This window comes from Sus scrofa, chromosome 13 (assembly GCF_054392235.1).
Source record: "Sus scrofa isolate SSC_HxYL_T2T_F1_AM1 chromosome 13, Sscrofa_HxYL_maternal_Yorkshire_Landrace_v2.0, whole genome shotgun sequence".
Classification (NCBI taxonomy): Eukaryota; Metazoa; Chordata; class Mammalia; order Artiodactyla; family Suidae; genus Sus; species Sus scrofa.
The window spans coordinates 101,114,419-101,326,195 of record NC_139395.1 but is presented as its reverse complement, the minus strand read 5'-3'; the positions used below and the strand labels follow the sequence as shown (position 1 = coordinate 101,326,195).

At 36.1% G+C, this 211,777-nt stretch overlaps 1 protein-coding gene, 1 long non-coding RNA gene and 1 other non-coding gene across 14 annotated transcripts; all 3 read left to right on the top strand.

Annotated features, from left to right (window-relative positions):
- Positions 1-28,869: 28,869 nt before the first annotated feature.
- On the top strand, positions 28,870-139,045 carry PLOD2 (procollagen-lysine,2-oxoglutarate 5-dioxygenase 2). 12 transcript variants are annotated; one of them, XR_014824111.1, is made up of 20 exons: positions 28,870-29,194; positions 67,397-67,488; positions 70,465-70,601; positions 82,584-82,747; positions 85,804-85,916; positions 87,510-87,573; positions 89,087-89,184; positions 114,423-114,524; positions 117,765-117,890; positions 120,350-120,471; positions 123,504-123,608; positions 126,263-126,388; positions 129,270-129,411; positions 130,500-130,562; positions 131,582-131,695; positions 134,721-134,786; positions 135,417-135,969; positions 137,067-137,213; positions 137,322-137,447; positions 137,615-139,045. XR_014824111.1 is itself a non-coding variant. In XM_021069586.2 (20 exons), the coding sequence occupies exons 1-20, from the start codon at positions 29,080-29,082 to the stop codon at positions 137,768-137,770; spliced, it is 2,283 nt and encodes a 760-aa protein (XP_020925245.1). In that variant the 5' UTR covers positions 28,870-29,079; the 3' UTR covers positions 137,771-139,045. The 12 variants fall into 12 exon arrangements, 6 of the variants coding, with proteins under 6 accessions (XP_020925245.1, XP_084846122.1, XP_020925246.1 ...); XM_021069586.2 differs by having other exon boundaries at positions 135,865-135,969; XM_084989994.1 differs by lacking the exon at positions 28,870-29,194 and adding an exon at positions 30,521-30,678 and having other exon boundaries at positions 135,865-135,969.
- LOC146397522 (uncharacterized) lies at positions 30,521-35,389 on the top strand. The gene is made up of 2 exons (XR_014824159.1): positions 30,521-34,547; positions 34,998-35,389. It is a non-coding gene; the product is annotated as an uncharacterized LOC146397522 (long non-coding RNA).
- Positions 139,046-166,610: 27,565 nt separating the features above from the next.
- Positions 166,611-166,717, top strand: LOC146397521 (U6 spliceosomal RNA). The gene has a single exon (XR_014825417.1). It is a non-coding gene; the product is annotated as a U6 spliceosomal RNA (small nuclear RNA).
- Positions 166,718-211,777: the final 45,060 nt, after the last annotated feature.

Here is a 211,777-nt window from a genome sequence, read left to right as displayed (position 1 = left end):
AGGACCCTTGTCTCATGGAGGGATCATAGGAAACCACCGGAGAGAGGATCCTTATTACAATGTAGCCGAATTGTGCGCATGGTCTAGTGTGAAGGGTAGAACTTGTAAATGGTGATCTGGGATACTTATCTGAAGAAATTTCCAAGCATAGGGTTAAAGGTACAGCTTGGCTCCTCCTGACCGCTTAAAGTAAAATTCAAGCTGAGAGAATGGACTTAAAGATGGATTTCTTAAGAAACAAGGAAGCAGAATTTTAAGATTAGGAGAATTCTCAGTCTACCCATATTGTAAAAAAAAACAAACAAACAACAACAAAAAAAAAAACGAGAACACCAATGCACCAATGGCATGGTAAGTGACTGCTAAGGTGATTAGTGTGGATCAGCCATCTGATGGGAAGCCAGGCACTGTTTTCCAGGACAATGAAGAATGACCCCTGAAGGGGATTCGGAGATACACAGAGCTGCCCCTTCCATTGCAAGACCTGAGAGCAAGGGCCTGGAGAACAGAATAGTTCAAAGAAGGGACCACTAGTACTGTTTGATCAATGTGCCAGCTATCTGGTACCACCTCACATCTAGGGCTCAGATCTGCACTCTGATGCCATGCTTCTCGACTCCCCTGACACAGCTCTGGTGGACCCCAGTGGCACAGGCCTCAGTGGTTTTTCCTCCAAAGGGCACAGGCAACAAACTTTGGTGATGACCCCATGGCCCCTGTCTCCATCATCACAGGCCCTAGATTTCAGAGGACAGAGCCGCCTGAAAGAATCATGGACCCCAGACCCAGAGAGCCTGGCAACCCAGGCAGAGTATCTCTGTAGGTCTTCCTGCTGAGCCCTGGAGTGATTTTGACAGCCCAATGGCTCTCGAAGACAGAGCAGTAAGTCAAAGATGACTCTTAAACCTTAAGGTTTAATGTTGTTTGTCCTGTTTGGTCTTGGACATTCCTGGGACCTGTCCCTCTTTTCTTCTTTCCTCTCTTACCCTTTTGGAATGGAATGTCTATTCTGTGCCTGACCCACCATTGTATTCCAGGGAAGTACAGAACTTGTTTGGTTGCATAGGTTCACAGCTAGAGAGCAATTTGCCTCAGAACAAATCACGCCTTGAGTCTCACCCATATCCGATTTGGATGATATTTAGATAAGACTTGGACTTTCTAGGAGTAACCAACTTTTTGATATAACCAAGTGATTTATAAGTGCTTATTTCTAATTAACTTATTTAACACACATTTAAATTTTTTGCATGATTTCAGTGCCAGTATATCATGCCAAAAAAACTGCTAAAATTTTTGACTTTCAGTAAAGCATGCACTTTAAACATTTTTTCTCTTAGTGACCATATTTCCAAGAAATTTTACCAAAGTGTGGTTACCAGACTAATTTGCCCCCTGAATTTTCCAACCAACTAGATGTTAAATTAAGCTCAGGTATAGAATAAACAGTGATTCCAGGGAATGGCATCCTGCCTCTGATGAGACAGCTGGCTTCTTTCCAGTCTTTTTTCCCCAAATATTCAAGGTTTCAATGTAATTTGTATTGAAAGATGCAAGCTTGGGAAACCCATAGGTCTGGATTTAATAAACAAATATTAAATTCAGCTTTTTGGCTAGTGACAGCTAATATTTAGCAGATCTATTCCCATGACTTGGTTGGCCTTCACAGAATACATTTCTTATTTGCCTCTAAGCCTCCTAAATTTTAAATTCCAGAAAAGAGAAAAAGAGTGATAGATTCCCAGTGTAGTCAGAGCGAGGCACCTTGGTATGTTGCATGACAGCACATAGCGTGGTTGATAATAGCACGTGTTAGGCTTTCACTCCATAAACATTCACTTCTGCCTAATGAATAACAATAAATTCCACAGATGTATTTTTGAAATATTTGTTATAGTAGCCAGTGAAAAGTTTTTAACATCCTCTTCACTTTTTCACTCTTTCAGAGCATCTACTAAATTCAGACATGGAGCTATTTCCTAAGGCAGAGACAAATGTGAAAAGTACATCATTACTATTCTCAGGAGTTCACAGGCTAGTAGATGAGATTTTTTAAGCAAAATACATATCTTTGAGGACCACAGTGGACATATATTCAAAGAGGGGGATGTTGGCACATTCATCAGAGGCCATGTCACTAGCACCATCTCAGGTGCTGGATAATATATTTCTGTCCCCTTTAATCAGACAGCTCAGGCTGGCTGGTTGTGTCATATGCCCAGGCAAATTTCCTGGCACTTGTAAAGGTGAGTAAGATGCATTTTACAGCGTGCTGGCAAATTGAATGCATAACGGATATAACTAAAATGGTCAATTTAGCAAATTTTTCTCAAAGCAGGGATTGATGGTTTACTACAGTAAGCATTGAGCTGAGGACAGTGGTACATCTAAAATGCTCAATGGACATTTGTTATCTTTAAAAACTTTTTTTGGAGTATAATTTACATATAATCTTACATTGATTTCAGGTGTACAACATAATATTTGATAATTGTATACACACTGCAAAATTATCCCATCTGTAGGCATACCTTGGAGATAGATAGTTTGGTTCCAGACAGACCACGGCAATAAACCAAATATTTCACTAAAGTGAGTCACACAATTTTTTTTGCTTCCCAATGCATATAAAGTTATGTGTATACTATTTTGTAGTCTATTAAGTACGAAATAGCATTATATCTAAAAAAACAGTTCAGACCTTAATTTTAAAAGTTTACTGCTAAAAAATGCTAACCACCATTTGAGCTTGTAGCAAGTTGTAGTAACATCGAAGATCACTGATCACGGATCACCATAAAAATATAATAATGATGGAAAAGTTTGCAATATTTCAAGAATTATACCAAAATGTGACAAAGAGACATGAAGGGAGCAAAAGCTGTTGGAAAAATGGCACCGATAGACTTGCTCTACACAAGGTTGCCATAGACCTTCAGTTTGTAAAAAACATAGTATCTGCAAAGCACAATAAAGTGAAGTGAAATGAAAGGAGGTATGTTTGTAGTTACCATCTGTCACCATGCCAAATTAACTTTTAGGATTTACTCTCTTGGCACATTTAAGTATGCTCTACAATGTTATCGACTGTAGTGGCCATGCTGTACATTACATCCTCATGACTTACTTATTTTATAATCAATGTTTATACGTTCTGATGCCCTTTACCCATTTTCACCACTCCTCAACCCCCCTTCCCTCTGGAAACCACCATTCTGTTCTCTTTATTCTTTTATATTTTTGTTTTGTTTTGTTTTTTAGATTCCACATATGAAGGAAATTATTTGGTGTTTGTCTTTCTATATCTGACTTATTTCCTTTGACATAATTCCCTAAGGTCCATCCCTATTTTTGCAATGGCAAGATTTCATTCTATTTATGACTTAGTCATATTCCATTGTGTGTGTGTGTGTGTGTGTGTGTGTGTATTCTATTGTGTGTGTGTGTCACAATTTCTTCATTCATTCATTGTTTGATTGACACTTAGGTTATTTCCATATCTTGGCTATTGTAAAGTAATGTTGCAGTGAGCATGGAAGTGCATGTATATTTTTGAATTAGTGTTTCTGTTTTCATCATGTAAATACCCAGAATTGCTGGATTGTATGGTAGTTCTGTATTTAGTTTTCTGAGAAACTTCCATACTTTTTTCCATAGTGGCTGCACCAGTTTACATTCCTTCCAACAGTGCACAAGGGATTCCTTTCTTCCACATTCTCTTTCACACGTGGTGTTGTTTCTTATCTTTTTGATGGTAGCCATCTGACAGATATGAGGTGATCTCTCATTGTGGTTTTGATTCACATTTCCTGGTGATTAGTGATGTTCAACATCTTTTCATGTGCCTATTCCCCATCTTCATGTCTTCTTTGGAAAAATATCTATTCTTATTCTCTGCCCATTTTTTTTTTTTTTTTTGTCTTTGCTATTTCTTTGGGCCGCTCCCACGGCATATGGAGGTTCCCAAGCTAGGGGTCTAATTGGAGCTGTAGCCACCAGCCTACGCCAGAGCCACAGCAACGCGGGATCCGAGCCACGTCTGCAACCTACACCACAGCTCATGGCAACGCGGGATCGTTAACCCACTGAGCAAGGGCAGGGACCGAACCCGCAACCTCATGGTTCCTAGTCGGATTCGTTAACCACTGCGCCACGACGGGAACTCCTTTGCCCATTTTTTAATTATGTTGTTTGGGGTATTTTTGGTGTCGAGTTAATGAGTTCTTTATGTATTCTGAATATGAACACCTTATTGGACATATGATTTGCAAACATTTTCTTTTATTCAGTAGGTTGTCTTTTTATTTTGTTGACGGTTTCTTTTGCTGTGCAAACTTTTTAGTTTGATGTTATGCTACTTATTTATTTTTGGTTTTTACTTTACTTTTTTATTTTACTTTTGGGATCATTTACCCCTGCCAGCAAGACAGTGGGGAAAATGCCTGGACTATGCATGCCAGCTGGCTTCAGTGATGCAGCAGGATAGTGCCTTTTGTGTGTTTGCCTGCCAGCTTTAGCAAGGGAGTGGGAGAATGATGTGACAACTTGTGCTCAGTGGTATGAGTCGGGGAGCAGAGGAGTGCTGAAACTTCTTACCTCTGCCTGCTTTGGTAAGGCAGCATGAGGGGGTCACATCGACATATGCCCTCCACATATGCTATCAAGATAGAGAGGGAGTACAAAAATGACATCTGCCATCACCTCTTTCTCTGAAGAGTCCCAACTGCTCCTGCCCCAGCATTAAATATGTTTACTGTTTCTAATTTTGTTCTTAGGTAGAAAGTGGATCATTTAAAATTGTACCAGCTCCAATGGAAAAGAATCTAAAAAAGACTATATAGGAGTTCCCTGGTGGCCTAGCATGTTAAGGATCTGGCATTGTCACTGCTGTGGCTCAGGTCACTGATGTGGCATGGGTTTGAACCCTGGCCTCCAGGAACTTCCACATGCCATGGCAATGGCCAAATGTAAAAATTAAATAAAAAAAAATTTTTAAAGATTTATATATGTGTATGTACATATATATGAATCATTTTGCTTTACACCTGAAACTAACACAACATTGTAAATCAACCATATTTCAATAATTTTTTAAAAAACTAATTACAATAAAAGTATTATACTTAAAAAATAAAAATTAAAAAAAATAAAATGCTGCCAGGTCTTCTGGAGTTCCAGCTCAGATCAATTTATTTTGGGAAATTATAGGAACATTCTTTTTGTTTGAGAGTTTTTTTAAAAAATGTTTGCTCAAATTGCCTTATCAAACAATCATTAAACATACTTTGTGTTTTAATTTTTCTCATTACAACAGGTAAATACAGAGCTAGAGATTAGTTTTAAAAACTATTGATTTTGCAGCAGTAAGCGCATAGAGGGTGCCAGAGAGAAGTAATTAGAATGCAAGATATTTATAGTTTTGCTGCAGGGCCTCCACCACAGTCTACTATAGGGGGCAGCACCAGCTCATGAATTTCTTTAATAAACTCATTTTTTTCAACCAAGGATATATTCATAGTAATTTTTAATAAATAGAATCAAAGAATTTTAGAGGGGTATCAGGATTATCTCTTTTACATTCTAACACACGAACAAAGAAATTGAGGGAAGCTCAGGTCATGTATCCAAAGTTACACCAAGGATTTAGTAGTAGAACCAGAAGTAAAAGTACAGATCTTCATTCTTTATTTCAATTTCCTTCCACCAGACCAAAAAAATTAGCAACAATTTACAACATTTTAATGCATCTTTCATAACACAATTTTTTTTTGTTTTTATTGCAGCATATGGAAGTTCCCAGGCTAGGGGTCAAATCAAGCTATAGCTGCTGGCCTACACCACAGCAGCATAAGATCTGAGCCACATTTGTGACCTACACTGCAGCTTGCAGCAACGCTGGATTCTTAACCCACTTAAGCGAGGCCATGATTGGAAACCATAGCCTCACAGACACTATGTCAAGTTCTTAACCCACTGAGCTGAACCATAAGGGCAACTCCAACAGGAGAATTTTAAGCAATTAAAAAATTAAAACCAAGTGTCAAATTTTTCTAATGTTCTAAATCATCTTTAAGCACATGACTATAGAATCTACCTCAATACACCAACCAGAAAGAAGGTCTAACTCTAAAGAAGAAAATAAATTACAATGATACAAAAATGATAACAATGAAACACTTAAAATGTTTATGTCTTAGGTAATATAGACATTTACTTTATCCATTCATCCATTGATTACAATGATATCTTCTTGAACTCACATCTGAGTTCAATTTATTAAAATATATATTTAGGTTTTTTTTTATAAAAGGCTATTCATTGACAGATTCTTCTGCTTCGAAGACATATAATTGTTGGTTAAAAATGAACTATCAGTTGTGCAAAGACAATCGTGACATTACCCTGAATGGGGAAAGGGAAATAGAGACAAATGGACAATTGAATACAACTCTTGCCTAGAAGTGTCCTAGTCTACCTACTGGCTTGACAGATGATGTGCCACAGATGACGTGGCTGGGGATGTGGGAATTTTATTCAGTGATCTGGTAAATGGAGTGATAGTTAGCAATGAGGCTCATTCCTAGCAATGCTCAGTGTCTATTTTATCTCCATAATTTGCTTTGCTATTATTATTTTTTCTACTAGTCAGGCCATTTCTATTTTTCTCTGTGTTTCCTATGTTTGGATGTCTCTCCCCATGCTACATGGCTTTGTAGATTTCTGTTTATGACATGTTCATGGCACTTTTTTGAGATACAGCCACAGTCCTTGCCTGGATGTGGAAATCAGGGAGAACTTATGCCATTTTCTTCACTAATAACTGTAACTTTCAAAGGAAAACTATGATTTACACGGCTGGTGTGTTTTGAGAGCTTTACCTTTGTAAATGAAATAAATTGGTTGACAGACAAGGGAGGAAAGCAAAAATTATTTTTATCCTGATAAGGCTGTTTCCAGGATATGCAACATTCTCTGGCAACAACAGATGTACAGAGTGTAGAATCAGTCACCCTCCCTTGTCAGGCAGAGCTGGAAAACAGGAGGGGTCCCTGGTGGAGACTTGCACCTATAAAACTTACTCATGGAGGAGTTAGAAATGTGTGCTCCCTGAAGACAGGCTGCGGCCCCAAAGAGAGACAAAAGGAAAGAATTGATTATGTCCAGTTTCTTCTTTCAAACTCACTTGCTGGATAAGCCACCCTCGCTCCCTGAAGCAAGTAAATGCGGGAATAGAGAACGGCCAACAGTGTTCTCTGGTACCACTGCCATGACATTGAATGTCAGGGGTGGAGAATGATTGCTGTAGAGGTTTTTCTGTCCCTTCAAGTCTCTTCTTGGCTTCCTCCCTTATATTTTGACTTTTGATTGTACTGATTCACAGGGAAGCCTTGAATACAACTGTATTTCCTTGACTGGTAATGTGGCAAAGTTCTGGTCCATTAAACGTGAAGTCTGGCAACTTCTTGAAAAGAAAACTGACACGTAGCAATTTGCCTCTCATTGATTCCGCCTCTCTGCAGGCTTGAAAAACAGACCAAGTCTTTTAATAGTGGATGCCTCTAAGAAGTAGAATTGGGGAAGTTCTTCTGTATTTTATTTTATTTTTCTTTATTTTAAATGCTCCTTTATTGCTTGGATTTATTATAATAATTATTAATGTCATAATTTTAAAAATTAAAGATATATTTTAAAATGTTCCTATAGCTGGCTCTCCATAAGATGCCATATTTTAGTCTATAACTTAGGGCTTCCTGATCCTAAAGAAAATTTAAAATTTACTGAGGGTTTTTCCTTAATTGCAGTGTAGCAGACCTGCCCCCCAGACACTTACTTAATAGCTCTGTGGTAAGATCCACCTGAGTGCCTTAAAAATTCCCTTAAATCTCTGTTTTGTGTAGAGCAGGTTGAGAACAATTGGACATCAATCACTAGCTCCTCACTGTTTCAGTGTTACCTAGGAAGCTTTGAAAAGTCCCTTACCCTGACTGAATCTTAGATCAACAGCACCAGAATCTGGAATTCCATGGGTGATTCTATCATGTGCAGCCAAACTTGGAAATAGCTATTTCTGTAAGCCTCCAGGAAAACTTCCCTCCAATTTGCATATAGCTGATAAAGTAAACTTTCTTGCTTGTATCCATCTCTTAGCCTCACGAATGGGGTTGCTAGACAAAATATAGGATGCTCAGTTAAATTTGAATTGCAAATATCCATTTTCAGTAAAAAATTATCCCAGGCAATTTTTGAGACTTGGACACACGAAAATTATTCAGTGCTTATATGAAACACATTTAATTGGTCTTTCTGTATTTTACTCGTGAGATCTGGAAATGCTACAAACAAATACTACTCCAAAAATCTCAGAAGAGTAATGAAGACTCTCTCTATGCAAAGGAACTCTAAGGAGATTGAATCCTTGAGGAGGAAACAAAGACAGATCACAATGCTAATGACCAGTACAACAACCATAAAGTCTCTTTTACTCACCTCTCTTCCCCAGTCTCTTAAGTTTTGTAACAACTGGCTCAGTTTCTTGCTGGATTCCCCACCCAACTCAATAAAGAAGCAAGTTGCTCCAAATCTCTGCTCCTATCACTCCCACTCCTCCTTCAATCCTTCCTCCTTTCAACCAACTAAACCAACTGCCCTACTTCCAGATTTTGCTATATTTTATTTTTCTGAACCACGCAGAAAAAATACAAAACCAAAAAACACAGAGAAAAGTTGGCCTGTGTGGTGTGTATGTGTGGGTGTGTGTGTGTGCACTCGTGTGCCCAGAACTATTAGAAACCTTTCTTCAGCTACAACCTGCTTTTGTTCATGTGGAGTTGTAAGCTTCAGGGTATAACCTGTCGGTGTTAAACTAGGAATTTGGGTAAATTTATCTCCTAACTGCCGCTTTCAGTGTCTGTTTCAAACTTAAAGCACAGAGGTACCTTCAGTAAAAGGTCTATTGAAGAGAAATAAAGGCTATTGTTTCTGCCAATTTGTAAATTTCATTGTCTAGGATTCTTCATTAACTACACAAATTGCCACTCTAGATAACAAATATGCAATGAAAGAACAAGAATATTTAAATCGAATTCAGTGTCTAGTATTCAGCTGGGGGTGGGGGAGCCTTGTCAGGTAAGTATTGAGAGTTTTCTACAGAGATCCGTGAAGTATCAGAAAAAAAATGTGCTAGACTTTGTGTGGTCCAGATTTTGCTCTGAGCACAGCAGCCGCCCTTGCTAACTAAGTGACTCTTGGCGAGAGACAAAGGTCTTGTGCTCCTCTAATTTGTGCTTCTCCACATCTGCATCTGTAAATTTGAAAGCATAATGCCTGACTTGTTTTGATAACAGTGTTATTGTGTGAATTCCAGTGAGATAATTTTTGTGCATTAGATTGAACCACTTTAAATATCAGCATTTTGACTAGTATGAGAAAAGAAGGAAGAATAGGAACAGGGCTTCTTTTGCTATATGTACATGAGGAAATTTAAGCCAGGCTCTTAGGTAGTCTTTTATGAAATATCAAAGCACACTGGTCCAGAAATAATCTCAAAGGATGAGAGAAATGCCAGTTAGCAGGCCAACTATAAGCACAGATTTTTTTTTTTTTCCAAAGAAAAAGAAAAGATGAAAAGTGCCAAGCCACAAGATTAGTTTCCTTGGAGGCTCCTGGCATCCTAACTGGGGATCGTGGATTTCTTAAATGATTGTGTTCCCTTCCTTTGGTTAGATGGAAGCATTAAGTCATCTGAACCAAGGATGAGTCACAGACAAACTTACGGGAAGATCCCCAAAGTCTGAGTGGTAAAGTAAATGAAATGGAAAAAGTGTGTGTGTGTGCCATGTTTCTATATATCTAGAAAGATTAGCTGGTTTAAGTTTGCCTTATGAACCAGAACCATTTCTGTTTTTAGAGTTCAAGGAAACTGCATTACATCTGGCTCCTCTAAGTTTGACTGTGTGATTATTTGGATCAGCTCTGGAGTCAAGTATACATTACAGTTTTCATGAAGTATCCAAAAAAAACAAAAACAAACAAAAAAAAAAACAAACAAACACATTTAACCCTCACAAAAAGCAAAGCAAAGCAATGTAAGTAACCATATTATCTTATTACATAGAATTTATATGTTCAGTTCTTTACACTAAATTATTTACAAACTCATCTACCCTCATTATTTGTTATATATTTGCACATCTTATTAACAGTGGTTTATACTCCCACTGTATATACACAATGTATATAGCAATGGACATATATTTCCATTTTTAATGAGGCATTTACTTTTTGGAGGGACTCAGGGTGAGGCTGATGTGGGGAGCCATCTATGGTTTCTGTTGCTAACAGTTTTGAAAATCATCTTTTAAAAATGACTTCCCAGAACACAATACTCAGTTTCTACCATAAACTCTACGACTCTGTTGAATCACTCATGACATGCACTAACATCTCAAATCTACTCTCGAAGATTATCCAGATTAAGTTACTACTCCCTTCTGAAAACCCTAAAGTAGCTTTCCATTTACCCATTGTCCTGAAGAAAAATGTCCTCTCTTGGGCCCTGGATCATTCTTCCCAGAACTTAAGTTCCCTTTCTCCTTTTCTTCACAATTTACCTCCTCAGAAATGTATGCCCAAACACATACCAGAAATACTTTCAGTCCCCAAATCACTCTGTCCTGGTCAGTACCTAACACCATCAGAAATGTCTGTCTGTTTGTTTATAATAATTACTGAGAAGTCATGGATTTTGCATGGCATGTTTACCACTATACCCTCACAGTGACTTACAGGAAACAGAGACAAAATAAATGTTGAATAAATGCCATTGAATATAGGCAAAATAATGCTATGATAGCCTCTGTGAAGATAATTTCAAAAGAGGAATTTGAAAGGGTATGAATGATATATACACTACTATATATGGAAGGGATGAGAAACAAGGACCTACTGTCTAAAACAGGGAAACCTACTTAATACTTTGAAGTGACTTACATAGGAAAAGAATGTGAAAAGGAATGAATATATGTATGTGAATAACTGATTAACTTTGCTGTACAACTGAAACACAAACTTATGTCAACTATCCTCCAATAAAATTTTTAAAAAATTAAAGAAATTAAAGTATATGAACAAGAATAGCATCACTAGAATAATTGCATCCCTAGCCATGATGGCTACTTTGAATGAGACACTACTTATTTGGAAATACTCATTGACCATGAGAATAAAAAACAATTTTTTTTGCTTAAAAATCTAACACAATATAGAGTTGACTGTTGAAAAATGAAGGAGGTTGGGAAGAGCAACTCTCACACAGTGGAAAATCCTTGTACAACTTTACAGTGGACCCTCCATGTTCTCAGTCCCACATCTGCAGGATTCAACCAACCGGAGATCATGTAGTATTGCAGCAGATTATTTATTGAAAAAGATCCACATAGAGTGGGCCCAGGCAGTTCAAATACATGTTACTCAAGGTCAACTGTAAATATTCAGCTAGACTCCCTGCTGTTATGATCTTCTAGACCTTTTTGCAAGAAATATTTAACTTTTGGCTGTAGCTTTTTCCTGGGATACAAGTCTCAGAATAATTGTCTCCTTATCATTTGCTCCCAAAAAGACTTTCTGCCAAGACTTTCTTTGGTGACTGGGGTTAGGAATCAAACAGATGTCTCGGAAGTAGGTATAGGACTTTAGGAGATGTTAGTTGGACTTTTTTTCTATCTCAGAACAACTGGTTTCTGGTAGATGAAGCTATCAGTTGAGGAGATGGTATTAGCGCAAGTTCCTGTGCCTGATGCACAGTGAGGCCAAACAAACCAAAATGTGGGAGTTTGGAACAGAGAAAGGTTTATTTTAAGCCATGCAAGGAGAGGGATGGCTCATTGCCGCCCCCCCAAAGCCTGAAGTCCTCAAACCAAAATTGTGAAGGATTTTTAAAAGCCAGGTGAAGGGGCGGGGGAGGCGGGGGTGTGTCGCAGGGGATATGATTAGCTTGTACACAAGTCTCTGGTTGTTTGATGGTGAGGTAACAGGCCAGTGTCACAGAGGTTAACATTATCAATCCATAGGCCCCAGTAGGTCTGGGGGCTACATGCTTATGATCATCAAGTAGTTCCTTTCTTCAGTTTGGTGGGGGGTTTTCACATCTGTAAAACAACTCTGGAAATGTGCATCATATACTATTACCTAGGTACTGAGGAAAGGAGTTAAAGCGGAGGACATGGTGGAAGGGCCTGCCCCAGGAAGGCCCTGCAGGGTCTTTCTAGGTTACAATAGGAGTTTGCTATATTTTTACGGACATTTTTTATGGATAAGAGGAAACATGGAGACCTCAGGTGGTAAAATAGTAAATATGGGTCCACATCAGTATTTTCTGGAAGGGAGAGGTGATTTTGTTAGCAGCAACTTTTTCTTGTCTTCTCTGTTGTTGCACCAAGAATGGCACATCAATGAAAGAGGCAGAGTCTGCCTGAGTTCAAGGAAAGAGAACATGGATGCCACCACCAGAAACTGGTGTTACATGAGACTGAAGAAATTGGCCTTCTGATTTTATATATAATAGAATATATATTGTATAAATGTTTTTAGGAATGGGCAAAGAGGAAGGCTTTGAAGGTCTAGGTATAAATGTTTTTAGGAATGGGCAAAGAGGAAGGCTTTGAAGGTCTAGGTCTTGTAAATAAGTTGAAGTGACTTGTTCCAGAGCACAGGTGGAGGGACCTGCCTGGGCAGGCCAGTGATGGTAATGATTGGAGGTATATCCAACAGTTAGAGCAATGGGAATAGAGAGTGAAGGAAGTTCAAATACCTGTAAATTGATGGCTTCCATTTTTTTTCTATTGCATAGAAGACAAAAAGTTCTTTTGAGATTGCAAGTGTGAATTAAACATTGAGGAAAGAAATAAAGAACTCTACAAACCATGACAGGAATAGAAGAGAAAACTCCCCTAGAGTATATAGTCTTATGTTGGCAAATTAATCAAAGAGAAATTTGGGAGTTTTTTGTTGTTTTTTTCCTTTTTACGGCTGCATCTGTGGCTTTTGAAAGTTCCCAGGCTAGGGGTAAAATCAGAGCTACAGCTGAGGCCTACACTACTGCAACATAGATCTGAGCTTTATCTGCAACCTACACCACAGCTTAGGCAACACTGGATCCTGAATCAAGGATTAAACCTGAATCCTCACAGAGACATCAAGTCCTTAATCCACTGAGCCACAATGGGAACTCCCAAAGAGAAATTTTTGAATTCCTGAAACTTCCTATGGAAAAACTTTTTTTTATTATTAGTGAATACTGTTCCTTTATATTGTACTTAGCTCATGTGAAGAATGAAAAATGAGGGAAATATTGCTATTAAAATGATAATAATATCTTGGAGTTAGACATCTTAGGTAAATCTTAGGTAAAGTGAATGGCAAATCAATGTTTTTTTTTTTCTTTTAGAAAAGTCACTATTCATATTCTTCTTGCTTGGCCTACTATAGATTAAAAGAATTGTGACTATTTAAAATTTAGTTTGTGGCTTAAAAGGATAAAGTAAGAGTTATATCATTTGTGAGGTTGAAAATTCACACTTGATCAAAAATCTCTTCCTGGAACTAGCATCTAAAGATCCCTAAAATGTAATTACACAAACAGAAATTTAAAAAGATGTGATGAGGAGTTCTCATTGTGGTTAAGTGCGTTAAGAGGCCAATGCTGTCTCTTTGAGGATGTGGTTCTATCCCTGGCCTTACACAGTGGGTTAAGGATCTGGCATTGCCACCAGCTGTAGGTTTAAAAAAAAAAAAAAAAAAAAAAAAAAAGGCATAGGCATAGGTTTAAAAAGGAAAAGAATGAAAAGATGTTATGGACTCTACCTTGTTTTTGTCACAATCAAAGATGTCAATATCTACTTCTCAAGCAATTTTAGAAAAGTATTTTAAAATGCTATATCAGCTTAATTCATACTTCAGAATGATTAAAAATGTTTTCACGAGGGAAGTTGGTTGGGAGTTAGAATTCAGGCTGCCAGGTAGACGGAAGACCTTGGTGTAATTCAAGGCATGCCATGTGTCAGGGGGCTGGGAAGTGAGGGAAGGCAGCTTTGGTGAGAACTCAGTGCAGAAGCGGAACAGCTAAAGGCATAAAAGATGACCTGACACATCAGTATGGAATAATCCTACTTCTGTTAAAAGAAAAAAAAAAACACAAACAAACACAGCTACAACCCTCTCAGGCTACACTTCATTGATGAACTGCACAATACTGTCAGTGATGTCAGATTATATCAGCAGAGCCTTGTGATGATTCAGGGAAATGTAAAACCTATGTCTCATGTTCAAGGACAACCTCTTCATGCTGTCATGGCACAAAAAACTTTTTTCAAAGGAGGCATCAAAAAACCACATAGATTTTGTTCATAGATGGATATGTGAAGGTCTCAGCAACAATTAATGAAAAAAAGCACATTATTTATTTATGTATTTATTTATTTTGCTTTTCAGGGCCGCACCGGCCACACGTGAAGTTTCCCAGGCTATGGACTGAATCGGAGCTGTGGCTGCTGGCCTACCCCACAGCCACAGCAACGCAGGGTCTGAGCTGGTCTGCGACCTACACCATAGCTCGTGACAACGCCAGATCCTTAACCCACTGAGCAAGGCCAGGGATCAATTCTGCAACCTCACGGTTCCTAGTCAGATTTGTTTTCGCTGCACCAAGGGAACTCCCAGAAAAGCACATTAACTTAGATTGTCTTGATGGTGACCAGAGGCCAAAGCCCAAATTTTTCCCTTTGCCTTTCATGCTCTGTGTTGTTTTCTCTGTCAGCACCGACCCATGCCTCACCCTACCCTCGACACACCCCCATACACCCACTCCATCCTCCTTCTCTAGTCCATTTCTTCTCACACACCCCTTGCTCACTACTAGTTAGCAATTTGAGTTTGCTGCCTTGTTTGTGACCAGAACACCCTCTCCCCAGCTATTCCCTTATGTAGTGAAATCCCACTCACCCTCTGTTTAAACATTTTCTCATCAGCATCTCCCCTGGCTAATTTAGCTTTCCACACTCACCCAATCCAAGCATTTTGTGCTTCCTCCTTTCATGACATTTATCATGCTTGTAATTCCTCTTTCCGCCTTTATTCCCTCTGATGGATTGGAGAGTGCGGGAGGACTGGGAGTATTTCTGTTAGGTTCGACACACTCTCTCCCCATTTCTCAGGATGTCCACAATGTTTAGAACTTTACATATCCATGAACGCATTTGGCATTTAATAAAGCATCAAAATGGCTTTCATAAAAGACGTTTTCATCCTTTGAAGCACATCTATTGATTTAAAATAGTGTTAGCACATTTTATTTCTTCCAGGGGAAGCATTAAGAAAGCAGGGTAGTTTATTTGGAACCACAGATATTTTTCTATTGACAGATAAATCAAGCATGGATTATCTATAAAAAACTCTTTAAAAATTCCTCTCCAAACGACCTCCTTCCTTTAAAGTTTAAATTATATGGAAGTATAATTACATAGATATGACAAAATGCACAATCTTACCTGGTATCAAATATATAACCCATGTAAACAGTATACTAGTTTAAGATACAGAACATTTCCAATGCCATAGAAAATTTTCTTATCTTGCTTTCCAGTCAATCCCCCTCCTTTCCCATCAACAACCACTCCTGATCTCTGTGCCCAGCATGCAATTACTTAGCCTCACAAAAGAAGGAGCAGCTGATACAGGTAGCCACATGAATGAATCTCAAAAATATTGTGCTGAGTGAAAGAAACCAGACACAAAGAACACACACTATGATTCCATCTCTGTGAATAAGCAATTTTTTTTTTTTTTTGTCTTTTGTCTTTTTAGGGCCGCACCCAAGGCATATGGAGATTCCCAGGCTAGGGGTCTAATCCAAGCTGTTGCCAATGTCCTGCGCCAGAGCCACAGCAATGTCAGATCTGAGCCGTGTCTGTGACCTACACCACAGCTCAGGGCAACGCTGGATCCTTACCCACTGAGTGAGGACAGGGATCGAACCCGCAACCTCATGGTTCCTAGTCGGATTCATTTCTGCTGCGCCATGACAAGAACTCTGAATAAGCAAATTTTGAAATGCTTTGTTTTGCACAATTCTGGCTACCATCACATACTGATAAGGATCTGCTCTGCACTGAGATACCTAGCAAGTCCTGGCCCTCAGGCTTGGAAGCAGGCACATGGGAAACAAATATTTTAAAAACACAAGAAAGATAATTAAATCAAACATCTTTCTTCAGCAGTTCCCCTTAGGCTTTGCAGGTTAAGAAACCGATGTAGTCACTGTGAAGAGGCAGGATCCCAAGGCTTGCTCAGTGGGTTAAGAATCATGCCTTGCTACAAGATGTGGCTCCAATTTGACCCAGGGCCTGGGAACTTCCATATGCCACAGGTGTGGCCCTAAAAAGAAAAATATATATATATTCTTTCTTCAAACACATTTTATTCTTTCAAATTTTATCCAACACACTGTACTTAACTTCTGAAATTTCTAGCCCCGTGATAACAGTGAACTATATTATCATATATGTAATGATTGCTAGGGGCACGTCAAGACCTACTTATTTATATAATAAGAAAGCAAGCATGTGTTTAAATAAATTCTTATGACCCAAAGTTAAATTCTACATGTTTAGTTCCTCAAAAGACACATAACTTTTGTCCTTAAAAAATTCCGTAATTCAACATCCTGGAGAAACAACAAATATTTTATCATAAACAGTTGATATAAAAATATCTTCGAGTTCCAATGTGGCTCAATGGGATTGGAGGTGTCTCTGAAACATTGGAACACAGGTTCATTCCCCAGCCTGGCCCAGGTGTTTCAAACCCAGATGTTTCAAAGCCCAGATGTTTCAAAACAGGTCAAAATATAAGACTGCAAATTAACATATTTTTCACTTATAATAAAAGTTTAGAATTTGACAGGAAAGAAAAATTATGTCTCAACTGAACAGGCCTCACAGGACTGAAAAAGTGTAATGTCTACTAGTCCGCTTGGCCCAAAACAACACAACATGATGACAGGCTTAACATTGGCTTCCAAGTGACTGATCTGGGTAGGGGAGGAGTGGTTAAAATTATGTATGGAGTTCCCCTCGTGGCTCAGTGGTTAACGAACCTGACTAGGATCCACAAGGATATGCGTTCGATCCCTGACCTTGCTCAGTGGGTTAAGGATCCAGCATTACCATGAGCTGTGGTGTAGGTCACAGATGCAGCTTCAATCCTGCAGATTCCGAGTTGCTGTGGCTGTGGTGTAGGGTGGCAGCTATAGCTCCGATTCAGCCTCTAGCCTGGGAACTTCCATATGCTATGGGTGTGGCCCTAAAAAGCCAAAAAAAAAAAAAATGTGTATGAAAAGTGAATCCATGTATAGTAAGTCAAATAATAATATATTACTTAAACCCTGGTTAGAAAAGGGAACCAATGAACTGGGTTTTCACATGCGACAGAAAGGGAGAAAAAAATAATTGTACGCATTCATTCATTAGATATATATTACATGCCAGCAGTTTTCAAGGCATTGTGCTAGGGCTTTGGGGACTACAAACATGAATCAGGCCCAGCTCTGCCTCAAAGGAAAATACAACCCATGTGTGAGAAAGTATGTGCACTGTGAGATAGCAAGCATGATGAAGGGACCCAGGCAAAATACCAGGCAGGGCAGAGAGGGACGGAGCACTTGCAGCTGTAGGGGTCAGGGAAGCCCTTTAGTGATAAGATGATTAACTGCTTCTCTTTTTCAGTGGAATGGCCAGATACCACTGAATTCATTCTTTAGCGACTACATTCCTCATTATGATATGGTTTTTATGTTTTTGGCCACGCTCTCAGCATGCAAAAGTTCCCACACTAGGGATTGAATCCATGCTACAGCAGTGGCCTGAATCACTGCAGTGATAATGCCAATAATCTTTTAACCACTAGGCCACCAGGGAACTCTCTATGGTACAGTTTTTAAAGAATATATCTGTAGTAAAATGCTGATAACTTGGATATACCCTTTTGTGATAATGGTTTCTATCCAGCAAGAATTGAATAGTCCCTCAGTTTCTGATAAACCAAAGTTTCAGGATTAGAAATATTAGAAATATGAGTCTATTTTCAAGTATCATTATCTACCCCCTTTCAAGTATTACTCTCTGCCTCCTTTTCTAAAATTGTTTTATTAAAATCAATAGTTTCCATTTAGGAAATGATTACAGAAATACAATTATTTATAACCAATACAAAAAGGTAATTATTTGCTAGAGTGGGGCAGAAGGAAGAATATTTTCTTATGCATTATATATTGTATACAACTGTTACATTATAGTTCTTGTATAACCTTAATAATAACAATAATAAAGTTGCTGCTTTCTAGGTGTTAGGAAATGTGCTAAAATTTTTCATGCTTTGCTCCTTTAATCCACCAACCATCCCGTGAGATAGGTACTATTAACATTCTCATTTTACTGACAGGGAAATCAAGATTTACCGTAGCCAAGAAACAGAAACCTAGCTAAACATGGCAGATTAAACACTTTAATGCATCCATACCGGCTTTCTCTAGAAATCCCACTAAAAATGTAAGTTAAGGAATAAAATCTAAATGGAGAACCCCCAAAAGTGATATAAATAGGATGGGAGTGGATGATATCAGTATATTATGGGCAGATGTAAAGTAGATAGATCCATGTTAACTCTTTTAGAAGAATGGAGGAAGCTGAAACCTGAGTGCCTGCAGACAGGGATTTCCATGAGAAACTAAACAGTTCTTGCTAACAAAAAACTCATAAGCCATTAAATACCTTGGAGTGTGCATTTAAGTGGTAGAGCTACAAACAAAAGGATTGGTTTAAGTTCTGTAGAGGAAAGTCAGTGTAGACTGTCTATCCCACCTGGCATGGCCAGAAACCTATCCCTCTCTTGACTTTCCCTGTTTCTACTCTCCAGAAGCATGGAGATTTATTCTCTTCAGAATATGGAACAGAGTGTCACAGACTCAGGGGCCCAGATCCAATGAATATGATATAAAATATCACACTGAAAACATGACAGTTAAATTTTTTTAAATGTGGAGTTCCCATTGTGGCTCAGTGGGAATGAATCTAACTAGCATCCATGAGGACGCAGGTTCAATCCCTGGCCTTGCTCAGTAGGTTAAGGATCCAGCGTTGCAATGAGCTCCGGTATAGGTTGCAGATGTAGCTCAGATCAGGTGCTGTGGCATAGGCCAGGGGCTGCAGCTCTGATTTAACCCTTAGCCTGGGAATCTGCATATGCTGTGGAGGCAGCCCTAAAAAGACAAAAAAAAATTAATGTAATTATTAATTCCAGGAAAAGCAGAAACATCAAGAAAGGCAATGAAACCATAGTAAATTATCTAGCTTAACAGTCAACACTATGTACCCAGCCATAATCATGAAAACCTTAGATACTAATCTAACTAAAATCATGACATACTTTGAGGTTTGGATAGTATGCATGTGTGTGTGTGTGTGTGTGTGTGTGTGTGTGTGTGTGTGTGTGTGTGTGTGGTGAGTATTGAGTCCTCAACTTTCTTGGTAGCCAGTCAACAAATAGATGATGAGGTATGTTGACTGTCAATACATACACGTTCTTCCTAATGGAACCTCCACTGTGTTTAAATTTCCAAAACAAACTCCTCCCATGTGACCCAGAGAAAGCTGAGCCTATCCACAGCTTTAGGGAAATATTCAAACCATTTCTTTCCCCCATGATGATTGGTTTTAGGATGACCATGTGACCTAGTTCTGGCCAATGATATCAGGGGAAATACTTTGATGTGCTTTGAGAGGGGAGAAGGGAGAGCTTCTTGGCAAAGACATGAAAAAGGCAGTTTCTTTTCTTTTTCTGGATATTTTTCTGACAGTGCAATGCCTAGAATTCCTGCATACATGTTACTGCCAGCCAAAGAAGCAGAGTATGGCAGGCCAAGAACCTCAGAAAAAGTAGGGCCAGAGACCTAACATACAGTGTGCCTGGGGACGTCCCTCCTCTGGACACCTTTGGATGTGCAGTAGTAAATTTTCTTTAATTTCAGCCAGTTCAAAAGGTTAAGAAAACACATCAAGGTTTCACAGATATTAAGTGGTGATTTAGGCTTGGAACTCAGGTTGGCCTGGGCCAAAGATCTGAGATAAAACATGGGGCCATATCACCATTGCTGAATTATCTTCAGAGTTTATGTTTAAAATGGAAGGTGTTCTCTGGTGGCCTAATGGTTAAGGTTTGGCATTGTCACTGATGTGGCTCAGGTTTGATCCCTGGCCTGGGGACTTCTGCATGTTGTGGGCATAGTAAAAGGGAAAAAAGAAGGAAATTAATTCGGTGATAGAGAAATAAACTAGGGTATATGAAAGTTAGGGGATATCCCCTATTGGTCAAGAGCAAAGACTAATTAAAATCCTAATAACTTACCTTTCATTTCTTTATTTTTATAATGAAAAATGGCACTTTTGGTAACTTTTTCTTGGTAACTAAAGTATCAAAATTAATTATTTCTTTGGTGTGTACTATACTTCCCAAAAAAACTTATACTGAGAATTGATACAGCCAAAAAAAAAAAGACATGAAAGCACATAATATTTCATACTTCTCTTATTCAACTATATACCCAAATCGGTACACCTTATCCTTATAAACAACAAAAGACAATAATATATTATCTTTAGAGGGTAATTCAAATTATTACTTTATCTGGGACTTTAAGATATATCCAAATAATACAGTATACAAAAACTGGAACATTAACTTTTTCTTTAATACATCTTAATTTAGATGTATTATAGACTATTGAAATGATTTAGTATTTGCTTTATAGTTTGCTGTTATGTAACTATTATGATTTAATTGTTTACTATTAGCACAGTGATTACATATCATGGAGGTGTTCAATGTGAGAGAAGCATTTCATTCATCTTGGAATCCTGAAGACACAGTGTTTGCATTGTAACTATTTGTCGACTGAATAGATGAACAACTGTGAACCTACTTTAAAAATGTCTTGGGTGGAATAAGGAGAAAAAGGGCTTTTACCCTTTGTGATTAATTTGAGGATACTACTTGTAACATTTATTTGTTTTGATTTAGGCAATATATTATAATTATTGAAAAACTGAAGAATTCAAAGGGAGGCATTAGAGTAACTGATAGGATAATATTTCTCAAATTAAGAGATTTAATTTTTTTTTTATTTTTGGGGGGCTACACCTGCAGCATATGGAAGTTCCCAGACTAGGGGCTGAATCAAAGCTGCAGCTACAAGCCTATGCCACAGCCACAGCAATGGGCCAGACCAGAGCCACATCTCAACCTATGCCACAGCTTGTGGCAATGCCAGATCCTTAACCCACTGAGCGAGGCCAGGGATTGAACCCTCATCCTCATGGATACTATTCGGGTTTTAACCTGCTGAGCTACAACAGGAACTCCCAGAAGTTTTTAAATTTTTAAGGAAAAAAAATGTTAAAAAATAATTATTTTGAAAGATCAATTGATTTGATATTTCTCATTTTGAGAGTTTTTAATTTTTAAGAAAAAAAATTCTTGTTTAAAAGCTTGTTCTTAAATGATTACTTGCCTTCTATACCCAAAACATTAAGAATACTGGTAATCCTCTGCACCTAAATAATGTATTCACTTTGGGCTACAATTGGTGTTTCTCTTAAATTGTGATTTTTAAGAATCATACTAGCAGCTGGGAGAAAAGTAACACTAGAGCAGTAATTAAGAAAAACACTGTGATTGAAGTAAAAAATAAATTAGAGGGCAGTCACCAGATGGCTACCTGCAGGGAGTTCACTGAACATTTCACATACGATGCAAAGGCTTACAAGCAGTCAGCAAATGGGCTACATGATCATTACGGCTAGCTTCAAAAAGTATGAAGGGGCTCTGTGAATTGTGATCTGTGTCTATAGTACAGAAAATTATATCTGCTGCAAACCATTTCTTTTGAAACCTGTAATGGAAAATGCTCTAAAGAAGACAATACTTAAAATTCTGGGTGTTACCTTCAGACTGTGCATGGCATGCTCTTCCCTGTTGCTACACCCTTGATGGTAACTTCTTCTTTCAGTTCTTTTGTACAGATATTTCCTTTAGTGTATGTCACAGAATTCATTTTCCAGATTTTAGGAATGATGGATTAAAAATAGTAGCACTTTTATGGGATGTTTCTGAATAATACCCATGTCTTTATTCAAGGCCAAAGCGTTATCATTTTCTATTATTTTATCTTGTTTTTTTTTTCTTTTTTGGCCACACCCACAGCACATATGGAAGTTTACAGGCTAGGGATCAAATCTGAGCCACAGCTGTGACCTATACCACAGTGGGAACTCCCCTCTTTGTTCTTTTTATGACGTCTGATATTATAGTTACTTACGTCTGTTTTATTGTGTAATGGATCTGTATATTTTCTTAGGCTTTGCTTCATTTCAAATTCACATTCTTGGAGATCTCACCAAGTGACATTATCATTCAGTTATATGAGTTATCATGGTATTCTGCTGAATCAAATGCTTGTAATCAATGTATGTCAAATTCAGTTCTACTACAATCAGCTCAGCCAGAACAGAATGATCAGGATCAGCAGACCAGCCAGTCATGGGGCAGGGCAATAAGGAAGCAACCCATAGCAGGTGCTAAGATAGTGCCAGCAGGAGGCCTCCAGGAGGTTCAGAGTTTGAGGAAACTATGGAACTCTGTTCTCTGGAGACTTACAATCAGACAAGGAAAGATCTCAGTCTGAGATGAAATAGGCTATCAGACAGGGATACAAGATAATGACTAAGACACTTGACCTGACATGTGAGGAAGAGCTCAGTTACAGGGGAATAAGGTAACAATACCATCATAGGAAACTGGGCAGAGGATAGGATTAGAGTTGACTAAGAAAGGGTGATAAGCCCAGTAATTGTTGATCATGGACTCCTTATAGTCTCAGTATCTATAGAAGGACTGGGTCTAGATTCTAAGGACAGGATAAGGAGTGAATCAAAGATTAATGAGGTCTAAGAGGGGCCTTTAAGAAAAAAAGACTATATACGAATATAAAAATCAAGTCTATTTACAAATGTAAAATAGGGTGAAGAAGCGAGGATTTATTTAGGGTAAGAAAAGCTAAACTAACAATTTATTGGATCCGTGGGGCTTGGGTTTCTTTTTTTCCTAAGATCTCCTTAGATAGTTTCTGAGAAATGTTTTCTTAGTAATTGTTCTTGATTACAAAATGGTTTTCTTCCCAACCTAGGATAATGTACAACTCCCAGCCACTCCAAATACTCACAGAAATGTTTGCATGTGATGGGCACTCACACTTAAATTTTGTTATCTTGTGGATAAATCTGCTCCTGGGCAGAGATGATTCCAGAGAAAGGAGTTAAATGGTCCTGAAAAGCAGGAGAATGAGGGACTATAACAGCAGAAAGCCATAAAAAATCATGAGAAACTACTATTGAACAAGAAAATTTTGACACTATGTTGTGGTTAATAATAATTAATATGATTCTGGAGTTACCTATGTCAATAAATATATCATATAGCTTAAAACTTTGATAAAATATGTTTGGAAGACTGAAAGCAGAAGCCACAAATTTCTCCTCCTGACCTTGTAGGGTGACTCATGGCCTAGATAGCTCTGTCCCAGTCAGTGTGACTAGTCACAAAACATCTGCTAGGATCATCTTTGGAACACTTGTATGCTCTCTGGCTCTCTTCACTATCCTGGCCTGCTCTTCTGACTTTGAAACTGAGTTTAGTTTTACAGCTGACATCATTATGCTAGGTACAAGGGTTTTACAATTCATATCTGCTGAGGGAAGATTCTATATACATGCTCAAATAACTAAAACATATAATGAAGGTTAAAAAAAAATGGTACTTTGGCTAGAAGGGCTGAATGAGAACCAGGATCATAAATAAAGGGTTCATGAAACCAGAGGAGTAAGAGCCTTAAGAAGATAACCCAGGCACTTTTCCCCTGTGATAAATGATTGTTTTTGTTGGGTGAAGCAACCTATTTTGCTTACCAGATGTTAAGCAGTTCACTTTCTTTCACATACTGGTTTGGTTTGGATTTCCAACTCTTGAAAAAGTCACCTTGGAGATTACTCTTTTCAAGTTGCCACTTAAAGAGTTTAAAATGACAACAGCTAAGGGCACAAGACTCTCATATATAGAGGGTACCTTCAGACTAGTGGCGACTTACTCAGCTTGCAATTAGAAAGGCGGCCCCCAGACATAGGCAGGAGAGGGTCTGATTTAGACTGAAGCATCACAGAATGAAGGTGCTATTTCACTGTGTCCTTGTCATCCTCATCTCCAGTTTGTATCTTACAGTCGCTGTCATTTTTGCTCCCATCTAAAGTCTGACCTTAAGCTTGAGTCTCCAGTGTTAAAATCAGTGACCTTTTCTCAGGCTTCCTCTTTCCATTTCTCAAGTCTCTCTTCTGTAAATGTTTTCTTGTTTGTCTATCAGTCTCCTTTGCTGGCTCCTCTCCTCCTCCAGCCTCTAATGGGCCTGTCTTCTCCAACTTTCAGCTCTTTGCTGACTGGTTGTTATTTCTTCTCATCTATTTCACTTAATGCCTCCCTCCTTCTCCACCCCCAGAACTATTATATGTATTCCCAAAGCTTTACTTTTTATTCATTCAACAAGTATTCATTGAATAAATATCCTTGACTCTTTTTCTTCCTTTTACACCCACATTCAAACCATCAAATTTTGTTGGCTCTAAAATCAAAACCTATTTCAAAACTGGCTTGCTTTTGCTGTTACCAACAAAGTTGAAACCAGCATCATCTCTTGGACTGCTGCATTAGACTCCAAAATGGCCTCCCGGCCCCAGGCTTTGTGGTTCATTTTTCTCACCCATCTCCATTAGTCTTAATCTCACTCAGTATCTGAAATCCTTTTCAAAGCCTGCATTGAATCCTGTCACTGCTCTACTTGCAAACATCCAATTGGCTCTCTCTCTTCCTGATGTATCTGTCTTACCTGCATCTAGAACAGTGCCTAGATGTAGTAGGCACACAGTCAATGTGTTTTTAATGGACAAATGAATGAATACATGCCACTGTGTGCCAGTACTGAATATAATGATGCAGAGAAATTGAATCCTGCCCTCAATAAAAAAAAAAAAACTGTTTAGTAAAAGTCTGTAAAAAATAACAGAGGTTGGTTTAAAGAGTTAGAGAGCATGGAACAGGGATACCTAATCCAGCCTGAGGTGGGATGAGGCATTCAAATTGGGCTTCCGTAGGAGATGGCACCTGAGTCTGACGGAAGTTAGCCCAATGAAAGGAGGAGAAGAGGTCTGGAGAAGAGCTTTTTAGGTAAAGGAATAACATGAACAAAGACATGGTGCCTGAGCAGGCACTGTTACTGCTACTCTCATTTCTCCTCAGAACTCCTTACCAGTTCTGAGCATGCCAACCTCGCTTCTCATGGCTAAGTCCTGTATCATTCCCCAGGGAATTGCTATGCCTGTGAACATAGCAGGCTGGGAATGCCTGAGAATGACCTAGTGCCCTCAGTCATTGATTAATGACTGATGAGTATTGGGGTATATTTACTCCTATTCTCTTGCCCATTGGCTAGGATGTTTCTGTGGGGTGTACTGTACATCAGTTCTGTAGGATTGTGGTCATCCATCGTGGTAGATTTAATAATGCACCTATTAATAGCTAATCCCTTCTCTTGTGTCACTTCCCCCTCAACCATCCCTTTTCCTTGAAACTGAACAAACCTCTGGTTCTTGAAACTTGGCTCAGGGTTTGCCTCTGGAAGAACCAAGATGAAGACAGTGATTATTTCCCCAACTCTAGAGAATAAAAATGACAGTCTTTGGTTTCCTTTAGCAGATAATACAGCAAAACAGATTGACTATAGGGAAAGGTGATTAGGTTTGATAGTGAAGGAATTTGAATCTAGGTTAAGAGATTTTTTTTTTTTTTTTTTGCTTTCAAATTCCTTCGAAATCTTTGAGTTTGCGGATAAAGTAAACAAAGGGATATCTGAGTACGATGAATCTAGCTGTGGTATCTGGGAGCAGTGAGGGTCTACAGGGAGGGTGATCAGTTGGAAAAAGTTCATACAGCACAGTTAGGAAATGTTCAGGAGTGCATTAGTGAGGTGGCAGTGAGAATGGAAAGGAATAGGAGAGAAAATGCGAAGGGAAAAAATGACAGGATTTGGAGTCTAGCTCTGTGTGTTGTGGGGAGGGAGGTAGTCAGAGGACAGTAGAAAATATCTGAGGCTTTGTGAGTTAAAGAGCAGCTGTATCATTAACAGAAATGAGGAAGCTATGAGTGGGATCTGGATTTCATGAGTTAAAAACATTTGGAATTTGTGCCAGTGGAATGTCTAAGTAGAAATGTTCAGCAGACAGCTGGAAATATAAGAAGGCAGGAAAGATTTGGTTTCAGAATTGAGGCTCTTTCAGACAGCGATAAATGTGTCTAGCTATTTTGAAAAGCCCAAAGAAACACTTACTTTATACAAGTCCTATAGCCCTGAACTTGTGACTCTCAGTAGAGAAAAAGGAATGTCATAGTAACCTGCAATTATTGGTGGACTTTGCAGCTGAAACACACAAACACTTGTGATGTGGAGAGGCTGTAAGTATACGTGGGGGTAAGAGGGGGATTGGAAAGGGTGGGTCAGAAACCTAGATTCTAAACATGCAAGTTTTTAAAAATAATTTTTAAAAAAATTATAGTTGATTTACAATGTTCTTTCAATTTCTGCTGTACAGCAAAGTGACCCAGTCATACACACATACATATATATACATCCTTTTTCTCATATTATTTTCTATCATGTCCTATCACAACTGATTGGATATATATAGCTCCCTGTGCTATATAGCTAGACCTCGTTACTTAATCCACTCTAAATGTAATAGTTTGACCAGGCAAATTCTTGAAGAATACTGGACAACGAGGGAAATGAAAAGTCAGACCCAAGGAGTTTGGCAGAACGCAGGTGCAATAGACAGATTTGGAATTGTGGAGACTGAGATTTAGGCAAAAGACCAGCCATTCCCAGCAGAATCCTCAGATTCAGAGAATTGATGCTGTCTGTTTTCTGCCTAGCCTTATGGAGTGGCACTGGCTAGACACTGAAGGATGTTATTAAGGAATCCCTTCCTTAGCCTTTTCTTCTTCAGGCTAAATAAACCTTATTTCATTCTTACAGGGCATACTTTCCATTTCTTTAATTATTTGTTGCTCTTCTCTGAACTCTCTCCAATTTCCCTCTTAAAACACTGAGACCAAACCTTCCAAACACAGTAACAACAGGCTTAATTCTGGACAGGAGATGATTGTTTTTCCAAAATGTCACACCCAGGCAACATTTCTTTCTTTTTTATTTTTATTTATTTATTTTTTATTTTTTTAGGGTCGCTCTTGTGGCATATGAAGTTCTCAGGTTAGGGGTAGAATCAGAGCTGCAGCTGCCAGCTTACACTACAGCAAAGTGGGATCTGAGCTGCATCTATGACCTGTGAGGCAGCACTTGATCCTTAACCCACTGAGTGAGGCCACAGATTGAACCTGAATCCTCAGGGACACTCTGTCGGTTTTCTTAACCTGCTGAGCTACAGTGGGAAATCCCAGGCAGCATTTCTTTGCAGACTTCTCCACCTGTTTTTTAATGTGTGTATGACCACTAGGTACTCATTTAGATATGCTAGTTTCAGACAAAATGTGATCATACGGGAACACCTTTTCCAATAATTTTCTTTTTTAACTTCAAAGGCTGAGTTGGAAAGTATATTGGCTCAAATCGTTTTTTTCCCCCTCCATTTCGGAAAGATAAAGGTAGAAGATGATAGAATATTGCCATACCTCAGTCTGATTCTTTTTCTCTCTTATGTCATGAAATATATGAAGAAAGGTTTTTGTTAGGTTTTTGCCTTAATTTGTGCTTTTGCCCCCCGCTCACCCCGACAGATTCAGCACTGGGCTAGCTAAAATGGGATGAGAAATAACACATTTAAAAGAATTTACTTAGACATGAGTCAAAACTGGAAGCAGGCGAGGACGCGCCAGGGAGCTGAGATGCCTCTGACAACATCTCTGGGAGTAATTTTCCATGTGGACTGAAGGAAGTTCTTGTAAGGCACAGCCCCAGGCTACACATGCTGGACTCCGATTCCGCAGGATTTACAAGCCATTACTGGAGAGAGTCTAGGACGCTACTGGCACAGGCAGCGGAGGAAGAAATGTTCAATGGACAATAAAAACTTTCGGTTTACAGAGTAAAATAAGAACAGAGCCTCCCTTTCACAGGGTTTGGAAACTTGCCCCTGAGTTAACAAGGTGGGTTGGGAGTAGGGAGGTTCCATTTCCCTAGTTCCTTCTCTGGTGGGGTCCCATTCCAAGATTGCGGCGGATCTACAGTCACTTCGGCACTGAGGGGTGGATCTTAATCCAAAGAAGGGCAGATCTGCACCCTCTGAAGCTACTGGGTAGCTCCGCGTGCTGGGAGAGTCTGGAGAAGGGAGCGCGGAGCGCCGCCCGGCGACCAGACTCCCGGCGTCTCCTCCCCCTGTCCCAGGCCCACTCCCAAACTTAAGTACACACTTCCCGGTTCCAACCCGAATCTCTGCGTGAGGCTCCACACGTAGCAGCCGACGGCTCTTTAAATAGGTCGGCCTTGTGCAAACAATCCCAGACGCTGGGCTGGGGAAGGCGAGCGGAGGCAACCGCACGGTGCACGCAGAGGCGCGGCGGGTCAGCCGGCGGCCAATAGCCGGGGCGCGGCCCGCCCCGACACCACCCCCTCGGGGAGCCTATAAGTTGTCCGCGGCGCCCTGGGCGTCCGCCGCTCTGCGCCTCCCAGACCATTTACTTTCCACCGCCTTCCGCGCCACTCCTACTGCGGGCAGCGGGACCTCAGCACGCACTCAGCCTGCCAGCTCCCGCCCGCACTCGTCTGCCAGTGCGGACCAGGGGTCCCGGCTCTCGCGAGAAGTGGATCGCTGCGAGGCGGTGCGGGTGCTGGAGCCCGCGCGGGCCCTGGAGGGGCCGAAGATGGGGTGGTGCACTATAAGGCCGCAGCAGCTGCTGCTGCTCGTGGTGCTGGTGCTCCAGCCCTGGAATTCCTGCCTGGGTGCAGACTCCGAAAAGCCCTCCATCATCCCCACAGGTGAGCAGTCCCGCCGGCCGTCTTGTCCGTGAGGCTCGGAGGGATGGGTGGTTCATTCATCCACCCGCCCTTCGCGTGGGGGCTGCCAGGTGAATAGATGGAGGTGGGCCCGCCCTCCCAGGCCCGCAGAGGCGAGTTGGTGGGAGCCTGACCTTCCATAGGACACCGAGGTGAGTGGGGTGGGTGTCCATCCTCCTTAGGACCGCCGAGGTCTTACCCAGAACTGCGCTCGGGCTGTACTGGTCCGAGGGGAAGTGTGGGAGCATCCTCCCTGATAAGCTCTTGCAGTTCTCATTACCCCGAGAGCATACAAAGTTTTCTTTGCAGAAGCGGGGTTTCCTTTGGGTCTTGCAGGTCGTTGGGTACCAACACATTTCCTGCAACTTGCCTTTCTCCTCCTTTGCGGGGGTTGGCATGACTTATCCCTGTTGGACAAGGCAGTACTCCCACTGTGACCTAAACACCGGGCTCAGTGTACTTTCTGATTGATGGTGACACATTCCTTCCAGCGCCCTAGGAAGCAGCCGGTAACACCTACCTCCTGCCAAAAACAACGCTCAAAACCTTGGTTGTTTTCAGTAAGCCAGCTTGGCTACCCAGTACCTCCTGCAGCTTTCCTCCTTGGGGCTTTGGAGGGGAAGCTCTCCACAGCTTCTCCCCTTAGCTACCCTTTCCCTAAGCCTGGTATCGGTTCATGTTTTCAGAAGCTGGAACTGCGGTGAATAGTCAAGTTCATGTAAAACAAAACGTTTTACATTTAGCAAGATTAAAGAGAATCTCACCACATGTTGGTCGAAACATACTTTGCTGCAGTTTGCAGCACGTAAAATATCCTTAGAGTTTTACAATTTTGCGTTCTAATTCTGTGCTCTCTGAAATTAGATCTTGCATTTAAATGTCCTTGCGCTGTATTTTTGTTGTTGTTGTTGTTGTTGTTAAATCATTTTGCTACTTTTTTGAGGGGGGCAGTAAATAGGTGCCTTTCTGCTTGAATTTTACTTAAGCGCCAGGATAAAAATTTACATTCAGAAGTTGACATCTGGTGTAGAACCAGTTAATACATGTAAGCAATAGTTTTGTCTTCATCTGTTAAGTGTTTCAGAAAACTTCAGTGGACTAAGTTGACCATCTTTCTACATTCCTGCCAAACAGTACTTGCTTTGTTAGCTGGAGAAACTTCAGCATTCAGATAGATTTTTGTCAGTTACAGGATACTTTTCTTTCTCTCAGATATATGTGGATGGCTTCAAAATGGGTTTCTCAACCCTTTGTGGTTCCTTGAAATTTGAACTGAATTTTTTTCATAACTTTAAAATTTTCTTTTAGTGTAACATGGAGAAAATAGACACGTAAACGCCTTCAGCAAACTTGGAAATGGAAACATTGAAAAGAATCTCCAGAATAAAATGACTTTGTTTGTTGAAACACCTGAGGAAACTTACTGGGAAATAAAATAACCTCTAAGGGCTTTGCTACTTTTAGAGGTACCTCTTCAGCCTTTGTATTTTATTTCACTTCATTATCAACAACCTTTACTTTTTTTTTTTTTTTTTTTTAACTTTATGGCCTCGCCCTTGGTATATGGAAGTTCTCTGGGCAAGGGACTGAATCCCAGTTGCAGCTGCGACCTATGTGGGATCCTTTAAGACACTGCGCTAGCCAGGTGGGAAATTAAACCCTTGCTTCCTCAGTGAGGTGGGAACTCCAACAGCCCTTACTTTTAATAGAAGTCATCTTTTTGTAGATGTGTTTAAGTTTACATTCAAAATCATCTTCCTTTCCTAACCTGACTTTTAAGTTTCATAGAGTTGGGGGGACATAAAGTTTTAATGGATTGTAACATTAGAGAAGGGAATTTCAGATACAAATGCCTTCCTCAGAAAAATGACCATATAAAACTTGCTGCTGAAATCTGAGCACTTGTTTTGCTGAGATAGCACGGGGAATTCATATATCACCTAAATGCAGAAAAGTATTAATTTGTTATAGATGGAGCCAGCAGTAGCCAGTTTGATTATGAACTGTTGTATAGATAGGTGTGATAAGATAGTAAATATAGGTGGCACAGTGCTTGATAATATGAGAAACAGGGACTGTGTTCCATTTTCTTTCTAAAATATTATAGCCAAAACTTGCTAAATTACAAACTTTTCTTTATCTGTGTAAATAGCAAGCAAACTTTAGAACTCTTAAGTTGTCTAGCTGGCTTAGTAAGAGGTCTTTAACAGTTCTTGTCATTTCCAACCCCCTATGTTTGTCACCATGTCCAAGCTAGCTATGAAGAAATAGATTAGGCCAGGGTTTTGTGGCTATTTAGATTTTGAGCCAGATAATTATTTATTTTTGGAGACTGTCCAGTGACTTATACCATGTTATTTTTTGGTTGGTTTTTTTGTTTGTTTTAATTGTTGGCTGTGCCCAAGGCTTGTGGAACTTCCTGGACCAGGGATTGAACCCATGCCACAGCAGCACCCTGAGCACCTGCAGTGACAATGCTGGATCCTTAACCCTCTGTGCCACAAGAGAACTCCATTGTACAATGTTTAGCAGCATCCTTGACCTCTACCCACTAGGTGCCAGGTGTACCTCCTCCAGGTGTGAAAATTAGAAATGTCTCAAAATGAAAAACAGCCATATGTCTCCTGAGGAACACAATTACCCAGGTTTGGAAAAACTGCTGGATTAGACAAATATATTTGAGGCAGTGTGGCATTATAGTGTTACTGGATTGATAATAGCAACTCTTTATTTTTATATTTTTAAATAGGCGTATATTTATAGTAATTTTCCATTTTTCCACTGGCCTAGGGAATGTGCTGTTTGGTTCACATTCATCAATTTTGGAATATAGTTTTTCCTAGCTTTGATGCTATATATTAATCAGAGTTAAGAACACTACTTTTTGTTCTTTTCACTGAGAGTTCTGCTATTCTATGAATTATGTTCATTCCTTTTTGATTGCCACTTTATTCTTAGCGTGGAATAGACTTAGCATGGAAAGATTCTAAACAAGAATTTAGTTAAAAACAATCTTTTTCTCCTAGAATCTTTTATAGGAATTTTTCCTCAAAATTTTATTTCTGTGGGAGCTTTCGAGGCAAAACCCTCCTAATGAGTGTCAGCAAATCAAATTCGTAACCTGATTATGTCTCCTGCGCTTTTTTGTCTTTTCAGTAAGAGAAGGAAAAGATTGAATGTATTCCTGCCAAACAATTGTGACCAGGTCTCTAGACCTGGATCAACATTTTGTGTTTTTTAAGGTACCTTAACTATTCCATAATCCAAATTGGGTGGAAACCAAGTTTGAGGCAAAAATGGAGGAAATGGTTTCAGATGTTTCTGTTCAGACTGGTGTTTTTCAACCATGTTCATTTGTAAACTCTTTAATTTGCCCTGGCACATTCAAGGAGGAAAGAAAAGATTTCTCCCTATCTGTTGATGCAAACTGGCAATTTACAGGGTGGAGAGGAAAAGTCCAAGGTCCTAGGGAAACCTTGGGAAGAAGAGAGGAAGTCTTGTCCTCTGTGTACCTTCTATGTCCTGGTCTCTAGCCACATGAAACAACCAGTCTCTGCCTGTCTTTCATATTATAAAAATAGACATTCGAAACAACTCTAGAGAATGTGAGGACCAGAAATGAAAATTAAATTAAGATACCCTTTTCTACCCATCATGTTGACTAAAGCATTTTAAAAGTATACCAACGGTTGTGAGAATGAGAGGTCTCAAACTGTTAATGGAAGCACAGCACCTTTGGAAAACAATTTAATAATGACTAGTGGAACTGAGAATCTGCATATTCTGCAATTCTAAATCTACATATACAGCTCTCTCAAATTTGTGTCTGCCTCTTCTCCTTGAAATTCAATTCTTTATTTAAATCTAGCTCCTAAGAAATTATTCTCCTTACTGTCTTTTGTTTGGCTCTCTTTCTGACTTCTTAATGCAGTTGTTTATACAGATCATACCTGCTTTGTATGATTTGTGCTTATGTTTAATAAATTATACATTTCTTTGGAGTACAAGATTGAGTCTTATTTGTTTTTGTGCTCCTCACAGTACTTTCCCTATTTTTTTAACACAGAGAAGATTCTGAGTTTATGTTTGTTGAGTTTCAGGCCAACCCAGAGAGTTATGAAAAGTGGCATGCAGTCAGTGAGATTGCCAACTGCTCCTTTTCCCAGTGTTTTAACTAGATTCACTGAGCTTCCTCTACCTTGGGACCCATATACTAACATGATTAAGAAACTTATCAGAGAAAGATCAGGCAAGGCCTTGTTTCTGAACAGGTTGTTGGCATCTCTTCTCCATAAGTTATATTTTCTGCTCATTATAAAAGCATACCTACAGAAATACTTTCAGGTGGTTGAATACCATGATCCTTCTTTTCATTTGGAATAGTTGTATTGCTTGTAGAAGAGGAGATAGCCGAACGCAGTGAGAGAAGGGCTTGTGTTTTCTTTTTCGGGCCACACTCCATGTCTTTCTGGACCCCTTTATTGTTTTGTTGGACTTTTGGCACTTATGGGAAAGTAATAGAGACAGGACATCAGAGATCTAATGAGCAAAAAGGATGCTTTGTGAAAGAGCACTGATTTGTAGGTTTATGTAAATGGAGGGGAAAGGGATAATCAGGGGCTGAAGGAAAGCTGGGTCCCTGGCAGGGGTGACAAACTGTGGCCCATGGGCCATATCTGGTAGACTATAAACAGCTACCTGCTTTTGTATGGCCAGTGAGCTAAATGATGGTTTTTATATTTTCAAATGGCTGAAAAGTATTAAAAGAAAAATAACACACTGTAACATGTGAAAGTTATATGAAATCTCATCCTCAGGATCCATAAAGTTTTACTGGCTCACAGCCACATTCATTCATTAACTTATTATCTATGGCAGCTTTTATGCTACCAGGTAGAGTTGAATAGTTGCCATAGAGGCTATATGTCCTGCAAATTCTACATTATCTACTCTCTGGCCCTGTTACAGAAACCCTTTGCTGACCCTTGCCTTAGGAAGTGATGTTCCCACTTAAGTGATGTCTCATGCAGATTTGCTGCTGTCTTGGAAAGCCAGATTCTGGACAGTAGCAGCTGGCTCTGGGCATTTGAAAGGGCTGTTTTTCATTTTAGACTTTGCTGGTGATTCCTGTGGCATTTTAAATTCAAACATAGAGCTTTCCTGTTACATCTTTTTAAACCCAGTGCTTGATGCTAACTGGACACGTACTTTCAGTGTACTCATGATAAAAAATGAATAAAACACTCCCATGGCTGGTTGGAAAGGAGATGTGTATTTCTTCTTTAGTGCTTCTGTGTGTTCTAGAAATGTGGTCTAGAAACTTGGTTATGAATTTGTGGCTTAATTCCTAGGAGGAAGTAATTAGCACATTTATCAACGAGTATTTTTATTCTTTAACCATTGCTATAAAACAGGCTAAACTGAGGAATTGGTGACTTTTAAAGTGACAGATACTTTTTTTTACATTTTACTTGATTGCATTTCTTGTGATATGATTTGCTTCACTAAACTTAACAGAACTGATTTTCAGAACTATTGAGTTTTTTTAGGGCCATGCCTGTGGCATGTGGAAATTCCCAGGGTAGGGGTCAAATCAGAGCTGCATCTGCCAGCTATACCACAGCCACAGCAATGCTGGATCCGAGCCACATCTGCGACCTATGCCACAACTTGCAGTAATGCTGGATCCTTAACTGACTGAGGGAGGCCAGGGATTAAACCCACATCCTCATGGATACTAGTTGGGTTCTTAACCCTTAGGTTAAGGATCCAGCATTGCTGCAAGTTGTGGCATAGGTCATTTTTTATCATGAGTGCAATGAAAGTACGTGTCTAGTTAGCATTCTGAGCCAAAACAGGAACTCCTCTATTGAGATTTTAGTTAGCCAAGAACTAGTTATCCAAAGGAGTAGAATTATAAATAGTGTATTGTGATTTGTTGTGCTTATTGCTACTTACTATTTTTTTTAATTGAAGTATAGTTGACTTGCTACTTACTATCTTAAGGTTTTTATTTTGCAACCTGTGTTTGGAAATAAAGCTGCTGAATTCATTACTACTCTATTAACTGTGTCACAAGAATGCTCCTTCAACATATACTGTTTGTAATTTAAAAATACGGAAGCTTCAAATAAGTTTTACTGTTTCCCATTCAGAATAACTTTATTTAAAACAAAATTCAAAGAATAGAGATATGTTATTTCTATACTCAGATGAAGATTTCAGTATCATATTTCCTTTTGTGTATTATAAGAAAGAAATTAACTTCTGTTAATAATTTAAATTTATTTTGAAATATAAATCTCTTCATTAAAAAAAACTAATTCAGGTTAGTGCATTCACCTACTAAGTTACTAGACTAATTCATAAGTATTTTTTCAGGCCTTGATTGTGTTTGTAGCATACTGTAGCAGTTTTGGGAAAATAACAATCATTTTTTTTATTCCCATTGAAATATGGGTATATCTCCCCCTTTACATTTATTTCTTTAAAAAGATGTGATTATGTGAGAAAATGCTTAATTTGTTAGTGTGGAAATATATTTTGTTTACTATTTACATTCTGCTACAAAAATTTTGGCTTAAAGTTTAGTTTGTATAGAGTTGAATTAAATTTTGTCTGATTATGGAGAAAACTAAATGAATAGTGAGTAGACAATCTTTGCTTTATAATCAAAATCTCCACTAGAAATGGAAAAACTCACATTTTAATTTCAATAAAATTCAAAGAACATGCTTATTACTAGTAATATATTCTATAAACCTTTTAATACAATTAAGATTTTTGGAGGACATAACAGCTAAAATGAGGGGGCTAAATGGTCAGGAAAAGTGCTTCTAACAAACATGGGGTTGAGGTTCTAAAATGTGCTAGAGTTATAATTAAATCTCATTTGTAGAGTTCCCGTTGTGGTGCAGTGGAAACAAATCAGACTAGGATCCATGAAGATGTAGGTTCAATCCCTGGCCTTCCTCAGAGGGTCAGGGATCCAGCGTTACTGTGAGCTGTGGTGTAGGTCACAGATGCAGCTCGGATCCCATGTTGCTGTGGCGTAGGCTGGCAGTTTTGGCTCCGATTTGACCCCTAACCTGGGAACTTCCATATGCCATGGGTGTGGCCCCAAAAAGCAAAAAAAAAAAAAAAAAAAAGAAAAATAATCTTATTTGTTACATTGATTTTAATATTGCTTTTATTATTTTGGATACATAAGACCTCTTGGTGGTATTGCATTAACTGATCATATACTCATTTACTTTAGGGTTACATTATCAATTTTTTTAATTTATTTTTTATTTCTTTTTTATGATATTTATTTTGTCCATTATCATTGATTTGCAGTGCTCTGCCAATTTCTGCTGTACAGCAAAGTGACCCATGTACAGTAGAAGTTATATATATATTATATATATATAAATATTATATATATAAAATTATGTTTATTTTTCTAGTTACTGCCTGTTTTTAAAGTTTTTTTCTAACGAGAAAGAGAAGGGATTTACCTCTGATTGAAATACTGTGGTTCTGCTCTACTAATGCTGTGGACATCATACGGTAAAGATTCTTATGGCAGGAAGGAACTTGCAGGCACACAATTTTTATCACTGTCATCACCAGCCCCAGTCAGTCTCAGATGCTCAGGGACACTAAGGAGACACTGAAAATCCATCATGCCACACAGCTTCAGTCTGCAGGCACAGCAGCAAGTGGAAGAAGTGTGTGGAAACCTGGCAGTCACAGGTTCCTGATTCTGGGACATAGTTCAGGAAAAGCCTCAGAAACTCTGCATCTTAATTCCAGTGACTGGAGAGCCCCAACACAGAACCAGTGTCCCATCAGCAAGGCTCTGTCATTGATTAGTCTGTTTTATTGGTTTGAAGCTATAACTTTTATGGGTCCTTAGGATGCTAATTACTTGTGCTACATACATGGCTAGAAAGGGAGCTGGTCACTTTGAGAATTTTTAAATGTATTCTCAAACTGGTTCTTTAAATATTTAATCTTTTTCTTGCTGGGTCAACACCAGCAGCTATTTTCACATGCCAAAAAAAAAAAAAAAAAAGTAAATACAGAATTAAAAATTTTGGGCGGGGGAAGAAACTGGCTAACAGTTTGCAGGTAGACTAAAATGACCTCTTTAATTCAATCATTGGGGAACTCTTACTTGCTGTTATGCAGAAGGCAAACAGGTCCTCCAATGGGATTTTCCAGTCATGCCCAGGCCAGCTCTGAGGCTCCTTGTCTTCTGAGGTCTCCGTCTCCTGTGCTAGCCTGGCTAGGTCTTTCCAGCCTCCAGCTGGCACCACAACTCTGACCAGAGCGCCTTGCTCATCCAGAGCTTCTGAAATTCCTGTAGGCTACGTCTAGAGAGGGACAACTCTCCTTTTCTTCTTAGTTTAGTTTAAACAGTGTTGGAATTTTTTAGACTTTACTAGGTAACCAAGGGCAAAACAAAACCCAAACTGGAAAACCACCAAAGCAAAGTAAGGAACAGACTTACAAAGTAGAGACTTCGAGTTCTTACTCTACTCCGACTTAAGTGAGAGACTCGCATTCCTGGCACATCCTTGGGGTTATGTGTCCTTGCTCAGCTTTTCCTTTTCCACTGTTTCATCCCACTCCTCACTTCTCACCACTGCCTTTTATACAACCAGCTCTTTTTTCTTCAGGGCTGGAGCGTATGAAATCCTTGAGTAGATAAGTATTAGTAGGCTGTGAAATATATTTTGGCCTCTCTCCTCCATTTTTGCTAGTATTTTGGCTTTTGAACCTGGTTCCTGACACAGAGCCTCTAAAACCCTTGTAATTTCCTGAGTAATAGGAGTGCCTGACACTGAGTTCCTATATCCCTTGGAATTTCCTGGATGATAGGAGAATCTTTTATCCTAATGAAACAATTCTTGGTGGGCTCTTGGATGGGAGCTGGTTACTAGAAAGACCAAGCCATGATTGTAAGCTTGGAACTTTCAGCCCTACCCTCCATTTTCTGGAGAAGGAGAGGGTTTCGAAATAAGTTGTTAACCCATTATGCCTATGTGATGAAACCTCTGTAGAAATCCCTAAAATACAGGGTTTGGCGAGCTTCTGGATCAGTGAATGTATCCACAAGCCAGGAAGGTGGTGCACCCCAACTCCATGGGGACAGGTCCTGCCTTGTGGACCCTTTCAGCCCTTGCTGTATATATCTCTTCATCTGGCTGTTCATTTGTATCCTTTAAAATATCTTCTGTAATTAATTGGCAATAGTAAGGCAGCTGTTTTCCTTGGTCTGTGAGCCACTCTAACAAATTACTGAACCTCACAATGGGGTTTTGGGGACCTTTGATTTGTAACCAGGTCAGACAGAAGTTGTGGTAACCTGAAGACCAACTGCTTGTTATGGGCAGTCTTGTGGGGCTGAGCCTGTTACCTGTGGGGTCGGTGCTAATTCTGGTGGAATTGAGTGGACTTATAGGACACCTAGCTGGTGTGGCAGAATTGGCAGGCGTGGGAAAAAAACACACGTATGGGGTCAGAAGTATTGCGTGTGAATAGTAGAGAACTCAACAGTGTTTTCTCTAGACTTAGGTGGATTATATGTTTTTATGTTTTCATAGCGACCCATCACCATAACCCTAGCCATTTATTTCATTTAATGGGTAAATTTTTAGGCATTTTTGCTCATAACTCTTTCAGTATTGCTTTAATTCTTGATTTTGAGTAGTAATTTACATTTGCTTTAATGAATGTTACATTTAAATAAATTTATTTAATTAACTTAAAAAATTCTTCCAGAACATATTTTTTTCTAGCAGTATTTAACAGGTAGTATAACTTTTAGATACAAATCCTTGCTAAGAATAGTTCCTGTTGCGTAATATTCTGATGTATGACAATATTTCAAAATTTAATTCAATGAGCATTTATTGATCGGCTGATCTATGTTCTGAGTTGTTTTCAATGAAGAAAGAATAGAAAACACATGACAAACAAAATGTATCAGGCTCAGTTCCTGTTCCACATTGAAATTCTAAGATTCTTGCAGGGAAAATAATGCATATGTAAAACTGAACAAATCAAAGCAGCTTTTATGGTGAAACCTGGCCTATGGGAAAGAGCATCAACCTCTGGGCCTCTGAAACCTCCATCTAAGTTCTGACCCTTCCACTCATCAACCTTGAGCCAATTACCTTGTCTCTTGAGACTTCTTTATATCTTATGATCTCTTTAGCTCTCTTATTTGATGGTTCTTGAATTCTAAATGTCAGGGTATGCAATGGAGACAGAGTGCTGCAGGAATTAGAAAAGAGGTCTGGAGGGAATTTACTGTTAATACATTTGTTAGGCCAAAGGAAGCATAGATACAAAGTTGTTTTGTATTTTAGTATTCTAGTTATTCTAACAGGACCTGGATTTAGGCTTTGATATTTTTTTTTCCTAATTAACTTTTGATTTAGAGGTAAGAAGGTAAGGCCAAGACTGACTAGAATTAAATTTACATTTAAAAATATTCCAAGTGTTTTAATGTGAGAGGAGAAAACAATCTGGTGTTTATATGAAGCTCTTTCAATCTTCTGAGAAGAATCATATGCTCTTTAATATATTTACACATTGTAAGCTGTTTTAAAAAATAAGTTTATTTTACTCTGTTTCAGTCCTGACTGTTTAAGTCCTATTGATTAACAAAAATGATGCTTTGGTAACTCTTTAGAAATTAAATAATTTTTGTAATGAAATATGCTATTTAAAAACCAGAAGTCCTCCTCCAAATTGTTCCTGAAACTCTTATCAAAACACCTACATCTACTTTTTAGAGTCATTAAATATTTTAAAAATATGATTGAATTTAATAAACTAGAAACATAGTAAATAAACAGAAATTTAGCTCATGGAGAAAAGTATTTGTATGCATTGTGTATTTATATTTGCTAGCTACAGAGGTAAATTTTTTTTTAAGTTTTTAGGGCTGTACCTGTGGCATACGAAGGTTCCCAGGCTAAGGGTTGAATTAGAGCTGCAGCTGCCAGCCTATTCCATAGCCACAGCAACTCAGGATCCGAACTGCATATGCGACGTACACCACAGCTCATGGCAACACCAGATCCTTAACCCACTGAGCAAGGTCAGGGATTGAACCTGCATCCTTATGGATGCTAGCAAATTTGTAACCCGCTAAGCCACAAGGGAACTCCAACAGAGGTAACTATTAAGACTCGAGAACAGAGTAGAAATACTTTTTTATCTGATATATCAAATAATATATTGCTCAGATCATTGTCACAGTAACATTTATTCTGCATGTGTTTGCACCTCTAGAATGGTGCATATCAAATAAGTGGTGTATGGTCTTTGACCCAGACCTTGGAGAAGGTGGTAGTAGTGCCCAGTGTTTTTTTCTCTCTTTTTTTTTTGGCTATTTTTCCTATAGAGGGATTTTATGTAAATCGAAGGAAGCAGTTCAAAGAAGATAATTGGATGGGGAAGAGGGTGGCTTAATTTTGAAAACATACAGTTGTTACTTTTTCAAGTGTAAGATTATCAAAAATAACCATTTTGTCTGGATGTTGTTTTTGGAGATTAACTGTGATTTAGTGAATAAGCAAGTAAACATTATCAGATGTTTCTCCTGTAGAGTAGGTTAGTTTAAAGAAAAATATGTTGTATTAAAATGATTAACCTTTGTGTTATTATAAAGTACTTGATACACTAATATCTCTCAAGTATAAGCATAGAGTTTTTTTTCTGTAGGGCATATAATCCTAAATAGCCAAGCCCACCTTCTCCATAACAGGTTATTGAATGGCTCTACGACATCAGTAAAAACAGCACCAATTTATAGCTGAGTGGGTAGGTAAGATTTTTTTAGGTTGAGGTAAAAGATAAACTAAGGAGCTTATTTTAAACCATACTATAAACTTAAGAAGTGTCTATAATTCACATTTAACTGATAGTTATATCTCCTTTTCTAAAATTGGATTTAAATTCTTTGATGATGCAAGGTATGACTTAAAAGTGTCAGAATAATTCATATTTGAATGAGTTTAAAGCATATCTGAATTATAGAAAATCCTTTTGAAAAATGCATCTTTTTCAGAATATAGAGCTGATGGGAGATGGAGGTTAAGTGGAGGGTAGGAGATGAAATTGCTCACAAGCATGTTAGAAAATTATACAATAGGTGATTTGAATAGGTTCAGGGAATTAATTCAAAAATACCAGAAAGTACCACTGCCTCAACTGCTGGCAGAAAAGAAGTTTCTTTAAGTAAAATTGGACATGCCCGTAGAAATATGGGTTTGAATAATTTCGTACAAGAAATTTATTTACCTGGATGGTGCCAATTGATGGTATAGCATTTCATATGAACCACCTGCACATCCCAGTCATTCTCACCATGCCTGCTTCCCAGGCTGCAGTCCAGTGTGCGTAGGTCCTGTGGGACATGCACACTAAGACAGTATGTATTGCTGGACTTGCTTTGTCATTTGGTTAGAAGGAATTAGCTGGTTGTCATGGTGATCAGCAGAGGTTCAGAAACCTAGACCCTGACTCTGTGGTGCCAGCTACGGATATGTTCTTTGGTGTAAGCGGGTGCTTCACATTTCTTGGTGTTACTGATAAATTGAGGTGCAAGTTCATTGTGCTTTGAATTATTTGGAAAGCTGTATTGGTCCCACTTTCATCCTGAATATATTATTAAGAATTTGAGGAAGACATTAGTTTGCTTTTCAGACATTAGGGCAACTGCAAAGGCCAGAATGGAATATTTGCTTTCTAGATATAGCCAGAGCAGGTACACCATACAGGAAGGGAGCTGGATACCTCTAAATGTGAGTTAAAGATATGTATGAGCTTGCCTGGCTTACTGGGATACATGAATTAAGAGCAGATGTTCATAATTTGCTTGCGTGCTGATTATGGAAGATGGAAGGCAGTATAGGATACAATGGCTAGGAGGATGGGATTTTAGAATAAGACAGCCTGAATTTAAATCTCATCTCTGCCACTTATTTGCTGATTGTCCTGGGAATAAGTTACTTAATCTCTCTGAATCATAGTTTCTTTATAATGGTAATTGCCTCCTAGGGTCAATTTGAGGATTAAATGTGATAATACCAATAAAAGGCTCAGCACAGGGTCTGCAAACAAGAATTGCTCAATAAATGCTACTAACTAACTAAATTTGTTAAATGATATAGTTCTAATTAGTATTAAAGTGGAACATAAAATGTGTAGAATTAATTCTTGTGTTCTGATAAAAGTGCAGACTGTCAATGAATTCTAGAAAATAAGTTTTAGCATGTTAACATATAAAGACAACTTTTTCCAGGAGAACCCAAAGGAACTAATAGTAAGTTTAGTGGTGCCATCTCTTTGGTGATGTTCTTCAATTACTTACTCAAATTCAAAATTCTGCTTACTTTTCCTCGTTTCTCTTATTTATTCTTGATGTTCAGATTTGTCAAGTTTCACCCATTATAGTGGAAAGCGTGTGTGTGTGTGTGTGTGTGTGTGTGTAATTAAATATCACAAACAGATAAGGCCTTTTAGAAACATAATCTTAAGACAGTTGTCACACTCAATAGTAATGTTCCTTCATATCATGTAATACTTATTCAAGTTCACTTTTGCCACCTCTTCTCATCACTAAAATTTTTACAGTTGGTTTGGTTGATCAGGATCTGTCAATTCTCCTAAATGTCCCCTCAGACTATCCTCGCCTTAGATCTAGGCCGTTGATCTCTGGCAGCTTGAGGGTAAGATTCAGTCTGCTTATTATTTTTCAGAAGACTTGAACGAAGTCCTATGTTTTTAAAATCAGGAAATTTTACTTGAAAGTCTGGACTTTATTTCTTTTGGGGTGAGGTCGAGTCAGGAGGAGGTCTGGAGACCCTGGATTAGCCTTTCCACATGGCAGCCACAGCTGTCTGAGGCTGAGGGGTGCTCCCCCTGTAGCTGGTACTTGTGTGCTTCTGTTCACCATACCTCCTCCTGGCTTCTTCACTATTTGTTGTGTGTTGCAACTCCTGGTCTGGGCACACCTCACAGAATGAAATAGCTATAATTGCCTCTTAAATTGTTTTCTTGCCTCATCTTTCCATACTATTCTTTCTCAAGTCTTGTGACTTTCAACTTTTTTTTTTTTTTTTTTTTTTTTGCCTTCTTATCCTTACCCCCCTCTATGGTAATATCCGGAGACATTTTTGTCATGGGTGGTGGGTGCTACTGGCATCCTGTGAGTTTTACCAGGCTTGCTGCTAAAACATCTGATAATACACAGCATGCCCCCTCCGCAAGAGAGAGCTATTTGGCCCCAAACATCAATAGAGTTAAGATTGAGAAACTGCTCTGCTCTGATGACACCTGTCTAATTTCACTGCCCTATTTAGAGAATTCCCATGTCTTCCCTATTTCCAAATATATTTATCAGGAGTTCCCGTCGTGGCGCAGTGGTTAACGAATTCGACTAGGAACCATGAGGTTGCGGGTTCGATCCCTGCCCTTGCTCAGTGGGTTAACGATCCGGCGTTGCCATGAGCTGTGGTGTAGGTTGCAGACGTGGCTCGGATCCCACGTTGCTGTGGCTCTGGCGTAGGCCGGGGGCTGCAGCTCCGATTAGACCCCTAGCCTGGGAACCTCTATACGCCGTGGCAGCGGCCCAAGAAATAGCAAAAAGACAAAAAAAAAAAAAAAAACCCAAAAAAACCAAATATATTTATCATTATTTCCCAATTTTCACTTGATATTCATACTGGATTCATTATCTAGTGAAGATACCATGCTTTTATCTTTTTTAAAAACCGTTATCTGTTTTTCCAGTTTCTTCCCACTGTCAAAATCCTACTTTTCACTTTTAAGGCCATTCACAAATCTCTTTTTGATAACACTTTACCATAGTATTCTCCAAAAATCATCTTCTTCCAACTGGAAACTTTCCTAAAAATGATCTATTTTAATACTTTCCCTCACTACTCTTTCTGCTTCTCCAATCCAAGAAACTGCATCTGGAGGTATTAAGTGGTATAGTCAAGGTGTCTCCTAGTTTTTTGTCCTCCCCTCCGTATTGGACTCCTGAAATATTATTTGCTAATTTATAATCTGTTACTTAATTAGGGATTTAGTATGTTATTCTCAGTCTTTTCATGTGAACTAAGTTCATATTCTCAAGCTGGATTTTGAACTGCAGGAGGACAGAGACAGTATCTCTTTGGGCTGGTACCAAGTCTGTGAATTTCTATGCCTCAGAACTCCAAGCCTCTGGAGTTTTGCCTTTAGGCCCTATGGAGGGATAGTCAGATAGCGTATGGCTCACCTCAGTCACAACTAATGTGGGGAGTGGACTAGCATTTGCTAGCATTCAGTTCAGAAAAGAGAGGTCATTCTAGATATCTTGAGTAGAAGGGGATTTAATAAAGATAATTATGGGTTTACACAGTTGTTGGAAAGGCTGGAAGAGTAGGCTTTAGGCTGAGCCTCCAGCACTGACGCTAGAACAGCAAGGAGAGCTAACCAGACTAGGGACTTTCTCCCTCAGTCCCAAAGGGGAAGGCAAGAGGCTTCCATTAGAACTATTGAGACACAAATAGCTGCTGTAAGTATAAATAATCCTGGGATCAGAAAGCTGTCTGCACCAACCCCTCATACACATGAAGCTGCTGACTGAATCCTAGAAAGCGAAATTGAGCCACTGCCTCTACCAGTATCTATGTGTCTGTCTGTCTGTCTCTCCCTCCTTTCACAAAGTGGAAGACTAGAACACTGAGGTAGGGTAACCACCTATCTTCCTGACCGTATTTACTAATAGAAATGGCAGGTGGGAAAACCACCTGCCTTCCAAATTTCATAGGAATGCATCTGGAAGGACAGACATACTTTTCATCTAGAAGCTTAGTTAGCTCCAAAGGAGTTAGGGATATGTAGCTTTAATATTTATTTTTTTTCTGTGCCTTTCTTCAGTAATTATTCTCCTTGAAGCTTGATAAATCATTCAGTAATTTTAGAAATTTATAAGTCTTTTTGACAGCAGACATGCAAGTATGGGCTCAGTGTTCCATGAAACACATGCTCTGCTTGTTAACATGGTGTGTCTTATAAAGTTTAAAGATTATTGAATTCTGTCTCAAATTTCAAGAAGAACAATTCCTGAAGATATTCATGGAAAAATGAAATAGAACAATAAAATAGAGGTGACTAAGTAATAGCAGTTTATCTCTCCATGTCCTCCATTTTTAGGCCAGTGAATCATAGCTTATGTAGGGACAATGTAGTACAGCTCATCTCTCATTAGCATTTTATAGTGTTTCTTTGACTTTCAGCTACTTTTTTCTCATATTTTAGTGCTTTCATCTTATACAACACTCTATTAATTTCAGTAAGTACTTAGCTGGCTAAAATGATTTTTCTGAGATGAAACAACTGCACTTACTCAAGGCTTTTGGAATTTGAGAAGGTCAAGAGATAATGGAAAAATTCTGGCTCATTTAGGAAGGAAGGATTTTGTTTGACTCCCTTCTTAAGTATTCATGAAAGAAAAACTATAAAAAAACCAAACTCCAAATCTTTGTGGATCACCATAACTATAATTCATAAACATACATTTATTTTTAGTTATTTTTATTTGAAATTTTGGTTTTCATGTAACACTTTTTTTACTTTTGTAGTTTCTTTGCTCATAGCAGATGCTATAAATAAGCTTGTGGCTGAAACATCTGCAGAGCAAATCTACAGATTACCTTGCATTAGAATTAGAATGTTGGCCAAAATCATCCTCCAAACCCCACCCCCCAAAAAACCCCCCAAAATTCAAGAGTTCCCCAGTGGCTTAGTGGGTTAAGGATCCAGTTTTGTCACTGCTGTGGCTTGGGACACTACTGTGGCTTGGGTTTGATCCATGGACCAGGAACTTCTACATGCTACAGGTGGAAAAAAAAGAATTAGAATGTTGGTTTTCAAAAGTACTTAGAACTGGGGAGTCCTCGTCGTGGCTCAGTGGTTAACGAATCTGACTAGCATCCATTAAGATGCAGGTTCGATCCCTGGCCTTGCTCAGTGGGTTAAGGATCTGGCATTGCAGTGAGCTGTGGTGTAGGTCACAGATGCAGCTTGGATCCTGTGTTGGTGTGGCTTTAGCTGTGGCCAGCAGCTACAGCTCTGATTTGACCCTTAGCCTGTGAACGTCCATATGCCATGGTTGTAGTCCTAAAAAGCAAAAAAAAAAAGACGCAGAGTTGGGACATGCAAATGTGTTTCATTTTGCTTGAATGAAGGTTCTTCCCAACTCTACATGGCATTTATTTTAAATTACACTTGTTTTGCTCATTGTTTGTGACAGTTCCAGGTGATAAATCCATATACTTCAATGCTAAAATGATCAAACAACACTAGATTGGAAGTGGATGGGTTTGGTTAATAATTTCCTGTTAGGTTTAATACGCTGCCATAAGAATTTTAGCTTTTTAGTCATGTATGTATATATGTGTGTGTTTAAAATGATATACCTCAAAATTTTTTGCTTTCTTTTTGATGAAAATAAAAATGAATCTTTGGTGAACCTGGATTTATTTGGATGACATGTGCCCAATACACTAACATATGCCCAGTGTTGGTGTATTGGGCACATGTCATCCAAATGTGCCCAGTTTGCAGTCAGTTTAGCCTTCTCTGATTATGTTTTTTACCCATAAGTCATTCTGAAAGCTTTAGTAAGAAATGGCGAAGTACCAGTAGGAATCAGTAAGAACTAGAATATAACAAACTTCATGAAAATGGTATCACTTCATTTAAAAATTGCATTTCTGATTACAATGGAAATAAATACTTATAACTGAAAATGAAGATGTTTAAGAATAAATTAAACTCGTTCATGATCCCACAATCATTAGTAAACAATGTAAAATGTTGTAATATTTTTTCCTCATATATCCTCATATATTTTCTTTATAAAATTAAGATACATAGACGTATTGGCAAGCATAAAGAGATAATTTTGTATTTTACATTTTTGATAAAGCATTATATTGTAAGTATTTTCCCATGACCTCAAATAGTCTTCAAGTCCTGATTTTTAAGTAGCATTTTGACTTTCTGTCGTGGGATTATCCCTTAATTTTTATAACCACTCTCCTGTTATTGGATATATAACAATATCTAATATGTAACAATAATGGTTACATAGTTTGCTATTTTGTGCTAACAGAAATAATTTTGTAGGGATGTTCTCAAAAATGAGTTTTGGTTTCTCTTTTTACAGGATAGGTCAGAATATTGAAATCAAAGGATATGAACTCTTATCTCTTATTCCATATCCTTGAGTTGCTTTCCACAAAGTTGTATGGGTTGTCATCTCCCCTAACCAGGTACCAGAGGGTCTACAGTATGAAATTCTCTGCAGCACTGCTTTTTAGAGAATCTTTTCTAGTTATTAGAAGAAAGTAAGGTTTGCTTCTCTTTAGCCCCCTTTTTATTTCTTAAATGTGCTATGATTTACTTCTTTACTTGCCAAAATAAAAGCTTTTTTTTTTAGTCACTGCTATTTCTTCTGTGAGTTAGCATATTCGTATCAATGGAGTGTACATTTAAGTGGAATGAGAAAGGACAACAAACAGATGTATCCAGTGGATGCAAGTATTAAGAAAAGTAAATGATGTTTGGGGCAAGCGTGCTGAGGCTAGAAATGCCATTCTAGGTGCTGCTTTCACGGAAGGCTTTTTATATTGGTGACATTTGAGCGCAGACCTGAATGGAGGAGTGTTTCCTGGGAGAAGAGCGAGTGTTACAGGCAGCAGGGATCACAGGGGCAAGTGCCTTGAGCTTAGAATATGCTTGATGTGTCCCTGGAGCAGCAAGTTTTCCTATGTGCTGTTGGAGGTCAGGGAGGGCCTGGTGCTCCAGGAGATCAGAAAGACAGGACCAGATCACTTAGGAATTTTGAGGCTATGATACAGAGTGTGGAGTTTGGAGTTTATTGGGAACAAGAAGGGGACTATTTTGAGGCAAAAAGAGACAAGATTTTTGAATTTGAAGACCTGTGAATTAGCACCTATGAATGGAGTTGGGCTTGGTGTCTCCCCTTCGGCTTCTCTGCTGGGTGGCTGTGTGCAGTACAGCTGCTCGGCTGTACGTGGTAGCCCTGAAGGGGCAGAACTGTAATCATGTTGTCCTGGCGGCTGTGTAGAGAAGATTGAAGTGGGCAGGGGTGGGTGTGGGGAGATCCCTTAGCAGGCCATTTCGGTATCCAGGGAAGAGGTGAGGGTGTCCAGTCACACAGGCCAGTTGCAGAGGTGGTGGGTCTGGGAGTCTGGCTTCTGTCTAGCTGGTGGAATCGCAGATGGATTTGTTGGGGAATGTGAGGGGAACTGAGGAGTTAACATTTTGCATGCCAAAGATTTGAATTTGCGATAGCCTTACATCCATTAGAAATAGCTCTACCTGACATTCTTTATATTCTCCCTCTTTGTTTACATGGGTTAAAACTTCCTTGGGAAGGATTTTGGTGATTATTGTGCAGTTATTTTAATAATCACCGTTATTAAAATTTATAGTCTTTCTTTGTAATTTAAATGTTATTACAGAGGCGTTTATTCAGTAGAGTGTGAGTGCTGAAAAACAGGCCCCTGTAGCAAAAATTTTTCAAGGGAAGTCAGGGTGTGAAACTCTAGGAAGAGGGCCAAAACAGCTGCTGTGATCCACTGAGCTGTAAGTTTGGAAGCCAGCACTCTGCAAAATGGTGGTTTAAGTGCTGAAAAATTACAGAGCAACCTGAAGCAGGTTTTTAAATTTGCAGGAATGGTCATGTAACCAAAGCAAGTAAGATGGAAGCCAATGTGGGGGGCGGGGGGACGACTCTGGTCTGTTGGTTCAGTGCTGCCAAAGTATGTCCCTGACTCAGTTGTGTTTTGCATTAAGGCACTAGCTGCTTTGCTTTGACAGGAGAATGAAATGCGCTGACCATGCCCCTCTCTTATAATTTGATGCAGTCTATTAATTAAAGAGCTTTATCATGAATTTAGCTTTTATCGTTTGTTATTCATTATGTTTAACTTATGTTTAAAGACAAGCGCTGTGAGGTTTATGTGCCCAGAGAATCCTCCCCTCACCCCCCTGCTTTCATTAGTTCAGTGGGAAAATTAATCTTGTGATATGTGAGGTTTAGGTTTTGTAGGGTTTTTACTGACCCTCTTTTGGATAAAAATGCACCTACCCTGTAGCTGGAAAAATGTCCCTAGTGATTCTGAGATAGGCCCCTCTTAGCAGATGGGGAAAGAAGGAAATAGGAAAAAGGAAAAAGGCTGAAAATTAATAAGTAAAGAAAGGAAAAAAATAGTAGAGGCCAGCATCAAGAGGGGATAGTTTGGTACAGCTGGACAGTGAATTTGGCACTAAACCATCAAGAGGGGATAGTTTGGTACAGCTGGACAGTGAATTTGGCACTAAACCATCTGGCTAATTGAATCAAACAAGGAAACTTGTTGGGTTATATAATTGTCTATTTACTGGAAAAAGAAAATATCAACTTAGAGGCCAAAAATTTGTTTAGAAAAATTTACTTCTTTTAATGAAGAAAGTTAAATAACAATAAGTTTTAGCTTCAGTCATGGTTTATTTAGAGTTACTTTCAAATGGACATATTTTCTTTCTCTTTTTGAAAAGTAAGGAAGGAATCGTGTTAAATTATAACTTAGTAGTTAGTTGCTTTTCTGACAGGAACAGTGATATGATAAAGGAACATCGTTACCATTCCTCTAACTCTCCGGGATAGAAGAGAGGAGACCCAGACTAGATGACAAAAACGGCGCCCCTGAGACACAGCTGTTGCTGGATTATGTTGAATTCCACCCATTTATGCAAACAGCACATTTCTTCACCTGAACTCATCTTTCCTTCAGGATTCAGTTTTAATCTAATTCCTCAGGTTCCTTAACCTTCCAGTTTAAAATAGCTTCCTTTGTTATAGTCTCTCACCTCATTGTTGTTTTAAATTCATTCTTAACATTTACCACAATTTCCATTTGTACTTATCTTTGGAATTATTTGCTTATGATTTGTGCCCCCCCCCCCCCACTATATTGTAAGATTCACAAAGACAGTGATTGATTCCTCCAAAACTACTGATGGATCGCCTGCTGTGTGTCAACTAGGAGTTGGGAATACATCTGCTCCTGGAGTTTAGATTATCCTTGATTCTAGTGTTTGCTTTTTTACCATTGCATCTCTTAACATTTAGCACAGTGCCTGGTTCACAGAGAATGGTCAGTAACTATTTGTTGAAAGAATGAAGATGAAAGCCATTGAGGATTGTTTATAGGGTTCAAAGGGCAGAGTGGAGTCAGGACTTGAATCTGTAGTTAAGGAATATAAACTCCTAAGGCCTGGGGTTCCGGGGTGGGGGTTGGGGACTCCTTTTCCCCATCATAGGCCGAGATTTTCTTCTTCCCCTGCCTCTCTGTTGCTTCTTTAGTGAACAAGCATTTCTCTCTGAATCCAGTGACCTACCTCTCTGAAAGGGGAAGTAAGAAGAACCCAGAGATTCTGAAGGATTCATTGGTCTGAGGTTAGCCCGGGGCTCTTTAGGTGGCTATGATTGATATACGCAGGATTCAAAATTATATCTTCTAAAGGATGAAGGATATGGAGTTTATATATCTAGGGATTTCTCTTCTCGTCAAATACTACTTGTTTTATTTTGTAGAAGAATTTGTAGGTAGGGTGTGTGTGTGTGTGTGTGTGTGTGTGTGCATGTGCATGTGTGTGTGAGTCTTCTTCCCCAGAAGGAGCTTTGAATTTTTTCCATGCCATTCTAATAATTATCAGAGAAACACAGTTTTTCACCAAATACCATGGAAGCCTGAGATACTTTTCACTACCTCAGCCTGACAATGTTTGCAGTCACCCTGACTTTTCTTCCTAATGTTAGGTGTTATTTTGCAAACTGCATCTAGGGAGTATATAGAATTTAAGTAAGCTGCAAGATAAATATAAAGGCTTCATGTGGTAGTGATCATTTTATTATTGGTGAACATTTATACAGCAATTTTAAATTTAATGTAGTTAACTTTGTACTTTTTTTGGCCATAATTTAATCAAAACCTCCAGCTATTTCTTCTTATTGCTTATGATTAAAGGTAGGAAAAACATTTACTGACTTTACTTAATACACAGTATGAACAAATGAGTTTTCTATATCTGCATACATAGTATGTTATAAAAATTACAAAGGGACAGTCAGTCACTGGAGAAACATGCTGTGTTATTGATAGAAGCAGGCATTCTGACATTGTAGACCAGAAACAGCATGTGGAAAACATTGTTCTAACCCACTCATTATGGGGATAAGTTACTATGTAGAATGCATTTGAGGAAATTACCACATTACCTTCACTGGAAGGTACAGTAAAAAATCATGAAGCACCAGGAAGAGGTTAAATTTATTTGATATTCTTTGCTTAATTATAGTATTTTATACAATGATTTCTATTAAAAATTGTTTAGAGAAAGATCGGAGACTGCACAGCTTAATTGACTGGAATTCTCAATGACTAAAAATGCTAAGAAAGAGTAATCAGTGAATTTGAGAAATCTTCTTTATTCTTGCTTTAAGACACATTGTATATTTCTGAAAAAATATCATACACTGTGTCATTTAATCCAGATTCTTTGAGGTGTGTGTGTACATATATATATGTATATTTAACAAACATATATATTTAATAAATATATATATTTAATAATATACCAGTTTATGATGTTATTGTGAGTTTTCTTCTACTTTGGGAAATCTCAGAATTCAGAGGAAATGAAGAGGGTTGGAGAGGTCCTCAATGCTAAGACATACTGAAGGCTTATACCTGCTTTTAGGTCCCAGTGAAATAAGACTCCACCGGGGGAAGCAGTTCTCTGATGAGTCATGCCAGGATGCTGTCAGCAGTGGGAATGTCTTCTTTCATTCTGGAATGTAGAGGTTTCTTGTGAACTTGGATTTTTTTTTTTTTTCCTTTTAGGGCTGCACCCAAGGTATATGGAAGTTCCCAGGCTAGGGGTAGAATCATAGCTGCATCTTCTGGCCTACACCACAGCCACAGTAACACCAGATCCAAGCCACGTTTGTGGTCTGTGCCACAGCTCAGGACAATGCCGGATCCTTAACTCAATTAGGGAGGCCAGGGATAGAACCTGCATTGTCATGGATACTAGTTGGGTTTGTTACTGCTGAGCCATGGCAGGAATTCCCAGAACTTAGATTTTTGAGGAATTCTCACAGCAGCTGGCCCCCTGTGACACTGGCTGAACTTTCCAACCAGGGAATTTTTTTTCCTGCTGTGTAGGCACAGGGTCCCTGAATCAGCTGCTGACTCATTCAGATATACCCTGACCCAGTATATAGGAGTATCCAGCTGGGTTTATACTTCTAAGTTTAGATTGTGTTCAAAAGGGAGCTATTTTATAAACATCTGCTTTAAATGTGTATCTTGTTTATGACTACTTCATGCCTTGCTATGTTTCTGTTCTTTTTGAAGAACCAGTGGGTGAGCCATTCATTTCTAATGTGTTGTCTGAATGTGTTCTAGGTATTAATTGAATATGATTGTATAGGCGACTGGCAAAGAGAGAGGGAGAGAAGGATCAGTCTTTCACGGTGACCTTCCTCTAACAATGCTCTTTCTCAGCAGCTGATATTTCTTTTCTCCAGTTGCTTTTCTCCAAACATGTTCTAATCTTGTAACACATTTCTTAATAATGACTTAAAGTGATGGCATTTATACAGGAATGTGCAAGTATGGCTAACTTATTCTGCAAAAATAGATTTAAAAGAAGGAGAAAACTTCTACAGATTGACTTCTCCCTAAAAACCAATGAAAATCTAAATACATTATTATTAAGAACAGAAGCACTTTACATTTTAGGAAGAGCTCAGCCATTATCTTGTTTATGTATTAAAACAAACCATTTCATCTGCATTCAGGTTGTCTGATAGTCGGGGTCTATAACTCCTCCAGGAGCAAATAAGTATCAACAAAAGAGAAGTTATAAGGTCTGTATCCCCTTCAGGACAGGGAATGTGGCATTTAGATTTTTTATTATCTGGAAGGTCACAGTAATTGCTCTTGATTTAAGTATTTTCTTACCGTTTTGCCCATACAGCAGACTAATCTTTTAAGGTTAGTCTTATTATGTAATCTTGAAGTCCTTTACCACTTTCCCACAAACCCACATTTAATATATCAGTCAGTCTTTTTTAATCTACTTTCAAAACATTTCCAGGCTGGTTATTTTTTACCTTCTTTACTGCTACTTCTTGGTTCATATCACCATGGCCCAGATTATTGTTTTTCCCAGTCAGGCTCCCTGATTTAACCCTTGACCTCTTTCAGTCATAGCAACCAGAGGGATCCTGTTAAACTTCAAACAGATTGTAGGACACAGTATTGTACAGCAATTATAGACACAGGCTTTGGAGCCAGGCCATCTGGGTTCAAATCTAGGTGTTGCCATTTATTTTGGGCAGCGTATTTAAATATAAAATGGATATAGCTGTGTACATAGATTAAAAGAATTAATCATATCTACATGGTAGGCATTATTATTAGTATCAGTATTGGCAGTAGTAGTAGTAGCATTTTAACAACTATTATTTCATCCTTTCATTCAAATCTTCTAATAGCTTAGCATTGCATTTGGAGTATAAGCCAAAATATTTGCAGTGACTTACTAGGCCCTGCACAATCTATTCACTCTGACTTCTGAACTCATGTCATTTTCTCCCTTGCTTAGTCTCCTGTGTATTCTGGTGCCTGTAATGTACTCCCCTCTCTCCTCCAAGGGAAAACAAGATCTGAAACTGACTCATTCAGATTCTTTGTATTTGTTGTTTAGTCTTATTGAAAAGCTTCCCCTCAGGTATCTGTGGAGCTAGCTTACTTCCTATACTTAGTGTCTCCCTCGGTTATTCTGTCTCAAATGGTAACACATTCAGTACTCCCTGTGTCCCTTCCTCCTTTCTCTTTATCCCTGTAAGTTAGATGAAAATATTTTGGGAGGAGTTTTGTCCTCCTCCATTCAGAATGCAAATTCCATAATGGCAAAGGTCTTTTTTTTTTCTTGTCTCTTATGTTCAGTTTGGAATTTTCAACCCCTAAAATAGTATGTTCATATAGTAGGCACACAATAAATATTTTTTTATAGGAGTGAATGAAAATCACTGCACATTAACAATGTCAATTCTTTGCTCAAAACCTTCTGTGGCATTTCTCTTAGAACCCAGTGCCCCTGGCTTTGGCCTCCATGGTTTGCCCCATCTTGACTGCCAGCTGGTCTCTCTCACTCCTAAATTATAACTTTCAATTAACCATTCCCTATCATTCTGGATATTGAAAACACCATCATTTCCTCCCCATTTCCGACTAGCTAAATCTTATCACATCTTTGAGACCCACCTGAAATTTTTTTCTTCTGTGGCACTGCCCCAACCATCTTTATTTCTTCCTTCCTTGTTTAGCCTCCTCACTGGGCTGTTATCTAAATTAGAGATACCTAGGTGTATATATTCATTGGCATATTTAGGATGTAGTTCTTACACTGTGATCCCTGTTCGACATCATCAGCATCTTCTGGTGCTGATACCTGGTACATAAAAATTGTTTGGAGCTTCTCTTAAGATATAGCAAATAAAAAATTCTGGGAGGTGTGGTCCAGAAATTTATTTATTTATTTATTTGTCTTTTTGTCTTTTAGGGCCATTCCTGCGGCATATGGAGGTTCCCAGGCTAGGGGTCTAATCGGAGCTGTAGCTGCCAGCCTACACCACAGCCACAGCAACGCAGGATCCGAGCCACGTCTGCAACCTATACCACAGCTCACGGCAACGCTGATCCCCAACCCACTGAGCAAGGGCAGGGAATAAACCCGCAACCTCATGGTTCCTAGTCGGATTTGTTAACCACTACACCACGACAGGAACTCCCAGAAATTTATATTTTAATAAGCCTTTGGGTATTTTTGATTCTGAGCAAAGACATTAGCATGACCAGACTAGGAGTATCTCGGATAAGGGTCCAGTTGAATCTTAAGAGTTAAGCAATCCCAAGAGATGGAAGGAAACTATAGTGGGTGTAGGAGGGGCCAGAGGTAGAATGTTCTAGGAATGAGTAAACCAAAATATTTCTCTGAAATGTATCAGAAATTGGGAAAATATGTCTATAGGATAAAGGACAGTCAGTGTAATGGAAATCTGTTATGAATGCTTAAGTCCATGATTCAGACTTTCTTCTTGTGGAGTAATTTTGGAGAGGTTAGCAGAGAACTTGGAATTTGTGAGCACTGGCATTGGGCAAATCTTGAGAATGGAGAGCTATGAAAAGACTGAGGCTACACATATGGCCCCATCTGGGTGGTGGGTGTTTGGGGACAGCCTCTGAGAATGCAGTATTTTGAGAGGAGCTAAAATTGAAGAAGAAGGTATAAAACCAGATTCTAGTCATCTATTGAAATAATAGCTCATAAATAAAACTGGAAAATTTACAAGTATGTAGAGGTTAAATAATAAGCTACTGAATAATGAGTGAATCTAAGGAGAAATCAAATAAGAAATAATAAAATACCTTAGGATAAATGAAAGAGGAAATGTAACATAAAAATCTGCAGGATGCAGAAGCAGCAGTTTTTGTTTTGTTTTGTTTTGTTTGTTTGTTTGTTTTTTGCTTTTTAGGACTGCATTCCTTACAGCATATGAAAGTTCCCAGAATAGAGTTCAAATAGGTCAGCTGCTGCCTACACTACAGCAGCATGGGATCTGAGCCGTGTCTGTGACCTATGCTGCAGCTCATGGCAATGCCAGATCCTTAACCCACTGAGTGAGGCCAGGGATTGAACCCACATGCTATGGATTCTAGTGGAGTTAGTTACCTCTGAGCCACATTGGGAACTCCCAGAAGAAGCAGTTCTAAGAGGGAAGTTCATAACAATAAATTCCACCTTCATGAAACAAGAAAAGTCTCAAATTACAACCTAACTTTATAACACAGGGAACTAGAAAATGAGAACAAATGAAGCTCAAAGTTAGTAGAAAGAAGAAAATAACAAAAGATAAAGCAGAAATAAATGGAATAGAGACTAAAAAGATAATAGTAAAGATCAGTGAAGCTTAAGAACTGGTTCATTGAAAAGATAAACAAAATTGACAGACCTAAAGCTAAACTCATCAAGGAAAAAGAGAGAACTAAAATAAAGTCAGAAATGAAGAAAATGTTACAACTAATACCATGGAAATACGGAAAATCATAAGAGACTACTATGAAAAGTCATATGTCAACAAATTGGACAACCTAGAAGAAAGGGATAAATTACTAGAAACATACAATCTTTTAAGACTGAATCAGGAAGAAATAGAAAATCTGAATAAACAGATTGTTAGTAAGAAGATTAAAACTTCCTAAGAAACAAAGTCCAGAGGCAGACAGCTTCACTAGTGTATTCTATTAACATTCAAGGAATAATTTTCCAAAAAACAGAAGACAAGGAAACTCTTCCAAACTGATTTTTACAAGGTCAACATTACCCTGATACCAAACCAGACAAAAGGGTGTCACAAAATAATAAAACTACAGGCTAATATCCTTGAAGAACATAGATGGAAAATCCTCAACAAAATAGTAGCAAACTGAATTCTACAGTACATTAAAAGCATCATACACCATGATCAAGTAGGATTTATTCCATGGATGCAAGAATGGCTTAACATCTGCAGATCATCAATGTGATATACCACATTAACAAAATGAAAGATAAGAATCATATGATTATCTCAGTAGATGCAGAGAAAGCATTTGAAAAAATGCACCATTCATTCATGGTAAAAACTCTCAAGAAAGCAGATGTAGATGGAACATACCTTAACATTATAAATGGTATATATGATAAGCCACAGCTAACATCATGTCACACTCTATGGCAAAAAGCCAAAAGCTTTTCATATAAGATCAGGAACAAGATAGGGATGCCCATTCTCCCCACATTTATTTAGTATAGTTTGGAAATCCTTGCCAGAGCAGTTAAGTAAGAAAAAGAAATGAAAAGCATCCGTTCTGGAAAAGAAGTAAAATTGAAATCATTTGTAGATGACATAATACCTTATATAAAATACCCTCAAGTCTCCACCAAAAAAAAAAAAACTATTAGATCTAATAAATGAATTCGATAAAGTTTCAGGATACAAGCTTAATATACAGAAATCTGTTGTGTCTCCATACACTAACAATGATTTATCAGAAAGAGAAATTTAGAAAATTATGCCATTTACAATTGCATCAAAAAGTATAAAATACCTAGACATAAATTTAACCAAGGAGGTAAAAGATTTGCACTCTGAAAACTGTGAGACATTTATGAAAGATATTATAGAAGACACAAATGAATGGAAAGATATTCCATGCACATGGATTGGAAGAATTGATATTGTTAAAAAGTCCATACTACCCAAAGCAATATACAGATTGATGCACTGCCCATCAAAATTCCAAGGGCACTTGTCATAGAAATGGAACAAACAATTGAGAACTATGTCTAGATACTCATGTTGCAACAGAACAAAGGGTGGGGGAAAAATGTAATTGTAATGTATACATGTAAGGATAACCTGACCCCCTTGCTGTACAGTGGGAAAAAAAAAAAAAAAAAGAAGTGGAACAAACAATCCTAAAATTTGTATGGAACAATTGAAGACCCCAAATAGTCAAAGAAGTCTTGAGGAAGAAGTATAAAGCTGGAGGCATCATGTGCCCTGATTTTGAATATATTACAGAGCTATAGTAATTAAAACAGTATGGTACTAGCACAAAAATAGACAAGTGGAAGAGACTAGAGAGCCCAAGAATAAACCCATAGATATGTGGTCAATTAATTTATGACAAAGGAACCAAGAATATACAAAAAGGAAAAGACAGTCTCTTCAATAAATGATGTGGGGAAATGTGGATAGCCATATGCAAAAGAGTGAAAGTCAAATGCAAATCAAAACCCGAGTAAGATGACACTTCACACCTGTGAGAATGGGTATTATCTAAAAGACTAGAAATAAGCTTTGGCTGAGATCCCTTGTGCACTGTTGATGGGAACGTAAATTGGTGTAGCCACTGTAGAAAACAGTATGGAGGTTCTTTTAAAAATTTAAAATAGAACTATCATATAATCCAGCAATTCCATTTCTGGGTATTTATTTGAAGAAAACAAAAACATTAATTTGAAGAGTTATATGCACATCCATGGTCATCACAGTATTGTTTACCATAGCCAAGATATTGAAGCAACCTAGGTTTCCATTGATAAATGAATGGGTAAAGAAATTGTGGTATATATATACACATGTATATGTATATATATACAATGAAATTTCACTTAGCACAGAAAAGAGTGAAATCCTTTCATTTGTGACAATATGGACAGATCTTGAAGGCATTGTGCTACCTGAAATAAGCTAGAGGAAGAAGGACAAATACTGTTTGCTGTATATTGTTTTAATCCCTAACTTGGCATGATGAGTGCCAGAGTATTTCTTATATTTTCTGGGATATACTCCAAAAAATAAGACTTTTATATAAAGATAGTTTGACATTTTTTAACACAAAATGAATAATGAAGCTCCTTTTTTTTAAATTAGCATTTTTTTTCTTGTAGTATTTCTACAGGAAAAGGTATCTATAGTTTTAGATAAAAAATGATCTGTATTTAATTTTATGACCTCAAGATGTCTAAGGTGTTGATTTGGTTTTCAAGTAATCTTTTGTATGGCAGCTTCAACTTGTTGAACAATGTGGTGAACTAGCCAAGATGTGGGGAAGGATTCTGAACTGCCAAAATAATGCCATAAAACTCTTAAAGTAGGTGAGGATGGGCTGCTGTTCAGATTAATTGTACTCATTTTATGCTACATGGGTACACTGGAGAATGCCCTCTTTACAAAGTATATAATTACAATGTGTTCATGGCAGTGTGGAGTGGGAGAAGCAAATATTTTAGTACACTTGAAGATGATAATGAAAGTTATGACTTTTGTTTCTTTTTCAGCCCCTCCATACTTTATTAGGTCTGATTTTAATTTTGCATCCCAGATTGCAGATTGATTTATTTTCATTCTTTTAGGTTAGGCAGACCTCTTTAAAAAGATTTTTTGTTGTTGTTTTCCATTATGAAGAAGTAAAGGTCATCTTGGCTCAGGCACTTCACCCTTATAGCCTCATTTCAGAGTGTGGTTTGCTTAAACGCAAGACCATATCCAGGTGGCCTCTGCTCTAGGAACTGTTCTTTTCATTTGTAGGTGAATTAGCAGGAGTATATTTTCTCAGCCCCTGCTGTTTTCTCCTGGTAGTTAATTTTATTGCTGATGCCCTTTGCTTATGAGTCTGGGAAATATTTTTAGTGTCTCTGCAAAATATGGAATAAAGGGCAATAGATTGTAAATCAAATACAATAATTTGTCTGAACAGACTACACAGCCTTGAGGCCAGATTTCTGGCAGGCAGTTAATAGTTTCTGCTGAAGCATTTGGCTAGCAGATGGGTTACACCATCCCACTCAAAGGAAGTTCTCATTAATGGTACATCTCTCTATTTTGGGGGTTGCTGTAACCTTTGAACCCTTGGAATTCAATAGATTGGAGTCTGCTCTGTCTGTGAAGAGGGTAGATACTGTCTTCCTTGACATCAAAATTACATTCAAGATTTGCATTTCATAACTTTTTCAGTGATCAGTTGTGTTTTCCAGGTCATAAATTCTGGTCCTATATACTCTTTGTATTAATATTTGTAAAGACAGGAAACACTGCTTTTCTAAGATAGTCCATTTATTCTGGCTGCTTTTAATTATACTTTACATTTGTTATGACCCAAATTACTTGTGTCCTCTCAAAATTCATATGTTGAAATCCTAATCCCCAAAGGTGGTGATATTAGAAGGTGGGATTTTTGGGAGATGCTAAAGTTATGAGGGTAGAGTCATCATGAATTGAGGTAGTGGTCTTATAAAAGAAAGAGGTTCCAAAGAGGAATTCCTGTTGTGGCTCAGCAGGTTAAGAACCTGACACAGTGTCCATGAGGATGTGGGTTGGATCCCTGGCCTCACTCATTGGTTTAAGGATCCTGCATTGTCTCAAGCTGTAACATAGGTCACAAATGCAACTCAGATCCGGTATTGCTGTGGCTGTGTTGTAGATTGCAGCTGCAGCTCCAATTTGACCCCTAGCCTGGGAACTTCCAGGTGCCACAGGTGCAGCCCTAAAAAGAAAAAAAAGAGAGGTTCCGAAGAACTTAAGCCCCTTTCACCATGTTAAAATTATGAAGGTGCTTATTCTGTGAAATATTTGATACAATTTGTGAGAAAGATACTCATTAGAGGGTTTATTTAAGCTAATATCTAAAAACCAAAGCTTATCCTTATTTGCCCAGTATAACAGTTCCCACAGATGAAAGTATTTTATTAAATAGCCTATATTTTCTAGTCAACGGGTTGGTAACTGCAGTGGTCTGAATATGTGTCTATCCCTGAAATTCATATGTTGAAATTCTAACCTCTAAAGACGATGGTACTAGGAGGTGGAGACTTTTGGAGGCACTTATGCCATGTGGGGGGGGGACCTTTGTGAATGGCATGGTGTTCTTATAAAAGAGACCCCACAGGTGAGGACAGTGAGAAGGAACTGGCTATGAACTAAATAAAGACTCTTCACCAGAATGGGACCATCCTGGCACCATGATCTTGGACTTCCAGCCTCCAGAACTGTGAGAAATAACTTTCTGCTGTTTACAAGCTACCTACCCAGTTTGTAGTATTTTGTTATAGCAACCTGAATTAAGACAGTATCTATAGGAGTTCCTGCTGTGGTATAGCAGGTTTAGGATCCAGCATCGTCTCTGCAACAGTGCAGGTTCAATCCCAGGCCTGCTGCAGTTTATTAAAGATCCGGCATTGTTATAGCTGTGGCATAGGTTGCAGCTGTGGCATAGGTTGCAGCTGTGGGTCGGATTCAGTCCCTGGCCTGGGAACTTCCCAAATGCCGTAGGTGTGGCTGGAAAGAAAAAGATAGTTTTGATTAGAAAATCTGCCTTCTCTCCATTAATTCTTCAGCCAGCCAATTATCTTCTTTAAAATTAAAATAGAGGAAATCCATTTTATTTTCTCGTCAAATATGATGAAGTGAGGAAGTGGTAAATCTTTTTTTCTTTTTTCCAGGTGGAAAAATTCTTACTACCTCAACTGTTTAGTATGTGAAATGACTGCCAAACCTCCAACCATGCTAATCAATTTCCATGTTTGTCAAAATTCCCCTTAATGTATCATGCCAAACTTCTCATAATTTTCTGCACTTGAGCTGCACAGATTATAGTAGTCTAATAGAAGCTGAGTTCAAAAGATGTCTCTTATTGAGATATGATTGGAGTGGTTATGGTGAGTTTAGGAGGCAAATGCAGAAACCTGGGCTAGTGATGATAGTAATTTGAGTTAGCTTGCTAGAAGATGGAGAGAAATGAAAAGATTTGGGGTGTTATCTACAGTTACTTGCTACATTATTTTAACAAACAGCTTTAAATTGAGCTGTTTTTACGTCAGTTTTTTTCCCCATTCCCGTTGCCCCCCCCTCATCTGTGGGGATACATTCCAGGACCCCCAGTGGGTGCTTAAAACTGTGGATAGTACTGAATCCTATAATGCTATATGCACTATGTTTTTTTTTCCCTATACATACATACCTATGATAAAGTTTATAATTTATAGATTAGGCACAGTAAGAGATTAGCAACAATGATAATAAAAGAGAACAATTATGACAATATACTATAATAAAAATTATGTGATTGTGGTCTCTCTCAGAATATCTCACTGTATAAAGTTAATGCCTTTTCTGTCTTAACTAAGCATTCACCATGCACTATGACCATAACTTAGAGTTTGAGGTAAGGACAGAAAATCTAGCACAAATTTCTTTTTCTTTCTTTACAATTTCACAGATAGATGATTTTTTCTTAGTGCAAATTTTAGGACCCTCAGCATATGATTTTTTATGTAAAGGAAGCACTTGACAGATCTCTTTGGCATATGTGAATTGCCAGCATCACTACTCTTATGTTTTGGGGCTGTTAGTAAAATAAGAGTGACTTGAACACAAGCACTGTAATACTACAGCTGTTGATCTGATAATCGAGAAGGTTACTGCATGACTAATTGATGGGGTATCCTGGACAAAGGGACGATTCACATCATAGCCCAGATAGAGCAGGATGGCAAGAGATTTCACCATGCTACTCAGAATGGTGCACAATTTAGCAACTTTTTGAAATTTTGCATTTAATATTTTCTGACCATGGTTGACCCTGTGGATAACAGAAACTTTGGATAAAGGGACAAAACTGTACTAGCATCAACAATCTTGAGAATTGGAAGAACTATTTGGTTCTTGAATGAATAACCTTGGTAGAGAGAGATTGAGTTACATGACTTGCTGAGATTTGCGCAACTTCCTTACACATTTATCTGTTGTAGAAATAATAAGATACTGTCTGACAGGACTTACAGGGTATCATCCACTTCACATGTAACTCATAAACCCTCACATCAAGCCTATCATGTGCTATTATTACACACATATTATAGATGAGAAACAGATGAGACACGGAGTTTAAATGACCAATTTCAAACAAGTAATAAATAATAGGTCTGAGATTAGAACCCAAGTCGTTTGTTTTCAGATCCATATAGCAACCACAATGGCAAACTATTAGGCCACATCTGGCCCATGGTGATTTTTGTACAGTTAGCTGGAAAACTAAGATTTTTTTTTTTAATTTAAAAAATGTTTTAAGGAAGATAAAAGGAAAATTGTGACAGATTGTATATAGGCTACACAGCCTAACATATTTATTATTTGGCCTTTCACAGTGAAAATTTGCTGGCCCCTGCTCTATGCTCATCATCCCCAAGAAAATATGTTCCTTGAATAGACAGTTGAGAGCCACTGATCTTTCAGATGAAGGACATGTCTATCATACAATCAATTATTGTTAGAAGGAGAACAGTGTGCTCAGAGCTCCTTCTGTGGTAGAATTATTTTTCTTTTTGATCTTTGCCAATTTAAGATTAAGAACTGGTTTGACTGGGTGTAGATAAACTATCTTGGGAATATAGGAGCTCTCTCCCTCTGAGTGAGATCAAAGAATGCTGGGCTATTGCTGAGTTATTGAATTTTATGCCTGTCATTAAGATAATGAATTTCATCTGAATTTATGTGCCTATTTTAGCATTTGGAAACAGAACATATTAGCCAAAAAACTTCCTGTTTTAAAGCCCTGATTTGTTTTTGGAAAGAAAAATTGGCTCAGCACTAACTATTGATACATTCTGCTATTATTCTTCAACTATGTGGAGAAAAAAATAACTTTCTAACAACACATTTTTCCCCACAGAACTAAGTTCATTAGTAAGGGAGAATACGGTTTTTTTGTTTGTTGGTCTGTTTTGCTTTTGTCCTTTCTAAATTAATTGTCCTGATTCTTGGACATATTCTGTTTTTTACCTGAATTTTTGTATAGAGCTAAATATTAAGCCATTTAAATATTTATTAAGCCTTACAGTGCAAAATATTTTAGTGGAATTTGTAAATATGATTACAGAATTTTATTTTTAGCAGTGATGTGATTTTCATTCGATAAATGTTTTAAGTAACCACACTCTATAATCATTACATGTTTCTTGCTTATACAAACTGAATTAAACTATTTTTTTTTTTTTTTAATGGCTTCACTAACGGCATATGAAAGTTCCTGGACCAGGGATTGAATCTGAATTGCAGCTGTGACCTACATCACAGCTGCATCAATGCCTGATCCTTTAAACACTGCTAACCCACTGTGCTGGGCCAGGGGTAGAATTCACACCCTGTCAGTGACCCAAGCCTCTGCAATCATATTCTTAACCCACGGCATCACAGCGGGATCTCCTAATGTATTTTCTAATAGAGTCAGGCAGTGGCTCTAGAGGTTACATTTGGTCCCAGTTGAGCTTTCACTTGCCTTTTCTTTGACATCATCATACACTGGTTTTGATGGTGGTTGACTAGTGCCCGTTATACAAGCCCATTTCTTCAGTCATCTCACTTTATCCTTTTGGTTGTTGTGGACGGATTGGGCAAGGTACTCATTATAGTTGTTTAAACTATAGTATTGTTTGGTTAGAAAATTTCTGCTGTGTATTCTATCTTTCCTTTTACTTAGATGATTCAGATTGTTAAAAAGGATTTTATATTGAATGTTTTTCTTTTAATCTTTCTGATTAAAAGATTAGGGATTGTGCCTAAAATTGAACTTTCTCTTCTTTTAATTATAGGAATTTCCAAACATATAAATGGAATTAAGTTTTAATAGTCATCATATGTGAGAAGTCTTGTTTAATCTTTATCCTCCTCTATTGCCTCCCATTTACTCCAAATATTTTTCTTTTTCTTTTTTTGGCCACCTCTTGCCATGTGGAATTCCTGACGCCATATCCTTAACTCACTATGCCAGGCTGGGGATTGAGCCTGTGTCCTGATATTGCAGTTGTGCCGCAGTGGGAACTCCTACCCCAAATAATTTTAAAACAAATCACAAACGCTATATTCTTTGATTGAGTAAATACTTTAGTATTTGTCTGTAAATTATAAGGACTCTTTAAAGTATATCAATGCCATTAGTGTGCTAAAAAATTAGCAGTGATTTCTTAATTCAACAAATTTCTCAGTGTTCAAATTTCCCTAATTTTCACACACACACCTTTTTACAGTTGACTTTTCAGGACCCAGATAAAAGCTATGATTTATGCTTGGTTGAAGTGTCTCTTAATTCTGGTGATATACTATCATAGTTTCCCTTTTTTCTCTTTTGCCTTTGATTCTGTGGGTCAGTTATCTTCAGTCCTTATATTTCTGGTAAATTTGTAGTATACATTTTAGTGGTATGTGTCAAATGTAGGTTAATTTTTTTTTTTCTTTTCTTTTCTTTTTTTTTTTTTTTTTTGTCTTTTTGTCTTTTCTAGAGCAGCACTTGTGGCATATGGAGGTTCCCAGGCTAGGGGTCTAAATGGAGCTGTAGCCGCTGGCCTATGCCAGAGCCACAGCAATGCCAGATCTGAGCCACGTCTATAACCTACACCACATTTTTGACACAAATACTTCATAGATGATGAGCAAGGTGGACTGTTGAATTGGGTGGTAAGAACTTGTGAGTGATCCACACAATTATTTTCCTCTTTTACTTCCTCTTGTTGAATAAGAATCAATTTCTCATCACAATTATGATACTGAATAGCAGGCAAGAATAAACAGCTGCTTATATGTCATGTTATTGTACAGATCTTCCTTTGACAGAATTACATATATATTACTTGGTTTTGCTTTTTTGTAATTAGCAACAGTACTGAAACCACAGGAGTCCTTATTTGGCATAGGATTGCCAGACACAGGCAGACTACGCATTTTTAGTTTTGCCTTCTGAGTCATTGGATTAGGTAACGTTTCTGTCTACTCAAGGGTCTGGCCAACATTACTTTTCCTATTAAGGATGGTGAAATCCTTGCTGTTAGTTTTATATTGGAAATTATAAGTATACAAATCCATCTAGGCAAAATCTAAACTTATCATTCTTAATGATTTATGTAGAAAAGTTAAGGAAGAAAGCTATCTTTAAATACAGTCTTTTTATTACAGAGAAGAAAAACTTAAAAAAAATTACTCCTATGAAAAAAAATCTAGTATTCCCTATTTCAAAACTCATTGTAAATGATAATATGTCAAGTTTTCTTAATTGATTAGGCCCTGTTTGAAACTTTACAAATGAAATTTTGTTTTTTTAATAGTTTTTTGAAAAAGTACTCAAAATAAATTTACTTAAGGTCTGACAAATTCAATGAAAATGACTTATTTTTTCTTAAATATCTATTTCTTATAATGGTGAAAATTATGTGAGAAATACATATTTCTAGAAAAATACCTAAAATGTTAATATTTATCTTCATGGAAATATCTTTCTTTTTTGGTTGACTTATTTGAAATTTTTTATTTATGTGTGTTGTGCTTATATTTTGTTTAAATTGTTTTCCAAAATTTTTTATCTTGGGTCATTTGAAATTGTTTCTAATAGATTCCTATAATATCTTAATGCAGTATATTTCTTTTTTGGTGATTGTCTATTGCTTAGGGGATACCTAACATAGCCTGAATTTTCTCTCATTGATAACAGTCAGGTATGAGTCAAATGACATATAGCTCAGAGCCAAGAATGCCAAAAAGATATTAATTTTATTTTCTTATTCCATCGGTCCTCCTGTATCCTAGGCAAACAAACAAATAAAAAACCCTAGCATCTTTGGCATATCCTGATGCACTTGTTTCTTTTGTGCATTTTCCAACATGTCTTTTTCTGATAAACATTTCCCTTAATAGCTTCTTATAGGTATTTTAAAATGACTCCTTAAATCTATCTACTTCTACTAAGAGATATTTTGTTATACTGAAAATAATAATCCATTATAAAATGGTGACTGGGTATTTATCAGGGCAGTGTTGATTTTGGTTCCTTTTATTCTTTAATGAAGAAACTAAACACTGAAGGTAACTGTAAATGTGAATTTTATAGACTTTTCCTATACAAAAATCATTAATAGGAAAAATTAAGATTGTATTCTAAATATTTGTTCCCAGTTCATTATAATTTATAAAAAAAATTAGGGTCACTTTCATGATTGGGTCTTTTCTTTTTGTACATGTGTTTTGAGGAATATAATGTGGTTTTAGACCCCACTGATGTGGGTAATAAATCAGGGATGACTATAGGTGGAGGTGAAGCTGGTAGATTAGATAATGTCTAAGGGAGTTTGTCTTTACAACTAAAAACTGCATTTTATGGAAGTGTTTCTTTTAGTGTTGAAATCCTCTGTTGAGGACATGCTTTTCCTTAAATATTAATATGCTTTCTTACCATTAAAATAATTCATTATTTGACAGTTGGTCATTTGGCAGTAGTATAACAATTTTAATTGCCTAGTTTTTCAAAAGCCCTTTGTTTAGCCTCATGTAGATTAACAGACCAGAGCATTCCCATGGGTTTAATGAAGTCTCTAATCACTGTAGTGCATTGTAAAGTTTTAGCATTTAGCCTTTTAGTAAGCTGTCTTATGTTATTCCCTCTGTCTTTGCAGATAAATTATTAGTCATAACTGTAGCAACAAAAGAAAGTGATGGATTCCATCGATTTATGCAGTCAGCCAAATACTTCAATTATACTGTGAAGGTACAGTATATCTTTTAATTCATGGAGATGTTAGAATATGTGCCTAAAGTACATTTTTTTATAACAATAGCAATAATAACAGCTACACAATCTGCAATCCACAGAAGGAAGTTGAAATTTGGTTACACAATTTGTTTATATTTAGTTGATTGTTTTAGAGATACATTTTGGTTTTAATAATACTCTGCCACTCAGACAATAATTTCTTAATATTTGCTAATGCTTTGTATAAACATATTCTATAAAACAATAGAAGAGATTTATATGTATTTGTATTTATTTTTTGGAGTGTCATATATGCATCTAACATAAAATTTGACAGTAATTTTTTTCACTTCCTTTGAAGAATTTTTTTCTGTAATGTATTTCTTTGTTTAGGAGAATTGGAAACATTACAGTGAATGAGAAACATTTTCTGTTCCTTTTTTTTTTTGTGCCTTTTTTAGGGACATACTTGCGGCATATGGACGTTCCCAGGCTCAGGGTCGAATCAGAGCTACAGCTGCTGGCCTAGGCCACAGCCACAGCAATGTGGGATCTGAGCTGCGTCTTTGACCTACACCACAGCTCAGGGCAATGCCGGATCCTTAACCCATTGAGTGAGGCTGGGAACTGAACCCGAATCCTCATGGATACTAGTCAGGTTCTTAACTCGCTTAGTCACAATGGGAACTTTTGTTTTTCTGTATCCCATTATTGAGAGGTGCTTCTCCAATTTGTTGTTTTTGTTTTAGAGAAATTTAGTAACCTTGTAAAAGTCTAAAGGGTTTTAGAACTTATCTGCAGGAGAATATCTCATTGGTAAATTGTCAGAGGAAACCTGGGGAATTTGATAGGACTGGTAAATCGAGCTGTGAAAAAGCCTGCCTTTAAAATTTTTTCTTTAAAACTTACTTATTTTTTAATAGAAATGAAGCTCTGTCAGTCAGTTATTTTCCACAAATAGAGAATAGGGAGATGTCTCAGGTAGGAAAACAAACAATACATTTACAAAACAATAAAACTTTAAATAGACAGAAAGAGAGAGTGAGATTGCTTTTTGCCTAGGGAAAAACTGAACTGTTCCAGTATGCAATGCACAAAAAAGGTGCACTGGAAGAGTATGTACAGATGGTACTATGGAACAACTATAAAAGAGGCTGACTTTGCTAGAAAAGAGATCTAGATGTTTAATGTAGGATAAATGAAAAATACGTTAGAGAAATTTGATAAAAATAGAGGGGAAATAACGTAGCATGCATTGATAGGAGGCAGTATGGAAGAAAAATTAGGGTAAAAAAATGCTGAAATCTAATGGGAGGGACATCTCAAGGCTTCAGAATGGGAGAGTGTGGAATATTTCTTATGTGTGAGACACTCTTAGGACCTTTATACATGGTATGTTGTTGATTCATTGTATAAACCATATAAGATAGATATTGCTTTGCTTAGGAGTAAGGATAACTTGCTCCAGGGTATGTAACTATAAGGTGTCAAATCTTGAACCCCAGCCCAGTTTGACTAACTGGAGGTTTGGATTCTTCTGCTGTCTTCCCATTATGAAATGCAGTGGTTCTCAAAGTGTGGATCCCAGACCACCAGCATCAGTATCATCTGGGAAATGGGAATGAAAATCCTCAGGCCCCACCCCAGACCTACTGAATCACAGAGTCTGGGGGTGGGACCCAGTGGTCTGTGTTTTAGCAAGGTTTCCATGTGCTTCTGATGCATGCTAAAGCTTGACAAACTGATGAGTTGAAAGAAGATAGAAACTAGAGCTTAACATACTGCACTGCAGAGAGTAGGCAGGGTGCTCAGATGCAGTTGGGTTCAGTTACTAGTGCAGTGTTGGAGAAGTTCAGAACGGTTGTAGGAAAGAAGTGGCTAGGGGAGGCCACTTTTTAGGGCAAAAATGAATAATTCTATTAGACTAGCCCCCATAGGAATCCAGTTCCCCACACCAGTTTTGAGTTTTCTTGGCTAACATTTATCCCTTTAAGTTTGTGGTGATGAAGTGCTAACTAGAGATATGAGACTGGGAGCCCCTCAATCTCTGCCGGCCAGGCCTATATTTGGCTCAATATTAAATAAAGTTGGAACTAATATTTAATTAAGTAATTAATTTTATTTTTTTCTTTTATGTTTGTTTTTTAATTTCATTCTCCCTTTATTTCCCAAATCTCTTAGTAGATCATTGTTTTGGGAACTTCAGACTTTGTTTGAATCAAACTAAGATACTGTGTGTGTGTGTCTGTGTCTGTGTGTGTCTGTGTGTGTCTGTGTGTGTGTGGTGGAGGTGAGCATAGACCCGTGCCTTGCACCCTGCTCCCTCACGGCCAGGTCTGTAGCAGGCACTGCCCATTCAGGAGGCAGCTGCTGAGGCAATGACAAGCAGAGCTGAGAACAGCCCCAGGCTTATCTCTGAGTAATTGTGTTCAGGTAATTTCTTACATTGGTAAATTATTATTATTGGAGGGTAATGTAAGCTTAAGATTTTTAAGGTAAAGAAGGTGACTTTCCACATCATATTTTCTGTGTTTCCCTGGACACCCCTTTTGGTTCAGTAGGAGAATCGCTTAGGGTCTGTCTCATCCAGGAATCCTTGTTTTACAGGGATCCCAGTGTTCATCATACAGATTTGCTACCAGATGGAAAAGTGTTATGGAAGGTTTCCTTATTTTCCTTTTCATTTCAGTCTGAACAGGTGGAAATAAGATGTGAAAAATACTTTCTGTGGCTCTCCCTCCAACCCCCAGCTTGGATATACTGTACTTTTGAAATGGGCGAATTGGGAATGGCATTTTATGGGGTGCATAACATTGAAGAATTTTGACCTGATCTAGGCATCAATTTTTTTTCTGTCTAGAGTCATGTTTTAGTACAGTGTTTAAAGGGTCGTGCTGTGTTATACTGTATAAGTTGCTGGTGATCCAAGTTTTTATGATACTTTGATAATTTGAGTTTTTCCCAGGGATGAAATGATGATTTCATTTATAGGTCCTTGGTCAAGGAGAAGAGTGGAGAGGTGGTGATGGAATTAACACTATTGGAGGGGGCCAAAAAGTGAGATTAATGAAAGAAGTCATGGAAAATTATGCCAATCAAGAGGATCTCATTATCTTGTTTACTGAATGGTAAGAGAATAAATAACCCTTGGAATTCTAAGTACGTATTAAATTATTTTTTAAGGGTTGATATTCATATGTAGATTATATATTATTTATTAAATTATTTCATTCACAAGGGATCATTGTTTTGAGAAGTAAATTTTACTTATAATTATAAAACCATGGTCTGACATAGTTTTGTAATCAAATTTGATGAGTTACCATAAACGCCAATCAGAAAACAGGGCACGGGGTAAAATTTTTGTGAAAGTTGTGTTAATCCTGATTTGGGTTGGAGTAAAGATCATGTTGAACTTTCCTATTGAGGAATGTAACTCAGTGGATTCTGGTCAACTGGGAGGAAATAAATCATTGACGTTATAAGGGAGAAATAAAAAAGCCTATATTTATTAAGAAAGGAAACCATTCTTATGTGTAAATATTTTTTGTATACCACTTTTTTTTCTACTTAATTTTGATTGTTCAGTATGTTTCCTTACCTTTTTACATGTTTCTAGTGATTTCAAGTTGTCAAGTGGTCGACACCTTTTTCTTCTATTTTTTATGTTCTTTTTCATTTTTATTTTTTGATCATTGATTGCTCATTTTAAATCCCCTTGCAATTTTCCTTTCTAACTTAGGAAATTTTTCTAATATATCTCCCTCCACTTAAAAATCCCAAACCACAGTTATTGCGGATGAATAAAACAGCAGTGCAAATGTTAAATAAGAAATGCAGAATTTATGAAACAAAAATGGACATACTGAAGTTCTGGTGCCATCAACACTTACAAGTTTTTTTTTCAGCTGAAGTATAGTTGATTTATAATGTTATATTAGTTTCAAGTGTATTGAAAAGGGATTCATTTATATATATAAATATATATACTTGTTCATATTCTTTCCATTATATGTTATTATAAGATATATTTCAATGTGCTATGCAGTAGGTCTTTGTTATTTATCTATTTTATATGTAGTGGTATATATCTATTAATCACAAACTCCTAATTTATCCTCCCCCTGCTCACCTTTCCCCTGTGGTAACCATAATTTTTTTTTCTATGTCTGTGAGTCTATTTCTGTTTTGTAAGTATGTTCATTTGTGACATATTTTTAGGCTCTACATATAAGTGATAGAATATGAAATTTGTGTTTATCTGGCTTACTTCACTTAATAATCTCTAGATCCATCTCTATTGCTGCAAATGGCATTATTTCATTCTTTTTATGGCTGATTAATATTCCATATATATACCACATCTTGTTTATGTTTGTTGGTGGACATTTAGGTTGCTTCCATGTCGTGATTGTTGTAAATAGTGCTGCAGTGAACATAGGGGTGCATGTACCTTTTTGAATTGTAGTTGTCTCCAGATATATATCCAGGAGTGGGAATGCTGGATCATATGGTAACTCGAACAGTTACAAGTTTTGAAAGGGGTCATATACTTGCATCTTTAGAATTTCCCTCCTGTCTCCTGGGAAAAAAATAGGGTTCTGCTTACAGTTACTTATTCTTGCAATATGAGAAGTGGTGTGAATTGTGTTAGCTTGTGTACTGAGAATTTTTCTACAGAATCTATTATTATATATATATTTTACCCTTAGAAAAAAGAGTAAGAAGTGCATAATAACTACTTAGATTAAATATTGAGTATGTTTGGTTTAAAATTACCATGGATTTTAAACAATGATTTTGGTCAGCTTAAACTTGCCACATTTATATTTTGATTTTAACTTTAAGGTAAATTCTCCTTATAAAAGTTACCACATATAACCAGTAATGGTTTTGGATCCACACACCTCTTTCTGCATTTCCTTTCCCTTTCCTCTCCTATCAGACTTCCCCTCCTCCTGTCCCCTATCTAAGGTTTTGTCTTTGAAGAAACTGGCTTAATACGGGGCCAATTTGTTTCTAATAAGAAAAGGACACCATGAGATAGCTAAAGACTGCTTGAGGTTACATTTGTTTATTTAGTTGATATTTTAAGACCTAGTTTGACAAAAGACAACAGTAAAATTTTAATGGAAGGCCCAGTGTGTGCCAGGCACTGTTAGTGTTTGGGATATATCTATCCGTGAACCAAACACAAAATTTCTTGACAGCTCCCTCGGTGAGAATAGCCGATTAACTGAAAACATGCAGGCCCAGCTCAGCCAAACCCTGGTCTAAGAAGGAACATGAACATTTTCTCTACCATCATGCACATGTCTGTCCTGGAGAAACCTAGGAATGATGAGAAAGTAACCAAGAGAAAGAGGGATGGACAGTTGGTGCCATTTGAGAACTCTTTTCTTATTTATATATTTGTTTTTTAAAGAACACTTTTTTTAAAAAGTACTGTGTACAAATGATCAAGACAGTTGAAATCGTGGTAATCCAAGGCCTGGGAGAAATGAATTAGACCATAAATTATTTGAAATAGGATAACCATTCTGCAACAGAATTGCTAATCTCCTAATTAAGATTACCTTTGGTTAAGGCTGTAGTTCAGAATATGTTAATTTTAATAAATCAGATTTCTATTATGTGATTTTTTTTTAAGGACAATTTAAGTATAATAATTAGTCTTATAAGAGCATAGGTCACTACTATATGAAAAAAACAAGTTTTTGTACTTCATAATTTAAATAGTCTTTCAAAAAAACAGCTTTGTTGAGGTATAATTTAAATACCTTGACATAGACTCATTTTAAGTGAAAATTTCAGTAATTTTTATTAAATTTACAGAGTTGTGCAGTTATCTTCACTACTCAATTTTAGAGCATTTCTAATACCCCTTTTGCTCATTTAGATAGGCTTTTGTGAATTAATTTGGAAGCAATCTTATAACATTGTTTCCATGGAAATATGTATTCTAAACTAACTTTTGGATGAATATTTAAAATTAGAGACTGGATATTTATAAATACACTCTATAAGCTAAGATTAATCATATCTAATTTAGATAAAAATAAATACAGTGTTTATGGTTGTTAAAATGAACACTGAAGCTCTCCATATTAAAAAAAAAAAGTACCACAATTTTTTTTCCAAGTTATTTCATACTGCAATGTGTGTGTGCGTGATTTATTGCAATTAAGATGGTTTGTAAAATTGACAGTCTTCCCTTGATTAGAACAACTGCCAGTAAATATAGTGAATTTGATGACTTTAACAAAGTGTGGTGGATTCTTTTGAAATAGGCTCATAAAGATTTTGGGGACAAATGTTGTAACATGATAGCTGCAGATTCCTTATGGAGAAAAAAAAAATTATTCTGTAATGATTTTCTAATTCACCTTAGTCAAGGGAGCTGAGTATTTTGAATTTATAATAAGGCACTTTGTATTACTTTTACTATACCTAGTAAAATGTGTTTCTTTTACTCTAGTTACATTGAAGACAGTTGGTCAAACCTGATTATTACTATATAGTGGCCAGTTTTTTTTATAAAGAATAATATGTAGGCCAATGTGTAACAGAGGTGTTTGTGTTATTGTGAATACACTAGGTACATACTGAATATACCCACAAACTTGTTGTGTGCTGGATACTAAAGTATAAACCAGCAGAGTCCAGTCCCTAAAGTAAGTATGTGGTAGAATATTTCTGGATATCAGATAAATAATAAAAACTTTGGTTATTTGTTTTTTTCTTTTTCTTTTAGACTAAAGAAAATTCTTTAGAAGAAAAATAGTTCAAGGTGGTATGATTATTTGAGTTTGAATTTGGACTGAGCAAGTTTTCTATTTTTTGGTAGCACTGAATGTAATTAATCAGAATACAAATTAATTGGAATACAAATGTGCTTTATTTTGAAAGAATCCCAATATATGAAATATTTGAAAGATGTATTTGGTGGTGGTTACTGGCCTCACCAACAGGAACATTTCCTTTCTGAAATATCTACCCATGGATTTCGGTATATAGTTGCTCCCTGGTTCATTAGAGTATTCATTTAAAGATGATTAACTGTATGACTCTGAGGCAAGATAAAGAAATTGACTTTGAAATGTATAGGTTCTTGCTAACTAATGATAGCTGTAAGGTAGATGGAACTTTAAAAGCTAGAATGGTAATCAATGCCACAATACAAAACTAAAGTTGATATTGAATTAAAGTGGATATAAAGTAAAGCTGTTGGAGTTCCTTTTGTGGTGCATCAGAAATGAATCTGACTAGTAACCACAAGGTTGCGGGTTTGATCCCTGGCCTTGCTCAGCGGGTTAAGGATCTGGCGTTGCCATGAGCTGTGGTGTAGGTCACTGATGCGGCTCAGATCTGGCATTGCTGTGGCTGTGGTGTAGGCCAGCAGTGGTGCATCCCTAAAAGGCAATAACTAACTAACTAAATAGTAATAAAAAAATAGCTGTTATTACGGTATTTTTCCTGTTATGGCTCTGTTATGGGAAATTGATCCAATAAACACGGGCTGAAAATTGGGAGATAGTTTTAGTCACAGAAATCTTTGCTGTGAGCATATTCTTATTTCAATGTGATTGTATAGTACTAGCTTCTGGTCACTTGTTTTGATTTATAATTGTTTTTATGCTTAAGACAGTGAAGCAGAGGGCTGTACCTGATTTACATGTTGTCAGAGTAAACAGCAAGGAATCAATAAATATTAGGTAACAATAAATTGTATTAAAAGAAGGAGAAATATCTTTCAAGAGGCGGAAATATGGTGCTTTGAAACTATTTTTAAAGATTTTTCTTCATTCAGTTGGAGAAGTAAAATGACTTATAAAGGCAGGAAGCATCCAGAGTTTCTAAATATCAGAGATAGAAATTATTTTAAAAATTGATATTTGATTAGAAACCAGTAAAATGATGCTGTTTCTTTTGATCTTTTCTCTGTTAGCCAATGTTCATTTCTTTTAACTTCTAATTAAATATTAGAAAAAGTGACATTAGTGAGCAGATTTTTCACTTTGCATTCATGTCTTGGGTATAAACTTTGATCCAGGCATTGAATTTAACAGTGTAGAAAAATAAACACAGATTCCAACCCTCAAGGAATTCTTATATTATACTAATGCTGCAAATAAAACTGAAATAACCTAATTTAGAAGAAAAATGTATGTCTTCAAAAAAATTGAATGTTGGCATAATCTTTTTAGAATCACTTACTTTTAGAAAGTTAAGGATTATATTTTTATTAGATCATTTGCTAATTATTTGTGAGAATATTTTTTATGATTTTTTATTAATATTATAAGAAGTATAATTTATATGTATTAATTCTATGGGTAAACAGATCCTATCTTATTTTAGTCTGCGAAGTAACCATTTTATACCTCTTGCAATTCAGGTTGCATTCCTAGTATGCCTACATTTTATATTGTCTTACATAGTTATATAGAAGGCAGAGTAAAAACTTTCTGGGGAAAAAAAAAAGCTTTTTAAGAATGATGGCTGTAATTTTAACTGACTATGGCAGATTTATTTGATGGGCTTCTCCTTTTTGGCAGTGAGGACAGTTTAAGTATGCAGACACAAAGAACCTAGTCATTAGTGATGAACAGTATTTCATTATATTAGTATGAAGGAAAGCCAAGACACATCCGAATTCTTGATTTCTACATTCCTGTTTATTTTTCCTGTTTTTGAAGGAAAGGTTGAAAGTTTTAGTTGTCAGTTAAACACATTGCACTGCCTTCAGGCTCACCCATGATAGTGTGAAGTACGATTAGAAATTATGTAGGAAATGGGTGAGTTTTTTTTAATTGTTCATGTGTTCTTATTAATGTTTACTGAATATGTTAGTGAATAAAGAAGAAGCAGATTGTATACAAAAGAACAATTGGTTGTTTATATAGATAGATAGATAAATGGTACTAATTTGTCTAGTTTATTGTATTTAATATATAATTTTCCCCCAAACCAGATTACCTACCCCTCACATCTTGTTTTTTGAATAAATGTGTATTAAATATCTTGTGTAAGCATTGTGTAAAATGTAGTATTAGATTCTGTGGCTGGATGGGTTGGGGGGGTGATTGGGAGAGAAATCCTGCCCTCTGGTTACATTTTTCTATCCATATCTTTATATATGTTATATCTGGCATGTCATAGCTACAAAATAGTAAATTCTGGGAATTAAAAACAGCTTTTTGATTTCTTCATTGATTGAATGAATACTTGTTGTGCACCAAATATGTAGTAGATTAGAAAATTCTAATGTTACAAAGTTAAATTTAACTATCATTTAAAATTAGAGGGAAGAATTTCATTTACCATTCATTTGACAGGTAAAGAGACTGACCCAGAAACCCCAAGTAATAATGACTCGTGATTGCACAGATAGCTAGCAGCTTGAGCAGTTTGAGGTCTTGCCACATTCTCTCCTTGGCTGCCCTCTTTGCTAGGTGTTACTCCAACCCTAGGACACTGTCAGAAAACTTTCCAGAGAAAATGACCCTCCACCTAGACAAACAGTGTCCTTATTTGACTCCTACCTCTACCCAGCCTCAGTAGGAATTCTAAACTCAGAAAATGAACCATTTAGAGGAAAATCCCCACAGTAGTAATTTTTAAAGAAGTATCCACTTTATCTGAGCAAATTCCTTCCCCTTCCTTCAAAATTCCTATAATGAATTTAATCACTTTCCACTCTGATTTTTTTTTTTTTTTAATTTTTTCTGCAAGTTCACCTGGGCAGACATTTTCAACTTCTTCTTTTTTTTTTTTTTTTAAAGGTTGGGGAAGAGTGATTCCATAATATTGGCTTATAGTATTAATTCTCTATGAAAATACAGATTTGTTTTTAAGGTTAAGACATGAATAAAGACAATTATCAGGTGTGTTCCTACTTGTATGCTTCAGTTTCATTATACTTTAAGCTTCTAAACACTAACTGTTAATTGGGTGATTATAATTTTTGGCTCAAGTTTATATCTTTGATGATATAAACTATTGGATTGGAGAGGAACAAATAAATAAGACCAGGGAAGTTGCTTTCTTCTTTGGCTACCTAATAGCTTTCATTTCTTGTTGAGACTTGGAATGATTCATTCATTCATTTATCCATTCATTTGTACAAGTGTTTATTGAGCATTTCTAAAGGCAAGGCTGGGAGACACACAGCTGAATAAAGATATAGATATGGCATGTGAAGGAAGAACATGCAGTTTAGTTAAAATAGGCAATCCCAGCCTGAGGAATAGAAAATAAAACATTCTGTGAGAAAGCAGAGGGAAAGAGTGGCAGGAAATGATCTTTTCCATTTATGCTGATCAAGTAGAGGCTTGTGGAGGAGATAATGTTTGAAATGAGCCTTGAGGGTGAATTGTTTGGACCAGATTGGGAAAAAAGACGTGCTAAGCAGATGAAACATTATTATTAAAGACATGGATGATATATCAAATGCATCTAATTTAACTTCAGGACAGTTTATTTAATGGAAAGTTACTAATGTGAAGCTGATACATTTGGACTTAATTTTATAGGCCAGGGGTTGTAAACTATGGTCCGGCTCAGGTTCTTTGTGTTAACAGTTTTATTGGAGCATGACTATGCTCAATTATTTACATATTGCCTATGGTTCCTTTGCACTATGACAGAGTTGAGTCATTCAATAGGGACCATATTGCCCTCAAAGCCTGAGGTATTTTCTCTAAAAGTCTAGATAGTAAATATTTGATAAATCCTGCAACAGATCGTAATTGGGTACCATCCAATAGAATGGTTTTCAGGAGAGTTGGTCAGACTATCCTTATTACGAGGAGTGAGGGAAGATGAATGATGTGGATGCTTGTAGGGTTTTTGAATTAATCTAGTCCAGTGTCTTCTGGTGGGAATGGAGAGATTTTGAATTCTAAATAGATTATTAAGTAGATGGAACCCATGGTATCTGGAGAAAGATTTGATGAGAGAGGTCCTGAAAATGGAGGAGCCAAGGCTGAATGAAAGATTTTCAGCTTAGGTGACTGTGTGGTTGATGGTGCCACAGAAACGGGGAACACAGAAGGACAAACACTTGTAAAAGTTTCAATGACCTGTTAGAGATAGAACACTGACACATCTGGTAGAGGACTCAACATGACTACATAAGGTAGAACTTATGGTTTTTGCAGGACGCAGGAATACTTACCACCATCCAACTGTGGAAAGTTTTGTTTTATTCTTCATATTTAAATGGACCAAATTCCTAGGAGAATTATTTTTATGACTTTTGTACATTTTTTAAAAAGTTTGACCTTTTGGATTGTTGAAGCTAAAGTAATTTTAAGTAAAAAAACTTTCTTGCCCTTGAAAAGTTTTAAATGGATTCAAAGAGCTTTTCTATAATGAACACAGAAATAACAAGTCCACTAGAATAAGGTGAGAAAGTTTCAGCAACTTTGAATTTCTATTCAAAGTCAAATTCTCATTTAAATCATGTGAAGATAATTTCTGCCTTTTACAATTTGCCTTAAAAGAATTGCTTTTTGTTGCCAATCATGCATGCTTATAAAATGCTAAATTGTAAGAACGCAAGTTGCCGCAACTCTTCCTTTTCAAACTGTTGACTTCTGTTAAAAGTTTGATATATGTGGAGGTACAGTATCCTTCACAGGGGTTACAAAGACAGAAAACATTCACTTTCCAAATGTGCATTTACGGCTTTAAATACATGATGCTACCTACAAATTTCTGAATCAGTTTGGCCCAAGTCTTCAATCATGTGATTCTCCGACATAGTAAGCTTTTCATTCATCTCCAGACAATGTGTTGAGATTCCTCTGCAACTTGCATGGCAGTCTCTGTCTCAAAAGTTTTAGTTTATTTTCCTCACTTCTCATGGCTCAGTTTCTCATAAAACTGATCTTATTTTCTAATCTTCAGTATCAAAAAAAATATATCAGCAACTAGCAGTCTTTAGAAAATATCCCATTAGAAAAGACAGGATTATTTTAAGGAGCAGAAATGTAAAGTAGTCATACCGAGGAAATCAGTTGTGTTTATTTATAAGAAAAAAGAGAAACTTTTATTTTATGTAAATATTATTTTGTGAAGTCAGATTAGTTCAGTTTTTTCAATAAACAGGCAAGAGTTGGATTGAGGTTTTAGAACAAAGTTATTCTGATTTAAAATTTATTTTAAAATATGTATTTGGATAAAAATAAATTTAAACTATCGATGGTATAAACTTAAAAGTCAGTTTTCCTTCTACATCTCTTATTTCTTTAGTCTTTTTCCTGTAGTAACAATAATGTTAATTTTTTTTAACTTTTTTGAAGCCATCCTGTCTCATGTGTTCTCAATTTTTAATTGTTTTACAATAACTTGATGAGATAGGTATTATTTGTCCCTTCACTTTATACTTAAGAAAACCTGAAACATAAAGACTTTAAGTAACTAACTTGTCTATGGTTATTCACATAGTAGCTGGCATAGCTGGAATTAGAAACACAACCGGCAGACTTCAAATTATGTCCTGAGTTACTTTATGATTATTAACAGTATTAGCAGTTTCAGCCTATTGCTCCCAGAAGAAAGAAAAACTATATGCCGAAATGTATGTATGTATATATAGATAGATAGACAGACATAGATGTTTTAATTTTGAAGGACTATTTTTTTTAAGTAAAAACAAATGAATTATTTTATCAAAGTAACACATAATTGCTAATCTCTGTAAAAGTGAAAATCCAATGAAACTTTAAAAAATTACTTTAGCAAGAATAGTAGGAGTTTATACTTGCGGCAGTGACGCTGACACCCATATTTCTATGCCTTTATTTTAATAATAGACTCTCATCATGTTAACTGGGCACATGGCTATCCTGCCAAAGATTACTCCGAAGCCATGTGGCCACATGACTAAGTCTCTTCACCGGAGTGTGAATGGAAATTGTGTGTTCCTCTAATCTCCAGATCCTGTGCTTTAAAAAGGAAGTCGCCTACCCTCTGTTTTCTTTTTCCCCTTCATGGTGAACTGGACTTTACAAGTGAAAAATACTTGATATACACACCCTCATCATATAGACTACTTCTGAATCTTAAAAAAAAAGATTAAAATGTTGCTAATGTACAACTAAATTTAGTAATTACACCTAACCAATTTTTAAAAAAATACAGTAAAGTTGGAATCAGAAAGAGAGACTATTTTTTTCAGGCTAACTAGTGACTCATATATTCAGTAGTTGAACATATTTTGTTAAAGATAATGAAATCGTCAGAAATTATAATGGATGAGTACAAATTAAATTGGAACATTGGGAAGATACAATGGCAGCTTCAGTCAATGATTGTTTATATTATTAAGTTATATAGCAAGGTACTGACTTTTTAAGATTTCAGCACTTGTTTTTTGGTGGTTTTATTTATTTGTTTATACATTCTTTTGGAGTACAGTTGACTTGCAGTGTTGTTTCAGGTGCACAAAAAAGTGAATCAGTTATACATACACATATATCCACTCTTTTTCAGATTCTTTTTTCATGAAGATTATTATAGAATATTGAATATATTTCCCTGTGCTGTGCAGTAGATCCTTGTTAGTTATGTATTTTATATAGTACTGTGTATATGCTAATCCCAACCTCCTAATTTATCCTTCCCCATTTCCCCTTTGGTAGCCATAAGTTTGGTTTTGAAATCTGTGAGTCTGTTTCTGTTTTGTAAATAAGTTCTTTTGTATAATTTTTATTAGATTTTGATATATAAATGATTTCATATGACATTTGTCTTTATCTGATTTATTTCACTTACTCTGATAATCTCTAGGTCCAACCATGCTGCTGCAAATAACATTATTTCATTCTTTTTTATGACTAAGTAATATTCCATTGTATATATGTACCACATCTTCTTTTTCTATTCCTCTGTTGATGGCTATTTTAAGTAGTGCTGCAATGAACATAGGAGTGCATATATATATATATATATATATATATATTTTTTTTTTTTTGTCTTTTCTCTTTTCTAGGGCCGTACCTGTGGCATATGGAGGTTCCCAGGCTAGGGGTCTAATCGGAGCTGTAGCCGCCAGCCTATACCACAGCCATAGCAATGCAAGTTCTGGACTGTGTCTGTGACCTACACCACAGCTCACAGCAACACCGGTTCCTTAACCCACTGAGCCAGGCCAGGGATCTAATCTGCAACCTCATGGTTCCTAGTTGGATTCGTTAACCACTGAGCCATGACGGGAACTCCAGCATGTATCTTTTTCAATGAAAGTTCTGTCCAGTTATATGCCCAGGAGTGGGATTGCTAGATCATACGGTAGTTCTAGATTTAGTTCTCTGAGTTACCTCCATACTGTTTTCCATAGTGGTTGTACCAATTTGCATTCCTACCAACAGAGTAGAAGGGTTCTTTTTATTATTTATTTGTTATTTATAGACTTATTAATGATGGCTATTTTGACTGGTGTGAGGTGGTACCTCGTATTTTTGATTTACATTTCTCTATTTATTAGTCATGTTGCGCATCTTTTCAGGTGCTTTTTGTTCATCTGTTTGTCTTTGGAATAGTATTTATTCTTACCATTTTTTATTGTGTTGTTTGTTTTTTGATATTGAGCTACCTGAGATGTTTGTATATTTTTGAGATTAATCCCTTCTGGGTCCCTTTATTTGCAAATATTTTCTTCCATACTGTGTGTTGTCTTTTCATTTTTTATGGTTTCCTTTGCTGTGCAAAAGCTTTAAAGTTTAATTAGGTCCCATTTGTTTATTTTTGTTTTTATTCTCATTACTTTAGGAGGTAGGTCAAAAAAAGATAATTGCTGGGATTCAACACTGTTTTAGAATTTTGATTTTGGAGAATGAGTGATTATTGAAAAAGTTAAGACTAGTCCTAAAAAATACTGGCTGTTATTTGGACTTAATTTGCCAATGTAATATAATCACTAATAATTTAGTACAATGCATATGATTAAAGTTGAAGGAAAATTGTTTGGTGTGCTCTGTGTATAGTTGGTACTGATCCTGTGTTAGGTTCTAAATTCTGACTTTTCTTAGAGACTATTTCTTTATGTGTCTAAATTCTGAAAGTGTATTTTAAAACTTCTTTTTTTTCCCCTCATCAAATAGCTTTGATGTTATATTTGCTGGTGGTCCAGAAGAAGTTCTAAAAAAGTTCCAAAAGTCAAACCACAAGGTGGTCTTTTCAGCAGATGGAATTCTGTGGCCAGATAAAAGACTCGCCGACAAGTATCCCATTGTGCACATTGGGAAACGCTACCTAAATTCAGGAGGTAGGTAAGGTACTGGCAGAAAAGTGTAATGCAAGTCATAATAAATTACAAATATTGATGAAGCAACCTTTTCATATGTAATGTTAGGCATGAGGTTTTAAATAACCTTTATATTCTTATTACTCTGGAAAAATTCTATCAGTTAAAATCCATGGTACATTTTATGGTTGACAAAGCATTTTTCTTATTTATTATTTCATATGATGCTCTCAACAATAGTAGGAAGTGTAAATGTTATTATTTCCACCTTATAAGTGAGAAAGCCCATGTTTCCCTAATTTAGGTTACGTTTCCTAGAGATGTACAGCTGTTAATGCAAAAACAGCAGCCATCCAGGCTTTCTGACTACAATTTCATTGAGAATTTTCTGGCTCTAGGATAATGACTTTAGGAAATCCCCTTAGTTAGGAAAAAGTATAAGCTACATTAATGTAGCTTTTTTTAAAAAAAGGCATTGCCTAATTTTGTCTATATTTAAATATATTGAAGTAAATGAGAAATTTTTCTTGGACTCTCTAGTCCAAAAAATTCAATATTGAGTTTCTAGGTATACTTAAAGTAATGCATTAGCTATGCCACCGGATTAAAGGAACAAATGATCACATTCCTGTCCCACCCCCCTTCAAAAAGAAAATGAAATTTGACTTTGGACATTATTATGGCTCCAAAGTGTTTTTCTTAGACTACATCCTGTAGCCAGAAGACATGGCTGTAGGATGGGGGCACATGTCAGAGAGACAAGTTGGGTGGAAATTACAAGCTACAGTCTCTCATTCTACATTGAGAAGACAGATTTTTAGGTGATTTACATATATTAACTGATTGTAATTGGGCCAGTTCAAATAAGTACTGCTTGTGATGGCAACATGTCTGGATTTTAGACTTTGCTCAGTTCCTTTTGTTAGGGAAACTTGCAGCAAATAATTTTCTTTCTTTGAGATGCCACAATTACAGCTCTATTCATCTGCATTTAATTCTATCAACCCATTGGCATAGTGGTATCTTGGAACTTGGTCAACCAATCAGACATGTTGAACTTTGGAAACCTTAGATCCCAGTGTCTACCACCTAGTTTCATCTCACTTTTTGTCTCCATCTCAATACATTTCTAGTTCATGGTTTAGGGGTATCTTGACCATTGTATGTTTCTCCTAATTTATCTACCACTTTTGGATATTACTTTAATATTCAAGTCAGAACCTAGAGTTTCTCATATTGGTCACTTTGTCCTCATTGTTTTAGCAGTCCTTCTTCAATTTATGGCAGAGATGGCTGCCTACTTCTTAACCTCTCTGTCTGAGCTCAACTAGGGATGAATGCTGCTTCTACCCCAGCTCTCAGACCCTCAGTGACACGTGGTTAATCTTTTAACTTATCTTAAATCCTAGGTAGTTTAGGTAGTTTAAAACTGCTTTACTATGGATCTCTGGGATAAGTTTTACTTTGTCTTTATTAGTTTTTCTAAACATGACCTGTATAGTGAAATGTGTCATATGTAAATGTCTCTAGCTAGTGATACATCTGCTCAAGAATCTAAATTTCAAACAGATGCACAGTATTGTGGAAATAAAAAACTAGCAAGTGAGTGCTTTTGTGAGCAAGCTTAATTAGGAGAAGGTGTTTATAAGTGGGAGAGTAGTCATACAAGGACATCCAAACATCATCCTTTTATGTTCTATAGTCAAAATAATTAAATGCTAGAAAATCTAAGTATGTTATTTAGAAGATACGAGTTTTATTTGTGGGTACCTCATGTAGTTATAAAAATCTTTATTGTGGAGAGGAAACAAGTTTCCTTATAAAGAAAATTGCAGGATATTAGAAACTTTATCATTTGAAATAATATGGCAGTTTAATAAAAAAAATAGTGAAATATACCTCACATCTATGAAAATAGATGTAATTCCTTGGGGATTTATAAAAAGGATAAGGAAACATACTTTTTGAAAAACAGTAATTAAACCATTGGAAAATATGTGTTGCTGCTTAGATATATTTTTCTTCACAGAAAGCTGGTTATAAAAATAGAAAACTACATCTTTTTCAGTGTTTTAGGATTTTTTATTTGACAAAAATAACAAAAGAATGAGCAACCAGTGGTTGATTTAGTTATGTTTTCATTTTGCCTTGTTTTCTCTAGTTAACAATAATATTCCTGTACCTATTTCTTTTAATTCTTGTACTCCAATGAGGATAGTTTAATGTTGAGCGTAAAAAGCTAAGTTTTTCTTCAGTTCATGAGAATAAAATTGGTCTCTTTTTAAAAAGTATTGCATATCAATGAAACATAGCAGTTTGGCTGCATTTCTGAAATTCAGAGGAAGATTCAAACATAGGAAAAATGATCCTGTTGTCTGTGTCTTTTATAGGCAACTGTTGGCAAATTTAATGCTTATGTTCTAAGGCCAAGGTGAACAATCCAATTTTAGACTTCCTTTCTCCAGACCATGACACATAAAACCTAGCCAGAAAATGGTTTAGCAGATGCAGTAATGACTACTCAATGAAGGAAAAATTCCCAAAGTGTTCTAGATATAAAATTTCTTTGGGATGTTTGCAGTCAATGACAAATCCAACATTTCTCTGATTGCGTTAGCATCTTTGGCACTGACATTAAAACCACTGTAGTAGAGATTTTTTTTTTTTTTCAGAGACAGTAAATCCTTTACAGAGGATCTAGGAACAACATTTTAGTAGGTCAGAAATAATATTCTGTAGTTTTATTTTTTTTTCCCTAGTAATTTTTTTTTTCTCCCTTACAAACCTTTGAAAACATTAGTTCTCCATCTTGTGTCAATTAAATTGGGGGATATGTTTATTCAAAAAGAGTGTTTGATTTGCAATTGGTAGTTAAAACTTCCTCTATTTCAGTTTATATGTAAAACAAATCATACTCAATAATTCACATTTCTCTCATGGTAAACAGTGAAATTCTCAACTAAGGATTAGTCCTAATAGCTTTATAAGTCTATGCAACTGGTCTGTGGAATTAACATAGACATGGAATATTGGTCTTTTAATCCTAAATCCTCTCTTCTCTCTCTGTTGTATTGCAGGATTTATTGGTTATGCTCCATATATTAACCGTATAGTTCAACAGTGGAATCTCCAAGATAATGATGATGATCAGTTATTTTACACTAAAATTTACATCGATCCACTGAAGAGGGTAGGTAATAGCTCTCCTTTTCAATGTACCATCCTCATTCATGATGGCTGCTGGTGTTCCAGCCATGGTATCCATATTCTGGTACATTAATAGGCAGAATAATAAATAAGGGGCCATCTCAGTTGTGTCAAATCTCTTTAAGTAGCCTATCTAGAAGTCTCACAAAAAGCTTTCTCATACTTTTCTTTGACCAGAACGTATATATTTGGCTACACATAGGATACAAAGGAGTTTTGTTCTTTATTTCAAGCACATGTGCCCTACTAATATCTGAGTTCTTTTAGTAAGGGGATGAATGTTGGGACAATAGCAGCCTGCCCTAGACCCTAAACACAACATTCCTGAGATTGAATTAAAGGAAATGTTGGAGAAAAGTAAATTCAAAGTTCTCTAATTTGAGAATATTTTTAATGTGCTTACCTAATGTTAAGTTAGTATTTCCTAGGTTTACTCTATATAAGCAATATATTTCTAAAATTTACTGAATTGTATGTTTCTGGGTGTGTCATTAGGAAACATTTTTGAAGTACATTTTGCAGTGAGTTTTGCAACTATAGCTGATTCTGATTCTTAGATGAATACTTCAGTTATCTAAATATTTTCATCAGATACTTCTTAAGAAACTTTATTCTTTTAAGTGTGTATTTTCTCTCTCTCTCTCTTTTTTTTTAACTGTCTCTCTTATGTGCCTGATATAGCCAGCCTGAGGATTTGGCCTCTCATCCAGGAGGAGAAATCTACTCTTGTCATCACTGCTGGCCCATGCAGCTTGAGCTTGTTTTTCTTAGTGTAATTCCAAATTGAAAATGCTCTTTGTCTTATCTAATAGTTTTTGCTTTAGGCTGCTTCCTCTGAAATCTCAGGCTGGGTTTGTCATATTTTTAGTTGCATAAATCTTGTTTAAGTTTCACTCTGAAGATAAGATTTTATCTAATTAGCGTGTGTCTTAGTCTTCTTGGTTTGCCATAATAGAATATCATAGACTGGGTGGCTTAAACAATGAAAATTTATTTTCTCACAGTTCTGGAGGCTAGAAATCTGAGATCAGGGTGCCAGAATGGTTGGTTTTTTGTGAAAGCTCTCTTCCTGGCTTGTAAAGGACAGCTGCTTTCTTGCTGTGTCCCCAAATGGTAGAGAGAGAGAGAGAGAGAGAGAGAGAGAGAGAGAGAGAGAGAGAGAGAGAGAGAGACACTGAGAAGGGGTGGGGTTATGGCTGTAAGATGTCAGTTTTGAGAGGACACAAACATTCAGTCCATAACAGCATGCAAAGACAATTTTAGGATTATTACTATGACAGAGCAATGTAGCTAAAAAACTGCTCCATTGAGAATCATAAGATTTGTTAAGCAGATGAATCTGAATGATTAGGTGATTATTTATCAACCTATTGTAGCAGTCAGGCATATTGTGCTGTGTAATAATAATCCCCAACCTCATAGCTTAACATAAGAGGGGTCTTCCTGAAGAAGATTACTGGAATGAGTAAGTATAGGATCTTTAAATACCCCAAAACAATAAACTATATTAACATGATAGTGTGTTGTTTGCTATTTTTATTGTCGTTTTAAATATTATCTCCATTCTTATTTTTAGGAAGCTCTTAACATCACATTGGATCACAAATGCAAAATTTTCCAGACATTAAATGGAGCTGTAGGTATGCTTCCTAAATTACTGGGTTGCTTATGTATATAAATGAACACCTTTGTTTTCAACTGTCTTTTCTTTGCTATATTTATTTTGGGGCATTACTAAGGTCTATAAAGTGTAAATATTATAATTTTTAAAAAATATTGAACTTAAGCTTACCTTGAGATAGTTAAATACATTCAGGGAAAATCATTTCCTAAGATTAGTACAAAAGAGCTTCTGCCCTTAGGTAATTTAGACTTTAGTATCTCACATCTGGACACTGTAGATGTTTTCGAATTATTACACTTTTTAACTACACAGTTTTCAGTATCAACTCTTCATATTGTGAATTACTCAGGAGCATTAGAGTATTTTAACCTAGGTTAAAGGTAACTGATAACAAAGCATTTACACCGTGGAGTGTGTGTTGCATGCATGCACACGTGTGCTTCTGCATGTGTGCATGCCTATGGGTTTTTTCTGATAGACATGTATCTTGATAAAAATATGTTAGTACATTAAATTTAATTAATTGATAACGTTAAAAATAGAAATATATTAATATATTAATAATGTACAAATTAAAAATATATCACAAATCAATATAATTTTTCAAGTCAAGTAAAAGATTCTCAGAATGCAAGGCATTTAGCTTGGCGTGTTTAAGAAATGTGAGGAAAGGAACTTGGAAACAAAAAAATGTTTCTGCTCCCATCTGACTTGTATATTCCTGGAATTTACATTAGGCCTGATTTTCAACTGGAAATACTATCAATGATGGCCAGTGGTAGAAACCTAGCTTATGCCTAACAGTTTTCTATCTGCTTTATATATATTGTTATTCTCTTCATAATAACTTAGAAAAGCAGGCAAGGATCCCGTTTTACAGATGAATACATTAAGACAATAATTTAGGAGTTCCCACTGTGGCTCAGTGGGTTAAGAACCTGACATAGTGTTTGCAAAGTTGTGGGTTTGATCCCTGGTCTTGCTCAGTGGATTAAGGATCCAGCATTGCTGAAAGCAGCAGAATAGATCGCAGATATGGCTCAGATCCAGTGTTGCTGTGACTGTGGTGTAGGCTGGCAGCTGCAGCTCTGATTCCACCCCCAACCCGGGAACTTCCATATGCTGCAGATATGACCCTAAAAAGAAAAGAAAAAAGACAGTAATTTAATACATCCAGGATCACATTATATCAAAAGTCAGAGGTAGAATTACCAAGATGCCTTCCTCCCACCAGACCCCATTGGTGTCTCAGCACCTCTAGTTTGTTGGCATTGGTTGGAGAAAGTGAGGTGCTCAGAATCCTCACCTGTGTCACTGTTATCTTTCATGTTGGGTGTCTGCTGATGTGGAATAGGCAAAATTTCTAGAAGTATTGCACATGGAATAGTATGCATGATAAATTTTATAACAAAAACAAGATATGTAGATAGATGTATTAATATGTTCATACATATGAAAACATACCTATGTACATATGAAAACATATGAAAGCATTTTAAACAAAAACCTGTCTTTTCTTTTGAATCCAGATGAAGTTGTTTTGAAATTTGAAAATGGCAAAGCTCGAGCTAAGAATGTATTTTATGAAACATTACCAGTGGCGATTAATGGAAATGGACCCACCAAGGTGAGTCAGTGACTTTTCTCTTTCCTTACTTCTTGGAGATAGATTCAGGAGCAATGTGTAGAATGCCTTCTTCTCTTCCTCCTCCTCCCCTCCATCTTTTCCCCCTCCATCTTTGAGAAGCTTTATTTTGGTGCCAAAATTTTGCTATCTTCGTCTTTTACACAGTATATTATCTGGTTTCATTTACATTAATCAAACCGATGTTTTTTTTTTTCCTCAGTAGATTGATAACTTTCCATTCTGTAACACATTTCAGTTTAGTGTTTAATAATAATAGCTAACTTGAGAAGTGAGCCGTGTTTCCTTCGTACAGAGTATTGTCTCTGAATAAGCAATGTTGAAGTTTGTAAGAGATCCTTTGTTTCAGCTATGTCACCATCATCAAAATTAACATCTCTGGGAGTTCCTGTCATGGCTCAGCGGTTAACAAATCCGACTAGGAACCATGAGGTTGCGGGTTCAACCCCTGGCCTTGCTCAGTGGGTTAAGGATCCAGTGTTGCCGTGAGCTGTGGTGTAGGTTGCAGATGTGGCTCGGATCCCACGTTGCTGTGGCTCTGGTGTAGGCCGGCGGCTACAGCTCCGATTTGACCCCTAGCCTGGGAACCTCTATATGCCTCAGAAGTGGCCCTAGAAATGGCAAAAAGACAAAAAACAAAAAACAAACAAACAAAAATTAACAGCTCTGTTTTTTTTTTTTTTTTGTCTTTTTGCCATTTCTTGGGCTGCTCCCGTGGCATGTGGAGGTTCCCAGGCTAGGGGTCCAATCAGAGCTGTAGTACACCACAGCTCACGGCAACGCCAGATCGTTAACCCACTGAGCAAGGGTAGGGATTGAACCTGCAACCTCATGGTTCCTAGTCGGATTCGTTAACCACTGCGCTATGACAGGAACTCTAACAGCTCTGTTAACATTGGAGTGTAACTATGGCCAGAAAGCTTCTCTTGCACTTATTTTATAACAAAGTTGATGGATTATAGTTGACAAAGACAATTTGACTAATAGAATTTTATGTGTTTTTCAAATATGTGTAATTGAGCTGGTCAAAAATGTTACTGACTGCAAAATTTGTAGATTAAATTTGTATTGCTGATACCCAAATAAAATGGAACATGAATTGTTAAGATATATACACACAAACATATGCATATATATTTATTAATACTGTGCTTAAAATAACGTTCTGAGATACTAAGGTAATGTCTGGCTTACTCATAAGTTGCTGGAAGAGTGATTATTGATACATTTGCATTGAGGGGGAGAGAGGATGGGGAGGTGGAGTCTGCAGTTTCAGAGGAGTGAGCAGTCTGAATTCCAGTAAAGCTGTATGCATTGGAAGAAATTCAAGGGAAAGCCCACATAGGCTACTTCTCCACCATTAAAATGGAATAAGTAGATCCCTTTCTCCTCCAGTTAATCTTTTCACCTTGCTTTTCATTCCATTCCAACCCTCTTACAAAGCCTTCCCATGTGGTCTTCTTGTTTTCTCTTGTTATCAGTTTTCCCAGATCTCTTCTCTTCTTCTTTTCAGCATTTTAAAGACCCTCAAGTCTGTCTCATCCTATAAAATAAAACTGAGCCAACACAAGCTGCCATGTCCTTCTCAATTTGCATTGCCTCCCAGCCTGCCTATCTTTTCCTCTCCCCTTCACAACTGCATTCTTTAGAGACCATTAACTGCCACCACTGTTACTCTTCCTATCACCCCAGGAATGGCTCCCTCTCAGGGTCTATTGCAACATCTTTGCTGAGTAGTAGAGACTCATCAGCCCTCATATCTCGTTCATCCAAAGATCATATTTGATGATGTTCATCAAATTTGGATGAACGTGAAATACTTGGTCCAACGTGAAATACTTCTCTTTGTTTCCATGACAATCTACTAGTTTATCTACTATTTTTTTGGCCTTTCCTCTTCAGTCTCTTTCTTTCACTTTCTTTTTGTATTATACATTTTAAAAATGTGTGTGGAGAGGGGTTCAGGAGTGGAGTTGATTCTCTTCTTGTGTTGTTTTAGTTAAGTGTTCTACAGATATCTGTCTGAAACATCTTCCTTTTCCCAGCTATATCCATTCTTAGGTAGTCTGCTTTGTTCCCAAGTTAGTGAATCTCCTAATACAGATTATTTTCATATCTTTGCCATAGCTTCTACCTTTTCTGAGCTCTGGGTCTGAATACCCAATTGTTAGATTTATCTGTGTGTCATATAAGACCTGGAGCGTAAGATCTTTAGCTCTGTCTCCTCTTCCGTCCAGTTGATTAACCAGAACCTGAATTTTGTTTTGGCTCTAGTTATGTCCCACTCCCAATCTAAGAACTATCCTTTCTAACTCCTGTGCATGTTTTATCTAATTTTTTTCAGCATCAATAGCAACTTCCTTAATTCAGGTCACCTGCAACCTTCTACCAGTAGCAGTTGCCCATGAGCACCTGGAACTAGAATATTCTGCTGAAGCAGAAACTTATGAAATAGGTTACTTACCTGTGAAATTCACTCTAAGGACTTAATTATGGAGTTCCAAATTCTCAACTTGCTTTGTAAGGCTTTTTTTTTTTTTTTTTTTCACTTCTGGTTTAGGTGTCCCCAACCTACCATCTCATCTGCTCCCCTGCTCTTGACACCATATCTACATACACATCCCTCATTCTCAACTATTCTCTCTCCTCCTTTCTCCCTCAGCTCCTGCCATGCTTATGAAACTGACATGCTGCCTACTGCTCTAAGTAGGCAGGTCCTGCCATACTTAGTTACTTTGAACTTGATAAAAGTTTTCTGTTTCTTCTGTTTCCAAGTCCTCAGTTCACACATTTCACTCATTCTGAAGTCCCCTGACCCTAATTCCTACTTGCTGTACCCATCTACTAAGTGCTGTTCATCTTTATGTATCAGCTTACTCTTTACTCTTCAAGTCTCCTGCATGCTTTTATAATATCTACAATTTTGTCCATCACAGAAGATAGTACCACACACTGGAGGTGTGTGGAATTTATCTTTTTGTTTTTGTTTTTGTTTTTCTCTCTTATTGGGCCTTTAGCCTAGGAATAAACAGAAATCATATATATCCTGTTTACTTTTTATTCGCCCAGAGTCTAGCATATGTGTAGCCTATAATAAATTGTAATCGAATGTCAGAATCTATAAATATTCACATGACCTAGAATTATTCTTGGGAATGATGAGGTGGATTTTTTTCTGACAGGGCAAAAACTTCATAAAATTGCTGTTGGACACTGTAACTGTCCCTAGAAAGATTAATGGACTTTTATAACTAGATATATATAACTAAATAGTGTGCTGTTTATCCTTGGTAATATAATATTTTGATCACATTTAACTATCTTTCAGAAAGGAATATAGTGCCAAGAATTTAGCTATTGTGAGTAAGGCCTCTTATTCATTGATTTCGTTGCAATTTTTTCCAAATTCCCAGGATAATACTAACAGGAGTTTTAAAAGGTGATTAAAAGACTTCTTATAGGAAAAGGAGCAGCAATCCTAATCATTTAGAAAGACCTGGAGTTCCCGTCGTGGCGCAGTGGTTAACGGATCCGACTAGGAACCATGAGGTTGAGGGTCCGATCCCTGCCCTTGCTCAGTGGGTTAAGGATCCAGCGTTGCCGTGGGCTGTGGTGTAGGTTGCAGACGTGGCTCGGATCCCGCGTTGCTGTGGCTCTGGGTAGGCTGGCAGCTACAGCTTTGATTCGACCCCTAGCCTGGGAACCTCCATATGCTGCGGGAGCGGCCCAAAGAAATAGCAAAAAGACAAAAAAAAAAAAAAAAAAAAAAAAAAAAGACCTGTGTGTACTAAGAAATTTGTAGGTTTCCAATAAACCTTTTCAGTTCGGGCTATTACTGTTTCTGGCATTTCAAGCTGTGTAATGATCCTATTACATTTTCTTTGATATGATCATATGATTCTATTTGGCAACAGAAATGAGTAATTTTTATTATAAAAATTATATCTGGTACAACATAAAATTTGACAAAGGATTATATAAATAAGCATTCAACTAATGCTAATACTTTATTTCATAATATGTTAAAGTTAAATAATATTCCGTTTTCCCCTGTTAAATAATATCCTCATTTTCCAGGATAATGAGGAAAGAAAGTAGATTACTGTTTTACTTTTTGTAACTTTTATTTTTAAAATTATTTCCATAGTTGATTTACAATGCTCTGTCAATTTCTGCTGTACAGCAAAGTGACCCATCCATGTCGCTATAGTTCCATCCATGTCGCTGCAAATGGCATTATTTTTTTATGGCTGGGTAGTATTCCATTGTATACATACACTATATCTTCTCCATCCATTCATCTGTCAGTGGGCATTTAGGTTGTTTCCATGTCTTGGCTGTTGTGATTAGTGCTGCAGTGAATATAGGGGTTCATGTATGTTTTTGAATTATAGTTTTTTTCTGAATATATGCCCCGGAGTGGGATTGCTGGATCACATGGTAGTTCTATATTTAGTTGTCTGAGGTACCTCATACTGTTTTCTTTAGTGGTTGTACTAATTTACATTCCCGCCAACAGTGTAGGAGGGTTCCCTTTTCCCTACACCCTCTCCAGCATTTGTTATGTGTAGATTTGTTAACTATGGCTATTTTGACTGGTGTAAGGTTATACCTCATTGTAGTTTTGATTTACATTTTTCTAATAATTAGTGATGTTGAGGATTTTCTTCATATGCCTGTTGGCCATCCGAATATCTTCTTTGAAGAAATGTCTATTTAGTTCTTCTGCCCATTTTTCAATTGGGTTGTTTGTTTTTTTACTGGTGAGTTCTATGAGTTGTTTGTATATTTTGGAGATTAAGCCCTTGTTGGTTGCAGTGCTTGCAGCTATTTTCACAAATTCCATAGGTGGTGTCTTTGTTTTTTTTTTTTTAATTTTTATTTTTTATGGTTTCCTTTGCTGTGCAAAATCTTGTAAATTTGATTAGGTCCCACTGGTTTATTTTTGTTTTTATTTCTTTTGCCTCAGGAGACTGACTTAAGAAAACATTTGTATGGTTGATGTCAGAGAATGTTTTGCCTGTGTACTCTTCTAAGCGGTTTATGGTGTTTTGTCTAATTTTTAAGTCTTTAAGCCATTTTGAATTTATTTTTGTGCATGGCCCGAGGGTGTGTTCTAGTTTCATTGATTTTCATGTGGCTGTCCAGTTTTCCCAGCACCACTTGTTGAAGAGACTTTTCCCATTTTATATTATTGTCTTCTTTGTTGAATTTTAATTGACCATAGGTGTCTGGGTTTATTTCTGGGTTCTCTATTCTGTTCCATTGGTCTGCATGTCTGTTTTGGTACCAGTACCACACTGTCTTGACTACTGTAGCTTTGTAGTATTGTTTGAAGTCTCAGAGAGTTATGCATCCTGCTTGTTTTTTTTTTTTTTTCTTCTTCTCCTCAGGATTGCTTTGACAATTCTGGGTCTTTTATCATTCCATATAATTTTTTGGATTGTTTGTTATAGTTTTGTGAAAAATATCATGGGTAATTTGATAGTGATTTCATTAAATCTGAAGATTGTTTTGACCATTTTAACAATATTAATTATTCCAATCCAAGAGCATGGGTTATCTTTCCATTTAGTTGAATCCTCTTACTTACTTTCCTGGATTAATGTTTTATAGTTCTCAGCATATAAGCCTTTTACCTCCTTGGTCAGATTTAGTCCTAGGTATTTAATTTTTGGCGGTGCAATTTTAAAAGGTATTATATTTTTATATTCTTTTTCTAATATTTCATTGTTAGTATAGAGAAATACAACTGATTTCTGAGTTTAATCTTGTATCCTGCTACTTTGCTAAATTCGTTCATCAGTTCCTATAGTTTTTATATGGAGTCCTTCAAGTTTTCTATATATAGCATCATGTCATCTGCATACAGTGACAGTTTTACCTCTTTTCTAATTTGGTTACCTTTCATTTCTTTTGTTTATCTAATTGCTATGGCTAAGACTTCCAATACTATATTGAATAAAAGTGGTGAGAATGGGCCTCCTTATTCCAGATTTTAGCAGGAAAGCTTTCAGCTTTTCTCAGTAAGTATTATATTGGCTGTAGGGTTGTCACCAATGGCTTTTATTATGTTAAGGTATGTTCCTTCTATACCCACTTTGGTAAGATTTTTTATCACATATGCATGTTGGATTTTGTCAAATGCTTTTTCTGCATCTGTTGAGATGATCATGTGGTTTTTTATTTTTATTTTTTGTTAATGTGGTGTACGATGTTGATTGAATTGCATAGTTGAACCATCCCTGTGAACTTGGGATGAATCCCACTTGGCTGTGGAGTATGATCTTTATTGTATGTTGTTGGATTTGGTTGGCTAAAATTTTGTTGAGAGTATTTACATCTATATCCATCAAAGATATTGGCCTATAATTTTCTTTTTTGGTACTATCTCTGTCTGGTTTTGGTATTAGGGTGATGGTGCTTCATTGAATGTCTTTGGGATTGTTCCTTCTTTAATCTTTTGGAAAAGTCTAAGAAGGATGGGTAAAAGTTCTTTGCATGTTTGGTAGAATTCACCTATGAACCCGTCTGTTCCCGGACTTTTGTTTGTAGGGAGTGTTTTTATTACATATTCAATTTCAATTCTGGTGATTTGTCTGTTTGGTTAATCTATTTCTTCTTGATTCAGATTTGGCAGGCTGTATGTCTCTAGAAAGTGGCCCATTTCTTCTAGGTTGTCAAATTTGTTGGCATATAATTGTTCATAGTATTCTCTTAAGATTTTTTGTATTTCTGCAGTATCCATTGAGATTTCTCCTTTTTCATTTCTTAATTTGTTCATTTGGGTTCTTTCTTCTTCTTGGTGAATGGCTAGAGGTTTATCAATTTTATTTACCCTTTCAAAGAACCAGCTCTTGGTTTTATTGATTTTTTTTTCTGTTGTTTTTTTGAATCTCTATTTCATTGATTTCCTCTCTGTTTTTTTGTTTGTTTTGTTTTGTTTTGTTTTTATGGCAGCACCGTGGCATATGAAAGTTCCCTGGGTAGGGGTCAAATTGGAGCTACAGCTGCCGGCCTATGCCACAGCCACAGCCACAGCAACGTGGGATTGGAGCCAAGTCTGCCTCCTACGCCACAGCTCATGGCAACACTGGATCCTTAACCCATCAGTGAGGACAGGGATCAAACCTGCATCCTCATGGATCACAGTTGGGTTCATTAACCACTGAGCCATAATGGAACTCCATTACTCTCTGATCTTTATGATTTCCTTCCTTCTGCTGAATTTAGGTTTTGTTTGTCCTTCTTTTTCTAATTCTTTTAGGTGGTAGGTTAAAGTTGTTGATTTGAGATTTTTCATCTTTTTTGAGGAAGGCCTATTGTATGGCTATGAACTTCCTTCTAAGTACTGCTTTTGCAGCATCCCATAGATTTGAAATGGTTGTGTTTTCATTATTATTTGTCTCAAAGTATTTGTTAATTTCTTTTTTGATTTTCTAATTGACCCATTGGTTTTTTAGTAGCATGTTGTTTAGTCTCCATGTTGTCAGTTTTTTCTCATTTCTTTTCTATGAATGATTTCTATTTTCATGCCATTGTGGTCAGAAAAGATGCTTGAAATAATTTCTATACTCTTAAATTTGTTGAGGTTATTTTTGTTCCCTGGTATGTGGTTTGTACTTGAGAATTTTCCATGTGTACTTGAAAAGAATGTATATTCTGATTTTTTTTTTATGTAATGTCCTGAAAATGCCAATTAAGTCTAACTTTTCTATTGTGTCATTTAGGATCTCTCTTGTCATATTGATTTTCTGTCTAGAGGATCTGTCTACTGATGTGAGTTGGATGTTAAAGTCTCTGACTATTATTGTATTTCCATCAATTTCTTTTTTTATATCTGTTAGTATTTGTTGTATGTATTTGGGTGGTCCTATATTAGGTGAATGTATATTGATAATTGTTAATATCCTCTTCTTGAAAGGATTCTTTTGTCATTAAATAGTGTCCTTCTTTGTCTTTCTTTATAGCCTTCATTTTAAAGTCTGTTTTGTCTAATATAAGTATTGCAACTCCTGCTTTCCTCTCTTTTCCATTCGCATGCAGTATATTTTTACATGCTCTCGCTTTCAGTTTATATTTGTCCTTTGCCCTAAAGTGAATCTCTTGTAGACAGCATATTGTAGGCTCCTGTTTTTTTATCCAGTCTGCCACTCTATGTCTATTAATTGTCTTTTCAGGTAATTATTGATAAATATCTATTTATTGCCATTTTAAACCTTGTTTTCCAGTTGATTCTTTGTTCTCTTTTGTTCCTTTCTTTTTTTGGTTGAGTGATTTCCTTTTATTTTATGCTTGTGTCCTCTTCTTTTTAGTTTTTGTAAATGTGTTGTTTGGTTTTAATTTGTGGTTTCCCTGTTTTTCAAGTATGTTAACCTCCTATATCTACTTGCTTTAGCTTGATAGCCATATAGGCTCAAACACCTTCTGGAAAAGAAAAAAGAGTCTATATTTTCTTACTTTCCTTCCCCACATTTTATGGCTTTGATGTCCTTTTTTAATATATTCATGTTTATTCTTTTGCTGTTCTTTGTGTTTATCATCATTTTTACAATAGTTTTTTTTTTTTCTTTTAGTTCTGTATACTGGCTTGTTTAAGTGATTACTTTCTTTCCAACTGTGATTTCCTCCATCCTATTTCTTCTCACTCTTTACGTCTTTTTTTTTTTTGTTTTTTGTTTTTTTTTTTTGTATTTTCTAGGGACACACCCACAGCATTTCGAGGTTCCCAGACTAGGGGTCTAATCAGAGCTGTGGCCACTGGCCTATGCCACAGCCAGAGCAATGCGGGATCCGAGCCATGTCTGCAACCTATACCACAACTCATGGCAACACCAGATCCTTAACCCACTGAGTGAGGCCAGGGATTGAACCTGAAACCTCATGGTTCCTAGTCAGATTTGTTAACCATGAGCCATGACGAGAACTCCGAACTTCTTTTTTTTTTTTTTTTTTTTATAGAAGACCTTTCAGTATTTCTTTTAGAATGGGTTTAGTATTGCTGTACTCTTAGTTTTTGTTTGTTGGAGAAATTCTTTATTTCCCATTCTATTTTAAACACTATTCTTTCTGGGTAGAGTATTATAGGCTGCAGATTTTTCCCTGTTAGAAGTTTGAATATATCTTGCCACTGTCTTCTGGCCCATAGTGTTTCTGTAGATAAATCAACTGATAGCCTTATGGGGGTTCCCTTATAATTAACTCTTTTTTTTTCCCTTGCTACTTTTAGAGTCCTCTCCTTATCTTTACTTTTTGTCATTTTTATTATAACATGTCTTGGTGTGGGCCTATTGGGGTTCGACTTGTTTGTGGACTTCTTTGCTTCCTGTATTTTGTTCACTTTTCCTTTAGATTTGGAAAGTTCTCAGTTCAGCCCTAATTTCTTCAAATATATTTTCGATCACCTTTTCTTTTTCTTCTCCTCTGGAATCCCTATTATGCATATATTGGCCCTCTTTATATTGTCCTATAGACCACTCATATTTCTTTCATTGTTTTTCATTTGGTTTTCTTTCTGCTGTCTTGACTGCATGATTTCCATTATTCTCTCTTCCAAGTCACTAATTCATTCCTCTGCATTATTCATTCTGTTCTTCAGAGCCTTTAACTCAGATTGCATCTCTGCATATTAATTTTCAAATTTTTCTTGGCTTCTCCTTATATTTTCTAATTCCTTTCTAAAGTAATCTGCATTACTGTTTGTATTTGCTCTTAATTCTTCATATTCACTCTTAATTCCTTCAATATTTTCACTTTCTCCTTTTGAACTTGGTGTCTGAGAGACTGCAGAAATCTGTTTCATTTTTTGCTCATTCAGGGGAATTCTGTTCTTTTAACTGGGAATGGGTTCCTGACCTTCATTTTGCTTATACTTTTCTTATTCTCTGTACTTAGGGGAACAACTACTGTAGTCTTGGAAGACTATTTATATGTGAGAGTGCTTTTGGGTATTTGGTGAGGGCTTATATTATTTTTATTATCATCATCATTATTTTTTGCTTGAGGGCTGTTTTTGGTTTGGATGCTTGCTTTCTGTTTTCTCTGTGTGTCAGGCTGTTATACCCTTTATTAGGGGTGCTGATAAGTGGCCTGCATGTGTTTCCAGGGAGATGGAGGCAATGGGCAGGGCGAGTAGCCAGTGCCTGGTTGCTAGGCCCTTGACAGTGGTGATGAATTGTGGGGAAGTGGTGCAGGTTGCTCCTGGTGAAGGGCCCTGGTAAGTGCAGTGACCCTCAGGCAGGTGTATGCATCTCCCAGAGTTTTTGGCATTGGCTTCAGCAGGGCATGTGTATTCCCTGGGGAGTGAGAGCAACTATGGTCGTGCTTGATTTCAGTGCCCTCCTCTATGCAGACCTCTGAGGTGACTTGGGCTGAAGATGATGCTTGTTTATGGACCCCTAGTTGTGGCAGGTAATGCCTACCTCTGGAGTCTGGGATAGCTGTGGTGGTTTGCTTCCACCACCCATAGCCCATACAAGAGGTGCTTCACTTCCCTTAGTCCATGCCAGAGGTGCCCTACCACACTTAGCCTGCTCAAGAGGCACCCTGCCACCCATAGCCTGTGCAAGAGACACCCCCCTCCCTGAGAACCCAGCAGATGCACAGAGAAGGCTGTTCCTATGTCTCTCCACTCCTCCTCCTTTCACTCTCCCCAGTAATCGTGGTAATGGCTTCTCTTGCGGGCACAAGCCTCTTCCTGGGTTCCCCTGGCTGTGGCACTCCATCCCTAGCCTGTGGTATACTGCTGCCTAGCCCATCAGGCTGTCTCTACAGAGCCAACCCTAGTCCTCCCTGGAACTGACCTCTGCAGCCCAGCCCTGGCCCAAATGTTTCAGGCTATGGTGTCCAGGTGTTGTGGTGCTGATGGTTTATCTTGCTGTCTCTTTGCTTTTCTCTCAGTCTGGCTGTTACACTTTTCTCTGAGTCTTTGAGGTCCCTCCATCTTGGCTAATCTTCCTGTCAATTAGGTAACTTCCCAGGGTACAGGTTCCTTTCCTCTTTCAGAGTTCCCTCTCAGGAGTGCTAGTCCCTTCCTGGTTCCTTCTTTTTTTTTTTAAATCTATCTCTTTTTTCCCTTTTGTTATACCCAGTTATTTGGAGGGTTTCTTGCCCTTTTTGGAGGTTTGCGGTCTTCTGCCAGTGTTCATTAGATGTTTTATGCTGATTGTTCTACATGTAGGTGGTTTTTATAAATGTGTTTGTGGAAGAAGGTCAGCGCCATGTCTTACTCTTTCCCTGTATTGATCCCACCCAGATTACTCTTTTTAGATATACCCTTTTTATTTAACCATTGCAGAAGATGAAATGATTTTTATATATTTTATAATTTAACATTTAATTATTATTTTAATTTAATAAGGGATGGTTATAATGTCATTGGTTTTTGAGCCATAACATTGAACAAAATGCTAACATTTATGCTTTTTTAATTTAAAAACATGCATAATCTGTAAATGATACATCATTATAATGTGTTTATAGACCAAAGTATGAAAGATGAGCTCATTTCTTCATTAGCTACTTTCTCTAGATCTCATGCTATTAGGGAAAACAATTGACTTATAACCCCACTATCTCTTATGTCATTTTAATTCATAGTTGATTTCAGAATTATGTTCTTGTAGTATTTATCTATGAGCAATCATATTTTTCATTTGTTTTCATAATGATGTATAAACAACTCTGTGCTTTTTAATTAACATTTTATTTGAAACGTTTTTGTATTTATTCTACATAATTATTTTCATGCTCGTCCAGATACAATTTGATATAAATCAGCTTTTAGATAGAAACTATGACTTCTGGTTTGAAATTTTACTTTTTTTCCTTGAAACTTATTTATTGTTAGTAACGCATAATAAGATGCTTATTTTAATCCATACTTTTTTCTTTTTAAATATCAAATAATATACTTACGGCAATCACTGTGAAATTGGAATTTTTTTTTTGATGGCCACACCTGCGGTGTATGGAAGTTCCTGTATCACAAGCACGGCAATGCCAGACCTAAGCCACATCTGCAGCCTACACCACAACTCATGGCAATGCCATATCCTTAACCCACTGAGGGCCAGGGATTGAACCCACATCTTCATGGATACTAGTCAGGTTCCTTTCCTCTCAGGCACCATGGAAACTCTGCAATCGGTGGTATTTTTATACCAAAAAAAAATTAAACATAACAAGAGCACATAACCTAATTTGCCCACGAAAACAAGTCATTTCTGAAATGTATTTGATTTGCAGTAAAAATAGGGACTTTGATTTTGTACATATAAACCTCAGTGTTTAGGTCACTATGACCTTGAATAATTGGATGACTTGAAAAAAAAAAAGAAAGAAAAAAAGAAAAAAATTTGGTTGGAAAAGTTTCTCGCCAATGACATGACATCACCCTTGGAAACATTTTGATATTGTGAAAGAAGTATCAGGAAAACACTACCACCTAGTAGCTGGGGACTGCCCGGAACAGCCTAACTGCATAAGCAGTTTTCTGCACCTTCCAAAGCTGCCAGCATAAATGTCTGCTATTTTTAATGAAGAAAACAGATGGCAGGGTGGCGGTGGTGGATAACCTCTGCCTGCGTGAAGAGAAATCTAAAAGAGGGAGGTTTCCAGTCTTAATTATCTGTGAAAATAAAACTGAGGTAAAAAGTAAAAAGTAGAAAAGTTATAATGTTTTATTTCTGAAAACTAAATGTAATGCCTTTTAGGCTCTAACCTTTTAAAAATATTGATCATTTTCATATTCACATAGGGGTTCTAATACACTGATCAATAACTCGTGAAATCTTTAATTTTTTATGAGATTTCTGAGATGAGGAAGGTTCCAGTCTTTATGTATAAATGGGCATTTAAGATATGTCCAACTATTTGGAGGGATTTTTTTTCACTTTCTTTCTTTAAAAAAGTTCTTTTCAGGATATTTAAAGAAAAATTGTATATTTCCCTTAAAAAAATTCCTTTTATAAATAATGCTTAATGGAGGGCCCATTTTCACATGACTGTCTTTATTTTCTTCCTTCAAAACCATAATATTATAGAGAACATGAATAGTTAATGTTTACATTTGTAGTTTGACAACAGTAACATTTTTGTTTTTATTAGGGAGGCATGTTAAAATGGTTACATTGACTCTTGACATATTAATAAATGTCATAGCTACATATTTCCTGCCTTCTAATTTGTTTCCTGAATTATTATGTAGTTCAGAAGGGATGAGAATGGCTTAATTTTCCATGTCTTATGATTGAGCTATACAGAATAATGTATCTACTTACAATATGTGTATAACACAAAGCTTTTTCATTGTAATTAATACTGTACTTTGTTCATTAGCATTTGTTTCAGTTTTAGTAAAATAGAATATAGAAATACTTAGTAAAATAGAAATAGTTGGAATCCTAAATATTTGAGAGGAATTGGGTAAAATGGTACTGAACTAATTTCCTCAGATATTCTGTACCATAAGATCCTTTATATTAAGGATATTAAGAAGTCAGAAAAATTCAATTGGCACTTCTGTACATTATTGACTATCATATATAATGTATAAACTTTTTTTCTTCTGAGTTATCTTTTCAAGGAAAAATTAATGATTATATAAACATAATGAGAATTTTAGGTGCTTCCTTTTAACAGTAATATAAATTATAGCCAAAGGTAGTTTGCTATAGCTTCAATGTGTTGAGTAAATTATATTCTGTGAGAAGAAATAATAAAAGAAAACGAAAAACTATGAGTGTTTATACCACTACAAGTATTAGAACTGAAGTAGAATGTTTAGTAATTTATTTTAGGATTGGCAGAATTTTCCCTAAAATAGTCACTCTAGAGATATTAAAAAAATTTTTTTTGGAGTTCTCATCATGGCTCAGTGGTTAATGAATCTGACTAGGAACCATAAGTTTGCGGGTTCGATCCCTGGCCTTGCTCAGTGGGTTAAGGATTCGGTGTTGTGGTGTAGGTTGCAGACACGGCTCGTTTCCATGTTGCTGGGGCTGTGGTGTAGACTGTGGTGCAGCTCCGATTAGACCCCTAGCCTGGGAACCTCCATATGCCACAGGTGCAGTGGTAGAAAAGACAAAAAAAAAAAAATTTTTTTTTTTTTTGAGGGCTCACAGCATATCTTAGGGTGTTTATCTTTCTCTCTCTCACCATCTTCCCTCACTTTTTCCTAAATCTAAAACACATGCATGGACTCAGATTTTACAGATAAAATGAATATCAGCAGATGTTTAAAGAGAGGAGGTGATAAGACCCAGAGAGGCTCAGAGAGCTCTAAAAGGGGTAGGCAGAATGCAATATTGCACTTTATTTTTTCTCTAACAGTTTTATTGAGATATAATTGACATATAGCACTGTGTAAGTTTAAAGTATACAGCATAATGATTTGGCTTACATACATCATGAAATAATTACCAGAAAAAGTTTAGTAAACCCATCATCTCATACAGATAAAAAATTAAAGAAAAAGAGCAAAAGTTTTTTCCATGTGATGAGAACTCTTAGGATTTATTCTCTTAACAACTTTCATATGTAACACAGCATTATTAATTATATTTATCACATAGATTGTATTCCTAGTACTTACTCATTTTATAGCTGGAAGGTGTTACCTTTTGGTTACCTTCGATCCAATTTCCTCTCTGTTTTTGAAGTATACTTGCCTGAAACAGTATGTTAGTGCCTGGTGTAAAACATAGAGATTCAATATGTCTATAATTATAAAATCTAATTATCATTTGTCACCATAAAAGATACTACGTTATTATTGACTATATTCTCCATACTGCTTATTTCATACCCATGCCTCATTGCTGAGACCAGCTCAGTGGGTGAGGGCAGAAGAACGGAACGGGTGCTGTGAAACTTAAGGAAAAAAGTTAACATGAAACAAGACACAGAGACATTTATCTTAAGTAAAGGTGGGAAACGGGGGACTCAAGGTCTCAGGGACAGGAGTCTGCCTCAAGAAACCACACTGCTTTTATTGTGCTCTTGAGGATTAGGTCAAGTGAGGATGGGGTTGTAGGTGCAGGATATAGGTTTTTTTTTTTAAGTTATTTTAAAAGTCTCATAGCCAGTTGCTGATTAAGCTTTTATTCTGACCTATAGGCATTTAACAATCATTAGCATTGAGGAGGCTTGGCATCAGCTATCTATGCATAGCATTCTGTGTGCTTATGCAGACAGCTGCCTGTATCTGCAGCAACTCAGTGTGCCTAGGTTTGCACCTCTCCGTTCTCCTTGCTAATGCATATCCTGCTAATGACCCCTCATAAACCCCTTGGGGCCATGAGGCTCATCTTCCTCTTGTTCTTTAGAGGACATAGCATGCTTGTGCAAAGAGCATGCCTATCTGCACAGGCCCAGTGTGCCTAGACCAACACATTATGTCCTCATTCAGCTGACCCTATGAATAACTTATGCCTTTAGGTCTTGGTTCTTAAGCTTAAGTCATTTACCAGCACTGTGACTTGTTTTTCAAGCAGGAAGATGGGGTAAAGTAAAGCAGGACAAGATGGAGTTTTCAGCATAGAAATATAGAAGCAAAGAGGCTAAGAAAATATTGTAGAAACATGTCTCACAATACCTCATTTATTTTGTAACTAGAAGTTTGTACCTCATAATCTCTCTCACTAATTCTTTTATCAAACCACTCTCATCCCCTCTGGCAACCACCTGTATCTTTGGTTTCTGATTTGTTAGGTTTGTTCATTTATTATTTAGATTTCACATCTAAGTGAAATCATATGGCATTTATTTTTCACTGTCTGACTTATTTCACTTTGAATAAAACCCTATAGGTTTATCCACGTAACTGAAAGATAGCAAGATTTCATTGTTTTTTATAGCTGAGTAATATTCCCTTTTATATATGTATCGCAGTTTCTCTATACATTCAACTACCAGTGGACACTTAGGTTGCTTCTGTATCCTGGTTGTTGTAAATAATGCTGCAGTGAACATAGGGGGTACATATATCTTTTTGAATTAGTGTTTTTGTTTCTTGTAAAAATATCCAGAAATGGAATTGCTGGATCATATAATTGTTTTATTTTTAGTTTTTTTGAGGGACTTCCATACTGTTTTCCATAGTGGCTGTGTCAGTTTACATTTCCATCAACATTGCATGAGGGTTCCCCTTTTTCCACATCCTTGACAATACTTATTTGTTGTCTTTTCCATAATAGCCATTGTAACAGATGTGCAGTGATATCTCAGTGTGGTTTTGATTTGCACCACCCTGATGTTTATGTTGGGCATCTTTTCATGTGTCTGTTGGCCATTTGTATGTCCTCTTTGGCAAAATATCCATTCAGGTCTTCTGTCCATATTTCATTTTTTTTTTTTTTTTGGATATTGGGTTGTATGAGTTCTTTGTATATTTTGGATACTAACCCCTTATTGTATATATCATTTACTAATATCTTCTCACATTTAGTAGATGGCATTTTTTGTTTTGTTAATAGTAGTTTCCTTCACTGTATAAAAGCTTTATAATTTGATTTAATCCCATTTGTTTATTTTTATTTTGTTTCCCTTGCCTGAGGAGACATATCCCAAAAAATATTGCTAAGATCATTGTCAAAGTGCTACCTATGTTTTCTTCTGGAAGTCTAATTGTTTCAGGTCTTACATTTAAGTTTTTAATCTATTGTGAATTGACTGTTGTATATGGTATGAGAAAATAGTCCAGTTTGATTCTTTTGCATGTATTTGTTCAGTTTTCCCAACATTAAATAGGCTGTCTTTTCTCATTGTATATCTTTGCTTTCTTTATAGATGATTAACCACATAATGATAGATTTATTTCTGGGCTCATTGTTCTGTTCATTTCATCTATGTGTTTGTTTTCATGCCAGTAATATACTGTTTTGATTACTGTACCTTTGTAGTATAGTTTGAAATCAGGGAGCAAGATACTTTCAGCAAGATACTTTTTGTTCTTCTTTCTAAAGATTGCTTTAGCTATTTGGTCTCTTTTGTGGTTCTGTATAAATTTTATGATTATTTATCCTAGTTCCGTGAAAAATGTCGTGAGTATTTTGACAGGGATTGTGATGAATCTGGAGATAGCTTTGGGTAGTATGGACATTTTCAAAATATTAGTTCTTCCAATCTGTAGGCACAGATTATCTTTTCATTTACTTGTGTCTTCTTCAGTTTCTTTCACCAATGTCTTTCAGTTGCCATAGTACAAATTTTTTACTTCCTTGGTTAAATTTATTCCTAATTAATTTATTCTTCGTGATAAAATTGAAAATGGATTTTTTAAAATTTGATAGATCATTTTTAATGTATAGAAACAGATTTTTGTATGTTGTTTGTGTTCTTCAACTTTACTGAACACATTTTGGTAGATCTAATATGTTCTTTTCTGGAGTATTTGGGGTGTTCTATACATAGTATCATATCATCTGCAACAGTGGCAGTTTTACTTCTTCCTTTCTAATTTGGATGACTTTTATTTCTACCTTTATTTCTCTTGCCTAATTTGGCAAGGACTTCCAAATTATGTTGAATAAAAATGGAGATAAATTCCCATTGTGGCTCACTGTGTCCCATTGTGGCTCAGTGGGTTAAGAACCCTGGTAGTATCCATGAGGATGTGGAATTGATCCCTGGCCTCGCTCAGTGGGTTAAAGGACTTGACACTGCATAAGCTGTGGTGTAGGTTGCGGATGCAGCCTAGATCTAGCATTGCTGTGGCTGTGACTCTAATTTGACCCCTAGCATGAGAACCTCCATATGCCAAGAGTGTACCCCTAAAAAAGATGAAAAATAATTAAAAAATAAAAATGGGAATAGTAGGCATCCTTGTCTTCCTCATCTTAGAGGAAATGCTTTCAGCTTTTCATCATTGAGTTAGACATTAGCTGTGAGTTTGTCATATATGGTCTTTATTATGTTGAGGTATGTTTCTTTTATAACCACTTTGTTGGGAGATTTTATTAGAACTGGATATTGAATGTTGTCAAAAGTTTTTTCTGCATCCATTGAGATAATTATGTGATTTTTATCCTTAATTTTGTTAATGCAGTGTATCACATTAAGTGATTTGCATATTGTGAACCATTCTCGCATCCCTAGATTAATCCCACTTGATCATGAGTTATGATACTTTTTTTTTTTTTGTCTTTTTGCTATTTCTTTGGGCTGCTCCTGCGGCATATGGTGGTTCCCAGGCTAGGGGTCCGATCGGAGCTGTAGTCACTGGCCTACGCCAGAGCCACAGCAACGCAGGATCCGAGCCGTGTCTGCAACCTACACCACAGCTCACGGCAATGCCGGATCGTCAACCCGCCGAGCAAGCGCAGGGACCAAACCCGCAACCTCATGGTTCCTAGTCGGATTCGTTAACCACTGCGCCATGACGGGAACTCCCTGATACTTTTAATATATTGTTGAATTTGGTTTGCTGATATTTTGTTGAAGATTATTATATTTATGTTCATCAGAATAATCACCTGTAATTTTCTTTTTTTGTAGTGTCTTTGTCTGGTTTTGTTATCAGGGTAATGATGGACATATAAAACAAGTTTGGAAATATTCCTTTCTCTTCAGTTTTTTGAAATAGTTTGAGAAGACTGTTTGGTAGACTTCATTCATGAGGCTATCTGACTCTGGACATTTATTTGTTACGAGTTTTTAGGTGTTTAATTCAATTGCCTTGCTAGTAATCAGTCTGTGTTAATTTTTTTTTTATATAACTTTTTGGTCATTCTTGGAAGAATATATAGGCATACCTCATTTTGTTGTGCTTTGTTTTATTGCACTTCACAGATACTATGGTTTTTACAAATTGAAGATTTGTAGCAACTGTGAACCAAGCAATCTATTGGTGCCGTTTTCCCAATAGCATTTGCTCACTTTGTGTGTCTTTGTCAATTTTGGTAATTGTCATAATATTTCAGACTTTGCATTATTATTATATTGTTATGCTGATTTGTGATCAGTTATCAACCATGGTGATATGTGATTTTTGATGTTACTATTGTAATTGTTTTGAGGAACTGTGAACTTTAGCCATACAAAATGGTGAACATTATCAATTGTTGAACTGACAACAAAGGATTTAGAATATTACTAAATATAGCTGATAAAGCAGCAGCATGACTTGAAACCTTTACTCCAATTTTGAAAGAACATGCCATTAAACAGCATTGCATGCTACAGAGAAATCATTTGTGAAAGGAAGAACCAATTGGTGTGGCAAACACCATTATTGTCTTAAGTAATTTCCAGACACCTCATCCTTCAGCAAACACCACCCTGATCAGTTAGCAGCCATCACCTCTAAGACAGGACCCTCAACTGGCAAAAAGATTATGAATCACTGGAGGCTCAGATGACAGTTAGCATTTTGTAGCAATACATTGTTTTTAAAGTAAGTTATGTACCTTTTTTTTAGGCACAATGCTATTGCACTTAATAGATGATGTTATTGTTTAAACAAAACTGATATATGAAGTTGGAAGCTGAAAAACTTGTGTGACTTTCTTTACAAAAATATATGTTATATTGTGGTAATCTGAAACCAAACCTGTAGTAGTATCTCTGAGGTATGCCTGTATGTTTCTAGGAATTTATCCATTTCTTCTGGGTTATCCAATTTGTTGGCATATAATTCTAATAATTTTTTACGGTGCTTTGTATTTTTGTGGTGTCCTTTTAAACTTCCTTTTTATTTCCTGTTTCATTGATTTGGGTTTCCTTTATTTTGTAGATGAGTCTGGCTAAAGGTTTATTGATTTTGTTTATCATTTCAAAGAACCAGCTTTTAGTTGTATTAAATTTTTTTCTAGTTTTTGAAGAAATATTCATTTATTTCTTTTGTTTTTATCATTTCGTCTCTTTTACTAACTTGGGGTTTTGTTCCCTTTTTTTTTTTTTTTTTTGTCTTTTTTTGCCTTTTCTAGGGCTGCTCGTGCGGCATATGGAGGGTCCCAGGCTAGAGGTCAAATTAGAGCTGTAGCCACCGGCCTACACCAGAGCCACAGCAACGTGGATCCAAGCCGCGTCTGCAACCTACACCACAGCTCACGGCAATGCCGGATCCTTAACCCACTGAGCAAGGCCAGGGATCGAACCCGCAACCTTATGGTTCCTAGTCGGATTCGTTAACCACTGTGCCACAACGGGAACTCCAGGGTTTTGTTTGTTCTTGTTCGAGTTCCTTTAAGCATAAGGTTATATTGTCTGTTTTTTCTCTGGTTTCCTGAGGTAGGCCTTTATCACTATATATATGTCTCTTTTAGAACTATTTTTTTTCTGCATCCCACATATTTTGGATCATTGTGTTTCCATTTTCATTTGTCAGATATTTGTTGATTTCCTCTTGGATTTCTTTGTCACTTGTTGGTTGTTTAGTAGCATATTGCTTAGCTTTTCTATATAGATCTATTGAGTTATTTATCTAACATGTTCTTTAAGGCAAGTCTTATTGATTTTCTTGACTGTATGATCTGTCCACTGATATAAATGAGGTGTTAATAGTCCTCTGCTATTGGAATTCCTGTTGTCACTCAGTGTTTGATGAACCCAACTAGTATTCATGAGGAAGTGGGTTTGAACCCTGGCCTTGCTCAGTGGGTTAGGAATCTGGCATTGTTGTGAGCTGTGGTGTAAGCTGGAAGCTGTAGCTCCAATTCGACCCCTAGCCTGGGAACCTTCATATGCCATAGATGTGGCACTAAAAAGACAAAAAAAAAAAAAAAAAAAAAATCCTTTGCTATTATTGTGTTACTGTCAAAATTTCTTCCTTTGTGTTTGTTAATATTTGCTTTATGTATTTATGTACTCCTGTATGGGAAGGGATATACACACACATACACACACAATTATTATGTCTTTTTGTTGGATCTGTTGCTTTATCATTTTGTAGTATCTCTTGTTGCAGTCATTGTTTTCAAGTCTGTTTTGTTTAAGAATTGCTACCCCTAGTCTCTTTTCCTTTCTGTTTGTATGGTGTGGAATATCTTTTTCCATCCACTCACTTTTAGTCTGTGTGACATTAGATGTGAAGTGAGTCTCTTACAGACAGTGTGTATATGGATCTTCTTTTTAAAATCTATTGAGCTACCCTCTTTTCTGGATTGAAACATTTAGTGCATTTACATTTAAAGTAATTACTGATAGGTATGTACTTTTGTACTTTTTTTTAGTTGTTTTCTGATTATTCATATTATCCTTCTGTATTTTCTTCTCTTGTGGTTTGGTTATTTTCTTTTTATGTTTGTATTACTTCCTGTTTACTTTTTTGTGACTGTATTATCAGTTTTTGGTTTATGGTTACCATGAGGTTCTTATGTGATGACTTATCTATATAGCAGTCTATTTTAGGTTAATTATTGCTTAAGTTTGAGTTTATTCTTAAAGTGTTACGTTTTTACTCCCTTCTGCCCTATTTTGTTTTTAATGTCATATTTTACATTTTTAATTTTGTGTATCCTTAAGTAATTATTGTAGATGTATTTGATTTGACTAGTTATAAATTTTAACCTCATACTAGCTAAAGAGTTGTTGATCCATTACCTTTACAGTATTTGCCTTTATTGATGGCATTTTTTCTCTTTGATAATGTTATTTCTAGTTATGTTCTTGTCCTTTCTGTTTAAAGAAGTCCATTTAACATTTTCTATAAGGTTGGTTTAGTTGTGATGAACTACTTTACCTTTATCTTGTTTGGTAAACTATTTATTTATTTATTGCATTATCTTTTTTCATTTAAAAAAATTTTTTTGAAATATAGTTGTTACAATGTTGTGATAATTTCTCCTGTGCAGCAGAGTGATTCAGTTATGTATATATACTCATATCCATACTTTTTCAGATTCTTTCCCCATATAGGTTATTTCAGAATATTGAGTAGAGTTTCTTTTGCTCTACAGCTGGTCCCTGTTGACTATCTATTCCCTATATAATAAAATCCATATACCAATTCAAAACTCCCAATTCATCCCCTCCTCCCACCTTTCCCCTTTGGTAATCATAAGTTTGTTTTTGAAGTCTGTTTCTGTTTTGTAAATAAGTTCATTTGTATCATTTTTTTTGATTCATATATAACTGATATTACATGATGTTTGTCTTGCCCTATCCGATTTACTTAACTTAGTATGATAAACTCTGGGTCCATCCATGTTGCTGCAATTGGCATTATTTCATTCTTATGAATGAGTAATATTATGAATGAGTAATATTCCATTGTATATATGGACCACATCTTTATCCATTCCTCTATCAATGGCCATTTAGGTTGCTTCAGTGTCTTGGCTATTGTAAGTAGTGCTGCAGTAAACATTGGAGTGCATGTATCTTTTGAATCATGCCTTTCTTCTGATATATACCCAAGAGTGGGATTGCTGGATCACATGGTAGTCCTGTGTTTAGTTTTTTAAGGAACCTCCATACTCTTCTTCATAATGGTTGCACCAACTTACATTCTCACCAACAGTGTAGGAGAGTTCCTTTTTTTCTACACCCTCTCCAGCATTTCTTATTTGCAGACTTTTTGATGATAGCTATTCTGACTGGTGTGAGGTGATACCTCATTGTGGTTTTGATTTATATTTCTTTAATTATTAATGATGCTGAACATTTTTTTCATGGGTTTTTGGCCATCTGTCTGTCTTCCTTAGAGAAATGTCTATTTGGCTCTTCTGATTGAGTTGTTAGTTTTTTGATACTGAGCTGCATGAGATGTTTGTATATTTTGGAAGTTAATCCCTTGTCAGTCACTTTGTTTGCAAATATTTTCTCTTATTATGTGGGTTACCTTTCCTTTTATTTGTAGTTTCTTTTGCAGTGCAAAAGCTTTTAAGTTTAATAAGGTCCCATTTGTTTATTCTTATTTTTATTTTTATTACTCTAGGAGGTGGATCCAAAAAGCTGTTGCCATGATTTACCTCCCTTTTAATCCTAAATATTAAGTTTTCCAGAGAGAAGTTCTTGGTTGTGTTTTTCCTTTCAGTACTTTGAAAATCATGCCGCTCCTTCTGGCCTGTAAATTTCCTACTGAAAAAATCAGCTGACAACTTCATAGTGTTTACCTTGTATGTGATAAGTTGTTTTTCTCTTAATACTCTCTTTAACTTCTGATGTTTTAATGATAGTGTTTAGGTCCTTTTGGATTCACCTTACTTGGAGTTCTCTGGGATTCCTAGACTTGAATGTGTTTCCTTCACCAGTTTAGGGGAATTTTCATCCATTATTTATTTAAATAGGTTTTCTGTCCCTTTTTTCTCCTTCTGGGACCTCTATACTGCAAATGTTAGAACACTTCTTATTGTCTCATAAATCCTCAAACTATCCTTATTTTTAAAAATTCTTTTTTTCTTCTAGCAGTGTTGATTGTGTGATTTTCATTAGCCTGTCCTCCAGATTGCTGATCTTTTCTTCTGTATTATCCGATATGCTGGTGGTTCCCTCTAGTTTCTAGTTTATCTGCATTTTGTTTTGTTCTTTTTCTTCAGTTTTGTCCTGTTCTTTTATTTGGAACATATTCCTTTGTCTCATTTTACCTAATTCTCTGTGTTTCTCTATGTATGCAGCTGTATCCCCTGGTCTTTAACGAGTGATTTGTGTAGAAGGTATCCTGTGGGGCCCAGTGATGTGCTCCTTCTGGTCACTAGAGGAAGGTACTCCAGAATTGTCCTCTGTGTGAACTGTATGCATCTTCCTGTTGTGGCTGGATTACAGTTGCTGTGTGTGTACTAGTGTTTAGGGCTGGTCCCCAGTGCAGCTGGCTGTTAAGGCCTGGCCATGATTGTTGTGGGCTGAATACTCCTGGGCTGGCTTGTGGGCATATGCTGGTGCCGACTGGGACTGGCAGGGTGAAGGGCTTCATCAGTGGGGCTCTGATGCCGGGTAGGGGTGCCTACTGAGACTGGAGAGATAGTGGGCCACTTTGGAGGAATGCTGGCTATGTTGCATCTGCAGGCAAACCTGGGGTAGGCCAAGTTTGATGGCATCTACCAGCACCAGTTCAGCTACATAGGCGGTGAGACAAACAAAACAAAACAAGAAACTGGGACCTGGCATATCATTTATACTCAGAGAAAGTTCCAACAGATCCTTATGTCTCAAGCACATGCCCTAATATTAACAAATGATTTCCTTCTTGTATGATCCAGGCACTTTTCTAGTGGTTGCCTTTGCATTGGGACTTGGAAAGAATAAGCCTATACATGTGCCTGTTAAGAGTGCAGTCTCAGTTTCCTAGAGCCCCACTGACTTTAAAGCCAAATGTTATGGGGCTCATCTTCCTGGTGCAGGTCTCCCAGGATGGGGATCCCTATGTCAGCCTTGGGCCCTTCACTTCTTGGGGAAGACCTTTGGGGCTGTGATACCCCTCCTGCTTGTGAGTTGTTCTACTGGGGCCATTGGTTCTGATTAAACTGCGTCTCTGCCTCTTCTTCCTGTCTCATTGTGTTTTTTTTTCATTTTATCTTCAGTTGTAGAAAATATTTTCTGCTAGTCTTCAAGCCATGGTTCCCTAGAAGTAGTAATAATTTGGTATATCTGTGGGAGAAGGTGAGACCAGGATCTTCCTACTTCACCATCTTATTCTAGCTACCACTCATCTTAGTTTATTATTGACAGGATTTATGGTGTGGCTCTAATTAGGATTTATTTTAATCTGTTTAGTCTGCAGTCTCTTTTCCCCAAGCCAGTGCCCCTGAATCACTACCCAGAAGCCTGGATTATAGTAGGTGGCATAGTTTCCCAGAAGAGTTTAATGCCTTTTGGTGATGAAATATATACAGTGTTTTGTGTGGTGCTGGCTAGTAAGAGCTCATAATGGCACTTCTTCATTCACTGTATGTGTCTGCACTGAGCCTTTAAGCATATTTATCTTATTACTAAATTACTATTCCCATGACCACTCTTATTTGTATTGTTTTTGCTAAGTCTCATTAGCTCAATTAAAACTGTTTCATTGTTTGACATATTTCTTTATTATCTCTTATTATTTCTTATATAATGAAATAATATGACTTTATGACTTACACTGTATTTTTTGGAATGTGTAGGCAAAGTTTGCCCTGCTAAGATTCACAGTCTGGAGAGACCTTTGCTCATTGTGTACCTCTAGGTGACAAAAATAAGTAGAATTATTAAGGGGATATACCTAATGCAGAGAGATGTTTGTATAATGAAAGCACATTGATGGAAGAGGCTTGCTTTTTTAAATATAGTTTTCCTTCTTCAATTAGATTCTCCTAAATTATTTTGGAAACTATGTTCCTAATGCATGGACGCAAGATAATGGCTGCACTCTTTGTGACGTGGATACAATTGACTTGTCTGCAGTAGATGTAAGTGGGATTGACTCTGTATGAAATGTAGTAATAAAACAGACATTGCCATGAAATGTAACAATCTGTAAAAGAAGAAAGGTACATTATTTTATAGTATTGATAATATGGTAGATGATGGATGTATATAGCTAAAACACGACAACTCAGAAAATTCCTGGATTTGTGTATTTCCAACTAAGCCAGCTAATAATTGACCTTGGTAAAAGGGGCTTGGTTGTTAATATTTACTAGCTTGCTATGATTGGGTGGTATTGTTTTATTTTAGTCTGTTAAGTTGATCAAAGCATTGAGGAAAATAATGGTTACAAAGCTTTAGTATTTGAATTGACTAATATTGTCTTTGCTTGATTTTTGAATTTGATGATTTAAAAAATAGTAATATATTATTATATAACTAAGGACTGTTTTAATATGGCAACTCATATTAATTTCACAGTTTCCTTAAGTCAGTAGTACTGTTGACTGAGGTCTACAGATGAGAAAACTGAGATGCATACACATTAAGTAACTTATTTACGGATATGATTTTTTTTTTTTTTTAAGTGTTGGAAATGAGACTTAAAGTTAGGCAGTCTGGCTCCAGACCCTATAATCTTGACCACTGTGCAATTTTGCCTGGATGTCAGCTACATGTTATATCTGAGGCATAGTGATATATATATATACACACACACATACATATATACATAATATATATACATTATATTTCATAGAGGATTATAGCTATAGTTTGTCACTTTTTCTTTGAGGGTAAATGAGCAATTGAATGTTATTATTTATTTATAAAACAGTTTTATGCATCCTTCTCTCATCAACCAGAGTAGTTTTAGGATATCTTATAGTAACATTTTTCTTCCAAAAAATGCTCTTGTATGAACAGTTGGATTCTAGGGATGATTTTTCCATCAAGGCTGATTCTTTCCTTCATTCACCATAAGTGTATTGAGTATCTACAGCATGCCAGATAAGTAGAGAAAAAAAAATTCACTAGAATATAGTTCCTATAACTCCTGGACCCATACAAATATAAAATACTCTCACTGTAAAGCACTAAAACTCCTGAATTCAGTAGTTTCTATTCTTATCATTGTCTGAAAAGGAGAATAAAGAGTAACTTGTACATATCTAGGAGCTCCTAAATAGAGCTTGAAAATAAGCCCTATTTTACCTGTAAATACGACTTTTTGGCCAGTCTCTCAAATAACAAACTGTTTCCTATCTGGAAAGAAAGCCAGAAAATTTCTGAATGAAGCTACATCATGAAGATGTTTAAAAACTCATCCAAATCTTTATTGCAAAGTAATGTCTTCTGGAGGGAGAGTTAAAATTTTTTATCTGTTTGGTCTGCTTTTACATAAACTTTCTGGCGCAAACATAGAAAATATTTTATAATTTTTTATCTTTATTTTTTGTATACAGGAGTAAATCACTAGATTCTTAAATTATGCTTTTTTGTTTTATAGACTGTTGGAAAGGAAAACCATTTTATTATGCAAAATAAATTTCTTCTGTGTTTTATTTGGGCAGTAATTATGATTAGGGACAAAAAATTAAAATTATGTGGGTAATTAAGATCTAGGGCTACCATATTCTTAGATGTGGGCCATAGGTAAGTTTCTTTATATGTAAAATGATAATGGCTATCTCAGAGGATTGGTAGGAGAGTTAAATGAAATTATATATATATAATATATATAATGATATTTTCTATGTATATATTTTATGTATGGTGTGCTAAGCCTTGAGGAATAGGTAACTGTTATGCTATTGTTATCATTAGTATATAAAAATAAGCTTAGATTGATAATGGAGATTTAGCATTTTGAAGCCCATCTCTTTACCTACTAATTTATGTGTTCTGAGTTGCTTAACATTTCTAAATCCCATCTTCCTCATGTGTAAATTTGGGATAATAAATGACTTCTAAGATTATTATGAAATTTAAATGAAATGCATCCCTTCATTTGATGGGGGGAGTTGTCACCCAGTTTTTATTAATTTCCCCTACTAAATTGAGAACTCCTAGAAGGTATTTATTTTGTCCTTAGCTGTTTGTATTTGTTTATTGATTTAGTAATAAATATCTGGGTGAATTGATAATAATGAATTCTTAATGAATTGATAAGAACTACAAAACTGTGTGAGTTGTACTTCAGTGCAAACAAATGTTAAGTTGTAATCCAGATAACAAGAATTTGTGAGGTGCCATGTGTGAAAAGATGGGGGAGAAGAACCTAATTCAGCACTTAACATATATGGTACTTTAAAAAATCTGTAATTTTTATTAAATTTTTTTTATCATTTAAAAACTTTTTTTCTTGCTCAATAGTGCACTATATTTATGTATTTTTTTTCTTTTTATCTTTTGACCTCCTTCACTCACCTGTATGTAATCTGCAATCTGTCTGTAATTTAAATATCTAGAATCTCAGGTTTTAAGATGTGGATTTAAACAGGTATTATAAAAAAATCTTTCATATAGTTCTGGTAGTAATACTATTACATGGTCATTTACTTATGTTTCTCTCTTCCTTCACCATTTGTAAGTTCTTCAAGCCAGGAACTTTCACTCCTTTTTAATGTTGCTTATCACAAGGACTGATAATGATGAATGTTTCAGAATTCTTCAGGCAATAAGTGAAAGATAAACTATCCTCTAAAACTTACCTAACAGAAATTAAGAATATATATGTAAATTGATACAAGATAAAATATATTAGTGAAAGAAAATATCTTTCCATATATAATATAATAATGAAGCAAAATAAAGTACTATCAGTAAAATGATATTGAAGGTTCAGGATAGAAATAAAGTCTCAAATTAACCATTGAACTTCCCAGCCATGGAAACAAGCAGGGAAGCACAATCTGCATTCTGGCTTCTTAGATGAAGCTGTCGGAATAGATTTAGATCTGAAGGAAGTTTCTTTTAGGATTATCGTAAAGGAGGCATTAATTAGTAGAGTAGGGAATAACCTTAATTATAGTCCTATAATAAATATGATAATGTTTCCTCTTTAACCTAAATCACAATGTCAGTGTGTGAGTCAGTAAAATTACTTTGATGGGATCCACAAAAATGCATTTCAAACGTTAGAGAATTGCCGGGGGCAGTCAAATTTAGAAGATGATGTTGTACTGATATTCAAGTGATGTTGAATTGAGTAAGACTTGAATAAAATTTAGAGTATAATCATGCTAATAATCATTTGTTTTTGTGTTTGCCATAAAACAAAGGTCCACCCAAATGTAACAATAGGTGTTTTTATTGAGCAACCAACCCCTTTTCTACCTCGATTTCTGGACACATTGTTGACACTGGATTACCCAAAAGAAGCACTTAAACTCTTTATTCATAACAAAGTAAGTATTTGATAAATGAATATTTTATGTGAAAACTTTTGATTTTATTTGGAATTATTTGTTATTTATTTATGTCTTAATTTAAAAATGCTTGGATTAAATTCAATGGGGATTTTTGAAGTAACTATTGTTTTATTTAGGACCTAAGGATTTTAGAATCTAGAAGCTAGTATCATACGATTGGGATGAACCACGTGAAACTGTCAGTTTTTTTTTGTAGATCAAAAATGATTGGGAGTTCCCGTCGTGGCGCAGTGGTTAATGAATCCGACTAGGAACCATGAGGTTGCGGGTTCGGTCCCTGCCCTTGCTCAGTGGGTTAACGATCCGGCGTTGCCGTGAGCTGTGGTGTAGGTTGCAGACGCGGCTCGGATCCCGCGTTGCTGTGGCTCTGGCGTAGGCTAGTGGCTACAGCTCCGATTCGACCCCTAGCCTGGGAACCTCCATGTGTCGCGGGAGTGGCCCAAGAAATAGCAACAACAACAACAACAGCAAAAAGACAAAAAAAAAAAAAAAATGATTGAATGTCAACCATTTTTATAAACATAGTATATAATGAAGGGATGTTAAAGGGCCTGTAGGCCTTTGCCTTTGTGTTAGTTTTAGTGTTTTCTTTTATAGAACCAGTCATGAATCAGTCATTAAGTTGTTTGCAGCTAATGATAATACCTAACATCAGAACTTGAAATATCTTCCAGACAGAGTATTGTTTGGATTAATCATGCAATAACATGTTTTTCCCCAAAGGATTTTGATACTGTCATTTCCTTCAAAAATATGCAGAGCCTCCCAAATACCTCCCACATATAAAGACATTTTTCCTTGGTATTTTTCCATTTACTTGTCTCTTTCCTGTTAAAACAGTTGGCATGTCATCATCTAGAAAAACTCAATAGCTGTGAAATATGCTCTTCTCTCTTTTGTTCTAATACTTTTTAAAAACAATTTTTTTTCACTTTTTTTAGGGCTACACCCATGGCATATGGAAGTTCCCAGGCTAGGAGTCGAATTGCTACAGCTGCTGGCCTATGCCACAGCCACAGCAATGCAGGATGCGAGACTCGCCTGCGAACTACACCACAGCTCAGGGCAATGCTGGATCCCTGACCCACTGAGAGAGGCCAGGGATTGAACCCTCATCCTCATGGATACTAGTAGGATTCGTTTCCACTGCGCCACAATGTGAACTCCCAATCCTAATACTTTTTAATATTATTCTTCCTTCCTGATGTATATATCAGCTAATCGTTTGCCTTTTCCAGAGATTATTTTGTATTTTCAGAAAGTCACCTAAAATAAGTTTAGAAGGGTGAAGGCATTGAACATTTGCTTTATTAAAATGCATTGTGGGAGTTCCTGTGGTGGTGCAGTGGTTAACGGATCCAACTAGGAAACATGAGGTTACGGGTTTGATCCCTGACCTTGCTCAGTGGGTTGAGCATCCGGTGTTGCTGGGAGCTGTGGTTGTAGGTCGCAGACACGGCTTGGATCTGGCATTGCTGTGGCTCTGGTGTAGCTTGGTGTAGCTGTACAGCTCCGATTGGACCCCTAGCCTGGGAACCTCCATATGATGTGGAGCAAAAAGACCAAAAATAAATAAATAAATAAAATAAAATGCATTGTGATATGTCTTACACTGTTTTTATGTACTGTTTATTTATATTTTTCCTCCTTTCATAGGACTTAAAATACTTTGATTGCAGGAGTTTTTAATCTTCTGTTCTTTTATTTAAAATTAACTCCATGGAGCTTTTATAAGTAGTTTTAACAAGCTGTGAAAAGTTTGAAAAAATGCTTGGTGAGACTTGGTACATTAAAAGCCTGTGAAATACTCTAATGATAGAGATAATCTTATCAAAACTTTAGCACAGTTGAATCACACTAATTTGATGACTTCTCAAGTTGATGATTTTTTTCATATCCTTACTTCCTTATTCATAAAATTTTGTTGACTTTCCCTTCTTTTTGTAAAAAACCAACTTTTTATGTATCATTAATTTTTATCTTCTGCCTAAAAATCATATTATAATATTTATTTTATAAAAAATATAGTTATAAAAATCTATTAGATTTAATAATATTTTATGGATTTTTTACAGTACACGTCTTAAGATTCTCAGGACACAAGCCGTTTTTTCCTCTGAAGTTGGAAGCATTTTATAGCACTCAGGATTTAGATATTAATGCAAGGACTTGTCTAGGAGTAGATGATAAAAACTTTGAAATAATTTTTTTTTAAAGTTTATAGGTATCTTATTTCTTCATATGATATTTAGATAACATTTAAATATAATAAGCTTAATATGTTTAGCGTTTTGTCTGTAACTGAGTGAATATGTGAATTGTGGAATTTACAATTTTGAATGTAAAGCCATCCCTACATATGAATATTTATGGTCTTTTTTCTCACTACTTTTTGTTTTTTTTAACTAATTTTCAAATTTTTAAATATGTTACAGGAAGTTTATCATGAAAAGAACATCAAAGTATTTTTTGATAAAGCTAAACATGAAATTACTACTATAAAAATAGTAGGACCAGAAGAAAACCTAAGTCAAGCTGAAGCCAGAAACATGGGAATGTATGTTTCAATAAATTTAAATTCAACAGTATTTCCTAAAGAAACTTTAAAAAGAAAATTAACTTTTCTTCAAAGTTAATATCCTAAACTTGGATGTCTCAGCTGTGTGTGTGCATTTGTATGTGCATGCTTATGTTTTTGCCCACATGTGAACATGCCTCTGCTGTTAGACTGTGTGTTTGTATATATTTATGTATAAATGTCCATAAAATTATTTCTGTTTTTATTTTAATGGCAAAGAGTCAATCTATGCAATCAGACTATTAATTGAACTTCAGATTAAGAGTTTAAAAATCCTCAAATGAATAACGTGACTGATATGGTAGTGATTTCAGTGTACATTATTGGAAGGTTGTATGTAGCAAAAATGTGTTTCAGACATTCTAGTTGCCTGCTGATCTAAATAGTACTATAATCCTCAGAAGAAATATTTTAGGTCCTTTTTTAGCCCCTTTAATACTTCAGGCAGATTGCTAATAAGATTTTGGTAATAGTAAAGTCAATCATCTATTCAGTCAATGTTAATGGGTTTTGCCAATCTGTGGGTTAGGAGCTGTGATAAAAAGATGACTAAGACATGGTGACTTCTCAGTAGGAGTTGTTCTTGTCTTGTGGTATAGAAGCTCTGGGCCCAAAGTGATGGATAGTGCCTTTGTGGGGGTAAACGAGCCTTGGAAAACCCAAACAGATGTTATTTCTAATGGTTCTATAACTTAATCATCAAAGTACCTCAGGTCCACATTTAGAATTTATTTTCTATATTTTAAAAAATTTTGTATGTGCTCTGTTGTGTATGACTTTGCCTCAACAGTGTTTTTCTTATTCACTCATGTCATTACAATTATCAGCATTTCATTCCTTTTCATTTCTGACTAGGATTTTATTACATGAATATACTACAGTGGTTTATACACTCTCTTATTGATAGACATTGGGTTATGTCCAGTTTGGGGCCATGATGAAGAACACTGCTAATGAAGATTCTTTATTAGAAGTATGAATATGTGTGTGGTGTGTGTGTGTACATATGCTTTCTATATTTGGAGAAAATACCAAGAAGTGGACTAAGTAGGGCATAGGGTTAGGGTAGATGTATGTTTAACTTTATAAGAAACTGATAAATAATCCAAAATAGTCTCATCATTTTACACTTGTAACAGCAAGGTAACAGAGCTCCAGTTGCCCCACATGCTTGCCAATACTTGATATTTTCGATCTTTTTAATTTTAGCCATCCTATTGGGTAAGAAAAGGTATCTTAGAGTGATAGTAATTTCATTCCCTAATGACTGATTCCATATTCTTGTATTAGTTGGCCATTTATATATCTTCAGTATCCAGATCTTTTGTGCATTTTTATTTACATTGGGTTGTCTTTCTATTTATATATTTATAGAAGTTCTTTATTCTGTATATAAAATCTGTCTACCTGTCTAAATCTATAATTATATCTATATCTGTAATGTTTTAGGAATATTTTTTCTATTCTGTAGCTTTCTTTTTTGCTTTTAAAATATTATCTATTAAGATCTTAATAGATAATACTAATAGATATTAAAATACCTAAAATAACATAATATTAATAGATATTAAAAAGAGGAGAAATTTTAACTTTAATAAAATTTTACTTTTTTTTCTTTATACTCCATGCTTTGGGGTTTATTTTTATTTAAGAAATCTTTCTTATTCTGATGTCATGAAGACATTCTTTGGAATTTTTCTTTTATGAGCTTTATTGTTCTAGCATTTATGTTTAAGATGCTTCAATCTACAATTCATCTTGAATACATTTTTGGAGGATGTCAGGGTCAAATTTTATTCTTTGCAATTGAAATTCCAGTTGTTTCAACACTCCTTTTTAATTTAAGGCTTTTCTTTCCCTCCTTAATTGACTTGGCCTTGATCAGAAATTAGCTGGCTTAGTATTTATGCGTGATTGTGAACTCTTTATTCTGTTTTGTTGCTCTAAGATCAGTGCCACACTTAATTACTAGACATTTATCTTAATCTTGAAATCATGTGGTATAAATTCTTTAATTTTTTCCAAGGTAATTTTGGCTAATTTTTAAAAATTTTATTTATTATTTTTATTGAGGTATAATTAACATTAAATATTATATCAGTTTCAGATATACAACATAATGATTCAATACTTGTATACATTGTGAAATAATCACAATAATTGTAGTTACCATCTGTCACCCTTCATAGTTAGAGAATTAAAGATTTTTTTTTGCACAAGTTTAACAAGCTTTCCTATCTGGTGTCCTGTTTGACAATTGTTTAGAAACAAATGTGTTACGGAGACAAACACTGACACTAGCAGAGAATGATGACTAGGATCAGCAGTGAGAGGGGAAATCAGAAAGAAAGAATCCCAAATGCAGAAACCATAATATTTGGAAGTTTGTCATGTGTTATGAGAGGTTTGTTCCTTTATGTTCCTGAAATAATGCTGCACTTTCTACCAAAAAAAAACCTATATCATAATCAGTGCCCCCTAATAAGAAGTGGGGAAGTAACTTAATCTTAGAAAGAACTCCATGCAAATTAACTGTAAAAAGCATTAATACCTAAAGAGGTAGACACTTGTACCTCCAGGATTGACTTAAAACTGAATTATTGAATATGTAGAATTTTGCACTGCGAGTGTGTGTTTGTGTGTGTGTGCAATAAACATTTTGTTTTGTTAAAAAAGTTGTTGATAAATACATTAGAATAAATTATGCATCCCTTTCAGAGAGAATTAAATGGCGAACTATTAATTGCCTTTCTGACCAGATGTTTTATGCTTGAAAGTATTCAGTGACTTGAGAATATATTTCACTTGCCCTAGAATTCTTAGTGTTGATCTACTCATGAACATCTGTTTTGATAAATTGACCATTTTGAAAGTTATTTATTTTTCCTTTTGGATATTGTCTTAAAATTTTATTAGAAAAGTATGTTAAAGAAACTTTGCATGTGAGTTTTATGTTAATATTTTTAACCAGCAAATATTTATTTTAATTCTTATTTCTTTTTCTATGTTAGGGATTTTTGCCGTCAAGATGAAAACTGTAATTATTACTTTAGTGTGGATGCAGATGTTGTTTTGACAAATCCAAGGACTTTAAAAATTTTGATTGAACAAAACAGGTACTCTTTGTGATTCAGTGTCAATTTAATTTTGAAATAATAATAGTTATTTTCTGTTTTTACATGGACATACTATTATAATTGCTTACCTGTGTTCAGCAAATTAAGGGAACACGTGTAAGGTTATTTTCCACACCTTATAAACTTTCAATTCTAAGTAATTAGTTTTCTTTTAAGGATACAAGATAGAAAACAACCTGCTGAAATTACAAGTATTTAATATTAGTTACTATTATAAATGTGATGTTTATCAATTATATCTAGCCTATTTTCTATTTAAAGCTAGATGAAGTTGTGATACATCTATAAAATTTGGAATTGGTTGATTTTCTACAGATAATTTTTTTTTATTTGTCATTTTTCTATTTCTTGGGCTGCTCCTGCAGCCTATGGAGGTTCCCAGGCTAGGGGTCGAATCAGAGCTGTAGCCCCTGGCCTACGCCAGAGCCACAGCAACGCAGGATCCGAGCCGCGTCTGCAACCTACACCACAGCTCAGGACAACGCCGGATCCTTAACCCACTGAGCAAGGCCAGGGACCGAATCCACAACCTCATGGTTCCTAGTTGGATTCATTAACCACTGAGCCACAAATGGAACTCCGTCTACAGATTATTTTGAAAGTAGAATTTCATGAAACTTCTGACCCCAAAAGTTATTACAGAGTTGCAGTTTCTTAGAATTTGAAATAATTTTCTGGCTATTTTATTCCATAGTCAGATCTGTTATTTTATTTAGAAAAGAATTAATTATCACTGGGCAGTCCCAGTTTTCATTTAAAGGAATTGAAATTCAGAAAAGGACCATCTGTATCAGCTTATAATAATATTAATTTTCATTTATTAATACTCCTACTGCTAAAGGTACTTTTAATACTCCCACTGATAGCTCATCTTTAATGAGTGCTTATTAAATGTCAAGTATTGTTTTATGTATGTTCATGTATGTTAACACAGGTATTTCTCTTAACAGATAGAATGGTTATCAATGACATGTTAGAATTAGTTTTTACTTTGCCGAGTAAAATATGTAAGAAGTCTATTGTGGTCTGCTAAACTATCCTTCATATACTTTGTTAACTTAAGAATTCAATTATTACTCCAAAATCTAAGACCTCCCAATCTTAATCTTATAATTCCATGCTCAAAAATTTTAAGGCACACAATAGATGGAGTTTGATTTTCAATGTTTCTTTGCCTAAATGTTTTTGTCAGGCAGCTAGGATTATAAACTACAGATTACAAGATTTTTTTCTATTAAATATTTGATCTTGTTCGTTACTGACATTGAATTATCATTCATTAAGTTAACATAATGTGCAGATTCTAATTATGTTTTTATTTCCAATATTGTAGGTTTTCTAAACCAAACAAAATATAAATGTATGTGGTTAATATCTTATTTCAATAGAAACTAGAAAAAATAAACTATAATCATTATTTTGCATGAAGTGTATTTACAGACTATTTGACACTTTTCCATAGGTAAGAGAAAGGGCATACCTGGTCTTCACAAGATTGGAGTGTTGTGAAATAGGGATGTTCCCAGGCCAGGGATCAAACCAGAGCTATAGCAGTGACAGCACCAATTCCTTAATCAGGAGGCCACCAGGGAACTCCCAAAAACAGGTTTTTTTTCTGTGTGTGAAAAATAGTTGATACATAAACTTCTTCTTGGAGAAGTTGTGTGAGCTTTTCTTAAAAATTGCGTGACACCACCACAATTTACTTCATTTAAAAATAATTCTAGTGGAACTTGAGATCTTGTTACCTCATTTGGAAAATGTTGACATATTATAAATTAGATTTTCTTGAGAAGAAAGCCAGCAAGTTCTGAATATATAACATGTGCTGGTCTCAAAGTGGCTGCTTCCCTGGTAGCTAGTGAGACATTACGCTATGACAGTTACTTTCTATTTTGTTTTCTAAAATAGTCAAAAGACCAGAAAAATGTTTAGTATTGCCAGGGATAGCCCAGCCCATTTTAAACGTTAAAAAAAAACAAAAAACAAAAAAAAAAAACATACTTTAAAGTAATTCAGAACTTAAAGGAAAACTGGCCTCTTTACAAATATATCAGTCCATTTTCATACATTTTTTTTATTCAGCAGGTATTTATTGGATACCTTAATGCACCAGGGACTGTTAACATCTGCCTAACAATGAAAATATTTGATTTCATTTGGTATAATTTTTGAAATACTAAAATAATTAAGCAATTAATGTTGTTCCACTTTTTTTGGATATAAGTATGATACTTTCACAAGTTTTTATACTCATTTGCATTATCAATTAGTTTTTATTTTTCATTAGTCTTTTTAACAAACATCTTTGAAAATCAGCAGTGTGCTTATTTAAGAAAAAGTGTTAGGGGGTTCCCTCATGGCTCAGTGGGCTAAGGATCCAGCATGGTCACTGCTATGGCTTGGGTCACTGCTATGGTGCTGGTTGGCCTGGGAACTTACATATGCCACAGGTGTGGCCAAAAAAAAAAAAAAGAATTAAGTGTGGGGAAGAAATTCTTCTATTTGACTTTTAGTTTTTTGCATGTGTGTTAAATTAACTATTTCGTTTTCTGTCATATTAAGCCCCAAACACATAATTCTGTGGCAATTAAAAAATAATTATGTTGATTTGTTTTTCTCTCTCTCTTTAGAAAGATCATTGCTCCTCTTGTAACTCGTCATGGAAAGTTGTGGTCCAACTTCTGGGGGGCATTGAGTCCTGATGGATATTATGCTCGATCTGAAGATTATGTAGATATTGTTCAAGGGAACAGAGTGTAAGTTATTTGATTTGATCTTTTAATGTAAAATGCCTTTATCTAAAGATATGACCTTGTTTATAATATTATATTGACTTTTCAAAAATTATTCATCTCTTTTTTATGTTAAATAGAAATTTGAAGACTGAGACCACTTGCAATCCTGCAATACTAATGTAAAACTGATATTTAAAAAATGGTTCTTAAAGTTCTAAATTGTCAAAGGCAAAAATTCACAATAGTATGAATACTAAGAGATGATATGTGATTACCGTGGGGAGTCATCTTATGGTTGTTAGAAGAGGAATATTCTTTAAACTTTGGAAAGGGAATTTAGTTTAGCTAATTTACTTAGTGACCAGGGTAAGGTTGTTCCATAGCTTATAAAATTTACAAATGAACAAATAAAGGCACCAACAACCAAACCTTCCAACATTTCCTAATGGAAGAGTTTTCTTTGTGAAATAGTTAATATTATGCTCTAAAGAGAAATTTCTTAAACAGTATGATTTCTAATTCTAGAGTTTGAAAAGAATATGCTTGCTACAAAGTATGTGCATGATCGATATTTACTTCAATTTACTTCAGAGTTGACTCTATCCATCTATCTTTCTTTCATCTATGTATGTCTCTATCTATGTATCTATGTATCTGTCTATGTATCTATGTATCTATCTATCTTTTTAGGGCCATACCTGTGGCACATGAAAGTTCCCAGGCTAGGGGTCGAATAGGAGCTGTAACTGCCAACCTATGCCACAGCCACAGCAACGCCAGATTCGAGTCTCATCTGTGACATGCCACAGCTTGCAGCAATGTTGGATCCTTAACCAATTGATCAAGGCCAGAGATTGAACCTGCATCCTCATGGATACTAGTCAGTTTCTTAACCTGCTGAGCCACAATGGGAACTCTCAGCAGTTGATTTTTTTTTTTTTTTTTTTTTTTGTCTTTTTGCCTTTTCTAGGGCCACTCCTGTGGCATATGGAGGTTCCCAGGCTAGGGGTCGAATTGGAGCTGTAGCTGCCAGCCTACGCCACAACCACAGCAACACAGGATCCAAGCCCACGTCTGTGACCTACACCACAGCTCACGGAGGCCTCGCCGGATGCTTAACCCACTGAGCAAGGCCCAGGGATCAAACCCACAACCTCATGGTTCCTAGTCGGATTCGTTAAGAACTGAGCCACAAAGGGATCTCCAGCAGTTGATATTTTTAAACTAAAAAGTAGTAGTTTTTTTTTTTTCCCCCCAAGGTAATGTTAGGGAAAAATGTCATTCTTTTTTTCATGCAGATGATGGACCAGAGGGACTGAGACATGAAATGTTTTTCCTAATTTCTCAGATATACCAGCTCTATTAAAAAGGAAAAGCATTCTTTCAAGACTAAAGATACGTGTCCTTAAATTTAGATTTAAAAAAAATCACACACTTCTTATTGAATAGTTGAATAGTAAAGAAATGTTTTGCTTGTGAAAATTATAATAGGTGTGAAAACAGTAGTAAATATGAATGATGTAAACATGATAAATGCTTTTTTAGGCGCAGTTAAGAAACACGATAGCTGAGAAAACACTATTAGGATATTCTGTTTTTTCAAAGCACTTTAACTGTTTTTGGGATGATTCGTATAGACCATATGCCTGATACTGTCTGTGGCTATAGCAGAAATAGGCTTCACAGAAGTAGAAATAGAGAACTCATACTCATTTCAGTTGCTTTAGGCGTGGGTGCTTTTCTGTCCACATGTCTGTCATTGTTGGTCTAAAATGTAAGCAAAGTAATGAAGTTGAAGTTTTTGATTTAGTTAGTAGAAGAATACACGTTGTGAACAAAGGCTATATGAAGGAATGACATCCTATGACGTGTATGTGATTTCCTTCAAAACTAAAACACTTTACACTCGACCAGTGATTAATTTCTGAATTTTGCTGACACATTATATATATTTTAATGCTATTTCCTTTGAGGCTCATCTAGTAAAACAAAATGATGTTACACATATTGCTTTTAATATCTAACTACATTTCCTTGATCAAGATCTTTCCTTTCTGTGATATAGAGTCAATGGGCATATTCCTTCAGGTGAAATCTCTGTTACACTGTTTTTAGGAAATGAGTCCTTTTCAGAGTAAAGAGGCAAGTGTAGGAAAGAATGAAAGACAAAATAAAAATGTCTCCCAACACTATGCACTTCTAGCTATCTCTTTATGTCTTTCTTTTTCTACAATTGAGACAGATTAATGAATTTCAAAAGATTATATTTTACGAGAATTTTAGGCAGCTTTCAAAGGTGTGATAGTAAATGTCTAACTGGTTCTCAGGCTTTGAGGATGTCCTGATTTGTAGCATTTGCCCATTTCTGTGGTCTGAATACTTAACACCATGATTGATTTCAAGCTTCTAATGTGAAATCACTAAGTACAAACTTGGAAAGGGATGCTAAATTCTCTAGGGAGCCATTGTGAGCAGGCTGTAATACAGCATGGGCTACATGTGATATTTTTCTATTGAATTGCTTTATCTTCAACGTACAGCACGATACTATACTCCAGCTGTGTCAACAAACTGTCATTTTGGATGACAGCCAAAATGTGAAACATATCAACCTTAAAATGAAGTTTATATAGGGAGATAGTGATTATCCCATGATAATGTAGTGTTTAGCAAGTAATCTCATATATATATATGTATATAAATAACAGTATATTCATATATATCTATCACATATGTATATATATGTAAGATATCATTAAATATGTTTGTATTTGTGTGTAACTTGACTCAGAAATTTAGTATATACAAAATTTAAAAACATACAGTGCATTTATTTTAAAAACTTAAAAATATAAATATTTTATATTTGTGGTATTTTGGAATGTCTTATCTTTACTTTCAGAGGGATATGGAATGTCCCATACATGGCTAATGTATACTTAATTAAAGGAAAGACACTCCGGTCAGAGATGAATGAAAGGAACTATTTTGTTCGTGATAAATTGGATCCTGATATGGCACTTTGCCGAAATGCTAGAGAAATGGTAGGGTATACAGTGATGGCTTGCTTCAGTGTCTCTATAAGATGGCTTGCTTTACCAGTTGTGTCATGTGTTTTGGTGCCCTTTTTTCTTTCTAATTTGTTAAGTACTAGCCAATTCTTTTGGTTCTGTTTTTAAAAATCGGGAGCAATTTTGGAGATTAAGTTACCTGTAGAAACGACTTGAAAAAAATTAGATTCAGTGCTTAGGCTAATTCACAAGCAATAATAAACATGGATTTGTTACAAATCAGGTTTGCAGTAGTGAAAACCTGACTTAATTAAACTTAACTAGATAAAACCCAGGTAAAATCATATACATATTAAAAAAAAGAAAAATACTTTTGTTCTGAAATCAGTATCCATATTTTCTCTATTGTTATTAACTCCATACTCTCAAAAAGAAGATTCTTTAACACTAAACTGAGGATTGAAATACAGTCTATTTAATCTATGTGAAAAAAATTAATGATACTTTGCTGTTCTACAAATATACTTTTATTACAAAACTTAAATGATTATAGAAAATAGTTTGTTTTTCCAAGTGTGTAAATATACCTTAAAGTGTTTTATGTGGTTTTCTGTTTTACACGTAATTGGATTATTCAAATTTATATAAGCAAATGTGATATGAGGAAAAATCAGAAAAGTTGGCAAGTACTTTTTTTCTAGTTTATTTTGGCATGGATTGTTTGAATATATTTGTTTTTCCTATAAACCTTTGTCCATTGTTATATTGAATGTACTTAGTATCTGTGATTGTAATTTGTGCTCTTGTTTGGCTAATTTGACTCAACAGCGCATCCTGGAATGGCCTCTCTTACACATTTTTTCCTATGTCTTCATTTTGTATCTAATGAAAATTCTACTAAGGAATGAGCTTGGATTTATGTTTGACCAAAAGGAAAAAAAAAAAAAAAGCTGAAGTTGTTTCTTTGTGTGCGCTATAAGCTTTGCTTGTTCTGCATGTTGTCTGTGAAGGACATTTCAGACTGTCAGCTTTTGATCAAGGGCTGCTATTTTTATTTACCTAAGAATACCTGAGAGAGTGGGTGTGCAGGTCAACTTACCCAATCCTTCTCTTCATTTTAGACTTTACAAAGGGAAAAAGACTCCCCTACTCCGGAAACATTCCAAATGCTCAGCCCCCCAAAGGTGTTATTTTTATTTATTTTTATTTATTTTTGTTTGATTAATTTTGTTTGTTTAATTAAAATACTAGATACGGTACATTGCCTACAAGTAAAATTTCGTTAAGAGTCTTCTTTCCATTCAGCTTGGTGTAAAAATGTTGATATTCATTGGTTTTGAATCTATGTGCGTGTGTTTTGCGTGTTGAGAGCAGGCATTGTGTGATGTTCACCTCTGAGTTCTTTGGGCTGATTTATATTTTGTGGTTGACAGATGAGAAAATTAAATCCCAATCACTTTCAGTAGTTTTTCTAATTTTTTTTCTGTTAAGGGAGAGAAGCGGGAGGAGTAAGTATAAAGTACATCCTGATTAAAATGAGATTTGGGTACTATTCACTAATTTTTTTTTTTTAATGAAAAACTAACCCTTTTACCATTAAAACAGGTGCAAAAAGAAACAACCTTACCTTAATGGTGTTTGCCACACTTATTTGGTTTGGGGCAAGGACAGGAGACTGATTTTCTGTAGGTGCCTCATTATACAGGAGTGATTTCTATGTTCAGTCTTTAAATATCAGGACAGTAAAAGTATGAAATAGACTGACAAAATAAAACTGACATTTGAATTCTTGTCTTAAAATGTGGTATCTTCTTTGAAAGGGAAAGAAGCCAAAAGAGGTATAATTAATTGCACTTTGGTGTCTCAAAAATATTTCTTCTTTCAAACAGGAATTTTTTTTCCCCGATGTCTACATCTAGAACCAATGAGAAAGGGACAAAAACAGTCATTCTTCTTCTTTTTTTTCAGTTGAGTTTCAGTGCTGTCAGTAGTTTTGTATGGCATTTGAATTCATAATTAATCAATTTTTTATTTCTGTAATGTTAAATAATGCATGTTTTGTATGAAAAATAAAAATGCATGTTCCCGAATGAAATACAAAAGTTGAAATTAATATCGCCAGTATATTTTTCCCTTGTTTAGACGTATTTTCTTGTACTTTGCTCCTCCAAGATTATTAATACTGTTATTTTTTGGCACATAGGGTGTGTTTATGTACGTTTCTAATAGACATGAATTTGGAAGACTGTTATCAACTGCTAATTATAATATCTCCCATTATCACAATGACCTCTGGCAGATATTTGAAAATCCTGTGGTATGTATTTCATGCTTAGCTTTCATTTATTACTTATTTTCATATAAATTTAAAAGGATATAAATAAATTGGGTTAATATGAAAATGTGGTAAGAAGCTTTAAAATTATTTTAAATTATATTTTAAAAATATATTATTAATTACATTTCTTGACCAAGAACTTTCTTTTTAAAGACAGGTTTGAGCAAGGGAATTATCAGTTTCTTTAATTCTCCTGATACTTCTGTTTCAGATATTCAGAAGCAACAAATTTTTAATCACAGTTTCAGAAAAAAAAATTTCACATGTAGCTCACATGTGACATTACATTTTGACTTTCAGGAAGAAAATTCAAGAAGTTAGTTTGGAAAGTACATTTTATTTTATCATTTGGTTTATTTTTTATAACAATTTTGTGAATGTACACCAAAGATAGCCAGAGAAAATTGCAGAATAAGTGGATTCGGCATATGTAGAAATTCTTAAGTTGAGGAAACAATTTTCTTTTCAAGCCCAAATTATTTTTCTTAAAGATTTAAATCATGCAGGAATTGAATCATCTTTTTTTGTCTTAATGGGCTGGTTTTCTTTAGTCAACTGGCACATTTATTCAAAGGAAAATACTCTCTTGAATCTCTGTAATACTACTATTTATGGTTTTCACTTGCCAATAGTAAAAGTTTTAAGTTACGAAGACTCAATCCACCTGATCAAAATTGCCTTTTGTAGGAGTAGTTGACATTTGAAAATAGTAAATGTAATGGTCTCTGAAACTCTCTTCAGTGGAAAAAGCATATCCTTTGCCCTTTTTTTTCAATTTTAAAAAGTACTTTTGTTCCATTTTAACTGCCTATCTCCATCTTTCACAGGAATATAACTGGAAAGAGGTTTTTAAACGGTGAGGGTGGAGTTACATATTTTATTTTGGCCCTAAATCTATTGTTATTTTGAGAGATAGAATTATTTGATTTCTTGGGTAATATTAACTTCCTAATTTAGACATTTTGGGAAAAAAAATCTCCCAAATTGTGCCCTGAAATGTAAACATTTGTGTAAGAATTCAATCTTTGAAGCGTGTGCAGTGAAAATATCAGAAAAAAATAGGATCTGCTTTTCTTCCTATGGCTTCATTTTGTTTTTGCCTGATGGATATGCATCATGAGGATTTCCCATAACTAAATATTTAGTGATTGTCCCATTATCAGAACTTCTAAGAAATTAATGAAGTCACAGTTTGTTCAATGATATTTGAAAGACAAATATGAAAAGTTAATATCTTAATATAAAATCTTAGAGAATTTTTTCTTTAGCTTCAAAAATATCTATAATGATGCCAGAAAAAAATAGACTCTGAAATGTTACCTATGATTATTTACTTTTAATTTCCCCTCATATTTTCAAATCAGAGAACCAACCAATCAATATTAAAGGGGATAATGAGATAATATAGTAATTTCATCCTTATATTGATATACTATGATAAATGATTTTTATTGAAGAATTTGGTGATAATTTTCTTCCATATCAAAAATATCTAAGCTACATGTAAGCAGACATATGCAAAACTATTGAATGGTATATAAATTAGCAGAGCTCTTCTGAAATCTGGCCTCAAAAGATACATTTCAAGTAGATATTTTTTAAAACATACTTTGATCGGAATTATTTTGAATTCATACTGAAGTTCTTCCCTGCTGGCTCCCTATATTTTTACTTTGCAAAGAGAAAATTAGGAATTTTGTTAAACAGCTTAAGTACATTTAAGAAGAGACCATTTTGGATACTGAATCGTATTTTAATATATACCCTTTAACGATTGGATTTTTTAAATAAAACACTGAACCCAGGAAAAGGATTCCTTAGCTGATATTGACAAAAATTTATATATCTTAGTGTGTCGTTTCTGTGTCAGAGATTGGGTTAAAAGAAGAAATCAGGTTCATGGGGTAGTATGAAGAGGAGCTGTTTTTCAGTATATGGTCTTATACCTTAATTTCAGTAACTCAAAGATATGAAGATGTTGATAACCCCGTGAGCATTCTTTGATATAAATCTAAAACCGAAGTGAAGGTAGAAATTTTTTTTTTTTGTCTTTTTGCCTTTTTTAGGGCCGCTCCCGTGGCATATGGAGGTTCCCAGGCTAGGGGTATAATCGGAGCTGTTGCTGAGCCACAGCAACGCGGGAACTGAGCCATGTCTATGACCTACACCGCAGCTCACAGCAACACCGAATCCTTAACCCACTGAGCAAGGCCAGGGATCGAACCCACAACCCCATAGTTCCTAGTTGGATTCGTTAACTACTGTGCCACAACGGGAACTCCAGAGGCAGAATTTTTTTTTTGCTTTTTAGGGCTGCACTTTTGCAGCATATGGAAGTTCACAGGCTAGGGTCGAATCAGAGCTACAGCTGCTGCCCTATGCCACAGCCATAGCAATGAGGAATCCAAGCTTCGTCTGCAACATACACCACAGCTCACGGCAACACTGGATCCCTAACCCATTGAGCAAGGCCAGGAATTGAATTCACATCCTCAGGGATACTAGCTGGGTTCATAACCCACTAAGCCAAAACAGGAACTCCCTGAAGGCAGAAATTTTAAAGACATTTTAAAAATGAATAATTCACTACAAAAGTGTAAGATCATAGTTGATTAATTTGCTGCTTTTTACTAATATTTGTTGGTAGGATTATATTCCTTATCTTTTACTTTTAAACACATACATATTTACCTACACTTGTGTAAATGTGTAGAATATAGCGTACAAATTATAATGACTATAAGATTACTCAAATTTTAAAATCCTATTTTTAAACTTTGTAAATAAAAATTTTGTATTTCATAGAAAGATGTGAACATACACAGGATCAGACAAAGTTTAAAAAACATAAACTCTGGTTTCTGAAAATTCCTATTTCATCTACTGTACATAGTCATAAACTGAGCAATTTCTAAAATGCATATACTTTATATTTTTTATTAAAGTATTTATAAAGAAGATCCTTGCTTTAATCTGTGCAATCGATTTTTTTTTTTTTTGGTAGGACTGGAAGGAAAAATATATAAACCGTGATTATTCAAAGATTTTCACTGAAAATATTGTCGAACAGGTTTGTTTTAATAATCACTATAATGTTCAGAGCACTTTGCTATATTTTCCAACAGGGATTATTAATGTAGTACTGCTTTAGCAGAGAATGTTGTGAAAGTGGAGAAGCTAAAATTTATATGGCTTAATTAACCAGTTTTATTGCTAATGGGCATATAGTTGTAAAAATGTAGAAAAATGGAGATTAACAGTAACTTTAAGGTCATGTCTTTTTTTACTCCCAAATGACATAACTATCTCAGAAATAAGCATTTTTTGGCAGATTTCTAGTATAGGGCTCTTTCAGTAAAAGTTTGTCTTTGAAAGATATTGGGCTTCAATCTCTTAGAGAAGTCGTTTAAAAAATGAACTCTATTTTAGATTGGTATTCCAAATTGTTGCTAATACCTTATTTTAGAGAATGTAAAGTATCTTCAATTCCGAGATGCTCTGTTATTTTGTGTACTGTGATAAAGGAAAAACACTCAGCCAATTAAAATATGACACAATATTTTCTAGTCATGTAGAATTTCTTTTCTGCATATTGAAAAATTTCTTGTTTTACACATATTATGCATTTCTGTTTTAAACTTATTAAGGCATAGGTGCTATTTTCATAAGGCACTGTTTACACAATAACTTTCCATTTCAGTGGCAAGTCATAGTATGAATCATTTAAGAGCGAGTCAACTCAACCAGTGCAACACCATCTAAATGTATGTACATGCACACACAGATACTTACACACACAAGGTGAGGACAGAATGAATGTTTGATCAAGTGTACATGCACTGTGCCATTAACAACTACATCACAATGGCTGCCAACTGTGATCCAGAACACGTCTTGATTTCACAGATGTTAAAATAAAAAAAAAAAAGTCTTAGAAATTGTTTTAAAAGAAAAAAAACTAACAAAAAATCAAACTCATATTGTTCGTAATAGTAATGTCAGTCAGTAATGTTGGGCAAACTTTTTAAAAAGACGTCTAAATGGAATAAATATTAACTATTCTGTCTGATTACTTTTGAAATGTTTTTTGTTAGTTAGAAAACACAAACTGTTATTCTCTTAATAGTGATGTCATGTTTTGTATATAGCCCTGTCCAGATGTTTTTTGGTTTCCTATATTTTCTGAAAAAGCCTGTGATGAATTGGTGGAAGAAATGGAGCATTATGGCCAGTGGTCTGGGGGGAAGCATCATGTAAGTTGCCATTTCACACAAAAAACTAAAATGTGTATGTGGGGCAAGGAGGGAGGGAGGGGTAGATATTTCCTAGATCTAAATGAAGAAGCTACCCAAGGCTGTCAAGAGAATTCTGTTTTTAGCCTAATTCTGCCACTAACTGTTTAACATTTAATCTATTTGGGCCTCAGTTAATCCCCAGTTGCACTGGGTGGTTGTTAAGGGTCGGTGTCCTCTGGCTAGGGATCGTAAAGTAATATATGTCTGTTGTGTAATGCTGTTTTACTCCAAGACCACTTTTTATTCTCTACATTTCAGTCGGCCATAGTGAAAGTACCAAGGCAGAGTTTATCTGGTTGGCTGCCAAAGCTATTTTTTCATGTAAACATAGGAAGGAGGAATCTGTATGAAAGTCTTTGGTGTAAGTCAGTTTTGCACTTACATTCAGAGTCAAAGACTTGGCCAGAAATGTCACTGTCAGCGATTCAATGCATTTCTTTTCCTCTGAGAACCTTCATGGTACCAAGGAATTTTAGTGGAATTCTCTGGAATATTCCTGCCTCTGCTCAATTATATACCTCAGCTAGTTAGCTGATCAGGAAGACAGAGGTTCAAAGTATGAGGAAGAACTTGAAGTCAAGATAAGGAAGTAAATGATGAAAAATATCATGGGAGGACTTTAGGTGCCATAAAATAGAAATGAGGAGCTTGGCAGGGAAAGTTTTTTTTCAGTGACAGGTAATCCAAAGGGCAGACAAACATAATCCATGCCCATCAAGAGTTTTTTTTTTTTTTTTTAATTATTTTTTAGGGGATGTGGAAAGGCTTTGGCAATCAGTTGTATTTACTTTCTAATCAGACCTCACATATATCTTAAATATGTAGGGATGGAGTCTACTTACTGTGTAGTACTTTGCTTCATCATTAATGAATTTGCAAAGCCATGTTATCCAAGTTATTTTGATAGTTTTGCCATGAAAGCAGATGGTATACCATAATTGAACTATTATTTTTATTGTCTATTACGATCTTAAGGCTAAAAAAAAATTCCAAAATGGTATAAATGTGAATTGCACATGGACCACACTTTATAATGTCATTAATGCTTTTTCTAGGATAGCCGTATATCTGGTGGTTATGAAAATGTCCCAACTGATGATATCCACATGAAGCAAATTGATCTGGAAAATGTATGGCTTCATTTTATCCGGGAGTTTATTGCACCCGTTACACTGAAGGTCTTCGCAGGCTATTACACGAAGGTAGTTATCCTCCTATTCCTGCTGCCTGCCTCCTACCAGTTTTTATGCAAATGTGCTTTTTCGAGTTTTTATTGATAAGAAAATCCATTGGTTTACCTTGCTTTTTAGGGGTTTGCGTTATTGAATTTTGTAGTAAAATATTCCCCAGAAAGACAGCGCTCTCTTCGCCCTCATCATGACGCTTCTACATTTACCATCAACATTGCACTCAATAATGTGGGAGAAGATTTTCAGGTAATTATGGGTTTTAATTTTTACATTTTTTAAAAAGAAATATGTCATTATGAAGAGGCCTTTGCCTTATTTTTTAGATTCTGCTTAGATAGCATCATTTGAGTTTTATCATTCATTAAAAATTAAACCTAGTATGTTGATACATTTTTTTGTTCTATCTTTTTTAGGGAGGTGGATGCAAATTTCTAAGGTACAATTGCTCTATTGAGTCACCAAGAAAAGGCTGGAGTTTCATGCATCCTGGGAGACTCACACATTTGCATGAAGGACTTCCTGTTAAAAATGGAACGAGATACATCGCTGTGTCCTTTATAGATCCCTAAGTTATTTACTTTGCAGTGAATTGAATTCTCTGGTGGAATGGATGACTGGCATGAATATGTCTTTGAAGTTGTGCTTGAGAAGATAAGCCGAATATTTAAATAACTTTCACAGAACAACTTCACTTTTGGGCCAAACATTTGAAAAACTTTTTATAAAAAATTGTTTGATATTTCTTAGTGTCTGCTCTGAGCCTTAAAACACAGATTGAAGGAGAGTAAGGAAAAAAATGTAAAAGCAAATATTTATTTCTATGCCTTACTGTCTCTGAGAATAATGACAATTTTCTGAATTTGTCTTTCAGTTGATAAAGTATTCAGGTACAGATGTACCCATGACAAATGAGACTAATGATATTTTCTTAAAAGGATGGAAAGAATTTTATTTGTCAATATGTATGGAAAATGGATATAAATGAAAATTTCAAAAATTTCCATTTTTTAAATGCTGAAAAACTGGAGTTATAACTGAATTTATATGCAACTAGTTGTGGGAGGGCTTTTTTGACCACCTAACCTTTTACAGTGGTTACTGAAGGACCAATATGATGCAGTGTTTTTCCTTAAGAAACTCAGTACAAAATTCAACTGAAGCGCATATCCAGTGGAAAACATTTTTGTTTAGATTGTCAGAATTTTTTTTTAACATTTGCATTAGAAATCAAGTCTCATGTTCCTTCAGATGAATTTTTCAAGGTGGATTACATTAAGTAGATGTTAGATTTAGGAAAACTGTCAAGCCTTTCGATTTTGTAAAGTACAGAAAGTATTAACTTAAGATCAGCAAGTGTCCTTAAGTCAATATAGGTATTTTTGAAAATTCTAGAAAATAATAAGGAAAAAGAAAATTTCATTGATATTAGTAGTAACATTTTATGATTAAAAAAAACTCTTTTAAGTACTTGAATATTATATCAGGAAAATAAAGTTGGTGAGCCTTTTCTTCTTCCCTTTTGCCCTTGTCTTCCTCCTTACTCTTTTTTTAGGGAGGGTGATTTACTTTCTTGTCTTCCCAGCATAGTCTCCTTTTTATCCTTCTTACTCTTTTTATTACTTTCCCTTTATCCCACTTTTAAAAAATTCCCCAACACAAAAAAAATTTGTGACTTGATTTTTTTTTTTTACCATTATTCTGAGTGAGGTTTAAATATCCTTATTGTAGCTACTGTTTTTAATTTAAAGGTTAAACTTGAAAAAAATTTTAAGTCATGGTGCCAAATTTCATTTTTCTAACACCATGTGTTAGAAAATTATGAAAAATAAAATAATTTAAAATGAGTTTCTGTTGTTCTCTTTATTATTGGTGATTTTCATTAGAAGAGAATGTATGCTGGGGTAACATGACAGACCATCTGGATATAATAGGGTATGGGTTTTTTTTTTGAATTTTGCTTGGTACATTCACTGATGACATAATTTAATGAGCACTCTATTTATTGAATTCCAAATTGAATTGTAATGTCTTCAATTTCAAACTGACTAGGGATTTGAGCTAACTTATTTTACACGTAATGAAATAGAGACAAAAACATTTATTTGGTATATTCAGTGGTGTTTTTCAAGTCCTTACTGTGGGCCAGGCCCTGGCCCAGGATGCAGTGATGAAATAGATGTTATAATTACTGGGAAATGGATTTAGGAAACTTAGGTTTGACCTCTTTTCTATTCTTTGGTGGCATTTAATCATCAAAGTAAATTTCTACTATCCCTAAGCTTGGTTGAATAGATATTTTAGTGATTATATGTGAATTATTTTACTATAATTCAGGGATTCTATTTGAAATATATACTGGTATGTTATGGATACCAGTCATTCAGAACAGACTCTGGTTATAAAAAAACAGTTCTACCAATGCAAGCCAGCTTAATGTTCCTTGTGACATTTCAGAGGAAAGGCATAACCAGATCCTACTTCTTTACAGTTGTAGTATACATGGGTGGTGACTTAATAGTAACTATTTTAATCTCATGCTGTTCCCAGAGATTAGATCAGGGCAATCAGATTTCATGAAATGATATGAAACGTATTTTTTAGAAGAACACTTTATAATTGGTGAGTCAAAGTGTGGCAAATGCCCATAACTAGATCAAAAATTCGAAAGATGGAAACCGGGCAGAATTAGATGGATAGAGAAAGCTGTACCTTGAAACGTGTTCAGCCCTGGCAACCAGCAATCTCTTTTGTTGCTGTGAGTACAAGGTTTTTTTTAATTCCACATATAAGTGAGAACATACAGTGTTTGTCTTTTTCTGTCTGACTTACTTCACTAAGCACAGTGCCTTTAAGCCTTATCTATGTTGTCACAAATGGCAATATTTCCATCTTTTTATGATTGAATAATATCCCACTGTGTGTGTGTGTGTGTGTGTGTGTGTGTGTGTGTGTGTGTGTGTACCATATTTACCTTACCCATTCATCCATTAATAGACACTTAGGTTGTTTCCATGTCTTGGCTATTGTAAATAATGCTGCAGTGAACATGGGAATGCAAAACTTTTGGGGATAATGATTTTGTTCCCTTTGGATATATTCTCAGAAGTGAAATTGTTAGATCATATAATTGTAATTTTTAATTTTTGAGGGAACCTAAATCTTTTACTGTGGAAATACATTTCTGTATTGTTTAAAGAAAAAAAAAAACCATAGAAAGAAAAAAGCAATCTCATATGTAATTTAATTCAAATAAATGGAAGGGTATTGATGCCAATAGTAACTATTAGTGTCTGTAAGTACATGTGTGTATGCGTATATTACCAAAGGCCTTTAGCTGCTAATGGTGGTATTTTTTTCTAATTCTTAGTGTGCATAGGAATGGTGTGAATATTTTTCCCTTAACATAGATACTTTAGTAGTTGTCCAGTACATTAATGTTCTTCACTCTGCCTCATTTTTGAAAACACTGGTGATTTAGCATATTGGTAACTAACCTGAGATGAAGTAGAATAAATATAGAACTGAGCGGTCCATCATAATGACAGAATCTCTTTATATATTCCTTCACTACGAGTTTCCTGTCTGTCTTATGTACTTCTTAATTTCCCTGCTTGCTAAACCTTAAAGCCCAGGTAGATAACATTTTGGGGACCTATCGTTCCTTTGGAATATGGAATAGTCTATTTAACAGATATTTTCAAGTTGCAGGAAAGCCAAACAAAATGTTCAGTTACAGTTGAGAGTCAGTCTCAGTAAATACCTCACTCTGACTAGATGTTGACTACTTCAGAAAAATTAAAGTCTTTAAGACTTCATGAAAGCAGTGCTTGTCAAACAACACTGTTTATCTGTGGTCTTTTAGAATAGCAAGCTATAGACTTAAGTATAACCCTTTATCAAGAAAAAGCCATTGGGTAGAAACAGGAATAACATATAAAGCTCTTTAATGAAAGCAATGAATTTTGGGATTAAATTTGAAGAGAAATACACTGAGAAATAAGTAATGGGAAAAAAAGAAGTAATGAATAGAAAACTGTATAAACAGGATTTAAAAGTGCAAAGTACTGTATAACTAAATTATTCTAATAAAAATAATTAGAAAAATTGGAAAGATGGATATATCAGCTAGGAATGTATAGACTTTATATATTTTAAATCTTCCTGATATTTTTTTAAAGTTTAAAAATTTATATTTTTGTTTTATTCTTAATATATTGAAATTAATTAGAAACTATTCATGAAGTTCCTGTTGTGGCTCAGTGGGTTAAATACTCAGTGTTATTTCCGTGAGGATGCGGGTTTGATCCTTGGCTTCTCTTAGTGGATTAAGGATCAGGCATTGCCACAGTTGTGGCATGGGTCACAGGTATGGCTGGGATCAGATGTGGCTGTGGCTGTGGCTCTGGCCTGGCCTTAGCTGCAGACCGCTGGCCTGGGAACTTCATATGCTGCAGGTGGGGCCATAAAAAAAGAAACAATTTTTGGAAAAGTATTTTCGTGGATGATTTTTAAGGCTTTTTTTTTGTTGTTGACTTTTTAGGGCTGCACCTCTGGCATATGGAGATTCCCAGGCGAGGGGTCAAATCGGAGCTACAGCTGCTGGCCTATGCCACAGTCACAGCAATGTGAGATCCGAGCTGCATCTGCAACCTACACCATAGCCCACAGCAATGCTGGATCCCTAGCCCACTGAGCGAGGCCAGGGACCCAACCTGCCTCCTCATGGATGCTAGTCAGATTTTTCTCTGCTGAGCTATGATGGGAACTCTGCAGTTTTTTTGGGGGGGGTTGGTTTTTATTTTTTCATAAATCAAGTAACAATTATTTTGGCATGCTATTCTATCTTTACTGAAAAATGGTTGACTAAAAAATCTGATTGCTTTAAAATATTTGGAAAATTAAAAAATAAATTTTGCCTATTTAAAATGTAAAACAAATGTAAAACATTTGTTTAAAACAATGTAAAACAAATAAGTAACCAACTTGAATAGTTTTAACGGGAAAAATGGAAAACATCAGGCATGTTATCATAATTTAAGGAAAATATCGTTCCTTTCAAATGATCCTCATCCCAAAGTAAATATTAGATTGCAAAAAGTGAATTAAGGGATGGAGAAGTGTTGCAAGACATGTTTCCTTGAAAATCCATCTTGTCCTTCTTTACTTTATCCCATCTTCTTGTCTTACTTTATCCCATCTTCCTTCTTGGAGAAACAGTCACAGTGCTGGTAAATGACTTAAGCTTAAGAGCAAAGACCTAAAGGCATAAGTGACTTAAGCTTAAGAACTGTTATGTGCCTAGAGGTCAGAGTAAGAGCTTAACCCTTTACCACCTAAGTGGCTTTCTAAACAAACCCTGTATCATCCACCCATAGCCACTCCTCACTTGATCTCAAAATAAAAGCAGTGTGGTTTCTTGAGGCAGGGCTCTTGGTCCCTGAGATCTGGAGTTCCCTGGCGCTCTTGGTCCCTGAGACCTTGAGTCCCTGGCTCCCACCTTTACTTAAGATAAATGTCTCTGTGTCTTGTTTTATGTTAACTATTTTTCCTTAAGTTCCACAGCACCCATTCTTCAGCCCCATCCTGCTGAGCTGGCCCCGGCAGAGAAGGAGAAAAAAAAAAAATCATGTAGATCTGTACAAGTAATGAACTTCTCTTAATTAGAAAATAATTTAGAAAATAATTTTAAAAGATATTTTTCTGATTTAAATTCAGTAACTTTTCCTTTGGTAATGTAATGTAAAATGGTGGAAAGAATCCTTAAGGAAATCACCTCATGGTATAAAATCCCGCACTTACTCAGGAGAATTTTATATTCCACAGAGCTTAACTTCTAAGTGACAAGTGGACAATTAAATCATAACTTTCATAGGCTGAGCATAAGGTTAGATAATTGATTAATTGAAAATGAGCAAAATATTAAAATGAGTTTATTTGATTAATTTTTGCTTTCTTTTCATTTGTGCTTACATAGTTTATACATTTTATAAATCTTGCCAAATTGTGACATCAGAGCCCCACCTTGTGGCCAGTGTTGATAACTAATAGTCTAAATTGCAAGCAAAAAGCAAGAGCCTTAAATTTTTCAAGTTCATGCTTTCAGAGTTCACTCATGACTCAGTGATTGATGGATGCAGTGTTGTCACTGCAGTGGCTTAGGTGGCTGCTGTGGCATGAGTTTGATCTTTGTCCTGGGAACTTCCACATGCCCCAGGTGTGGCCAAAAAAGAAAAAAAAGTTCATGCTTTCAAAAAAAAATTTTAAGGCTAATATAAATAAAAATGATATAAATTGTATGTTTGCTTCAAGAATTCCTTTTTTTAAATTTTTATAGATATAAGGTTTTAAAAGGATAAATTGGGACACTTTATTCTGAAATAAGAGAGAATTAGCATCAGTTCCATTTAGTATTGATGAAGTAATGTGTTTGCTGTAGTTTATCTACTCTGGAAACTGCTAATCTATGTTCACTAGGTAATATGGGCCAATTATAAAATCAGTATAGAAATCAACAGACTCAGTTACAACTGATATAGTCATTGGATTTGAGTAGACAAAATAACTTACATGACATTAAAAAACTTCCTGAAATTTCTATGTTAAAAGCAAATATATTAAAAAGAAATTTCTTTGTGGCAGGGAAAGGTAAATCACATTTTTTTTCCTCATAGCATAGGGCTAGTAAAGTACAGCAATGAGGACAGATTTCCTGTGGCACAAAAATTGAATGATTCAGACAAGCTGGGAAATAGTAATCTCTGTTTTCATTTGTTGAGGATTAAGGAAGGTGTACTAGAGCAGTTCTAACTTGCTCCAGCTCTCAAGTGTTCAGATGTTGCCCTCACATCCTTTTTGATCATCTTTTCCTCCTTTGAGTAGCCTTGCACCCTGGCTGCTTGACTGAACTCAGCTGCTGCCCATCTCACTCTAGAGTGACTGCACTGATTTTCACATTGTTCCAAGATGGCTTTCCTTTTGATCTTCTGTGAGCTAAGAGGAGAGGCTATTTTAAAATATATGTATCATTGAAATTTTAATGGTTTGGCATCTGTGATAACAAGTCTTCAGAGATTGTCTTCAATGACCTGTGCCTCCCAGGATTCATACCTCTGCACAGTTCCCTGTCACCTTGAATCAGGTCAGCCTTCTCTGACCAATGAGGTGCAGTAGAATTGGCCCTGCATCACTTCCAAGTTGAGTCATGAGAGACCTTGCGGCTTTGATCTACTGGAACATTCCCTCCTAGGCACTGCTTCTAGAATCCAGGTGCCATTCTGGGGAGAGCCCATGTCACATACAAGCAGTCTAGCCAACAGCAGAAGCTCAGCTCTTCCTTCACTTGGCACCATATAAAGTGGATTATTGGGACATGGAGCCCAGTCAGACCTTCAAATGACTGTTGTCACTATGGTGGACTTCTGCCTGCAACCACATGTGAGTCCCACCCAGCGGAGCCTAGTCAATCCACAGAGCCATGTGAAGCAAAGATAACATTGTTTTAAGCCACTAGGTTCTGTATAGTGTATTACTCAGCAATAAATTCTGAAACAGGGATAATTACCTATACTACCTCTCTAACTGGCCCTTTTTTTCTGAGGACTTACCATGCTGGGTTGTTTATTTACCTTTCATTTTCCTCAGTAAGGCCATAAGCTTCTTGAAGGAAGGGATTGGTTCTCATTCAGTCTTTTCAGTTTTAGAGATTAGCATATAGCCTGGCATACAGTAGGCACTGCTATGTGTGAATGAGTAATTTGGAGTTGGTTTTATGTCTGAGATTTTGTTGTTTTCGAATCAAAATGATCCTTGAAGGAAACAGGAGTTTTGAATTTAACAGACCAAAAATAAGAATAAATCTGTGTGTACCTTGGCTATGAGGTACGAGGTAAAGACTGGAGAAAGATTGTGCAGTTTGTTCCTGAATCAAGGGGTATGAGGTGACCCCAAGTTGGAAAGAGTGATGTACAAAGATGTTACAAAGAGAACCCCATGTCACTGTTACCTTCAGCATCTGGAGCAGAAGGACAGAGACAGGAGTGAGCAGTTTATGAGTAGCCTGCTTAGTGGCTCTATGTGTATTAACAGACTTTCAATAAGTATTTTGAATTGAATGAATTTGGTTCTACACAACTTAAAAGAGGTTTTAGTAAAATGCAAATGCATTGTATCTACAGACCAAAAACTCTATTTTTATCATCCCACTTTAAGAAAAAGTTCTAAAGTAGAAACATATGAAGCAGTAGATTTCCAAATACCAAGGAGAGTGTGTCCTTGAGGTATATTTTCATTGGAACTGCTATTGTTACCATAGTTACAGGTGGCACTCTTCATTGCGTGTGGCTTGTGGATTTTAACCAAACACCATTTTAACATCTCTTCAGTCTGGTGCTAGAAATATGATCAGTAATGGAATTAAAACTTTATAATTTGAAAAGTATGAACCTGTATTAATCCATTAAAAATGAATTGTTTAGGAGAGCTGCACTGGATAATGTCAGAAAGGAAAAACAGAATTCAGAAACTTCTTGACTACATGTCAGTAATAGTTTGAATAAGTGGACTTGGGAAAAAGTATTTTTATACAAAGGCAGAGGAGATTTTTTTTTTTTTAACTGTTTAAAATTGTTAAAGGAGTTCCCATCTTGGCACAGTGGTTAATGAATCCAACTAGAAACCATGAAGTTGCGGGTTCAGTCCCTGCCCTTGCTCAGTGGGTTAAAGATCCGGCGTTGAGGTGAGCTGTAGTGTAGGTTGCAGACGCGGCTCAGATCCTGCGTTGCCGTGGCTCTGGTGTAGGCTGGTGGCTACAGCTCCGATTAGACCCCTAGCCTGGGAATCTCCACATGCTGTGGGAGCGGCCCAAGAAATAGCAAAAAAAAAAAAAAAAAGACAATAAATAAATAAATAAATAAAATTGTTAAAGAACTTGGCAGCTCTGAGACTTTTAAAAGATAACAAATAGTGAATTCAAGTGTGTTAGGTGATAAAGACATGGGTGAAAGCAATGGGATCAAGGAGTTACAATCAACTTAATTATATTACAAGGTGAGAATGTGAAAAATGGACTTAAACCCACATCTAACTTGCCATTGATTAGAAAGGTTACATCTCCCAATTTGGGACATTTGTTTTGGCCTTAAGATTTCAGATTTTATTATTTTTGGAAAGCATGCTGTGTGCACTGTTTTTCAAATTGTTTCATCCTTCAACAGACTGTCTTGCAAATATTTAATCCAATGCTTCATTGTTTTTTTAAGGTCTGAAATGAGGACAAGAAGTGCAGAAAATGTACTTGTCTGTGTGATATGATTAATTGGTATCTGCTCTCAGATGCTTGTAAGCCAGAATCTAAATCTTTAGTCATGGTTTACATTTGTGACAGTTACATGGACTTTTCTCTGAATATCCTTACGCTTCCCAGATTTTCCGCCCACTCATAGGTGGGGTTTTATGAATATTTTGGCCAGTGGCCTACGAACAGAAGTGATGTGGATCTCACTCCCTCCCAAGGCCAAACATTTAAGAGCCCATTGTAATGACCCTTGAAGCATGTATACTGAGATATCTGGATCCCAAGTCACTATTTGACGGGGAGTTTCCCTTAAAGAGGTGCCAGGCCCACAATAGATAAGTGTGAGAAAGAAGTAAGTTTTACATGCTAAACCACTGGGGTTTCCGGGCTTGTAAGATGGCTTGTTTTTACCTAATTATATATTTGAGAAAAGGATACATATTTCAATTGAAGATAGATTTAGACATGTATTGATTTAAAATAATAAAAACAGAGTTATTTTAGGGTTAAGTGATTTAATTGGTATTGTCTGACAATAAACTCTCAAGATTGGAGTGGTCTTAAAATCAAGGTAGTCTAAGCTCTATTCTGTGCTCATCTAAACAAATCCCTTTCAAGTCTCCCTGGTTGATGATAAAGCCAACTGTAATGGAAAAATTCATTTAGTGAATATTTGTTAGGTGTCTCTTACATGCCTAACATTGTTCCTAATATAAAAATTTGATTTATAGGGAGCTCCTGTTATGGCTCAGTGGAAATGAATCCGACTAGGAACCATGAGGTTGCAGGTTTAATACCTGGCCTCGCTCAGTAGGTTAAGGATCTGGCATTGTCATGAGTTGTGATGTAGGTCACAGACACAGCTCGGATCCCACATTGCTGTGGCTGTGGTGTAGGCTGGCTGCTGTAGCTCTGATTTATTCGACCCCTAGCCTGGGAACTTCCATATGCCATGGTGTGGCCTAAAAAGCAAATAAATAAATAAATAAATGAAAATTTCGTTTATAAATGCTATTTATCATCCTTGCATTACAATCCATTGATGGCTAATTATTGAATCCTGACACAGAAACAGCAAAGTTTTTTCTTAACTGTGCTAAAATCTGTTTTTTGTAACCTTTTTTTTATGGCTGAAGTTGCAGCATATGGAAGTTCTCTGGCCGGGGATCAAATCCTAGCTGCAGTGTGGCAAAGCTGGATCCTTTAACCCACTGTGCTGGGCTGGGATTGAACCAACCTGCACCTCCACAGTGACCAGAGCCATGGCAGTTGGATTCTTAACCCATTGCTTAACCCAGTGTTGTTTTAGAAAGTTTGGCAGCAGAACGCTTTGAATTTCCCATTGCACCATAGCGGAAACTCCTGTCTTTTGTAACATCTAGTTAATGTTTATATTTGTACATTTGAAAATAACATAAAAATAATGCCTTTTAATATGGACTTATATTTCAAATGTGTAACAGCAGTAATCACAACTGTTCCCTCTCTCCCCTCCATCCCCTATGTCTCACCCTATTTTCTTTACCACACTTAAAATATCAGATTCTTCCCTAGTCCTTTACATTGACAGACAAAAATAACCAATTTCTCCCAAGGGTATAATATGTCCAGAGACTTGACCAGATGGTCAATTTAGACTTGGTGCAGTCACACAAAGAGCTCATGGCTATAGACAGTCTCGGCTCCAGTCAATGGTCTGAATTCCCTCAGTTTTTGTTTCTTCTGCTTTAGCTCTGAAAGCACAGACACAGTTTGAGAAATTCCAAGAAACTTCAAGATGTCCTCTCAGGTCATTCGCACAGTGGGAAAGCAAAGGTCGCATAAACCAGCCTTCTTCCCATGTCACTTGACCTCTACTTGAGGGTTTGCAGATTGCTCATCTGTGGTTGGAAAGCTCTTATTTTAAGGATGCTTTTCCTCACGTCCAGCTGATATCAGTTTCACTCCTAACTCCTTCCTGTTGGCTCTTATTATGCTTTCTGAAAGGACGCAGATGAAGCTGAAAGCCTTCTCCATGTGTTAATGATGCAAATGGATGATGGTTTTCCTGAGTCTGCCCTCCAAGGTAAAGCTTTCAGGTTTTCACAATCATCTCATCACCTTGTCCTCTGTGACTCCCTGCTTCTCTCTCCTTTGTCAACATCACACGTCACAGGGTGTCCCCTGGAAACCTGACTACTGAAGTGATTCTGATTGCCTCCTTTGGTCTGGTCACTTTACTTCTGCATATAAAACCCAAGGTTTTTAATCATCTTTTATAGGGGTCATACCACAAGGATTTAAAAGAAAACACTGGATTAGTGGTTTTTCAAACCCGGTTGCACATTAAAATCACCTGGGGGAGCATTTTAAAAAACGCTGGTGCCCATGCTCTAGCCCTGACCAAATACACCAGAATCTCTGGGGGTAAGGCCCAGGTATAGATGGGTATTTTTTTAAGTGCTTCAGTGATTTTAATGTGTAGTAGTGAGTTTTGCTCTTAAAGAAGGTTCCTCTCAACCTGTATGTAAATTAAATTTTTAAAATTTGAATGTAACTTTTGCTCTGTTCCAGTTTGATTATCTCTGATAATAAGAGTCTCAGAATTTCAAAATGCAATTTTGTGAGGTCAGTCTTCAACAATCTTCAACAAAGCTAGAACATTAAAATTACTAAAATGTCCATAAAGTATTTTAAAAAGTTTGGGAAAAAATTTGAAATTATAAAGATTAATTTCAGTGTAATGTTTCTTATGTTTTTGGATTTATGCATAATACAATTTGTACTTATGTGAAAGCACCCTACCATCATATTATGAATAAATTTGAATAATTGTTGTTAGCAAATGACATAGTCCAGTAAGCATGGGATACAAAAATGGTTTTCCAAATTCAAGTTCCTTCCAAATAAGACAAGCATTAATCCTATGCTAGTTAGTTCTTTTTTTTATTATTAAAACACTGAATTTAAGTCCTATCTAAAATAAACTATTTTTTATTCCTTTAACTTTGATATCTTTCAGCTGTTAAAAGGAGTGTTGTTTTAGAAAGTTTGGCAGCAGAACGCTTTGAATCTGGCCCATCTGAAATTAATCAGTGTTGAGTAAGAGTTAAGGGGAACAACCGCAGTTATTTAAATTTGCATCTCTGGGAAATTTGGCAAAGACTTTTTTTTTTCAAAATTGTTAAGATTGCTCGAGTATTGCAGTGTAGTGAAATAGAATTTCATAAAAATCAGTGTTGTTGGCCCTTCATTTAAAAGACCAGGAGCAGCCCTCATGCTGCATTCCACATTATTCTTGGTATATGGAGTACATTGTTGAAAATGATCATGATGTACAGTTCTGAAGGCACTAGTTCATAGGCTAAGATGTCAGGTATTGTTCATAGTATCTTCCATACCTACTTAAAGTGAATTAGGGATAGTCCAAAAGAATAATGTTAATACCATTAAAATGAAGATATAAGAGGTCAGAAAACATGAAGAGAAAGTGGTGAGAAGTTTACTGCAATTGCACACAAAACTTATCACGATTTCTTTATAGCAAAGACAAAAGAAGAAACACATGGGTTGTATAAACAGAGGCCTTTTTATTTTGCTACAAAGGCAATTTTCACTACTCAACTCCTCATCTTTCATTTTGTTTTCTATTTCTGTCTGTATTAACCTTTCACCTAGAGATTCAGTCTTGCTTGCTTTCAACTTAGTTCTAATCCTCTCTTTGCTCAAGGGCTCCAAGTAGTTCAAGCAGCAAGTTGACAGTGATACTTGTTTAGCTTTGACTTGTTTCCCTTCAGATTTGTTAACCAAGTTTTATTTTGAGCCTATGGAGAAATCATATACTTCATTTATTAGAACCCAATTTGTCTTGTTCCTGTCTCTGAACACCTTTCTAGATCCCTTCATTCTCATTGCTGTTACCCTGAGACTGGTGTCCTATCAAGGACTAGGGTCAGTTTGTGCTTTACAGATATACCAGTGAGATTTTGTCACATGAAAGACTGTATAACAAACCACTCCCAAAGTACAGTGCCTTAAAAATAATTTCAAGTATCTATGAATTGCCTGGGCTTAGCTTAAAGGGGTTTTCTTTCCTACAAGTCTCTATTTCTCTCCCAGGCCTAGTGGGCTAATCCCAGTTTGTTTCCCTCATGGCAGCGGTAGAGGTAAGGTCAAGTGGAGACACAGAAGAACTGTTGGAACTGACACATCACTTTTCATAATGTGGAATGACACTTCCACATTATTCTTTGGCTAAAGCAAGTCATATTGCTAAATGTAAACTGAAGGATGAAAAAATACTAGGGAGCTCCTCTCGTGGTGCAGTGGAAACAAATCCGACTAGGAACCATAAAGTTGTGGGTTCTATCCCTGGCCTCGCTTCTCAGTGGGTTAAGGGTCTGGTGTTGTGGTGAGTTGTGGCGTAGGCTGGCAGCTACAGCTCTGATTAGAACCCTAGTCTGGAAACCTCCATATGCCACAGGTGCGGCCCTAAAAAGACAAAAAAAAAAAAAAAAAAATGTACTTAGGGCAATTCCCACTGTGGATCAGTGGGTTAAGAATCCAACTGCAAGAAGCTGAAAGAGAATGGATGTGTGTATATCTATATTAATTTATTGTATTGCAGAAATTATCACAACCTTGCAAATCAACTATACTTCAATAAAACTTTAAAAACTTTAAAAAAAAAAAAAAGAATCCAACTGTAGTGGTTTGGGTCACTGTAGAGGTACAAGTTTGATCCCTGGCCCAGTGCAGCAGTGGGGATCTGGTAGTGCTACAGCTATGGCATAGGTCATGGATTCCCATGGCTTCAATCCCTGGCCTGGGAATCTACATATGCTATGGGTACAGCCATTAAAAACATATATATGCTTGGAAACTAAGAGAAGATGCATGTCAGAGAATGTTCCAGGAAGAAGGATTGTTGAAAAGTATAAAGTGTCTTTAAAATACATTAAAAAATATTATAATTTAAAAAATTAATTGATGTACAGTTGACTCTTGAATGAGGCAGGAGTTAGGGGCACTGACCCTCATGCAGTAGAAAAGCCAAGTAAGATTTTACAGTCAGCCCTCAGTATCCCCTGTTCCACATCCACGGATTTAACCAACCATAGATTTTGCAGTACTGTAGCACATACGGAGGGTGAGGGTGGGGGGATAAATCTGTAATTGGGCCCATGCAGTTCAAACTCTGTGGTTCAAGGGTCAACTGTATTACCAAATAACTATTGTGACATATGCTAGTAGGATGCTGTTTCAGTTATTAACTCATTTCTTTCAATAAATATTTGAGGGCCCAGTGCAAAAACATCTAATTTGCCTTTTCTTCTGATTCGTCACATAAATGCCACATAATTCCGGGAAATTAAAATTTTTTTTTAAATTTCTTCCTTAATAAGCTTTAACATAGATAGAAATTCTTGTGACAACCACAATAATCAAGATATAGAACAAAGCATCACACTAAACAATGTCTTTTTTTGCTCTTTTGCAGTTAAAACTGCTTCTAATTGCTGACATCAGCTAATCTATTCTTCCAAATGGTTTTGCCATTTTAAAATTTTCACACTACTGAACTCAGATAGCGTATAACCTTTGGATATTGGCTTCTTTAACTCAGCATTATGTCTTTGGGATTCATCAATACTGTTGAATATTTCCCCTTATTGTATACAATAGTATAATAATCATAATTGCAATAGTAATCCATTGTATAGAAGAATTATAGTTTTTTAATTCACTGACTCTCAAAGGACATTTGAGTTATTTACAATTTTAGGTGATGAGTAAAATTCCTATAAATATTCATGTGCATGTTTTTTATATAACCGTAAGTTTATATCTCTTTAGAATAAAGAGCAAAGAGGGGGATTGATGTGTCATATGAAAAGTGTATGATAAGTTTATGGTCAGAGTACATGACTGTATGATTGTCATTCTTTTAAACTTGTTAAGGTTTGTATTAATGACTCACGATGTAGTCTATCAAGTTGAATGTTCTATGTGCCCATGAAAAAATATGTATGTATCTGTAGTTGGATGATGTGTTCTATAAATACAAATTGGTCCACTTGTTCAGTTCTTTGGTATGCTTATGATTTTTTGTCTACTTGTTCTACTCATTCCTGAAAAAGGATTTTTGAAATCTCCAAAGACAGTGGTATATTGATGTTTCTTTTGTTAAGTTCTATTCATTTTCGCTTCAAGTACTTTGAAGCTCTGTTTTTAGGTACATATGTTTATCCTTGTTATGTCTTATCAATGTCCCTCTTTGTTTCTAGTAATATTCTTGGTTCTAATGTTATATTTTGAAGGACACTATTTAATGGTTAAAGGACCAATTCAAGAAGAGGATATTACAATCATCAATATATATGCCTCTAATATAGGAGCACCCGGATACCTACAACAAATACTAACAAACATAAAAGGAGAAATTGATGGGAATACAATCATAGTAGGAGACTTTAACACCCCACTCACATCAATGTACAGATCTTCTAGACAGAAAACAATAAGGCAACAGAGATCCTAAAGAACACAATAGGAAAGTTAGACTTAATTGACATTTTCAGGACTTTACATCCAAAACAATCAGCATATACATTCTTCTCAAGTGCACATGGAACATTCTCAAGAATTGATCACATCCTGGGGCACAAAGCTAACCCCAACAAATTTAAGAGTGTAGAAATTATTTCAAGTATCTTCTCTGACCACAATGCCATGAAACTAGAAATCAACCACAGGAAAAGAAATGAGAAAAAACTTACTACATGGAGTCTAAACAATAAGCTGCTAAAAAACCAATGGGTCAATGAGGAAATCAAGAAGGAAATTAAAAAATACCTCGAGACAAATGATAATGAAGACACAACCGCTCCAAATCTATGGGGTGCCACAAAAACAGTGCTCAGAGGGAAATTCATAGCAATATAGGCCTTCCTCAAAAAAGAAGAAAAATCTTGAATCGACAACTTAACCCACCACCTATTTTTTCTGGTGATGATATATTTCAGTTTTCCTCCAACTAGTGTTTGTATATTGCCATCCTTTTCCTTTTTTATTTATCTCCATTCTTATAGACTATATATATTGGTTTCCTTTTTACCAATCTGACAACTCTGATTTACTGATATGTTTGGAGTTAGTGCTACCATTTTATTTTTTTGTTTTCAAATTGCTCATCTATTTTTCATTCCACTCTTTGTGCCTTTTGTTTGGGTTATTTGAATATTTTAAGTATTACTTTTAATTTATCAACTATATTTAAATATGTCTTTTTGTATATTTTGCAGTGGTTACTTAGTGTTACAAAATACATGCTTAATTTTCACAGTCTACTTAGAATTAATATTTTACCATTTCTAGTCAAATGTAGAAAACTTATCACCATATCTTCTTTTATATTTTAGCGGTAATATTTATTAGACCTATAGTCACTGAACAACCCACCAGAGAATGTTATATTTGCCTTCAACTATTTAAAATAAACTCAATGAAAAATAGTTTATTCATTTATGTGATGTTTAATATCTATGTGTTCTTTCTTTATTCCCAAAGTTCCATGTTTCTCTCTGGTATCTTTTCTTTTTCACCTGAAAAACTTCCTTTGCAATTTTTTTAGAGCATGTTTTCTGGTGATAAATTCTGTTTTCATTCCTGTGAAAATGTCTTTCTTTCCTCTTAATTTGTGAATTAAACTTATTCTTACTGGATAGAGAGTTATAGGCTCATAGCACATATAGGTCATAGTTTCTTATGATGCAATATCATTTTTTTGCTCCATTACCATTTATGATGACAAACTTACAGTCATTTGAATAATTACTCTCTTGTATGTATTGTATTATTTTTTGAATTGCCTTCAAGATTTTTAATCTTTGATTTTCATCAGTTTCATTATGATTATATATGGGCATGGAATTCTTTGAGTTTAACTTGTTAGGTGTTTGATGAACTTAAATCAACAAGTTTATGTCTTTATCCAATGTTGGATAATTTTAAGGCATTATTTCTTCAAATATATTTTTCTGTGCAATAAACTTTCTCTTTTCCTTCTGAGACTTCAAAATACAAATATTAGGTATTTTCTTTAGGTTCTTGACATTCTGTTCATTTTTTCTTTTACTTTTTTTCTTTCTATTGTTCAAACTGGATAATCCTGTCTTAAAGTTCATTAATTCTTTCCTCTATTGTCTTCATTCAGATACTGAGCTTAGATTAATATTTTTTTATTTTTGTAATTGTATTTTTTAGTTCTAAAATTTTTAATTGGGTTCTTCTTTATAGCTTCTATTTCTCTGATGAAACTTCCTATTCATTTTAAGAATTTTTTTGTTGTTACTTCTTTGAACATCTCATAAGAGCTTTTAAAAAATCCTTGTCTAATAATTTTACATCAGATTCACACTAGATTGATGTCTCGATTTTCTTCTCCTTGGTAATTTATCAGACCTTTATGATTATTTTATATTGAATAACTTGGGACTGGATGCTGGCTATTTTGAATATTAAGTTATGAGGTTCTGTGTCCTGATTAGAGCTATGGAGAATGTTTTGTTGTTGTTATTGTTTTCTTTTAGGAAGCAATTGACTCAGGTGCTGGTTGCAATTTCTGACATGCTTTATGTGGACTGTGGTTCAAATGTCAGTATGCTTTTTAAAATCTTTGCAATTTCATTCAGCTCCCTCCTGCATGTGTACCACCTGCAGGGCCAGTCTGAGGCCTGAGTGTAGTCTACCTCATACCTCAGTTCTCAAATCTATTGGTACACTGTTTATGTTCATACCCACTGCTCAGATTGAGGGTAAGACAAGGGTTCATATAAAATGTTTTAAGGTCCTTTTCTTGAGCTCCTTCTTCCCTATAATGTCTCTTCCAGACTGTCTGGCTCTCAGGGTCCTTCCTCTCTGGTCTTCTGCTAGTCTTCTTGCCCTACATGCATGAGCTTGTTTCTGTTTCCAGATGCATATGGCAGGAGGATAGAGAGAGAGGAAAAAATGGAGATTTTCCTTCATGGCCTTTGGAGCGCATGGTTTCTCTGGTTATACAGCAGGCTTCCCCTCCCTTCTGGTACCCACCTAACTGCCACCACTACCACAGTAGGGTTGCAACTTTAGGAGTGGAGCTTGTTGGAAGCAAAGCTGAGAGAGAAAAAGAAAACGTTTGGGAATTTCCCCCCACTCTGTCTTCTAGAGGCTGCAGTCCTAAGAACAAAAAAATGAAGACTTTCTCTTGGAACTTTTTTTTGTCCATGCCTAGTACACTGTTCTGGGATTTATGCTGACTTGAAGACAAGGAGATATGTATGGAAAAAGAATAAAACAAGAAGACTTCCCACTGATGTGTTTGTACTTTGAGTTCTGCTTTTCTTCCCAAGCCACCTGCTACCGTTTACTTAGAGTTCTTGTCTGGCCACTCCATGCACTCTGCCAAGGACTTTTGGTTGCATTCAGCTGGAGAGACCGAGTGGAGCTGCTTACTTCATCTTCACTGGAAATTGAACCCTCAACTAAGTTTTGTAAACTTTAGTTACTTCATCTTCAAAGTGGGTGTGGTTAATACTTGCTCTTTCTAATTCCTAAGATATTTATAGGAATAAAATGAAATGGCATACATGAAAATGTTTTGTAAACTGTGAAGTATCTTTTGATTGTGATCATGGTAAGATATTAACTTTTGAGTACTTATACATATCTTGGAAATAATTTTTCCCATTCCAACTTTATCATTCTTGGCAACATCCCCAGTATACAGTGCTACAGTAATACATGTGACAGTGACTGAAAAGGTGGGACCTTCAGGTTGAAGCCAAAAATGTTTCCCCACTGTAAGATTTCTTGAAGCCTCTGATAGGTTAATGTATATTTTGAACTCCTGAGAGTTGTTTTCTTTTCTATGGGTCTTTTAAATATAAATAAATGCAAAACTATATATTATAAGCTCTTTCCAGAAAACCCTTGTCTATGGCATCTTTAACATGGATCAGAGTGCTGTAAGCTTTGGCAAAACTTTATTCCCTCTTCAATCACCTCAAGCTGAAAGTCCTACTCATAGACACACACGTGGATGCAAAAAGAAAGATATTTGGGGGGATTATGAGGCTTTAAAGAAATATACAGATGCAAAACAAAATAATGTATATTTGGATATCTTCCTGAAGTATTCAAGCAAAAGTGTTCTGTGGTGTCGTTTTTCAAACCATGGTGTATTAGTATGGGAACAGTTAAAAGATAATCTTAAAATCTGGTATTACCATGAAAACCAAGGCTATGTATTTGTTCTATTTCTTATTCTAGAGATAAAGCCCAGGTATTTAGAAAAGTGTTATTATATCCTGATGTATCTACACCTCAGGCTTCTTTCAGTTAAAAATAATTTTTGGAATTTAGAAACATAATACAATAAGAAGTTTTATGCAGGTAACTTCATTGTCCTTGTGGGACTCCTAAATTTTTTCTATCCATAATGTTAAAATTGAATATAATTCAAAATTATTTTTTCTTCCACTTACATTTTTGTGTAAATAAATTTATATAAACAAAAAGTACAAGCAGAATCTATATTCATTAAAAGATAAAATGAAAACGGTGTAACTTTAGACAGTAAAGAGTCTGATATCCTCAAGTTAAAGTAAGGACGTTAACTTATAAATCCATTAAGAATCTCAGGTTCACTACTAAGAAAAATAATTCTAGGAAAGGGTCATTGAATTGTCAATTTATTTATCTGTATGTATCTTTTAAGAAGTCACAAGTGGAGGGATTTGCCTTCACAAATGTCCTGAACTTTGATCAAGAATCAACTTTTTGAAAGATAATCATTATACATTTTATCACATTATAATCCAATCTGTCCAATTCTAATTATGGCTTCAGTTCACCACTACTTCTCCCTAGGGAAATTTATCAGCCCCATGTGCTTGCAGTCTGTGCCACGCAGACAGTCCTGGGGTCTCCCATTTCTGCAATTTGAGAGTACAGACTACCATTACTTGCAAGCTTACAAGCCTAGGTTAAACAAAGCATAGAGAGCAGTAATTCACGCTTACCCACAGAAACAGCAAAGTCACATTTGGGGTCAAGTTTGGATATATCTAGCATCTGACCAACATCTGGCTTGCGTTATTGAGAGATTAACTGTTCTCGCTGAAAAACAACATTTTATGGACACTAACTTAAAGCATTCTGAAAATACTCTGTTGTGTTTTGTTTTTTTTTTTTTTGTCTTTTTGCTGTTTCTTGGGCCGCTCCTGCTGCATATGGAGGTTCCCGGGCTAGGAGTCTAATCGGAGCTGTAGCCGCCGGCCTATGCCAGAGCCACAGCAACGCAGGATCCGAGCCGTGTCTGCGACCTACACCACAGCTCACGGCAACGCTGGGTCGTTAACCCACTGAGCAAGGGCAGGGACCGAACCCGCAACCTCATGGTTCCTAGTCGGATTCGTTAACCACTGCGCCACGACGGGAACTCCTGGTTTATTTTTATTTAAACAATTTACATAGTTTTTCTGTTTTTATTTTTAATTTTTTTTTAGCACAGGCTAAAATTTTTGTGAAAGACTACAATGCAAAAGGCTAATACACTTCAGCTTTGTTCAGAAGAATTTCATTTCTAGATAGTAAATTTGGGTGCCTTATTTGTTCCATCATCAAGTCATCCAGAATTTCAGTTTATGGGCAGATGTGAACTTTGGCTGCTGCAAAGCCATTCAAATTTCTCATCTCCTTCTACTATCAAGGCCGGAAAGTGGAAATGTTCAATTTTCAACTTCCCCTGTGTGGAACACCACATCCCGCCTAGACTACTGGCCCCTTGGCAGGGGAGGAATCTATGTTTTGGAAAAATGGAATTTTAAATGATTGTGGAGATACCTTGGATTCCAGTAAAATTGAGCCTCCATGAATTATGGAACAAAGTACATGGGTTTTTATACTCTCAGGATTAAAGTAAGCAAGAAAAATTTGTATTTTCTTTGCATAGTCAATATAGCAAAATATCGTTAAAACTTCTTTACATATTTTTTAAAATCTCATTTAGTTTTCATTTGGAATTGTTTTTTCAAAACTAATCATCTGTGATAAGAGACACAAGCTGTGTTAGAAAGTGCCTGTATCAGACAGCAAGCCAAATCTTCTGGCATCCTGAGCTTGGACTTCCCAGTCTCCGGAACATTGAGAAAGAAATCATTGTTGTTTATAAGCCACACTGTCAATGGCATCTTGTGATAGCAGCCAAATGGACTAAGACACTGAGGGAAGTTTACTTTGTGTGTGTGTGTGTTTAAGATAGAGGGCTAATGAGTGATTCTGACTTATCTTCTGTCAACTTCTGAAGGAATTAAAGGGAGGATGGGAAGAGTGAAGATTAGAAATACTAATGGAAGCAGGACTGCTGATGTTTAGCAATAGCATGTGTATCACTTGCTCCCTAGGGACTCCTTTGCTAGGAACTTTGTGAAGCTATGTACAGTTGCAGTAACCCCTTGGGCCCATCTGAGTATAACTAAGACACACATAGCATAAGCTCGTTAAAACAACATAATAGTTTAATCAAAATTCACCAGGGTTATTAGCTGAAATAAATGGGTAATTGAGGTAATGATAATAAGTGAAAAAAGTTACTGCATTTTTTTCATAGTTTCAGGAATTTTATATAATTCTGAATCACGCATTTTAATAATATATATTCCATACATATATGACCTAAAAATGTTAAACATTACTTTTTTAAAATTTTTAATTTTTTCCAACTGTACAGCATGGGAATCAAGTTATTCTTAACATATATACATCCCCCCCCCCTTTGTTCTGTTGCCATATGAGTATCTAGACATAGTACTCAATGCTACTCAGCAGGATCTCCTTGTAAATCTATTCCAAGTTGTATCTGATAACTCCAAGCTCTCGATCCCTCCCACTCCCTCCCTCTCCCGTCGGGCAGCCACAAGTCTCTTCTCCAAGTCCATGATTTTCTTTTCTGAGGAGATGTTCGTTTGTGCTGGATATTAGATTCCAGTTATAAGTGATATCATATGGTATTTGTCTTTGTCTTTCTGACTCATTTCACTCAGTATGAGAGTCTCTAGTTCCATCCATGTTGCTGCAAATGGCATTATGTCGTTCTTTTTTTATGGCTGAGTAGTATTCCATTGTGTATATATACCACTTCTTCCTAATCCAATCATCTGTTGATGGACATTTGGGTTGTTTCCATGTCCTGGCTATTGTGAATAGTGCTGCAATGAACATGCGGGTGCATGTGTCTCTTTTAAGAAGAGTTTTGTCCAGATATATGCCCAAGAGGGGGATTGTGGGGTCATGTGGAAGTTCTATGTATAGATTTCTAAGGTATCTCCAAACTGTTCTCCATAGTGGCTGTACCAGTTTACATTCCCACCAACAGTGCAGGAGGGTTCCCTTTTCTCCACAGCCCCTCCAGCACTTGTTATTTGTGGATTTATTAATGATGGCCATTATGACTGGTGTGAGGTGGTATCTCATGGTAGTTTTGATTTGCATTTCTCTTATAATCAGCGATGTTGAGCATTTTTTCATGTGTTTGCTGGCCATTTGTATTTCTTCCTTGGAGAACAGTCTATTCAGGTCTTTTGCCCATTTTTCAATTGGGTTGTTGGCTTTTTTTTGCTGTTGAGTTGTATAAGTTGTTTATATATTCTAGAGATTAAGCCCTTGTCGGTTGCATCATTTGAGACTATTTTCTCCCATTCTGTAAGTTGTCTTTTTGGTTTCTTTTGGGTTTCCTTTGCTGTGCAAAAGCTTTTCGGTTTGATTAGGTCCCATTGGTTTATTTTTGCTCTTATTTCTATTGCTTTGGGAGACTGACCTGAGAAAATATTCATGATGTTGATGTCAGAGAGTGTTTTGCCTATGTTCTCTTCTAGGAGTTTGATGGTGTCCTGTCATATATTTAAGTCTTTCAGCCATTTTGAGTTTATTTTTGTGCATGGTGTGAGGGTATGTTCTAATTTCATTGCTTTGCATGTAACTCTCCAGGTTTCCCAGCAATGCTTGCTGAATAGACTTTCTTTTTTCCGTTTTATATTCTTGCCTCCCTTGTCAAAGATTAATTGACCATAGGTGTCAGGGTTTATTTCCGGATTCTCTATTCTGTTCCATTGGTCTGTCTGTCTGTTTTGATACCAGTACCACACTGTTTTGATGACTGTGGTTTTGTAATATTTCTTGAAGTCTGGGAGAGTTATGCCTCCTGCTTGATTTTTGTTTCTCAGGATTGCTTTGGTGATTCTGGGTCTTTTGTGGTTCCATATAAATTTTTGGATTGTTCTAGTTCTGTGAAAAATGTCATGGGTAATTTGATAGGTATTGCATTGAATCTGTAGATTGCTTTGGGTAGTATGGCCATTTTTACAATATTGATTTTTCCAATCCAGGAGCATGGAATATCTTTCCATTTCTTTACATCTTCTTTGATTTCTTTGATTAAAATTTTATAGTTCTCAGCATATAGGTCCTTTACCTTCTTGGTCAAGTGTATTCTGAGGTATTTGATTTTGTGAGGTGCAATTTTAAAAGGTATTGTATTTTTGTATTCATTTTCTAATATTTCATTGCTGGTATACAGAAATGCGACTGACTTCTGAATGTTAATCTTATAGCCTGATACTTTGCTGAATTTATTAATCAGTTCAAGTAGTTTTGGGGTTGAGTCCTTAGGATTATCTATGTATAGTATCATGTCGTCTGCATGCAGTAACAGTTTTATCTCTTCTCTTCCTATATGGATGCCTTTTATTTCTTTTGTTTGTTTAATTGCTGTGGCTAGGACTTCCAAAACGATGTTGAAGAGCAGTGGTGAGAGTGGGCATCCCTGTCTTGTTCCAGATTTGAGTGAAAAGGCTTTCAGTTTTTCCCCATTGATGATTATATTTGCTGTGGGTTTCTCATAAATAGCTTTGATTATGTTCAGGAATGTTCCCTCTATACCCACTTTGGCGTGGGTCTTGATCATGAATCGATGTTGGACTTTGTCAAATGCCTTTTCTGCATCTACTGAGATGATCATATGATTTTTGACTTTTCTTTTGTTAATGTGGTGTATGACGTTGATTGATTTGTGTATGTTGAACCATCCTTGTGAACCTGGGATGAACCCTACCTGGTCATGGTGTATAATTTTTTCGATATGTTGTTGGATTCGGTTGGCTAAAATTTTGTTGAGAATTTTTGCATCTGTATTTATTAAAGATATTGGCTGATAGTTTTCTTTTTTGGTGTTATCTTTGTCTGGTTTTGGAACCAGACAAAGATAACAGGGTGAAGGTGGCATCATAGAATGTATTTGGGAGTATTCCTTCTTCTTCAACCTTTTGAAAGAGTTTAAGGAGGATGGGCACCAATTCCTCTTTATATGTTTGGTAGAATTCGCCTGTGAAGCCATCTGGTCCTGGACTTTTATTTGTAGGGAGTGTTTTTATGACTTCTTCAATTCGTTTCTAGTGATTGGTCTGTTCAGTTGGTCTGTTTCTTCTTGATTCAGTTTTGGCAGGCTGTAAGAGTCTAGAAAATTGTCCATTTCTTCAAGATTGTCAAATTTGTTGGCATATAGTTGTTCATAGTATTCTCTTATGGTTTTTGTATTTCAGCAGTATCCATTGTGATTTCTCCTTTTTCATTTATAATTTTGGTTATTTGGGTTCTTTCTCTCCTCTTTTTAGTGAGTCTGGCCAGGGGTTTGTCAATTTTGTTCACCTTTTCAAAGAACCAGCTCTAAACATTACTTTTTATTTGGCAATAATTTCCACAAAATTTAACTTGCCAAGCTTAACTAAAATGACATTTCTATTTTTTTAAGGTGAGAAAGCCACTCTTAAGATCTCTTAGGGACTCTCTGAAGAATCTGAAAGTTAGTTTGAGGTTAAAAACTTCACTCAATTTGATTTGAGAAAGTTTGTTAAAAATGTCATAAGATTTAAACAACTTAATCAAATGGGATTATATGGGAATGTGAAACAATATTTAGTTTTCCATCCAACCAAAGCGATGATAAAAAATTTCAAAAGAAAATAAAGAAAGCTACATAGTTGCAAAAAACCTTAGCTCTTTTAATATTGAAAAAACTCAGCTTTTCTAAGTAATCAAAGACCTGATAAAGACAATGTGCATGAGGCACATTATTTTCTAAGACTCGGAATATTTATTTTCTAGGAAGCATTGTTTTCTTTAAACATTTCTCCATGGCCCTGTATTCAAAAGTACATGGTAGGAGTGGTCACATCAGCCATGTAAGCCATGTAGATTTTAAACTTTACCTTAAGAGTATGAGGAAACATTGAAGGGTTTTAGCACATGAGCCTGGTCAGCATTACATTTTTTAAGGGTCAGTCTGCTTACAGAAATGAACTATTTGTAGGGGTTTTAAAAAAAATGGAGTAGCAGATCTCAGTTAAGAGGATACAGCAGTGACCCAGGAAACAGACCATGGTGTCTTCCAATGTGAGCATGAAGAAAGTTTGGCAAATTATAGGCCCATAAGAATGCTGAATAAAACATAAATGCACAAATGATTGGATGCCTGGAGAAGAATCAAAGATTATAGCCAACACTTGCAACTGGATTTTTGTCTTGGGCAATTCAGTGGATAGTAATTTTAGCTACTACTATCAAAAAACAAAAGCAGAGTTCCTATTGTGGCACAGTACGTTGAGAATCCAACTGCAGTGGCTCAGGTCGCTGTGGAGGAGCAGGTTCAATCCCCAGCCTGGCACAACGGGTTAAAGAATCCAGTGTTGATGCATCTGCAGTATAGGTCTTAGCTGTGACTCAGATTCAGTCCTGGCCAGGGGAACTTCCATATGCTGTGGGTGTGGCCACAAAAAAAAAAAAAAAAAGCATTTTTGTGTTCAAGGAAAAGATGATGCTCATTTAGATATGTTGAATTCGAAGTGCCTTTAAGGTAGTTAGATGTATAAGTCTAAGTTCAGGAGAGGTACTTTGCCTAAGAAGAGGCAGATGTGGAAATCTTCAGGTATTTACCACCATTGGGGTTAGACCTGCTTCCCTCCAACACAAATTCTACCCCTATGAAGATTACTAAAGCAGTTTCCATGGGTTCAGAGCTATTGACAGAAGCCAAGGAACTGGAGGATGGGGGACCAGTTTCTCAGTGGTGGCCTGTCTGAGCAGATGATGGCCCCATATTTAGAGTTATCTTGCAAGGTTCTGCTCCCTCCTCACAAGCTGACCTTGGACCACCTCAATAGGAACGAACACAGAAGGAAAAGAGTTTGCTAGGGAGGCATGAAAGGTATCCTGAAATATGAAATCTACTCATCTGTTAATTTTTTATCAAATAATGATATATTTGGAAATGAATTTGACTATTGGAAGCTTGTGTCTTCACTTTACTAAAAGGGAAAAATGACTAAAACCCAAATTTCTTTGACCTTTATTTTCCTCTCTTCCTCCATTTTAATAATAAATGCTGTACATATGTCTTTCCCCACCCACAATGTTTATCTTGTTGACTAAAGCTGTCAGTAACAGCAGATGATTGTGAATATTTGGTTAAAAAATATAGCATATGAAACCTGTTTCATTAAAATCTGTTAGTTAAAAGGGCATTAAAAATTTTTCATTTATGCATAGCTCTGAATTTTATCAAAACCTCCAGTTTGGAAGGAGAGTGCTGATGACAATAATCACATCAGTTCTCAAGAGGAGAACAGGGCTCTAGGCTTCCAGAGACCCCCCAGGTCTTTTCCAGGATTATAAAATATAGCCCTCCCTAGCTCTCCCACACATTTAAATAGTAAACATCTTTGGTACAAAAGCAGGTATAATGTAAATATTTATAAATCACAGTAGTCGTGATTCTTAAAAATAATCATAATTTTGTGTCTCTACAAATCCACCAAGCCAAGTCCTGTGTAGAAGCCAATTTTAGAGTAAAAAAACAGACACGTGGTGCTGGGTGATTATGACATTGGAGAGACCACAAATTGTAGAGTTTTTTCACCCATTTTACATAACTAATTTTCAAATACTGCCTTAAAACTTCTTTTTCATATGTATGAATGAAGGTGTATTGAGGGACCTCTCTCCTAGAAAATACTTTTGAGTCATATTTATAACTTAATAATAACAATCCTTAGTAGCGTTCAATTCCTATTTATTCTGGGTATATGACTTTTCCCTGTCATCTCTTATCACCTTTTTGTCCCTTCAACCTTTTATAATTTTCATTTTATGCAGCATCTTTATGCTTCTGACTACCTAGAACTTTCTTTCTTTCAGGGAATCTTTGACTCCAAGTTTCCTGTACAAGTTAGAGTACTTAAAAAAACCCCTAAGATCTTTGTTTAATCTTATTCCTGGAGCAACTTTCAAATTCGGCTCAGCACCAACACTTTGGAAATGTTTGATAGAAAAAGAAGGCATAGATTCCAAAACATTAGGTCCAGCATGGAGGGAAGATTTCGGCTGTATTGACTCCAACTCTTAGAACTCCATAAAATATCCGTGTTTAACCTTATTTTCCAACTTGTCTCCCAGACTGAGAGAAGATTTACTTGATGGACCAGAGCAATGTTGGCTGTGGAGCTGGAGTTTATCTGGAGAAATTTCAACCAAGCTGCTAAGGATAGGAAAACATGCAAGTAAGGCAGCTGCCAAAGTAAGAATTTCAATGTGATTTTGTGAAAATATCTGTCTGCACAAGCCAGCAAGCACTGAGGTGGGAAAGAGGAAACTTGCATCCTAACACAGTTTCTGCTCTACTGATAACTAACTGCATGATCTTTGCCAAGCCCTTCCCTTTTCCTGACCAAGCTCCTTATCTCTGCCATGTTGAATGGAAGTAAAATTCTGGTAGCCCATAAGTATGGTTTATTTGATTCACATAGCCTTCACTCTTCCTTCTTTCCTTTTCCCCTTCCTTTTTTCCTACCTGCTTCCCTGCCTGCCTTCTTTAATTCCTTTCTCGTCTTATACCAGAGTTTTAGGCAATATAACATTTTTGGTCTTTTAACCAAAAGAGTCTTGAGCATTTAAAAACTCCTTATAACAACAAGCTAGCCCTACACACCTATTAGAATGGCCGATATCTGTAATACAGATACCACCAATACCAGCAAGGAGGTAGAACAATAGGAGCTCTCATTCATTGCTCATGGGAATACAAAACGGTACAGCCACTTCAGAAGACAGCTTGGTGGTTTTTTACAAAACTAAACACACTCTTACTATGTGATCCAGTGACTGTGCTCTTTGGTATTTACCCAAACAAGTTGAAAGTTTACGTCTACAGAAAAACTTGAATGTGGCTGTTTATAGCAGATTTATTCACAGGTACCAAAACTTGGGAGTGACCAAAATGTCCTTCAGTGGGTGAAATGATAAACTGTGGTACATCTGGACAAAGAGATGTTATTTAGTGCTAGAAAGAAATGAGCTATCAAGACCTGAAAAGACATGGCAGAAACTTAAAAAAGCATGTTACTAAAGTGAAAGAAGCCGCTTTAAAAATGCTGCATACTGTATGAGTGTAACTAAATTACATTCTGGAAAAGGAAAAACTCTGGAGGTATTAAAAAGATTGGTGGCTGCCAGGGGGTTGGGAGAAGGGAGGGAAAAATAAGTAGAGCCCAGAGGATTTTTAGGGCAATGAAACTATTCTGTGTCTATCATGATATATCTTAGCTTTGTAAACCCATAGAGTATACAACACAAAGAGTGAACCTCAATGTAAACTATGGACTTTGGAGGGTAATGATGGGTGAATGTAAGTTTGTCATTTCTGTCAGATGTACCATCTGGTGAGCGATGTTGATGGGGAGGAAACTGTACATGAGGCTCCCCGTATGTGGGGACAGGAAGTAGGCAGAGACTCTCTGTACTTTCCACTCAGTTTCTTCTCAGTTTTGCTATGAATCTAAAATTCTCTAAAAAATAAAGTTTATTAATTCAAACATATTGATTAGCTTTTGGAATTGGAGAAGCCATTTGACACACTGGAAATAATATGACCTTTGGAATCAGATTTTTGAACACATACATGCTTGGAGGGGCAGGAGGTTTATGGGAAACCTCAATACCTTTTGTTCAATTTTGCCATGAACCTGAAACTACGCTAAAAACTGTCTATTAAAGTGCTCGCTTTGGCAGCACATATATTAAAATTGGAATGATACAGATAAGATTAGCATGGCCTCTGCACAAAGATGACACATAAATTTGTGAAACATTCCATATTTTTAGATAATATAAGAAAGGGAATACATATATACACACACATACATATATATATATATATATATATATATGACTCAGTCACTGCTGTACATCAGAAATTCGCACATTGTAAATCAACTATAATCAAATTTTAAAAATTATATTAAAAATAGGTAATAAATAATTAAAAATAAAAAATAAAATAAAAACAAAAGAAACTAGGTTACTTTACATATAACTCTGTTTCCAGTTTCTCATGAGAAATTAGAAATCTGACAATGCAGAGCTCAGGTCCTCACATGGAGGAACCAGAAGAACGAAGTGGTGCTGCTGCCCTTTAACACGGGGTCCATGTGCCTCTGATGACCACAGCCCTCACAGGGTCCCCCTCATCCACTCATGTCCTTGACCTCAGCAAGCACGTTGGTTTGTGACCTAAGGGATTTTAGGCTTGTGATCTCTGTGATGCTTTCCTTTCATCTTGAAGAGTCTATAATTCTCCCTGGGCAAACCGATAATTACATCTTCATATTGCCATTTCAGCAGTCTGGCAAATAAGCTGGAAAACCTTAGTACAAGACCAGACTTAATTAACATAACCAGACATGTTTTCTTCTCCAGGTTTTCCTTGTGGGTGGCTTCTGTACCATGTTTATCTTTCCACGTCTTCCTTGGAAGACACTGACTTTCTCTTTAACCGTCATAGGCTCATAACCAGCTGATATATTACAAAATAAATTGACCTCCTGCCCTCCTTTAGAATGGATTCTTATTTTTGAACTATGGAGTATGCAACTTTAAAACTCACAATGCCATAGCTTGAGAATTTAACCAGCTCCAGCTCAGATAGCTCCTAAAATGATCCCCTTATCTTTAGGGGAATGATAGAGATCATTAGGCTTTTTCCTTATTCTCATCCCCATTTCCCATCTATTTTTGAATGTGGGAAGTTTTTTTGTTAACACTTTTCCAATACACCACAGAGGAGGATCTTCAAGACCATGTGGTAAAGCTTGTCTCTGGAGGCAGAATTAGTGTTTGGGGCCATGAATATTGTGGCAATTTCTAGTTTAGTGCATATGTCTGTGGCTCAAACCCTCTAACTGACATTTTTTTTGGTTGGTTTCTGAATGATCATACTTTGAAGCACTGTAAAAATCATTCCTTTCCCTTTCTGAGATAAATGACTTTCGGTGTTCCTCTTTATAATACACAGTACTTACCTTGTGCTACACAGCTGCCATCAATTCTCCCTCTTTTTAACATTCAGTCCTTTGCTGATCTTTGAAACAGATGTGTCATCATCAAAGTTACCAGGACCTGAACTTTGCTACTGTTTTTAATTTACTGTCTTGTTTCCACTTCCGCCAATGTGTACTCTTCTTTGATTACTGTTGCTAAGTCCTGATTATTGTTCTTACATAAGTGATTGTCTTAAATAACAAATGACATTAAAATTGATTAGTTTTCTGATAGGGGTTGGAGTTTCCTCATAAAATCCGTATCTTCCAAGATTTTGCCATTTTCTAATGCTTACTCATTTTTGTGGGAAAAAACTTGATTCTCATTTTACTCTCATTTATGGATGCTATAACTGACATGAAATTTTTGCTTGTGGAAAGTCACCTCTAAAATTAACTTGTCTGACCCCTGACATGTCCCACTCTGCTCAAGTTCCTTAGTATTTCACTAGGGAGACTCCATTTAAGGGGCTCTTCCAGAACAATTTTTAGACCAGCCTGATGAGTTTTCTAGCAGCTCATGTAAATCGATCCAAACCAATGGATCAATTAAATGAATTGCCTTTATATCAAGCACTTTCTAAAGGAAAAGAGGCCTGCTTAACTTGGATGTTATAAACAGAGAAGAAAGTGCCATTAACTATGAACTTCTCATTGTCATAAATTTATTATACCATAGGTTAATTTTAGGGTATCGACATTCATTCTTTCCTTTGGGACAGGTATTGATTTCTGTAACTGCTGATAGTGGCTCCCCCCTGCCATGCCTCAGGGACACAGGGTTACCTTTTCATGTCTCAAAGAGATAGCAGAGTAGATTTGGGTCTCTGAGCAACATCTGATCAGGGACAGTAAAGTGCTGCCTATGCAGCCAAGCAACCCTGATTCATAATTCAGGATTAGGCCTTTCATATTGCTTTCATCAAAGCTCTACCTATCTGAAGAAAATCAGCTTTTCACTATCCCCTCTCCCTAGCAGACGAATACATGATTTTTCATTACCTCATTTCTTGATAAGATACAAGTCTAATTATATTGACTCATAGCTTTACTTTGTGAGGGAGACATATTTAATAAATCTTACCAGGTCTCCTAACCAGTACAAAGGTATCTTTGATTTGTGGTGTATTTTAAGAGAAAAAATATGCATGAATAATTTTAATGACTTAGAACAGCAATATCTGGAGGGGTAAGAGCTGAGACTATGGAAGTAGACACTTTTGATTTGAGTATTGGCTTCATCTTTGCTTTTAATATGAGTGCAGTCACTTCATACATGTGTAATCTTGAATAAGGAACTTATCCTTTGCGGGCCTTAGTTTCTAAACTTGTAAAATGTGGATAAATAATACATTCAAATTTCATAGGTTTTCTGCATTGAATAAATGTGTCTATTTATATGAAGGGACTTAGAACAGTGCCTTAGAATGAATTAAAAAGAAACTCTCATTATTTCAAACCTCTTCATGGCTTGGCTTACATTCTCTTCCATTTTCTTGGATAGTGTTCATTATACGGTTAATACCACCCAGTAGTATTTTGAATGTAAGTAACATTCTTTTTTTTTTGTTTTGCCGCAGAAGACTTGTTTTTCTCCTTTCTGAGTAGAAACATAATTAAATAATTGGAATCTTTACCATCCCCATCTTTGTTTGCAGCTTGTGTTTAACTTGTCTGAATGTGCTGGGTGTTAAAGAGGACAAAGGTGGCACATATGGTATTTGGAGGCCAAGGTGACTGGGGTGTGGTAAGTCCAAGATAAAGCCATGTAGTATTAGTCACTGAAGCTACATTTCCTGGCACACAAGAACCTATAGGAAAAAGATACAATTTCTAGAAAAGGACAAACACTTTGAACTAGCCTTAGACTCATTTCTCCAGCTTTTTTTTTTTTTTTTTACAAATAACTCATCAGGTTTTTTTGGAATGCAGTTTTGTTTTGTTTTGTTTTTTTTTTAAATAGTGATTGGAAGGGACTAAAACAGGAGGTAGCTGAAATCATGTTCAATCATGGCTGTGGGTTTTTACAATAAAGACTCAAAAAAATTTTATGTTCTTCTGAGTTGGCCTTGAGACAATGAATGTGTCGCTTACTCTCTTTGAGTTTCTTACAATTTTCCAAGCTAGATTGGTCTCTTTGTTCACTAATCTGAAAACTCTAGGGAAACAATACCACTGAGCAGTGACTTCAATATTGGTATCATACTTAATATAATGAAATTTTAAAATGCATGCATGTGAAAGGACATGATAAATTTTAAAATGTAAGGTGACAGTTATGGTTACTCTTTATTAATCAGCCAGCTTTTATAAAGCTTCTACTCTAAATAGGTGCTAAGTAAGAAATTTTGCCCAGATTATTTCTCATCTATACTTTCAAATTTGTAAAATAGGAATGATAATATTATTTTACAGATAAGTAAACTGAGACTCATAGAGGTTAAAGTAACTTTCCCCTGACCTACTTGTAATTATTTTATACAATTAAAGAATATTATTTGCATGCACATTGCATGAAAGTGACTACTATCGGGCCACTTACTCTTTTTCATCTGCACACATACAACATTTTCTCAATATTGTTGTTTCAAAAACACAATGAACTTCTCCAAAAGTTTTTATTTTTTATTTTTTTTAAATCATCTTCCCAGCCTCCTCCCATTTTCTTTCTCCAGATTCAGCTCGATCCCATCCTATGACTCAATAGTTATTTCTATCCTGCACAAACTGCTAGATTTTCACTTTTGCACAAGCTCAGAGGTCCAGTGGAATGCCTAGCAGAATCAGATTTATTTCTATCTGGTAGCTCTGACTATAAAACTCACAAGAACTTTTTATTCTTCTCTTGATTAAAGGAATGTTTCTCTTATTTCTAAGCTCATCATTCCTCCCAGAAATTTACCAGCAAATACCATATGATATCACTTATAACTGGAATCTAATATCCAGCACAAACGAACATCTCCTCAGAAAAGAAAATCATGGACTTGGAGAAGAGACTTGTGGTTGCCTGATGGGAGGGGGAGGGAGTGGGAGGGATCAGGAGCTTGGGCTTATCAGACACAACCTAGAATAGATTTACAAGGAGATTCTGCTGAATAGCATTGAGAACTATGTCTAGATACTCATGTCGCAACAGAAGAAAGGGTGGGGGAAAAAACTGTAACTGCAATGTATACATCTAAGGATGACCTGACCCCCTTGCTGTACAGTGGGAAAATAATAAAAAAAAAAAAAAAAAAAAAAAAAAAAGAAATTTACCAGCTTTGTAGACTTTCACAAAATTTTACAAAATTATGACAAAAGCATCTTGGAATGTCCCTGTAAGTACTAGCCAGCCTCAGTGAAATAACTGACTTGTTACAATGTTGCTCAGTTTTCTGTAAAGGTTTCCCACCCACAAGACCGCAAGGTGGTCTAAAGTTAGGAACTGTCTTCCAGGTAGAACTGGGAAGAGGAGTTCAAATATGATATGGTCATGTAAGAGAGGCTGGGGCAGTTGTGTGTGCTGCAATTCAGAATTCTGAGTGATCACTGCTTATTTTGAAACCTGTGCTATAAGAGTATAATTTTCCTATTTCTTTTATAAATATCCAAAATACTATATTATGACTTATTCCATAGGAGGGCAATGTTGAGCTGCAGAAAAATCCTTGCAGTTTTTTGCAAAAGAACATATCGAACTGATTAATTTAAAAATTAATGAATTGCAACAAATTTACTAATTTAAACATACTACAAGATGACAGTTACTTAATAATATCCCCATGTCGAATACTGTCTGGTTCCATGTTTGTCATACTGGTAGTTAATTTGTAAATTGATGTAAATTATCCTTGTCACTCAAAGCCAAACCATTGCTGTCCCTTTGGAGAAGGCCATGTTCTCTGTGCAGATTTTCTTTATTCTAGAGGCTGGAAATGCTTAAATTCTTTACAAATAGAGTGATGTTATTTTATATTTTTATGAATGGTCTGCTGATGTTGGCTCTGCTTAAAAAGATAAGAATTCTTACAATTCAGATCTCTAATCTGCTTCAATACCCTTCCTCGGGTCAGAATTTGAGGTTCCCTGTAATGCCACAATGAGGCTTTCAGAGAAAAGGTTAACCAAATGTAATGTTTAAAATGAATTATAGGAGTTTCCTTGTGGCTCAGCAGGTTAAGGACCCAGCGTTGTCACTGCTGTGGCTGGGGTTGTTGCTGTGGCATGGATTTGTTCCCTGGCCCGGGAACTTCTGCATGCCGCCTGTGGGGCTAAAAAGAAAAAAAATAATAATTTGCTTACAATTAAAAAAACAAATTAAAGTGAGTTATAAAGAACAAAACAAAATCAAATTTCAGCCAAATTTTGAGCTATTACCAAATTTTGAGTCATGGGCGAATGCAGCACACTGTCATTTCAACTTGTAGGAAAGCAAGTCTGTTTTGAAATTTTGAAGCAAGCATTGCAAATAGACTTTAAATATAATTATGTGTTTTTGTGAGAAAGTAGCAAATTTTGTGTTCCTTTGAAGCCTTATCAGACTCTCCTAGATTAGAAAAGCAATTTCTGAACATCTATATGTTAGATTTATCAAAACATAGTGATATGGGTCTGGTCGTTGCTGACCTAACTCACTATTTGGGTGCAGAAACATGGCACATCTTGTCTGTGGTTTAGTTCCTGAGTCCATGGAAGCAGCAAATTACTGGATCGATAATAATAAAAACTAGCATTTATGAAATGCATACTGTACACCAAACACTGTTATCCAAATACTGTTATGAATTTATTTAACCCTCACAACAATGCTATATGTTCTATTGTTAACATTATTTATTAAACAAGGAAACTGAGATGTAGAGTAGATTCATAAGGTGTTCAAGGTTGCAGAGCTCCCCAAGACAGAGCCAAGCACACTTTAGGGGAGTTGACCCTTGTTACCACTTCCTGGTTAAAAGTAGCAAGAATCAAAGATTGGAAGCGGTGATGCATGTTGTTTCAGTGTAAAGGGGAAAAATAAAATATTGCCTCACATCTTTTGTTTAATATGATACATCTGGGTAGAGGTGGGTGAATGGGCATAGGCAAGGGTGCCAATGAGGAACAACATCCTAAGATTTCCTCTTTCAATCTACCTGCCTGTCAACATTTATGATGGCAGATTTTTTTGCTCTTTTTGTATTAAAATAATGTGATAAATGGATTACAGTCTCCTAGAGGATGGAAATTGGATCTCCTAATTTTCTGTGCCTTTCATTACATCTAATACACTAGATGGATATGTGGAAATGATGCATTTGGGAAAATAAATAATTAATGACTAAAAAAGTAATTACTCAGGGCTGAAAGGCAGGTATCTATAAAGTCAAATGCAAAAACCCCTGACACACATCTTTGGTTGGAATTTTAAATCTGAGTAATATCTTTAGGGTATTTATTCTGTTTGTTTACAATCAGGAAGAATAGTTTGAGTTTGAACAACTATCTGGATGATTCACTTCAACCTTATTAGAGAAAGTGGCTTTTAGATAATGGTCAGTGGGTGTATTTTTTTTTTTCCTAATTATTTACTTTAAAAAAGACCTCTGATTTCCCATTCTGAACTTTAAGATTCTATGATAATTTGAACTCCATGTGAGTTCCCAAATGAACCTTGTTAGCATATATGTAGAGAGCTCTGTCTGACCTAATGTTAATTGACAGTTCTTACCTAGAAGTAAGAAGTACTGTATAGTTCCTGCGAAATTCAAGTCAAGCACTGCATGCTCACCTTAGATAGGACATATATTTATTAATTCTATGGAATTTAGAACTCTATATAAACTAGTACTTTTTCAAGAAATTACACACAGAGGGTAGTTTAGTATAGCAAAGAAACCCTTTGGGGAAGGGAATACTGGTGTACCCCACAGGGTGTATGTGTGTGTGCGAGTGTGCACATGCATGCATGGTAATTGAAAGAAAAATAAATGTAGAATAAAACACAAAGTAAGGAGTATACATTTTATAGGAAGAAGACAAGAAAAGAGAAAAATTCTGAGACTAATCAATGAAGGCAAAGGGAAGGAGAACGGGATGGATTGAAGCAATTTGCACAGTAATTTCCCCATTTCCTTGTTCATTCTCGGCCCATTAATAAAGAGTTCTAATTGAATATGTGCAGCAATAGAGCCTATAGGTCATTTCAATGACTCTGCAGCTGTGTGAATATACAGTGGAGGTAGTGCTGTAACTTGGCTAACCCTGTATCCCATTGGGCTGTAGGGTTATGTTTTCACATCCTTTCTGGCCTCCATGCTACATATATGTTTATACAAATCAGTTAATAATAATTGGCTGCAGTCATTTCCATCACCTAACTTATTCCCAGAGGCATCATTCTTCCAGGTGGAAATTAGTAAATTTCTTATTCAAATTTGATTGAATCCAGGACAACTCACAGCTGAAGAGATCAGCTCAACTGAAGGAGGGTAACAAATATAATTTTATCTGTTGTAAGTTTACTAATTTTAGTCCAATTTCTAATGATTTGGGTTTCCTGGGTTTTCAAGGTTAATTGAAACAACTACCAGTGTCACTGTGAATGCCTGAAAATTTCACCAAAGTGAAGGCTCATGTCCTGTCTTCATGAGCCTTTCTTGGTTGACGCAATTGCCTTATTAGGTAATTCGTCAGGAAAAATTCCTAGGAGACAATTCAGGAAGCAAAAGACCGAATCTTGGCTCAGCTATCTCATGATTAAAAGATAAAAATATTTTAAAAGTGGCTATTATTTTTTTATATCTAAATAAGGTGTTTATTTTAGAATAGTTTTTAATTTTTTTTTTCTTTTGGCTGAACCTGTGGCATGTGGAAGTCCCTGGATCAAACCTGTGCCACAGCAGTGACCCGAGGTGCTGCAGTGACAATGCTGGATCCCTAATCTGCTGTGCCACAAGGGAACTCCCTAGAATAGTTTTTAATTTACTGAAAAGTTTCAAAGATAGTGTAGAGTTTCCACACACCATGTCCAGTTTTCCCTATTGTTAAGATATTATTACTACAGATGAACCAATGGTGATATATTATTATAAACTAAACTCCATACTTTATTTGGATTTTATTAGTTTTTATCTAATGCTCTTTTCCTGTTCCTAGCAAATTACATCTAGTCCTCATGTCTCTTAAGGTTCCTCTAGGCTGTGGCTGTTTCTCAGACTTTCTGTGCTTTTTTATGACCTTGACCCTTTTGAGGTGTACTGGTCATGCACTTTGTCGAATGGCTGATATTTGGGTTGATCTGATGTTTTTCTCAGGTGGGTTATGGTTTTTTTGCAGGAAGACCACAGAAGCGAAGTGCCACCCTCAACATTGTGTATTAAGGGTACCTTCTAGCAACATGACCTATCATCGAGGATGTTGATCTTGGTCACCTGCAAAAGGCAGTATTTGCCAGGCTTCTCCACTATGAATTGGCTTGTTTCCCCGACCCTACTTCCCAAACTGTACTATTTGGAAACAAATCACTAAGCATAGCCTACATCTTAAGGGTGGGGAATTAAGCTTTACCTCCTTAAGGGGAGAATATCTCTATAATTAGGAATTTATTTGTAGGGGAGGTTTTATGTATTTAATCATTTATCTCATTATGGACTCACATATATTTTATACTTTGAGCTATGATGAAGTATGTTATTTTTTGTTGCTCCAGTTGTTATAACTTTGACCATTTTGAGCTCTTTCAATTGATTCCAGTACCCTCTGCACATATTGCCACCATTGTCTTCTCTTTTGTGCATTTTCTTACGTCCTGGCATTTCAAGATGCTACAGGCTTATTTTGCCCTGTCTTCTAGGTGAGATCGGAGAAAATTTTTAGAAATAAGGCATGAGCACAAGGTGCACAATCATTTGTTTAAGTTTCTTTTAATTTATAAGTGGTGGATTATTTTCTGTTGGACATTGCGGAGAAATGGCTCCTTACTTTGCCTCCAAGTGAAGAAGCATGAGACACCTGTGTATTGAGGGTTTGTTTCTGTGCTTCCTTTGTGTTTTGTCACATTAGTGAATTATAATCAGTGGATATTCTTGAGGATCTTTTCTTCTTTTCCCATCTTGAAAACAACTAGAAAGTATGTCATTATTCCTTGTGGACAGTAAGAGTATGTGTATGGATTCCAGGTTAATTTTTATTAAAAATCACTTCAGCACGTGTTAATCATTTTTACTTTTTATTTTTTATTATTTTTTTTTGGTCAGTAAATAAATTCTAGAGTTTGTTAGAGATCATCTAGCAGGACTTCTTTTTAGAAGCCAAGTTATAAATTGTGTGACTAGTCTTATTAGGAAATGGTTTAATCCTTCTATTTTCTGACGAATAAGCAAAGGGAAGTAAGGAGAAAATGTCATTGTATTGATGTAGAGAGTACCTGAGATAGAATAACATAAATAAAAGTACACTGTAATTTAAAAAAATTGTTTACTCCATAATCTTAATTTCTCACGACATAGATGTGCTGACACTCATCTTGTTAGCATATTTGGATAAGTAATAATATTGGAATCATTATCAACAATTGTGTAGAGGTTCTTTAAACTATTAGTCTACCCCAGTTTCATTGCACTCTCTCTCCCCCCCCCCCCCATTCATAGCACTTACCAGTCAGGACTGGTTAGACCAGTGGTTTTCAAAATGTGGTCTCCAGACCAGCATCAGCAGCATCAGCAGCATCTGGGACTTGTCAAACAAGTTGTCTGTGTTTTAACAAAACCTCCAGGTAATTCTGATGTGTACTGAAGATGGGGAGACACTGGTCTCCAAGTTATGCTGCAAACCCAAACTTTAATGGCTTAAGGCATTAAAAGTTTATATCTGACTCAAACTGCATGCCTGCAGTGAGGCAGCCATGAAGACGGAAGACCCCACAACATCTGTTTCTGTGGTAACAGCAGCTGGGAAATGAAATTCACACTGACTCTTTAAAGCCTCTTCTGGGAAGTGACACTTTTTTTCTCCTCATAATTCTTCAGTCAAAGGAAACTGTTTGGCTACTCTTAACTTCAAAGGATGTGAGATAGTATTATCCTATAAGATACCACACACACACACACACACATGAAAAGATCGATTTATTTAGCAAACGTGATGAATACCTACTACAATAGGAGGTACCATTTTTTTTTTTCTTTTTTGGCTGACTTGTGACATGCAGAAGTTCCCGGGCCAGGGATTGAACCTGTGCCACAGCAGTGACAATTCCAGATCCTTAACCCTCTGAGCCATAAGGGAATTTCTCACATTTTTTCTAATACGAATGTAATGAGATTAACATATGTAATTTAAAATCATTAGAAAAGTATGAAGCAGTGGGTTAGATTAATATTAATAAAATGTTTAATTCAACATACCTCAAATATCATTATTTTGACATAGAATAAGTATAAATTACTAATGAGATATTTTGCTTTATTTTTTTATCCTAATTCTTAAAGATTTATTGTGTATTTTGCACTTAGTGCAAATCGTCAGTTAGAATTAGCTCCATTTTAAGTGCTCAGTAAATACATGAGACTACAGAATGTTAATATGAACAGTATTTTGAGCATGTCAAGACAATATTTACCACATAGTCAGCATCCACAAATCTGTGTAAAATGTTGAATAATTATAAACCATAAATATTTGAAAAAAATACTTTTACTTATTTATTAAACTAATCTGCCTGGCTCTTGGGTTTCCTTCTCAAATTCTTTCCTCCTGTGAATTTTTCCCATTTTCAAAGGCACAGTCTAAATTTCAGGGATATTTATGAAAATTAGATTTCAAAACTTTCATCAGAAAAAAATCATTACAAGTGTGTAATATTTTCATATCTTTATGTTTTCTCTAAGTGTCTTATTTTCTAGCTATATCTAGGATTCCTTGCTATCTTTCCTGTATAACCTTTTTGTGTATTTACGAACAACAGGGCTTTTCAAAATTATGCCAAGTTTAAGCTGAGTTTATGAAGTTTAAACATATGGCTTTCACCCAAACGGATGTTAAAATGTGTGGATTAAATGCAAAGGTGATTTTTCAGGAGAGTAGGGAACCCTGATTTGTAGCTCTAAGGCCCAGCTTTATGTCTATAAATGTGCTCAATAAAACTGTGCAGTATAACATTGTTTTATCTTGCCATGGCAGCCTCCTTTTTATTTTGCACTTTCCAAAATGTAAACAGCCTGCCTACTCTTTGTATTTGTTTATTTGAGAAAGTTTGATACAACATTAAAAAAAAAAATACAAACATACCTAAATAAAAAAATCAGAGTTCTGAAATGCTATGGGCTGCCATTCAGGAATATACCTGCCCCCAGAGTGTTCATTTGCTATGATCAACAGTGTCTTATAAAAGTAGACAGTGATTTGATAACTAAAAACTACTTCTTCAATAAGCACTCTTTTTCAGAAAGTTCCTAAAGGACACACTTGCAAAAATCTTCTTTATATTTAAAAAGGGTTTCACTTATATGGTGCTGTCTTTGTTTCTGACTTGTCAGGAAAAATAAAGGCCCAATGGTCTGGTAAATAATAATGGTCTGGACTTCTTATTGGTACACTCAATAGAGAAGAGTTTGTTTTGCTGTGGCTCTGACTTGTGTTTTAAGTAAAGGGAAACCTGACCTAAGTGCTCTATGAGAATGGAGATTAACTTCTCTGACTAAAGGGGGTGCGGTTGCTGAGCATTCTAGGCTCGAAACCCCACCCTTCCTTTGTACTTATTCCACACTTTCTATAGGCTCTCTGCACCCAATGGTGGGGCCTGGCAGGGGTGGACACTGACACAGAAAGATTTCTGGGAGTCACAAGACTCCTCTGATAGTCTGCCTTGGGTGGGGGACCCCCTGATGAATTTGCCAAACTTTCCTTAGACGCTTCCACCCAACCTTTCTTATCTTTTTCTTTCCACTGGGTATTAGATTTCCTTGCCTTCTGAGGGCTCTCCCACACTTGTCTGGCTTCCTCCCTGACTTTTGTTCACAGACATTTCCTTGAATAAAATCCTTCTATACTTATCCAATCTTGGCATCTGCTTCCAGAAGGACCTGGGCTAATATACGTGCCTTGGAATCCCTTTGATTGGGTTTTTGAATGAGGGTATCCTCTTATCCAAGCAGGGTGATAGAGCCTGAGTAGTGGGAAGAGGGTGTCCTGTGGGTGCTAGTGGTGTTGGCCTGATGCAGGGTTTTGGAGTCGGAGCAGGGTGAAAATGGCATTGGCAAAGGAGGCAGTGATGGCTGCAGGGACTCAGTGTGAGGTGTCAGAATCCAAGCCAGGGAGGAGAGGCACTGGGGATGAAGGGCAGTGGTAACATTGGGACATTTGTTATGTAAATGGGAAATTGAACCCCAAATAAATGAAGGATAGTGAGAGCCAAGTCAGAGAGGGAGTTAGAAAAATGAGACCATTATTTAAAATCTGTGATTTGAGGTTCAGGTGGTATATGTGAAGACTGATGGTTTTCAATGTGGAAATGAATATAGTTATAAATGTATGTATATAAACAGTACATGCTCTCCAGCTCTGTCTGAGAAAAGCAACACCCCAATAATAATGAGCATAGCTATCACCCAGATGTTGGTTTCTATCAAGCATTATTCATTGAAGATTCTAGAACTCCTCAAAGATATAAATGGTTGTTTCTGGTACTGGACAAGGGAAAGCACCAACGAGCCTGGAACATTATTTTGTGCCAGAAAGTAAGGAAGTCTCGGAGTTCCTGTTGTGGCTCTGAGGGTTAAGAACCTGACACTGTCTCTCTGAGGACGCAGGTTCAATACCTGACTTTTCTCAGTGAGTTAAGGATCTGGTGTTGCCTCAAGCTATGGTATAGGTCACAGATGTGGCTCAGATCTGGGGTGTTGCCATGGGTGTAGTGTAGGCCTGCAGCTTCAGCTCCAGTTTGATTTTAGCCTGGGAACTTCCATATACCACAGGAGCATCAGTTTAAAAAATAAAAAAAAAGAAGAAGAAAGTAAGGAAATTTCAAAGAATGATGGGGTGGGAGTTCCTGTTTTGGCTCAGTGGAAATGAATCCTACCTGTATCCATGAGGACATGGGTTTGATCCCTAATCTTGCTCAGTGGGTTAAGGATCTTGTTGCTGCAAGTTGTGGTGTAGGTAGCAGACAGGCTTGGGTTTGGCATTGCTGTGGCTGTGGCCAGTAGCTGCAGCTCTGATTCAGCCCCTAGCCTGGGAACTTCCATATGCCTCAGGTGCAGCCCTAAAAAAAAGAAAAAAAATAATGATCGAGTTATGTCAAAATGACACAGAGACATAGAAGTCAGCTTCAAAAGGTTCCTAGTGACCAAGTTGAAGACAATTTGGGGACAATATTAATAATAATGAATTACAGTCATTGGAACAAAGTAAGAATCCACAGTTTCATACTAAATATAAATAAAGAAGGGAAGGGTTTTCCTTTATATAATGTCAACTAATAAATGTAGAACTAATAGCAGTAGAAAAAAATCAAAATTAAACAGCAATCCTAATGATAATTAATTCAGTGAAAAAAATATCAATAGATGCTAAAACTATGGGTGAAAGATTGATGAAGAACAAAATATTACACCTCAGAGTATTTCCTCACAAAATATCTATTAATGATAAAGAATAAAAGAGCCACCATAGTGAAAAAAAAAAATCCTTCCAGGGTCCCTCGTAATTAAGTGATCAAAATTAACTCCAATAGTGAGAAAATTCAAAATCATGTGCAAGATTAATAGAGAGGAAAAAGATAGCATCATTTCTGCCAAATTCCTTCATAAAATATCTAATTTGGCCTTCATCATAAGACGACATCAAAAAAAAAAAAAAAAAAAACCAGCTCAACCTGAGGTATGTATTAAAAGCATATAGAACTGGGTAGGTTCTAATTTTCTTCAGATCAAACAGGTTGAAAGAATACTGCAAAAAGAAGAAAATTATAATGGGCATATATTCAAGGACTCAATCTTCCCACTTGCTCCAGAGAAATGAGAAGGTGCGTTTGTCAGGTTAGATTCGATGGGTGGGGGCAGCCAAGATTTCTCAATAGTGGTGTGTACAGCTGCCCAGAGATTCTTTACTTGTTCCTCCCTGGTCAAGTTAATATCTGGAATGCATGAATATTTACAGAAGAGAATGAGTCACATTATATCTGACTGAAAAATCTGCTAGGCTTAAACATATAGGCTTAAAAATTATGTAGAATTGATTTATGAAACAGAAATAGATTTTTCTTTATTTTCACATTTGTGTAAGCTGGTACAACCACTATGGAGAACAGAATGGAGATACCTTAGAAAACTATACATAAAACTAACATAAGACCCAGCAATCCCACTCTCGGGCATATATCTGGACAAAATTCTACTTAAAAAAGACACATGCACCCGCATGTTCATTGCAACACTATTCACAATAGTCAAGACATGGAATCAACCCAAATGTCCATTTGTTGTTATTTTTAATGCTAAAATACATTAGGTAACAGATCTGAAAACAGCTAGAAAAGATAGATTTAAGGAATCTCATATATAAGCCTTTCTCTCATTTTCTCCCTACTTGTCATAGGCATATACTACAGAAGGTTTGGAAGAAAAAAAGGAGGAAGAAGAAGCAAGAAAATGAGAAGAGAAAGAGGAAGGGGAAAAAAGGCAGAAGAGAAGAAGGAAAAGGAGAAGAGGGAGAAGGGGATGAGGGGAGGGGGGAGGACAAGGGGGAGAAGGTGGGGGAAAAGGGGGAGGAGGAGGAAGTGAGGGAAGGAGGAGGAGGGGGAAGAGGAAGAAGGGGAGGAGGAGGAAACTACATTTGTGAAGATCCTCCATGTGCGAGAATAAAACTGCCGTTTATTAAGTTTATATCATGTGCCTGGCACTACTTTCGATGTTTTTACATTGTTTAGCAAGGGAAAAAACCACTGAGAATAATTAGATATATTGCTCAACAGCTAGTGTGATGGTGTATCTGTCTATGCCCAAAGCTCAAGCTTTATCCTAAGTGATGGGAATAAATAGTTAAATAGCTGCCTAACTGGTGAAATGGAAATATTGATGGAAATGCTCCACCAGATGTCAGCATCTAAGTGATTTAATACTTGTCTTTCAATACAGTTTCTTTATTAAAAAAAAAAAAATTGGACATTCAAAGTAGTCTAAAATGTGTTGAATTTTACTGTCTTGGAATATTATCAGAGTAATGTTGATGTTTTTACTAATTTTTAGTTTGTTAAAGTGCAATTTCATCCCCAAACTTCTTAATTACCTTCTTCACTGCCTTAAAAATCTGAGTTAAAGCAAGCATTCTGAAATGGCTAATAAATAGTATTTGATTTTTAAAATAAAGTATCATTATAAGTTATCACTAAAAAAAGAAATTGTGACTGAAGTGTCCTCTGAATACTCTCGAATTTTCAAAAAGTCAAGCTATTTATTTTATTTTATTTTATTTTATTTTATTTTATTTTGTCTTTTTAGGCCCCATCTGTGGCATATAAAATTCCCAGGCGAGAGGTCAGATTGGAACTGCAGCTGACAGCCTTCACCACAGCCACATCAAAATAGATCCAAGCCGTGACTGTGACCTACGCTGCAGCTCAGGGCAATGGTGGATTCCCAACCCACTGAGCAAGGCCAGGGATCGAACCCACATCCCCATGGATCCCAGTCAGGTTCTTACCACTGAGCCGTGCGGATGGGAACTCCCATGTCAAGTTGTTTTAAACTGAGTGAAATGCTCAAATTTTAAGTGGATGGTATGATTTATTTTGACAAATGTATACACATCTACTCAAGACACAGAACATTTCCATCAACCAAAAGAAGTTTCTTTGTGTTCTTTCCTGGTCAGTTTCTACCACCCTTGAAGGCATTCTGATCAGATTTGTATCATCATAAATTAGTATTGCCTACTCTAGAACTGTATATACATAGACTCTACAGACTGTTCTTTGTTTCTGGCATCTTCCACTCATCGCAGTGTTTTGATATTCAACCATATTGCTGAATGCATCAGGGGTATGTTTCCTTTTATCATGAGGAGTATTCATTTTATGAATCAACCAGTTTTTTTAGTCCATTCTCCCATTGATAGACATCTGGCAGATTTTGGTTATTATGCATAAATCTTATTGAACATTCTCATAAAAGTGTTTTTGAGAAGATAGGCTTTCAATGCTCTTGGATTGGAATTGCAGAGTCAAACGGTAGATGTGTATTCAGCTTTTTAAACAATTGCCAAAAAGCTTTCCAAAGTGGTTGTGCCCTTTATATCTCTTCACCAGCACAAAGAATGAGAATTCTGATTTTTTTCAAAACCTCTCCAACATTTGGTGTTGTGAGTCTTTTCTATGTTAGGCATTCTTGTGGCAGTGTAATGGTATGCTTCTGAATAATTTTGTAGGGAAGGAAGACTTTTTTCCTTTACCTTTTGGGTTCTTTGTCTCTTCTAATATCTAAGTTGATATAAAATAGAGTAACAGGAAAAAAATGAATTTAATGATGTATGTATGGATGCCCCAAAAACATGAGACCCAAGAGTAAGTTGAGCAGTTGACTCTCCTATGCCACCCTAAGCTAAGGAATGGTACAGGGCCTGAGATTTCAAAGGGGAGGAGGGTCATTCCCAGAACAAAATAAGATGTTTGGCAATTAGGTGTTTGCCCTGCCATACACATAGGCCATTCAGATAAGTTATCTGTCCTAGAGCCACTTATCTGTCCCTCTCCAAATTCTTTCAAGCAGTGAAGAGGGAGGTAAAAACTCTTCCTGAGTCTTCTGGGCCTTGACTGTCTTCAGCTCAGCAGACTCAACATGCCACTGTGGCACTTTTGAGGAGGCTCGTCCTGAACAGCTTCACTTTCATTAAAGCTGAAATACAGGTCATGAGGGATCTTGAACTTGTCATTTTTGATCTTCTTTCTTTCCTGAACACATAAGATTATGTTTGTATCAGTATTAGATGTACATAGTAGACAAAAGTTCACTTGCAGACCTGTGCTGAACATGTCATAAGAAATAGAAATAATCTTCATTGTTTTTAAGCCTTTGAGATTTGGGTATCATCTGTTATTATAGCATGACCTAACTTAACCTGAAACTTTCAATGTGGTTCTCAATATTGTTTGCCCCACTCAGGTACATTTTTCCTATCAGTGAACTCAGGATAGCATGTAAGAAAGATCAAAATGTATTGAAAGGAAGTAGTTTATGTTTTGTAAGCATTATGCATGTGAAGGACAGTTTATTAAGTACTTTAGTTAAATTATTCCTTTGAAGATTCTCTTACTTTGAAATATAATTTATAAAGAAAGAATTTAGAGTATAGATTGACTTGTTCAAGGCCATAAAAACCAGTGGTGTGGGGAGCCTTTCTCTTTTACTTGTACTCTTTTCATTGCTTTGTTCTAGTTAAATTTGTGTTAGTGAGAGTATTGGGTGATATTGTTATGGCCTATACCATTTGTATAGAAGTGAAAGCTATGTGAAAGTCATGCATTTTTCTTATTCTCAAAATAGAATAGTTGTAGGCAAAATTGGTAAGACATAACTTCGAAAGGCCTGGGGACATATTTTGTGAGCCATTGTATATCAGGAAATACAGCTATAAATAAAATGGAATCTTGAAGTGCAAATTAGGAATCCATGTTCCAAGCTATCAGTGTTTGGCTTTGGGAAGATCAGAGACAGTGCAAAAATCTGCAGCAGTGATAGATAATATACGGAGAATTTTCAAATGATTTCCAAAGGTCAGATGTATTTTTTACATTGCTGCAAGAGAATACTCTGCATTAGTCTTTTTAATAATTTTAATTTGTGCAAGTTATAGGAATAGTATAGGTTATAGGGCCTGTTATAGAATGGTAATATACATATATACATGTATATACAAAGTGCATGTACAGTTTTCATTATGGCTATATATCTTGGTAATATTTTTTATTTAAATATATGCAAAAGGGGTAAAGAACAAAAATTAAAAGATATCTCTTTATATTTGACTCTTGGAATAGTAGAATGTGACTATTAACTTCTAGATATTTTTGAAAATTTTTCATGTTTTACATTTAGTTTAAGGCTCAAGAAACTTTCAAGGATTAAATGATATGAATATATTCTCTGACAAAATGAAAATAAACTAGAAATCAGCAATAGAAAAAAAAAACCCGAACAAACAGATAATTCCTACATATTTGGATTAAGCAGAAAACTTCCAAATAACCAAGGGGTCAAAAAAAGTCAGAATAAAATTCAGAAAATATTTTTGACTAAAGATAATGAAACTTCAACATGTGAATGCATATTGGGAGTATGTGGCTAAAGCTGATTTTCTTTGAAAGCAAATCAGAGCTTTAATGCATATATTAGAATATCAGAAATGTTGAAAATAAAAGATCTGTACTTACATTTTAAGAAGCCATAAAATAGTAAAATGAACTGAAAGAAATAAGAGGATTCAGGAAATAATGAAAGGGACTGCAAATATATAGCAGAAGATATTGACAAGGCTAAGTATGTGTTCTTTGAAAGAAAAGATTAGAAAAAAAGTAGTAACACTTTAGCAGGACTAATAATTGATAAGTAAAGGGAAAACACAAATTATCCATCTGAGAAATGAAAAAGTCTAACTCACCACATCATCAAAAATATAACAGCACACTATAATGCTTAGCATTACAAGTCGGTAAAGAAATGCAAATCAAGGCCATAATGATATATCACTTTATAGCCACCAGAATGGTAATTTCTTTAAAAAAAGGAAAATAGCTGGTGCTGGTGAGAATGTAAAAAATTGGTAATTTTATACATTGCTAGTGCAGCTACTTTGGAAAATAGTTTGACAGTTCCCCAAAATATTAAACTTTAGCCTGTCACCACATGACCTAGTAATTCTACTCTTTGGTATATGCCTGAGAGAATTGAAAACATACCTGTACACAAAAACTTCTACACAAGTGTTCATAGTAAGAGCATTTATACCAAAAAAAATGTAAACAACTTAAATGTCTATCAGCTGCTAAGTGGATAAACAAAATGTGTATCAGCACAATGAAATATTAATGAATAATAAGGAATAAAATACTGATACATGCTATAACATAAATCAATCTTGAAAACATTACACTAAGTGAAAGAAAAGGTCTTATAAAGCATATGATTCCATTTTTATGAAGTGTCCATAGTAGGCAAATCTATAGAGACATAAGCAGATTAGTGGCTGCCATAGCCCGGAAGAGAAGGAATAGAACGTGACTGCTAATGGGTATGGAGTTTCTTTTTGGAGCTGGTGAAAATGCTCTGTAATTGACAGTGCTGATGGTTGCACAAGCTTGTAAACATACAAAACGCCACTGAATTGTACACTTTAAAATGGTGGATTTATGGTATGTGACTTGTATCTCGATAACAACATTATGAAAAATTTTCTGCTAATACGTTTGAACATTTAAATGAAAAACTCTTGAAAAACGCAACTGGCATAAGAATAAATAGAAAATTTAAATAGTTTATGCTAAAAAAATTGAATTCACAATTTAAGCCTCCCACACACATGAAAAATCTTCAAGCCTAGGTAGCTTTACTGGTGAATTCTTACAAATATTTAAGGATGAAATAATCAGCATAATATCTGTCTTATACAAACTAGTACAGAAAATAGAGAAAGAAGGGGAAAATTTTCAGCTTCTGTTATGAGACCAGATAACCTTGATTCCAAAACCATACAACGGCTTTGTGAGAAAAACAAAAAACAAAACAAAACAAAAAACCAAGGCCAAATTCTTTCATGAATGTAGCTGCAAAAATCCCAAACAAGAAAATGCAAGTGAGGTTTATTCCAGAAATGCAAGATTGGCTAAACATTGGAACCTCAGTCAACACCACCCTTATCAAATAAAGGAGAAAAATCTTATGATTAACTCTATAAACACAGGAAAATCATTTGATAAAATCGAAGCTTCATTTATTAAAAAAGCACTCAGGTAACCAGGAATAGAAGGGATCTTCCTTAATAAAAAAAGGTATGTAAAACAATGTCAACCTACTGTTATTACCCAGCATAATGGTAAAATACTGAACAGTTTCCTCCTGCACTTGGAAACAACATGAGGATGTCCACATTAGTTCTTCTATTCAATTTTGTACTGAAGTTTTTAGAATAAAATATAGGGGAATATGTTTAGGGGTAACAAAGATTTCTTAAACAGTGTTACAATAGGCACTAACTAGAGAAGATGGATAAATTGATAAACTGGATTCAGTTAAGAACAAGGTGAAGATGGGGAGCTACTGGAATCTTCATACATTACTGGTGGGACTGTAAATAGGTAACACTGTTGGAAAGCTAGCAGTATCTATTAGAGCTAAGCATACTTACACCTACGACCCAGCATTGCTACTACTAAGGCTACACAAAGCAAATGAATGCTTGTTTCTACCAAAACATGTTTACAGTGTTGTTATTCAAAATAGCAAAAACTTGGAAACAGCACAAATGTCTCTCCACACTATACTACCACACAAATGGTGGTACTTTCATGCAGTGGAATTCTATACTATAATGAACAACTACTGCTATTTGCCACATAAAGATTACACCTATAACAATGAATGAAAAAATACTGAAAGAATACTAAATAATATATAATTCTGTTTATGTGAAGGTCAACGGCAAATAAGTTCACTCTAATGTTCAAGGAGAAAATAACGATAACTCTTGGGAGATTGTCACCAGAGTGGAAGCACTAAGAGAGTCTGTGTTTCATATCATATTCATTACAATTATTTACCCTTGTTACCTCAAATTTGCATTATTAAATGATGCAGGAAACTTTCTTTATAGTTAATTTAGCTTGGTGTAATTTTCCCTGAGAGCTGAATTAAATAGCATGAATCTGTAAGGAGAAAGAATGCCGACATTCTAATAACTCATTATGGGGAATGTTCATGTTTTAAAGAGTGAAATCTCAGACACTTGCTGAGTCCTAATTGATGTAATTGACATGTTTTGATGTCTGTGTCTGGTACAATAAGAACTCAGAAACATTAGCTGGCTATCTCTGCACCCTTGCATCAATCTCTTAAAAATCTATCTCTCAAAATTATCATAAAGTAATGTTATTTAATATGTATACACAGTTATAAAACTTTGCCTCAAAACCTTTACCTCAAAATAGCATCTCATATTCTAAGGACTGTTGGTTCAGATTGAGCAGAGCAGGCATAAATGGTGGTTATTTAGTCTAAATTCTTCAGTTTTTTAATACCTGATTTTCAATAAATTATGCAATGTGGATGTTAAAAAAAACCATATGGCTGTGACTGAATTTCTAACAGAAGTTTTCTCTGAGTATCATATAACCCTGGGAGATGAAATAAAGTAAACTGTACATGTACATGTACACACACACACTCTGTAGATTTTAAAATTAGACTACTTTTCAATATTTATGGGTACAGGTTTCATAGGAGGGAATCTTAGAATATGTATTAATTTTTTCAAGCTCCTTCAACAGTAGGAAAAAAAATCTCAGAAATCAAGTAACATACCTTATGAAAAAGCAATATTTGAACAGCTCACTCAGATCTGATTATGATCTTTTAATTTTAATCATCATGAAATCTACCAAATAAACTAGTTATAGTCAGTCCTCTTTTTTTGCATAGTACCATGGAAATGGAAGTGTGTTTTTCGGACCCCGTGTTCAGTCCACATGGTTCCATGGTACCTGAGACTGGTTATAAGGCAAAGCAAGCATGGAATTCCAAAATGTATAGTTTCATTTAATGTAATACCATGCAAAGAAAGGACTTCTGCAATTAACCTCCCTTTAGTTTGTGATATTATAAGTTAAATGATGTAGATACAATTTTCTTATTTGTTCTTCAGAATATGATATTAGACATTAGTTCCATTGTGTTGGCATTGAAAATATTGTGCAAAAACTTATACCAATGATTAATAGATATTTGGAAAAGATGGTAATCATTTGCCTTAAAACAAAACAACCCTTCTGTTACTCATGCTGAATATTCTTATCTTCAATACACTTTTCTTGAAGAATTTTATTTCATTTCTAAGGAATGTTGCATAAAGCCCCTTTGAGGCTGTTGACATTGCTGTCAAATTGATTCTGAAAACAGAGCTTCCCATGTAGCTACTTAAAGTTTACTACTTTTTACTTTCGGTGTTTACATTTTAATATTCATTTTAGTAAAATATAGAAAAGATTATAAAAGATTCCTTTAACATCAGCATTTAAACAACCATTGTCAAACTCGTGGAATATAATTTTCCATACTGTTTTCTACCTGACAACTTCTTCAAAAATGGTATGTAAAATGATGCTTAGGCAAAAATTCAGTTTTGATAAGGCTGCCCCTTGAGAAGACTGTTTATTTTCTTGAAAAAAAAAAAAGTCTAAAAGATCATTTAAAGTAGTGATTGAGTTAGATGTTTTTATTGATATATGTACCAACTAATATGGTATTTACTTTAAATTTTAAATTCTAAAACATTCCATGAATTATTTCTGAATTAACTCTAGAGCCTTGATTATTCATGAAAATTTTCACTACAAGTATATCAGGTCCTATGGATGGAGAAGGTACATAATAGGAAGAAATTTTCATTAATTTTCTAGTTCCTGTTTCCCCAAAGTTACTTCTCAGAGTGACTGTAGAAATAAGTAAGCTCATTTAAATTTAACAAATTTAGAAATATTAATTTTTAACATTAAGCCATCTAGAATATACTTTTCTATTTGAGGTAAGGTGGGAATCAAGCATCAAGCAAACTCCCTGTTTTCTTTCTTTCTTTTTAAATTTTTTTGGCTGCACCTGAAGTATGTGGAAGTTCCTGTGTCAGGGATCAAACCCTCTCCACAGCAGTGACCTAAGCTGCTGCAAGACAATGCCAGACTCTTACCACTAAGGGACTCCTCTCTCATTTTCTTAAATATGAGAATATCTCAATTTCTTTGCAATTTTTGAAAGGTAATTTTGCTGATATAGAATTCTTGGTTGATAGGCCTTTCCTCTCAGCATTTTGAATGTTTCATTCAACTGTTTTCTGGCCTCTGTGGATTGTGTTGATAAATTAGTTATAAATCATATTGAGGCTATTTTGTATGTGATGAGCTGTTTCACTCTTTCTGCTTTCAAGATTCTCTCTTGTCTTTGGCTTTCAACAGTTAGATTTTAGTATGAAAAGGTGTGGATTTCTTTGACTGTAACCCATTTGGAGTTTGTTGAACTTCTTGAGTATGTAGATTAATGTTTCCCATTCAGGTTTGGAAGTTTTCTGTGATTATTTCTTCAAATAACTTTTCCAGATCCTTTCTCTTTTCTCTCTTTCTGAGGCTCCCATTGTACCTATATTAATACACTTGATAGTTTCTCTCAGATCTCCAAAGTTCTGTCCATTTGTCTTTGTTTTTTTTCTTTTTTTAAAACTGGAAAATGTCAATTGGCATTTTTTTTTTCCCCCAACTGGCTTATCTTAATGTTTGCTGATTTTTTTTTTCATCTCCTCAAATCTCTCATTGAGGATCAATAGTGAATTTTTCATTTCAGTTATTATACTTTTCAATTCTAGAATTTCTATATGGTTCTTTTTAAAAAAATAATTTCTGTCTTTTTATGCATACTTTTTATTTGTTGAGACACCATTCTCCACTTCAATTCTTTAGGTGATGCACGGGGGGTTTAGGATGGAAATGCTATAATTTGGTTGTGGTGATCATTGTACAACTATAAATGTAATAAAATTCATTGAGTAATACAAAAATTCTTTAGGTGTGTTTTCCTTTAGTTCCTTAAATTTTAAAAAACTGATTTAAAGTCTTAGTATAGTAAGTCCAACATTTGGACTTCATCAGGGACATTTACTATTGATGGCTTTCTTCATATGAATGGGCCATATTTTATTTTTTCTTGAATGCCTTGAAAGTTTTTTTGAAAAGTGAACATTTTAAATAATGTATGTTTCAACTTTGGAGGTCATATTTTCCCCCTCCCCAAAGTTTGTTGCTATTACTGTTTTTTCGTTTGTTTGTTTGTTTTTGTCATCCTCTGTTTGTTTAGTGGCTTTTCTGAACTAATTCTGTAAAGTCTATCTTCATATTTTGTGACCACTGAAGTCTCTGACTGGTTAGATGATCATCAGATCAAAGATTTCCTTAAGGCCTGGAACCAGTAAGTCAGATTCTCCCCCCCCACCCCGCCCCCACCAAGGGGCTCTGTTTTCTTCTTGAGCTATACATTCAGCACTCACCCAGGAAGTTGACAACTTTGCCTCAGCCTTCTCTAGCCTCAGGTTCAGTCTGAAGTGTGCCCTTAAGGCATTCTTAGGTTTTTCCTGACTATATGCACAGCCCATATTTGGGCATGAATTTCTAGATTCCCAAGAAAATGTCACAACTTTACTAAGCTCTCATTAATATCTTATTTTCCAGATTTTCCTTTTAAGCTTTTTGAGTAGCTATATTTTGTTCCAAATTCTACTTAATGCCTCAGCCACCAAGTTAAACAATGTCCTCTCCATTTTTTGGCAAACCCAAAAAGGACTTTTGCACTGGGTGAGCTCAGAGTCAGATGAATTTAACACAGCTTTGCAAATGGAATCGTCCAAGGAACCACAGTTGTCTGAAAGTAAAAGAGTGCCCACCTATTCTGCCTCTTCTGTTGGCTGCCTAATTCTAGTTTTAACTGTGATTGTGTGTTGGAACTACTAGGAACTTGTAGAATAAGATGGGAAAAGGGCAAATTAAAATGCCACAAATCTTGCTCTTTTTATTGATATTCAGCCATATTTCTTGAATACATTCTTTTCAGATTGCTGCAAGCCCTTGGTTAATTTCCAGAGTTATGACAAAATTTTTGCCAGTTCTTCATTGCTTTAACAGAAAAGAGAATTTCCAGAGTTCTTACGCTATTTTCACTGATTTCATCTCTCTAAAATAAATTTTGTGATAGTATAAAATTTCACTGTTTCTAACACAGGAGTCAATATGAAAAAGCTAAAAGAAGATACTGGGACTTTGTATAGTTAAAGTCATCCAGATACTGGCCGTAGGTGTTTCTGTTTTTGCTTTTAAATAATAGATCTTCTGTTCCCCAGTATCTTCCCAGAATGTGTTTTGCAGTCTCTTCTTCATCCATATTTACGGTAGGATCCTTGAAGTTTGTATCATTCCTGGACTTGGGTGTGTCTACATGGACCAGGCATGTGCAGCATCCGTAGCAGTCCAATAGAGATGCTGGCTTACAAGTGATGATCATTGGATTCTGAAATAAACTCTATGTAGACTAGTTTCCAAATTTTGGCATCAATAGTCAGGAATTTCTAGTGTAGGAAATATACTATATTATACATTCTGGGTTAAAATGGAACACTCCTTTATCTTCCTCTACCCCTGTGTTATATTTCAGTATGTCAAATCTGCAGTTTATTTGAAATATTAAGATTTTTTTCTAAAATTATGAAATCCCAAAACATCACATGTATTTATAAGGTTAAAAATTTGCTTTATTTCTAGTACTTTGTCTATCTAAAACAGGTGTTTATTTTGACAATGGGGAGCAAAAACTGAATTTTATAATTTATCTAAACATGTTGTGTGCCTGATGTACAAAAATGTTATTAGGGAATATAGTTTTCATATAAGAAGTTCATATTTAGCAAAGATTTAGAAAAAGTAAAATAATATTCCAATGATTTGGTTTGAAAAATTGTTGAGTGACAAATTTAGTAAATAACATTGCTAATAACATTTTAAGGGCAAAATTTGAACTTCTAAAAGCATTCCTTGTTTTTAGCAATAATTTTGATCTTTTTCATACAGCCTTAATGAACCGAAATTATCCAATTTAATCTTGATTAATTGCAGCATTGTAAATGCTAAAAATTTGCAACTTTTCTGGAGTCCTTGAAAAAATATCTGATATTTCTCATTTGTAGTAAACTTTAATTTTCACTGATACTTTGTTAAAGCACCTGTGAACTTCTCTAAGACTCAGGTTGAGTTCCAGCAGGCTTCTTTAATGTCTGGATTCATTTTCTGTATTACATTTGGTACATTATTGGAAAGATTGACCAGAGGATAACTTTTACAAATGATACTAGAATATTTCCCAATTCTGAAGCATATGTATCTTCCACCACAAAGACTTCTTTAGTCACCTTGAGATCAACTCGAGATGGGAATCAAGAAAAATAGAGATTGCAAGATTTTATTGGACTAGAAAGTGAAAACCTGTGGATAAACATGAAGTTTCTATCATCGCATGCAAGGAAAATACACAGTGCTCACTGAGGCTGCTTTTCCAGACTTTCTCATCTGAACCACAAACTTTTTGGCCTTCTGGTTTATGGTTTAGTACTTCCAGCCAAAGAACAGTATATTTATTTTGAAAGGAGAAAATGTGCTTCATTATGTAGAAAAAAGAGAACAACAAATAATGGACTGAGTTCCACTGCCATTTTAGGTACTTTTGTGTTTCTCATTCCAAATTGTCCCTGCCTTAATCCATTCTGGCTGCTATAACTAAATAACATGGACTAGGTAGCTTATAAACAGTGGAAATTTATTTCTCACAGTTCTGTAGTCTGGAAATCCAAGATCACAGCACCAGGATGGTCCCATTCTGGTGAAAAGTCTCTTTTTAGTTCATAGCCAGCAACTTGTCACTGTGTCCTTACATGGTGGAAGGAACTAGGAACTCTCTGGGGTCTCTTTTATAAGAACATTATGTCATTCACGAAGCTCGAATGGCCCAAGTGCCTCCCAAAAAGTCTCCACCTCCTAGTACCATCATCTTTGGAGGTTAGGATTTCAACTTACGAATTTTATTTTTTTTTATTATTTATTTATTTATTTATTTATTTATCTTTTTGCCATTTCTTGGGCTGCTCCCTCGGCGTGTGGAGGTTCCCAGGCTAGGGGTCCAATCGGAGCTGTAGCCACCGGCCTACGCCAGAGCCACAGCAACGCGGGATCCGAGCCGCGTCTGCGACCTACACCACAGCTCACGGCAACGCCGGATCGTTAACCCACTGAGCAAGGGCAGGGATTGAACCCACAACCTCATGGTTCCTAGTCGGATTCGTTAACCACTGTGCCACGACGGAAACTCCCAACCTACGAATTTTAGAGAGACACACATTCAGACCATTGTAGTTACCAACCTGTTGACTAGTGGGTAAGGCTATTTTACACTTTCATCCCTGGGAACTGTGGTACATAGGGCAAATAAGAATAAACTTTGGTCTCAGGATATCAACTTAAATAGACCTAATGAATATCTTCCTTACAAATGGGAACAAATTTTCCATAATTTTAAAATAATTGCACAGCACTCCTTACACAATTTTTATTGACATCCATGTCATTTTGATTGCAGACTTCTATTCTTGAAGTATCATGGTAAACTAGCTGTCTGAGAGAAAAAACAACCAGCAAATTTGATTTGTAGCATTTATCAATGTTCATGTTCCAAATATTCCTAACAGAGCTGATTTCAGTGCAGAATTGAGAAGTACATAGTTGGTTATATGGAGCCAATGTGAGTGGGCAGCAGAATGCTATTCCAATGGATTGTTGCTATCTTTTTTCCAGAGCTCAACATTATTACAATCTCCCTCTGCTGTGAATTTCTGAGAAAACTTGGAGCTGACTTGAATCTACCACCTTGAAAACTAAATTGGCTTGTCTTTTTACCCATACTTATACAGAGACCTGGGAATCTTTAGGTGCTGTCTGATTTCTAGGATGTAGTTAGCCAGCCAAAACTGACTTGCTTGCAAGAAGGAAGAGAACTATGTGTTCATAAGACACATTTTTTTGAATAAATGTATTTTTATTTTTTCTTACCTAATAAATCCTCCTTATTAAAAAATTTTTTTAAACCGCAAAAATAAAATGCATGTATCTTCACACCAAAAGAAAATATTCTGTGGACTAGGTGATATAGAGTTATCAGATAATGATGGCAAACCCCAATCATAGCCTGAAACACCTTGGTATTTATTCATTAGTAGGTTCTTAAAAGTTTCTAGTGTTTTTATCTACATTTTGGAAACCTGTTTCTAAATTGCTCACAGATTGCAAAAGCACTAATTGGTAATGCTCCTTTTTTGGTTCCCTGACTCTTACGTTCTCTGGCAATTGTTGCTATCAGTTACAACATGAACCTGCTAAAAGTATTGTTTTTAACAGATGTAATTTAAACATGTTTTCTTAATTTGGGAACCTAGTTTAAGCTGTTGCAACATCAGTGACTACCAGTCTTAAACAAATCTAGATTAAATTTTATAGCAATTACCGTATTTAAATTTTGGAATAGCAAGCAGATGACTAGACAGCCAGGTGAAAACGAGGCTTTTGGAAATCGAAACCAAGAAAATATGTTTCAGAGTTTGTCACTTCTTCTTTGTTATAAATGTGCATAGATATGCATGATTAGGTATAAATCTGGAATGTGAAATAGAATAGCATTCAGGAGTCAGCAAGTGTACTGAATGTAAAATTAGAAGTTTTATTTCACTTTTAAATGTTTCCAAGGGATAGAAATCAGTTATCTTTAATTAAGTGGGTGAGTGTGTATGTTTGTATGTGTGCATGTGTCTGCACTGGATTAAGAGGAATAGTGGTAGAAGCAAAGTGAACTTAAAAAGTCAGAATAGACCTAATGACCTTCATTTTGTAATTCTTCTTTAGTACCTTTCAATGCTCCCATGTTATGGGTTAGTGTTCTCATGAGAGTTGCCTCTTTGAGTTCAAGTTAAATGAAAGCTCGGAGAACTTGGGAAGTTTCTGAAACTGGAGAATATCAATATACTAGGAAATAGTACCTATAAAAGAGTGATATAAATCCTGAAAGGAGAAAGATAAGGAGTATTTTAGGAACTTCCTCAAAGTAATCTTTATGGCAAATTAAAAAATCTCCATTTTCACAGAACACAAATATTGGAAATTCTGTCTGAATATTACAGTGCAGAACAGCTTAAAGAATGTTTTAAGTGATCATTTATTCATTCAAGTAAATTATTTTTTTCTTAAATAATACAATTCTGACTAGATTTTAACATTTTAGCATGGTTACAATGGAAAAGAAGCATATAATTTGAGGTAGTTGGTCCCTTGTTCTATCCCAAATATTTTTTTTTTTTTTGTCTTTTGTCTTTTTGTCTTTTGTTGTTGTTGTTGTTGTTGCTATTTCTTGGGCCGCTCCCGCGGCATATGGAGGTTCCCAGGCTAGGGGTTGAATCGGAGCTGTAGCCACCAGCCCACGCCAGAGGCACAGCAACGCAGGATCCGAGCCGTGTCTGCAACCTACACCACAGCTCACGGCAACGCCGGATTGTTAACCCACTGAGCAAGGGCAGGGACCGAACCCGCAACCTCATGGTTCCTAGTCGGATTCGTTAACCACTGCGCCACGACGGGAACTCCTATCCCAAATATTTTGACTTGAAAAGCTCATATACACCTGCACTTATTCCTTCTTCAGATGCAGTGTGTTCCAGGCTGATGACTTCACGTGTGTGTCCTTTTTCCCTTCTCTCTTTTCCTTTTTAGGTTCCTCTGATTTTTCATGCCTCATTATCCTTTGGGTTAAAAAAGGCATAACTAAGCTTGTGGAGCAATTACCCTTTCTTTTTCATTTTCTTTGGTTTCTTTTTCTTTTTCTCCTTAAAGCTGAAAACCTACCTACTTAGTTTGGCAACAACTCTAAGGATGTCAATGTAATACAATTCAGTTAATAGCCTTATGGACAGTACTGAATTATAAAAGCAGGAGGCAGATTAATTTAGTGCCATTAATTAGCCTACTTTTGGCTTTAAAAGCATCCGCAGTAACCATTTTGAGTGGGACAGCACAATCAGCAAAGGAGAAAGCAGAATGTTCTGACTGGAAGAATTTAGCTGGTGCCAAAGATTATTCTTAAAAGGCTGTGGTCCTCAACCTTGGATGCACAACCTGGGATGCTTTTAAAATTCCAATTGCCAGACTTTTGGGTTTCTGCTTTGAAAGTAGAGAGTTGGGAGGGGTATCACACACATGCTCACAATAAAAAGAGATGAACGAACTGCAAGTTCATGGCTTTTCTTAACCCAACTAACTGCCCCAAATATGAAAAGAGACAAGTGTGTATAGGAATAGACAGAACCTGAGCATTTGTTCACTTGAGCAAATGTCGTAGAAGGAAGGATAAGTAAGGAGAACTCAGCTAGAAAGATCCTTGGTGGAGGATGAGTGTAGGCTGGCAAGACATTGTGGAGCCAGATATAGGCAATGATTTCACTGCTTCACATATCCTTCTCCACAGATTTAACAGATTCAAAAAGATGGTAAGAATTATGAGAAAGAATTTCCGATGGTACGAATCTGGAGTAGGGGAAAAATAGCTACTGTATGATGGCACAAAATTGTACCTGATTCTTCTCTCCTGCATCTCTTATGAAAAAGGAGAGTTAATCTTTTTAAGAGATTAAGTGAAAATGCATTGGAGATAGGGAAGGAGAACAGAAAAAAAAAATGATGTCATTGAGAGAAGGGACAAGAATAGCTGAGAAAGTAGCAAAAACATTGGGAAGTCCACACCCCCAAGACCCAGGAACACAGTGACTTCCTGAGACTGTGTCTAAACTAAAGCAAGATAAAACAACCCCTCCACGCCATCCACCACCAGATCAAGGTCAAGTAACAAGTAAGACTGGAATCCTGCAAGAAGTGTTGCAAAAACATGAAGACAGACTCACTCAGAGGCATAATATAGAAAGAAGACAAAGTTGATGGTGGGGAAGATGTTGAAAAACTTCCTGGCAGACCAGCTCCCACTCTCAAGCTATTACTAGAGAAATTTAAATAAATATGGGTTATTGAGGGTAAACAGAGCCACACATTAATTAATTAATGTTTAAACATTAAACCCAGATTAACCTCCTATTTGATTAAAGCAAACATACGGTAAAGAAAGGAGTGTTCATTTCCAAGAAAAAGCCTATTTACCTCAGCCTGTACTCTTTTAGAGCTGTCCATTTTAAACAAAGAAAGGAAAGAAAAACAACCACATCACCAAGAAACAAAACAACAAACATATCTGTTATTAAATATGATATAGATATCAAAACTATCTGACAGAGACTCTAAAATAGCAATGCGTGTCATCTTAAAAGCTTTACTGGAGAAGTTCCCACTGTGACACAGTGGGTTAAGGATCTAGCATTGCTGCAGCTGTGGCGTAGATCACAGCTTTGGCTAAGATTTGATCCCTGGCCCGGGAAATTCCATATGCCATGACTGAGGCCATTAAAAAGAAAAACAAAATGACTGAAAAAGTTCAACAGCATGCAAGATCAGATGTAAACTTTCAGCAGAGAGATGGTGAAGAATCAGCAGTGGGACTTCCTGTTGTGGCTCAGAGGTAACAAACCAATTAGGATCCTTGAGGATGCAGGATTGATCCCTGGCCTCACTCACTAGGTTAAGGATCCAGTGCTGCCATGAGTGGTATAGGTCACAGATGGGGCTCGGATCCAGCACTGCTATGGCTGTAGTGTAGGCTGGCAGCTGGAGTTCTGATTCAACCCCCAGCTTGGGAACTTCCATATGGAGGATATAGCCCTCAAAAGACAAAAAAAAAAAAAGAAAAAATCAGCAGTGCTAGATATAAGACATTCAGAAATCAAGAAAGCCTTCAACTGGTTCATCATAGACTCAACACAGATGACGAAGAAATAAATTTAAAGTTAAGCCAACAGAAAATACCCTAAACAAAACTCACAAAAAATCAGTTGTTGTAAGTGCTCAAGATTAGGGAAAGATAAACATAAAAGGACAGTAGGAAGAAGTTTTGTGGATGATGAAACTGGTCCGTATCAATGACTCTGGTGGTGGAAATGTGACTATGTATTTGTGAAGGTCCCATAGAAGAGTATACCACAAATGGTGAGGTTTTCTTTTTGTACATTAAAATTGAAAAATTAAAAAGAAAAACAAATCCTGATATCCTGATTGTCAGAAAAAGTAATAAGCCTATCTGGGTACAGGATCTTGGCCTTGACCATATGATTTCAATATGGATTTAAAATAGAAAACCTCCACTAGAATGCCATTTATCTTGGTGAATTTATTACAGCATGAGCATGAGTTCTGAAATTTTACTTCGAATGTACTCCTGGTAATTCTAATGTGCTTCAGAGCTTGGGAGCCATGGGTCTAACATGGTTCCCAAATGTTCACCTGCATGAGAATCATCTGAAAGGCTTGTTAAAACACAGGTTATTTGGTCCCAGTCCCAGAGATCTTGATTTAATAGATTTGGGCTGGAGTTTGAGAATTTGTATTGCTAGAAGTTTCCCTGATGATGCAAATGCTGCCGTCCTTTGTTAACTAGTGGCCTTAGAGCAGTGCTTCTCAATTACTACTGTGCATAAAATCACTAAAGTCAAAGTAAAGATCTGATCAGTAATGTGAAGTAAGGCCCAAGATTCTGCATTTTCTACAAGCTCCCAAGAGATGCTATTCAACTGAAGACTACCTTTGGAATAGCACGTGTCTCTGGAGTCTTGCATGGCTTATGGAGGAGTAACAGCAGCAGCATCTCGTGATTTCTGTGAACACTTCCAGTTTAAGAAGTACTGCTCTAGAGTTTCATGAGTGTTAAGCATTGTATTCTCTGCAATCTGATTTTCCTTTAGTGCACTACATTTTGATTGATCTCTCAGAAGGAGGCTTGATTACCTAGCTGCATGACAATTTATTAATTCACCATGAGAAGTACAAGAGCAGAGGCTGATCGGTAATCAGGGTCAGCAAATTTCTTTGTAGTGTGCAAAATCACAGGAGGCCAAATTTACTGGAAGGTGGCTTAATAAGTTAGAAACACAGTGAAAGAGTTCAAGTGATATTACTAAATGCCTCTCAGATTCTGATTGCATGTCTTGTTTCTATAGAGTACAACCCATCTCTCTTGGGCAGACTTTGTCATAGGCCAGTGAATGGCCTATGAATAACTGTGTCAGCTTCCCCTCCTTCATCCATTTAGCTGTTATCAAAAAGGTGAGGTTACATATTACAGATACATATTACATATTTGGTTGTTTCTTCCAAATTCTGGTGTGAGTGTGAGTAGCTAAGCACCAAAAGCCTCTCTTGAGTATAAAAAAAAAACAAATGAAAATAAATAATATTGCCATTAAATAGCTTGTGATAAGGGCAGGCTTCTAACAGAAGAAAGCCAAAAGTAAATGAAAGAGTGCTTACCCGTAGTACTTAAAAATTAATTTTTAATTCATCATGACATAGGTAAAGAAAAAAGTACCTGAATATCTTTCTGTATTTGCGTATCCTAATGCATCTTTATTTTCTAAAGAAAAAGGACAGACAGAGGGAGGAAGACTGTTTGGTATACAAAAGCAACGTTCTTTAATCAGCTTAGTGCTTCTATAATTAAGCATTTACGAAGTAGGCAGAGCTTTTCCTTTTTTTGATGGGGAAATCAATATGAACTTTTCCATGTATGGGGTCATAGTGACATGGTCTGAGGGAATCATGGTCTAAGCCTCAGGACTAAATTATTTAGAAGAATCGTGCTAGGGCTATTTTAAGCGCATTAGCTAGCTTTAAGTTTAGGGACATAAATGGTAACCTTGGTGATTGATCTGTAGAATTTACTTATGCACATATATTTAATGTGTGCTAGAATCAATTTACATTTTAATTTTATCCTATTTTTCCATCGAAATAAATACAACCATGAACTGATGCTTGATAACCATATAATAAACATGTAAAATTCAAGGTACAGCTCTTTGAAAAGGGCTTTCTGGAGGGACAAAATAAAGGTGTATAATTGTCTCCTTAAACCTCATTAAATCATACTATGCAAAGAAACTGGTAGCCTTCCCAGGTTACATACTGGCCACAAATATTGACAAAGATTTTCAGCCTGGCAGCACAGTACAGTTATCAATCCTTCTCCCTATCCCTCACCTCCATTCTCCAATTAATTTGGGTAACGTCTGGACATTGCTCATTTTTTTTTTTTTAATATATCATGAAAATGTTCTTCAAATGAGAGGGAAAAAACATCCGTAAATGTTTAAAAGGCAGTTAACAATTTTATGTGTTTTCATATGCAAAGGACCCTCCTGACCTCCTAGCCACTGTGATTGAGAAACCATTTAATCTTAACTGTGTCATCATAGTTCCATATGGACATATTCATGAACTTGCAAAGACTCATACCCAGCAATGCCCTGCAGCCAACATGCTGGAGCACAGTGTGGTAGCAATGGGGCCTCAATATTTGGACCCGGAAAAGGCAGCCTGAGGCAAAATGGGAAGGAAGATGTGCCAGTCTGTCACATTAGTCTCATTGTACGTGTAAAGGTTCCTTTTGTTTTAAAGAATTGGTAAAGTCTGATAATTGTGGGAATATGAGTATTAATATAAGGGAAAACGTAAGTCCTTGAAATATTTCTCGACTAGTTCTTTAGATTAAGTGGACCCATGGGGATGACTGGTTTACAGACAGTTCTTGGTTCACTGAGGATAATGTATTGTCTAGCTTGCAGTTAATTGTAGAAACCATAAAGAACATTCAGGTCCACAGTCAGGAACCTCTCTATAAGGATGAGGAAACGTTTTAGGGCTTGATTCTGTATCATAACATTGCCAATAGTCTAGTATAAAGAGGTGGCAGAACTGGAATTGTCATTCGAGGAAGTTCCTTCTCTTCTGTTTCCTATGTTAAGACAAACTTTGTTTTTCATTCAGCAGTAAGAACTCTCTAGGAGGCCTGTAGAATGCGTACATAACCAGCTGAACAGGAGCCAGCAGCTAACCGCAAACAATCTTCCAATACCTTTCACAGAAGTGGAATTGCCAATGTTTCCCTGGAGCACATTTTGTAGATGCAAGATTGTTTCAGTGATGTGATCTACAGTATCTGAGTAACAATAACCTGAAGAGAATAATCCTTCACAACGCAATGGCAGCCTCCGTCTGGTTCTCAGTTCCCCAAAGTCTGGTATGAGCAAGAAACAGGTGTAGCTCCAATTTAGTACATAACAGCTCATGGACTAAAAATTCTCTTATTTTCCATTGCAAATACATAGCATGTTTTCTGGAGAGTGTCTTTAATTTTACAGCGCAAAGACTGTGGTGCCAGTGTCAGAAGCAGTCATAGAAATATCTTCGGTAGATGAATATTTTTTCTACAGAGTATAAAGAATTCAATGGAAGGTGATGGAAAAATGCCATGAATTCTGCGCCTATGTATGTGTATACCTGTATATGCTGTGTATAATAGAATTCTTGGTCTCAGTGTCAGTACTGCTTTGTGGAAATCCTAGCAGGAACAGAAACATACCTGAGAATTCCATAGTCACTGTGCAAACAAGATAATCAAACAGCAGCCAAGGTAGGCTACTGGTGGCAGGGCGAATAAAAGACTTGCCATATATTTGATGTTTAGCACTTAACCAAATGATACAACAAATCTGTGGTGTGTAGGAAATCAATACACGAAACACAAAGCTTGTGACTATGTTAGGGAAGATGGGGCTTGGTTTGAGGCTTTGAGACAGAAATTTCCTTCAAATAATAGCTGTGGCTTCAAAGGAAAGCACAGAAATCTTTCCAGGTGCCCAATGTAGAAGGAGCACTGCCAAGGCAATAGCTTTTCTGTCCCACTTACAGACAGATATGCCAGTGATGTCAGTCCTAGCTGAGGGCGAGTCCAGATTTGGAGCAACACGAAGCTTATGTAATTTGGGGTCTCTTCTTTAAAAAAATACACAAATACACACAGCTTTTGAAAATTAAAATATTTCCTTGGTGAAAACATTCTTGGACCTTCCCACAACCTTGGAGGAGCCTGCAAAAATGCAAAATGTAAGCTTCACTGGCTTTCTGGTAATTCTACTTCTGGTACCCCCACCTGGAAAAATGATTTAATGCCTTAGAGAATCTTAAGCCAAGTGAACATCTTAGGTACAAACCAAGCTTTACTTTTATAAATCTTGAATGTGACAAGATTATTAGTTCCCAGTAGCCTACAGCCCTTGGGAAGAAGAAAGGAAGTATGTTGAAGAATTTTAGCACAAGATAAGTGGTAGTGACTTTGAAGTAATAAAAACCAATTTTAGTCATCTTGTAGCTGTTTGTTTGCAGTAATAGCCAGTAAAACTTATGTATTGCTGGTACATGCAGAATGTTGTTCTACATTATTTGTATGTGTATATTAATTCATTTTACCTTTGAATGAACTATTGGTTTAGCACTTCTAATATTTCCTATTTTATATATGAAGAAATAGGAGCACAGGCTACTTGGTTGTCCATCATCAAATGGCTACCAAGTGGCAGAACATGGATTTGAACCCAAGTAATCTGTTTCAGGCCCTATGCTTCTAAGTACTGCCCTCTGTCTTGTTTTTCTCTCTGTGTGTTGTTTTGGTTCAGAGCAGTGGTTGGTTCACACAGTATTTGCCTCTATTATAATAATTAGCCCATTTCCCTGTGTATAATGATGGTCTTTTCTCTATCCATGTACATTAATGTATTCTGTGTTCTCTTGCTGGCACGAGCCAAATTTTGGATATTAAGGATTGGTGCAGAAGCTTATGAATTAGCCCAGTTGAAGAAGATAAAACCATCCAATACATATATGGGTCTTTATTTCCTCATCTGTCAAACAAGGGCTTTGGAAGTACTATTTTACAAGTCCTTCTCAGGTCTTGAGCTTTTGACAAAAAAAAAATGCTTGTTCTATTTTTGCTTGTGGTTGCAATAACCCAGTTTGGCATAAATGACCATATTCTAAACTTTGATCACTGATGTTTTCTAATAGAGTGGGCTGTGCCACTTAAAGGAGTGTGTTTCTACTGACATTTATTTGTTTTTTTTTTATTTATTTTTACCATGGCATATGGAAGTTCCCAAGCTAGGGATCAAATAGGAGCCACAGCTGCAGGCCTATGCCAGGGCCACAGCAATGCCAGATCTGAGCCTCACCTACAACCTATGCTTCATCTTGTACCAACGCTGAATCCTTAACCCACTGAGTGAGGCCAGGGATTGAACCAGCATCCTCATAGACATTATGTTGAGTCCTTAACTCCTCTGCTGACATTTATTAAGTGCATAATATTCTAAGTATGCTGAATCTATTAATTCTTTTTATTTTACCCTTATCTTATGAGATAAGGAATATTCTCAATCCCATTTGATGGATAAGGAAATCAAGGCATCAACTAAATACATTTCTCAGCCACTGTCAGGTGTAAATGAAGGAGCCAGGATTCAAACCCAAGCTGTCTGGTTAGAGAATTTGCTTTCCTGACACCTCTGCTATGGTGCCAGAGTGTTTATTCAAATGAGTGGTGTGTTGACAGTAGAGAGGAGGTTGGAAACGGTAACTGATTCTGGAAAGAGAGATGTTCCGAATATTGCTGAAAGCTAAGTGTGTTTAGTGTGGCTGTAAAGAGGGGAGCCACACAGGCCAGGATGTTAGAGTTGCTGCAGGAAAGTAGTACTTGAACTGTTCAGTGAACAATTCCAGAAGAGGTGGCGGGAAGGACTAGAAAAGGAATGCTAATAGCAATTAATACTGATAATAATATATCTAACAACTATTTAGAACTTATTACAGACCAAGTATGGCTATATGCTTTATATATATTAGCTTTATCCTCCCAGACACACTATAAGGAGACACTATATATCTTATTTTGTCAGTGAAGAAATTGATACGAAGAGAGGTAAAATAATTTGCTCAATTTGTCTAAAGAGAGATTAAATAATTTGCCCGCTTAGGCAGAATTTTTTAGCATTCAAAAAATATTTTGACCACATACCAGTTGCTGTGGTAGGTGCTATAGCCAAAGAAATGGAAGCAAGAACATAAAAGCCTAGTCTGGAAAGACAGGTGTATAATTGGATGATACCTAACACAAACCTGCATTTGATGAGTGAGCCAGATGAGGAAATGCCAACACCAACAAAGGCACAGAGGCAAGGCAGAACTTAGGGATCAGTAAGTGTGAGGGGTTAGATGGAGTAGGCTGCCTCGAGTTTAACCTAGAAATGCAAGTAGTGTCTAGCTTATGGAAAGGTCATGAGACAACCATAGTAACACAAATGGTTTTTAAAGGCTTCAAGGAGCTGTTTAAGGGAAACAACAATATTCAGGGCAAAGCTATATTCAAGAGGAAAAGCAATGATGCTAAATAAAGGAGGACTCCTGTGGAAGAAGAAGAGAAGGGATCGAAAAACATTAAGAAGATAGTACTGAATGGACTTCATGATAAACTGAATATGGAGATAAAATAAGAGAAGGTATGAAGGATGAATTGAGTTCCTGATTGGATGGTGATGCTGTTGGCAGATGGGAGTGGGGTGGGCAAAGCAGAGGAGATGTCTAACATGGGCGAATTGAGATCAGAGGTGTTAGGGGACAACTAACTGGACGCATCCAATAGATAATTGGCTTTCAAGGTACAGCAATCAGACTGATTAATTTGAGAAGCATTATTCTGAGAGGAACAGGAGGACTATGGTAGAATCTGCTCAGAGTGAGAACAGAGAATGGAACAAAGAGGGTTCCAGTAATTAAGAGAGAGCTGAAAGAGGAAAGGAGTGAGTAATAATCTCAGGTACTAGAGAGAAAATAAATCTTTGAAACAGAACTACTGTTTTAATAACTGATTTTTTTTTGGCCACACCCATGGCATGTGGAAGTTTCCAGGCCAGAGGGGCCAGGGATCAAACCCACACCACAAGTGACCCAAGCCACCCCAGTGACAGTGCCAGATGCTTAACCCACTGAGCCATGAGGGAACTCCTCAATAACTAATTTTATATGAAGTCTGAGGTGTGATTTCTATGAATATTGAAGTAACTATATGAACTCTATGCGGAGATTTGAAGAGAAATGAATTAAAAGTTATTACAAATGATAAGCCAGATTATATCATATGATTTAGGGTAATATTTCAATATAACAATTATTTGTAATTTGTAACCTATATCTTCAAGGAAATATCAAACAGTTTTTGCTATACTTAGATTTTATGGATAGAAAACTACAAAATAAATAAGTTATTTGGGCTCTTATGTTTACTAAATTTAGTTATTAGACAAGCTAACCTTCCTCAAATATTAAGTGTGTATGTGTATGAGTTTAATAAGAACAATATTTATAAACAGAGACACTAAAACAGTTCATCTTTGGTGTAAAACAAATATGGAATAATGGCCTTGATCACTCTGCTTTGGTTAAATATCTGTGGTTTATGGAGATGGTTAAAATCATAGAGTGCATCTTTTGGATGTTTTCTCCTGTTTCCGTATATATTGAAGATTTGCCAATTTCTTGGAGAAGTATAAGGAGACATGTTAGTCTGGATGTTTTGTTCTTCATAAAGGACATTTTGGTTATGTCTCAGCTCTAATGTTTAATGGGAAATGGCAGATTATTCCTTTCAGTATTTTTCCAGTCATTACAAAAAAGCTGACCTATTTAAAATTTTCTTGGTAAGCCCTCCCCCATCCCTTTATGAAATTGAATTGGACTTGTTTGTGGAAGCAATGATATTGTTAGGATTTGGCCCAATACTCATAAATGGCTTTTGTTGAGTTTGGAGAGGAAATCTATTAAATTTAAAACATCCTTGAAAATATCCCTGAACTATTTGAATGAACCTGCACATTCTCCTTTACATATTTAAATTCTTGTCCTCCTCACTGTAATGTTTAAATGTGTCTGGAATTAGGGAGTTTGTCCTGCTCTTAGGAGAAGTTAGACAGAAAAGGGTTTATTTCAAATACAGGTAAATGACATGGCATTAGAATTCACTGTGCATTTAGAGTGTCTGAACAATATCATCTGGAAACAACCTGGTTTACAGACTTAGCACAGATGGGTTAGAGACATTATAATAAATGTAATTATTGTACCCATAGTGGAAGCTCTGGGGAGTTCAAAGCAAAATGATTAGAAAAGCAGCATTAACTACAGTGTTAGAATGGTAATTCTTCTTCAAACTTTTATTTTGATAGCTGTACAAGAAGAGATTCAAAATCAAAACAAAGATGGAGGTAGCTATCACCTGGTTTTCGCTGCTTTGAATTCATTTGATCTTTTTGTTGGCACCCTCCCTTTCCCCTTGAGAGGTGACCTCTTCATTAGCACTGTTTATTGGGGTGAACCTAGGGCTTCCCTTTCTCTTCCCACAACATGTGCAGGTTAACATTGGGTAGGTCATCCCTTTGCTTCCTCTTCAAGAAACTAGAGCCTGAAGTAGTTGGAGACACATTTCTTCCAAAAGATCTGATTTACTTTTCTTGTGGAAGGTGTTTTCTGCTTTCTAGTCTCCCACCTGTATTGTTCTTCACCTTGGTTCTTCAGATTTTCCTTTATTATCTGAAAACTCAATAAATATCCAATGCATTTCTCTTTGTCTAATGAACCTGAGTTGTATTCTGTTGCTTGTGTCCAAAGATCCCTAACCAATATTTTGAAATAGAGTAAAGAAACATGTTCTTTCTATTTTAGGTGACTCGTATGTAAATACTAGAATAGGGCATTCCTGTCCTGGCTCAGCAGAAACTAATCTGACTTGTATTCATAAGGATGCAGGTTCCATCGCTGGCCTCGCTCAGTGGGTTAAGGATCTGGTATTGCCGTGAGCTGGGGTGCAGGTCACAGATGCGCCTCGGATCTGGCATTACTGTGGCTGAGCTTCAATTCAACCTCTAGCCTGGGAACCTCCATATGCCATGAGTGCGGCCCTAAAAAAGACAAATAAGTAAATGAACCAATAAATAAATAAAATAAATACTAGACAGTATTGATTTCCTAAATCAAATTACTTACTTGCTGGTGAATCTAAACAGTAAGATATTCTGATTTCTTTTGAATCACCAATCAAGTGTAAGGTATTGTCTTCCACTAAATGGAGTAAAATATTTTTAGTACAGTAAGATATTTAGGTTTCCATTCAGTTCAGCAATGTCCTTGAGCTTGGGGGAGTTGGGGTGGAGATACTGTCCATTCTTCCCATTTCTGGGGTACAGAACTCTTTTCTGTTGAGCCCTGGTATTGATGGGAATCAGCCGATGGCACACTGTGGGAAATGATCTCATCTAGATCAATTATGTTATTAAATTCATGAAATATGTATTTTAAGGATTTTGTATCACCAGCATAGCTGATTGTTGGCAAGCCATACTGAGAGAGTAGTCCTGAAAATCTGCTGCTGACTTGAACATGGACTAAATCCTTTGTCAAATATTTGTGTGCTACTCTAAGGTTGCTGAAAAGCATATAATAAATAAAACATCGTCCATCTTTTAATAACTTTAAATTTTAAACGTGATGTTATGAAACAGGAGAAAATTTGGAAACACCACCAGAAAGTTTATAAGTGTCTCAAGGAATGTCAGTAGAAATGTGAAGTGGATGAAGTCCATTGTACATTTACACACAAGCATGTCATGCCTGGTTAACACTGGTTATGTCCCAAAAGCTTTACAACCTTCAGTTTAAACTCAAAGTGATATATTCATTTATGAATGGCAAAATTTGTGGGAACTGAATCTCCTGAGGTCCTTTTATCTTTCATATTTCAGATTTATGGCATGCCGACAATAAAGAGAAAGAAGCTGTGGTTCACAAGGGTAGCGGGCTGGCAGAGAAAGTAGGAATTATTCAAAAATGATCTTACTGAAAATAGCAGCTAACAATTGTCAGGCATTAATACTTATTGTCTTGCCCTTATGCAATATCTAGAAGAAAATGCACATTGAATAGCTATAATCTCTAAAGTTCTGTTGTATGTTGTTCAATGCTGGGAACAATCCTGTAAGGGTAAGTTATAATTATACTCATTGCATAGATGAAGACTTTAAGTCCCAGTAAATTTAAATGTTTACAAGATGATTCCATTAGCAACTTAATAAGAAGTATTAAGATTTCATACCTAGGCTTTTCTCATCTCAGAATCTGGACTCTTTGTTATTGTGCTATGACATACTTCAAGTATGTGGAACTCAAACAGGAACTTGAAGGAAGAGTGGAATTTAGGAAGATGAGACTTCACAGAGATCTAAATCTACATGATTTTCAACTGGCTGGCCCCAGAAATGCTCCACAAATGTGTAATGAATTAAATTGTTGCATGGATTTACATCCAAATATGGCATGTAGCGGGTTCAAGTTAATAACATCAGGTAGAAAAGAAGTCATACATGCTTTAGGAATGTGATTTTAAAATATTCCCCATCAAACATCTTAAATGATGCTAGAGTTTGTGAAGATTTCCTGTCCTTCACTTCTTTGGGGGTACATATTCTCTTGAAATTTGGTAAAGCCATGGGATTTTCTTTGACACAAGAAATGTTAGAAAACTTCTAGGGAGAAGTGTTTAAATGCTGGTATTCATTTCTTCATGCTATCTTTCCTGGCCACAATTATTTGAAAGCATGAACATGTAAAAGGTGTCATAAGCTTGAAAGAGCTTCTAATGATGAGTGTCTGTTCAGAGGATAGAGACCCTAGACAGTTTCTTGGATATAAGCAGACTTCATATGAGTGAGAAATAAACCATTGGGGGGAAGGGTGGTCAAGACCATCCCCTTCTGGAGGAGGGAGCTGCAGCTACAGGGTGGGTTGTTCTATTGACCAGGTGGCCAGGTCCTGGCTGTGGGGTGGGCAGGTCTTGCTTTGGCCCTAAGGGCAGACACTTTCTTACCTTTAGTGTTGGAAATACCAGAATAGGTGCCAACTGCCTGGGATCTCTCACCTGTCTGCCAATTTGAGTGTGACCCTATAATAGAAGGCACCACTCGGTCCAAAAGCCAGTGCCATGAGGATGGTGGCATAGAAGGATAGAAAAGCCTGAGTTCTTGCAGAGAGCTTTAAGTTGCTCAACAACATAAAAAACTGTATACCTTCAGGCCTTTTTTTTAAGGCCAACCTGTGACATATGGAAGTTCCCTGGCTAGGGGTCAGATTGGAGCTGCAGCTGTGGTCTATGTCACAGCCATGGCAATACACTAGATCCTTAACCCACTGAGTGAGATCAGGGATAGGACCTGAATCCTCACAGAGACAACGTCAGGTCCTTAACCCACTGAGCCAAAATGGGAACTCCTTACTTTCAGGCATTTATTTAGTTATGTATGTATGTATGTATTATTATTATTTTTTTAGCACCATATCCACAGAACATAGAGGTTCCCAGACTGGAGGTCAAATCAGAGCTGTAGCCTCTGGACTATGCCACAGCCATAGCAATGCCAGATCCAAGCCACATCTGTGACCTACACCATAGCTCACAGCAACACTGGATCCTTAACCTCCTGAGTTAGGCCAGGTATTGAACCTGCAGGCCAGGTATTGAACCTGCATTCTCATGGTTACTAGTCAGATTCTTTTCCCCTAAGCCGAGATGGAAACTCCTACTTTTAGGCCTTTGATGTGTGTCATGATTTAGTGATTTTATTGCCTAAATCAGTTAGTTGCATTTTGAGTTATTTGAAGCCAAACATGTCTGATATTATAAAATTAGACTCTGAGCTTCTAGTCTCAGAAGAGGGATGGTAGGTCATGAAACAGATTAACTCTACATACCTAATGGTTTTAGAAAAATTTCTTTAAATTTGCCACAATTTGGAACTATATGTCATTATTACCACTTGAACATGGCTCAAATAATGTGTATAGTTTCTTCCTAACATTTGAATATGACAGAAGACCTGGAAATCATTCATTTAGGCAGTTAGTCATAAGTCATTGCATAAGAAAGTTTAATAATTAGCATATTTTAGAAGAATGTTGATTGGCACATTGACTTTAGACAAAATCCCCCTCAAATTTTATAAAATCCTTTTCTTTCTTTTGCCACCATGGTTTTCTGAAGTGAGGTGAGGAGGAGATATTTTTAAGTATAATTTTATTATCTCTGTATGAGTCAAGGAAAAGTTATATTATGTTGAGAGCTTTAAATGTTATGAAAAGATAAACTTTATGAAACCTACCTCATAAAAATGGATAAAATTTGTGATATCTAAAATGAAATATGCATAAATCTTCAGCTTTCTCTTCTTGATGTTTTCTTGCATATAAACATGTAAGAAGTTAAAGCTTAGAATTCATGAGCAACATTCTGCTCTCCAGAATTCCACTTCTTCCTGATTTGTCACTTACAGCTCCACTACCTCTGAATTTCCAGGCCTTTTTGTTTTTTACCTTAACTAATTATAGTTTTGGCTGTTGGCCATATTCTTAATACTTACTCTAAAATCAGTTGTTGCATGCATTAAAATATGTCTCAATTGAGTAAAATAATGATTGTCCCTCTGATATCTTAGAATGGAAAATGGGAAATGTTCCCATTCCAAAGTATGTCTTACACAATTCCCATGGCCTTTTCCCTTCATTCTGATATAATAAATGACCAAAAGGCTATTTGGTCAACTTTTGGCTAAATGTTTACTAGGTTGAGCAATAGTAATGGGTTTCTGTAGAATTCTTCCTGAAATATGGGATTGAAAATTGGCAGGTGGTGGCCTTTCAAGCTCAAGCTTAAGCTCATTTTAGAGTTGGGTCTGTTTTCTTCAGCTTAAATATTTAAAGAGGCATGGGGTATATTTAGTTACCAAAGCAATGTGTTTGGGCATGAAGCACCGAACATGACCTATCATATTTTCCATCTGGAAATCATTCCTTTCTTTGTTTTACCTGGTTTGGCTGCTAAGGCAGAGAAATGAAGACTTCTATAATCAGAGGAAAATGGAAAGAATGTGGAGGCATTCAGGGAAAGTAAATGAGACCTTAATCAAAATTGAGA

What these genes read in the sequence shown, in the direction of transcription:
- PLOD2 (XM_021069586.2), top strand. Translation starts at nt 29,080, where the DNA reads ATGGGGTGGTGCACTATAAGGCCGCAGCAGCTGCTGCTGCTCGTGGTG. An exon ending in GACATTAAATGGAGCTGTAG is followed by an intron (nt 87,574 to 89,086) that starts GTATGCTTCCTA and finishes TTTTGAATCCAG; the next exon opens with ATGAAGTTGTTTTGAAATTT. An exon ending in AAATGCTCAGCCCCCCAAAG is followed by an intron (nt 130,563 to 131,581) that starts GTGTTATTTTTA and finishes TTTGGCACATAG; the next exon opens with GGTGTGTTTATGTACGTTTC.